The 270,618-nt window shown below is 40.5% G+C and overlaps 1 protein-coding gene and 1 non-coding gene across 2 annotated transcripts; one reads left to right on the plus strand and one right to left on the minus strand.

Annotated features, from left to right (window-relative positions):
* The first annotated feature begins 55,592 nt into the window (after nucleotides 1-55,592).
* Nucleotides 55,593-236,055, plus strand: LOC126482415 (trypsin-1-like). Its single transcript, XM_050106528.1, has 8 exons — nucleotides 55,593-55,695; nucleotides 113,081-113,122; nucleotides 118,870-118,908; nucleotides 122,945-123,072; nucleotides 158,022-158,113; nucleotides 194,306-194,415; nucleotides 217,487-217,668; nucleotides 235,612-236,055. The coding sequence occupies exons 1-8, from the start codon at nucleotides 55,638-55,640 to the stop codon at nucleotides 235,771-235,773; spliced, it is 813 nt and encodes a 270-aa protein (XP_049962485.1). The 5' UTR covers nucleotides 55,593-55,637; the 3' UTR covers nucleotides 235,774-236,055.
* Trnat-ugu (transfer RNA threonine (anticodon UGU)) lies at nucleotides 119,718-119,791 on the minus strand. Its single transcript has one exon. It is a non-coding gene; the product is annotated as a tRNA-Thr (tRNA).
* Nucleotides 236,056-270,618: the final 34,563 nt, after the last annotated feature.

Here is a 270,618-nt window from a genome sequence, read left to right on the forward strand (position 1 = left end):
TGTTTCTGACTTTTGTTTGGTGTGCGAATTCCTATAGTTTTTGTTTTCACGCCATACAAAAGCATCTCGTGTGTCATAGTTTTGTTGTGATTGGTACTGTGTTTTCTTGTTAAGGTGTTGCCACTGTCCAATTTCAGTTCCTGAAGTATTAATTGAAATGCTTCTAAATCATCTTTACACCTACTGACCAAAATTGTGTGTCTCAAATGTGTAGATAGCTTTCTTAAACAAATGCGAGTTAGCTCTGATGGACTGTACTCATTTCTGTGTACCATGTCTTCAATGTATTTTGCTGGGCTAGAGAAGTCACACCATTTAAAGTTTCGTAATATTATAATGCTATGTTTTACCTGATCTTGTGTGGCCTGAGACCAGTAGACTGACAAAAAAGCTCTTTAGAAATCATTTACACTTCGCCAATCTCTCACTACTGAATGCATTCTTGCAGCAGGTTCATTTTCTAAATAACCTAAGAGAAATTCTAATTTGTGTTCAACTAGTAATTTGGTGGTAAAGAAAGCAGGAACTGTCCAGTCCAACCTCGGCGGTGAATTTCGTTACTGTAATTCCTGAACTGTCAAAAAAGGTTTGTAATCGAAGTTACCATTTTTGTGTGGTCCAGAATGTTCTCTGTTGCACCATGTCGGCGATTCAGTGTCGAATCTGGATGTACGGTACTCTTCTTGTCGAAAATCACCTTAAAAGTCGTAAATCTGAATGGTCACCAAAGTTTTCTGAATATTAAAAACAGTCAGATTCATCCTTTTCATCTTCACGGTTAAGCTTTCTTTCATCTGGTCGATTTTTTCATTCATAGTTTTCCTATAACGCTTATTTTACCGATTTTCTCCTGGTTGTCTTTAAAGTTTTACAATCGATTTTAAAACTTCTGTTTTCTTCAAGAAGCGGAATAATATTGTTGATAGAGCTATCACCCACACAGTCGGCAGAAATTGGCAGGATAAGGAGAAAAATTTGTCACAGGTATGCAATGATTTTGATGCGAAGAGTCGTAACCTCATCGTTACAGAAAACTTTTCACTGACACATGTCTTCATTGCAGTCAGAAGAGATTTGATCAAGGGTAACGTGGCCATCGAACGCTGCAAACCGGAGGAAGAACAGCTGTTCATACTGTTGTTGGATCTGTCTCTGCAACACAGCACAGTTTAATTATTATGCCTATGATTTCAATGGAAGCTGAAATACTGTGGCCAACGTATGTACGTGTATCCAAGCCATTTGGAAAATTCCTGCAGTCAAAGCTGGTAGTTACCCCGAATACAAGATCGTATGCTGGAAAACAGGGAACATGTCGAAAGCAGTCCTAAATGCTTGTACCATGACATATTTTGGCCAAGTATGCCTGATGACAGGAAGAAAATTCTGTTTTTAGTGGCTTCATGGTGTTCTAGCAATGGTCATGGATTATCTGTTTGCAAAGTACCTGATGGTAAAGTCCAACAAAAAGAATTGGTACCTGAAGGATATACAGGAAAGATCCAGCCTATGGATGTTAATTTTTTTTAGACACTACAAATCTTTTGTTCGTTACATAACGGAAACAACCATTATCGATACACAGGAGCACATTTCGCATTATGATAGTTTTCTGGCCCCATGGTCCTTTTCCCTATAGTGCTTCAACATTCCTCATTTCAAGAACTTGAATAAGTATGCTTTTTATAAGGTCAGATACTCTGACGACGAACATGGAGTATGGATTGATCCAACAGATTACTGCTTCGATTCATTGACAGATGATGGATGTGCAAAGTGTGAGATTATCACTTTTGTAAAATGTGTTTATTGTGGACCGTCTTTCTCCCCATCTCATTGTTTATTTGATGAACTGTGCATTGATTGTCTCTTGTAATAGATTTTGTTTGAAGTCAATAACAAGTCATATTTTCAACATCCCAACTCAATACTTCATCCTGTAGACAGGCTGGTACAAGTATGCAGCAACAGAATCATATTTGCATGTAAAGCACTCCATCATCAGAACTGAATTGTGCTTCTTTTGCAAACTACTCGTAATCGGGATAGGTGGTCTGAGTTTTGCATCACTCTACTGTGCATTCTACAGCAAGTATTTTGTGATTCAACCCATTTGCACTGCTATGAGATTTTCCTGGGCCATGCACGATCCAAAAATGAAATTTTATGAGCTGTAAGGCCCAGTAAATTAAACAGTTAGTTGGATCTTTTAAGCTAGACGCCACTTTAGTGCAGCGTTATCTGCTGTGATTTTAAAACGTCTCCCATACAAATAGCAACGAAATTAGGTGATGCCAAAATTAATACAAGAATTTCCTTTCAGAATTGAATAATTGCCTCCTGTTTTATACAGTTGACTGGAAGCATGGGCTATGGAGTGTTCTCTCCCTCTCACGTGTTGGCTTACTGCACAGCCTAGGACATGATTACTCACAAGACAGGATAAACTGTTTTTGATAGTTGGGAAAAACGAGAACAGGATTACTGTTCAGTAATTCTTTTAACCATTTAAACACTTTTCACAATCGCGTGACATGTTGACCCTTTTTAATACATGCAAAAGGGGTCTTGCCACCTCCACAAGTTTTGGAATGTGCTTTCTAGAGAAATTGGTGATCCTGATAAATGTTTGTACTTCCTTTATTATGTTAGGCACTGGAAAATCCTTTACAGCTTGCACAAGTCGTAAGCTGGCCTGTACTTTGGCCTAAGTAGTGGACCTCCTTTGATATGAAGTGACGTTTTTCTAAACTGGGGTCAGCTTCTCTACACTCAATCGTTCTATTACTCCTCGCGGATGCACCATGTGCCCCTGGACTTCCTTAGAGAATACTACTACGTTATCTATGTAAACCAAACCCTTTTTTTTCAGGTCCTGTAGCACACTGTCTAACAAGAACTGGCAAGTTGCTGGTGCATTTTTTAAACTGAAAGGCTCCCTTTGATACTGGGCATGTCCAAATGGGACCGAAAACGCTGTTTTAGGCCGATCAGCTGGTCCTACTTCCAATTGGTGATAACTGCAACGTAAGCCGGCCTCCGTGACCGTGAGGTTCTAGGCGCTTCAGTCTGGAACCGCGCGACCGCTACTGTCGCAGGTTCGAATCCTGTATCGGGCATGGACGTGTGTGATGTCCTCAGGTTGGTTAGGTTTAAGTAGTTCTAAGTTCTAGGGGACTGGTGACCTCAGATGTTAAGTCTCACAGTGTTCAGAGCCATTTGCATTTTTTGCACCTGCTACGTAAGTCCAAGGTGGTGAAATATGGGCATTGTTACAGATTGTCTAATGTCTCTGTGATATTGGATATGGTGTAGGTGTGTGAGACCATTCGCTGGGTTAGAGATCTGTAACTGCAGCAGAATCTATAAGCACATTTCTCATCAGAGGAATTCTTCTGCACAGTTACTATTGGTGTTGACCAGCGATTAATACAGGGTGTATACGCCCCAGGCCAACTGTGAAATCTTAAACTTGAGTGTCACTTCAAATAGGTATCCCACTCATACAATTATAGTCGGTGGTGACTTCAATCTACCTTCGATATGCTGGAAAAATTATACGTTTAAAGACGACGGCAGGCATAAAAGGTCATCCGAAATTGTACTGAATGCTTTCTCAGAAAATTATTTTGAACAATTAGTTCATGAGCCCACTCGAAGCGTAAATAGTTGCGAAAGCATAATTGACCTCTTAGCAACAAATAATCTTGTATAAATAGTGAGTATCTTGACGAATACAGGAATTAACGACCACAAGGCAGTTGCTGCTAGACTGAATGCTGTATCACCTACAACTATCAAAAAGAAGCGCAAAGTACATCTGCTTAAAAAAGCTGACAATATGCTCTTAACGCCTTTTTAAGAGACAGTCTCCACTTCTTCCAATCCGATCATGTAAGCGTAGAAAAGATGTGGAATGATTTCAAAGAGATAGTATCGACGGCAGTTGAGAGATATATATTACATTAATTAATAAGTGATGGTACTGATCCCCCATGGTACACAAAACGGATCAGATCGCTGTTGCAGAAGCAACGAAAATAGCGTGCCAAATTTAAAAGCAGGCAAAATCCCCAAGGTTGGCAAAGTTTGGCAGAAGTTCGAAATGTAGCGCTTACTTCAATGCGAGATGCTTTTAATGATTTCCAAAACGAAACTCTGTCTCGGAATCTGGCAGAAAACCCAAAGAGATTCTGGTCATACATAAAACACATCAATGGCAAAACGCGATGAATACCTTCACTGCGCGATAACAACGGTGAAATCACTGTTGACAGTGCCGTAAAGCAGGGTTATTGAACACGGTTTTTCGAAACTCCTTCACCAAAAAAGACAAAGTAAATATTCCTGAATTCCAATCAAGAACAACTGCCAAGATGAGAAACACAGAAATAGATATACTCGGTGAAGCAAAGCGGCTTAAATGACTTAATAAAGTCAAGGTCTCCGGTCCAGATTGTATACAGTCAGGTTCCTTTCAGAGTATGCTGATACAATAGCTTCATATTTAGCAATTATTTACAACCGCTCGCTCACAGAAAGATCTGTACCCAATGACTGAAAAATTGCTCAGGTCATACCAATACCCAAAAAGGGAAATAGGAGTAATCCGCTGAATTACAGGCCCATATCACTAAAGTCGACTTGCAGTAGGGTTATGGAACATATATTGTGTTCGAACATTATGAATTACCTCGAAGAAAACGATTTATTGACACATAATCAGCACGGATTCGGAAAACATCGTTCTTTTGAAACGCAACGATGTCTTTATACTCATGACGTAATGAGTGCTATCGACAGTGGATGTCAAATTGATTCCATGTTTATAGACTTCGAGAAGGGCTCCGACACCATTCCTCACTAGCGTCTTCTAAACAAACTGCGTGCCTTTGGAATATCCCCTCAGTTGTGCGACTGGATTCGTGATTTCCTGTCAGAAAGGTCGCAATTCGTAGTAATAGACGAAAAGTCATCGAGTAAAATGGAACTAATATCCGGCGTTCCCCAAGGAAGTGTTACAGGCCCTCTATTGTTCCTGATACATACTAACGACGTGGGAGAAAAATGGCTCCGAGCACTATGGGACTTAACAGCCGAGGTCATCAGTCCCCTAGAATTTAGAACTACTTAAACCTAACTAGCCTAAGGACATCACACACATCCATGCCCGAGGCAGGATTCGAACTTGCGACCCTAGTACTTGCGCGGTTCCGGACTGAAGCGCCCAGAACCGTTCGACCACCGTGGCCGGCGACGTGGGAAACATCTCGGTAGCCCTCTTAGATTGTTTGTAGACGATGCTGTCATTTACAGTCTTGTAAAGTCATCAGACGACTAAAACGAATTGCAAAATGATTCAGATAACATGGTGCGCAAAGTGGCAATTGACAATGAATAAAGCAAAGTGTGAAATTGTTCAAAAGAGTACTACAAGAAATACGCTACATTTTGATTACGCGATAAGTCACACAAATCTGATGTCTGTAAATTCAACTTAATACTTAGGGATTACAATTACAGATAACATAAATTGGAACAATCACATAGACAATATTGTGGGTAGAGCAAACCACAAACTGCAACTCACTGGCAGAACACTTAGAAGGTGGAACAGGTCTACTAAAGGGACTGCTTGCATCACCCTTGTCCACCCTATCCTGTAGTATTCCTGTGCGGTGTGGGATCCGCATCAGGTGGGACTGACGGATGACGTCGAAGAAGTTCAAAGGAGGGCACCTCTTTTTGTATTATCACGAAATAGGGAAAATAGTGCTACAGACGAGATACGTGAATTGGAGTGGCAATCATTAAAACAAAGGTTTTTTCGTTGCGACGAGATCTTCTCATGAAATTTTAATCACCAGTTTTCTCCTCCGATTGGGAAAACATTCTGTTGGCACCACCTCCATAGGGAGAAATGATTATCACGATAAAATCAAGAGAAATCGGGGCTGGCACAGAAAAATTTAAGTGCTCGTTTTTCCCGCGCGCTGTTCGGGAGTGGAACGGTAAACAGACAGCTTGAAGGTGGTTCATTAAACCCTCTGCATGCACTTTATTGTAAATATCAGAGTAATCACATAGATATAGATGTAGAAATCTGGAAGAAACTAGTGAATTTTTTCATCTAGGAAAGATCCGGTAATTTTGTAGAATTCCAGAAGTTTTTTTTTGTTTTAGTTCACAGTTAAATTTATGTAATTTTGATTAGTAATAACTGGTACTCCAACAAAGAATTTTGCTACTAGCCCACTATTGCAGAACAATACTACTGCAATAAAACGTAAACGAGAGAATAACACCAAAATTTACAGCAAAATACACTGTACACCCAAGTTTCTGCCGACAGCAAAATGTGTCAGAGGCCTTAGGACAGAGACTGTACAGTACTATGAAGCAAGGAACTGCTTTCGATGAGCATGACATCACAACGGTTTACATCTCCAACACGTCGCGGTAAAATATTGCGAATGGTGGTACGAGAAGCGTTACTTTCAAAGTAAATTTCATTTTACACAAGATGAATTACGTTATGTGTGAGAATGTGTGATGAATTTCTTAAATAACGGAGCGTTTGGCTCTCACTCAAAACTTAACACTGCAAGGACCAGCCACTTTGAAAAATTTTGCTGCCAAAGGACCAGCCTTTATGCCATCATTTAAAATTTTACTGACACATTTGTGTTTGATATATCTTGAAGGGTAACACACGTTAAAAGGGACCAAGCTTCAAAGGTAGGTTTCCTATTAAGTTTAGTTCTTTAATAGGTTACAAACAGTGTAATAACGATGGTGGAAAGTATAATTATCTTTCCAAAAAAGTGCCAGATGATTTCTTCAGCAATTTCTCATGTAACTGGCTTTTCTATAGACATGTCGAAGTGTTTAATAGAACATGTACTCAGCCAGGCAACCCACGAAATGTTCGGTGCTTGTTAGAAATATTCAGCTGCTGCAATTTAAACTGTGCTCTTTGGGTCCTGCATAAGCACACTTCTGGGAAAAAAACAGCAAAAATTTTAGAGGACCAGTGTTATAGGTGAAAGTAGCTTTTCTTGTAGCTGTACTGCTTGCATTTAAACAATTAACTTTTCGTAGTTGTGTATTTTAGCTACTTAACAGTGATGTTGCTATTGGTTGACCACATAACATAACGATGCTCTGAATATCTGCTGTCATTGGCTGGCGATATCACGTGAAATGAGCTGCGATCGGCTGACAAAAGCGCATTGCAATCTCGATTTCAGTGCTGTGGAAGCTACTGTGCTGTATTTGGTGGAATTAGTATTTATACTTTTGTAATATGAAAATGTGCAGTGTACATGTTGCCTCACATCAAAGAAGTTTCCAGAAAGCATGGTTTTTATCTGGGTTTCGTTTCCTAAAGTATCAGGAAATTCTACAGTGGTGTATAAGACCTTTACCATTCAAAGGATTGATAATTTTTACAGCTCCGATTGAAAGTGTGTTGTCACTTACCACGGAAAAATATACTTTCACCTGCGGTTTAGTGTATTTTCACCTGGGAAAAAGTGTATTTTTAACTGAAAAATACGGGAAAATCTGGGGTATTTTTTTCTTGTCCCTGTATACATCCTGTAATACTTTCTTGTATAATTCAATCCCAAAGTTGTTGAACAATAGATTCTTCCAGCATCAGATATAAATAATGTGGGTCTTTGTATGGCTTCTGATACATAGGCATCTTGTTCCCATTCGAATTCGATGCTGCGCCCGAAGCGTAGCTGGCAGCAATCCAGGAGGGTTAAATAATTCTACATTTTCCTGCATAATTTCTCCATATCTTCTCTATCATGCCTTTTAGGATGTAACACTTTTCCCCTTAGTGCAGTTAAATCAACAGATTGTTCCAGCTTCTGTTATTCTACATTCAAATACCTTCCTAATTAATCCTCTAACACTTCACACTTCTAAGTTAGATATCAGTATACGTTTTGATAGCCTGCCCTCTTCTGAACCAAAATTACACTCCTGGAAATTGCTGTGGAAGCTACTGTGCTGTATTTGGTGGAATTAGTATTTATACTTTTGTAATATGAAAATGTGCAGTGTACATGTTGCCTCACATCAAAGAAGTTTCCAGAAAGCATGGTTTTTATCTGGGTTTCGTTTCCTAAAGTATCAGGAAATTCTACAGTGGTGTATAAGACCTTTACCATTCAAAGGATTGATAATTTTTACAGCTCCGATTGAAAGTGTGTTGTCACTTACCACGGAAAAATATACTTTCACCTGCGGTTTAGTGTATTTTCACCTGGGAAAAAGTGTATTTTTAACTGAAAAATACGGGAAAATCTGGGGTATTTTTTTCTTGTCCCTGTATACATCCTGTAATACTTTCTTGTATAATTCAATCCCAAAGTTGTTGAACAATAGATTCTTCCAGCATCAGATATAAATAATGTGGGTCTTTGTATGGCTTCTGATACATAGGCATCTTGTTCCCATTCGAATTCGATGCTGCGCCCGAAGCGTAGCTGACAGCAATCCAGGAGGGTTAAATAATTCTACATTTTCCTGCATAACTTCTCCATATCTTCTCTATCATGCCTTTTAAGATGTAACACTTTTCCCCTTAGTGCAGTTAAATCAACAGATTGTTCCAGCTTCTGTTATTCTACATTCAAATACCTTCCTAATCAATCCTCTAACACTTCACACTTCTAAGTTAGATATCAGTTAACGTTTTGATAGCCTGCCCTCTTCTGAACCAAAATTACACTCCTGGAAATTGAAATAAGAACACCGTGAATTCATTGTCCCAGGAAGGGGAAACTTTATTGACACATTCCTGTGGTCACATACATCACATGATCACACTGACAGAACCACAGGCACATAGACACAGGCAACAGAGCATGCACAATGTCGGCACTAGTACAGTGTATATCCAACTTTCGCAGCAATGCAGGCTGCTATTCTCCCATGGAGACGATCGTAGAGATGCTGGATGTAGTCCTGTGGAACGGCTTGCCATGCCATTTCCACCTGGCGCCTCAATTGGACCAGCGTTCGTGCTGGACGTGCAGACCGCGTGAGACGACGCTTCATCCAGTCCCAAACATGCTCAATGGGGGACAGATCCGGAGATCTTGCTGGCCAGGGTAGTTGACTTACACCTTCTAGAGCACGTTGGGTGGCACGGGATACATGCGGACGTGCATTGTCCTGTTGGAACAGCAAGGTCCCTTGCCGGTCTAGGAATGGTAGAACGATGGGTTCGATGACGGTTTGGATGTACCGTGCACTATTCAGTGTCCCCTCGACGATCACCAGTGGTGTACGGCCAGTGTAGGAGATCGCTCCCCACACCATGATGCCGGGTGTTGGCCCTGTGTGCCTCGGTCGTATGTAGTCCTGATTGTGGCGCTCACCTGCACGGCGCCAAACACGCATACGACCATCATTGGCACCAAGGCAGAAGCGACTCTCATCGCTGAAGACGACACGTCTCCATTCGTCCCTCCATTCACGCCTGTCGCGACACCGCTGGAGGCGGGCTGCACGGTGTTGGGGCGTGAGCGGAAGACGGCCTAACGGTGTGCGGGACCGTAGCCCAGCTTCATGGAGACGGTTGCGAATGGTCCTCGCCGATACCCCAGGAGCAACAGTGTCCCTAATTTGCTGGGAAGTGGCGGTGCGGTCCCCTACGGCACTGCGTAGGATCCTACGGTCTTGGCGTGCATCCGTGCGTCGCTGCGGTCCGGTCCCAGGTCGACGGGCACGTGCACCTTCCGCCGACCACTGGCGACAACATCGATGTACTGTGGAGACCTCACGCCCCACGTGTTGAGCAATTCGGCGGTACGTCCACCCGGCCTCCCGCATGCCCACTATACGCCCTCGCTCAAAGTCCGTCAACTGCACATACGGTTCACGTCCACGCTGTCGCGGCATGCTACCAGTGTTAAAGACTGCGATGGAGCTCCGTATGCCACGGCAAACTGGCTGACATTGACGGCGGCGGTGCACAAATGCTGCGCAGCTAGCGCCATTCGACGGCCAACACCGCGGTTCCTGGTGTGTCCGCTGTGCCGTGCGTGTGATCATTGCTTGTACAGCCCTCTCGCAGTGTCCGGAGCAGGTATGGTGGGTCTGACACACCGGTGTCAATGTGTTCTTTTTTCCATTTCCAGGAGTGTATCATTACTGATGTGCACCAATTTGCTACTGTCAATTTCCAGCACGTAAGATGAACTACGTTGCACACAATCCAATTCCTCATTGTCTGGCAAGCGCTCTGCCACATGTACAGTATTATCTGGCAGATTAGCTCCTATGTTCATCCATATCAGCCTTCCTGGACCTTTCGGTATCATATTCTGTGAGTTAAGTCTAAGAGATCATGTACGGAGTTTAATTCACTCACCTGACATCTCAGGTGTTCCTTTGAACAGTCCAGTTGCTCCAGCGGTAAAACCGAGATGAATGATGTCCCATCCAGGTCAAAAAATGGTTCAAATGGCTCTGAGCACTATGGGACGTAACAGCTGAGGTCATCAGTCCCCTAGAACTTAGAACTACTTAAACATAACTAACCTAAGGACATCACACACATCCATGCCCGAGGCAGGATTCGAACCTGCGACCGCAGCGGTCGTGCGGACCCAGACTGAAGCGCCTAGAACCGCTTGGCCACACCGGCCGCGCTTCCATGTCAACTTTGTGCTGTTATAGATCGACTTTGGCGTGATGTTTAATCAAGAAGTTCAGACGCACAGTGATGTTGCAGCTAATGCCAACATTAGGGAGACGTTTCACACATATTCAGAACTCTCTCCCTCCCACTTGTAGGCCCAACAATGTGGAACTGTGAGAATGCACACTATTACCACCCCTACCACTTAACTTACAGTTTGTTGTTCTAAAATTCACTGGAATACATTCAGACTAGACATAGTTACGTGCAATCCTGTAACCAACCACGACTTACACGGCCTTCCCTTTATGTAGCTAAATAGATGTTTTCCTCTGATTTCACATTGAGTGTCCTGTAGTCGAAATTACTAAGAGTGCTGCACAGTGGACACACCACCCCCTTCCTCTGTTTAATGCAGGGGCGTGAGTGATACCTCAATTCCATTGTCTACGCGCGTTTGGACGTTTATGAACAGAATGCTGTACTTTCTTGCACATCTGACATTGTGGCTTCCTATCAAGCGCCCGTTGTTCTGATGCCTACAAAATGGCCTTACTGGCATGATCTTCGCTTATTAGCTCATATGTATTAGGACTGATTCTTCTGGTGAGGTGCACAAAAGCCTCTACTGATTCTCTTTGCTTCTGAAATACACCATTGAGTTGTTCACGATAATACCTCAAGTATTCTTCCTTCTCTAATAATCCACTAACGCTTCCTGAAAGCCTGCAAAGGACAGAATCCTGCAGTTTCTTATTGCACATAACGTACATTCTAGCATCCCCCTACCAAATGAGCTACACTTAACAATGTTCATCGCTGCATTTCCCTAATTTCGTGGTCATATGTTAAACATCAGCAAAAACAAAAACATTTTTCCCAGATTTACCTTAAAATGGTGCCGCCAGTGAGGCGGTACTGGAATCTTGGACGAGTGACGACATGCCCGAAGGTCATGCAAAGTCCCATTATCAGCAAGAACTTTAGCTACCTGATACAACAAATGCTGAATCGCCCACTGGATTGCTAATTTCTCACCGACAGACATTTCAGTTTCCTAGTATCATCACAGGTGTGTAATAAACCCAAACAGAAAAGAAGGAAAAGGAAAATATGCAATCTGACAGGCCTAAACAAAGGTTAAAGTCGACACTTTCTTGGAAGTTTGCACAAATTGTCACTGCTACTGCATTCTCCTGTTTCTGCTCCCCGTTGGTTCACTGTAATAGCATTCACCAGCTGTGCTGTCATCAAGAGCAATGGTGTGTTGTCGTGGGAATGTGTCGTTGAGCAGTCTCTCTGCTGGAGATGCTGATGATGTAGGCGACCAATCTGTTGTCAAAATTATTAACAGTCATACATGAATGCAGTTCAGTGCACCTGCCGCAGGCAGACAGGAGACAGCAGGTAGCGACACGCCGGGTGGCAGCCAGGAATAGGCAGGAGAGCCTAGCAGATTCAGTGGAGTAATGAACAAGGAACTGCAGGCTGGAGAGCAGTGGCGCGCAGCGGCCATTGCTGGGCTGTGTGATGCTGTCAGGGACAGCCGTATATTACTCGCACAGGTCGACGGTATAAGCCAGGAATCGACCGTCAAGCGCCGAGCGAGCGACATTATTGTCAGATGCAGCTGAGTTAGTGAGTTAGTGTTGTAATGGAATAGTGAGAGCTGATGTATCGGTTCGACTGAGTGCGTGTCCCCGTCGCCATTGGTTGATCCCCAGCAACACGTAAGAATTATACCAATGGGCGACAAAGTGTTTTTACCAAAAGGTGCTTGCAAATACGGAGTGCTGATATTATGTGTTCATGTCTATTGCTATGACCAATGGATTGCAAGGAAGGATTACATGTGTAGATTATTACAACAGCGTGATATTTCAGTGTATCTGGACTGTGTTGAGATTAAACGTGAATGGAAGTGTGTGATTAATGTAGTGACTGTCTCCAACCATATTTCACGAGAACATATATCTCCATTTATTGCCAACTTTCGCGAGTTTGATTAATACAAAACCACTGTTCTTTGAATGTAGCATTACTGAGCAGGCAAAATACGACTGGAACAACTACTGTAGTTGTTAAAATCGGTTAATGCTTACCCATTAGGTAACGGTCATTAAAATAACGGTTATGCTGCTACGTTATACTACCGCTAACAATAGCAAAAAATAATTGGTGGTTTTTCAGCCTGCTGTACCTGTGACTTGTTATAGTTCTGGGCTGTGTCTCTTCTGCACAAGGTTCTGTTACAACTTCATCACACGGCACATGGCTGCAAAATGCTGACTCGAATTATTTACAGAAGGATGCAAAAAATGGTTGAAACCGACCTCAGTGATATCATTTTGCATTCCGGAGAAATGTGAGAGCACGCGAGGCAACACTGTCCCTACGACTTATCTTACAAAGTAGGTTAGGGAAAGCATGTTTCTAGCATATGCCTTGCTTAGAGAAAGCTTTTGACAATGTTGTGTGGAATTCACTCATTGAAATTCTGAAGGTAGGAGTGGTACATCTACGGCTACATCTACATGGATACTCTGCAAATCATACTTAAATGCCTGGCAGAATAAAATGAAAGGAGTGAAAGGGCATGAAAGAAGGACGTGGTTGACAAGGAAGTGGAGCAGGGCTGTAGCCTATCCGTGACGTTATTCAATCTATAAAAAGAGCAAGCAGTAAAGGAAAGCAAAGAAAAATTTGGAGATCGAATTAAAGTTCAGGGAGCAGAAATAAAATTTTGGGTTTGCCGATGACGCTGTAATTCTATCAGAGATAACAAAGGACTTGGAAGAGCAGCTGAACAGAATGGGCAATGTGTTGAAAGGAGGGCATAAGATGAGCGTCAACAAAAGCGAAACTACGGTAATGGAAAACGAATTAAATCAGATGATGCTAAGGAAATTAAAATAGGAAATGAGACACTAAAAGTAGTCGATGAGTTTTGCTATTTGGCCGATAAAAGAACTGATGATGTCTGAAACAGAAAGGATGTAAAAAGTAGACTGGCAATGGCAGGGAGAGCGTTTCTGAAGATAAAAAACTTGTGGACATCGAATATAAATTTAATAACTCGTTTTAGAAGGTATTCATCTGGAGCACAGCCCTGTAAAGAAGTGAAACGTCAACAATAAGCAGTTCAGACAAGAAAAGAATAGAAGCATTTGGAATGTTGAGCTACTGAATAATGCTGAAGATAAGATGAGCAGATCGGATAACTCATGAGGAGGTACTGAATAGAACGGTGGGGGGGGGGGGGGGGAGAGGGGGGAGGTAAGATGTCTGTGGCATAACACGACTAAAAGAAGTGACCAATTGATGGGACACATTCAGGCACATGTAGGCATCATCAGTTCAGTATTTGAGGGAAGTGTTGGGTGAAAAAATTGTAGAGGGAGCCCAAGAGACGAATATAGAAAACAGATTCAAAAGGATGCAGATTTCAGCAATTATTCGGAGGTGGACTACTTTACGCAGGCTAGAGGAGCGTGGAGATTTGAATCAGACCAGTCTTCAGACTAAAGATCATAACAACTACTGAAATGAAAATGTTGTATGTCTGCTGCTGCGTTTAATCACTTATATATGAAATAACTTCAAGAAAATGTGGACACACGCAACCCGAAGTCATTATCATCTTAAAGGCAACATAAATTTTACGCATGTGCGACGTAGTAGTTCTTCCCGGAGAAATCAGTGATCAGAATTAACAGTCTGCATGTAGAAGTTTCTCTCAGTGAGATTGCATAATAGTCGAATGACATATGGTCAAAAGGTATAAAAATCCGTTGTGCAAATAAATATTTAAAAACCACACTTAGAAGTTCAAGGAGCGGTCAATAAGGCAACGTCAAGTCATATCTGGCTTCCTATGCTAGACGAATAAAACCAACACATTATATTGGTTTGATGTGCCGCGATTTTAACAGACAGAAACAGTATAAACAGTTTATAACGAAAGGGTTCGTTACATGAGGGTTCTCTCAACATTCACCATTCGTTTGACTGAGGACATAGTATCACTTAGTCCAGGAATGACTGTGTACAAAGAAGTGGCCTGTTGTTTAGCTCAAACAATTTGATGATAACCTAAGAAAATTGTTCAAGTTTGAGCCTGCACCCTTTCCAGTATGTCTCTTCACTAAGTGCGATACGCACAAAGGTTAAGTACTGTACGCAGCATTCATTCCGATACAAGAAGTGGTCCTTGGTATGAGAAAATGTGCAGTGACTGGTGGTTGTTACCTTCTACACACAGCCGTATGGAATACAACAGTCGCATTCGAGTCGGTATGCCAGGTCCATGTGGACTATGTGTAATAGTTTTTGATGAGTATACTAATGATGTCAGTTGCCAAAGCAGCAGGCTTTGCTGTACTTGGCCGCAAAATTAGTATTCTTCACAACAGCAGTTACAGCGCCGCAATAATTTTTTCTATCCAATGCCACCAATAAAAGAAGCTACATTTTTATGATGATGACTGAACCGGCTTTAGAGAACATTATGGTTAAGCATTCGATATACGATACCGAAGTGATTATAATGAATACCACTACATGAAAGATGCTACTATCCCAGCTGCAGACGTGGATATCTTGGATTTGCTGTCAACATTAGTTTCTTCCCAAAATGAAATATGTTTCCAGAAGAATGAGGGAGGTTCTCGTCGACATCAACCAAGTTCAGTCTACAAGATATTCCTTTCCTTCTCGCAGCAAAACAGGCGAAGAAGAAGGTCAGCGCCATGTACAAGGAAACGCTTTCCTGTCAGACTTGGTGTTTTCAAACAGGCAGACGCCACTGTACACCAATTCCTGAAGCCGGGGAAAAGTGTCTCGTAGCATTGTACTGCGGAAACATGAATAGAGATGCACTGGACAATCTTTTCCGCTGACAATTCTCTAAATCTGCGTTACAACCCAAATTCCATCTTGTGAAACTGCCGCTTACTTGGTACGCCGTCCATTACGATTCTTTCCGTAACGAAAAGATTCCATGAGTTTGGGACTCGGTGCGAGAACGAGGAGGGGTGATTCATTTAACAACAACGAAAACTACAGTTCTGTGAGTTTTAGTGAAAGTCGTTTCACGCAAATGTACGAAGGACGTAGCGTAGATTCCTGCAGCTGCCAATAAGCAGAACTCCAGTGTTCTATCATTTTCGTACACTGTTGTGGCCATGAATGCGAGGATTCACTCGTGCCTTATCTCAGTGTGAAGGATTCTGAGGTGAACACGTTGACGGGGAAATTCCATCCGACGACTTTATCACTGAAGAGGAAGAAGCTGATGCGCAGTGTGACTTACCATATCAAGAGAAGAGGTGAAGACGTCAACTTTTTCCGTATGATTCTTTTTGTTACATATTTTTTTCATTCGTAGCAATTTTTATTTTTTAAATATACATTCAGCTGATAAGAAATGGGTCTGTATCAGGAGGACGGGTGTTCTTAGGGTTATTAAACCTGTGGGTTTTTTTGCCATTTGGAGTCAGCCTCAGCAGAAATGAAACTCCCATTGTGGAGAAGGTACTGGATGAGGGCAGGTTCTCGAAGTTAATTGTCGTCCATTGAGACACCCACAGATTTCCTTATAAACAAGTTGTGCAGTTAAAGTTGTAGTGTTGAGACCTGCTTTTTTTGGTTTGTTTTTGGTGATTTGAGAATTTTGTCATTCTTTCGAAGCTCTGTATCTTGGTAAGTGCGTGGTGTAAAAGTACTCTTGGCCTATCAGAGTTGGCCAAAAATGTGGAAATGTCGAGATAAATGCTTTCTTGAACGTAAATGCAGATGCTACCCAAGCCTGCAGGTGGCACTGTTGTATTTGACCACAAACGGCACCTGAGCGATGCCCTCGATACTTTACAAGAGTCAGTCGTAAACAGAACACTGTGGTGTGTAGTGTGATTGCATTGTATCCGAGCTAAGTGAATTCGAACGTGAGCAAATTGTTGGTGTCCGTGTGGTGGGTGCTTCCGTAACCAAAGTACAGTCAAAGGGTTACGGTGTTTCAAGAGGGATACAAAGAAAGCGGAAATACATCATCCACTAAGTTACAAGGCGGGCAATCGTAACAGACGGTCAGTGAAGAAGAATGTGACGAAAAATTAGAGGACAAGAGCTGCAAAAGTCACTGCCTAACTAAATGTCGCACTCGCGAAACCTGTCAGCATCAAAACAACACGAAATGAGCTCAATAAACTAGGAGTTGCAGCGCGAGCTGCCTGTGAAAGGAAAACGTGGTGCCAAAGCCATTAAATCTGGAATGTGGAGCAATGGAAGAAAGCATTTGGTCGGTTGAGTCTTGTTGCATACTGTTTTCAACTCCTGGCTGAATTTACGTCTCAATTGTGGAATATGACTGGGGGCTCGGTGATGATTTGGGCAGCCATATTGTGGTGTTAAATGGGTCGCATTAAGGCCAAGAATTATGTTAGCATTTTGGCTGAGCAGGTCCATTCCATGGTACAATGTTGTTCCCGAATGGTGGTGCTGTTTTCCAAAAAAATGGTTCAAATGGCTCTGAGCACTATGGGACTTAACTTCTTAGGTCATCAGTCCCCTAGAACGTAGAACTACGTAAACCTAACTAACCTAAGGACATCACACACATCCATGCCCGAGGCAGGATTCGAACCCGCGACCGTAGCGGTCGCGCAGTTCCAGACTGTAGCGCCTAGAACCACTCGGCCACTCCGGACGGCTGCTGTTTTCCAAGACGACAGGGCATCTGTTCACACAACTGAAACGGTGCAGGACTGGTTTTGAGCACACGAGAATGAACTGTCACATCTCCCCTGGTCACCACAGTCATCAGATCTCAGTATTACTAAGATTTTGTGGTCTACTTCGGAGAGAAGGATGCCTAGATTAGATTAGATTAGTACTTGTTCCATAGATCATTAATACGACACTTCGTAATTATGTGGAACGTCTCAGGTTAATAAAAGGTGTCTATACAAGATATTACATTACACAAAATATTACATGACAGTTAATTTTTTCCCCTACTCCATCATCGTTATCTGAATTGGCCACTATTGTCCAGTAAGATTGGTTGGTTAGTTGGTTGATTTGGGAAGAGGAGACTAAACAGTGAGGTTATCGGTCCCACCGGATTAGGGAAGGATGGGGAAGGAAATTGGCCGTGCCCTTTCCAAGGAACCATCCTAGCTTTAGGGGAATCACGGAAAACCTAAATCAGGATGGTCGGACGCGGGTTTGAACCGTCGTCCCCCCGAATGCGAGTTCAGTGTGCTAGTCACTGCGCTGCCTCGCTCGGTAGGAAGAACGGTAACAGATTCCCCTGAAACCGTTTAGAACTGCCCCATCCTTCCGACGGACATCTAGCACACAAAATAGCGAGATTTTGGGGGGGGGGGGGGGGGCGGGGGTTGATTACGTGCCGTCATCATGGATCTTTAAGAGTATAAAAGGAGGCGTGATAGGCGCAGCAAAATGCCATGGTTTGTTGTTATTTCTGGAGCATCTAGACAATATTGTTACGTAATATCGGTAATATAACTTGCATTGTGGATGTTATGCTCGTTAGCGGGATGAATTCAGATGTGCTTACATCCCCTACAGAATCGTTTTGCGAAGCGTTTTTCGCTGTCTGTGGGTCTGTAGCACTACTGAAAAAAAAAAACGTACAAGCGGTTGAAATCGAGACTTTGCGATTGGTAATATGCATGCATAGTCTCTATATGTATGTGTGTAGAGATGTCAACGGCGGACGGTTGCGGTTCGAATGCATAAGTTACTAACTGTTCTTCTATAAATTACGTTGCCTGAGATGTGCACTCTGTAGGTACAGGGAAGGGAAACTCTCACGGTGCAGGATGCTACGTGCAGTCGACATACTGTCAACTAACGAATAACTTATTACTAGGATAATAGAATACCCGAAATCTACAGTTGGTAATTAAATTTTATAGTTTTTACGGTGTACTTCATAAACTGAACATATTTGCTATCAGCCGAATCTGATTGGTTTCATAAAAACTGCTTTATTCCGTTACTTGCAGTTTCATTCGTGACAATTAATGAATGATGATGATGAGGTCCCATACTCCGAGGAGCGTAGGGGACGATGCGGAAGACTCGCACCGATGTACTAGGCAAGGTCCTAGCGGAGGTGGTTTGCCATTGCCTTCCTCCGACTGTAGTGGGGATGAATGATGATGATGAAGACGACACAACAACACCCAGTCATCTCGAGGTAGGGAAAATCGAACCCGGGACCCCGAGCGCGGGAAGCGAGAACGCTACCGCAAGACCACGAGCTGCGGACCAATTAATGAAAGCCTAATCGGTAGAATTACAAAACAGACAATAATCCACTGGAAACTAACGAGATATTCCAAAATACGACGAGAGGTCGTGACTACGTGGAGATAAAAGTCAGGCTTTTAGCAGAGGTATCAACCAAGCGCTTTTGTTCTTTCTAATCCTTGCTATGCAATAAAGTCACTGGAGACAAGCGCTAGAGACAAGGAAGAAGTTGTAATCCAGGACTAGTCTTGTAGAAATAAGTGATAAATGTCAGTTTATAAACGGCAACAGCAGATTCTTAGAACTCCTCAGCTGCCACCTTTTTCTGCGAAAGCTTTTGCCCCCCGGTCGCTGTACATAATGCCAAGCCTCAAATCTTCACAGGCCATTTCGACTACCGTAACGAAACTTCCTCTCTGCAGCGGAGTGTACGCTATTATCAAATGTCTTCATGAAGGATGAATTTTGCTTTCTCTAACAAATTATGTTTCAACGTTGAATCCCCTCTCTCGTCAATGCACTTTTTCTGACCTTTTTTTTTATAGTGAGTGCATTTCACACAGAATTCTGGTAAGTCTCCCATGTCGCGTTTAGTAACCACTTCATCAGACTCAAAACTACGAACACATTAAATCTGGGAATAAGAGAACGAAGGTGCTAAATCTGGTGCTCTGGGGATGTTTCCAAAATTCGTAAGCTATACTCTTCGCCTCTGTCCCTTTGACAAAGGCCCTCTGTAGGCAGCTGCACTCTCCCGATAAAGCAGGAGTTACTTCTTTTGCAGTCTAGGCCTCTTCTTACCTTTTTTTATCCATTAGGCCTAGAGGCCTTCCACGGTATTCGCTAATTATTGTTATACCTTCTGCAAGTTAATCAGTAGCTATTCCACGTCCCCAAGCATGTAAGGGTGGGACGATGAGTAGCTTTGCTGTGCGACGCCTTTACTGTTTAGGCCTTAGGGGAATGCTAACCACGTCCCTTCGTCGTACTCCACAGCAACAGCTGAAAAGTTAATGAAGGTGCGGAAATATAGGTTCTGATTATGAATAATCTTCAGTATAGCAGGCAGATAAATGTTGCATTAATTGACAGTACAGGGCGGTCAGCAGTCAGATAAAACACAAATAAGAATAGAGAGAATCTGGAATTTGATCCGTCTTGGTGACTGTTCTATACATTGCAGAAAGATACGAAGCACTCTCATACAAAAACAGCCAAAGTCTCGGAACAGCTTTCAGAAATCGGCACGTACAGGCTCCAGAGCGTATGATGATATTGAAAGTACCGCCCAGACGCCCATTGTTAATTCTACATCTACATCTACATCCATACTCCGCAAGTCACCTGACGGTGTGTGGCGGAGGGTACTTTGAGTACCTCTATCGATTCTCCCTTCTATTCCAGCCTCGTATTGTTCGTGGAAAGAAGGATTGTCGGTATGCCTCTGTGTGGGCTCTAATGTCTCTGATTTTATCCTCATGGTCTCTTCGCGAGATATACGTAGGAGGGAGCAATATACTGCTTGACTCCTCGATGAAGGTATGTTCTCAGTACCGAGCTACTGAGCGTCTGTCCTGCAGAGTCTTCCACTGGAGTTTATCTATCATCTCCATAACGCTTTCGCGATTACTAAATGATCCTGTAACGAAGCGCGCTGCTCTCCGTTGGGTCTTCTCTATCTCTTCTATCAACCCTATCTGGTACGGATCCCACACTGGTGAGCAGTATTCAAGCAGTGGGCAAACAAGTGTACTGTAACCTACTTCCTTTGTTTCCGGATTGCATTTCCTTAGGATTCTTCCAGTGAATCTCAGTCTGGCATCTGCTTTACCGACGATCAACTTTATACGATCATTCCATGTCAAATCACTCCTAATGCCTACTCCCAGATAATTTGTGTAATTAACTGCTTCCAGTTGCTGACCTGGTATATTGGAACTAAATGGTAAAGGATCTTAATTGCAGCAGCAGCTACGTTAGCAGGTGAAGGCCACATGCTTTCTTGGTATTTTGCCTCTGCATTTGCAGCTGTACTTTTTCAGCTGTGATACAGTCGATGACATACTCTCCCTCGCCCTGCGCTCTCGCCAATATTGCGAGGCGTTCAGCCGCATATTGGATATGGCCAGCGTCGCCTATGGCGTCGTTAGGCGTCGAGTCCTCCATAAATGTGTCGTCGAGGGCATTAGCCTTAGTGTGTGGTTCGCACACAGCAGCACATAACTGCCCACTAGGAGTGGCTGGATCATGTGTCTGCGATGCAGAAGAGTCATTGTGATTTCCCACATCGAGTCATCATTCAGGCGGAAAGCGATAGTTCTGCCTGACTGCTCTGAATTCTTTGCGTTGCCTTCTTAAACTCGCGCCATAGGCTGTTAAGCAGACGTCTGGCGCAGCAGCGTAACGATCGTAACTGGCACCCATGACATCGCTGCTTAGCCTGTTTATTCGTTTATTGAGATCAACAGTTTACAAATAAAAATTATTTTTTCATTTCAGTAATTCTTTATTTTATGAGACAATGCAAAACATCGAACAGTACAGTGTCTGAAGTCGTACTGCTTGCATCAGTAACGTTACCCTTTTCCATTGTTTCACTGCTGATCAATGCAAAGCGGCAACAAAGAAAACAACAAACATAAAATATACATACGATACGTTGGCTTACTTAAGATAATGAGAATTTTACCATCTAACAACCTAAAACAAGAAACAAGAGTCTCGATACCAGAAAAAGGCTCATTTTACGGAACTGTTGCTCAGCTTTGTAGAGTCTGACTTTACTTTTGATTTCCTTTCATATAAAAGCGCTCCTTCCCAATTTTAATGCCCTACAATCCATTCCCTCGCCCGGCTTGCTCTTCTTCTTTTTCTTCCTGTTCTTCTTCTTCCCCTGTCTACTTCTTCCTGCACCTATTTTTTTTATCTTAGTTTTTTCTCCGGTCACAAAACTGCTCCTCTACAGAAACGTCTCGGTTGCCGAGCGGTTCTAGGCTCTTCACTCTGGAACCGCGCGACCGCTACGGTCGCAGGTTCGAATCCTGCCTCGGGCATGGATGTGTGTGATGTCCTTAGGTTAGTTAGGTTTAAGTAGTTCTAAGTTCTAGGGGACTGATGACCACAGCAGTTAAGTCTCATAGTGCTCAGAGCCATTTGAACCATTTTTTTTTTTGTAATTTTAGAAATGTTTTTATCTATTAAGCGAATAAATGGAAATCGTTTTCCCATAATCACGATATCTGCTCTCTAACACACTTCATAGCAGATATTATCAAGTAGTTTATGTGATAATTTGTATGTATATTCACATCTCATTAGCCATACTTTATTTACGTTATCTACCATATATCTACTTTAATAAAATCCTAAAAATGCTTTGCACATGTCACTGAAGGCATCAGGAACTATCTGAGATACAGTGGCTATTCTAATGTGAAACAATTTTGATGTAAATGTCTCCAGGTGCTAATAAACAGGGTGTAAATTCTAGCCTTTCTTCAAGTTATGTTGCTCATCTGTTATTAGTGTTCTGCTTTTAAATTTCACCCTCAAGTGTATTGCGGAATCAGCGAAAAGCGTCATGCAAGACACGTGAAAAGTTTTGGAATAATACGAAGGAAGGTTGGAGCTGCAATTAATAGAAATTACTTATCGGATATGATGAGTAATTTCACAATGATGAACAGATTAAAACGAATGTGTGGATATATATTTCTACGTATCTCTGGAAGACTTGAAGAATATTACTATTATCAGAACGAAAGTACTGTGAGGGCAAAATTGTCCTGGAACGCATATTTGAGGACTAGGATAGCGCAGCTATGACTGCAGAGATGGGCTTACATGTATCGAAAACGACCTATATGTGTTTCAAATACTTAGTTTTAACGTCTCTGGGGCGAGTGATAACATGCCTTAGTTTAGTCCAAAACATTCTGAAACTCTTTAGAAACAAACAGAAACCCCATAGACTCTTTTATAAGGAACTGAAACATAGTACATTTATAGATGTACATAACTTTTATTATCTAGGAACAACCTTCATCCAAATTCCTCGAATATTACCTTCAACTTCTCTCGGAATGTTTCAGATAATGTCTTCACTTTATCGAATGAAAGTACTTACAGAAAATAATCTGCAATTTACTGCATTTAACCGCCATTGCATTTCACAGTTTTGAGGTATAATCCCACTGCACAAAAAAAGAAAAAAAAAAGGCTGGCTGCTATACTTGTGGAAGTTCTCGGATGAATATTCAATGTCTTTCGCTTCTCTAGAACGGAGTTCTCGATTTCCTGAAGTTCTCGTTTCTGCAGATCTTTATCTCTCAATATTTGATCGAAACAGGAGTTCGACATCATCCTACAAATGCTTTACACATGTCACTGTAGGCATCAGGAACTATCTGAGATACAGCGGCTGTAGTTGTAGTTGTAGTTGTTGTCATCACTTCTGCAAAACGTGGCTGGCGGTGCTCGCCCACACTATCACGCTAGGATCTTCTTCAGGAGATGATTCTTCCCCTGATTTGAACAGAGTTCGAGCACAGTGTACTATGTCTCCTTAATCTGGAACGGTAGGAAAATTACAGTTTACTGATTTCGTTGTCATTTCCTTTTTCGAGATGCTTTTTTCATGTATTGGCAGTAATATCGTGGCCAGCTGGCCTGACGTCATCGCGGCTTCAGCTGTCTGGCTGTGCGTCAGTCTGTTTGGATGTTCGGGCAGCTTTCATGACGGCGTTAGACACCTGCCGCAATGTCTCAGCGAGGTCTGTATCATTTTCGAGGACTGCAGGCAGTAAGGCGACTATAATGGCATTCACGAAACTATACAGATCTCACGTCCTTGCAGTACTGACAGCGATGATTTCAAATGTTAGTAAAAATTTAAAAAAAATAGACAGATATATTTCTAGTCTAGTATATAATGGAGTATATTCCAAAAGAAAATTCTTGCCAGTCGTTATGAAAAAATAAAATCTAATGTTGCAAGAAATTTTTTACAAAAATATTATTTTTTTGCTTCAGCCTGCGGAAAATACCGGAACATTAGCACGTCTGGACTGAAAAAAAGTATCTGAATATTAAGTTTATAGATGCATGTGATACATACTTTATTGTCAAAACATAAAAGATTTCCGAGATAAAAAATAAAGTACCGTAAAAGATGTGAAACTGTTTCTTCCATGTAACAAAAAATGTTGTTGCTGATCGATTTGCGTTTTGTAGGACTTCGTAGAAACTCCAAGCGGGAAAGTTGTTGAGAAAACTTTAAAACTAATTCTGCTCTCTGAGACATCATTATTGAATCGTGACACCCCTGAACGTAATTTATTTACGGCAGACTCCCTGTGCGGCAGCATGCTTCCGCCAGGATTTTAGTTCCGACGGCTCGCCTTAATAGGACCGAGAATATTCCCAGCCTCCAGAAAATTCTTTATTTGCAGCAAGTACAGACTTTCTATCACTGCGTCTATCATCCAGAACTTCGATATACGCTATACAAAAGTAACTGTAGGAACTTTCAGGCCACTATTTCCGTTGAAGTCGAGAAAAATATATTTGTCCGTATGGTTTTGTGAAATCCAAGTTTTATTGAAGTATATTACAGATCTGTTCTCCTAAGCACACAATAACTGCACTGTACACAAAAACTTCGCTCTTGCTGCTGCAAATGTCTCTGCATTCCATCAAAAAATTGTATCCATTATCACTTTCTGAATCGAAAACCAAGGACCAGAAGAGACAAAGGTCTCTGAGTCAGGGTAGTTAATATTTTACGAGGGTTCACCTTGAATTTTTCAGCCACAGAATACTCTCCTCTGCCATAGTAAACAGGTACAGTTCTACGGACTAGATGTTCGTTATCTTTTACATCCCTTTCTTCAAAATTCAAAACACATGCTCACATCTGGAGAGTTTGCCGATGTTACTTCACTTTTAATACGGAACACTGTGGATCCGGAAATACCAAAAGCTTTTGGTGTCAGTTTATGAATTTGCACAACATTTATATTATTCGTGGCTTCTTCATTGTTGGCCATATCAGTAAAAAAACTTAAGTACTTTCAATACCACAGTTTTAGTTAGCTTTCGAATATCTTGTCACCCTTTACACACGCAGACCTGTGTATGCCCCTTCTCTTGCATTGCAATCAGTACGAATCTCAAGTCTGAAACTATTGTGAACAGACGTTACCGTACGGCCTATGTGTCGACTGGGCAACAGGTTTCTCCTCGGGGGGGGGGTTCATCTCGCTATCGCTTACGTCCTGGCCCTGGCACGCTTTCTGGAGTGCATGCGCCTTCTTCTGGTGGCTCTTGAAATGTGGGCGATATAGCACTGTCGTTGGCCATCATCGGGGCGATGCTGGTTGTATTGACCAGCTTCGCCAGTGTGGCTCTTCTTTCCCAGTTTTTCCACAGTCCATGATTCGTCGACATTTAACGCTGTAATCCTAACGTACATTCTCAGAAATTTCTTTCTTAATTAAATTAAAGCATATTTTTTATACTAGCAGACTTCTCTTAGCCACGAATGCCCTTCTTGCCTGTGCTACTCTACTTTTTCTGTTCTTCTTGCTCCCTCCGTCACTAGTTATTTTGCTGCCTAAGTAGCAGAATTCCTTAACTTCATCTATTTCGTGATTTCTAAACTTCATCGTTCGTGAGTTTTTTGGAACTTGAAAGTCGGTGGCTTTGTGCAAACACACTGTCAGGTGGTCGATGGCAGAGTCTAATTTCATTATTTGTTGACCCACAGTAAACGTGTACAATTTCAGTGTGTGAGTATTGTATGAAATGCATTCCCGGTTTCCACTGATCTTTCTGTTGTAAAGCGATACTTTTCATTGTGGGTATTTGGGCTTCTCAACCACGAATGAGCAGTGTAAAGTGTAGTGCGTCTTTATCATCAATCAGCACGTTGATTTCAGTCTGTAGTGAGGAATATGTATTGGTTTACCCAAGTTATTTTGTGATTCAACAGTTGAGCACTTCGGAGTACTTTCGATGTTTGTGGAATCTGATCGCTTTTAGTTCCTTCATACCTTCAGGATTCGTAGATCATTTGCACGCTGTACTATATTTCTGTAAATTTTTTCGAAGCTATAACGAGGACTTTTCATTCTATGTATTGTGCCACATGCAACCACAAGTTGATGAGCCCCCGTTCTATCTCACGTCTCTAGCCAAGATACTCCTTGCTGAGTAGTCATTGTGTTTTGCGGTAGTTTTGGTAGTGATAATGCTGCGTGTGTTTCGTTGTTTTGGTACGTTGCGGTATAGCGGGTGTAAGAGATCTAGATTCGTTTTCGTAATTCCTGTTTCCCTTGTTTTCCCAACCAATCCACATTATTATTTGATTTGGTGCCCTGATGTATTCAATTGAATCTTCTTGTAAAGTAGGGGACCGCACCAACCTATTATTTTCTGAATGCTGCTGTTTTGTCTGTACTTGGTCCACGTTCACTGAAATTGCAAATCATTCGGATCAGATGTTGAAAAGTAATTCACGATTTCTATATTGCAATCGTATCCGCTTTTCTCTAATGTATTTGTGGAAGAATGAATTGAAAACCTCATTAGCAAATTAGTCGTCCTGCTCTGTCTCCTTGGTTAACATGGTAGATGTAAAAGATAGTTATCTACATCTACATCTACATGGATACTCTGCAAATCAGAGGGTTCATCGTTGCGCTTTCTTTTTAAATGGTTATCAGACGCAAGCAGTGAGTGGGTCTACGGATAAATCTTGAAGAAAAGGAGCTCTCTCTAAACTCCCTAAACTGAAATAACTATTTTGGTCTATCTTCCACTTCCATATTTCAATAGTAATAGATACATCTCAAATGTTGTTTTGCCTTTCCGATATGCTGAGATTCCATTTCTATATTACTTATATTTTTGTATCCCTGAATGTCCCTGAACATTTTTGTACTTCCTTCTTTCATTGATCACCTGAAGCATTTCTTCTGTTACCCATGCTTTTCTTGCAGTTAGCTTTTTTTACCTATGTTTTTCTTTACACCTTCTACGATTGCTTTTTTTTTTAGGGATGTCTATTCACCTTCAACTGAACTGCCTACTAAGCTATTCCTTATCATAGTGTCTATAGCCTCAGAGAACAACCAGCCTATCTCTTACCTCCTTAGTACTTCCGTACCCCACTTCTTTGTGCACTAAATCTTCCTGACTACTCTCTTAATCTACAGCCCACTCTTTTTCACTACTAAATTGTGATCTGATTATATATGTTCCTGGGTACACCTTACAATCCAGTATCTGATTTCGAAATCACTGTCTGACCATGATGTACCTAACTGAAATCTCCTTGTACCTCTTGGCCTCTACCAAGAATACCTTCTCCTCTTGTGAGTCTTGAACAGAGTATTTGTTATTACTAGCTGAAATTTATTGAGGAACTCAATTCGTCTTCCTCCTCTCTCATTTCTAGTACCAATCCCGTATTATCCCGTAACCCTTTCTTCTACTCCTCCCTCTACAACTATTTTCCAGTTCCCAGTGACTCTTAGATTTTGATCTTCTTTGACATATTGGATTACCCGTTCAATATCCTCACATATTTTCCCTATCTCTTCATCTTCGGCTTGCGACGTCGGCATGTAAACCTGAATTATCGTTGTCGGTGCTGATTTGCTTTCGATTCTGATAAGGATTACCCTATCACTGAGCTATTCACTGTGATTCATTCTCTTCCCTACTTTACTATTCACAAAGAATCCTTCTCCACTTATACCATTTTCTGCTGCTGTTGATATTATCCTACACACATCTGATCAGAAATGCTTGTCTTCTCGCCATTTCACTTGACTGATCGCTACTTTAATCTAGATGAGCCCTAGCATTTCCCTTTTCAGATTTTCTAGCTTCCCTACCACATCTCATTTGTGTGAAACTGGGTTTTCGGCTGTCACCGTGAAAAAGATCACGCAAAAATTAAAGTGGAGGAGGATATGAGTGAAGCAATTTATGTGCAGCACACTGGTATTAGAAGCAGATAGGTACTAAGACTCGGGTAAAATCTCCACTGCTGAATTATAACTGCTGTTGGAATGGCACACTGAACGGACTGAGTTCGCTTTTTAGGTAGGTTTCCAAAACTTTTAGGCAAATCTTGGACTGGCCCCCAATCTCTGACTAACAATAATATGCAGCAGCGTTGACTGACGCCTGCTACACTGCAACACACATTACATCGGAGTTATGCGGGCAGCCGGCTTTCCTACAACTAGTACTCGAGGGCTGCCTCGCTACATTGCGACCACCAGACGGCGACCGAAGTGTCAGCAAAGGTCGCTCGTCCCCCGGATCTTTTTCCTACCCGAGCCACGTGACAGGAAGCAAGCCCGAATGTATCCTGGCGCCAGGGGTTGTGCACACGCCCTGAGAAGTCAGTTCACTATGAGTGAAGTTCCTGGGCGAGGCGCCGAAAGCTTACTCGTTTCTTCAATCAGGAGTTTACACCAGAGCCGTCGCTTCGCTGTCACCTCCGTCCGAGCCAGCGTTCTCGCCCTGGGTCCTGTAATGTTACCATCCAGAAGAACACGTAGTGACCGACCACCAGATCTGCAATATTCCTGTGATTGTTTTTAATTCGGCTTCGCCGGCCGCGGTGGTCTAGCGGTTCTAGGCGCTCAGTCCGGAACCGCGCGACTGCTACGGTCGCAGGTTCGAATCCTGCTTCGGGCATGGATGTGTGTGATGTCCTTAGGTTGGTTAGGTTTAAGTAGTTCTAAGTTCTAGGGGACTGATGACCACAGATGTTAAGACCCATAGTGCTCAGAGCCATTTGAACCAATTCGGCTTCACTGGACTTAGAAGCTTTCACCGTAGGAAACTGTTCTCTCTTAGACGTGGTTTTACACGAGTGGGTCTATAACTTTAATCGGATCTTGTTCTAATTTGCGAGTGTCAAGAACCTTTAATCGGATTTGGTTTCTATACTCCGTATGACAACAACACTTTGATCGGATTTTGCTTCTATCTGAAGTATGTTAAGAACTTTAACTTAAAACATATGTTTTCTTCTTTACTAGACCTTCGGCTTGATTTACTGTTTGTACTTAGACTAGAAGAGTTATTGGCCTTACAGTGCTGAGACATTCCGAAGGGACCTGCTCTATCGTAACCAAGAACTTTTACATCAGAATTTATTTTTGTTAGTGCCGGGCCTTCCGCCTGAACTACTGTTTCTGTGCAACCAAAAGACCTTAATTCATTCATTACATAAAGACTTGTTTCCAAGTAGGAAAATTGTGTTCACTTATTTCGTATAAACTCCGTTCATTTTTTTCTTGGGCCTTTACTTGTTTGATTGCCTGCGGCTGATACTTTACAAAGAACAAGAAAAAGAATATTTATTCACATTTGAACTTGTTTACATGTAATCTATGTCGTCGTATTAAATTTATGAACGCTCATGATTACAATATTACAGTGATTTTAAATGGATCCTTATCCAATTATGTTGCAAGGATTGTATTTGAGTAACTGGCTTAGGAAGGTACATTGTTACACGGATACATTGAACACTTTTAGCAAACCTAGTACAGGTGGCCACAATGAATCAGCATAACACGTTAAATCCCTTTGAATCTACATAACCTATAAACAATGATAAAAATCACAAAATTTATCCCTATATTTACTGTTTACCCACTTTGTTATTACGATTTTAAATATATTCAGGGGCTCTTAGTGGGCATTTTAAGTATTTTGTCAAAATATGCGATACTAAGATATTTATAGCATTTCTGGATCTTTATTACCCTGGCGTGTGACTTGTCAATAGCATGTCGACTATATGTCATTATAATTTTTTTCATAATGCGGGGCCACAGTCATAATTTTCTTTAAAGTCAATACCGCCATTAGACTGTTTTTTATTTCCAGTCTTACATTTACATGGTCATCTTGAGTCAAGATGGTATACTCAGTGATAAAACAAAGCAGTAGGCTTTACCAGAAATATCCACCCTTAGACAATGTGTCTAATAGTGTATTTTAAATACAACAGTATGCCATCTTAGGCACTGTATAACACTTAAAACACTTGATAATGGCACTTTGAAGCCGAAATCATTATCGTGTAAATGTAACACTGCAAATAAAAAATAGTCTAATGGCGGTACTGCCTTTAAAAAAAGTCTAGTATTATGATGGTGTATTGACGTCATACGGTTCAAATTATTCAGACGACTACACACAAACGCAAAATACGATAACACATAGTAAAAAGATTTGCAGATGGATGGGTACGCGGAACCTCAGTCTTCGATTAACTGACGACTGGCGACAGAGAGGGCATCCGGACACGAAGTAAAAATAAAATTACATTTGTGAAGTCATTCAAGCAGCCGAATATTATGACGTGGAAACGGTAGGGGAGGGAGAGAGAAGAGAAGGTACATGTAGCCAGTTCAAGCCCCAAATCTGAAATGCTTGAACGGTAATGCCACTCATCTCATTCACTATATTAATAAAAAATGTGTACAATAAATTGTTGGTGAATTTGAATTATGTGTTTATTTTATTGTTATACCCCGCCAGTCCAAAAAGTTTGTAGACTGGATTAATAAAAAACAGAGAAGAGCTAAGATGGTGGTTTTAATGTTCAAGTGTTGTACGTAGTCTCCCATGACTCGAGTACAACGCAAAGAACTTTCATACAGCCATTTGAAACCGTCACAAAAGTCCTTCTTTGAGATGTTGTTCAGCTCGCGAGTCACGTTGGCTTGAATGTCGGCTATGTTGTCAAAGCGTCGACCCTTCGTGTGAAATTCTACACTTCGTCATTTTGTGCTAGGTTCGCATTGATAATTTTTTCCAAGAAGAAATGTCCGCGTTTTGCATTTCAACCAAATCGCGGCAGACGTTGTCTTTGTTCGGGAGACAAGGTATGTGGGACAAACTTCGCACATACTTTTCTCTTCTTCAATACATTCTTGAGAATGTCTTGACCACTTGACTTGGGGGTGTCGCTCCATTGCAATTTCTAACAAAACAACGTTGACACACTACTGTTGCACGTCCTCTACTTAACATTGCATGTTCACAACTGACTAGTGAATGTACGTCTGTTGTTAATTAAGGCTGTCACCGTACTTACTGCGATGACGTCGCTTACATGCCACGAATAAAATCAGCCTTGGAACCTTCTGGGCGGACGGTGTATTTTTATACTAATCAGACCACCCAAACCGCAGATTTGAAATTCGTTGGTTAAATAAATGATTTGAGTTAGCGGACTGTGAGCAAAATTCTATATATTAAGGGCGTTGCGAGCCAAGAAATGTTGGGAGTTATTGCTATATGTGATATTTACCTTTGATATTGAAACTAGAGACAATCCGCTGACACGTATGAGCGCGCCTACCATCTCGACAGCACGAGGCGCGCATCAGCGGGGCAGGTTGCCTTGTTCGAGGGGCTGGTTGAATGTTGGGTTTCGAGGGGATCACGCACTACGAGCTAAGATGACCAGCGGTCAGTCAAAGATATCGGTCCAGGAAGTGAACCCTAAGCTACAAAAGGTGCTTCCTTTTCCAGTGATGTAAAACCCAACCGTCCTGCTGCCACTGTGTCAAGTAATTCCACTCTCTAAGCTATGGAAGTTACATATGTAAATGTATCAAAGTATGCGTCTCAGCGAAATGATACCAATACCATAACGCGACACGTTTTGCAATCAAAATTATAGAAACTACAATTATTTTTATGTTCTCTTTCATTCTAAACCATGGTCCATAGTTACCGTTTAAAAATGCGTGAGATCACTGGGAAATGGAACACTTCAAACGATAAATATCCTCGTGCAACCCAAAACCCAACGTGTGTGTGAATAATATAAATCGACAGATCAGTTTAGTAGCAAGAGTGTTAATTAATATAGTTGAAACTGTAACGAAGCTAGAGTCTAATGAGAGCCACTTTCCGCACAGCAGGTCTCATGACGGTCTAGAACGTTACGTGGAACTTGAAGAGTTCCAGGATGTTCAGAACCGTAAGTTGACAAGAAGGAATAAATCCTAGAAGAGGTTGATGAATTTTGCAGTTCTTCGAGTAGAACCTGCAGGAATTTAATTCTAGTGTCCAGATGGGTTTCAGGAAGTCATTTCCACATAATGTACAGCAAACTCAACAGAAAATAATAGCTATCATCTTTCATTATTTTCTGTTATCATCTTTCATCTCCCCCCTCCCCCCCCCTCTCCCCCCTTCCCCATGAACCGTGGGTCTTCCTGTTAATGGGGAGACTTGCGTGCCTCAGCGATACGAATGGCCTTACCGTAGGTGCAACCACAACGGATGGGTTTCTGTTGAGGGGCCAGACAAATGGGTGAAGAGTGGCAGCAGCCTTTTCAGTAGTTGCAGGGCAACAGTCTGAATGATTGATTGATCTGGCCTTGTAACATCAACCATAACGACCTTGATGATGGCATTCTATTGGGTAAAGTACTCCAGAGGTAAAATAGCCCCCGGCACTACTCAGGAGGACGTCGTTATTAGGAGAAACAGAACTGGCGCTCTACGGCTCGGAGCGTAGAATGTCAGATCCCTCAATCGGGCAGGTGGGTTAGTACATTTAAAATGGGAAATGGATAGATTAAAGTTAGATATAGGGGGAATTACTGAAGTTCGGTGGCAGGAGGGACATGACTTCTGGTCAGACTGGAATTAGATAGTAGGAAAAGGAAGTGAGGAAAAAGTAATAGGTGAATGTGGCCTAGGGAAAAGGAATGAAAGAGGAAGCCGCCTGGTAGAATTTTGCACAGAGCATAATTTAATCATAGCCAACACTTGTTTTAAGAGTCATGAGAGAAGGTTGTAAACTTGGAAGAGACCTGGAGAGATCGGAAGGTTTCAGATTGATTGTGTGACGGTTAGACAGGCATTTAGAACCAGATTTTAAATTATAAGACATTTCCAAGGGCAGATGTGGAATCTGACCACAATTTATTGCTTATGAACTGCAGATTAAACATGAACAAACTACAAAAGTAGCAGTAATTTAAGGAGATGGGACACGGATAAACTGAATGAAGCAGGGGTTGTAAGGGTTTCAGACATAGACCTAGAGAAATATTTGACCATGTTGACTTGACTACCGTTAAAATACAGGGAGCAAATGGCTATTTACAATTTGTACAGAAACCAAATGGCAGTTATAAGAGTCGAGGGGTACGAAAGAGAAGCAGCGGTTGAGAAAGGAGTGAGAGAAGGTTGTGGCCTATCCCTGATGTTATTCAATCTTTATATTGAGCAAGGAGTAAAGGAAACTAAATAAAAATTTGGAGCAGGAATTAAAATCCATGGAGAAGAAATAAAAACTTTGAGGTTTGCCGATGACATTGTAGTTCTGTGCCGGCCGGTGTGGCCGTGCGGTTCTAAGCGCGTCAGTTTGGAACCGCGTGACCGCTACGGTCGCAGGTTCGAATCCTGCCTCGGGCATGGATGTGTGTGATGTCCTTAGGTTAGTTAGGTTTAAGTAGTTCTAAGTTCTAGGGGACTGATGACCTCAGTAGTTAAGTCCCATAGTGCTCAGAGCCATTTGAACCATTTTTTGTAGTTCTGTCAGAGAGAGCAAAGGACTTGGAAGAACAGTTGAACGGAATGGACAGTATCTTGAAAGCAGAACAAGGATAAGGGAATGAAATCGAATTAAATCAGGTGATGCTGAGGGAATTAGATTAGGAAATGAGGCACTTAAAGTGGTAAATGAGTTTTGACATGTGGGAAGAAAAATAACTGATGATGGTCGAAGTAGAGAGGAAATAAAATGTAAACTGGCAATGAGAATAAAAGCGTTTCTGAAGAAGAGAAATTTTTTAACATCTGGTATAGATTTAAGAGTCTGGAAGTCCTTTCTGAAAGTATTTGTATGGAGTGTAGTCATGAACGGAAGTGAAACGTGGACGATGAACAGTTCAGACATGAAGAGAATAGAAACTTTTGAAATGTGGTGCTACAGAAGAATGCTGAAGATTAGATGGACAGATCATGTAGCTGGTGAGGAGGTACTGAACAGACTTGGGGAGAAGATAACTCTGTGGTAGAACCTGGCTTTGTGGTAGAACCTGACTAAAAGTAGGGATCGGTTGACAGGACACATTCTGAGACATCACAGGACCACCAATTTAGTACTGGAGTGACGCGTGACGGATAAAAATCTTAGAGGGAGGGTAAGAGATGAATATAGCAAGCAGATTCCGAGGGATGTAGGTTGCAGTAGTTACTCGGAGATGAAGAGGTTTGCACAGGATAGTGGAGCATGGAGAGCTGCATCTAACCAGTCTTTGGACTGAAGACCACAACAACATCTTTCATTTCTGTATTAGACATTTACTCCTCGAAAAGCTTTAGGCTTTGATGTCAGATGTTTCTTATTTTTATTGTTCCTTTGTCTTTGTATTTCTGTGTTATATATTAGTTTCGCTTTAAGCTTCAGCCTTCGGTTTCCTTTGGGCCGTGGTTCTGCATTCTGTATCTTTCGTCTGTCATTTTATGGTTTGTGGGGTGTATTAAAATGAAGGTGGATGCACTGAAAAGTTGATCTCGTTGTGTTCTGAGACCTTTACGAGCTGGCTTCTGAAGCCGAAGTGTTGTCCTCGTCCTGAAAAGACCTCTTTCCGCAACACCACTACTTGGCAACAACTGTGCATCGTCGTGCTGTGATGGGTCTAAGTTTCAGTGAGAAACGCCATTTTTTTTCTTTCGCCGGCTCGTAGGCTTTCCAAGAACATAAGGAGATCTTACAAGAACTAACTGTATTCCAATGTGCACGAGCCACCTCCGTCAAGCATTAAGACGAACCTTTTTGAGGTTTTCCACTTCGCCTCCACCCCCTCACCTGGAAATACATATTGAGATATACGCACAAATGAGCGTACTTTATACAGAATAAATACTTAATTGTCATTAGAATATTAATTTCAAAACCTACCTATCAGTGCCTGCTCTTATCCTTTGCTTCGTTTCAGTTTCGTTTATTCTTTTTCAGATATTTGCTAGCCAGGAAGTATTTGCACGCAGTCACAGTCATTTCTGACGTGTGTAAAAGAAACTTTTGCCACAGAAGGGCGAACTTCAGCCTTCGCCCCTTGCTTTCTTCTCTCTACCACCAGTTAAAACAAATGCTCAATACCTGTATACCAAATGGAGTTTTCCGAACTGTGTGTAGTGCGTTAACAACAAGCACTTTCTGATTCAGTGCCCCTTCATTCTGGGACACTGCACTACAGTTATTAAAAAAAAGACGGCGCTTCCTGCAGCCGACGCTGACTGTAGATCAATAATAAGTGACACTGGATGTTACTGCAAGCAATCAGATAGTGCGACGTTCACAGCACCAGATCTGTACAATAATTGTTGAACGTTCCGCAAAACTCGCCACCACTCAAATAGTTAGATTCTATTTAATTAAAAGCCCCATTATAGGAGTGATTGGGTATGAAGCGTGCTGCTATTCGTTAATTTAATGCGTACGTCCCCTGAATTGTCTCTCAGAGTGGAATAAAGAGTATTTAAAATGAGGTTGCGGAGGGCTAGAAAGGTGGCTGAAAGAACGTTCAGAATTATGAATAACAAATGACGTCTCTTGGGAACGAAACAGAAATATCTGCAGAATACACAAACCTTACAATCCAGTGCATCAGAGTTTTACACAGCTTAGCAATAGATGAATGTGGACGAGATGACTCTCTTTAATTGAGTGCCCAACAGAGCGTGATGGAGAACAGCGCTTTGCCAACAACTTCAACCACGATACAGCAAACAGCTGTGCTTCAAGAATATCGAGGATAATCTGAGGGTCTACGAAAAAAATATGTAAGTAGTCATTAATATGAACTTTATGCACGAATAATTTATCAATTACAGTAATTACTGCTAGTATTCTTTCAGTTTTTGCAAGAAAACTACATCTGAACTCATTCTAATGTGCTTACTATCTGTAGCACGATGTTAAGCTACTTCTTTCCAAGCGCGTCACACTGGTTTTCTGTGGTGGCAGTGTTTGTTTTTTTTTGGGTCCAGTACACGGCACGTTCAGGTAATGAGTTTTTGCACATTCATCGCAACAAACCATATCAGCCGAAACCCCTGATATGGCGCGGTACAGCTTGCAGTGTAAACTCCTCGCGCTCTGTTCCGTAGTTAAACCGAAACCCCCGCATTGCCTCGATCGAAATGTAAAAGCTTTTGCAAATGAGTTTATTTTCTGTTCTGCTTTTATTACTTGATTTGTCCGCTGTGTTTATGTTTATAATGTCATGAGTGGTACTAAAACAAGCAGTGTGAAAATTTTAACGATTCTTTATGTTCTAAATAGAATGCACCTCAACTAAAGGTGTGCTTCCCGTGTCCTGCCAAGTTATCGGTTCCATTTTTATGCTCAGTCTTTCGACGATCAACCAAGTCGCCTTCCTGAATGCTACGATCTCCCAGGTCTCAGCAGACGCTTCGGCTTTTGATGCTCATTTGTTTCTCAGGTTCCACACTGATATTCCGTGAAGTGGACGTTCTCTCAGTGTGGTGAATGAGATCGCCAGCGTTATCATAATAAACTGAATGCCGGACCAGATGCTTTCTTTACGTTGAAACCTCCACCCGGTTTGTTTGGTTTTTCAACATTTTTTGTTTTTTTGTTTTTTTTTTGTTTTGATAGATTCTTGAATTATTTTGTCCCATAAACTTGGAGTTGCTTCACGATACTGATCACGTCTATTTCATTTCATGATCATATTCGAGACAGTTTGGTTGATTTAGTCACCTGTCTCATGTTGCTCGTGAAACATGGCACACTGGATTCCGTGTTTCCGTTGGAGTCCACAGATCTTCCCGGAGATTGGATCATCATAAGGCAGATAAGAGATTCTTCTCCCATTTTTTCTACATGGACTGTGACCTAGAGATCAATCCGTTCTTCTCTTAGCTTACACGACCAGGAAAGGTAGCTGGCTGTGTTTTGCAAGTTTAATGATGATGTTAGGATGGATGGAGATTAAATGTTCCATGCAATTCCTTTCCTTCCATGTGTACATGCTACAAACGTGTTGTCTGCATATCGATAGAAACAATCTGATTTTAATTTGGCGCAGTTTAGTTGCCTGAGTAATGGTATGCCCTGGATTGTTCAGCCGAGTTGCAGATACCATTTTTATAGGCAATATTCCGACCACCAATCCAGTCGTCCTCTTCAGGTGCTGCTTGCTCTGAGTCTTGGCTCCAGCTACACCGTGAAGTACAGCGTACGTGTCGCGTAGCTGTGTATAGACGAATTAGATTCCCGGCACCCGTTAGGCTCTTTTCTGTTTGTTCTTCAGATTACGTTCTGTTATTACGTTCTCTCGGCGTTTTCCAGCTGTTCTGCCAATTGCGGCTCCAGGGTAAGTACATTATGGGCATTTCTCTGCAGTCTCCCACTTTACCAAAATACCACTTTTATGAATCCTTGGTACTAATCGCGGTAAAGGTTGACGGTTAATTCATGGAACATTTTAGGCACGTTCTGACTTCAACATAGTTCCTTTTCGACCGAAAATATTATGAATAAACGGATGGCGCGCTGATTAGTATTTATTGTCCCCTGTCGTGGCGAACCTGTATACAGAACATGTGCAAACATGCCGAAAAGACCGCAGAGATCACACAGCTCAACTGCCGAGATCGCGGCGTGCTTGTGGCTATGAGTCGTGGTGAGTCATAGGCGAAATGTGTGCCAATCGATAGCTAGTGTAGAACTTAAGAGTCGAGCGCGGACACGGTCGCACGTTATAGACTTTGAAATAAATTCGTGTGTTGTTCTCGCGATACTTGTAAGAAGTGACGGACTTTTTACTTTTGGCTGACTCCTGAAACTAGGCCTGTCACGGAATTTTATTTGTTCGCGAGATTTTGATCTGTCGCATAATGCAGATTTAGTTCCATAACAAGGCTGCACTGACTTTAAACATTTGTAACTTTTATTAGGTTTATTTTTGCCGTGATTTAAAATCTAGACAGGATGTACTCTAAAACATTCCAACGGTGTTGATCTTAATAACACTGTAAGGCTATCATTTGTGGTTTTATTACTGCCAAAGCTGATGAAAAAAATACACATTTATTCATATTTTTGTTCTTCTGTGTCGGTTACATTTTTTGCTTACAACTCACACTCTCTCGTAACTTATGTGGCGCAATTTGAAGTGGTGATAGCAGCCCCATATGTGTGTTGCACCGCGTTTGCAGCAGACTCAGTACCTTACACATCGACTGTTAGACTGTTACTGTATGGAACTTTGAGAGAGCAGAGGGTTGGAGAGTAAAATACAGCAACGAAATACAACAGCTTATACAAGGGAAATGTATAGTAAAATTTATTAAATCTCAGAGAATACGCTTGTTATAACACATGAAGAAGACGCTAGTTGACAGAATGACCAAACGAATAAAACGGACAGATTGTATTGCACCAGAAATAAAGGCCGGCCAAGAGCAAATTGACTGGATAGCGTGTTGGCTGACTTTACCAAGATGGAGATCGAAGGATGGATGATAAAAGCAGAAAAGAGATGCGTGGAGACAGGGCATTGAGGAGGCGAAGGCCCATCGGGAGATGTCCTGGCAAAGAAGAAGAAGCAGAACATACAGATAGTATACGGCAATAATTAACAGTCATGACTCTCCAGAATAGCTGCCACTCGATAAATCGTGCAGCCATATTACTCTGCACTTGGCTGATAAAACGTGGACCAGTATATCACTTTCAGTGGTGTTCACTCGTAAACGTGTGTAGCTTCTTGCTACGCGGCTGAAGCTGGGTGACCATATGATGTCAGTAATCTCGACTGCCCGTTTCCTAGAACTAGTCTACGGCTAACAACTGACGTTGTGCACGCAGACTAGACTTTTGTTCTCGAGACGACCGTTCTCACTGTGTCGGCTCATACCTGTTGAGGTGTCCAGCACCCCGTAATGATCGCTTTGTAACGATCGCTCGTGTGATCTCAGTTGAATCAGAGTGAGAGCAAGTTTGCACTCGCCATATTAGACAAAAGACGGTGTGATAGAATCAGTATCGAAGCGGTATATTCAATATCGATCAGTATCCTGTACTCGGAAGCAGCGGTGATGCGTTTTCAGCGCCAACACCGAACGAACAAATTTATGTTGCGGTGAACACAAACTCTAGAACTTTACATTGTTCAGAAATTAGAGCGAACAACTATCGTTTTCCTCCTGAAACAAAAAGCGCATTGCTGAATATTAATCTTCACCCAACAGGAGGGCTTCCTTCCTCTCCTAAATTTCTTGTCTGTTCCGATTCCCTCAGTGCCCTTCAATCATTGCACCATTTGTATCCGGCAGTTACAGTAGTCCAGACCATCCAGGATGCCCTCCTCCGACTACAGCGACTGGGGAAGGTTGTAGCTTTCTGCTGGGTTCCGGGGCATGTTGGCATTGCTGGGAATGAAGGGGCAGATCTCGCAGCCAAGGAAGCGTGTCTTGATCCACACGTATCTCAGTGTGCTATCCCCTTGCACGCACTCACCTCGCTGTTGAGCTCCCGAGTCATGTGTCGGTGGGAGGACGAGTGGCTGGACGTGACTGACAATAAGCTCCGTCTAGTCAAGCCCACAACGCGTGTGTGGTGTACTTCCTTTCAGCCCCATCGACGGGACGAGGTTCTCCTCACTCGGCTTCGAATAGGCCACAGCCCTATGACGCATGGCTTCCTGCTCCGGCGGGAGGACCCTCCACTGTGTGGTGCTTGCGGCGTCCAGGTCACTGTGCGCCACGTTTTATTGGATTGCGTTTTATTTTCTGACCAGCGGGCCGAGGCTGCCTTGCCAGCGGACCTGCCAACTCTTTTAGGCAACACTCGGACGAATGTGGTTAAAGTTTTAAAGTTCTGTGCCATGTCGAATGTTTTTACAAAGATTTTAGGGAGGGGATTTTAACTTGTTTCTTGTGTGACAAGCTCGCCCATATTTTATGTAAGTGGCCAGACACTGACGGTTTCCTATGTCATTCTTGTCGCTATGTTATCCCTTACCTTAGGTTTTACCTTCTCAGGTCGTATTTTCCCTCTTTTCCTGCTTTGAGTGTGTTTTTCAGTTTTATTAGGTCTCTCCACATTCGTTCCTTTTACTGTGTGTCAGGGCGCTGATGACCTCGATGTTGAGCGCCCATAAACCCCAACACACACACACACACACCTTATTACCCAACTGATGATGGTCGAAGTAGAGAGGATATAAAATGTAGACTGGCAATGGCAAGGAAAGCGTTTCTGAAGAAGAGAAATTTGTTAACATCGAGTATAGAGTTAAGTGTTAGGAAGTCATTTCTGAAAGTATTTGTATGGAGTGTAGCCATGTATGGAAGTGAAACATGGACGATAAATAGTTTGGACAAGAAGAGAATAGAAGCTTTCGAAATGTGGTGCTACAGAAGAATGCTGAAGATTAGATGGGTAGATCACGTAACTCATAACGAGGTACTGAATAGAATTGGGGAGAAGAGGAATTTTGGCACACCTTGACTAGAAGAAGGGATCGGTTGGTGGTACACGATCTGAGGCATCAAGGGATCATCAATTTAGTATCGGAGGGAAGCGCGGAGGGTAAAAATCGTAGACGGAGACCAAGGCATGAGTTCACTAAACATATTCAGAAGGATGTAGGTTGCAGTAGGTACTGGCAGATGAAGAAGCTTGCACAGGATAGAGTAGCAGGTAGAGCTGCATCAAACCAGTCTCTGGACTGAAGACCACAACAGTAACATCCTCACATGACTCGAGGTGTAAACACATAATGCACCCAGGAAGAATATTGTTCATTTTCTTTTCAGGGCTGCTTTAAACGCAGACTTTATTTTTATGGAAGAATGGAGGAGCTCTTTGGACGAGAGGATATTTGGCGAGTGGACTGACCTGCTCCTTTCCACGACTTAAATCCCGTCGAGCACGTGTGGGGTGCGCTGGGGAGACGTATTGCAGCACCAACGGCCATCCAGCAGTTGCCACCGGCCTCACTGAGTTGTGGAACGCCTATTTACAGGAACTCGTTACCAATCTTATGGTCAGCATGGGAGCGCGCTGGTACTGACGTCTGTAATCATCACACCCCCTCTTACGGACCCTGTCCCGCCTTTTGTAATGTCCAGGGGACTAACATACACCACTGGCCATTAAAACTGCTACTCCAAGAAGAAATACAGATGATAAACGGGTATTCATTGGACAAATATATTATACTAGAAATGACACGTGATTACATTTTCACGCAATTTGGGTGCATAGATCCTGAGAAATCAGTACCCAGAACAACCACCTCTGGCCGTTATAACGGCCTTGATACGCCTTGGCATTGAGTCAAACAGAGCTTGGATGCCGTGTACAGGTACAGCTGCCCATACAGCTTCAACACGATACCACAGTTCATCAAGAGTAGTGACTGCCGTATTGTGACGAGCCAGTTGCTCGACCACCATTGACCAGACGTTTTCAATTGGTGAGCGATCTGGAGAATGTGCTGGCCAGGGCAGCAGTCGAACATTTTCTGTATCCAGAAAGGCCCATACAGGACCTGCAACATGCCGTCGTGCATTATCCTGCTGAAATGTAGGGTTTCGCAGGGATCGAATGAAGGGTAGAGCCACGGGTCGTAACACATCTAAAATGTAACGTCCACTGTCCAAATTGCCGTCAATGCGAACAAGAGGTGACCGAGACGTGTAACCAATGGCACCCCATACCATCACGCCCGGTGATACGCCAGTATGGCGATGACGAATACACGCTTCCAATGTGCGTTCACCGCGATGTCGCCAAACACGGACGCGACCATCACGATGCTGTAAACAGAACCTGGATTCATCCGGAAAAATGACGTTTTGCAATTCGTGCTGCAAACGTCGTCGAACTGTTCGTGCAGATGGTTGTTGTCTTGCAAACATCGAGACGTGGTTGCACGATCCGTTACAGCCATGCGGATAAGATGCCTGTCATCTCGACTGCTAGTGATACGAGGCCGTTGGGATCCAGCACGGCGTTCCATATTACCCTTCTGAACCCACCGATTCTGCTAACAGTCATTGGACCTCGACCAACGCGAGCAGCAATGTCGCGATATGATAAACCGCAATCGCGATAGGCTACAATCCGACCTTTATCAAAGTCGGAAACGTGATGGTTACGCATTTCTCCTCCTTACACGAGGCATCACAACAACGTTTCACCAGACAACGCCGGTCAACTGCTGTTTGTGTATGAGAAATCGGTTGGAAACTTTCCTCATGTCAGCACGTTGTAGGTGTCGCCACCGGCGCCAACCTTGTGTGAATGCTGTGAAAAGCTAATCATTTGCATATCACAACATCTTCTTCCTGTCGGTTAAATTTCGCGTCTGTAGCACGTCATCTTCGTGGTGTAGAAATTTTAATGGCCAGTAGTGTAAATCGCGATGACTTCATTCTATTGTCTTTGAACAAAAGCATAATTTTTGTTCGTCTCATTGTGCATTACTTTCTTCGCCTTCTGTGCTATACTGTAATTGATCTTACTATGTATGGCCCAAGTTTCATAGAGCTATGGAGATGTGTTACTTGGCAGTGACATATGATGCGTAATTTGACTTCGTTCATTACTTTTGCACACCAGTGTACATATGGCGAACTGTAATTGCCCTATAACTCTCTATGGAATAAACTTCGTTAAGAATGGCGTGCTCTGTTCTGTTTGCTAGTGGGTCTTTAATCCAATTACAATATTCGCCTGACGGTCCGTAGCTCGAGGTTACTTTTGCATCTGAATATATCTCTCCTTTAAGAATGACATGCTGTGTTCTTTTTGAAAGGAACGCTTCATTTCATTTGCAAAACTGGTATGAATATTTCTTACGCCCATATCTTGTTCATAAGATGACAGTGCTGAAGTATATCGAACGCCTTCCGGAAGTCAAGCAAAATGCATCAGTATGGGCGCTGCTGTTATCTGCTGCCTCCTAGATAACGTGGACGAACAGAGCGTGCTGCGTTTCATATGATAGTTCTCTGGGAAATCCATATTGATTCCACAATATTCCAGCGTAAGTTTCCAAAACATTTAGGTGGCTTGTGTTCCTTTGTCCGCTGAAAGTCCATCCATAATAACACACCGCATTCTGCAAATTCAGCATCATCGCACATAGGTCACCTCTTTTTTTTGTGTGGAAAATTTCGTTATGAATTTTCGAGGTACAGAATTCCCACAGCTGAGATGTGTGCAGCGTGTTAATTCATCGATGGCGTGTTGCAAGATGAGTGGAACTTGGCTATCAGCTGAAGTTTGAGCTCATCGATAAATATTATCTTGATTTTTGAATATCACGTCCTGTATCTTGATTTCATTCACATCGTTATACACCTATTTGATAAACTTCGATTTCTGGTTCCATTCTGTTCGTGTTTAGTAATGTCAATTGTTTTCGTACAAATTTTGCTCCTTAATTTTGTTCACTGCTGTCAGATTTTCTCCTGAGACTTTTGCATAAAAGAAAACAAACCACCTGCTATTACAAATCGTGATTTTTATTTCAATACACGATGCATTTCGAGCATTGGGAGCTCATCTTCAGGTTCTCGATGAATTTGCATACTTTTTTTGGATATTGGTTACTATTGGTCCTCCTGAGAGCGTGAATTTTTGCTTACAGAAGTGCTCAGACGAAAAGTGTGCATATGCATAAATAATGTCTACTCGCTTTGTGTTCAGAAATTATGTAGCCACTACTGGAAATAGTAAGTAATTTTTCGGTTCTTAGTCTTGTAAAAATTGTAGTCATAATGAGCTACATGTAATATAACTATGTCCTCTCAAAAGCACTTGGGTAGTAACCTAAATCCAAAAACGTGATGTAAATTGATCAAGAACCTGAAGATGAGCCCCAGCGATCGAAATACATCGTGCATTTAAATGAAAAATACGATTTGTGACTGAAGGCGAATTTTGGTCCTACCACGCTTGTCATGAAGTTCGTCCTCAATTCTTTCGTCGCTGGTGGTCTTTGTCTTTAGTGTCCAGACCGGACACAAGGTGCTGGGTGTAGTATTTATCGTCTTTTCCGGGAAATATTTCATCTTAAAATCAAAATCGTGTAGTGTAGGTGCTTTCCAGTCGAACGGTTGTATCTTAGGCGGCAGTTTATGATAAAAGACAGGGCCTTTATAGTCGATTGTTACTTCGATCTTCCTTAATGAAGTAACAAACTATTGCAGTTGTCTATGTCCCAGTTATCGTGAATGTCATTCTGTATGCAGCGAGTGGGCAACTCCTGAAAGCAATTATTCTGTGCTCTACTTGTCCTTTTTGTTTAGTTAGCAAGTATAACTTGACGCAGGTAAATTATAACTGCTATAAGTTCCAATATAAAAGTTGTCATTCAAATCAAGGTGACGAACGATTGGCACCTCACATAAATTTTCTTTGGGTTGTTCGAATTTCCGTTGAATCTTTTCCAACCAAACTCATGATGAGTCCTTGCGCTGTAACTTTAACAAGTCAGTATTGTTGAATGATTGTGCATAAAGTGTTGATAAAATGTATAGAATAGAAAAAGGACTTTCAGCTAAAATTTACATTTCAGCGTCGAAGTAACCCCTATGGTTTCGAACTTGGTTCAATAAGTTTTCCATCAAATACTCCCATTTTAGCAACTTTGCGTGTGACGCACTGTCTTCTACAACAATCGCTTTGGCTGCGTCTCTTACATTAACTATTAAGATATGGTTTCTACGTATTTGTGCACGTTTTACCTGATAATCCCGCTTTGGTTCTGTTTTCAGAATTGGAAATACACTGTCCGATAAGAAACATAAAACACCCAGAAGAGAAGGAGGAAACTAAATGAAACGTCACATGGTGAGACGGTATGTTATGCTGCTTTAATGATAACAAAATTGAGCGAAATTTACAAAGAACTAGGCAGTACGAGCCTACTTACAGGTACGACGTTGCACCCCGTCTGTCCTTGTTGCATGCGCTGATTCGATTGTGAATGGTGTCCTGAGGCAATCTAGCCTACAGCCGTTGTAAATGGCGCCTGATATCCTGGATACTGGGAGTGGGATGGAGCTCAGGTCCAAGCTGGTCCCACGTATGTCCTATTGGGAAGGTATCTGGGGGTCTTGCTGGTCATGGGAATACCTCAACATGACGCAAATAATTCGTAGAGACATTAGCCTCGTGTGGGCGAGGATTGTCCTCTTAAAAATGGCGCCATAATATTGCCACACGAGAGATGACTCGTGACGACACAGGATGTACGTGAAGTACCTTCGTGCCCCTCGAGCGTCACTCAGTTACTGCCAACCGTAACTTGATGTCATACCCAATGGTTCTCCACACCATGATGACAGGAGTAACACCGCTGTGCCTATCCAGAACATTGTATAAATGAGACCTCTCTCCAGATCGCCGCCATAATCATCGACGACGATCGTCCAGGGCAGTGCAGAACCGAGATTCATCAATGAACACAATGCAACGCAGTCCACACTTCCCAGTCAAGGCGCCACTCCAAACCCATCCACTTCTGTTTTGGCGTTAACGGCACCTTATGCATGTTATCACAGTTCTCCAGCCCTGCAAACGGTGTGGGACAACAGAGAATGTTGCAGGGAATCCATTATTTTCATCCTGATGGCAGGCATAGATGTGAAAAGGTTGCAGTGTGCTTGGTGCACAGTGTACAGATCCTCCCTTGTGATGGACAGGCGTGCTCGACCGGAACCTTGACAGCGAGTATGCCTGCTCTCACGTTGCCATGCAGTCCAACATCAGGCCACTGTCACAACTGAATACCCCCCAAACCTGGATGTTGCACGAAGCGACCAAACGCCCAAATGGACACACACAATGAGGCCCCTTTGAAACTGTGTTGATTATGCTGCCCCATATGCGTATGTGACATCTCTAAGTCCTTCACAGGGACCACTCAACATCTATTGCTGTGTACCGTACAGGCCTGGTAACAACACTAAACACGTACAGGTACAACATTAATGCACTCTGACGGCCTTCCTACCTGTCACGGACAATTGCAACTCTAATCATATACATGTCCACTGACAGCCAGTACATGTACGAAGTTGCATAGAGATGCGGCCATGTCTTCTTCATCAGTACTCCGCAAGCGACCTTATGGTGTGCGGCAGAGGGTACATCTGGTACTATTAACTTACCACCCCCTCCATGTTCCACTCGCGAATGGCTGTAATTTATCGAATTTTCTCGTCGAGCTCATTTCGCGAGAGGTATATAGGAGGAAGTAAAATGTTGTCCGACTCTTCCCGGGTGTCTTCTGGGTGCTTCCTTTTTTTGTCAGGGTCTTGTACTTATTTATTTAAACCACCTGTGCAGCCAAGCGCGTTAGCACGCCGCTTCCGGTACTGGGGGAGGAAAGTCAGTACCGGATCGAGGGTCGAGACGTCCGTCAGCGTGGATCTGGCTTTTAGGTGTTTTCCACGTTCGAATGGTACCCACGTCCCACCTTACATCTCTAAAACGTTCACACACTTCAACGCGTGGTACACAGATGGGATACACAAACTCCGTTCCGCGTAGGAGGGGGTGGGAGAAGGAGTGGGTGACCACAAGAAGGGTGTTTGGACACACTCTACCACTAACGCTGTCAAACCCAAATTTTTATACGGACCCCGTGGAGACACGTATTAAAGACAAGAAGGAAAGTACAAGTGTGTGAAATCTTATGGGACTTAACTGCTAAGGTCATCAGTCCCTAAGCTTACACACTACTTTACCTAAATTATCCTAAGGACAAACACACACACACCCATGCCCGAGGGAGGACTCGAACCTCCGCCGGGATCAGCCGCACAGTCCATGACTGCAGCGCTTTAGACCGCTCGGCTAATCCCGCACGGCAGAAGAAGGAAAAAAGAAAGAGTGTATTTATTTATTTAGCCTGTCTCGCCAGATATCTGTTTTTTAGCTTTTCTACTTCTCTTGACTGGGAGTTTATAGAGAATAACGAGATGGCGCAGCAGTTAAAGCACCAAACTAATATTTGTGTCAGCGCAGCTTCATATTCTCAACCTGCTGTCCTAAGTCTTTATGTTTCCCTCAGCCGCTTCACGCAGACACCAGGTTGGCATGCGTCCATGGCTGCGTTCCTTGTCTAGCAGCTCGACGTAGACGAGACGTTAGACTAAATTTCACTCCTTCTTGGAAACGAACTCAGCTTCTGAATACGAATTCTCCCTCTCCTTATGTCTCTGCAAATATGCACTATAGCTTTCATAAAGTGCTGCAAGTAGTTTTTTATACTCCCAGGCACTCTACCAAGAATGAGCATCTTTGAAAATGTTATGAAAATTCAGCATGTACATTCAATAACATATGACGCCCAGAAACCAACGACAAATTTGTAATGCGGTAGAAGTCTGGAACACAAGTTAGTGCATCGAAAAAATGTGAGGAACTGGAGGCTATGTACTCAGAATAAGTTAGTGATAGTAAATGCATCCATCATTCAGAAACAAATGATTTTAGAAGTAGAAGAACCGTTTTATTGCAGTTACAAAAGTAACACTGTAAACTGATTAATGCCAAATATGTTACATTTCACTACTGGAAAAGCCAAATTAATACTTATCACAGACTTCCTGGCGTACGGCAAAGTGGAAATAAAATATACTGCCCGATAAAAAGTATTGCACCCTTTTAGAGGTTTACAGTTCACTCAAGATTTATTGTTGCAACACCGCAAGCGGAGCACATGAAATTAGTACATTTACAGAACAATTGCACAAGCGGTTCCGAGATACCAGATATCGGCCCATGCTGAAGTGCCCATATCGGTTGTCGTGTAATTTCCTCAGGCGTCCATGAAGGCGCTAACTCTGGCATGCAGTCAATCGTACAGATGTAGAATACTGATCCCATATGTGCTCGAGCCAGGGAAGCTCCTGCACGTCTTGCAGAGCACGCAGAGTTTCACAGGCAGTGTGTCGGCGAACATAATCCTGGTGGAACAACACGTCACTTGCTTGTTGCAAGAAAGTCAAAAGAAGAGGTCTAAAAACATTCTGCACGTACCGAGCGTTGGATAGCGTCCCCTCCAGAAACACGAAAGATGAACAAGAGTTGTACCTTATCGCATCCCAGACCATAAGACCTGGGTTGGGGCCAGTATGTTTTAGACGCATGCCCTCTGCGAGACACCAGGTCTACGTTGTACGTGCAAACGACCATCACATGCGTGCAGGCAGCATCTGCTTTCGTTGCTGAAGACCCCGGCGCGCCTTTACGTCTTCCAAGTGATCCTCTGGCGGCATCAGTCGAGCCGTGCAAGTCGATTCGATGGCGTGAATGGGAGACGGTATAGAGCGGTGAGTGCCCCTAGTCCTACTGCTAACAACCGGTTCGCAACAGTTCGTACTGACACGTCTGGGCTCACAAGCCCTCTTATCTGAGCTGTGATAGCTGTACGATCTGCCACTGCTGCCCTAACAATACAACGATCTTGGCGGGCGTCTATGATGTGTGGGCGTAGAGAACCTCGTCCACGGGTGTGAGAATGTTCACGTGACCACTGAGACCAGCATCGTGGCGCAGCTTAAGCAGCACGACCAACTTGTGTGGCAGTTCTTCGAAAGGGCCATCCTGACACTAACAAGGGAACCTCCCCATCGCACCCCCCTCAGGTTTAGTTATAAGTTGGCATAGTGGATAGGCCTTGAAAAACTGAACGCAGATCAATCGGGAAAACAGGAAGAAGTTGTGTGGAACTACGAAAAAAATAAGCAAAATATACAAACTGAGTAGTCTATGCGCAATATAGGCAACAGCAAAGAGAGTCTGAGCTCAGGAGCGCCGTGGTCCCATTTTTAGCATCAGCAGCTGTAGAACGAGAGATCCTTGGTTCAATTCTTCCCTCGAGTGAAAAGTTTATTTTCGCAAAGTTATGATCTGTCCGTTCGTTCATTGATGTCTCTGTTCACTGTAATAAGTTTAGTGTCTGTGTTTTGCGACCGCACCGCAAAACCGTGCGATTAGTAGACGAAAGGACGTGCCTCTCCAATGGTAACCGAAAACATTTGATCGCAAGGTCATAGGTCAACCGACTCCTCCACAGGAAAACACGTCTGATATATTCTATACGACACTGGTGACGGCATGTGCGTCACATGACAGGAAAATGTTGTCGACCCACCTAACTTGTACACTTGGCGAATGGGAAAAAGATTCTTCTACCTTGCCCGATTTAGGTTTTCTTGTGGATGTGATAATCACTCCCAAAAAGTGATGAAAACATAAGAGTTTGTCACATAAACTGCACCAAATGAATGCAACAGTTTCACAGTCCCACAGGTTTTCCTGTGCTCTGTCAAAACATATGTTTTTAACGTTTTCAAATTTTTCCGTGTGTAGACCGTCAAATCCTGCATATGTACAAGCAAATCTGAAAATGTCCTGGAATTTTGGAGAGCGAAGTTGATTATCTGTGCGTGCCTGAACTTTGACAATTGTCTGAAAATAAAAAATTAAACTTTTCACGCGAGGGAAGATTTGAACCAAGAACCTCTCTCTCGGTAGCTGCTCACGCTAACCACGGGACCACGGCACTCTCCTTGATGTTGCCTATATTGCGCATGGACTACTTAGTTTGTATAGTTTGCTTATTTTTTTCGTAGTTCCACACAACTTCTTCCTGTTTTCTCGATTGATCTGTGTGCAGTTTTTCAAGGCTTATCCACTGTACCAACTTACACCTAAATCTGAGGGGGGTGCGATGGGGAGGTTCCCTTGTAAGAAGGCCGTAGCTGGCCCCTTACAAACTCGTTCAGTTGGCTATAGGAAGCACGAGTGCTTCTCGGTGGCACGGTTCCCGGCTTGCTTCACACGTTTGCACCACACTGACCCTTCTGGCTGCGACCATTCCCTATCAAAGGGAAGACACAGATGGCGCTCTAGAAGCTATGCCGCTACGCTATCTGTTGGTGGACGATGTTGAGACCATTATCAGTACATCTACTACCCCCTGAGTGGCATATGCCGTCATCACATCAAAATCGACGTCGTCTTTCCAAGTGTACTATTTTTCCCGGTAATACAAAATCGAAACGATAAACTGTCTAGGTGTTACTTGTTCTGGAAAATAAAGCGAAAAGTGGTAGTCTGCTTGGCATGCATATAGCCCTGTGAACATATTCCAATTCCTCCAACGTACTCGTATAATTATGCTAAACGCACTGCCCTCTAACTTTTGCCACTTAATTCTAATTTTTGTACATATTTGTAATCAGGTAATTATAACAAAAATAATGTCTTGAAAATATATAACAATTCAGAAAATTATATACTTGTCGATAATGAAACTAATCAGATTTTAAGTCGTAACGTAGCTACACTGTTTGGTTGGCGCACTAACAGAGGGCACAAAAAATGAAATGAGCGTACGGCATTGTGGGCCGGGAGTCTCCCATGCAGGGGAGTTCGGCCGCCGAGGGCAGGTACTTATTACAGTCGACGCCACATTGGGCGACCTGCGCGCCGGATGGGGGTGAAATGATGATGAAGACAACACAATACGCAGTCCCTGAGTGGAGAAAATCTCCGATCCAGCCGGGAATCGAACCCGGGTCCGTAGGACGGTAATCCGTCACGCTGACAACATTTTTTTCTTTTACCCACTCAGCTATGGGGGCGGACACAAAGGGCACCTAAAGGAAAGGACTGAACTACACAGTAGGGATGGAAATTGATAACAGTTGTACCTGAGTTGCTAAAAAGAGTAGCTCGCGTTAAACCAACATACTGCCTTAGTAATCATTTAAAGAATCAAACTCCCATGCATAAACGGAAGAAGACGCAAAGACACAACTCGACAACTTAAGTATGGTAGCCAGAAAGGTGGGACTGAGGATCGCCTATAACAAGACAGAGACATTAAATAACACTGGAGACTGGGAAACACCGGAAGGCACTGTGCAAATGGTGGACAAATTTAAATACCTGGGAGAATTTATAACAGGAAGGAACAGGAGCAAGGAGGGAATAACAGAGAGGATAAAGAAGATGAGGTCAGCCTTCTGCATGACGAGAAAGATATACAATAAAAACCATATATCCACAGAGGCAAAGATAAGCCACTACAAGGCTACAGTGAGGAATGCAGTTTTATATGCTGCTAAGACGATGACAGTAGAAAGAAATGGGGCAGAACAACTAGTCCCAAAAGATGTCGAGAGATGTGGATGCGAAGACCTAGGGAAGAATCGTACCGGAACATGAGAACAATATCTGGGGAAATCAGACTCAAAAGGGCAAGGTTTGCAGGACATGTAGTTAGGATGAGTATGGACAGAATGACGAAGAGAGTGTGAGAAACAACAGGGAGGACAAGGGGAAAGACAGGAACCAAGTGGCTTGTTGAACTTCGGAAGGACTGGTTGGAATTTGGGATCAAGGTTGAAGGAAAGAAAAATTGGAGGAAAAAATATACACGGACCAATATGCCGGAGATCAATGACAGAGAAGAATACAGGAAAAGATTAGAGTGCCACCAGTGGAGACGACAGGAGAAACGGAAACTGAAGATCTCGGAAGAAGAGTGGGAGAGAAGAAGAGGAAGAATTAAGAGGTTCTGGGAGAAGAGGAGGAAAATGCAGTCCCCGAAGGGGCTACCCGTGATCCTATAGAGGCCGTAACACAAGAAGAAGAAGAAATGAGAAAAATGTTAAACATTTGTCGCTAAACATATAAGCGAGAAAAAGTTTAAATAAGTTTGAAATTAAGTTTAAAGGTTGTTGGAAGTTGCTAAGCTCTCTCATTATCAAATACTGGATGAGTATAGTCTGGGTAATTTATACTCCGTTTTAAGCGGAAGCTAGTTTTTTGCACATCTCAATTTTTATGATGTTTCATCTCCTGAACTACGTGTTGCACAATGATCTAATTTTGAAGATTAATTCAGTGATATATGCAAATACTGTCTGCAAAATTTATTGCAAATAGAGGCAGTAGTAAAGAAGTAGTAAATTAAAACGTCATGCCCGTTGCTGAAATTTTACTGCATTTACAGCGAAAAAGCAATGAACGATAAACTTTTTCCGTTGTGTGATTTTGTGGGGGCTGTCAGCGAGCGAAACTTTCATAAAGTTTGAAATTGTGTGCAAAGTCTGTTGAAATGCTCCCATTCTCATGTACTGAATGGATATAGTCTGGTATTTGCGTGCACCGAGCTAAGCTGCCTCACGACAGACTGGCAGTTTCTAACTGGAATACTAGTCTTACTGTGTTAAGCCTTTAACACAAAATGAGTACATAATGACAGCAATTAAAATTTTTAAATTCAGTAAGTAATTATACGTAATATTGAAAATAAAATTTTTGTTGGCTTTCGTGACCGTTCGATAGGCAACCTGCAACTGGACGTGGATGACCATGCACCCGGTAAGTTGTTTAGAACGAGGGTCGTTAAGTAATGCCCCACGTTTTTTTAAAAATCCATTAATATTCATAGACAACGTCATTGTTGGTGCTTCACATTTCGTGTTTTTTTCTGTGCGCCGGTGAAGTTTCGAACCATTCTGGCAGATGGCAGAGCCGTAGTGCAGCGTCAAAATGGCGTCTACATACGACTTACGTTGCAACCAGCGTGCTGTTATTGAATTCTTGTGTGCAGAAAAAGAAACCGTGGCGAACAGCCATAAACGTTTGTGTGCAGGGTATGGCGATGCTAAAGTTGATAGTACAGTTGGGCGATGCGTAAAGAAAGTTACAGCCTCAAGAAATGGAGAAACTGAGCTCCATGATCAGCCACCGCTCGCGACGCCCTGTCACAGCCACTGCTCCAGACATGGTGAAACGTGCGGATGCCATTATTCCTGTCGACCGGCGCATCGCAACTCTACAATTGCCTCTACAGTTGTCGGTCACCATTGAAAGTGTTTCTGAAATGATCGAGACTCTCGGATATTCAAAGAGTTGCTCACGATGGGTTCCACGAATGCTCACAGCGGACCACAACATTCAAACAAAGGCCATTTCATCTGAATTGTTGGAGCGTTTTGAGACCGACGGAGAGGCCTTTCTGTCAGGGATCGTTACGGAGGACGAAAACTGGGTGCACCACTTTGCGCCGGAAACAAAAAGGAGTGGAATCATCCATATTCACCACTAAATAAGAAATTCAAAACAACCCCTTCTGTTGGAAAAGTCATGGTGACAGTCTTGTGGGATTGTGATGGCGTCATTCTCGTGGATGTGATGCCAAGAGGATCAACTATCAATTCAGAGGCGTACGGAAAGACTCTGAATAAACTCAAGAACCGTTTCCGACGAGTTCGACCGGACAAGAATCCAGCAGAAGTCTTGCTCCAACACTACAACGCACGCCCACGCGCAAGTCTGAGAACCCAAGAATATATCGCCAAATTGGGTTGGACGTCACTGCCTCATCCACCCTGCAGTCCAGACCTGGCACCCTCGAACTTCCATCTCTTTGGGCCGCTTAAAAATTCTCTACAGGAAACACACTTTGGGGCCGGCCGAGTGGCCGTGCGGTTCTAGGCGCTACAGTCTCGAACCGAGCGACCGCTGCAGTCGCAGGTTCGAATCCCGCCTCGGGCATGGATGTGTGTGATGTCCTTAGGATAGTTCTAAGTTATAGGCGACTGATGACCTCAGAAGTTAAGTCGCATAGTGCTCAGAGCCATTTGAACCATTAGCCAAACAAACTTTGAAGATGACGAGAGTGTCAGTCATGCAGTGGAAACATGACTACGCCTACAGGACAAGAGCTTTCACCAGCAGGGAGTACATGCTCTTCCGCAACGTTGGCGTACGGTCATAGAACGTGATGGAGGCTACGTAGAAAAATAGGACATGGACAAGACATGTTGGTGAATGTTGTCACCAGATTCTGGTTCTTAACAATAAATATGTTCTGAGAAAAGAAATGCGTATTGTGAGCCTGCCGAGAGGGAGGAGGGGAGGGTATTTGATCACCCTTCCCCAAAAATTGTGCTACACTTCCGAGCTGAGAAGTCAGCTGTGAGTACATTTAGGTGGCGGCGTTCAAGACATTATGCCTATATTCGTCCTCTTACCTCCAGATAGCAGCTATGTACAATTCACACGTTTACTGCCACATCAAGCGACCAATCACAGTTGATCGCACGACGACTGCAACGGAAACTAGGAACGATGGTGCAACCAGACTGACAAATGCTTCAAATGGCTCTGAACACTATGGGACTTAACATCTGAGGTCATAAGTGCCCTAGACTTAGAACTACTTAAACCTAACTAACCTACGGATAGCACACACATCCATACCCGAGGCAGGATTCGAACCTGCGACCGTAGCAACAGGGCGGTTCCGGACTGGAGCGCCTAGAACCGCTCGGCCACAACGGCCTGCCCCAGACTGACAGCCCGGGCCAACAGGACTTGTTTGCTAGGGGTTGAACCAAAAGCAAGGGTCACCATATCGAGGATTCATACAGCTTGCAGCTCGTCTCTAACACAATAAGAGACACAGACGGAGGGAAAAACGGTACGTAGTTGTGTGTTGTGGCATAATGTGCCTGTTACGGGCGTCATGATGAAGACAGCCCAAGCCTATCATATCTCGTTTGTACTTGTTAAGGAAACGCATATCAGTGCAGGGTGCATCCGTCCCGTTCTGTTGCCGTTCTTGTAAAGTCAGAAAGATGTACCTCTCCAACGGAAAGTGCACAAAAGACTCGTGCGATATATGTTACAACATTACTCAAGCGTCTGGAACCAGTACCGAACCAACAGTCTGCGCGTTTATATTTCCAGTATGAAATACCGGCTGTCAAAATGTATCGAAAACGGATAGTGAAAAAATAAGCAGATCATAATTTACCGAGAACATGCATGCATAACAAGCAAGAACGCGAAAAAGCAGTGTTCACAAGGCTAAGATTTAATATCTCGTCGCACCGATAACAGCAAAGCTAAATGTTCTGTCATTTTGACGTCAATCAGTTTACTGACTTCAGAACGGGCGTGATAATCATACAGTTCTCCACTCACGCTTCCGTCGCTTCCCGAGTAATGGACATTGGTACACAACTAATAAGTCTGCAACCGGCTTTACAAAATAATGACTGAATAGACAGCAGAAACAGACTTAAGATTATACCAGTTCTTCATCCAAGTAATCACGCTCTCATCCTTGGATATAAAGAGAGAATGGAACTATGATACATTCAGACACACAGGAAATTAAAACTAGTGAATAGCTTAGGTCGTGCTAAGTACAATTAATTATGAAATATATCACACACTTCAGTCTTGGCAACGCTGTCGGATAGTAGTTAAAGTGGGTAGCTGTTGTCACGTTTCATATACTAAAGTGTTGCCAAGCCACTTGCGTCATAACCTCAAGTGGCATCAGTTTCTCAAGTCTGTGGCCTTACAGCGGTTTGTCTAGAGAAAACGCCGGCGCCGAGCACTGATAAAGCACTTCAAGAGAAATTGTCTCAAATAATCTACTTATCTCAGAATCTCCAGGTTGCCGCAGCTGAGCTGGATGTGTGAGGAGTGCATACTGTTAAAGGTGCATGCTTTCCACGAAATAGGACGATAACGGGATTTCCTCAGCTATAAAGCAACAGCGTTCGTCAGCGGCGAACGCAGTCGCAGTCGCACACGATGGCCGCTGCACGCACCGCCCTGCCGCTGCTCTTTCTGTGGGCCGCTGCTGTCTCAGGTAAACTGCCTGCTCACTCACAAGTCCTTCGCAGTTCTTCTCTTTCCTCTTTTTTCTCTGGTTTTAATCGTAGGCGTCAAGCTTCAGGATATCATTTGCTCTTAATGCAAATCAGTATGTCAGATACCAGCAAAAGCTGCGTTTTTACAACAGCTACTATTAAGGAGGATGCCTAAACGAGCGACACCTTCAAAAAGACTTTGTCCTGAGCCGCTCGGTTCGTTTTTGTAGGTGAGATGTTAGAGTGTGACAGCTTTCTACTTTTACTGACATTGGGTCATCGCCATACACTCTTATGTAGTATCATGCTTAACGTCTGTTTTACTATGCATTATGTTGACTGACATTTTCAAAGATGTAGGATAACGATGATGATGACGGTAGGACTGTTTGGATGTCGAGGTCTTCAGCCCCTTTACCAAAATCTAATGATATGAGAATGAGTAAAAAGGCTTACAGTGATAAAAAAATCGCGTACTGAAATTAAAATAAAATGTTTTGCACGTAGTTCTTTTGTGCACACTTGCACACGAACACGCATATGCTCTCTCTGTTTCTCTCTCTCTCTCACCCTCCCCCTCTCTCTCTCTCTCTCTCTCTCTGTCTCTTTCTCTCTCTCTCTCTCTCTCTCTCTCTCTGTCTCTCTGCAGCGATTCAGCGATTATGGGGATCGTGACACCCCCTCCCCCCCCCCCAACACACAAGAACATTTTGCTAAAAAAAAAGTTTAAATTTTTACATACTTTAAAGTTTCTTAGATGATTTTAGGTGAATAAAGTAGCATGGAAACAGTCTAAAACCGGCAAGGAATTTTAGAAATTACATGTTTTGCTTAACGCAGAACACTTTCCATTGCTCCCTTGAGGTCTAGTCCACACGGACGGGCTAGAAGACTGACTGTCCCAGCCTGGTACATGCGCCCCTTCACTGGCTGGCTACTCCTGCTCAGGAGTGTCCATGCGATAGGTCATAGGGGGGGGGGGGAGGGAGGGGGGGATGCCAAACCGGTGGATAAGAATAATTTTTAATAATTTGGAAGACACAACGAGGCTTGTAATTAACCATAGTAAAGTTCTAGTTGAACCCCGTTAAAACCTGCATCATACCGACCTTTAAATCATTTCTTTGAAAGAAAAACACCTGACTTCACTATATTTATTCCTTTCCCTTAGAGCCAGGGGGGGGGGGGGCGAAGACGGCTGCGGGGCCCCCCTTGCCCCCAGGTATGACGTATGACACCGGCCGCTGTGCCGGAGCGGTTCTAGGCGCTTCAGTCCGGAACCGCGCTACTGCTACGGTCGCAGGTTCGAATCCTGCCTCTGGAATGGATGTGTGCCATGTCCTTAGGTTAGTTAGGTTTAATTAGTTCTAAGTCTAGGGGACTGATGACCTCAGGTGGTAAGTCCCATAGTGCTTAGAGCCATTTAAACCATTTTTATGGCACCTGCTCTCGACAGCAAATCGGATGCGGTTTCGGTGTCAACAGGTATAATGGGCAAATCACAGGCAGTTGGTGTGTGTGGGAGAAGGTAATACGCTGCCTGAATTTTGACAATAAACCTCTTCGTGACGGACAGTGCAGGTTCGAGAACATTTTTCCACACAAGCGACATTTCATTTGCCCTCTCCTCCCTCAGACGTTAGTGATTTTAGTTAGATTCTTGGTAAAGAATGGTTCAAATGGCTCTGAGCACTATGGGACTTAACCTCTGAGGTCGTCAGTCCCCTAGAACTTACAACTACTTAAACCTAACTAACCTAAGGACACCACACACATCTATGCCCGAGGCAGTGTTCGAACCTGCGACCGTAGCGGTCGCGCGGTTCCAGACTGAAGCGCCTAGAACCGCTCGGCCACACCGGCCGGCTCTTGGTAAGACAATTTTCGATAAATGTTCTAATACTTAGTTAATTACACGAAATGTGAAATGATTCAGAAGGAAATGTGCGCTTTTAACGCTGTAACCGAGATTCACAGTGGGTATTATGGGGGATTGAGGCAGACGCCCTCTTGCAATGCAGTCACAAAGCTTCATGTTTTTGTTAACACTGTGTAGTACTGAGGGCTAGATAGCTGCAAGACAGATAACTGAGGTTCTTAAAGATCGAATTACTTTTACATCTTTGATTACAAAGCTATCTACTGATTGTAATGATAAGTACGCTAATAAAATGTCACTTTTCATTTGAAGGTCATAACTTTTTTAGAAGCAAGGAATCGCGACAGCTGTTCGAAAACTAATGACTGATAGGTCGCGAAATGGAAACGACAGTGAAAATCCTATGAAGCTTTGTGCAGACATGTTGTGCAGTGTCTCTAATATGTCACGTCACGTCGCTCTTTTCGGTTCTGAGCATACAGTGAGAACGTAACGATGTCTAGAACAATAGTGTCTCCCACCAAGTGTAGGTGCCCACTGCGAGGTTGCGCCTGATTTCATGCAAACCCGCATAACGTACCTGTCATGCATTTCCTTCTCCAAGAGTCTTCCTGGCCACACGCTGCAGGGGCAATGAGGGACCCCAAGCAACATTTTCGATGGAAAGTGTTTCACCTCCCTCCATACAGCCCAGACTTGGCTCCCTGTGATGTTGATCTCTGCTCACATGAACCGCCAGCAATGAAGACAGCATTTTGGCACAGGCAACGAGCTGCTGACCAGCGTAGAGAAGTGACTGAAAGCGGAGGCGGCTGCCTTCTATGTCGAGGGTATAGGAAAGTCGGTGCAGCACTACGACAAATGTCTCAGTCGGAGCCGCGACTATGTGGAGAAGTAGGTGGAAGGTGTTGCAAACTGTGCAAATAAAACAGTTTTGTTGTTCACCACGGTTTCCACTTCGGTACCGATCGGATCTTGCTTTCCGGATAGCCCTCACAGGTTTGGCAACAAGTAAATTAAATATGCTTTATCTGCATTGGTGTAACTGTTTAAAAGATGGCTGTAGCTGCAGGAAAGTCGTCACCCAAGCTCACAGTAATTGTGTTTGGAGAAATAACATCTTTGCAAGATTTTCCGCTGCTTTTAGGGCGTTTACTCTATGTCGTGAAAAAGTTCATCATCCAGCGCTGAGCATTGCCGAAGCGCTCGGTATTTTGCTGTGAAATCTACATCAACATTTATACTCCGCAAGCCACCCAACGGTGTGTGGCGGAGGGCACTTTACGTACCAGTGTCATTGCCTCCCTTTCCTGTTCCACTCGCGTATGGTTCGCGGGAAGAACGACTGCCGGAAAGCCTCCGTCCGCGCTCGAATCTCTCTAATTTTACATTTGTGATCTCCTCGGGAGGTATAAGCAGGGGGAAGCAATATATTCGATACCCCATCCAGAAACGCACCCTCTCGAAACTTGGACAGCAAGCTACGCCGCGATGCAGAGCGCCTCTCTTGAAGAGTCTGCCACGTGAGTTTGCTAAACATCTCCGTAACGCTATCACGCTTACCAAATAACCCTGTGACGAAACGCGCCGCTCTTCTTTGGATCTTCTCTATCTCCTCTATCAACCCGACCTGGTACATATCCCACATTGATGAGCAATACTCAAGTATAGGCCGAACAAGTGTTTTTTAAGCCACCTCCTTTGTTGATGGACTACATTTTCTAAGGACTCTCCCAATGAATCTCAACCTGGCACCCGCCTTACCAACAATTAATTTTATATGATCATTCCACTTCAAATCGTTCCGTACGCATACTCCCAGATATTTTACAGAAGTAACTGCTACCAGTGTTTGTTCCGCTATCATATAATCATACAATAAAGAATCCTTCTTTCTATGTATTCGCAATACATTACATTTGTCTATGTTAAGGGTCAGTTGCCACTCCCTGCACCATGTGCCTATCCACTGCAGATCTTCCTGCATTTCGCTGCAATTTTCTAATGCTGCAACTTCTCTGTATACTACAGCGTCATCCGCGGTTGCAGACTTGCATTTTATTAGTCAAAATACCCCAAGGTTAATAATAGCAAATCAGAAGCATCTACATCAACATGACTACCTGCAGTTCATGCTTAAGTGCCTGGCAGACGGTTTATCGAACCATTTTCAAGCTATTTCTCTACCATTACACTCTCAAACAGCGCGCGGAAGAAACGGACACTTAAGTCTTTCCGCTGCCTTCTTTGAACGTTATCTTTGTCCTCCGACAATCCTATCTGGAAGGGATCCAATACCGCACAGCAGTATTCTAGCAGAGGACGGACGAGCATAGCTTAGGCAGTCTCTTTAGCACACTTCTTGCGTCTTTTAAGAGTTCTGCCAACAAAACCTTCCCCGCAACGTTATCCATGTGATCATTCCACTATAATTTGTTTGTAATTCTAATCCCTTGATATTTAACTGAAGTGACAATCCTTAGATTTGTGTGATTTATCGTGTAACCAAAATGTAACGGATCCCTTTTGGTGGAATGAGTGCAATATTACTTGGCCCCCAGCGGCGCAGACGGTGGGGTTGGGAAAGAGACAATGATAGTGGTGGGGAAGGTGTGGTTCTGTAGCCGAAGCCTTCGCAACAAATATCACGTGAAACTCGTAAGCTACAGTTAGCTAGTCAGCAAATGATAGTATTTATATATTATGTGAGTACGATCAATAATTCGACAAATCAACGGTTATTTATTAAAACACAATAAGTACAGGATTACGCGGAAATTGCAAAAGTGGGAGCGATTTATTTTCGCCTGTCTTGTGCACCTTCATTTGTTTCTCTTATATTAGCTTCTTTTCCCAAAACACACCAGGGTTTACACAATTTCACCTCGTTAATACCCTTAAACAGCTGCGATTGCGACTATTAATTAAACAATTGAGGACAAATAAGGTCAACACCCCATACTGAGTATAATAATAAAAGTATGATTCCTTCACTTATGTTATACAAACACATTCCAATTGTTATTTGACTAGCTATCGATAGCTATTAAAATAACTACATTATTTCGTTGAAAAAATCTGTGCTTGTATCGCAATATATAAGAAAGTTCGAATGTTAGCTATATGGCAAAATACTCTCCGCTTTGCATGCCATCAGTTACCAAAAATTCATTCCAGAGTTTCCAACCGTCTATGAGATATGATGGATGTTATGAATATTTTACTTGCAATCTATCGTTTGCACACACTACAAACTACACCACTACAAACAATCCATTTTCTCGAAATTGGCGGTAAACACAGATCTCGTTTCCAGTTTAAAGAAAAATTCAATATGTTAGCTCCATTTCGTTCGCAGTATTACACTACTCGTCATTAAAGTTGCTACACCAAGAAGAAATGCAGATGATAAACGGATATTCATTGGACAAACATATTATACTAGAACTGACATGTGATTACATTTTCACGCAATTTGGGTGCATAGATCCCGAGAAATCAGTACCCAGAACAACCACCTCTGGCCGTAATAACGGGCTTGATACGCCTGGGCATTGAGTCAAACAGAGCTCGGATGGCGTGTACGGGTACAGCTAGCTGTCCATGCAGCTTCAACACGATACCACAGTTCATCAAGAGTAGTGACTGGTGTATTGTGACGAGCCAGTTGCTCGGCCACCATTGACCAGACGTTTTCAATTGGTGAGAGATCTGGAGAATGTGCTGGCCAGGGCAGCAGTCGAACATTTTCTGTATCCAGAAAGGCCCGTACAGGACCTGCAACATGCGGTCGTGCATTATCCTGCTGAAATGTAGGGTTTCGCAGGGATCGAATGAATGGTAGAGCCACGGGTCGTAACACATCTGAAATGTAACGTCCACTGTTCAAAGTGCCGTCAATGCGAACAAGAGGTGACCAGGACGTGTAACCAATGGCACCCCATACCATCACGCCCGGTGATACGCCAGTATGGCGATGACGAATACACGCTTCCAATGTGCGTTCACCGCGATGTCGCCAAACACGGATGCGACCATCATGATGCTGTAAACAGATTCTGGATTCATCCAAAAAAATGACGTTTTGCCATTCGTGCACCCAGGTTCGTCGTTGAATACACCATCGCAGGCGCTCCTGTCTGTGATACAGCGTCAAGGGTAACCGCAGCCACGGTCTCCGAACTGATAGTCCATGCTGCTGCAAACGTCGTCGAACTATCGTGCAGATGGTTGTTGTCTTGCAAACGTCCCCATCTGTTGACTCAGGGATCGAGACGTGGTTGCACGATCCGTTACAGCCATGCGGATAAGATGCCTGTTATCTCGACTGCTAGTGATACGAGGCCGTTGGGGTCCAGCACGGCGTTCCGTATTACCCTCCTGAACCTACCGATTCCGTATTCTGCTAACAGTCATTGGATCTCGTCCAACGCGAGCAGCAATGTCGCGATACGATAAACCGCAATTGCGATAGGCTACAATCCGACCTTTATCAAAGTCGGAAACGTGATGGTACGCATTTCTCCTCCTTACACGAGGCATCACAACAACGTTTCACCAAGCAATGCCAGTCAACTGCTGTTTGTGTATAAAAAATCGGTTGGAAACTTTTCTCATGTCAGCACGTTGTAGGTGTCGCCACCGGCGCCAATCTTGTGTGAATTCTCTGAAAAGCTAATCATTTGCATATCACAGCATCTTCTTCCTGTCGGTTAAATTTCGCGTCTGTAGCAAGTCATCTTCATGGTGTAGCAATTTTAATGGCCAGTAGTCATGCGTCATGCGTCGAACCCAAATTCACAGCGTCCCCTACTTTTTACTGCCAAACATTACAATTTCTCGTAGCACCCTGCTTAATGCACAAATATCACAATAACTATGGCCGTTAACAAAATGGCAGCCAGCTCATCATGAAGCTGACAAATGAGGCTATGAGACGTGCGAGAACCTAGCTCAGAGCCCCAAACGGCTACTTGTGTGGTTTGGGCCTTAAACCGGCCCTGGTGATGCACAATGTACCTACTGTAGTTTAGTGAGCGTCTCCAGAACACACTCGCACTTGCTAAACGAACCCATGTCAAAATGGGCTGCTCTTCGTTGGATCTTCTTTATTCCTTCTATTGATCCCTCTTGGGTCCAGACCAGCCAGCGGTAAACAAGAGACGGCAAAACAAGGATTTTATACTTTGCCAATAGTGGGTAGATTACGTTGCCACAGGAATATTCGTGTGGTTCTGACATCTGCCTTCCCTACAATCAGTTTTGTGTGGTTATTCCACTTTGGGACAAGTTAAATCTCTCAAGGGGCAGTGCTTGTGCAAGTACTACCAGAACTTTTAAATGCTGATTGTTGTCGCAATATTGGAGAGGCTGTATTTCCGCTTTACTTATTCCTCTATTAAGCTTTGACAATGGCGTCAGTGAAGTTTCTGACTTTCTAGCGCATAACTGTGTCTATCCAAATAAAGTTTTATTAGAAAGCGGATCACTGGAGTAGATAGAGGCACCGACTTGAAAATATTTTTTTTTTTGGGGGGAGGGGGGGGGGAATGAATCATTTTGTTAGGTACTACATTTGACAGATAACTTTGCGTTTCCATCTACATGTTCGACACTCCAAACCAGTCCTATCTGCAGATGACACCAGTGTATTGATTGAAGGTGGAAATAGAAAGGCTCTTAGGCTGTATGCTGAAGTCACAAATGAAAAGATTTCAGAGTGGTTTGTGAGGAATAAGCTACTGATTAACCCTAAAAAAAAAACCACTATACAATTCCACACACAGCAAAATTAAAAATCCATTAAAACCAAATATTTTTTGGGAAACCAAGAAATTAAGTGTCACTGAAACAAAATTGCTTTGTTTACTTACAAGACAATCTGAAACGGAATTCCCACGTCACATTCTTAAATTCTAAGCTATCTAAAATGACCTATGAAATAGAATTATATGGAACAACACAAGTGCTGAAGGAGAGAGGTGTATTATGCAAGCATACTTTCCGTTTTGAGTTATGAGATCATATTCTTGGGAAATTCCCCGCACAGCGTAACAACTTTCAAGAAACAAAAATGATTGTGAGGATACTGAAAAATACAAACAGCTGAAAATCATGCAAACTACGATTGGCTGGCGACTAGCCCCTACCCCTCGACTCGCTGAAACGTCAATCACGATGTCATTTCAGCCGGAGTATAGGTCAGTAGTGGTACAAAACAAATACATAAATAAAGTTGAAGAAACATACCTTAACTTTTGATGGCAAATGTACTCCTCCTCAGATCATTCCTACATATGAACTCGTCACATATGGCATCAAGGTCGAATTTCATCGATTCATCTCTATGGGCGTTGAGAAGGGCGATGGCATTAAGACGATCCTGCCTCATTATAGAACGAAGATACGTTTTCACCCTCCGCAGACAAGAAAACGATCGCTCAGCGGTGCAGGACGTTACCGGAATCGTCAGCACTACACATATGAATTTCACTAGTTCAGGCAGTAGGTCAAACAGGTGGTTTTCCTGTTTTAGGTACTTCACTATGTCATCCAACGAACTAATATTCGCAGAATCACTACTTTGGATAATCTCATGAAACATACTTTGGTGGAGAAGCAAGCGTTCTTTGGTTCTTTGTCTGTATCTGATTCGTAGAAAGATAACATATCGAATGAATGTTTGTTATCATCAAGAAGAAATTGTTCAATTTGATTTACAAACATGAATGATTGAGTTTTTAACCGTTATTCAAAGAAGCTGGTGGATATATCCATTGTTTCATAATACAATCTTCTATACTTGCCACATACTTCAGTTAATGTTTCTACAGATGAATTGATGGAGTCATCGTATTTATTAGGGACTTTTCTTCTACGGGGTTATTTTGGGGAATCAGCATCCATATCTTGACATTTTGAAGTTGCTTCACCCCAGAATGATTCCAAATTGTTTCTCATAAATTTAATAGAAGTGGAAATCATCTTATTGGCCTCCACTAAGTGTAGGGATTTCCTCTGTAGTGCTATGTTTACGGTATCAATGTGATCAAACAGTTTTACCAAAAGTGATAATATGAAAAAGAAATCATATGTCTGCATATTAATCAAAAAGCCGTTTGCTTTGGCCCCAGTGTCTGAATTGTCATTTCTTGAAACATTTAGAAAAAATTCCTGGAGTTCTGTATAGTTGGACAAAACTGAAAACATTGCCAAGTATCTTACGGCCCATCTTGTAGGACAGAGTGGTTTCAAATTTGCAGAGGCATCTGCTTTCAGGTGAGCAAAAAGATCTAATCTTTTAGGTGAATCTCTCACAAAATGTATTAAGTCCTTCATAACATTCAATGCGTTTCGACATTCTGGAACTGCTTTCACAGTGTCTTGTAGTGTTACATTTAAACAGTGTGCAAGGCAGTGCACAAACATAGCTCTCTTCTCCATTTCCATAAACTTTGCCTGGACACCGTTATATAATCCGGCCATGTTAGCTGAACCGTCAAGGCATTGGCCCCTACAGTTAGATGTAGGCAAATCAAATCGTCTTAAAATATCGATAATAATATCAAACAGAGCCTTAGCTGTGGTACTTTGTATTGAGTATAGCCCTAAAAATATTCTTCTATCTCTAGCGAAGCATCAACAAATCTTATACAGATACTAGATTGCTCTTTGGTGGCTATGTCTGTTGTTTCGTCTGCTATTATTGCAAAATACTCTGCACTCTTGATATCCTCCAATAATTTTCTAAGAAGTGTATGACTTAAAATGGCCAAAATTTCGTTTTGCACATCATGGGATGTCCATTTGTAAGTTTCGCGCTGTAGCCATATTAAAAGTAGCTGCTTATCTTCACATCGAAGGCGTAATAAATTGTCAAACTTACTTGTTTCATCAGTATGCCCACGTATTGCAAGCCCCTGCACTGCTAAATAACGGAGGGAAGATATGATTTTTAGTAAACAAGTTCGGTTTTCTTTCATTTGTGTCAGTTTTTCTTTGTAATTCTGGCTAAATAAATTGACATTCGATTTTAAGGATTTGAATTTCAGTACAGGTTCTCTGTGGCAGCCTGATGCTTCATGCGCTTTCAACTTTTCTACCCCTTTCTTCCAGTTCGAAAAACCACTTTCCATGAAAGTTTTTCCATGTTGTGAGAAAACTGAAAACGATTTTCATCAAACATTTGTCTGCAAATTTTGCATAAAATAACATCTTTTGCCTTATTGTAATCGATCCATGCAACTGCTGTTTCCAAGAGGGCTGATAACAGTGTCGTTTTATTCCGGGAACAGTGTTTTTTGTCACCGCCACAGTTCCGTCACTATCTGTGTTTTTGTTGTCACACACAGCACCACTAACACCGGGTCTAGCTTCACCATCGCTAGCACTTGCCACATTGTCACATTTCTTCCTAATTATAAACTTGTCCATTTTAAACTGGACAGTAAGGGACGAAAGATTAACAACTGAACCGAGTCACATAAGACTACCTGACCACTGGCGATGCCCAGCTCCGCAATATTTACGTTCGCTGTCAACATTAGCTGCGGCCTGCGTAACAGTACTGTGCGCCTAACAAGAAGTAGCCATGTAGTAATAGAGTTGATTATTGTCAGGGCCGGCTCTAGGGAGGGGCGAACTGTGCCATCACCTAGGGCGGCAGATTTTTGGGGATGGCAAATCCATCTTGCGTAAATGAAGGAATGTGAGAATAAATTGGAAATACAAATTATTCATAAAATCAAGGGTCTTATTGAAAATTATCTATGATACAGAAACAGTGTGCTCCGATTTACGAAAGAAACGTTTCCTCCAACAAAAATGGCTTAAAATGTATTGCACTGTAAACGTATAAACTGACTGCTGCTTTGAACTTAAAGACATATTCACAACAAAGAGACGAATGAGTGTGATATGTGAAAAAAGGCGTCATGTATGAAATATATTGTGGGAAAAGTTGACTATGTCGAAAAAGGGGGGGTGGGGGGGGGGGGGCGCTTGACATGTTCGCGCGGGGCGACAAAATCCCTGGAGCCGGTCTGATTTGTGTGGTGTTGTACCTAGTGATTGTCGACAGAATTTACAAAAATGAATGAAGAGACTTTAACGTTACCTACTACTTCTAGCGATCGCCATCAAAGTCGGTGTCACCATTGCTCATTAGTTTCTTTTACAAGCTGCCAGCAGGCTGCTGTGGGAGGAGGTGGAGCTCGTCCTAGCAGCCAAACCCTGCGAGCTCATGGTGAGCTTTCGTTCCCCGCATACCTCCGTACAGTAAAAGTGTGCGAATAGTACAGATGCAGGGGACAAACCCTGTCACGACAGTTCGTCATATGCAGAGGTTGGAGGAGTAGCAGAAAGGAATACGCAATAGCTCGTAAAATCGGTATTTTTTTCCTACATAATCATTACATACTATTATGCAAAAATGTATGTGCAAGTTTTAACAAATTTCCCAGTAAAGGATGAGGAAGGGGGAGAGAGCGGTGAGAAATGCATGTTTGAATATTGGGGGGGGGGGGGGGGGGGAGGGCGAGGCCACTACCTTTAACTATTGGGGGGGGGGGGGGGGGTGCACAAAGTACCTTGCCCCCCTAAGTCGGCGCCACTGGGTGTAGATCTGCACCGTGCTAACTGTCATGTAAGTATAGTGAAAATTTATGGTCTGTGTGGTACTAAGACTTTTGTTTATTTTCAATTTAGAACTTTACTGTGGGAAGAAACCAAATGGACCTTTCTGCCTACTAAATGAGCCCACTGACGCTGCAAACAGATTGGTAGAGCCAATGTCAGGGTGAAGCAGAAATAATCTACTGATAATTGGTACATCGTTTACTCATTAGCGTTATCTCTCCAACAGAAAGGTGTCACTACGATTGGTACACTACATAAGAGTAAAAGAGAAGCGCCCAAACAGTTTTTACCACACAAAGTTCGTGCAGCTGCTTCTAACATTTTTGGCTTTCAAAAAGCCACAACTCTTATCTCACATGTTCCTAAAAAGAACAAAACTGTGTTGTTGGTTTCTACGATGCATGACGAGGGAACTGTGGATGAAGAGACAGGGAAGCCAACGATAATTTCAGATTATAATGCGACAAAAGGAGGAGTAAACACAGTTGACCAGTTGTGTGACAGATACAGCGTTTCTTGAGTGACAAGGAGATGGCCATTGGGCTTCTTTTATGCATTACTCAACATAGCAGCAATAAACACCTTTATAATTTACAAAAACAGTCATCAAAATGAACCAACCAGTAGAACACTTTTGAAGAATTTGGTTCTTCAGATGATGAAACCATACCTAATTATTAGATCAACTATTGTGTCACTGCAAACAGACGTAAAGGCGTTTCTGCGGAGGTAAAAGCCAAAAGATGAGGAACAACAAGGACCTTCGTCAGCAAGGGAGAGAGGACGGTGTGCGATTTGTGGAAGAGCTAAGAACAAATTTGCACCTATAAAATGTACTACCTGTCATTGTTACATGTGTGAATATCTCTCAAAAACCATAACTGTATGTCAAAATTGTGAAGTTGGCACTAAATACCACAATTCTCAATAAAATCATTGCATATGACAAAATACGTGACAAGTAAATGATATAGCTCTATTCTGTTCGTAGATTAGATAGTTTTCTCGCATACAGGCCTAACAAAAAATTGTAATAATTTTCCTTTTTCTTATTAGTAAATACTGCAACCTGTACAGGGGAATGGTCCAATAAGACATATCGAAACCTACCCTGAACTATTTTACACAGGAAGAAGACAACGAGAGAAATCCACTATCAAAATTTTAGCTGCTAAGAGGCACTGCAAGTATTTAAAAAGAAGCTAAAAACTGACAAATTCCTAGCGCGCCAGGAGGAAACACGACACAACCCGATCGTAATTTCTAAAGGACGTTTCAGCTTGCCTATCGTTGATAGTTTCTCTGACACTACAGTGCACCGTTATTATTCTGTCCGCCCCCGGTAGCTGAGTGATCAGCGCGACCGAATGTTAATCCTAAGGGCCCTGGTTCGATTCCCGGCTGGGTCGGAGATTTTCTACGCTCACGGACTGGGTGTTGTGTTGTCCTAAACATCATCATTTCATCCCCATCGACGCGCAAGTCGTCGAAGAGGCATCAAATCGAAAGACTTGTACCCGGCGAACGGTCTACCCGGCGGGAGGCCCTAGTCACACGACGTTTACATTTTTAGTTATTATTCTCTCGAATTAGCCACAGAGGTAACATCTATTACAAATTATCAGTTGCTTTTTGCATTATTGGAAAGTATTGACAATACAAATGAAGCTGAATTAATATTTGTTGTGCTTTCGTGAGGCTTGCCAACCAATAGTGTCTTTTTTTTCTTACAGTTTCACAGTAATGTGGAATCCAATTAAAGTTCTCAATTTTGCATTGATGAAATATGAAGAACGTGGTTTCCAGGCCGAAATCACATACTTCTCCTGAGGACATACATATGTGTCATTTGTTAGTTGATTTCCTTGGCATTCATTCGAATGATGTCGACGTTTCGTTTAAAATTGTGGATACGTTAGAAGAAATAGGAAATAACTGTGACAATTCCATGAACTATGGTTCGGACGACGTCAGTTGTGCCAGTAACAGTTCCGAAGAAGAATACCTTTCAAGCCTAAAACAACACGTACTGCAACACCTTCCAGCGACAAAGAAAAGGTACTGAAATACTGGTTAAACAAAGGAGTGGGAAAACGCTTGACGTTACGCAGTGTGCAAAGGCATTTTCGTTTCGTAAAATAGGAGTGTGAACTTTACAAATGGAATAATGAATTACATGAAGTAAGAAATGTGCGCCAAACGGAAACCAGAAATTATCTGAATGAAAAACTGTTCGAAACATTCAGAACTGCTCGTGAGAGGCTGTGCACCGTTACCGATGGAGATCTGCGAGACTGGGCCCTCCGAATTGCATCTGATGGACACTGCAAATTTCCAGGCTTCGTCGATCTGGCCACGCAGGTCCAAGAAATTGTACAGAATAGGAAGTCGCAAATTACGAAGTTTACGTCACGTAAACGTGTAGAGCAGCTGCCAGTGATAGACAGCGCCATACAGAAATTCATAACTGATGTAAAGACGAAACTTGCTGTTATCCCCGCAACTGCGGTTTCTGATCAGTCAGGTTTCGTGAAAAAACTGCTTGCACATCGTACTTTATCATTTCGGGGTGAAAAAAGGACGGAGTCAGTTGCCCAATCAATGAATGCAATGACACATTCATGAACGATAATGCCAGTGATAAGTATGAGTGGTTTACTGTTTCCGCAGCTGTATATATGTCTTGAAGAACCGCAAGGCAAATTAGGACCAAAAATTATAAATGGGCTGTTTAGTTGCAAAAATCTTGTAATCGACGTGTCAAAATCTGGAAAAATGGGAAAGAATAATTCTGAACATTTCGTTCGAAACGTATTCCTACTAGCTGCAGAAACTAATTCATTGCTTTAGTTGGATTCATGGTCTGGACGTAACGACGCCTCTGTTTTTGTGAAGGACGACGAAAAATCTGTAGATGTAATGTGATTTCCGCCTTACCTTTCTCTCATTTCAGGTTTATCAGCGGAACAGTATTCTTCATTTGTGCATTACCAGTTTTCTTCGCCACGCTTTACGAATTTGATCAAGTATGCCTGGTATGCAGCGCAATATGCACAACAATAGGCGGGACCATTTCTCACTCCATCACAGTTCTGTCTAAATAAAACTAGTGGTTGCTGGGAAATGCCTGAATGCAGCAATTTTTCCTTTGTCCGGTGTGCCTGGTGCAAGAAAAATGTTTGTTTTTGTCGCTCTATAGACACTTCGGATTTTTGTGACGACTACAGGGAATAAACAAAGAACTGTTTCACTGACATTCAAATGTACAACATACAAACATTATGGCCTACAGGAGTTGTTATAAAACGTAGTACTGCAAGACACATTTCATTTCAACAAATTAAAAGTCTTCAATGATGGAGGTCGTCTGTGACGTCAAACACTGCCATATTTTATTTTTTCCGTTAGCCACTGTAATCAGAATTACATGGGCAAGAATTGAACTGTCGATATGAAGTTACTCAAAAACATGTTTTTTTTATAGTTTAAGCCCGGATTTCACCAGAACAAACAAGCTAACAGGCATGAGCAAAAGAGAATTCTGTCTGGAGCGGCCTCTTGCAGGTCTTTCAACTGGACACTACTGCAGCTACTTACATGTCCCTAATTTTCTCCAGTTACTTAACTGGAAAATGGTGATGTGCAGTTTAACGTGGAATCTGAACCTGTGTATTTCGTGGCAACTCCATCTGTGAGGAGTGAATGCTCGGTTAAAAATCATAGTGAAAAGTTGTGGCATGAACAGGGTGTGATCACGAAGCGCGCGCTTTGCACTTTTTTTCCCCTTATTGTTCGTTGCATTTGTTGGGGGCGGAAGTCCCATAACACCCATTCAAGTTCAGCGTTGATCCGTTCACTCAGTTTTATTTATTGCAAAGGTCAGTTAACTCTCTGACAGAGCACGCTGAGCTACTGAGCTACCGTGCCGGCGATTTTTGATTTAGGGGGAAAAAAAAAAACGAATATGACCACCTAGACCTCACACGCGTAGCGGAAACGCTAGCTGTGTCACCTCTTGAGATGATGCTCGACGTCGGTAATTAGTGTTCTGTTTATAAATTTCCCTTCAATGGTAATGAGAAGCCAGGGAAAAATGGCAGCCGACATACAAGGAAAATTTTGCGCCAGTGCTAAGGAGAGATTGAGATGCAATTCCGTGTAAAGTGCACGGTCTCCACTCATGTCACGCTTCCACACAAATTAAGACAAATTCTTCCTTCCCTGCGCCATTTTGCATATTCCGTCAAGAACAGTGCGCTCGTCTTGCAAAATAATTCTCACTGAATAGCAAAGTTTCCCATTGTGGCTCTAACAAGATAAGAGTTGTATCCTGTATGCCGAATATTAGCTCCAAACTAATAACACAGCATTCATAGGCAATGTTCGCTACCACGTGTTCTCTTCCGTTCCCTCTAGCAAAAACGATTCTACCCATATACAAGCGAATGGTAGTGAATTTTCTGCAAACGCTCATTCGCACATGTTCGCTTCCATTCCCTCCATTGTAAACCAAGCTTAGGTGGTTAAAACTGGTGCCTGTGAACTCCTGATAAATCCGCTACGCGGCGCTGCGTGAGTGATTCTCCGAGCCGTGCGTTAGGCGGGCAGGGCAGTACAAACCGCTGTTATAAGCTGTTCTTCGCGAGACAAAAATGTGTAACTTCAACATTTTTTACAAAATGTTTGCAGTGCCTCTTAGCAGCTAAAATTTTGTCAGTGCATTTCTTTCGTTGCCTTCTTCCTGCGTAAAAAATTTCAGGGTAAGCTTCGACATGTGTTATTGGACCATTCCCTTTTTAGTTACATTTTGTACTTCATTGTGTTTTAACGTTGCTTATATATCTTATGTGTAAAGACTATTGTCAAACTTCGAAATAAGGTTGCATTACATTATTTATAGGCCTACAATAATTTTTGTACCAATTCAGGCACTTTTAAAAGTTATATGTCTACATTTACAAAAACTATTTTTGTGATTACATACACTATGTAGCTATGTCCTAGGTTTATAACTGAGAAAACGCAGTGATAGCGAGCGAATTTGCACCGCACAACTGCTGAACACAATTATTGGTGCTGCTGCTTGAGGGCTAATATGTAACAGTACTCTTGTATATTTTAAGGTCGCTACAGTTTCCAGTCATTGACCATCAGCAGCCTACCGTTTTTTGTTGCGGTCTTCAATCCAGAGACTGGTTTGATGCAGCTCTCCATGCTGTTCTATCCTGTGCAAGCTTCTTCATCTCCCAGTATCTACTGCAACCTACATCCTTCTGTACCTGCTTAGTGTAATTATCTCATGGTCTCCCTCTACAAATTTTTACCCCCCACACTGCCCTCCAATAATAAATTGGTGATTCCTTGGTGCTCAGAACGTGTCCTACCCACCGATCCCTTCTAGTCGAGCTGTGCCACAAATTTCTCTTCTCCCCAATTCTATTCAGTTCCTCCTCATTAGTTATGTGATCTACCCATCTAATCTTCAGCATTCTTCTGTAGCATCTCGTTTCGAAAGCTTCTATTCTCTTCTTGTATAAACTATTTACCATCCATGTTTCACTTCCCTACATGGCTATGCTCCATACAAATACTTTCAGAAATGACTTCCTAACACTTAAATCTATACTCGATGTTAACAAATTTCTCTTCCTCAGAAACCCTTTCCTAGCCATTGCCAGTCTACATTTTATATCCTCTCTACTTCGACCGTCCTCAGTTATTTTCCTCCCCAAATAGCAAAACTCATCTACTAATTCCCTCAGCATCAACCGATTTAATTCGCTTGCATTCCATTATCCTCGTCTTGCTTTTGTTGATGTTCATCTTATATCCTCCTTTCAAGACACTGTCCATTTCGTTCAACTGCTCTTCCAGATCCATTGCTGTCTCTGACAGAATTACAATGTCATCAGTGAACCTCAAAGTTTTTATTTTTTCTATGTGGATTTTAATTCCTACTCCGAATTTTTCTTTTGTTTCCTTTACTGCTTGTTCAGTATACAGATTGAATAACATTGGGATAGGCTACAACCCTGTCTCACTCCCTTTCCAACCACTGCCTCCCTTTTATACCTCTCGACTCTTATAACTGCCATCTGGTTTCTGTACAAATTGTGAACAGCCTTTCGCTCCCTGTATTTTACCCCTGCCACCTTTAGAATGTGAAAGAGAATGTTCCAGCCAACATTGTCGAAAGCTTTCTTTAAATGCTAGAAACGTAGGTTTGCCTTTCCATAATTTATCTTCTAAGGTAAGTGGTAGGGTCAGTATTGTCTCACAAATTCTAACATTTCTACGGAGTCCAAATTGATCTTACCCAAGGTCGGCTTGTATCAGTTTTTCCATTAGTTTGTAAAGAATTCACATTAGTATTTGCAGCTGTGACTTATTAAACTGATAATTTGGTAATTTTCACATCTGGCTACACCGGCTTTTTTTGGGATTGGAATTATTACATTCTTCTTGAAGTCTGAGGGTATTTCACCTGTCTCATACATCTTGCTCACCAGATGGTAGAGTTTTGTCAGGGTAAGGCTATCAGTAGTCCTAATGGGATGTTGTCTACTCCCAGGACCTTGTTTCAACTTAGGTCTTTCAGTGCTCTGTCAAACTCTTCACGCTGTATCATGTCTCCCATTTCATGTTCATCTACATCCTCTTCCATTTCCATAATATTGTCCTCAAGTACGTCGCCCTTGTACAGACCCTATATATACTCCTTCCACCTTTCTGCTTTCTCTTCTTTGCTTAGAATTGGGTTTCCATCTGAGCTCTTGATATTCATACAAGTGGTTCTCTTTTCTCCAAAAGTCTCTTTAATTTTCCTGTAGGCAATATCTGTCTTACCCCTAGTGATATATGCCTCTACATCCTTACATTTGTTCTCTAGCCATCCGTGCTTAGCCATTTTGCACTTCCTGTCTATCTCATTTTTGAGATGTTTGTATTCCTTTTTGCCTGCTTCATTTACTGCGTTTTTATATTTTCTCCTTTCTTCAATTAAATTCAATATATCTTCTGCTGCCCAAGGATTTCTTCTAGCTCTCGTCTTTTTACTTACTTGATCCTCTGCTGCCTTCACTATTTCATCTCTCGAAGCTACCCATTCTTCTTCTACTGCATTTCTTTCCCCTGTACTTATCAACTGTTCCTTAATGCTATCTCTGAAACTCTCTACAATCTCTGGTTGTTTCAGTTTATCCAGGTCCCATCTCCTTAAATTCCCACCTTTTGGCCGTTTCTTCGGTTTTAATCTACAGTTCATAACCAATAGATTGTGGCCAGAGTCCACATATGCCCTTGGAAATGTCTTACAATTTAAAAACTGGTTCCTAAATCTCTGTCTTATCATTATATAACCTATCTGAAACCTTCCAGCGTCTTCAGGCCTCTTCCATGTATACAAACCTCTTTCATGATTCTTGAGCCAAGTATGTGATACTTGAGTTTCTCCCGGTGTATTTGATAATCAAAATATCCACGAGTGTACTGCCGGTCTACAGGGTCCAACGGGCACAATATTTCGGCGATCATACATGTCGCGATTATCAGGTGAACTGACGGACTGAGCTCCTGTGAACGTGCCGCCACGGAGATCCGTACGCTATGGTTGCTCAGAGGGAACTGGGTTCGGTCGCGGCGGCGACCGATTTAAATACCCTCCGCCCGCGGCGCGCTCCCTCCGCCGTCCGCGCCCCGCGCCACGGTCGCGCGGTGGAACAGATTGCGACGGCGTCTGAGATGACGCCGGGAGTGATTGCTCTGTTCGCCGTGGTCGTCACAACTATACGTTTGCTCGATTTACTCTTGATTAACCCAATCGCTGGTTCCCAAGCCTTGCTAAGATTATAGCCGTAGTCACGGTTTAAGAGGTCGTCATTGGTGCGAATTTCGATGGCCTCTCTAACAACGCTGTCCCAGTATCTCGACGTCTGTACCAGAATCCTCGTGCGTTCATACTCCATAGCGTGATTTTCCGACAAACAATGTTCAGCGATAGCCGACTTGCTCAGATACATCAGTCGAGTGTGCCTCTGGTGTTAACGGCATCGATCCTCGACGGTACGCATCGACTGACCACATTGACACGGAATCTGGTAGACGCCGGCCTTCCTCAAACCGAGGTCATCTTTGGCGCTCCCCACCAGTGCACGAGTCTTATTTGGAGGACAAAACACAGTTCCGACCCGGTGTTTCTTCAAAATGCGGGCGATTTTCCCCGAGAGTGCGCCTGTATATGGAATAAACGCAGTGCCTACCTCCTCCCTCGTGATTTCATCCATCTTCACAGGTTGTGCTGTAGTGGTTGGGCGGAGAGCACGTTGAATCTGCCACTCTGAGTACCCATTTTTTCGAAATACAGTTCTCAGATGTTCCAATTCCTGGGGTAGACTCTCTGCATCAGAGATAGTGCGCGCCCTGTGTACTAGAGTTTTAAGTACCCCATTCATCTGTGAAGGGTGGTGGCAGCTGTCTGCGTGCAAATACAGATCAGTGTGCGTTGTCTTCCGATACACCCCATGACCTAAGGTGCCGTCAGCCCTTCTCTTGACCAAGACGTCAAGTAAAGGTAATTTACCCTCCGTTTCAGTCTCTATAGTGAATTTGATGTTGGGGTGTATGGAGTTTAGACGTGTAAGGAAGCCAAGGAGTTTATCCATACCATGTGGCCAGATGACGAACGTGTCGTCCACGTAACGGAAAAAGAAGTAGGTTTCCATTCGGATGACGACAGGGCTTCATCCTCGAAGTTCTCCATGTACAAATTCGCTACCACCGGTGAGAGTGGGCTACCCATGGCGACTCCCTCCGTTTGTTCGTAGTATTCTCCATTAAAAAGAAAATACGTGGAAGTCAAAACAGGGAATGCGTGTAAGTATTGCAGCCTCCTAACAGACCATCTTCCACTGGTGCTAGATGTTCCTCTGCTGGCTAGGAGAGACCTGTTGTACCAACATGATGGCTGTCCAGCCCGTAGTGCACGAAGTACTGCAGCATGTATTGACTAATTGTATCCAAATCATTGGATTGGAAGCAGAGGACCCGTGCCTTGGCCACCCTATTCTGCAGGTTTGATATCTGTAGACTTTTTTCCGTGGGGAAAGCTGAAAGACGCTGTCTACAAGGGCACACCAACTACAGCCAATGATACGCAACAATGTATTACTGTAGCTTGCTTGGACATCTTCACTGGAATGCAAGCATGTGTGCAGCAGTTGATCCATACCAGACTGGAAACATGTACTGCCTCTGTCGGTGGTCATTTTGAACACAACCTGTGATGGTCAGTTGTTTCGTTACTGGTCAGAAGCAACACAACTAGCGTATGTGCTTGTGTGAGTGTTTAGTGTGTGATACTGCAGGTATTGTACAAGTGCCGGGGTGGGAACTTTTCAAAATAAGATATCTTGTAAACGACTCACACTAGACTGCTGCAACAAACACCACTGACATTCTTATTTATCCTACTTTTAGTTTTTTAATATCAATAGGTATTATTTCATTTAAAAAGTGTATGTTTGCTCAAAAATTCTACTGTATAATTAATACTACGATCTGTTCATTGGCTAACAATATAAGCCCCTGACTACCAATCTATTATGTGAAAACCACAATAAGACTTTCAGTTTCCATAGAGCGTCTAAGCTGGTTCAACCTTTATATGTAGGTGCAAATGTATATATGTAATTTTTGTTTTTGTAAATAACATGAATTCATTTGTAAAGGCCTGTCTTGATCACATAAATTGTACAATTCACGATTATTGGTTTTAGCTATTGCCATCTTCAGATCTATTACAAATAGAAAAATAATGGTGTAACCAATTGGTTTCAATGAGTTGAAAAAAATCTGTAGCAGGCCTAGTAATACATAAGAAAAATAAAAAAAATTACTTGAGTAACAGCCATGCATACCAGACATTTATACTTATAAAAATATTCTGATGTAGATTTTGCTTCATCTAATTGAACTTAGCTGGTTACATCACTGCTCTTCTGTTTGTAACAAATATGGAGACAGCAACAGCCAAAACCGGTAATTCTTAATTTTATAACTTATATGATCAAAACAGACCTTTACAAATGATGGGACATAACATGATTGCTGACTCATTTACAGACATTATGCCTTCAATTGATAAATAGTGTGAATGTTACTTTGTACCATTTGTGCATATGTCTATATAAATCACAACCAGTCCAGAAACGCAAAACCCCGCCTGTTCTTGTTTGCTTTAAACTGCTATGTCTGCAGAGCTGGGCCAAAGTAATTCTGTGCTTCTGGCAGAACTGCCAAGACTGCCCCTCTCATCCAAAAAATTCAACCATTTCAACAATTTTATAATTTGTTAAGTTCATTTAATAAAAATAATGCATTATTGAAAATGTTACAAAAATAAACTATATTTCAAAAAAATATTGCAACTCAACAAATTGAGTGTATTATTGAAGTAAATTACTAATTGTATAACCTTTTTAATAACTTGAAACTAAAACAAATTCTATAATTTATTGTTTATGTCAGCACTGTACAGTGGTTTCAGTATATTGTATAATAAAGAATGGAATTTATTTACTTTTTATGAATTATTAATTAGAAATAAAACAAAAAGGTCTCTAATTAAGAAATGAGAAAATTTTATTTTCCAGGAGTTTTCTTTTTATTACAATTTTTCTTTGCATTTCCGTGCTTTCAGTGAAGCAAAATAATTGATTATGCTGTGGATTAGATACATAACCCACATAAATGATACTACATAGACTTGTGATGTACAGAAACAAGTTCACACACAAAAGGATGCAAGACCATTCAGACAGGAGTTAGCAAAATACTGAACTTACAAGGTTATAGTAAAGATAAAAATACCTGTTGGAGACGTCACATGTATGTATTGATAATTTCACGATATACAAACACAAAATATGTCACTGCCACCCTCCTCCCTTATGTAAAGGAGCATGCAGGATGTATCAATATTTAAACTCAAATTGTTGACAGCCTTTTGTATGGGAAAGGTTGCGTGGCAGCAGCAAAGCTACTAGCTGCAGCACAGGTGTATCCACAGGTTGTGGAGTGGAGGTGACCACTGTTTGGGAAGTTTGACTGTGTGACTCAGGACTAGTTGTGGCGTGAGTTGTTGGTGGGATATCTAGGACAGTTGAGGTTACAATCCTAGCTCGTTTGACTCATTTGATAGAGACAATGAAGGGTTTGCCATTGTATGGAATGTCTGTCATGTGGTCCCCTCTGTGCAACACCAGCAAAGGACCTGTGTATGGTGGCTGGAAGGGCGTTCTGACTTACTCTGTATGCTGCATTATGTGTGAAAATCTGTGCAAATCTTTGTGGACAAACACATGATGGTCGCCATGGCGAGAAGCAGGGACGCAGAAAATAAATATTGGTGCATTGGTACTTTAGCCACTGCGTTAACTGTGGATGTTGTATTGAGCAGGTAGCAGTGCTAACAGTAAATAGTCTGCTGGAATGTGTAGAGGCTCGTCATATGCCATTTCGAACTCAGATGCATGAATGTCAGGTTTGAACTCAGATCTGAAGCTGAAGACAGCTAAGGAAAGGACTTTTGTCCAGTTCTCTCAATCACACATAAGCAGTGCCTTTACAATGCTGTGCCCCTGCTCTATCATACCATTACTAAGGTGTTGGTTGCTAGTTGTGTAATGGAAGCTGTTCTGTTGGGATTGCTTGTGGTACAAGGCGGATTCAAACTGGCAGCCTCGATGGGTCTAGTGTGGAATGGCAATTGGAATGAGTAATTCATGTAGAAATAAATATTTTTGCTATAGTTTCCATTCAGATGTCAGTGACTTGTTTGGTTAAGTTCTGTGCTCATCTGTCCATGGATGTGAGCAAGTACCTGTATCCACGTCATGTTGGAAGTGGGCCGACGAGGACTATGTGAATGTGGGCAAATCTAGCTGGCAAGCCCTATAATTTGCCAATATAGCTGTGTACATGACAGTCCAGTTTGCAATGTTGCGGGGACATCCCCATGCACGTGCATCCTTCTACATGAAAAACCATGCAAAACAGCCTGTAAGCAACATGATTGTAGAGTTGGCCAGGTCATAAGTAGTGGGGAAGAGGGACATGGCCCCACGTTGCATTGTTGCCAAATTCATTCAAGATGGTGGCGATAGATCTGGCTACATCACAATCACATCATGGCGGGAAGTTCAAATTTTGGTGGGAAAATAGGTCAATTGGGCTTTCTCCATCAACCTAACGCCCTCCCCTCTACCCACTAAAAAAAATGTGGGAAAAATTTGGTGGGAAAAAATGGAGGGGAAAAAGGTCACTTGGGCTACCTTCACTAACCTGTCATCCAATCAAACCCGCTTCCTTGGAACTGGCGGAAAAAAATTGAGTTGTCATAGGCAGTCACTCCATCCAGTGCGTTCACCATGTGATCCAGAGTCCACCTGATCTAGGTCACAGTACCACCACCGGAGGGCGCTGTCGTCCCTACCCCTCTCCCCTCCCATGACGTAATCAAAGATGGAGGTATGGGGGAAAAATGACAGGAAAAGGATTCAGTCTGCGTCCAGCTGCTGGAGATGGAGGCATGTACTTTATTTATTTTCTGTAGGAAGTTGGAAAAATTTACTTAAGGACAGATTTCACGTAGTTTTTTTATTAGGCTGATACAAAACACTGGTCCTGAAGTGCGTGTGGTCACAAAAAATAATCTACACACCTGCAAACTGCTCATCAACTACCGAAATAACGCAGTGCACGGATGTACAGACACACAAACAACTCGTAAATTGTAAATGTAAAACACTCTGCAGACACGCCCACTAACCCTAAACTGTCGAAATAATGCACTGTGTTGCCTGCAGACATGTTCACAAAAAATGCAATACACTGATGTACAGACACGTTCACTACGCGTATAACTGTCAAAATAATGCATGTATAATGCTCTGCAAACACGCTCACAACCCTTGAACAGCCGAAATAATCCAGTGCACAAACATTCATTGCATGTGAAAACACTTTCGAACTACTGTTAAGAAATTCGACCACGACATATCAGCGATCTGTTCCCTACACAGGTCCAAGGTGGAATGATGTCTGGTTGTGTCTGTGCGCATGCCGGTCCAGAATATCCCACATGCGAGACTCGCCTGGCCGCACACGTGTTTACCTACCCACCATGGCTGATGCATCGCCTTCATATCTGCAGGTCCAGTGCCGACCTAATTGCTGAGCGACATTTTTGCCTAGCGACTCACCCTCGCAGGCGCAGCTGAAAGATTGTCACTGTTATACTGACTTCTCATGTCTTTGCAAATAACAGCCAAGTCTCTCTGTGGATGTGCTATAGAAAGCTTTTGCAATGCTTTCAGAAACTGTTTACGAAAATGTCCCAGAATAATACAGGAAGCTTTCTTTTTAGCGATCCTAATGGGACAGCCTGTCCACTGCATGTCAACATTTCCCAGAAATTGTAAAGTGCTACAGAGATAGTAAATGGTCGCTTTTGTTGTAGGAGTTTTTGTGATGTCTCAGCTTGTGTGCATGGAAATTCTTGTCCTAACAGGACATGTTTGAGAAAAATATCCCAGAATAACACCGAATGCATTCTTCCTGATGGTCCTAATGAGGCATCTGGTCCATCACTGTTACCCTTCCCAGAAATCGTAATATCCTGCTTTCAACATACGCCTCATCGCTAGAAGCCTTCATCATGTCTGTGAGTGCTTGCGAAAACAGCGTCAATCATAAAATCATTCTTGTTTGGAAAGAGAGCACTGTCTAAGCATAGACGGGAAAATCAGAACAATTACACAAACAGAAATCGAAGCACTGTCCTACAGAAGAGAAAAAGGACTGGAATTTTCGGTGTCCTACAGCTGCTGGTCTGGAGATGTCCTAATGCCACTATGGCGGATGAGGTGCAGCATCCCGCCAGAGATGAATGGTCAGCTTCAAATTGTCTTTCAACATTTGAACAAAGAAGATGTCACGTTACTCACAAAACTTTCCATAGATACCTTGTCTCCATCTTGTTCGAACCAGTCTCTAGAGGCTCCTATGCCCCAGCACAAAGAATGTCTTGTGAATGAAAGAAGCATTTTGATTGGCTCTTAGTGAATTTAGCCATCGAAATGCTGGTGCTGCCAGTGAGGGAGCACTGCCCACCATTTTTTTCTGCAGTCGTGACTTTCAGTGGCAAAACTATTTTGCACAGATTGTCATATTGCACTGACAGTTAAACCCTGCAAAAGTGATCTACAGATCAGAAATAGAGAAAGATACTTTCTCAGTTACACTGCTCTGCTACTGTCGAGGAAAGCTTGAATACTTCAGCATGAAGCCGATCTCCAACCTGTCTATATATCACCACATACCATATCGATATAGTAAGCATACAATTCGTATCCTGCGCCATACAAAATCACCACTTCTGCATCCTGCATATATCTATCGATCACCAGACACTTATACATAAACCACAAAGACAGATAGCATAAGCACTTGCACTGTATATACTCCTCACAGCACTAGATATTTCCCACGAGGTCAGGCACCCATCCACCGTAGCCAGTGGCCACAAGTCATCTGCATCTGCACACTCACTAGCCCGACGCATGGCCAGAGCACCCACAGCGAACCCAGATCACTCTCCGAACTGTTATACAAAGGCTGGATCAGTTTCCCTCAGCACAAAGGCATTACTGTTTCTGACCCCGACCTGCCTGCTTGTTAGCTTTCTACACCCATCTCCACACTCTGCAATTACAAGAACACGTATATTTTCACATGGTTTACCAGAATATCATAATGTTTACGCGGTACTTCTCGATATCAAGCACATAGCAATACCGCTTACATAGCAATATCACTTGCACAGCATAATTCCGAAGATACATACTGGAAATTATTTCTCTAGAAACCCGAAACTTTAGCGAGGTGGAACGTGCTGTATACCACAGAGAACGACAAACTTCTCTTGTCTGTGAAGATCTTTGATTGAAAACTCGAATAAAATAGAGGAAACTGATAATTCCACTTGCGAAAACCGATGTCGGTGATATAACAGATTTCTGATTGAGGTCATAAGAAATGTACACAGACTTTCCAGATCTCTAGTGTTATACTTTCCGGTAGAAATGCTGTCTGCGATTTGGAGTCAAGTCTTTCCATTCAAGCACATGCCTGCATTGGATCCTATGGAAAAGTCTTTTAATAATTACAGCCACTAGTGAATCCAATTCGTGGCACTCTCATATCTCGACACGAGTGACCTTTTTCGAACCTGTCTGTTACAGTAAAATTCCAACATGGTTTTAGATTGCCCCTATGCATCTTGTAACTGCTCTTCAGACTCTGACCTGCCACCCCTGCAGCTTTGTGCATGTGTTTGTTCCAATTTAAGTCGGAACTGAGCAGAAGTCCTCGAGAGCTATATCCACCACATTCTGCAACTCGTGTACAAACAGGCTAAGCTGAGATAGTGCTGCGACAGGACCATGTTCTGACCATTCGGTGGAAATGGGAACATGTTGTCATAGCTTCACCAGCCATGTACGACGTGTAAAGTCAGCACCAAATGAAACCCGCTCCTGCAACATGAGGTAGTATAAAAGACAGTATGAACAGTTACGGTGGTGTTTCTTATCGGGAAAATTAGGAAGACTCAACATCATACAGGTCCTACAGTCCGAAGCAGACACGCATCCCTCAGGGTCCATTCACATCTATCACAACATTCTACCATCGTTATTCTGTACCATCCAATAGAGAAAATTTACGAACAATAAAAGCTACGCCAACTTCATCCGATAGAGAACTCGATAAGATTTTTACTGCATCTCTCTCTTCCAATATATCGAAAACAAATACTCTATGCTTGTCAGCATCGAGATATGTGGCGATTCTATTAAATATAAAGATATTGATCCATTACACAGACCACTGTAAACAGTCAACGCCCATACTGTAGGAAGAGGAGGACCATATCCCACAGACTATCAGTCGCAAGAGAGGCTCCCAATGACCCTGCGTCATTGTTTGAAACATTGTTTTTTTTCTGCTGTAACGCACTTTGTACACTGCCATACATTTTGTTTTTTTCCGCCACGACTTCGAGGTCTGTGTCAGGTGGTAAACTGACGTTAACATGTTTCGATCCATTGCCTATCACAGAAAACTAGACGTCGCATGGTGTAAATCAAGTTTTTTCTGGTGCTCCCACATAACACACATACACACACCCACACACAAACACACACACACTGGATGACTGAAATAAAAGACAGTCACAACATAAGGAACTGGAAGAGCTTTGCGGCGTTGTGGAGCATTCACAAACTGCTGTCTGAAGGTGATTAATGGCCTCTAAATTTTAACTCATCTGTCACAGTGACAGGATAGATGATGCCTCTGTGTTCTGTTTCGATTGATTTCTCATACTGGAGTCATGTACGTGATCACTGTTTCAGTGCTAGCCATCCCCAGAAGGTGTCACCCCATCCACCAAGACTCTTTCTCCATCTCAAACAAGCGATGTCAGTCAATCATTTATGCGCTAATCAACAGTGCACCAGTGGATGGATGGGATGGAAAAGACACCGTCGATGTACTGTAATAACAAGAATTACAGTTGATAGTGCAAATAGTTTTAGCAATTTTAATGTAATTTCAACATCGACCAATGATGCGGCAGCATGCTTCCCATATTCTGCACATTGCTAAACCGCCCCTCCTCTTTTTTGCGAGTACTATTGCGAATGTAGATAGATGACTCTGCAGTACATCCATTCATTGCTAATTCTCGAACATATACATCATCAAAGTATAGCAGACAGTGATCTACATATTTCTAGCACTTCGACCATAGTGTGTAATTTATGATATTTCTCTATGTGGATGGAAGTCACAGGACATTCTCGCACTCTTAGGACAAAGTCAGAGATCGAAAGATCTCCTCGCATTGTCTTGAATCAACTGGCCCTGCTGCATTGTCACCAATCTCATCTGCAACTGACCAAAAGTAGACTGCTACATTCTGATTCTCGTGAAGGAATGGAACGTGCTGAGTCCATAACTACTCTTCTGCATCCATCCAAGTGCACAAGATTTCTCCAGATGCAGGCATGTTGAGGAGGTTAGCACCCCTTAATTGCGTATAGCAGTAGATATGAATGTGTTGTGATGTAATATCATGTGGTTAAGAATAATAAGGAATGGGTTGTTTTTATGCATAATGGAGCTTCAGACAGACAGAGTTCGAAGCATTTTACACAAATCAAGTATGCTATCAATCCTAAAGTATTGTTCTATTGTCTGAGATCAGTACCAAGAAAGTAGTGGTACGAGAGAACATAAACCCATGCACTCCTAAAGCTACATGGTTCTGCACTTAAAACAGGCTATAATGTTAGATGCAGTTTCCGACCTATTAGTCATGTGGAATGGAACGCTGTTAATATTCCAATGCAAGAAATATATTTCCAGTGCATGACATAAACCCTCATTGCAGGTTTCTCTGCGATAAACTATGGTGACAAAGTCTAAAATGAAAAAACTACTTCCTTAAAACACCGATTCTGTGTGACACATGCACAATACAGCTTTCTAGAAACGTATAGCATCCACTGTTCACATCCGATCATGGTTCATAAATTATACTATATTCGCTTTACTCCTATAAAATGATCGCTAGTTACGAAGAATAACTTACAAGGAAATGGATAAACGCATAGCAGAGGCATAGAACATGTGAAATTACACGTCATACCACTACTAACTCTGTAAACAGGACATCTGTCAAGCAGATGCACACAAGGGGGTCGCAGTGCCTCACAAACACCTGTCGCTAACTTAGAAAGACCTTAGTTATGAAACTGAAGGCTCGATTTTATACCCAAGATGCGACAGGTGAATGGAGTATGTCGACCAATCTTCCTTCGTTTAGAGGAATGTGCCAAAACAGGATGGTCATGTTTCATCATACATGAGATGGAAGTCCTCTGATAACCGAGAGGTTTGCTCTTAGCGATCGCTAGTAGACAGTGCTCTAAGCCACACACAGAACATGGGGTTGTATATGAGTCAAACGCAGGCTTTGTCACACAATTGATGCATGGAAAAAAAATGGCAATAGCAGAGCAGTGTAATTGAAGAAATGTCTTCCTGTATTTGATGATTTGTAGACCACTTTTGCAGGGTTTAGCTGTCAGTGCAATATGTCGATTTGTACAAAAGAATTTTGCCACTGGAAGTATCCTCTGCAGAAAAAATGGCAGACAGTGCTCCCTCACTGGCAGCAGCAGCTGTTTGACGGGTAAATTCAGTAAGAGCCAATCAGAATGCTCTGTTTATTCACAAGACATCCTTTGTGCTAGAGCATAGGAACCTCTAGAGACTCGTTCAGACAATATGAGGGCAAGGTGTCTACGGAAAGCTCTAAGACTAACGTTATGTCTTCTTTGTTCATGTGTTTGGAAACGAGTTGAAGCAGACCATCCATCTCTGGTGGGATGCTGTCCCTCATCCGCCATTGTGGCATTAGGACATCTCCAGACCAGCAGCTGTAAGACACCGAAAATTCCAGCCCTTCTTTATCTGTAGGACAATGCCTCGATTTATGTTTGTGTAATTGTTTTGATTTTCCCATCTGTGCTTAGACAGTGTTCTCTTTCCAAACAACAAGAATGCTTTTATGATTAACAGTGTTTTCGCAAGCATGCACAGACATGATGAAGGCTTCTCGCAGTGAGAACAAGAGTGAACGTTTACTGTTTCTGAGATGTATGTTGAAAGCAGGACGTCACGATTTTCAGGAAGGGTAACACATGATGGATGGAAGAATGTAGCCTGTGTTATTCTGGGACATTTTCTTAAACAGTTCCTGTAAGAACAAGAAATTCCATGCTCACAAGCTGAGACATCACAAAAGCTCCTACAACAAATGCGACTGTTAACTATCTCTGCAGCACATAATGGTTCCGGGAAGGGTTGATATGTAGTGAAAAAATGGTTGCAATGGCTCTGAGCACTATGAGACTTAACATCAGAGTCATCAGTCCCCTAGAACTTAGAACTACTTAAACCTAACTAAAATAAGGACATCACACACATCCATGCACAAGGCAGGATTCGAGCCTGCGACTGTAGCAGTCGTGCAGTTCCGGACTGAAGCGCCTAGAACTGTTACGCCACCATGGCCGGCTGATATGTAGTGAACAGGCTGTCCCGTTAGGATCGCTAAGAAGAAGCTTCGAGTGTTATTCTGGGATATTTTCGTAAACAGTTTCTAAAAGCGTTGCAGAAGATTTCTATGGTGTGTCCAGAGGGAAACTTGGTTATTATTTACATAGACATGAGACATCAGTATAACACTGACAATCTTTGAGCTGTATCTGCGAGGGTGAGTCACTAGGCAAACATCCCGCTTGGCAATTAGGCTGGCACTGGACCCACAGGTGTGAAGGCGATGCGTCAGCCATGGTGGCAGGTAAACACGTGTGCAGCCAGGTGTGTCTCACATGTGGAACAGGCTGAACTGGCGGGCACACACAACAAATTCGGTCATCATTCTGCACTGGACCTGTGTACGGAACATATCGCTGATATGTCATGCTCAAAATTCTTAACGATAGTTCGAAAGTGTTTTTACATGCAATGAATGTTTGTGCACTGCATTATTTTGGCTGTTTGAGCGTTGTGAGCGTGTTTTCAGAGCTTTATACATGCATTATTTTGACAATTTTACGCTTAGTGAATGTGTCTGTACATCGGTCTACTGCATTATTTTTGGACGTGTCTGTAGGCTGGACAATGCATTAGTTCGACAGTTTGTAATTAGTGAGGATGTTTGCAGAGCGTTTTACATGCATTATTTTAACAAGTTATGAGTTGTTTGCGTGTCTGTACATCCATGTACTGCATTATTTCGGTAATTTATGAGAAGTTTGCAGGTCTGTAGGTTATTTATTGTGACCCCAAGCACGTCAGGGCCAGTGTTCTTCATCAGTGTAATAAAATAAACTATATGAAATGCATCCCTAAATAAATTGTTCCAACTTCCCATGGAAAATAAATGAAGTACACGCCTCCCTCTCCCACCATTTTTCCCCACACCGCCATCTTGGATTACGTCATGGGAGGGGAGAAGGAAGACAGCACCCTCCAGTGGCGGTACTGGAACTAGATGAGGTGGACTCTGGATCTCATGGTGAACACACTGGATGGAACTACTGCCTACAAAACTCAAATTGTGTAAATAAACAATGCACGCAAAATAAGGGCTTACATCCATCCTATCCAGCAGCCAAGCAGAGACTGAGTCCTTTTCCCACCAATTTCAAGGAAGAGGTGGTGGTTGGATGACTGAGGTTAGCGGAGGTAGCTCAAATGACCTTTATTCTCGTAATTGTTCCTGTCAAAATTTTCGCACCATCTTCTTGGAGAGTGGAGGTGGTGGGGAGGAGAGGGGTTGGGTTTGTGGAGGTAGCACAGTTGACCTATTTTGCCGCCCAAATTTGAAATTATCGCCATGACATCTCTGTTACATTGCCACCATCTTGAATGAATGTGCCAACAATACAACGTGGGGTCATGTCCTTGTCGCCCTACTATTGTCGTAGACACTGTTGAGTCTTGCGGAATTTCTGTCAAACATAGGTGTGTCTTATTCTGGGAGACATTGCACCACAACTTAAACTTTGAGTTTGGCGCAGGAATTAGCTCAAGATGTAATCTTGTAGACCTATCATTCAACAGCTGTCATAGCTGTGGATCCATGACCTGCTCTGTAGAGAGTTCTCTGTAGTCTTTAGTCTGTATCATTTCACAGGTATGAGAGAAGTAGTCAGCCATGCAGTTTTCGGTAATTTTATCTGGTGGATGTTTGTTACGAACTGGATTATGAACTCAATATACCAGAACTGTCTGGGTGAGCACTTGTCACTAATGTTCTTGAACACAGAGGTTATTGACTTTTGGTCTGTCAAAACAGATTCTGGGCGAGCTTCAATTTGAGAATGGAAGTATGTGACAGCCTTATAAATCGACAACAGCTCCCTGCCATACACACTCCAGTTTTCCTGTGTCTTATGGCAGATTTTTCGAGAAAAAATTGACTGGCTGCCATTGTTGGTCCATTCGGCTGACTCACATTGATACCGACAGCCAAGTGAGCATGAGACACAGGATGGGCAAGCAGCTTTGAATGACGTAAGCTCACCTGTAAATTACAGAACACCTCATCAATTTCAGGGGTTCACTTAACGGGTCACTGTCCTGTGGTGTTGCAGCCCATGATTGCATTGGTAAGAAGTGTCTGTGCAGCCACCGTTGCCAGAAGGTGACAGTGGTAAGAATTTACTATACCAAGAAAATGTCTCAATTGCTGGTACTCTGTTGATTACAGCAGAGATTGTAATGTTGCATGTCTTCTTTGTAAACAGGCGAATGCCATTGGGCAAAGTAGTATGGCCGAAGAAAGTAACTGTGTCTTTCCAATGACACATTTCTCCTTGTTTAAAACTATTCCATTGGTAAGTGGTTGTTGGCATACTTAACACACCTGCAGTTCATGTCCTTGAGCGTTAGGGGATATCATAAGAACATAAAACAAAGTGGTAGTCCATTCGCTATATCGTCCATGAAGTGTTATCACATCTGTGCTGCATTTTTTTCAGTCCAAAAGGCATGAGTAAAAATTCGAATAAGCTAAATGGATTAACACTGCAGTCTTTGGAATTTCACTAATGGCTGTTGGTGTTTGACTATATGCTTTCTGACAGTGAAGGGTGCTGAAAACCTCTGCACCGGTGTGTAAGTAATGTCCTATATGTCTGGCACTGGGTATCTGCCCGTGATTCTTCTTGTATTTAAGGCATGGTCAGGGCTATACCTAGGCCATGACGAGATAGGTCGTCACTAACGGTGCAGAGGAGACACAAAGACTAACCAGTTAAAGAAAAAACGAGAAAGACGATTTAAGAATTAACCAGGAAAGGCATTCACACAAGTTCTCCTGTACCGCATGTTCCTTTCTTCTGTCTGTGAGAAGAAGCCTTTCCCTTGGCACGAGACTGAAAATGCACTCTGTTGTCACAGGACCATTTTGTCCAGATGCTCATAAAGAAATGACTACTGCCAGACTTGCATCACTTGGGTTGTGTGTCAACAGTGGGTTTTGTTCATACAGCCACTGCTGCATACAGCTGTTCAACAATTGACTTTTTGCTGATACTTCCCTATAGTATAGTATAATCTCAAAAGTATGTCACCAGGTCTTGAAGCAAATAACTGAAGGCTTCCAATTTCTCTTGATTGCTGCCAACTCGGAACAGGAGTGAAACTGTTTAAGTTAGACTGTTGCAAAATATTTGAGAGAAAAATAAGAGAAATGGGAAAAAGATATCACATATAACACCACTTTTATCTCAATTTAATTTCCTATCAGGAAAGCATTAAATGAGAGCGCTGTATCTTATTTTGAAAAATATGTAGCAATTTTGGTGCCAAATAAAACAGAAATACCGATACAGCAGAACTGTAGTTGAGCTGGCATAAGTTGATCCTTGAGAGTTGCAGTGGGTTGGGTGCAGCATTTTCGCGGGCCTATCTCATCCTAATAGCTTAACGCGATTTTGTAAATGACAACGGCTCCTTTACCCAAGAGGACGCTATCCTCATTTAACCATACAGTAAAGCTGCATGCCCTCGGGAAAAATTACGGCTGTGGTTTCCCCTTGCTTTCAGCCGTTTGCAGTACCAGCACAGCAAGGCCGTTTTGGTTAGTGTTACAAGGCCAGATCAGTCAACCATTAAGACTGTTGCCCCTGCAACTACTGAAAAGGCTGCTGCCCCTCTTCAGGAACCACACGTTGTCTGGTCTCTCAACAGATACTCCTCCATTGTGGTTGCACCTACGGTACGGCCATCTGTATTGCTGAGGCACGCAAGCCTCCCCACCAACGGCAAGGTCCATGGTTCATGAAAAATATTCTACATCATCAAAAATATATTTATGAAATACAAGGTAGTAAAAGAAAGGAAAAAAATATATCTCGTTATTTGTCATGCAGTCATATGTGCACAATGTGAAGCTGGTTGTCCAAGTGTGATGTGAATGTGATGCACTGTATTGTGTTTGCCACAATCATGGTGAGCCTGTATCTGGAATACGCTTGGTGGTTTTATTGCATGGCTATCAGAATGCCTCTGCATGGGAACATTTCAATATTTGTTCACAATTTTGGCCATAACTACTCTCTATTTATGGTAGATAATTTTGCTTTCAGGTCATTGTTTCCACTGTAAATACTTTTTTCTTTTGTATTACATGGTTGCATTCACCGTTGTGGGACAGGGTTTAGTTTGTAATCGGCACTTGATCGTCAGTTGTGTAGAGTTCTCAATATTGCATACAGAAGGTTCATGTTACCATGTCGAGGGCGTGGTGAAAAGTAGTGCCTCCGAATTTTTTATTCTGTTTTATTCTGTTAAATGACGAAAACTGCATTCTTCTGCCACTAGAGGACTCAAAATTGTAGCATGTAACACGCTTATGTGTAACATTGTAACGTAACTATGTCAGTGCGCGATAAACAGCGTGATGTAGTCAAGTTTCGAATTCGAAGAGTTCGTATGCACATGGAGCATCTTGTCCTTTAGCATGATAATGCTAATGGGGTCACTGTTATCGATCAGCCTCCATAAAGTGCCGACTTGGCCGCATATAACTTTCATTTGTTTCCAAAATTTAAATAACGCATCCAAGGACTTCACTTTGATAACGATGAAACAATGCAAACAGAGATGAGGCTGTGGCTCTGTCAACAAGGTCAAATATTGAACAGTGATTGTATCAATAAACTTGTTTCTTGTTGGAAGAAACGTGTTCATTGCTGAGTGACTATGTTGAGAAATAAATATGTAGACATGAAGTTCTGTAATGTTGATCTCTGTGTGGCTGGTCCCAGCAGAGGTTCGAGTCCTCCCTCGGGAATGGGTGTGTGTGTTTGTCCTTAGGATAATTTAGTTTAAGTAGTGTGTAAGCTTAGGGACTGATGACCTTAGCAGTTAAGTCCCATAAGATTTCACACACATTTGAACATAATGTTGATCTTATGTGGTGTAGTATGCTATTGTTTGGCCATATACGAATTTGATTACTGCAGGTGCAGTTTGTGTACATGGGCTATCGCCTGTATTTGTCACACTTACAGCATGGATGGTTCGAAAACAGGACACAAGTGTCCGGAACTAGTCACCATCAAGAAATAAAAAATAAATACTTCTCATTGCAAGTTATGACGAAGCTACAACCATTTATTTCAATGATGAATAGAGATGTAGGCTTGTTTTACTTAAAAGGTTTTAAGAGTTCTCACATAAAAAATTCGGTGGCATTACTTCTGAGGTTGGTTGGTTGGTTGTTTGGGGAAGGAGACCAGACAGCGTGGTCATCGGTCTCATCGGATGAGGGAAGGATGGGGAAGGAAGTCGGCCGTGCCCTTTCAGAGGCCCATCCCGGCATTTGCCTGGAGTGATTTAGGGAAATCACGGAAAACCTAAATCAGGATGGCTGGGCGCGGGATTGAACCGTCGTCCTCCCGAATGCGAGTCCAGTGTCTAACCACTGCGCCACCTCGCTTGGTACTTCTGAGGTAATCAGTCGCCTAGAACTTAGAACTAATTAAACCTAACTAATCTATGGACATCACACACACCCATGCCCGAGGCAGGATTCTAACCTGCGACCGTAGCGGTCGCTCGGTTCCAGACTGAGCGCCTAGAACCGCACGGCCACTCCGGCCGGCAAGTGTGCAAGGAAGTCAGTGCTGAAAACAGGTTCAGCAATGCTGGCAACAATACCAAGCAAAAAGATGGAGGGACTGATATCGCAGGTGAACACTTTGTAGCCATAGGTGTTGATCGTGGAGTTGTTAACTGCTTCCAACTATCCTTCAGTGTCTTTGTTTATTATCCACTACATAACTGGAAGGAAGTGTGCTGCTTTCAGAGCTTATATCTACGAGGAACACCATACCTGTATGCCTGTCTCATATAGAAAGTCTTTTCGACACAGCATAATGCACATGTGGAGGTCGCTGGTGAGGGTAGGTTATAGGCTCTGAACTGCTACCATGGACATACAGGTATTGTGGAGTGGACTGAATAAAAAGGTACGTTGACACTCTGCACATTATGTTATTGTGCTGGGTGGCACTTTCTGTGTGATGTGCAATATTTTGCACCTAAATCAGATTATGATTACCATTTGGGTAACTGCATGGCGAGGTGCATTTTACAGCGTGTTACCCAGTGCCTGTGGTGGTATAAAACCCTGTTGTAGTTCTCATGGTGGTGGTGGTGCCAATTTGAACTGGGTCTGTGGTTGACTACTGGTGTCTTGTCATTGCTGCTGCAGGCGCAGGTGTGTTTCGATCGCCTCCACTGAGACTTGTAAAGTTCCTTTGAAACTATCAGTGGACGTGCCGTGATGATTGTACAATTCAAAGTCGTCACAGCGGTGGGGGCTTGGTAAGCATTGGTTGAGCTTGTCTAGGTATCAGTCAGGTTCGGCTGGAAAGTCTGCTGATGCTCTCATGACAACTGCTGCAGGCAATGAGAGTGTTACATAGACGCTATTGGTGAGGTGCACAATTTGTTTATCACTGTGTACTACCAATGCTGTTCGTATTTGTGCCAGTAATTGTTACTGCCAAATGTGTAGCAACAAATCATTGGACATTGTGTCACCAGAATTGTGAAGGGGATTTGTCACCATTTGTTTCTTGTTATATGACCTGTCTGATCCTGAGGTCGGCAGATTTTGTAAGCTGAGAAATGCTGTGGCTCAGAGGTTCAGATTGCTAATCACCAAAGTAAATCGTTTGTGATAGCTGGTTGCTTGTTGTTGATGGAATATGTTTTGCATGATCACGAACAAGCAGAGCCTATAATTGTGAGAATGATATAGATGAACTGCAGGAGATGGTGAAAGATAGTTCATTGCTCCAAACCGCCGTAATGACATGTGCGATGTCACTGCTACCTTTAGAATTCCTGAGTCTGATACAACTGCACCCTCAGTTCTAGCAGGAGAATTCATGCTGCACCACGTGTGTAAAGGGCCATGTCGCCTGTGTGTACAACTTTGTTGTAGAGTTCAGCATTAAATATGACCACAATACGAAAGGATTTACTGGGAGTGACAGAGTTTTTCGGTTCAATTAAATGTCTACTTCCATTTTGGTGGGAATGTTCACTGGACTGAGTTGTGGAACCACCCATGTAGCCTGCGTTTGTGGAGTCGTTTTAAAATTAGCGTCATGTTCATCGCACTGCCCGGGATCCATGCTCTGATTTGACAAGAGAGCACGTTACAAAACCCAGATGTCATTGTGGCGTTTGCTGATCTTGTCGCCGATGGTGTGGAACAGCCTGATGTCATCGTCCATTTCCTCTGTATGTAATGAACTGTTTGCTGAGGATATCAGTCACTGAAAAGCTCGAAAATTGGTAACGGGGATCGTCAGTTATGAGAGCTGGATAAATAAGCCGCATAAGTAATGGTACGTGGTCTTTAAACGTGCAGAAATGACTTTTATTCGCACAGAATCATATGAGACCATTAACAAAGAACTGAACTTATAAAGTTACAAAAAAGATAAAATGCATGCCAGAGTTTGTTGTTAGCTTCAAAAAGCCAATAAAATTAATTTAAAAAAATGTATGCAAGAGAGGTCATGTGTACATGTCGATAATTCTCGACATATAAACAAAAAATACATCACTACCACACTCTCATTAAAGTCAAATTTAGCAGCTGTGTCGTATTCCTTGACAAGATAGCTAAATTTAACAATCTGCTATCACCCATACTTGACCTTATGTAGCCTACTATCATTTTAATTTGCTGGAATTGTGTTCACAAGATACTTCAATCACTGAAATTGCATTAATATCCTTGTTGTGTCAATGATCTTCATCAGTTCTTGAGAACAGCTATTGCTTTATACCAAGATCTGTGATTATTTGGCACCAGAATCAACCGCACGTTCTTCAAGATGAGTTTAAGAGCTCCCATTTACGGCGTTTTCAGACAGGAAATTAAATTCAGATGAAGTGGTGTGATGCATTTGAGAGCTGTTTTCCATTTAACTTATTATTCTATTAAAAACTTAAGAGCACTCTGTCTCGCTGAGTCCTCACTAGTGTCGTAAGTCGGCCGCCAAATAGCGTATTTGTTTCAGCACACGCTTGCCAACCTACAATATCGTACCGAAGAAGCAGCAAGAGAACCATTGTTGAACATTAATAAGTTAAGGAGGAGACACCCCTAAGAACAGAGGGCACTGTTTCCACATCAGCTGTGTTAGCGATAGACTCTGTTTTGCTGTAGTTGTTTGTTTGTTATGCTAAATGGACGAAATGGTAGTTTAGAAATGTAACTGGGACAGCAGCATGCGTTTGTAGTTGTGGACCAAGAGAAAGACCTCATAAGCAGAAGATAGGAACACCAGGTTTACGATACCGTCCGCGGCTGAGAAGAATTCGCGCGGCAGGAATGTGGCTACAAGTCAGGTGACCTGGTCTAGACCCACTGTAAAAAAGAAAACATGCAGGGATACAAATACCATACGTGTTGTAACTGAGTCAAACTTGAAAGAAGTGATACCAAACTAAATTTATTATGAATACTGGTACTGACGCTGTATATGGAACACCTGTAAATTTTTTTTCTGGTTTTCACAATACACGTTTTGCTTTATTCATTTAAAACATAGCCAGTGGTTGGAGTTTCTCGTCCATGCCTAGCGTTTAGTATTGATTAACGACTGTAGAGAATTTTTCACGTTGACAGTTAAGAAGTGAATAAAAATTAAAGAAACTGAGACCATAATTGGCGAAGAATGACAACTGAGTGAGGCAATATTTTTCAGACTGCCAACAACACAGTCCATTGGTAATCACTGGAGAGATGAGAGCGAGGGGCAGACTGCTTCCCTGCTCCACACCTCATCCCTCAAAGGCATTCTGTTAATCTTTCAATCACCTCTCTTCGTTAGTTTTATTTCGAGTCAGTTTTTGCACCCCCTCCGTGTCAGTGCCTGTTGCAGGCCTATCTTGCCACTCCGTTAGTACAACCCTAAGTGTCTGAATCATAAAATGATCTAACGCCAAATAAACAAGTTTGAAACCTTCAAATTCCAAAATATTTAAGTCTGACCAGTCTCTATCGAATTTGTTCACCCCACCTTTTTGTTTTCCCCGCGTTAAACAAAAGTCAGTTTTCATTTGCAGAAATTTAGATTGACTTCCAAGTGGGACACTGACTCCAAGTGGCTTCATATCAGTATGTATTGGGATTCTTCACTTGAAAATGGCTGCTGACAATTTTCCATATTTATCTCCAAGTTAACCTATCTCAACCAAATTGTCAGCTTTGATAACACATGAAATATCCTATAAGGATAAAATAAGGCAGATTATGTCGCATACAGTCTATCATTTTCTCCTCATTCCATTTGCAAATGGTACAGGGAAGGGAATAACTAACAATCATACGTAGTACCCTCTGCCATGAATTGTACAGTGGCTTGCAGATTATGTGTGTAGGTGTGGATGTAGATAGTTTGTGAAGTCCATAATAGCTACAGTTATGTATTTGAATTGGCTGCACGCTATGCCAATGTCTTCTTCCTTCTTTTTCAGTGTATCTGTCTCATGACAGTTTTTTAACTGGAGGCTCTCCATCATGTCCTGTTGTGAGCACCTTCCATCACGTTGTCATGTGCAAATGTCATGCTGTATGTTTGTCCATTTCTAATATTGTCCGACATTTCAACTCTCTTCCTATGATTTCCTCTCATATCTCTCACTTTTACCTCTACAATTTTTTGTTGCAGAAAGCTTATGTCGCAACCAAGATTTTTTCCTGTTGCTGATCACTTCCAATAATAATCTCTCTTCCCCTACAAACAATCCTGACAGAGGAACAACTGCAACTGTAATGGTATTTTCAACCTCTGGTCTTTCTTCCCCTGTTTCCTTCATTACTTCCACTTCACCTTAAGCATTCTTCTCTGTAGTCACTGTTCAAAACTTCCTAAATATCTTTCTTCTTTCATTGTAACTGTCCATGATTCACTGCCGAATAACAAGATATGTCAGACACAACATTTAGCAAGTAGTTTACTCAACTCCATTGGAATTCTTCTAGCTTTTAGTACCTGTTTCACCATTTCAGATACTCTCTTTTCCATATAAATCCTCCTTCTTCTTTCTTCTGTACCATTTCCATACCATTTCAATGAACTTCTCCAGTAAAAAAATAATTTTACTTGTTCTATCTTTTTTCCATCCAAGACTATGTTTACTGGTGCTTCCTTCTTGCTTATTCTCATCACTTTTGTCTTTACTACATTTATCTTCATTCCATACACCTCATCTCTTCTTGCAGTTCTCTTCAAGATCTCCTGTAGCTCCTCCTCTGATTCTACCAACACTACTTTATCATTGTTCTATGTTATTACCTTTATCCTTTCTCCTCCAGTCACTAAGCTTCTTCCATCCTCTGTAGCCTTATGTATGATTTCTTCTCCAAGTATGTTGAACAGCTTCAATGACAGTGACAGCCTTGTCTTACACTCCTTCCAGTACTCACCTCTTCTGTCTCCTCATTTCCTTGTCTGTCACTTTTTGCTTTGTGTACACCACTCTATTAGCCTTATTTCTTTCCAGAGTATATGAACATCTCAGCAGTATAGCCTACTCCATTTAACTCTGCCAAATGGGGAGAAGTCACAGTTGATAAAATGAAGTCCCAGTTGATGAAATAAATATGCACCTCCTTATTCATTACTATTATTCTTTCTCTAGTCTTCCTCAGAAAACCTACAGCATCTCTTGTTCGTTTGCCCATTCTCGACCCAAACTGGTTTTCCTCAGCATTTTCTTCATTTTGTTTCCAATTCTACATAGTATGACTCTCATTACAGCCTTTGTAAAATGACTGATAAAACTAATTGTTCTATAGTCTTGCATTCTGAAGTGCATTTTTAGGTAAAGATACTAGAATGGTCTTAAATAGATTTTGGGCCCAAATTCCTGTGTCATAGCTTCTGTTTACTACCTCAGTCTTTCTGGCTATTGAATTTGGACCTAAGACTTTCAGTGCCTCAGATGGTATTCCATTACACACTTCGATTTACTCTCATTCTGTATTCTGTACTCATTATACTGTTTATTCAATTTAGCATACCTGTAATTCATCAGCAAATCTTTTCATTGATATCTTTTCACCCAGAATTTTTATCCCATACTTAACCCATTCTTTTATTTTAGTCATTGCTTCTTTTATGTATTAATTCAATCATTGCTTCTGTGGGGACAAGAGACTGCATCCTCATCTCCCCCTTTTTTAATCTGAGCAATTTGTGTTTCTTCTTCCAATCTTATTGTTCCAGTTTTGTACTAGTACATATTGTGTATTACCCATCTTTCCCTGTAATAATCTAAACTCCATCTGAACAGGCCTCAGGAGGCCCAATTGTACCAACCGACCACCATGTTACCCTCAGCTAATAACTGTCACTGGTTGCAGATATATACTTCCTTATAGCTTACTCTACTTTTCTTAGAATTTTCAACTTTGTGCATTATTGTACATTGTTGAACTCTTTTTGCAGGTCAACAAATCGTATGAACATGTCCTGATTTTCCTTCAGTCTTGCTTCCATTATCAAACACAACACCAGAAATCCATCTCTGATGCCCTTATCTTTCTGAAAGACAAACTGATCATCATTTAAGAGATCCTCAATTTTGTTATCAACTCTTCTGTATATTACTCTGTTCAGCAAGTTAGATGCATGAGCTGTTAAGCTGATTGTACAATAGTTCCTGCACTTATCTGAAGCGTTACGATATGGCTCAAGACTTCACACTAACTTGAATAATTTCACTGCTACTTACTCCTATGATTTTGGAAATGCTGAAGGAGTTTTATCTGTCTCTTCTGCCTTATTTGACTACAAGTTGTCCAAGGCTCTATAAACTGTGACTCTAACAACTTAGCAGTACCTTACCACAATGTTACTGCATAAGTTAAATTGCTATTGTTGTACACGTAGTCCAGTCAGAAGAAAAGTTGATCCAGTTACCCACAATAGTCTGTCATGTGCAAGTCACTTCATCCTGCATAATCAATGCAGCCTACTCACACTTCGACCGTGTGGAATATTTTAAGGAAGAGGAAGATACGTAACACCTATTTAGATTTTTGCATTGTAATCTCTTTCTCACTTTCTTCCTGTCTCTCACCTTGGTTTCCGTTTAGTTTTTACCCTCCCCTACTCCCTCTCTCTCTCTGTCTCTCTCTCTCTCTCTCTCTCTCTCTCTCTCTCTCTCTCTCTCTCTCTCTCTCTCTCTCTCACACACACACACACACACACACACACACACACACACACACACACACAAAATCACACTTCCCCTCAATTATAATTATCCAATTAACTATTCTTTGATGCTCCAGGATATGTCCTATCTTACAGTAACTACCTCCATGGCCAAAGTCACTAACACATGCTTGTGCAATGGTGCTCAACTCGGGGGTATTCCTGGTTGTGGATGAAATTTTAAGTATCAGTATTGGGCCAGCAAGGGGCAGACAGGTGATAGCATTAAGTTCCTGGTCACCAGTCTTTGCATCAGTGTCCTGGATTAAATTCCAAACCTCTCTTCATTGTCTCATTAACTGAAGATATCACAGTTGACAGTGATCCATCCATCAGATTGGGACGTTAAGCATAGCAGCCCCCTTGTCCTCTTCTAGAGGAGTAGGCTATGTGATGGCACCGGGTTTCACCCTATCCCTTCTTCCATCATCATCATACAACACAAATATAACACTATGCTGTACACAAATCCATTACACTCTCCTGCACTTTACAAATACACATATGGGACACCTCTTACATATCTGCAAGGAAAGGGGCCAATATGTGTTGAGGAAGAACACCCTTTCCACTAGTCAGGTAAACCCACCCTGTGGGATTTCTTAGCCAACAGTACCATACAACATTTTACATTAAATTCATTCCCAAAACAGCCCAAATAGCCTACCCATTAAATCAGCTCAGAGAAAAGACAATAACTTTGAGTGGCTGGTGATCTGCTAGCAGCCTATTCTACATCTTGAAAAGTTTCTGCTTGGCTTCATCTGCACCAAGCAAGCATCTTACACTTAATGCCAACACCTCCCACCATGAAATGAGGGCAGAACTATCATGTAAGAATGTGATGGCACGAGGCAACTGATTACTATCTAAGTCAAAAATGTTACTAGTGGTTTACATTAGCTATTTTCCAATACAGAAAGAGGAATTAGCTATAGTACACAGCTCTGCAAAACTTGGGGAAGAAATAGGTAAAGTAATGTAACATATTAACTACTTGGTGGAAATGAACGAAAGTGTGGGAGCATATTGCTAGAGTCCCCCAGTCATGCAAAGTAAGTCGGACATCACACAGTGTGAGATCAGGTAACTATATCGCCAAATGGGACTGACCCCACAACACGAGGCAGTTGAAGAAATGGGAAAAGACAGCATGTTTCAATCAGTGGCCAGTTACAGGGCATTGTGGTGGTGTTCTTCATTTCAACATGGTCCAGAGACAACATCTGGATGACTTCAAATGGGTAAGAAACAGTAGGAAATTGGAAGAAGGACAAAGTACAATGAGTGTAACCGAGGAGCTTATCACTGCTCACAGCACTGTTTCACATACTAGGGATGCAGACATATTCATTAATCAATTAGAAACACTGCTTAACATTGTTCTTACTGAAAGAGCCACTGTAGCTGTCCGTGGGATTTCAACATAAATCTTATGAATGAAAGTAGGCTAAAAAATGAATTCCTAAATCTATTATCTAGTTTCAATCTGTTTCCACACATACACGAACCCAAAAGAATAACATATAATACAAACAGTCTTATAGATAATATATTTCCAAATGTACGATCCACAGAAATAGAAGTAACAAATACTGGTTTGGGATTATCAAACCATAATGCTCTTATCCTTAAACTTCCTTCAATGCCACTACAAGAAAAAAAATTGTACTTCACATATAAAAGAATATTTTCCACTGAAAACTGTATAGAATTTACAAATATCCTAACTAGCGAGTTCTGGGCAGAAGTGCTGTCCCTAAAAAATACGAATGAAGCGTATAACACTTTTTCTTCAATTTTCATGGGGTATTTCAAAATGTGCTTTCCAAAGAAGCTGTCATCACAATACAAACTTAAGTTCTTGGATCACAGCTGGCATCAAAACTTCTTGTGGGACTCTAAAGAGACTAAATTCAAAATTGAAGACATCTACAGATGCACAGTTTATAGAATATGTTAAGAATTACGAGAGTGTATATCGAAAAGTAATTGCCAAGGCAAAATTTATAAGTAATGACAACTTAATAAGACAGTCTTTTGACAAATCAAAAGCCATATGGGGTATTTTGAAGACTGAGACAGGAGAGAGATGCGAAGACCAGGATATCATTCTCAAAACACAGAAAATGTCTGTATTAAAAAACAAGATTTGCCAAATTACATCAACAGTTATTTCATAAACTCAACAAATTGATTTAGTTCAAAATTTACAAACCAAGAAAAACCTGACTTTCCAAAAGCTGCTTGTACCATGAGGATAGATGCAACAGATGAACATGAAGTGTTCAAAGTAATAAAGAGCTTGAAACCTAAAATGTCAGCAGAAGTAGATGGGGTGCCTGGTTATATTGTAACAATGACAGCTGCACAAACTGCAAGGCCCTTGGCATACATAGCCAACCTTTCATTTAGTGAAGGAGTGTTTCTGGAAAGGATGAAAATGTCAGAAGTGAAGCCATTATTCAAAAATGGCGACAAGCATAACGTAGAAAACTATCGGCCAATATTCCTCCTTCCAGCATCTTCCAAAATAATAGAAAAATTAATGAAATACAGAATCAACAAATATCTAAATGTCTATAAGTTACTAAATAGAAATCAGCATGACTTCCAGGCAGGTAAAAATACAAAAGCAGCACTAATGTGCTAAACTAAACAAATAATCAAAAATCTAGAAAAAGACAACAGTGTAGTAGGAATAAATTTAGATCTCTCCAAAGCATTTGACACTGTCAATCATGGCATTCTTTTAGAAAAACTGGAAGCATTAGGTATTCATGGGACAGGGAAAAAGTGGTTTGAATCATACCTACAAAACAGAACACAGATTGTTGGACTGCTGCCAGAGTACCCCAACCACAAAATAAATTTAGTATCAGATGCAAAAAAAAGTTGAAATAGGAGTGCCAGGAGGCAGTATTCTAGGTCCCCTATTGTTACTTGTCTACATAAATGATTTTCACACCTCAGATGGAGCAGCAAAGGCCATACTATTCGCAGATGACACTAGTGTGATAATAGGTGCACCAAAGCAAATGCTGCAAACAGCTACTGATCAAGTAATAAAGAATGTCCACACTTGGTCCAATGCAAACCAATTGACATTAAATGCAAATAAAACAAATTATATGCAGTTTGGGAAAATATGTCAAAATGTAAATCTTGATCTGTTGTTGGGTGACAACGTCATAGACAGAATGGCATCAACAAAATTGCTGGGGATTCATGCAGATAAAAATCTTAATTTTACTGACCATCTAATGAAACTTGTGCAGAAACTTAACTGAGCCTGTTTTACTCTTAGAATTATTGCAAATGTCTGTACTACAGAGGGTGCCAAGATGGCATATTTTGGCTATTTTCAGTTTCTTGCAACATATGGAATAATATTTTGGAGTTCCACCACTTGCCATCTAAAACAAATCTTTCTGTTACAGAAGAGCACTATCTGAATAATAACACACAGTCATCCACAGACACAATGCAAACCCTTATTCAACAAGCTTAAAGTTCTAACAATACCTTCCTTATATATATATATATATATATATATATATATATATATATATATATATATATATATATATATATATATATATATATACAAATGTGTTTCATATGTTAGGGCCCACCTTGCAGATTTTCAGACAAATGCTAACTTGCGTAACTACATACTTGAAATAGCACAGCACTCCACACTCGGCGAACAAAAAGAACACACACACAAAGGCATGTGAGCCATATTGGTACAAAACTATACAACATAGTGTCAGCCGACATCAGAAAGTTAGAAGATGAAAACAGATTTAAAGAATTTCTACTTGATCAATGTTTTCTACTCAGTAAATGACTATTTAGGCCAATAAATAATTCTGATAATGTTTATATTAAGGCAAAACTGAAAACACTGTCCTTCATCCCCTGAAGTTTCTGTTAATTTTGTATATCTGATGGACAGCTGCTGAGTTTGGTAAAATCTTTACTGAATTATTGTAGTGAAGATAAGAGCTTCCTGTGTAAGGAAGACAAAAGTAAAGTCTTAAGGGCAAACAGACTATGACCAAGTATTATTGTTTGTACATTTTTTGTACAGTTTTGCGTGTATTATTCTTTGTACCACTTAATGTAAAATTTTTTGTGTTCCTTTTGCACAAATTGTTTTCCATAAATTTACATATACTTTTGGACAAAATCCATACAATATTTACTGTCTTACGGATGAATAAATAAATAAATAAAATAAATAAATGCATGGGAGAGCATTCTGAACCACAGTCACTGCTGTCTGATGGAGAGGATGTGGTTGAACATGGCCAACAATAGCAACAGATGACTGCTACGTTATGTAGTAGGCAAGAAGGCATCTACATCAAACAGCAAATTAAATTGCAACCACATTTAACAGAACTGCAAGGCAAGCAGTGTCACACTCCACAGTGGCACAGTGACTGCATGAAGAGGTGGTCTCTCTGCCTGTGTTCCATAGACACTCACACATCAGCGTCACCATTTTCTATGCTGTCAAGAGCATTGGGACTGGACCAATTAGGAGTTTGGTCATGTGCTCTTCTTGTACAAGAGCATTTAATCCATAGTGTTCAGTCTTCATAAGTAGAATTTTGTGTTCTACCCAATTGAATGCTTTGGAAAAATCACAGAAGATTCTAGCTGGGGACATTTTATTGTTTATGGATTCAAGGAGTTAGTTGACAAATGAGAAAATGGCATGTTCAGTTGAAGTACCCTTTTGGAATCCAAACTGATTTTTATTAAGAATTTTATTTCTATTAAGATGATCCACAATTCTCTTGAACATTAATTTTTGTAGGATTTTAGAGTGACTTCCTAATAATGAATTTGGCTGGTAATTGGTAACATCAGCTTTATCACCTTTTTTGAACATTGGTTTCACAATTGTATTTTTGCATCTATTAGGGACAGTCCTTGATTTATGGACTCATTAAATATCTGACAGAGAACTTCAAGAATAAAATTGCAGCAGTCCTTCAGTACTTTGGTAGATATATTATCCACAGCAGTGGAATTTTTATTTTTCATTTGCCTTGTTACCTTCTCGATCTATTCAGTTGTAATACAGGATACATGCATTTGACTAATTTTCTTCTGAACTGCATTTTGTAGAAGACTCATGGCTTCAACTCTAGACCCTTTACAATCAATTTGATCTGCTACTGTCAAAAAATGGTTGCTGAAGATATTAGCAACTACATCACTTTCATCTACCATGCTTGTAGTACTCCCTATCCTGAGGTTTGTTAGAATTTCTGAGTGAGACATAAAGCATTCTCTTTGTTTTACAGAATGTTTTGATTCCCTTATGGGGCCAATGTCTCCTGTAATCATTCAGATTGGTATTTTTTGAAATTATCTTGTGAAATACAGCTTCAAACATGGTAACAAATTCATTCAGGAATATGTTAAATTTATCATTGACATCTGTAGCTTGATATACTGATTTTTTATATAGTTTACTGAAAGTATGTATTTTTCTGCTTGTTTTACCTGGGGATCATCATAAATTGTGCTGACTTCATCGTAAATATTGTCTTTGAAAAAAAGGGTCATTTCTGTTCCTCACATTGCATATTTCTTTCAGTTCCCTTCTGTACTATACTGAAGCAATTCTGTATTCGTATGTTTGAAGTTTCATCAAGCTGTATTACTTGGCAGTGACACATCATGTGAAAGTAACTTTTGTCCTTAAGTTTTGCACAGCACTGAATATGGAGTCAGAAAATTTCATATGTACTCCTACGGAATGAAGCTATATTTAATTACAGATCACAGGCCACTGATGATAACTGGTCAGTCCCCAGTCCATTCTTCCAGAAGATACAGTACAATGCTGGACCCAGTTCTTGAGTAATAACCAGTATGACCTCAATTATAGCCCCATCTTCCATGTCAAGGCTCTAATGAGTTCTCTATGTATTCAGCAGTGGTGGCCAAAGCACTATAAAAATTAATGTCCAGACACAAGAAGTGAAACTAAATGCAGAAAAGCAAAAACAGAAAAGAAAAACAGAAAGTATCCATTACAAAGTAAAAACCAGGAATAGTGCACTGGTTTAATTTTCACATCACTGCACAAATAACTGACATACATATTAGTATTAAGAAACAGTTGAAATTGCTAAAACTGAACATCGATCAAGGCCTAATGGAATTACTGTCAGATTTGTGGATGAGGTAACCCTTCTATTAAGCATTATAGATCTCCTGAACAAAAAACTGTGCCCAGTAGTAGTAGCTGGAAGAAAACACAAGTTTGTCTATAAGAAGGATAGCAAAAGTAATCCCCAAAACTGCAATTCAACATCATTCACATCCATCTGTTGTAGGATCTTAGAACATATTTTGATCTCAAACATAATGAAGTATCTCAAACAGATTGACCTCTTCCACGCCAACCAGTATGGATTCCGAAAACATCCACCATATGAAACCCAACTCACAGTTTTCTCATGTGGCATTATGAAGACATCGATCAAAAAGACAAAAAATGTCTTTGCTTCCAAAAAGTAATTAAACTGGTATCACACTAATACCTATTAACAAAAGTACAATCAGATCAGTATCAAACCAAATTTGTCACTATCAGTTAATAAAACAATCAAGATTGCAGTAATCATTTATTTAAAAATGATGACTGGTTTGGCCTTTATGCTTTCCATCTTCAGATCTAATGCACTGAAAGATATAAAGAGTGCCAACATAAATAGGGAAGTCAGAAAATAACACAGTGTGTGACAAAAGAAAAGAAAGACCAACAAGAGTTAAACTAGTATAGCACTTACACCTATGGCTGCAACCTGCAGTGCATGGAACAGTTGTGTGAAATCACAGTCTTTTACTGCTGCTGATGGCTAATCTGCCACACATTAAACAGAGGGAAAACGCAGACTTATGCCACATGATGTCAGCCTCTGGCAACAGGTAATGACTTAAGTAAGATGTGTTCAAATGAACAAATAAAATATGAAAGAAAATATAAAAGTATTTGTATAACATTGTGTGAAAAGTGGCTTACAAATAACTGTATCAGTTCGTTGATAATAATTGTATAAGCTAAAAACATCTCATCTGTTACTGTAGGTTATCCACCTTGAGATGAACTGCAGTCTAATTACAAAGAAGACTGCAGTCACCTCAAGGCAGATAACCTGTAATAACAGATGTTAATAGCTGCTGCGGAAGACGACCAAGCAAACAAACGTATTAAAAACATTTCAAGTTAAAAGAGCCAGTGTGATAGGGTACATGGTAACTGATCGCCACCTTGTGACATTGGTTGGTACTTTCAGAAATGCTGTTTACCAACAAGAGTTAAAATAGCACAGCATTTACCCATACGGTTGTAGCTGACAGTGCGTGGAACAATTGTGTGAAATCACAATTGTGTACTGCTGCTGATGGCTAATCTGCCACAGGTTACATGGAGTGAAAAACACACACTTAGGCTGCATGATGACAGTCTGAGCCAATAGGTATTGACTTAAGTAAGATTTAACTGCCAAAGATTAGCCATCAGCAACAGTAAATGACTGTGATTTCACACAACTCATCCATGCGATGCTAGCTGCAGCCATATGGATGAATGCTATGTTATTCTAACTTTTGTTGCTCTTTCTTTTCTTTTGTCACACACTACTTTATTTTCTGACTTCCCAATATAATTTGACACTCTTTATATACAGGGTGCACATAAAGCCCAGGAACACTTTCAATTATTTATTGCACAAGAACTAAACATTGTACAGATGTCATACATATTGCATTTTAAAGAGAAACTCTGAAAGTTTTTTTTACAAACATTCTATATAGGAACCATGAATGACCCAGCAGACATCAATATGGTAATCGAATTCTTGCCATACCCATCCCAGCTTGGCATTGTCGACTGTGGCAGTTGCTTCCCGTATTCTATACTGAACCCCACTACATCAAGTGGTGGAGGCAGTACGTGCACCTGATCTTTAATGTGTCCCCACAGAAAAAAGTCACATGGAGTGAGATCTGATTATCGGGGAGGCCATTTCAGGAAACAGCTGTCCCCTTCTGTAGCACGGCCAATCCATTGATGTGACACCTCTATGTTCAGGTACCCATGAACTTCACGATGAAAATGGGGTGGTGCCACATCCTGCTGAAACATGAACAGAGAGTCTGATTGCATTTGAGGCATCAGCCATTGCTGAGACATGTCCAAGTATAAATATCCTGTGACAATGCTCTTGGTGAAGAAGAGTGGCCCATATAGTTTTCGATATGACAAGGCACAAAAAACATTTACCTATGGGCAATCACGCTCAAATTCAGTGCATTCACGTGGATGCTTTGTACTTCAGATTCGACAATTATGCCTGTTCACTTTCCCGTTTGTGTGAAAAGTGGCTTTGTTGCTAAAAATTAAGCGATCAATAGTGCCATCCCCATCCTCATTCAATTCTTGGAACTGCGAACAAAACTCAAAATGCTTGTCTTTGTTGTTGTGCTTCTGCACTAGCTCCAATTGGAATGGTTTTATAGACAGCTTCTGTTTGCAGCACTTTCCACACTGTCATTGGAGCCATTTTGAGTTCACGGGATGCACGACGCTCCGATTTCTTTGGACTCCTTATGAAAGTCTCTCATAAGCGTTCCACATTCACTTCACTCACACTGGAATGCCCGCTTCTCTTTGCAGGGCACAAGCAACCCGTCATAACAAATTTGTTGCGCCAGTGGTAAATGGCCTTCCTTGTTGGTGGCTTCTTACCGTACTTGGTTCCGTTGAACTGCTATAGCACACTTGTTTCTGTTGACCTCCAACACACAGAAAGCTCGCTCTGCACCTGAACTCGTCATGTTTGCGACTAGAGCTGACTATTGGCAAATTACCAAATTATGCTGTGGCAGTATACGTGAAAAACAAACTTTCAGGGTTTCTCTTCAAAATGACATACATATGGTATTTGTACAATGTTTGGTTCTTGTGCAATAAATAATTGAAAGTGTTCCCAGACTTTGTGTACACCCTGTATTTAAACTGCATTAGGTTTGATGATAAAGGTCAAAACCATAAAGATCAAAACTGGTCATCATTTTTAAATAAATGATTATAGTGATCTCAACTGTTTTATTAATTGATAATTTGTAGTAGATCACTGTCAGATCTCCAAGTCATGTTAACTAAAAAAAAAAAATTTTAATTGTGACTGGTCTGAGGATTGTTTGGTAGAGGGGATGCAGGAGTCATTGCCAAAAGTAGAAGTAAGTCCTCATGAGTGCAAGGGAAGCGTGTTATGACACAATTTGTGTTGTGTATTAATGAATTGTTGGAAAATATGAATACCAACTCTTACAGATGATGCCAATATCTGTATTGAGAAGTCCTGTCTGAAAGAGGTGTGCAAATATTCAGAGAGAACTTGGTAAGATTTCAAACAGTGCAAAGATTGGCAGGTTGCTATAAATGTTCAGAAATGTAAAGCTGGGCCCTTTACAAAACACAAAAATGTAGTATCCTATGACTACAGTATTACTGAGTCACAACTGGAATCACAATTCCCTGGGTGTAAAAATTTGTAGGGATGTGAAATAGAATGATCACATAGGCTCAGTCATAGGAAAACCAGATGCCAGACTTCAGGTCTTTGGTAGGGTACTAGGAAAATCGGCCAGTCTACAAAGGAAATTGCATACAAAGCACTAGTGCAACAACCTGGAATACTGCTCAAATGTGTTGGACCCATACCAAATAGGACTAGTAAGGGGTGCTAAGTGTATGCAAAGAAGGGTACCGCAAATGGTCACAGGTTTGCTTGACCCATGGAAAAGTGTCATGGAGATGGTGAAAAACCTGAACTACCAGACGCTTAAAGGTAGACATCCAAATTGCATCAAATTCTATTCATAAACTTTCAAGAACCATTATTAAGTCAATAATCTAGAGCTATATTACAGCTTGCTGTGCATAACTCCCATAGGGACTACATATACAAGATTAGACTGTTTACAGAGTACATAGAGGTATTCAAGCAATCATTCTTCCTATGCTCCATATTAAAATGAAACTAGTATGTTATACAACTCTGGTGTGTGATAATCAGTTACAGATGTTTTATTTTGTTTGTTCCTCTTATATTGATAAACAGTGCTATACTTTCACTTTTATATCTGGTGCACTTAAGTTGGTTATACTGTGTGCTGTCTGAGACTTAAGCAGTGAGCTCTGTGGTACAGCGATCGCCTTTTTCTTGTTATGTTTGTGTGCATTATGTATGACATTTTTGTACCCTGTTAGTGAATAAAAGATTGTCAGTATCCTACAGTGAGAATCAGTGCTGTTCTACTATATTTTTTTTTATCAAATAGGAAGTAGCATCTGCCATGCACATCAGAGAGCTTTGTAGAATGTAGATGTAGAAAATGTGTGGAGCCAATATTTAGCACACTTTTGTCGATTCACCACAGATTCAGTGTGTGTGAAGGCATCCTGTTATTGATGATGGAAGAATGGTAATATAGAGTTTTCATTCTTTTCTTGTTCTGGTCAGGTATCCTCCAGTTGGCTTCACTGATATTGCTGGGGAAAGACATGTATATGGTCTTTAGCACAGTGTTGTACTTCCTGGATAGGAGTTAATACCAATATTGAAAACATTGAATAGTCTGAACCTTTAATCCAGTCAATAAAACGGTGCTGAAGCAATGATTTTTTGCCCTGGCCCAAGCCCAAGCACCCATAGAAATGCTGTATATGAACTTTGCAAGCCCATTGAAGTGAGAAAATAGCTTTTAACGGTGAACTCTATCTCAGATTTCTGGTATGTGGCTCAGATATCAACAAAAACCTGCATACTGCAATACAGGCTCTGTCTAGCAATCTGACGATACTGGATGCTCCCACGCTATAGATCTGACACTAGCTCTAATGTCCTTCTGTAGATGCAATGTCAATGGCATACACAACCTGACAAATAATCAGTTCCACTCAGTGTCCCATTCAAAAGTGGAGGGGTGGATCAGGATATGTAAAGCCCAGGTGAGTGAAATTATGATAACAACAGCATCAGAGGAAGTACTTGCCAGCTTGCCCACCATTCACTGATTTTGGCCACACTCTGGAGTGACCATAGCACGTTGTCACTGGACGTAGGAGGCATCAGATGTTACAAGTTGCAGCCAGCCAGAATCAGTTGATCTACCATCAAATTCAGCTGTGGCTGCAACAACCGCATGTACACACACACACACACACACACACACACACACACACACACACACACACACACATACACACACATACATGTGTTCTCTCTCTCTGTAACACTGACTAAAAAACACACACACACACACACACACACACACACACACACACACACACACACACACGCACACATGCATTCTCTCTCTCTGTAATGCTGACTAAAAACACAAATATCTACAATTGGAGACTATTGGCCCGCCAGCTAGAACAGGCCTCAGCCACCCGAAATTGACTATTTTTGTATTTGAGTGTTTGTTAGCAGGTACGATGAAACTGGTAATTAGTAATTTCCTTGTGTCATCATTTCTTCCGTAACTGTTGCATGGGAAGTCAATTTCTTTCATCTACTATTTTCATTTGTTTCCTGTTTATCAGTCCTGCTTTCTGTTTTTGCTTATTTATTTATTTAGTCCTTCAAATCCTACATGTATAGAATATATAGAAGGATATTGGACATGGTTAGATCTTTACAAGATAAAATACAGTTTGTATTACATTCCTAAGGATTAGATATTGAAGTAATTTAGCAAAGAATCATATATACAACAAACATTAGAGACAACATACAAAGTAGAATATTCATAATGCATCTTTATTTTTGTTGTTTGGTTTTTAGGTACTCGGTCAGACTGTAGAAGCGATGATCAATTAAATATGCTTTATTCTTGAAGCATTTTATTTTTGGGTATAGTATATGTGTTTTGCTTTGTTGATAACCAACTGGAGTATTTTACAGTATTGGTGATAATTGAGTTTTGACTATTGACAGTATTGTGTCCTTTCAACTAGGTATGTCTCTCTCTTTTTACCAGTAAATTCTTTAATCCCATCTCCTATTTAACTGTACCGTCATTTTCAATGGACAAAGAGGCAAAGAGAAACAAGAACAGCTTTAAGAAAGAGTTTAAATATTTTATTTACCAGCATTGGCTCTAAAAAATATTTCAGCTTTCTTCCTTCAAGTTCCCTCTGAACACCTCAAATGAGTTTCAAAGAAATTTTCTTCTTGGTCAGAAACCCATTCATTAATCTGTTTCATTGTCAAATGAAACATGTACTATCATGGATACATCTTTTGCTTATCTGTTCATCAGATAACAACAAGAATAGAGAAGTTAACTATAAATGATTATATACTAGAATATAAAAAGGAGGGTTTTGCCTTGTGTATAATGTCAGATGAGTTTAGTAAAAGTAAAACAAGTAAAATTTGTTGATGAGCACACAGAAGCATGTGCTTGTAAGCAGACACTACTAGGTATATCATTTCAAAATCATAGCTGTACACAATTCTCCAGTGAAAAAAAAAATCATTGTGATTCTCGACTAAGCTATCTGACATACAAATAGAAGCTGCTATTGGTCTATGATAATTTCAGTGTGGATTTTCTAAATGATTTTGAGAAGAGAAATTTGATTTCAGTAACTGATAAGAATGAAAAAGAGAAGATTCCCATACATGATAGTTTCTTTCTAGAGAAGTTTAAGGTAAACAATTTAATGTTTCCTCACAGGTAAATGGATTTTTGGCTAACAGTGCACAGCTCATTATGATAAACAAGCCACTGCCATGACTATGGCAATGATCCCATGTCAAGATGTGCTTTCGTAATTTCACCTACCTCTGATAGAGCGGGACATTCCTGTGACAAGTCTGGAGTTGGATGTGCTAGGTGGGTGCATAAGATAAGCTTTGTACTTGGACTTTCCACAGGTGTATGACTCATGTGAATAAGGGTAGGGATTAGGTGTGGCATAAGAATGAACCAGAACATTTTGTAGATTGGGTATGCAGTGAAATACCTTTTTTGAAAGGGGGGGGGGGATTTAGGCAATGTTTCTTATGTCCAGGCAGGATGTTAATAGTTGAATCCCAAGTGGAGGATATGGTTTAAGTTGCTCCACTCCAGAGTGATACTGGGAAGTGAATTGGGCTTTCCTTTGCAGGTTATTCATGGGGATGGTCGGGGAATTGAGAATATAGGTGGATATATGGTCCACATATATTTGACATACACATAGCAGATTTTTTTTTCAAGTGATGTGAATTGTATAATAAATCAGAACAAACATAAAGCAACAAAGTAAATCGTAAATTATGTGTGAGAGACTTGTTGACTGGTTTTATGGAAGTGGTGTCTCGTTCAATATTTCTGTTTTATTTTTAAGATAGAGTGAATAATAAAGAGAGAATCTTAAGAGTTATTTGATATACACATTCATGAAGACTTTAACTGGAATAAACCTATTTTGTAGCTTTTAAGCAACTCAGTTCAGCCACTTCTGTTACTACAATATTGGAGAGAAATGAATAATTAATTAAGATACTGCACTTATTTTCATTTGAGAATGTCCTATAGAATAATATTATTTTGTATATCATCATTCAAAAACAAAGTTTCCATTTCACAGAAATATGCAGTTAGACTAACATGTAGTGGTTCCCATAAAGTTCTTGTAGTCAGTTACTTAAAAAGTTTGGTATTTTAACACCAACCACACACAACACGTATTATATTGTGAAATTGGTTGTAAATAGCCCATCAGATTTCTTAATTACCATATTAGACGAAAAATTTCCTTTATTAATCATCAATAAAACTCATTATTACTTAGAAAGGGAGAATAACATTACAAACAAAATATTTGACAATTTACTTTACGATACAAAAGTCTCACAAAAAAGGAAAATTTGAAGGTAAGCTAAAAAGTCACTTCTAGACAAATCCTTCAATTCTTTTGAAGAATTTTTATATAGAAACTTGTAGCCCACTTAATGCAAATGATTATACAGTTATTTCTTTTATTAAATTACAAACTTTTCTCTATTATATTAACACATTTTAGTAGCCAGTATGTTTGCTGTATGACTTACGGTATAGCCTATTGTGCAAGTGCCTCATAGAACATGTAACTGATAAACTAAATAAATTACTGAAGATAGCAAAGGTTAGATACATGTAGTCAGTGATTCTTGCATTATGACCTGAATCCCTCATTGGGAACATCAAAAACTCCCTGTGTCATTAATTAAACACAAACTATGAGTCTACAGTGAATTCTGCATAATCTTATTAATAAATTTCTGCAGATTAAGATATTTCTACATCCCAAATAATAGCTCTTTTTTTTCTCAGCTGAACCATCTACTGCTGGTGGCAACAGAAACACTCAGTCGGGTAAGTGACAATTAGGCACTTGTGAAATAAATGTCTTTAGAAATTTTTAACTAATTATACAATGGAAAATCCAGGACTGAATGTAACAATATTGTGAAAAGGACAGTTGCCACTCACCATATAGCGGAGATGCTGAGTCACTGATAAGCACAATAAAAAAGACTCGGAAAGTGAGCTTTCGGTCAACAAGGCCTTTGCCAAAAACACACACACACAAACACACACACACACACACACACACATATTCACACAAATACAAACCCACACACACATGACAACAGTCTCAGGCAGCTGGGGTCAGACTGCGAGTAGCAGCACATGATGAGCGAGGCACTCAGATGGGAGAAATAGGAGGCTTCAGTGGAGAGGGGGAGGGATAACAGGGTATGGGGTCGGAGACAGTAAAGTGCTGCTGTGGGAGTGTGCAGGGATGAGATGGAGAGTAGGGCAGCTAGGTGCAGTCGGGAAGTTAGACGGTGGGCGGGGCAGAGGGGGGGATGTTCCAGAAAAGCAAAGAAGTGAAAAGACTGGGTGTCCTGGTGGGACAGAGGGCTACGTAGTGCTGGAATGGGAACAGGGAAGGAGCTAGATGGGAAAGGACAATGATTAATGAAGGTTGAGGCCAGAAAGGTTACGGGAACGTAGGATATATTGCAGGGAGAGTTCCTACCTGCACATTGTAGAAAAGCTGGTGATGGTGGGGAGAATGGCGCAGGCTGTGTAGCAGCCATTTAAATGAATAACATGTTGTTGGTGGCATGCTCACAACAGAGTGGTCCAGTTGTCGATGGCCATACATGCGGACAGACAGCTTGTTAGTTGTCATGCTGGAAAGATAAGGATGGGAGATCTGTTTTTGTACAAGGTTGGGAGGTTAATGTCAGTCTGTGAAGGCCTCAGTCAGATCCTCAGTATATTTTGAGATGGGCCACTCACCACTACAGATGCAACAGCCATGGGTGGCTAGGCTGTATGGAAGGGATTTCTTAGTATGGAATGGGTGGCAGCTGTCGAAGTGGAAGTACTGCTGGTGGTTAGTATGTTTGATATGGACAGAAGTACTGATGTAGCCATCTTTGAGGTGGAGGTCAACATCAAGGAAGGTGGCTCATTGGGTTAAGTAGGACAAGATGAAGCAAATGGGGGTGGTGTTGAGGTTCTGGAGGAATGTGGATAGGGTGTCCTCACCTATGATCCAGATCATGAAGATGTCATCAGTGAACCCAACAAGCCACCTTCCTCGATGTTGACCTCCACCTCAAATTCCCATAACCCTCCTGGCCTCAACCTCCATTAGTCATTCTCCTTATCCATCTAGCCCTCTCGGTGTTCCCCAGTCCAGCGCTACACAGATCTCTGTTCCACTAACACACCCAGTCTTTTCACTTCTTTCCTTTTCCACTCCCCCCCCCCCCCCCCCCTCCGCCGCCCCGGCCCCCCTCTATCCCCATTCTCTCCGTCTAACCTCCTGACTGCACCTAGCTGCCCTGTTCTCCATTTCATCCCTGCACACTCCCACAGCAGCACTTTACTGTCCCCCACCCCTACCCTGCTATCCTTCCTCCTCTCTGTCCCATCCTCCTCCTTACGCCCACCCAATTGCCTGTCCCATTATGCACTGCTATTCACAGTCTGGCTCAAGCTGCCAGAGATTGTGGTCATGTAAGTGAGAGTTGTTTGTTTGTTTGTTTGTTTGTTTGTGTGTGTGTGTGTGTGTGTGTGTGTGTGTGTGTGTGTGTGTGTGTGTGTGTGTATTTTCGACAAAGGTCTTCTTAGCTCAAAGCTCACTTTCGGACAGTCTTTTTGTTGTGCATATCTGCTACTCAGCATCTCCGCTATATGGTGAGTAGCAACTATTATTTTCACAATATTTTAACTAATTATAGTCTTGTATAGAATTATAGTATGGAAAATAATTTTCCCTGGAGTAATAAAGACCTGCTCATATAGCTTAAGGCACAATACAGTAGCCCGTGAGATAAGGAAATGAGCCAGAAATGGATTAAATCTGTGTGGCAAAGTAACCACTATTGGTTTGGAACATTGGCCAACCAGAATTTGCTTTTAATGTAGTTTTCCACTCTTGTTCAGGAAAATGTTGAGCTGGTCCCCAGTCTCTTCCTCAAAAACACAAATACACAAATATTTAAAACTCAGAACTAAGTTTACGTGGTTCACAGACAGGCAGTGCACACTACTTCCCACCCTTAGGTTAACTGATGATTGAAGCAAAGGAAGGGCAACCTGTCCACAAATTTAAATAAAAGAGTTTTGGCAAATCATGATAACAGTGGCACATGTATCACAAGATACATGCTAGGAAAGAAAAGAAAGGAAGATCAGTATTTAACATGAAGAAAACTGTCAGTTTCATTTCAAGGGTGCCATCCAAACATTTACTTAAGCAGTTTAGAGGAATCATAGAAAAACCTAAAGCTAGATGGTGGATAGGGAATTGAACTGACACTTAGAATGTGAGTCCATTGTGCTAACCACTATGACACCTTGCTCAGTTACATGCTAGGGAAGAGCTTCCTAGACTGTGAAACATTTTTAAAAAATAATAGTAATAATAAAGAAAGAAAGGAAGAAAAAAATTAGGATTTAATTGATTCATTGAAGGCCAGAAATCTTGTATTGTGTTTCCACAAAGATATTGGGCTGATGACACAAAATGACTAATATACACTGATCAGTCAGAACATTATGGCCACCTACCTAATAGCCAGTATGTCTGCCTTTGACTCAGATAACAGTGGTGACACATTGTGGCATGGAAGGAGTGAGGCTTGGTGTGGGTCACTGGAGGCAATTGGCACCACATCTGCACACATGTCACCAAATTCTTGTAAATTCGGGGGGGGGGGGGGGCGGGAGGGGGGGGGGAGGGGGAGGGGGGCAGTGATGAGCTCTACTGCCAGGTTCAACCACACCACAGATGTGTTCAACCGGGTGCAGATTTGGCAAGTTGGGGGCCCAGCACGTCAACTGGAACTCGCCACTGTGTTCCTCGAACCACTCCATCACTCTCCTGGCCTTGTGATATGGTGCATTGTCTTGTTGAAAAATGCCACTGCCATTGGGAAACAGTGATCATTATGAAGGGGTGTACTTGGTCTGCAACCTGTGTACGATACTCTTTCGCCATCATGGGCCTTGCATGAGCTTCACTGCACCCATGGAAGTCCACGTGAATGTTCCTCAGAGTGTAATGGGGCTGCCGCCAGCTTGTCTCCGTCCCACAGTACAGGTGTCAAGGAGCTGTTTTCCCCTGGAAGATGACGAATTCATGCAATCCCATTGGCATGATGAAGAAGGTATCAGAATTCATCAGACCATGCAATGCACTGCCACTGTGCCAATGTCCAGTGCCAATGGTCATGTGCCCATTTCAGTTGTAGCTGCCGAAGTTAAGGTTTTAACATTGGAATACACATGGGTCATCGGCTGTAGAGGTCCATCATTAGGAGTGTTCAGTGCACTGTGTTCAGATACACTTGCACTCTGCCCAACATGTTAGTGCCATCACAGTTCACCACCTGTCCTGTTTTACCTGTCTGCCCAGCCTACGTCATGTAACATGTATAATGATGGGTGGCCACCCAAACACATGATATCTGGATGTAGCTTCACCTTGAATTTGCCCCATATTGAAGACACTTACCACATCACTCCTTGAACACCCAGCAAGCTGTACAGTTTCCAATGTCCCCATGCTGAGCCTCTGCGCCATCACAATCTACCTTTGGTCAGATTTGCATAGATCATGCGCTTTCCCTATTCTACACAAGGACAGCAAGCTCACTGATACTACATGTGTCTGACTAGGAGTCATTCCTTGCCAGGTGACAGTGCTGTCACCTGGATGTGTTTCTATCCATGATAGGTCAGTGGTCATAATGCTCTGGCTGATAAGTGTATATGGGCTTTCTCTCCATGAAAATAGAGCAGCTGCGACAACAGAAAAGTTTGGTATTTGCAACACACAGGACCATATACCTTAAACAGCTAATAAACAAAGATTAGTCCCAAAATTGACGGTGATCCTGAAAGTATCCAAAATAAGCTAGCACCCTTGTCTTCAATTAACATAAGGTGAGGCACTTAATGAAAATCATATGAAGGTAAGTTTCTTCTTTGGTTTATAACCTGCCACACATTTCTTTATTATTTGATTTATCTGTTGATTCCATTTTAAGATGTTGTCAGGCTTCATTTGAAGGCTGTTTTTATTTATGTGGTGCAGTATGAAAAAGTGACATGCTTTCCAGCTGTGCACATCATTCTAACTACCGGTACCTTTTCCTGTATTTCAAATACATCCCTCCCATGCCAAGAGTGTCCCTATAGCAGCACATTGTAAAGTATATAAGACTGAAAGAAAATGAAGTAAGACAGTCACAGACATTGATTTGTGACTAAATCTCACAGTTTCCTCATGAAACATGACACTTATGCTATTTCTCTGCAGTCACGGTAAATATGTTTATTTAGTTTAGTTTTGGATTAATATGAATTCTCAAAAATTTTACTGATTTCTCTTCTGTGTCTGTGTTTAATCTGAACAGAAATTGCGTTTTTTCTGGCCTGTAGAGCATTTATTGTGCAAACAAATTCAGTGTTGCTTCCAGGATGTTCAGCATGGCAAGCTGGAACTCTATGGGTCATGACATGCCTTAATTAGTTTGGACGCATCTGCCTAGTAGATAAGTGACAATTGTCCTACATAAGTACATGAATCATTTACTGTGCCGCTGGAGTAGAAACATCCAAGCACTGAGCTCTGTGACTCACCTGTCTTTGTTGCCTACACAGGAACACATCTACAATTAACCAAAAATAAGCTGCCTGCTGCTATTAAAATAAGACACAATTACAGCTAAATAGGAGTTACTTATTTCATAAATCCAAGTTTTTCAAGAAGTATATCCTGGGAATGTATTCAAAAAGTTTACTAAGATCACATAACATGAAAGAAACTGTATTCTTATTTCCAGATGCAACTAGCATTTGATAATCAATTTCAAGGACAATGGTAGGGGTATCATTATTTTCTTGTCACAATTCAGATTGACTACTGGAGAGAAGATCATGGTTTTTAGGACAGTTTCATAGTTGACTGTATTTCATGTGTTCAAATATCTTTTGAGGAAATTGGGACAATGAAATTGGTTAACAGATCTGTGAAACTTAACTATGCACTTAATAAACGTCTGGTATTATCTCAGAAATTTTCAGTGTCTCTGAGAAAACTAAATTCTTAATACTTATATAGTAGAGAGTGGTTTACAGATAAGAAGTATTGCTTTTTTAATTATAGTTTTGGATGGCCAATAATAATACATGTGCTTATGGTGTCACAACTTAAGAGCATAATGAACCTTTCATCCTGCAGTAAAGTTTGCACTGTTTTGAAAATTCTTAGCAGATTAAAACTATATTCTGGACTGGGATTCATAACATCCAGCCTTTCATGATAAACACACTTATTGAAGCTGATTGGCTACACAATTTTAAGTTACTGGGTGGTTTCAAACCTTACAAACAGCTTTTACAATACCTGTAGGTATTAAATTAAAACCATTCTAATTTTTCTTGTTATTACAATACTAATAATTTTAACATGTTCAAAAATAAAAAGAAGTGATGCTTCGTGATGCCTTCTTTGTAGACATCAGTTTACATAGTATATTGTATGCCTTCTTTTGTGTTGTGCAACATGGATAATTAATATTATTTTGTTTCAGCTAAACCATTAATTGTAGGTGGCAGTAGAGCTCAAATAGGTAAGTGATGCTAAAATTTTAATGAAATAAATATTTTTACAATATTGTAAGAAATGAAACAGAGGCAGAAATATTTTAATTACATTGAGGTTTGTAATATAGAAGGAAAGTTCTGGTAGAATGTAAATAGTTTAGAAGTAAGGGAGACCACTCACTGAAAAGTGGAAGTATTGAATCATCAACAGGCACATGCAAAAAGACAAGAAACTTGCTAGCTTTCGGAGTATGTTCTCATACTCAAAACACACACAGACACACACCACATGCCCCTACATAGTGCCCGCTGGACACACAGTGCCAGAATACCAGGAATGCAGTTTGGCAGGTGGACTCGGATGGGGTGGGAGTTGTGTCAGGTGAGGTGGGTAGAAAGAGAGACAGGCAGGAGGCAGCAAGAGGGATTGGAGGTGGGTAGATCACAGCTTGGAGGGAGTCAGCTGGTTTGCTGGCTATGGATGTGGAAGGGAAGGGACGCTAGTGCCAAGGTAGGCATGTGATGCTCGAGTGCCAGTGCTCCGGGGGGGGGGGGGGGGGGGGGGAGCAGCACATTATGAAGGTGGTATGGAGGTGAGTTGGGAGAGGGTGATAGGAAGAGGATAGAGTGGAGGGAGTGGTGACAGCCATTTGATGGAGATGAGACAGGATGATTCCAAGAGCAAAGGATGCTGTTTCATGATTCACGCCATCTGGATCCATTCCACCATCTTTTCTGAACTACATGGATGGATGAATGAAATTACAGTGAAATCCAGACCTTTTTAGCTGCTTGCAGGCATTGATAAATATCAACGGGGACAGTTGAAAATGTGTCCCCCAACCAGGACTTGAACCTGGGATCTCCTGCTTACATGGCAGACACTCTATCCAACTGAGCCATCGAGGACACAGAGGATAGTGCAATGGCATGCTCCCCGTGAGACCCACATTTCCAGCTTATTGTCGACACACTACATTTGTAGTGCCATCTTCATATTCATATACCTGGATGGAAGTTATCCTTGAAACACAACCTTCACTTCCAGAATCACCCTGACTTCAATCTCTGTTAACTAACTGCTCACAACCCTCCACCCAACAGGTTCCCTTTCCTCTGTCCTATCGTTCTCTCCCACTTCACCTCTCCACATCAACTTAATTGTGCACTTCTATCCACAGGTCCCAACATCTGTGCATCACATGCGTAGCCCGCACACTTGCCACCCCTCCCTCCCACATTACTAGACAGAAAACCGGCGGCCTCCCTCCAAGCTACTAATTACCACCCCCAATCTCTCTGCCTGCCATTCTCTTCCTCTACCATCTCTGACACAACCTCAGCCCCACCCTAGTTCGTCTACCAAACAGCACTTATGATATTATGCATCCAGCTGGCACTATACAGGTGTGTGTGTGTGTGTGTGTGTGTGTGTGTGTGTGTGTGTATGCTTTGGTGCATTTTGTGTGGATTTGTACTGTAGTTCGAGAAAGAATTTACTCCAAAAGCTAACAGGTTTCCTGTCTGTTTTGTGTGTGCCTGTCGATGACTCAACCACATCTGCTTTGTGGTGAGTGTCTGCTTTACTCCTGAAGTATTTATATTACAGTAAATACGCTGATAAGCCAAAACATTGTGACAATCTATGTTGGTCCATCTTTGGAAAACAATATGGCAGTGATTCTGCATGCCATGGATTCAACAAGTCTTTAGTAGGTTTCCGAAGGTATGTGGTACAGATGCTTATGCACAAGCCATGCAATTCCAGTAAATTATGAGCCAGTGGATTGTAGGTGCATAACTGGCACATGATAGTGTCCCAGTTGTGGTCTGCTTGAGCACTTTTCATAGATATTCATGACTGTATCACATGAACAGCTGACCAGCTTCCCCATTTCTGGGATGCTCATTTCCAGGTACCAGGCAATAACAATCTCCTCTTTATCAGAGTCCCTTATTTCAGTGGATTTCCCCATTTACAGCTTGTATCATTGATAGAATAAGTCTGCATTCATCTCTGTTCCATTTATATTCTTTCTTTACTGCACCATGGGCCCTCAACACCACCAGATGGCACTCAACCTTGCGAAGGGCAGTGGTCATAATGTTTTGGCTCATCAGTTTAATATTCAACAATTATGTTATACACAGCTTATGTACTCTTAAAATAAAATCAGGTAACTGTTAGTTACAAGAAAAGAATTGCTTATTATTTTCTGTCCCACAGTGATGTGTGCATTAAATCCTTCCCACAGTTTCTGCACGTCACCCGTACATGGCAAAGTACTGTTTGCTGACCTGTAGAATAGTTTTCTACGCAGTGCTATGTCAACTCATGAATTTTCTGTAGTACAGAGATGAACCATGGAGCTACTTGGTTGTAAATTTTTGCAGAATTAATCTGACTACAGACATAGATATGAAATATGGAAACATTAAAAAATTCAGAAGAACCTTAGTAGCTGGTAGAAACAAATCAGTAAATAAATAAATGTATATGACTAATAAACTAATAAAGTACATAAACTGGAATGTTTATAAGATAGAAAAGCTTCGTTTTATTCGCACTTGATACACAGTAACCTAAGCAAGAGACAAACAAACAAATACTGTCTGAACAGGCTGCGAAGGTCCAACATATGACCAGCCACCATGTCATTTTCATCCATTAGGCATCTCTGGCTGCAGCAGATATGTGTGTGTGTGGGGTGTGGGGGGGGGGGGGCGGGGGGGGGGGGGGCGCATGACTTTTATAGCTCAGTCATGATAAACAACTTCACTCCACCAGCTCTGTGTGTGGGGACATCAGATACGAAGTTCCATGAAGCATGGTGTTGAGGCTGTTCTGAATCTGAATAAGTGACCGTCCAATGACTTACATGACTGGTCTAAATCTAGGCTACAATGTTTATTGGTCACACAAGTAAATTATTCTAAGTAAGGGCTCAAACTCAGTTATACCAGACAGAGTGAAAATGGTAGATGGATGCATCTACAACTAGTTCACAACAGTCATTTTAAGTCTTAATCTCACTAAAGTTCTTCCAGTAGTACCTGATAAAGACATATAATGATCATACCCTGAATTAAATATGTAACTGAAATTCTGTGGTGTCCAACTGAATGGCATGCTAAACTGAAATCAACACATAGACAAACTACTCAACAAAATTATTTTGGTATGGTATGTTTTGCACTTTTAAGTACTTGAGATTTTGTTTGCTTGGAAATGAGACTTAATTTATTTGTATCCTCTCACTCCCTGCTATCTTATGGAATTATCTTCTGCGTCTCTGCAGCTGAAGTAATTAAAGTATTTATTCAACAGAAGTGAGCAGTAAGAACATTGTATAAAGTCAAAACTACACATGTTACAAAGGTTTCTCTGTACTTTTTGGAAAGACTTCAACAAACCATCATCAGTTGTAAATCCCTAGAAATTCGTATTATGAAAAATACTGTATTAGCATCTTTCTGCAAATTATCTTATTATCCAGTTTAAAGTAAGGTATTCAAGATATCTGCCAGCAGTAGGACATGTAAAAGTGTTCATAGTGAATGGTTTTGTACTGCTCTTGCATGATACTCACTTATTGTTTGATTAATATCAGTACAGTCACACAGTAAAAGGTACAAAGCAGGTGATTAATATAATTGAGGAAACAGCAGTAGTGGTGTTTCTACTGATTTTATTGCGTTAAATGCAGCATTTATAAGCATCAGTAGGATAGCACAGGAATAAAATATACAGCTTTTGAGAACAAAACATAAAAACTTGGCTATACAATTTAGACATTGTTGCTACCTTTTATAATTTTGTGTGTGTGAAATCAGAATGTTTTTGTTTCAGTGCTCTAGAGAAGCAGTAAGTGAGTGATGAGGTTACGCAGATTCTAGGGAATGGTACACACAAGATATAGAATATCATGAGAGTTGAACTTCTCATATCCATCAAATTTCTTATTTAATAACTTTAATGCATCTGCTGGAGATCTTAGGTTTATCATAAATTAGTCATTAAATCTGGAGTAATATATTATGACATTTAAATTTTACTTCCAGGAGAGATTCCGTGGCAAGTGTCAATACACGAAAACAATAGACATCTATGTGGTGGCTCTATTTTGGACTCTGAGTGGGTGCTGACAGCGGCACATTGCTTTCTGGATAACAACCCTAGTCCATACCTTGTAAGTAACATTTGTGTGAAAAACCAACATTTAAACAATGAAAAATCCATTATGGAATGTAACAATACGAGAGAAGGAAAGTTGCTACTCACCATATAGCAGAGATGCTGAGCTGCGATAGGCACAATAAAAAGATTCACACAATCATAGCTTTCAGCCATTAAGGCCTTTGTCAGCAGTAGACACACATACACACATGTGTATACACACACACACACACACACACACACACACACACACACACACACTCACTCACGCAAGTACAACTTGCACACACATCTGCAGTCTCAGAGAGCTGAAACTACACTGCGAGCAGCAGCACCAGTGCATGATGGGAGTGGCGACGGGGTGGGGGGTAAGGAGTCGGCTGGGTCAGGGAGGGGGAGGGATAGTATGGTGGGAGTGGCAGACAGTGAAGTGTTGCAGTTTAGATGGAGGGTTGGAGAGAAGGTGTGGAGGGCATAAGTAGCAGAAAGGAGAGAAATAAAAATAAAAATAAAAGAAATTAAAAGACTGGGCGTGGTGGTGAAATGATGGCTGTGTAGTGCTGGAATGGGAACAGGGAGAGGGCTGGATGGGTGAGGACAGTGACTAACAAAGGTTGAGGCCAGGAGGGTTACGGGAACATAGGATGTATTGCAGGGAAAGTTCCCACCTGTGCAATTCAGAAACGCTGGTGTTGGTGGGAAGAATTCATATGGCACAGGTTGTGAAGCAGTCATTGAGATGAGGGGTATCATGTTTGGCAGCGTGTTCAGCTATAGGGTGGTCCACTTGTTTTTTGGCCACAGTTTGTCAGTGGCCGTTCATGCGGACAGACAGCTTGTTGGTTGTCATGCCTACATAGAATGCAGCACAATGGTTCCAGCTGAGCTTGTAGATCACATGACTGGTTTCACAGGTAGCCATGCCTTTGATGTGACAGGTAATGTTAGTGACTGGAGGTGGTGGTAGGAAGATGTATGGGACAGGTCTTTAATGTTAAGATATTAATGAAAAAGATTCAGATCCAGTCATTTAGTTGCCATTTCTCAGTGTATTACAGAGGTTGTGGAGTAAGTACTGGAAATTCTTGAATTGTTACTATTGAGCTTTGTCATTTTCTCAGGATTAATATTTTTCATATGAGGACAGGAGAACGTAGCATAACAATACACTCCTTAGTAAAGCTTCTTTAATAAATTCCACTTTAAAGTGATAGTCAAATTGTAACAAAACAAAGTTATAAGAAAAATGCTTTTCACAGAACCATAAATAAAGACAGAACAAATGGAGAGAAGTTACAGACAAATAGTGGCAAAAATTTTTGAAGCAGAAATTGTAGACAAAAAATTTAATCCCTTCTTACATATACCCATGTGGCACTTTAAGTCCCATTTCCTCCTCTGACAGGCCCAAGGGTTAAATTGTAAAAGAAAAAGTAGAAGACATATCTAAGTTCAATTTAGACAGATATCTAGGAGCAATATATCAAGAAGAAATAACTCAGTAGAAATAAGGAGACTATTCTTAATTGAGAACTAAGAACACGGACAGTGCTTTAAAATTCATGAGCATGTCACAAAATATTTAAAAATTATATTCATATTTATAAAAACTAAAAATCTCTGTGAATAAAGCAAAAACTTCCGGTGCACAATTAAAAAGAAATTAAATAAATATAATAACAAAAATTTTACTCACTAGATTCTTCCCAGTATTAGCATAAAGCATCAGAACTAAAATGTGATGTAAAAACCTCATGCCTTGTATATTGTGAGGAAAACACAGAAAATGATATTAACAAAACCAGCTGCAACATAACAAATTCTAAAGAGACAAAATCATTATATACAGTGTGTTTCACAAGATTTTGATGATTTTGAATTTGAATGGCACACAAACTAATCACAAAACAAAGTTGAGCATTTTACATAGTGTACAACATTTAGTTATAAAATACTACATCGGACAGATGATTACCCATTGCAGCTACACAATACTCGAGATGTTTTGTCCAGTTTTTGATCACGTCTTTCATAACAGCTCGAAAAATTCTGGAAATTTCTCGATGAATCTGATCTTTTAACTCTTGCAAGCTTCTCTGCCACTCAGAGTACACTCTCACCTTCAAATAACCCTGTAGCTAAAAGTCTGGCATGGTGAAATCAGGTGGGTGAGGCAGTCATTTGATTCATGTGCATTTGGACAGTTTTTTTAGGGCCAGTTGACTTTCAGTTTGCTTTTCTGGCAGTTGTACAGAATTTTTTCACCCAATTGAATATTACTTCACAAGCAGGATTTGGATGTTGCAGCTGAATCTTGAAATGGTTATGAAAGGCACGTTACATGTGCATGACATATTTGCTGTAGTGAAAATAGCAGTCCCCACCAATGCACAATGCTACTTCAACCAATACAACATGATTACTGACTGCATATGGGATGAAACTTGACATTCAACAATACTAATAGATAGTGACACTGCCACTGTGGTTGAAAAGCTGTAGTAACAATAGGTAGCTTATGCTATTTGTTGAGGACACCAGGCACACTCTATATATTAATTATCTTGAGATCCAAGTTATTGTCTTATAATATTAGCAGGCAGGCTTTTACTAAAAAAAGGGAGGGGCTGATACTTTTCCTTTTACACCTGCATTGCTAGCCATAGAAATAGCTACAAAACAAGGATATTAAATAAGAAAAATTTTGCTTATTGTACATATACAGTACACCAGAAAGAGTATGTGAATAAATACATAGCTGATTTGCAACTGTGCATGGTGGAAACTTCAATATACAGAAGCTGGTAGTCACAGTGGCTCTAACTCGATGACATTGAGTGAAACTGGACTTGGATGGCAGATATTGGTATGAAACTTTATACCACTTCAACTCTTTGTAAACTCTGTGTCAAAGTTAAGTAGCTGGTAATTGGTGGTCAACAAGTTGCTCAGCAACTCATGACCAGATGTTTTCAATGGTGAGAGATCTGGAGAATTTGATGAACAGGGCTAAAGTTGAATACCCTCTATACTGAGATCAGAACAGCACATACAGCATGTTGTCTTGTGTTAACTGTCAAAAGAGAACATGATGGAGACGTTGAAGATAGGGCTCAGACATTGAGCTTAACAAATCAGACACATAATGGTTGCTGTTCAAATAACGAGCTCTATGAACCAGTTGTGATCGTACTGTATACCCAAGAGCACTTCATAACATTACACAAGATACTGGAACCATGTGACAATGACGGATTTAATCTAACAATTTTTATTTTCCTCAGAGCGTGCACATACAGATACATCCACTGTAATTCACTACACAGAACTGGCACGTATCTGAAAATATGATGTGGCACCACCCCTGTATTCAGCATTGTCAGTCATCAGATGTACCAATGTCAGTTCACCTCTCACTGCTGCTAAGTCAAGGAAAGCAACAAAAATTGTTGCTATGCAGACAGTCAATGTTGCTCCAGGCGCTTTTTCCAACTGTGCATGACAATCGTTTGATTGTGATCAATGTGAGCAGCAGTACTGTCGTACAATAAACTGCAGCATCAATAGGCCACATTAGTCAAGACATTAGTCTAACATTATTCTCATGTGGCAGCCAAAAATTGCACTTTTCTTTTTGTATACTAATGATGACCTCTAACAGTGGTGAAAAAATGTCAGTTGTTGGAGTCAGCAGCTTTTAGAAAGTGACAGCAACTTTAGTGTCAGATCTGAGAGTTGGCAAGACATAGACACAGAGGGAAATGAAAATATGCAGCAAAGCAACAAATGCTACAACATGAAGTTATGCTTGTTAAGTTATGCTTGTTACGTCAGCTTACCATTACTTTTTGTTTACTAGTAGGAGTGTTATAAATGCGCCACTAGTACAGAATGGTGTGATCAGTTACTTTGTCTTATGCAGGTGGCTCTGTGTAAAACAAAAACAACTGCTGACCAAATGAACTTATTTGTTTATGACTATGTAGCTTCTCACCTAAATTCAGCAGAAGTTATAGGGTTTTTAACTGGCAAGATATAAAACTGCATCCCAGCATTTGCGTGGAGTGATTTAGGCAAATCACAGAAAATGGGATGTGGATCTGAACCGTCAGCCTTCCGAATGTGAGTGCAGTGTGCTAACAATAGTGTTGTTTTGCTTGGTTTCAAAGTACAGTTGATTATGGAACATCTGAGGTATATGTTCAGCTTTGTATGCCACCAAGTGGCGTTACATTTGATAAATCTCTCTTGCTCTGAAAATAATATATTGGATGGAGAAAGTTTGTTCCTTCAAAGCAATACTAGATTTGGCATAATTTTTATTTATTTATTTATTTTTATTCTTTGTTCTGTAAAACTGTTCTAGTTATATGCAGGACTTAACTGTTTATACTGGAAAGGACACAATCATTTTTAATTTTGATTCATAAATTAAAATCAACACAGGTAGGTCTCATCAGTGAGCAGGACACATGGTACAACAGCAGCAACCTGCAATAGGAGAAATTACCCTTTGAGGCATAGGTACTTGCGTTCAAAATACCCACTTGGAGGATTAATGGTATCTGTTGCTAACAATAAAAGTCATTTTTAGTTGAACTATGGTTCAAACAACCATGTTCCATCAATTCATGCATTCGTTCATTCATCCATTCATATATTATGTTCCGTAAATCCAGTCGTGGAGAAGAGCCTTCACGGACTTTGAATGAGTCAAGTCATACATTATCTGGCAAAAGCAATCTCTACTTACTAGTTCTATTAGGACTAGCAAAGGAAGAAGGAAGATTAGGGTTTAACTTAAGCCAACAGTGAGGTCATTAGGGACAGAAGCTCAGATTGTGGAAGGATAAGGAAGGTGAATGGCTCTGCCATTCCAAATGAACCGTCTTGGCATTCACCTGAAGCAATTTATAGAGATCATGGGAAACCTAAATCTGGATGGCTGGACAGGTACTTGAACTGTTGTCCATAAGAATATGAGTCCAGTGTCATACCACTCACCACAAGGCTCAGTTTATGACTAGTGCTAATCTACTGTTACCAATAATTGTGGGAATTATTTCTAGGTTACTTTGTACGTGCATGTTAGATGAAAAACAATTACTTTGAAACAAAGCCATTGTCCCTTCTTTTACCCAATACTTGAAGCAAAGTATTTATGTAACATCATACAGGCTGCTATCAGGTGTCTCTATCCTGGAAAAGTAAATATCTGTTTGATGAAAACTTTATAGAGTTATACAAAATTTACTGAGTCTAAATAATTTGATAAACTGTGGGAGTGGCCGGCAACATATTCTTTTATTTTTGGTTTGACTATATGGGGATTTTAAATTTCTTGCCTGATATCCAGCAGCAACCTGTTATAGCTTTTTGCATTGGAGTACAACACTTCATTCTGAACCCTAGAGGGAGTGTGAAGTTTATATGAAAATTATGTTTTCTTCTAGTATTGTGATAGTGAATAGCAGAGTTTATCCTAGACGAGTGAATCTCAAATACTTTTCGAGAGTATATATATTGATGTATAAGTATGAAAATTTGTAGTCCCTGCAGCTATTTGGCTATCAACTTTACACAATAGTCGTATTGAGTGATTCTGTAGAATAAAAAATCTTTTTTGTTATAATTCTGTAGTAATATCTGAATACACATCGTGGCACTAGGCTGCTGGCATGCTACACTTAAAATATTCCACCAGTGGCATGTACACAGGTCGGCTGCCAGAGACCGCCTTCAGTGGTCTGCTAATTTTGCAGCCCAATTATCCTGAAACCTATGGCACACCCAATTCCAGTGACTTTGTGTGGTCAGGTGAAATCATAACTGAACAGGCTGGTGTCATTGGGGGTCATATGGCCAATTACATTGAGTGATTAGTCCACACCCCTTGCAACTGGGGGAAAAAAAATCTGGTCAGCTTCGCCTCTGTGGTGACTTTTAAATGGGGTTAATGCTGAATCTATCATTGACACTCACCCTTTGCCTTGTCCCGGATGAGTTATTCACTAAATTTGCCAGGGGGGGGGGGGGGGGGGGGCAGATTTTCTCCAAAATTGATTTACCTGAAGCCTGTTTACAGTTTCCATTTATGAGGATTCTAATTGGCTCCTAGTGATTAACAAGTCCTTCAGGTTGTACCAATATCAGTGCCTCCTGTTTGGCGCAGCTAGCATCCTGGCAATTTTTTAGCATTTTTTGGAACAATTGAAAACGTCTATTCAAGGTGCATCAACTGTCTCAATGACATCATCATGATGGTTGCATCCATCAAAGAGTATTTATGTAACTCATACACCTTGTTCACAGTCTTACGTACTGCAGGGTTGAAATGAAACTTGGCCAAGTAACACTATTTTCAGCCATCCATTGTGTATTTTGGTTTTCTCAGGGAAGTGTTAAGCCTGTACGTCATCATGTTGCTGCTGTCACAACTCTGCTTCACCCTACAAATGCCAAAGAACTCCAAGCATTTTTGAGGTAAATTTGCTTACTGTCACAAATTTTTCCTGGGCGTGGCCACATTGGTTTGTTGCTGCTGTCACAACTCTGCTTCACCCTACAAATGCCAAAGAACTCCAAGCATTTTTTAGGTAAATTTGCTTACTGTTACAAATTTTTCCTGGGCGTGGCCACATTGGTCGATCCCTTCCACAAGTTGCTCCATAAGAACATTCCTTTTCAGTGGATGCCAGCCTGCAAGCACACGTTCATGCTTTTGAAATCTGAATTACGTTCTACTGCTTGCTAGGCTACTTTTCCATCCTGGCCACAACCTGGTTTTGGCTACGGATGCCTCTCAGTGTGGACTTGGGGCCATTCTCGGACATCAGTGTGAGGATGTTTCCAAACATCTTACAGCTTAGGCATCAAAAACATCAACACTGCTCAGCAGTGTTATTCCCAAATTGGAAAAGGAAGCGCTTGGTACTGTCTGTGCCCTCAAAAAAGTTTCCTGTGTTCTTGCATGGGTCTAAATTCCACCTCGTTACTGACCACAAGCCCTTGGTTTCATTGTTTAATCGTTCTGCTTCATTGCCTGACAAAGCAGTACATAACCTACAGATTTGACCTTTTTTCTGTATTGCTACAACTATGAAATACATTTTCTACCTACTGCACAACTCACTAAAGCTAAATCATTGTGCCGGCTTCTGACGGTATCGGATCCTGCTTTTGATCAGGAAGAACTCCTTTGTTTTCACTTAGATGTTGAGTCGCAATTTACAGTGAATGGGTTTCCTATTACAGCCTCCCAGATCTCATTTGCTGTTACTGCTGATACAGTTTTGCAACAAGTTGTTCACCTCAATCAGCATGGGTGGCCTGACAGGCTTCAGGGCAGAGCTTCTGATCCTTTGCATGACTATTTTGCCCTCTGTCACCACCTTTCAGTATTTGATGGTGTTATTCTCTTAGCTACAGATGGGTCATGATCATGGCCTAGCCACTCTGCAGTGGGATGTGTTCCAGCTCGTACATCAGGAACACTGAGGGTTCTCAGTTACCAAGTTATTGACCCATCAGCTTGTGTTTCACCATGGCATTGATGGTGACATTTTGTGGCTGCCTACTATTAGTGTGCTGCCTAATGGGTGGCACAGTGGGTGGTGCTCTCTCTGTGACCCACACTGCAGCATCCATGGAAATGTGTCCTGTTAATTTTGTGGGACCCGTCCTACATTCTTCCTGCTTGTGGCAGATAATGGTCCACAGTTTGTGTCTCAGACCCTGCATGATTTCCGTGCGTTGTGACTGCTCCTCCTTTTCACCACCATTCCAATGGCAAGGCGGAATGTCTCATCTCCATGTTCAAGGTTCAAATGAAGAAGTATGTCACAGACTCCTCCTTGGACAATACCTTGACATGCTTCTTGAGTCCTTACAGGTTTACAGCAGTGGGGGATTGGAGACCAGCCAAGATGTTCCATGGTCATCAGCCAAGCACCCCACTGTATCTGCTCATGCTGCTCGATGAACGCCCATCAGGGCCCTCATCGCAGGGTCCTGGCTCTGCCCTCTGGGCTCAGCCTCTCACTAACATAAATTGCCAACAGAGTATTTTTTCTTGTTTGATTCCAGCATAATTGTGTTCATTAGCTCATACAGCACTTTCTCTTCGCAGAAGCCAAACTGTGTTGTTAAAAGGTTATCTCAGAAATATGGTTCAATATTTAGTTGTGAAGCTACTTTTTCAAAAAAAGTTTAAGAGCATGGAAGGAGGGAGATGGGTCTAAAATTAGATGTCAGTTGCTTTATCCACTTTTATAAATGGTTGTTACTGTCACATACTTCAGTCTTTCAGGAAATACACCTCAATCCATTGATTATCTGTGAAGTTAATCAAGGATGACGACCAAATCTTCACAAATTTTAATGTTTTAGCTGAAATAGCATTGTAGCCATGAGAGTTAGTAGTCCAGCCAAAGAAGGAAAAATAAGGGAAAAAATCGTGTAGTCACAGATTTTTGCACAGTGCTAGGGCAGAGGGTTCGTGAATAACATACTAAAAATCCTGAACATTGGGCCGTGTGGGTTGAAGAGGGGACGGGGGAGGGGGGGGGGGGGGGGGGGGGGGGGTAATTTAAAGCACACTTTTTTATGTTTTTCTTGACTAACTCAAAAGCCATGGCTCCTATCAAAAATGTTTCCCAGTACAAAATTAAACTACATTAAATTTCCTACAACAAAGGTCCTATTCATTTTTCCTCTAGGACTAATTGGTTCCACTTCACAGGGAATGGAAAATAGCAAATTATTAAAAATATTGTTTTAACAGTATAAAATTAATTTTTATCTTTAAATGAAGTGTATTAAAGACAGATGTTGAGTATATGTACCACATGTAAGTGCAGTAGAGCCATATTAATGGATAAATTGTGTGCCGTGGTTGTAAGAGGGTGAAGGGGAAGATGTATAGGGTAGAAGCATGAGGGGAAGGTAGGTTGCTTGATTGTACTCACACTCTTCCATCCTTCATAGATCTACAAGCTGAAGATCGAGCAGGTAAGCCCCCACCCTATCTACTCCATTATGCCACAAGAAGCAACTACAGGGTGTCTCATAAAGATATGCCGATTCTCCACAGCACACCTTATGAGTCATTGGTGACGCAGTGTGCAGACGTGCCGAGGGATGTTTATTTCACAAAAACTGCATTAACATTACATGAAATATGGATATATACTCATAATACTAACACAAGTAAGGATAGTTTCTACATAAATCTCTGCTCACTATTGTACACTGCTAGAGGTGAAATTGCTTCTTAGTCATCCCGTATGGCACCTATAATATTTTTATGGGAAAGGCAACTTCCTCTCACAACATTTATCAGTCCAGTCCCTTTCCCACCAATATTACATAGGTCACTGACAACATCTCACTTACTGATTACGTACTTCTCAGCCATTGTTTACAGGACTGTATTTTACATAAAAGCTCACTCAACACCTGCAAAAATTATTCATTTAATAAACTGAAAATAACTCCACAATATAAATATGAGCTCAGTGAAGTTGTTTTGTCTGCTCATATAAGAGAACTGGACACAAAATGCTCAGAATGTGTTACCTGTCTGTAAATTTAATATCATGCAGGGGTCATAGTGGCGTCCCGGAAGAATACCACAGCTGCCATTCAGGATGACTTAAGAAGCAATTTCCCCTCTAGCAGCATAGAACAGTGCACAGATATTTACGGAGATTCTGTCTATATGTGATTCTTGAGTTAGTGTTATTAGTAACCTCATACCTGCATTCCACGTAGTGCTGACACATTTTGCGGAAAATAAATGTCCCCAGAGTTGCCTGTGTACTGCATCACCAGTGGTTCATAAGTGCATGAACACAAACCAGCAAGGTTTACCTTCCTTCTGCTGCTATCCCACACAAGCCCCCTTCAGCCTGTTACACATTTTATCCCATAATATGGTTCTGCTGTGGTCAGAGATGATACACACATTTAATATTGTTTTTAACAACTTCATTTAAAGTTATACATTAATTTCATACCATTAAAACAATATTTTGAATAAGGTACAATTTTTCCACATTCCTGCAATGTGGAAACTATTAGTCCTTGAAAAAAAAATGAATAGGATTTTTTTTGTAGGAAATTTAATTTAGATTAATTTTGTACTGGGAAACATATTTGCTAGAAGCAGCAGTTTTCAAAAAATGGTTCAAATGGCTCTAAGCACTATGGGACTTAGCATCGGAGGTCATCAGTCCCCTAGACTTAGAACTACTTAAACCTAACTAACCTAAGGACATCACACACATCCATGCCCGAGGCAGGATTCGAACCTGTGACTGTAGCAGCAGCACGGTTCTGGACTGAAGCACCTAGAACCGCCCGGCCACAGTCTCTGGCTTAGCAGTTTTTAAGTTGTTTGAGAAGTCTCTGGCTTAGCAATTTTTAAGTTGTTTGAGAAGAACATAAAAAATTACCTTTAAATGCCCCTCCCCCACGTCAGTGCTCATTTCTCACTGTTCAGGATCTTTTTTGTATTGATATGAGAAGTTCGTCTTTCTTATTTAATTGGCTCTTTATGTTTTAATGGAAAAGTTCAAATGTATTATCATGTTACTTTTTGTACTGTCCAGGTTACTATTCTTTGTTTCTCCACTGTAAGTTGCAACTGTGTGTGTAGTTATTTAGCAGCTCTGTCTTTCAGAAGCATTTACCTGAAGAAGGCCTGTTGAAAATATTAAAAATTATTGGGATTGGACAAACAGTGCTGTGGCTTCACTGAATGCTTCTGGAAATTAGTCATCCAAAGCAACCTCTTACTGGAAACATCCACATGTAGATCATGCCATGTGTGGTGTGATGATATGAGGGGCAATGCATCAATCACACCTGTATGTGACTGGCTCTCTTGTTCAGTGATTCCAAAGCTCTGCATTTATGATTGTAATGGAAAGATATATGAATAATTTTCATATAGACTTTGATCAAACAATGGAAAATCCAGGATGGAATGTAGCAATATTATGAAAAGCAAGTTGCTACTCACCATATAGCTGAGTCACAGATAGGCACAACAAAAAGAATGTCACAAATAAAGCTTTCGGCCAGTATGGCCTTCATCAAAAATCAATGACAGACACACACACACACACACACACACACACACACACACACACGCGCAAGTGCAACTCTCACACATGACTGCAGTTTCAGGCAAATGGAACCACACTGCAGTCTCAGGCAACTGAAACCACACTGCATTGGGGTTTCAGTTGCCTGAGACTGCAGTCATGTATGAGAGTTGCATTTGCGTGTGTGTGTGTGTGTGTGTGTGTGTGTGTGTGTGTGTGTGTGTGTGTGTGTGTGTGTGCGTGAGCGTGGTGTGTGTGTGTGTGTGTGTGTGTGTGTGTGCGTGAGCGTGGTGTGTGTGTGTGTGTGTGTGTGTGTGTGTGTGTGTGTGTGTGTGTGTCCTCTATTTTTTTGTGACAGTCTTTTTGTTGTGCCTGTCTGCGACTAAGCATCTCATATACGTAGACTTTGCTTCTTTGTATTGGACTCATTGTGGGGTACAGTATTCTGGTTTTCATCAAGCTCCCATCATTATAAAGCAAGAATTTGTTATTACCATCTTCTTCAGCCAGACAGATAGAAAATTATTGTATCAGCAACTCCTACAAATTATCTGATGATCTATACTCAAGGACTGTAAATTATCATCAGTTGTTTGTAAAATAAGAACTGTCATTTTAAACTGGTTTATGTTTTTTTCAAATATAGATAATTGGTGCCCTGCCTAATATCGTGTAGGTTCCCTGCAATCATGCAGAAGTGCTGCAACATGACGTGGCATGGACTCAGCTAATGTCTGAAGTAGTGCTGGAGGGAACTGACACCATGAATCCTGCAGGGCTGTCCTTAAATCCATAAGAATATGATGAAGTGGAGATCTATTCTGAATGGCATATTGCGAGGTGTCCCAGATATCTTCAGTAATGTTCATGTCTAGGGAGTTCAGTGGCCAGCAGGAGTGTTTAAACTCAGAAGAGTGTTCTTGGAGTCACTCTGTAGCAATTCTAGACTTATGGTGTGTTGCATTGTCCTGCTGGAATTGCCCAAGACCATCGGAATGTACAGTGGACATGAATGGATACATGTGATCAGACAGGATGCTTACGTATCTGTCACCTGTCAGAATCATATCTAGATGTGTCAGGGGTGCCATATCACTCCAACTGTGTACAATCCACACCATTACAGAGCCTCCACCAGCTTGAACAGTCCCCTGCTGACATGTAGGGTCCATGGATTCATGAGGTTCTCTCCATACCTGTACACATCCATCTGATCGATACAATTTTAAATGAGACTCGTCTAACCAGGTGACACGTTTCCAGGCATCAGCATTCCAATGTCAGTACTGACAGAACCAGGCGAGGCATAAAGCTTTGTGTCATGCAGTCATCAAGGGTATACGAGCGGGCCTTTGGCTCTGAAAGCCCATATCGATGATGTTGCGTTGAATGGTTCACACACTGACACTTATTGATGGCCCAGCACTGAAATCTGCAGCAATTTGTGGAAGGGTTGCTCTTCTGTCATGCTGAACATTTCTCTTCAGTCATCATTGGTCCCGTTCCTGCAGGATCTTTGTACGACTGCAGCGATGTCAAAGATTTGATGTTTTACCGAATTCCTGATATTCACGGTACACTCGTGAAATGGTTGTATGGGAAAATCCCCACTTCATCGCCACCTTGGAGATGCTGCGTTGCATCGCTCATGCGCCAACTATAACACCATGTTCAAACTCACTTAAATCTTGATAACCTGCCATTGTAGAAGCAGTAACTAATCTAACAACTGTGCCAGACACTTATCTTTTATAGGTATAGCCGATCGCAGTGCCATCTTCTGACTGTTTACATATCTCTGTATTTCAATACACGTGCTTATACCAGTTTCTTTGGCACTTCTGTATAATTGTAGTCAGGTACATGTTAAGCTTACACTGGAGGTAAACAGCAATTACTTCTTATCAAACAAGAAGCTGGAGCATTTTCAAAGTAGCAACTACTTTGCTAATTATTCTATGATGATTTGACATGAGCAAGTACAAATAATCTACAACAATTTATTGAGGTAATTATTAATGCAGTTTCTTACTGTTATTTCTCTATGTTTATGTTTAATTTATTCTTTTCACATCCTCTTAGATTCCCTTTTGTGATAGGATCTGTAAAATATGACAAACGAATAAAGTTACAAAACTACGTTTTTACAGTTCATTACATTATTTAATGTCCAAAGCATTAAAAGTCTTTTTAGATTGTTCACAATATGTGATGTTCATTAAGTCAGCTGTGTGTCTTCTTCAGGAGCTTACGACGTGTTTTTGCAATGGCCCACCAATATATGTGAGGCTCGCTAGAAAAGTGTGGGTGCCAAGGGGGTAGCGCTGTAACGGCATCGTAGATGAATCATGGAGGATGACGATATCCAATGCTCTCCTCAGAGAAATGGGCCACTACATTCACATGAGCAATGCAGGAGACACTTAGACTAAGTACTAACACACTGCCCACATGTGCAGTGGGCCATGATTAGTGGCTGTACTTTCTCTGTGTCATGTATGTGGAGACAGTGCCCTGTTTTTCTGGCAGGGGTTACTGCGTGTTGTCATCCTCCTTGATTCATGTACGATGGCATTACAGTCCTAACCCTTGGTGCCTGCGCTTTTCTAGCAAGCCAGTGAGCCACTGCAGCAACAAGTCTGTAAACACCTGAAGATGATGAGCACCTGTCTCATTAAAATACTGTGCAGCTTTCACCACATTATCTGATGTGACACGTGCAAACCACTGAAGCTGTTCACAAAATATTTGACTCTTAGTTGCTGTGTCACTTCACCAGCCTCCTGCCTAGTGTTATATTAAAATATACCTAATCTGTAAACTCTTTAAGGGGAAACTTGCTACTACACACATTAAGAAATAGGACAACTCAGTTTATACTATGGTTAGAATTAATTTTCAGTCAATTAAAGCATATTCTTGTTCAACTGTCTGACAGATATCCAGAAAAAAAGTAAAATTTCAACTGCCTTATAGTCATTTTGAGAAAAGTAGGTTTGTTTGCACTGTGCCTGTATTTCAGGTTCAACTGAAATTTTGTAAATTTTTTAACAGTTGTGCCTCTTAATATCTACAGTTTAACATGCTGTGGATGTATAGTCCCGTTGGAATACTTTGGCTATGTATCAGTCACCTTCAAAGAAGCTTGTGGTAGGGTTTTGTGTGATTGGTATGATGTAATACTACTGTAAATATTGTCTCTTAAAATATTTAAATTTGGGTTCAGATGCAAGGTGCCAGGCAGACAAGTTGCCAAATTATTGAGTCATGTTATCAAGAAGATTAGGGTGTGGGAAGCCTACTCAGGCTCAGTTATGCATGTTTTATACATTTATTGGCTTTTGAAATTTGATAGTGGTGGTGCAAGTACACCACAGAAACTGAGTACAAGACTAGATTGTGTAGTGATTGTACCCTGAGAGTTATCAACACAATATAAATCAGGCTTTGTTTGTAGTGCCTAATTAAAGACACTTGTAGATCTGTACAAAATGGTTAGATACAACATAACATACAGAAAAGAAAAGAAGTACACAAAAACATTTGGTAGAAATGCTGTTTTTTTAACTGTTGTATGAAAACCCTTAAATTGGTGTAAATAATGACTTATTTATATGGGACAGAAGTTAAGGTTTGAAGTTGGTTCTACAAAAGCCAACCAAGAATATTCTGCAAAGTTAAACATTATGATTTGAGTATTTCATTAATTAACATATTATTTTGGTAAAAATATACATTTTTGGAAACAGAAAATTTATGGTTAGAAGAAAATAATGCTGAAATTCTCATTACATTTTAAAAGTCAGACATTCTAGAATATGATTATTTTTAATTGGAATAACTACTGAATTACAAAATTCTTGGAAAAAGTAAAATGTTGCTTTGAAAGGGGAAAATGCGGGCTTTCAAGGAAAGTATATCAATCCTGAAACTAACAATTATTAGTTGGGTCAAATTTTGAAGTGCACTTGATGAATCATAAGTTCCAAATATTTCTCTATATAACATGGTTCTGCATGAACTAATTAACATATTGTCTTCAGCAGGCTGTAAACTAGATAGATAATAAAATTTAGAAACAAACCACTGGAATAAGGACTTAGATAATTCATATGTAATTCTGAATCTTTCTGTGATTACAGATAATTCGTAATAGACACGTCACTTAATATAAACACGTTTACTAATTACAAAACTGACCAATTGATGATATCTCAAAGAAGGAATGGATTAATGTATCACCCACTTCATCACATGCAAGTGTCATGTCAGTACATAGACACTCGCCACTTATATGTTATCATCTGTATCACATATTACAGTACAGAACCTGTTAGCTATTACTTTATTACCAATTCTATGTCATTCACTAGCCATGGTTGGACAGACAGTGTCAAGTTTACAATAATATTACTACTATAAAATAAATTCAGTATGATATTAAAGAGGTCACTATAAAACGTGAAGTTAAGAACTAGATTACAGTATACCTTACACTAATAAGACAATCAATATTAGAACACAGTGTAGTAAAATACAAGAGCTACTGCTGTTATCTTTGGCAGTGAGCTGCAACTCAGGTAGACATTGTTCCATCACCAGAGAAGTATTCTTCAGTACTGTACAAATGTTGCTCTATTAATATACACAAAAATTTAGTTCTAAATTGTTTGATTGGTAATGACTGAATATCCTTAGATAAATCATTAAATATTTTTAGGACCACCATTGGGAAGCTGTTCTGCATCTTAGTTAATCAACACCTTGGCATGTCTATACTGTGTTTGTAGTGAGTGCGGTGTTGAGGAACTTCATTTCTCTTTCTGTAGATCTCAGTTACTTAGTTACTTGTTTCATGGATCATTTTGCATGATGGATCGTAATGATGTGGAATGAGTCATTTTACATTCACATTGCAAATTAACTTGTCTTTCTGTGAACAAGGCAACTAAAAATATATTGGCTGAAAATAGTTAGAACTCATAATCTGAAAAAAATTGGTTTACAGTGGTGACCTTTTTTACCTTGAGGTAATGATCGTTATTGCTTTATTTTGCAATAAAAGCACATTCTTGCAGTCTGCAAAAAGATCCCACAGTAAGAGCTCATAGCTGATGTGGCTGTGGAGCATTGCATAGGATATTGTTAGGAGTTGCTGTTGTGAAATAACACCTTTAGCTTCTTTAAGAAGTATAGAACCTGTAAGAGTTTGGAACATATATGTTTAGTGTGCTGTTACCAAGTTAACTTCTTATTAATGAAAAAGCCCAGTAGCTTTACAGTTGCTGTATCACCCAGTGCTCCAGTATCACTGAGGCTGCATATCATCCTGTGTATTCTGTCTTCATTAATTTTTGTCTTGTTCATGAATAGGCCTTCTACTTGTTGAGCAGCCTGAAATACATCCTCCCATTTTGAGAACAAAGTTGTATTACCTGCAAACTACAAGATGTGTCCATTGCAGTCTATGTCATTAATGAAAATTAAGAACAACAGGGGCCCTATTATGGATCCCTGTGGCACACCATGTTTTAACTTCATTTCACATGAGTGTGCTCCTCACCGATACAACCTGTTACTTAGGTAGGATTTTAGAGTTTGCAGAACAGCTCTCCCCATATCATATGCTTTTAGCTTGCTGAGCAGGGCCTTATATTGGATACAATCAAATGCCTTACTAAGGTCACAGAGTACCACTGCTATAAACTCCTTATCTTCAAAATTGTGGCTTACATAAATTTATAACTGAGACAAGTACTCTTCTAGTAAACTTTCCCTTCAAAACGTCATGCTGTGTATCATAAAAGGTGTTATTTCCTTGAAAATAACTTAATAGCTGATACTTCATTATGGAGTTTATCACCTTAACTGTACTGTTATAGACATAGGCCTGTAGCTTGGCACTTCATGTGGATTACCTTTTTTGTAAACTGGTATGTGCATGCTGCTTTCAACATGTCTTAAAATTCTCTGGCATGGCATGAATGCATTTATGTATTAGTATTGACAGAGGTTGAGCAACTTTACAGATTATAACTTTTAATATAGTACAGGGCATGCCATAAATATCAGGGTTCCCTGAATAAATATCAGGGATTCCTGAGTGTTTTTACACTTTTACAGTATGTCTTTTGGATACACTCTCTTTCGCATCACCATGCTGAATTTATTTCCAAATTTCGCAGCAACTGTAGGATCTATTCTATAACTAGGAATATCACCAACTCTGCTTTCCACTATGTTTATAAAATATTCATTAAATCCATCTGGACTGCAAGAATTAGAGTAAGTAGTATCAGCTATTTTAATTTACCGAAATTTGCCTGCTACTCTCGTCTTGACTCCCATTAGATCTCAAAGTACAAAAGATACTACAAAATCACCCGCAATACAAACAAATGACAAACCCCATTAAAATCTGACAATTTTAAAATATCAGATTCCTTCAGTTAAAACTATTCAAAGCATTTCATTTCTGGATTAGCAATAATCATTCTGCAGACTAATGTAGCACTGTGAGTTCTTATGATAATTTATTGTATTTTTAACAATCTTATCATGAATATATAATTTTTTTAATTCTTGCATTTCATTGGGTTAGTCTGAAGGGGATGTTAACAATAAGAGGATCTGTGTGTGGAGTGAAACAAGACTGAAATAATTCCTGCAAGTAGGGTTGAAAGAAAAATATCATCAGTGTTAAATTCTGTACTGCTTTCACAAATGTTATGCGAAGATTAACACTATACAGCTCAGTTCCTCCTACCTTACATGTTCTAAAAATTAATAAAGCTCACCGATACGACATATTTATTGTAACATGGACACACAACACAACCAGGAATGTTAGTATAACCTTTTAGACTGTAGCATGTACACCAATCACCATAACATGTACTGAACACAGTAAGATATACAGCTGAAGTATGTAAGCAGTAATAACATGATAACTGAGCGCAAGCGTAGTGCGACAGGATTTAAATAGACACTTGCCTGTGGTGGGCTCCATCAGGAATTCACAGTATTGCTCTTTTGGAGCACACCCTCATGAATGACGTCACACTGCTAAAGCATATAGCTTTCTGGTGTGAGTGCATTACCTCACTCCTCTTCCTGTGGGGAACAGCTAAAATTTGCAAGAAGTCCTTGGCGTCTTTCTCTGACTGAGATGACATACTGATACTGTGGTGTATGGTTGGAAGTACTTGTGGTGCGGGCAGCATTGCAGTCCATCGTCTCGTGTCAACCCATACAGTAGGATGCTTGACGCCAGTGTGAGTTCCATGTCAACATCAGGTCCAGGGCCTGGTGATGGTGGGGCCCACACATTTGGTGGCTGAGATGGAGGAGATGGCTCTGGTGTGGACGGCAGCTGCATTGGTGCTGTTAGCGGTATTGGAGAAGCTGTGTGAGGTGACCCCTCATATGCCATGGCAGGTTCCCAGTCTCATCAGATGATCTGTCATGTGACACAGACTCAAATGGTGATGTTGGTGTCTTTGCTAGGGTTATCCAGTTGTCCAGACGCATGCACAATTGGTCATAATGATGTGCACTCAGGCCCTTCTCCATATGGACGTCACAGAGATGGCGGCCACAGCACTGGGAGAAGATGGCAGGAATCCATTTTGGGTGACTACGAAACCCGCCTGCCCAGACAACCATCCCCGGCCAGAATGGGACAATGGCTGCATGGGTTGGTGTCCCTGGTCTGGCTGCAGGAGATGCAGAGCATCCGTGGTTGATGCCCATGGAGCAATTTGGCAGAGCTGTCATTGCTGAATGGCCTGAGGCGATAGGAAGATAGAAATTGATCCAAGGCAACGTCAGACAAGGACTGAGTTAAATACTTTTCATTTGCATTTTGAATGTTCTAACTAACCTTTCAGTCTCACCATTGGTCTGTGGGTGGGAGGTTGGGGCAAAAGTGCGGCGAATCCCACAGGCATTGCAGAAGGAGGCAAACTCTTGCAACACAAACTGAGGGCCGTTATCAGAACCAACATTGCTGGAAGTCCTTCAATGGAAAAAATTGTTGACAGGGTTGCCACAGCGGCAGAGGCTGAAGTTGACAGGCAATTAAAAATGTATGGGAACCGACTGCATGCATCAATTACTATTAGCCAGTATGCATTAAGGAAAGGGCTGGCGAAATCGATGTGGAGGCGGTCTCAGGTCTGTGAAGGTTTTGGTCATGGAGACAACATTGCCCACGGGGCAGCTTACTGCGATGTGCATTGAGATTATGCCATAACCAAATGAGTGATGTCGCTGTCCAAACTAGGCCAAAAAACGTGACGGTGGGCTAATGCCTTGGTGCCTGACAATGATCAGAGTCAGCAATTGCAGGATCTCCAAAGAGGGAGCAGGGGGAACCACTACATGAGGGGCTGAATAGTCTGTATCAAAAAGTAGAACACCACCAATGGCAGAGAAATGATGCTGAAACACATAGAAGTTAAGGTGAGTGTCAGATGCCCGCAAAAGAGGTGCCTCAGTCCATTCATGTTACAAGCAATGTTTCACTTTCTGTAAAATTGAATTGATAGATCTAGCCTGCATGACGTGGAAAACCAACAGTTTGTTGAGTGCATTTATCAATGTGGAAACATAGTAACTCATTCTGATCAAAACCTGGCTCCAGACTGACATCGCCTTCAACATTGGGCACTGTTCCTCTGTTGGTAGAACTACAAGATTCATCTCCATCCCACAGCTAAACTTGTGAATGCCTGTGCACACCATTATGGAGCCACCTCCAGCCTGCACCATGCCTTTTTAACAGCTTGGATCTGTGGTGCACTTGCACCCTACCATCAGCACTGACAACTCTACATGAACAACACTACTCTCTGTCATTAAGTGAATGGCATCGGTCATGTGTTGCCCTTGGTGAGAGGTAATGCCTGACATGCAGTATTCTTACCATGGTGGATCTCTGAATATTAAATTCCTAATGATTTCTGAAATGGAATGTCCCACGCATCTATAAGGGGCATTCAAAACAAAAGAAGCCAGAGGCACAATTACAAAAACCAGTACCTGTATGCTAGAAGTACTGACCATGGCTGTTGAGACACTTGTCCCACTGTGACACAAGGTAGTGAATGGCTGTCTCATAAAATTTATGGGGCTGTGATGTTAACCAGTTCCGCACATACAGCTGGACAGCATTGTCTGAGGTGAATTGTTTGCCCCTCAGAGCCTTTTTAAGGGGACCAAAAATGGCGTAATCACAAGGAGAGAGGTCCGGACTGTATGGAGGGGGCCAAGAACCTCCAATTTTAATTTCTGCAGGTGTTCTGCAACTGTGTTGGCTGTATGAGGCTTTGCATTGTCATGGAGCAGAATGACCCCACGGGTGAGAGTGCCTGGTCGTTTTGATTTGATCGCTTGGTGAAGGGTGATCAAGGTTTGCGAGTAATGCTGTGCATTCACTGTTGTCCCGTTCTGCAGGAAGTGAATCAGAAGGGGGTCATCTTGGTCAAAGGAGAATGTCAGCATAACCTTTCCTGCACTCATGTGGATGGCTTTGGCTTTTTTTGGTGGTGGTGACCCTGGATGCTTCCACTGGAGACTTGAACATTTTGATTCTGGTTCGAGAAGGTGACACCATGACTCATCTCCAGCCACCACTCGTGCCAGGAACGCATTCCTTTCCCGAGAATAGCGCTGCAGATGAGCAAGGCAGTGGGCCATTTGACATGCTTGCTGGTGTGGTTAAGACTGTGGGGCACCCACTGGGTACACACTTTGCACATGTGCAGTCATTCCTTCATGATGGTGTGAACACCTCCGATGCTCAATCCGACCACAGTGGCTATGGCTTTCACTATCACTCGGCAGTCCTGGGTAATTAGTGCATCCATCAGCTGGACAATGTCATAGGTAATGCAATGTAGTGCTCCAGACCGTGCATCATCAGCTAACGACACCACTCCTTCCCTGAAGCGCTTGTGCCATGCCTTGACCCTTGCAAGGGACACGCAGTGTTCACCGTGCACTTGTGACATTTGTTGATGAATTTCTATTCCTCCTACTCCTTCCACTGTCAGAAAATGAGCAACACTTCTTTGCTCTTCTTTTGATGCCTCCATGTCACTGTTTGCAGTGTGACCGGCAGCTTTGGACAACTGATGCATGCTGCTGTTAGCTTTGTATAGTCACGTGAAGTGCACCCCTGCCCTCTAGCGACAGGCTGTGAACTTCCACACTCTGATTGGAACCACACCTCATTACACACGCCACGATATTACCATCCTGTCACTGGTTTGCACATTCCAGACTCCGGCTCATTTCTTTTTGAATGCTCATTATTGTTCCAAATACCATTCTGCATTCTAAGTCTGTTAATTCCCGTCATGTGGCCATAGTCATGTAAGAAACTTTTCAAGTGAATCACCTGAGTACAAATGGCAGCTCTGCGAATGCACTGCCCATTTTTTTACCATGTGTACACAGTACTATCACCATCTGTATATGTGCATATCACTGTCCCATTGTCATCTCAGTGTATGTTCAACAATAATGCAGAATAAATTCTTCTATTAGTTATGACATATACTGAATGAAATATATACTACAATGTGATCATCTGCATCAGATTATACATTAGAAGTTTGTATTGTGAGATATACCAAAGATTTGGGTCGACTCCTTCAGTACATGAATTTTGACCATGTGTGCACACATTTCAAGATACTTTGATGACAATTTAATATTATGGTTCCATGGAGAGGGAGAATTATTGCACTGAGTGGTACATTGGGTAAAATAATATAGAAAAATCTGCTGTTGCTTCTGGGACTCAGTGAATCATCAAAGAAGCTGCGGAAGTTATAAAGAGTGTCAGCAAATTTGATAGAGATATGGCATTTATATTGGACAGTTTATGGAAGAGAGACTGTGTAGAAGTATGTCCTGTATTATATGATGTCATGGAAACAACGATGCTGTGAGTGACATTGCATCATTTGTGCTAATGTAGTCTCTGGTCACACTACTACACTGTTGTCTGATAATTACCCGTACCCTTAGGTCAAAACAACATATTTTATGTTGGAGTACTTCCATATAAAAACTGTGTATTCAGTAGACCTGTATGTTCACAGTCATTTTCCAGTGACTTTGTTTTTTTAGTCCCATCTGTTTCATGGGCAAAAGTTGCTACTGATGTTATGGAGGATAGAATTTTTCAGAATTCATGCTGGAATTCATTTAGCAGGTTATATTTATAGGAAAAAAGATTTCCTTTGGTCAGTAGTTACTCTTTCAGTTACTGACAAGGTTTGAGGCCAAAGAAATTGACCTGTAATTCTTAGTCAGTAGTTACTTCCCTTTCATGTACCGGCCAAAAATAAGTGATTCTCAAAAGGTCATGGAAGTCCACAGTCAACTGGCCCACTGATCTATGTATTGCATTTATCAGCAGTTATGCCCATTCATTTCCATATTCTTTAAGTAATCTAGATAATATTTCATTTCAGGCATGGAATGTTTTTATTTTGGGCTTTGAAGTATTTTTCAATATGCCACATTTTCTAACAGCCTTCAGGAAAAAAGAATTACTCACTTCAGTTGAGTTTATTGCTGGTGCTGGTTCATTCACTTTCTCCTTCCATGTCTTACTAAATTGTTGTACAAATGTCTTGGAAATACTTTTTCTCAGTCATCAATATTCCAATTCCTCTTACTACTGTAGCCTATATACTATTTATTCTCAGATCTCTTATTTACATTTCCAGACTGTTTTACTAACATTGCTGGAATCATCTACATCTACATCCATTCTCCGCAAGCCACCTGATGGTGTGTGGTAGAGGGTACCTTGAGTGCCTCTATCGGTTCTCCCTTCTATTCCAGTCTTGTATTGTTCATGGAAAGAAAGATTGTCGGTATGCGTCTGTGTGGGTTCTAATCTCTCTGATTTTATCCTCATGGTCTCTTCGCAAGATATACGTAGGAAGGAGCAATATACGACTTGACTCCTCAGTGAAGGTATGTTCTCGAAACTTCAACAAAAACCCATACCAAGCTACTGAGTGTCTCTCTTGCAGAGTCTTCCACTGAAGTTTATCTATCATCTCTGCAACTACTGAATGATCCCGTAACGAAGCGCGCTGCTCTCCATTGGATCTTCTCTATCTCTTCTGTCAAGCCTATCTGGTATGGATCCCACATCCGTGAGCAGTATTCCAGCAGTGGGCGAACAGGTGTACTTCCTTTGTTTTCAGATTGCATTTCCGTAGGATTATTCCAATGAATCTCAGTGTGGCATCTGCTTTACCGACAATTAATTTTATATGGTCATTCCATTTTAAATCACTCCTAATGCCTACTCTCAGATAATTTATGGAATTAACTGCTTCCAGTTGCTGATCTGCTATATTGTAGCTAAATGATAAAGGATCTTTCTTTCTATGTATTTGCAGGACATTACACTTGTCTACATTGAGATTCAATTGCCATTCCCTGCACCATGCGTCAATTCGTTGCAGATCCTCCTGCATTTCAGTACAGTTTTCCATGGTTACAACCTCTCGATATACTACAGCCTCAGTGAACTTTCAATGTTATCCACAAGGTCATTTATATATATTATGAATAGCAACAGTCCTACAACACTCCCCTGCGGCACACCTGAAATCACTCCTACTTCAGAAGACTTCTCTCCATTGAGAATGACATGCTGCATTCTGTTATCTAGAAACTCTTCAATCCAATCACACTATTGGTTTGATAGTACATATGCTCTTACTTTGTTCATTAAACGACTGTGGGGAACTGTATCAAATGTCTTGCGAAAGTCAAGAAACACAGCATCTACCTGGAAACCCGTGTCTATGGCCCTCTGAGTCTCGTGGACGAATAGCGCAAGCTGGTTTTCATATGATCGTCTTTTTCGAAAACCATGCTGATTCCTATAGAGTAGATTTCTAGTCTCCAGAAAAGTCATTATACTCGAAAATAATACATGTTCCAAAATTCTACAACTGATCGATGTTAGAGATATAGGTCTATAGTTCTGCTCATCTGTTCGACGTCCTTTCTTGAAAATGGGGATGTTCTGTGCCCTTTTCCAATCTTTTGGAATGCTATGCTCTTCTAGAGACCTACGGTACACCTCTGCAAGAAGGGGGGCAACTTCCTTCGTGTACTCTGTGTAAAATCGAACTGGTATCCCATCAGGTCCAGTGCCCTTTCCTCTTTTGAGTGATTTTAATTGTTTTTCTATCCCTCTGTCATCTATTTTGATATCTACCATTTTGTCATCTGTGCGACAATCTAGAGAAGGAACTACAGTGCAGTCTTCCTCTGTGAAACAGCTCTGGAAAAAGACATTTAGCATTTCGGCCTTTAGTCTGTCATCCTCTGTTTCAGTACCATTTTGGTCACAGAGTGTCTGGACATTTTGTTTTGATCCGCCTACCACTTTGACATAAGACCAAAATTTCTTAGGATTTTCTGCCAAGTCAATACATAGAACCTTACTTTCGAATTCGTTGAACGCCTCTCACATAGCCCTCCTCACACTACATTTTGCTTCGTGTAATTTTTGTTTGTCTGCAAGGCTTTGGCTGTGTTTATGTTTGCTGTGAAGTTCCCTCCTCCCCCCATGAACAATGGACCTTGCCGTTGGTGGGGAGGCTTGCGTGCCTCAACGATACAGATAGCCGTACCGTAGGTGCAACCACAACGGAGGGGTATCTGTTGAGAGGCCAGACAAACATGTGGTTCCTAAAGAGGGGCAGCAGCCTTTTCAGTAGTTGCAGATGCAACAGTCTGGATGATTGACTGATCTGGCCTTGTAACACTAACCAAAACGGCCTTGCTGTTGTGGTACTGCGAACGGCTGAAAGCAAGGGGAAACTACAGCCGTAATTTTTCCCGAGGGCATGCAGCTTTACTGTATGGTTAAATGATGATGGCGTCCTCTTGGTTAAAATATTCCGGAGGTAAAATAGTCCCCCATTCGGATCTCCGGGCGGGGACTACCCAAGAGGACGTCGTTATCAGGAGAAAGAAAACTGGCATTCTACGGATCGGAGTGTGGAATGTCAGATCCCTTAATCGTGCAGGTAGGTTAGAAAAATTAAAAAGGGAAATGGATAGGTTAAAGTTAGATATAGTGGGAATTAGTGAAGTTCGGTGGCAGGAGGAACAAGACTTCTGGTCAGGTGAATACAGGGTTATAAATACAAAATCAAATAGGGGTAAAAGTTGGGGTAGGTGGAGGAGGAGGAGATTAGTGTTTAACGTCCCGTCAACAACGAGGTCATTAGAGATGGAGCGCAAGCTCGGGTGAGGGAAGGATGGGGAAGGAAATCGGCTGTGCCCTTTCAACGGAACCATCCCGGCATTTGCCTGAAACGATTTTAGGGAAATCACAGAAAACCTAAATCAGGATGGCCGGAGACGGGATTGAACCGTCGTCCTCCCGAATGCGAGTCCAGTGCGGTAACCACTGCGCCACCTCGCTCGGTTTTGGAGTAGAAATAAAAACGTTGAGGTTCGCCAATGACATTGTAATTCTGTCAGAGACAGCAAAGGACTTGGAAGAGCAGTTGAACAGAATGGACAGTGTCTTGAAAGGAGGATATAAGATGAACATCAACAAAAGTAAAACGCGGATAATGGAATGTAGTCGAATTAAGTCGGGTGATGCTGAGGGAATTAGATTAGGAAATGAGACACTTAAAGTAGTGAAGGAGGTTTGCTATTTGGGGAGCAAAATAACTGATGATGGTCGGAGTAGAGAGGATATAAAATGTAGACTGGCAATGGCAAGGAAAGCGTTTCTGAAGAAGAGAAATTTGTTAACATCGAGTATAGGTTTAAGTGTCAGGAAGTCATTTCTGAAAGTATTTGTATGGAGTGTAGCCATGTATGGAAATGAAACATGAACAATAAATAGTTTGGACAAGAAGAGAATAGAAGCTTTCGAAATGTGGTGCTACAGAAAAATGTTGTAGATAAGGTGGGTAGATCACATAACTAATGAGGAGGTATTGAATAGGATTGGGGAGAAGAGAAGTTTGTGGCACAATTTGACTAGAAGAAGGGACCGGTCAGTAGGACATGTTTTGAGGCATCAAGTGATCACAAATTTAGCATTGGAGGGCAGCGTGAAGGGTAAAAATCGTAGAGGGAGACCAAGAGATGAATACACTAAGCAGATTCAGAAGGAGGTAGGTTGCAGTAGGTACTGGGAGATGAAGGAGCTTGCACAGGATAGATTAGCATGGAGAGCTGCATCAAACCAGTCTCAGGACTGAAGACCACCACAACAACAACAACAACAACAACAACGTGAAGTTCCCTTTGCTTCCGTGGCAGTTTCCTAACTCAGTTGTTGCACCACGGTGACTCTTTTCCATCTCTTATGATCTTGCTTGCCACATACTCATCTAATGCATATTGTACGATGGTTTTGAACTTTGTCCACTGATCGGCAACATTATCTGTACTTGAGATAAAACTTTTGTTTGAGCTGTCAAGTACTCTGAAATCTGCTTTTTGTCACTTTTACTAAACATAAAAATCTTCCTACCTTTTTTAATTTTTCTATTTACGGCTGAAATCACCGATGCTGTAACCGCTTTATGATCACTGATTCCCTGTTCTGTGTTAACTGTTTCAAACATTTGGGGTCTGTTTGTCACCAGAAGATCTAGTATATTATCGCCACGATTCGGTTCTCTGTTTAACTGCTCAAAGTAGTTTTCAAATAACGCACTTAAAAAAATTTCACTGGATTCTTTGTCCCTGCCACCCTGCCCAGTCTATATCTGGTAAATTAAAATCTCCACCCAAAACTATAACATGGTCGGAAAATCTGCTCAAAATATTTTCCAAATTTTCCTTCAGGTGTTGTGCCACAACAGCTGCTGAGCCAGGGAGCCTATAGAGACATCCATGTTTGAGTCTGCTTTAACCATGACCTTCACCCAAATTATTTCACATTTCAAATCTCCGTGAATTTCCTTCGTTACTATTGCACTTTTTATCGCTATAAACACACCTCCCCATTCACTGTCCAGCCTGTCTCTGCGGTATAAATTCCAATCTGAGTTTAGAATTTCGTTACTGTTTACATCTGGATTCAGCCAACTTTCGGTCCCTCGAACTGTGTGGGCATTGTGAACGTTTATTAATGAGAGCAGTTCTGGGACCTTTCTATAGATGCTCGTGCAGTTTACTATTACCACATTAATATTGTCATTCCCTGTTGCGTTTTGCCTACTGCTACCTTGTCGCGTAATTTTTGTCGACGGCATGCAGCTTTATCCTATGGTTAAATGATGATGGCGTCCTCTTGGGTAAAATATGCCGGAGGTAAAATAGTCCCCCATTCGGATCTCCGGGCAGCGACTACTCAAGAGGACGTCGTTATCAGGAGAAAGAAAACTGGCATTCGACGGATCGGAGTGTGGAATGTCAGATCCCTTAATCGAGCAGGTAGGTTAGAAAATTTAGAAAGGGAAATGGATAGGTTAAAGTTAGATATAGTGGGAATTAGTGAAGTTCGGTGGCAGGAGGAACAAGACTTCTGGTCAGGTGAATACAGGGTTATAAATACAAAATCAAATAGGGGTAATGCAGGAGTAGGTTTAATAATGAATAAAAAAAAAAGAGTGCGGGTAAGCTACTAAAAACAGCATAGCGAACACATTATTGTGGCCAAGATAGACACGAAGCCCACGCCTACTACAGTAGTACAAGTTTATATGCCAACTAGCTCTGCAGATGATGAAGAGATTGATGAAATGTATGATAAGATAAAAGAAAATTATTCAGATAGTTAAGGAAGAAAAATTATAACTGTCATGGGACGCTGGACTTTGACAGTAGGAAAAGGAAGAGAAGGAAAAGTAATAGGTGAATGTGGACGGGGGGTTAGGAATGAGAAGAAACCGCCTGGTAGAATTTTGCACAGAGCATAACTTAATCATAGCTAACACATGGTTCAAGAATCATGAAAGAAGGTTGTATTACATGGAAAAAGCCTGGAGATACTGGAAGGTTTCAGATAGATTATATGATGGTAAGACAGAGATTTAGGAACCCGGTTTTAAATTGTAGAACATTTCCAGGGGCAGATGTGGACCCTGACCACAATCTATTGGTTATGAACTGTAGATTAAAACTGAAAAAACTGTGATGTGTCGACAGAAGTGCCAACACAGTGTGGTTTGAGGGGACCGCAATGCATGCTATAAGCACACGAAGGATGGTCGTGAGGTCTGAAACAGGATACGTAATGAATGCTATAAAGAAAAGTACGTAGCTTCTGGAATACTTAACTTTAATCCATACTTGTGGTACATCGCTCTTGACGATACAAGTGAGACTCTGTAGATACATGCAATGTTACTAATGGCGCCTTGCTAGGTCGTAGCCATTGACTTAGCTGAAGGCTATTCTAACTATCTGCTCTGCAGATGAGCGAGGCTTCGACAGCGTGCATCGCTAGCTACGTCGTCCGTACAACTGGGGCGAGTGCTAGTCCGTATCTCGAGACCTGCCTTGTGGTGGCGCTCAGTTCTGCAATCACACAGTGGCGACACGCGGGTCCGACATGTACTAATGGACCGCGGCCGATTTAAAGCTACCACCTAGCAAGTGTGGTGTCTGGCGGTGACACCACATTCCTCCCCCGCAAATCGATGAACGGTCGTGTTATAAGGCTTCCGCCCGCCGTGGGGAGGACCCCATGTTGACGTATGCGATGAGGTGGGGAGCCTAACAACAGGCGAGGCTGTGCCACCCGCACCCGGCCATTCGGTCTGAGGGGATCTAGGAAACGCCTGAAAACCTAGTCCAGGGTGCACGTCAACATGCGGTGTATGCGCCCGTAAAGAGACAGGAGGGGCCGAAGGGTCGACCTCCATTGCATCGGGGTATCCGACGCGCAATGACGTCATGTGGTCCGGAGCGGGCAAGAGGTCCATGGCGGAGGACAGCTGGTCACAGGAAGCGATCGGCGGCGCGTGACCCAGGGAGGCGCTTGGCGGCTGCAGCGAAGCGTCCACTGTGGGCGGCGGCGGCTGGAGGACAGGCGGCGGCGGCGGCGGAGGCGGCAGCGGCGCGTCGCCATGGGGCAAAATGGAAGGCATCGTCGGTAACACCTGGGGATGAGGCGAGCCAGTAGATGGGTCCCCAGTGCGCTGACCGGACGGCACCGTCGCTGAAAGCAGGCGGGGAGCGGCAGAACCCATGCGACAACAGAGGCGCAGCTGATTGAGATGCCGACGCACCTCACCAGAGGCCCCCGAAACCAAATACATCGCGCGGCCGTGGCAGCGAAGAATGCGCCCTGCGAGCCAACGCCGTGAACCTCGATAGTTGCGGTAGAATACAGCAAAGACATCAAGGTTCGATGAGGATGACCGTGGAGCAACTCAGCCGGCAAGCAACCATCTCGGGGCTGAGAGCGATACGATGGCAAAAAGAGCAACAACGCGTCCTCCCGAGAATGCGACTGTTTCAACTTCAACATCTGTGACTTGAAAGTCCGGACCAATCGTTCAGCGGCACCGTTTGACTGAGGCGAAAACGGCGCGGATGTCAGATGTTGAATACCATTGGCCTGGCAGAATGACTGAAATTCTGCGGACATGAATTGTGGGCCATTGTCGGAAACAATAGTCTCCGGAAGACCTTCAATGCAAAAGATAGCAGACAACGCTTGGATGGTGGCAGTTGACATCGTGGAAGACATCCGGACAAAAAAAGGAAAATTACTGAAGGCATCTACCAGAACCAACCATCGAGCATTCCAGAATGGACCAGCAACATCGATGTGCAAGCGTTGCCAAGGGAAAGTGGCTTGTGGCCATGCAAAGACTTTCCGCGGCGGTGCGGATTGTTGTTCGGCACACGCCATGCAAGAAGAACACATATTCGTAATCGCAGCATCGATTCCGAACCAAGTACAGTGCTGACGAGCAAGTTGTTTCGTTCGCACTATACCCCAATATCCTTGGTGAAGAAGCCATAAAACAGAGGACTGTAACGAACGTGGGACCACGACTCGGGACTGATCATTATCAGAACGCAACAACAAAACACCACGTCGAACAAAAAGTCTCTCCTTGTGAGCAAAAAATCGGCGAACCAACGGATCCTCGATCCGAGACTTTGACAAAGGCCATTGCGTAGCAACAAAACGCAAAACGGTAACAAGGACCGGGTCAGCAGCTGTGGCTGTAGCTACACAACGAAAATCAATCGGAAACGATTCGACCACTTCATCGGTTTCCGAATCAATGAACATGCAAGCAAGTTCGGAAGAATTGAATACTCTATCCTCAGCAACAGGCAAACGGGACAACGCATCGGCGTTTCCATGCTTAGCAGTGGACCGATACAAGATATCGTAGCGGTACTGCGAGAGGAAAATAGACCAGCGAATGAATTTCTGCGCTGTACGTGGAGGTACAGGCTTGTTCGAATGAAAAAGCGATGTCAAAGGTCTGTGGTCTGTGATGATGGTAAAGTGACGACCATACAAGAAATCATGAAACTTAGTAACACCAAATATGAGAGCCAAAGCTTCTTTCTCTATCTGTGAATAATTTCTTTGCGCAGATGAGAGCAATTTGGATGCAAAGGCAATAGGGCGATCATGTGATCCATCTTTGTGCACAAGCACAGCACCGATCCCGAAATCCGATGCATCTATCATCAACAAAAGGGGTTTCTGGGGATTGAATGGCGTAAGGCAAGTATTAGAAAGCAATGCCGATTTCAACTGGCGAAAGTTGCGTTCGCAAGTGAGACTCTGTAGATACATGCAATGTTACTAATGGCACCTTGCTAGGTCGTAGCCATTGACTTAGCTGAAGGCTATTCTAACTATCTGCTCTGCAAATGAGCGAGGCTTCGACAGCGTGCATCACTAGCTACGTCGTCCGTACAACTGGGGCGAGTGCTAGTCCGTATCTCGAGACCTGCCTTGTGGTGGCGCTCGGTCTGCTATCACACAGTGGCGACACGCGGGTCCGACATATACTAATGGACCGCGGCCAATTTAAAGCTACCACCTAGCAAGTGTGGGGTCTGGCAGTGACACCACAAACTGCAAAAAGGTGGGAATTTAAGGAGATGGGATTTGGGTAAACTGACTGAACCAGAGGTTGTACAGAGTTTCAGGGAGAGCATAAGGGAACAATTGATGGGAATGGGGGAAAGAAGTACAGTAGAAGAAGAATGGGTAGCTCTGAGGGATGAAGTAGTGAAGGCAGCAGAGGATCAAATAGGTAAAAAGACGAGGGCTAGTAGAAATCCTTGGGTAACAGAAGAAATATTGAATTTGATTGATGAAAGGAGAAAATATAATAATGCAGTAAATGAAGCAGGCAAAAAGGAATACAAACGTCTCAAAAATGAGATCGACAGGAAGTGCAAAATGGCTAAGCAGGCATGGCTAGAGGAAAAATGTAAGGATGTAGAGGCTTGTCTCACTAGGGGTAAGACAGATACTGCCTGCAGGAAAGAGACCTTTGGAGAAAAGAGAGCCACTTGTATGAATATCAAGAGCTCAGATGGAATCCCAGTTCTAACCAAAGAAGGGAAAGCAGAAAGGTGGAAGGAGTATATACAGGGTCTATACAAGGGCGATGTACTTGAGGACAATATTATGGAAATGGAACAGTATGTAGATGAAGATGAAATGGGAGATACGATACTGCGTGAAGAGTTTGACAGAGCACTGAAAGACCTGAGCCGAAACAAGGCCCCGGGAGTAGACAACATTCCATTAGAACCATTGACAGCCTTGGGAGAGCCGGTCCTGACAAAACTCAACCATCTGGTGAGCAAGATGTATGAGACAGGCAAAATACCCTCAAGCTTCAAGAAGAATATAATAATTCCAATCCCAAAGAAAGCAGGTGTTGACAGATGTGAAAATTACCGAACTATCAGTTTAATAAGTCACAGCTGCCAAATACTAACACGAATTATTTACAGACGAACGGAAAAACTGGTAGAAGCTGACCTCGGGGAAGATCAGTTTGGATTCTGTAGAAATATTGGAACACGTGACGCAATATTGATCTTACAACTTATCTTAGAAGAAAGATTAAGGAAAGGCAAACCTACGTTTCTAGCTTTTGTAGACTTAGAGAAAACTTTTGACAATGTTGACTGGAGTACTCTCTTTCAAATTCTAAAGGTGGCAGGGGTAAAATACAGGGAGTGAAAGGCTATTTACAATTTGTACAGAAAGCAGATGGCAGTTATAAGAGTCGAGGGGCATGAAAGGGAAGCAGTGGTTGGGGAGGGAGTGAGACAGGGTTTTAGCCTCTCCCCAATGTTATTCAATCTGTATATTGAGCAAGCAGTAAAGGAAACAAAAGGAAAATCCAGAGTAGGTATTAAAATCCGAAGAGAAGAAATAAAAACTTTGAGGTTCGCCGATGACATTGTAATTCTGTCAGAGACAGCAGAGGACTTGGAAGAGCAGTTGAACGGAATGGACAGTGTCTTGAAAGGAGGGAACATCAACAAAAACAAAACAAGGATAATGGAATGTAGTCGAATTAAGTCAGGTGATGCTGAGGGAATTAGATTAGGAAATGAGACACTTAAAGTAGTAAAGGAGTTTTGCTATTTGGGGAGCAAAATAACTGACGATGGTCGAAGTAGAGAGGATATAAAATGTAGACTGGCAATGGCAAGGAAAGCGTTTCTGAAGAAGAGAAATGTGTTAACAATGAGTATAGATTTAAGTGTCAGGAAGTCGTTTCTGAAAGTATTTGTATGGAGTGTAGCCATGTATGGAAGTGAAACATGGATGATAAATAGTCTGGACACGAAGAGAATAGGAGCTTTCGAAATGTGGTGCTACAGAAGAATGCTGAAGATTAGGTGGGTAGATCACATAACTAATGAGGAGATATTGAATAGAATTGGGGAGAAGAGGAGCTTGTGGCACAACTTGACGAGAAGAAGGGACCAGTTGGTAGGACATGTTCTGAGGCATCAAGGGATCACAAATTTAGCATTGGAGGGCAGTGTGGAGGGTAAAAATTGTAGAGGGAGACCAGGAGATGAATACACTAAGTAGATTCAGAAGGATGTAGGTTGCAGTAGGTACTGGGAGATGAAGAAACTTGCACTGGATAGGGTAGCATGGAGAGCTGCATCAAACCAGTCTCAGGACTGAAGACCACAACAGCACCTTTTCGCGTCTCTGGAGGTGTCTTGTTGAGCCTAGGGAGGGAATTCTCTAACCTAAAAACCCCACAGGTGCACTCCACGTGTACTCCGCTACCCTTGTAGCCACTTCCTGCATGTAGTGCGCGCCTGACCTATGCAGGAGGACCCTACAGTTCTCCACCCGATAGCGGAGGTCGAGAAATTTGCACCGCAGATCTCCGCAGAATCATCTGAGCCTCTGGTTTAAGCCTTCCCCCTCGGCTCGAAACCAGAGGACCACAATTGGTTCTGGGAACGACACTACAAATAGTTAGCTCAGATTCCACCCAACGAGCGAGGCTTTCCGCCTTCACCAACTCTGCCAACCGCCTGTATGAACTGAGGATGACCTCTGAATCCAGATGGCAGGAGTCATTTGTGCCGACATGGTCCAAGAATTGGTCCAAGAATCAGTTTCATACATTGTTTGTACATGTGATATAGGACAGTGGTAATCCTAGTTAGTTTGTGTCCGTACACAGCAGTCACACATCCTATCCATCCTAAGAAATTAACAATTTACTGTAGAGAGTCAAGTAATCAACTTTTAACTAGACTGCTAATTCACTAATTCACTGATCTGATTGACATAATACTGTGATTTTAATGAAATTTGGCATTCCTTTTTGATACTTTAGGTAAGTTAGGAAGTAATGCAGTTTTGTGTGTCTGAATGGGACATATACCTCCTTACTATTTTCCATCAATTTAATAATTGTTGAGGAAGGTTTAAAATTCCCAGAATTATATGATTTTCTTAGTATTTTCGCCACTACTTTTGAGAGTGGATTAAAGATGGTACTGGATTCCAGTTCTAATCCAATTGAATCCCTCTATTCCTCAATGACTGACTTCTTCAAGAATTTCAGCAGTACCAGTTTTTTTGTGTAGAGTATTCTAGAGAAACCTAGCAAAATACAATACCTGCAGGGAAATATAAAGGGAATTTTTTAAAAAGTTGTATGTTGTTTTATGGCCAAAATATTGGGCTACGATAGAGGAGTGTGGTATCAATAATCTATGTGCCTCTCTGGTGCAAATTACCTGGTCAATTAAGTTCCTTCCTGCATTGGCTCAGTATTCTGTAGACTATAGTATTACAGCCACAATTTCAGATTTTTCTTTAATTAGCCCACAAAAGTCAAGGATTTGCATGTGGTTGGAAGCTTGTGTTCATACATTATCTTTTAAGGATTCTGGCTAATCATAATGAAATAATGCTAAAATACAGGAGGAATTTGTGGAGACATATTTGACAAACATTTATTGACAACTGAGAAACAAAGAACCTGTGTGAAGAGCGTAAAGAAAGTTTTGATATTCATCAACACAAGAAGTGTCAGCAACTTATGTTCTAAGTATAAATGATGGTAGCATTGTCCAAGATGGAAAACAGATAAACACACATTCTGGTTGAATTTGATTTCTGAAGAGACTGAACTAGTGCCAAATACAGAAGGTTTTAATACATGTTGTTCTTTTTTAGACTTGTGAAAAATAAATCAAAACTATCCAAGTTTTAGTATTTTCAGATTAATGTCTGGAATCAAATTGCTGACCCGTGAAAGTATTTAAAGACCATAATAATCATTTTGTATCTTTAGTGTGTAACTGCTGATTATCATAAAAATGCTTATTTTTAACTCCACAGGTAAAAGCTGGTTTTATTGACCAAAACAATCCTGGCAGTACACTGCAAAATTCCAGTGTTACAAAAATCATCACACATGAGGGATACATCATGTAAGTAAAATTATTTTTTAATGTAACAATTCTGTTCAATAACAGTTATATGTCACACAATATCATTAATTAGAAGTTGTAGAAATAAGCTGATGTCAGTTCTTTTTACAATAATTACTGTAACATGAAGGGAGCTCCAGAAGCAGGGAAATGTCAGGTGAGCTGGAATTCAAACCTCTTATCACTAATGAAAATGTCCATAACAGGAAAGCACGGTGCCGAAGCCTTAAAACCTGGACTACGGAGCAGTGAAAGAATGTCATTTGATTGGATAAGTTTTATTTTAGACTGTTTCCAGCTGCCGGCCAATGTGGCCGACTGGTTCTAGGCGCTTCAGTCCGGAACCGCGTGACTGCTACGGTCGCAGGTTCGAATCCTGCCTCGGGCATGGATGTGAGTGATGTCCGTAGGTTAGTTAGGTTTAAGTAGTTCTAAGTTCTAGGGGACTGATGACCTCAGATGTTAAGTCCCATAGTGCTCAGAGCCATTTGAACCCTTTGTTTCCAGCTCCTGGTCAAGTTTGCATCCCAAGAGTGACACATGGCGGTGGTTCGATGATGATTGGGCAGCCATATAGTGGTATTCCAAGGGCCCCTTGGTTACTCTGCACGATCACATTACTGCTAAGGATTATATAGCCATTTTTTTTTTGTCAGATCTATTCCATAGTACAATGTGTGTTTCCCAATGACAAGGCCCCTGTTCATACAGCTCACATAGGTCAGAACAGTTTTGTGAGCACAAGTATGAAATGACGCATCTCCCTTGGCCACCACAGTCACCAGATCTCAATATTATTGAGTCTTTTGGTCTACTTTGGAGAGCAGTATCCACCTCCATCATTGTTACATGAAGTTTCTGCTATTTTGCAGTAAGAATGGTATAAAATTTTTGTCCATAATCTTCTTAAACTCTGTGTCTTAATGCATGTATAAGCATTGAATCAAGTATTGTGTTCTATAACATGCACTAAGTAAAAGGTATTATGAGCCTAAAAAATATCAAAACATAGAAGTAAGCGCAAAATGTTGTTTCTTGCTTCTCATATTAAACAAAGCACACCTGAAGCGACTGCATGTTCAGCGAATTATACATTTAAAAACTTCATTAAATTTGTTCTTGAAACATTCTAACTTCATACCAGATAGTCTATGTCAGTGTTACTAAGCTCACAATTGTCCTGTAAATTTAGTATTATAAATTCAAAAATCAGAATTATAAATAACGGATGAGCTACTTTTACTGGGACACAACAGATTTCATTGAACAAGTGTTGAGTTCGGTTAGCAGGCAATAGAAAACTTGTGGGATCTTCATGGACCTCTCTAAAGCATTTGAGTGCACGAATCATTTCAAGCCAGTAGAGAAACTGCATCAGTATGAGATTTGAAGGAAATCTCATTTCATAAAAAAGTTGTACATTCTGGTTAGCAAACAGTGCATGGAAACCGAAACCGAAGATACTAATGGAAGAAATATGAACAGTTACATGCTTGAGTTACAAACTGTTGAAAGTGGTGTGCCACAAGGTCCTGTACTCAGGGCAGTACTATTTATTCTCTATTTAACTGATTTCTCAGACAACGTAAATCAGATACTTACAATGTAAGCTGATGAAACAACAATGACCTGTGCAGCTTAGACAAAGGAATTGCTTGAAAAGGAAGCAGTCCTGAGTATTGAAAATGAAAATATGTACTACAAAACCATCTTTAATTATGAATTTGTCTAAAACAACATATGTAGAGTCCCAGACTAAACAGAGTGAAATGTACAGTCTAAATTTTAAAATAAATAGAAAGGTAATTAATTAAGTACACTGCAAAACATTTTTAAGAACTATTATTGAGAAGAATTTGTCATTTGCCTTTTACTGTGTAAAAGATAAACAAACAAATTTTCCTCATAAGCGACATGATAAAAGTTGTGTATAATAAAACTCTCTGGTCAATTTACTATGGACTTGTGCTCCCACATGTGTCCTGCTCAATTTATGTATGGGTACATGCATAAGGTAACTACTTAAAAAGAATATTTGTAATTCAGAAAAGAGCATGAGTTATACTAGGATTACCAGATGTGCTAGTTTTCTGTGTCCATCCCAGTTTCGGATTAGAGAAATCAATGTCCCAAAAATGTGTTTTTCAGCTGGCAGTTTGTTCCGGATATCAGAGAAATATTCTCATACCTATTTTTTCTCAAAATTATTGTGGGGGCCTATATTAGCTAAATAATGAAAGTTTTTATTATTGAAGCTGACTGAGTCCCTTAAGGAGTATCATTGCATGGCAGTGTTGCTGAATTTCCATTATTGTCCCATATCTTGGTTCAGTTCAAACTTTGTAACAATGTGGTTCTCTTTTTCTCTGTCTGAGTCATATCATGGTTAATTTGTTATTAAAGCATTTGGTTGTTACAAGAAAACTCAAAATGCCAAAAGAAAGTGTTCGTTCCTAGAAAAATATTCAGGAGGATGGTTTTTGATAAAACAAGGGAGAAGTGACTATGAAGTAGAATGTGTAATTTGTAGGTGCTGTGTTTCAGTTTTACATGGGGGAAGAGCACATATTAAGGATCATTAAGCTAGCATACAGCATAAATCAGACTTGTACTCTGCAAGCACTTTGAACAAAATGGGCACTTATTTTGTTTCAAATTCATTTAAACAGGCCAAATTAGTGACACAGCAAAATTAGCAGCATGCTATCATACAGTTATACAACATATGTCTTTGAAATCAGTGGACTGTACTTCTAAGATAAGCTCCAAACTTTGTAATGATTCCGGAGTAGCGAAAAATGTGACATTGGGCTGAACAAAATCAACAGCAGTTATGAAACCAGTGTTAGCACCCATTACTGTCGCACGAATATGCAATGATCTTTCCAAGGCCTGTTATTTTGGTGTAGTTACAGGTGCTAGTAATCACAAAGCTGAGAAAATATTTTCATTAACTATTCAGTATTTTGCGGCATCAAATCGCATTCTACTGAAATTCCCTCTCTTCCAAATCAAACTGCCTCTGTAATAAGCAAGTTTTGCATCACTGCTGTAGAGGAAAACAAAATTAATAAAAGTAAGTGCTTAGCATTTTGTGGTGGCTGTGCCAACACTAATTTTGTGTGAGTGTAAGTAGCTGGTACAAACAACATCTTCACAAAATTGAAAAGTGGAGTTAGTGAAAATCTTGTAGGAGTTGGATTTCCCACACATGTATTACTTAATGCTGCAAAGGCAGCTGCTGACATGAGAGTGCTGATGTGGAAATGCTAAACTTCCCAGTTACTTCTCCATATACACAGTATGAATGGAGTGTCTGAAAGAATTTTGTGCATTTATTGACACAGAGTATCGTGCAGTGTTGTCACATACGAAAACAAGGTGGTTATCTTTGTTTGTTGCAGTAGAGAGAGTACTGAAATTATATGATGCTCTTAAGCCATTCTTCCTCTCAAAAGAGAAAAGCATCTAAATTTCTGGCAACTCTGTTTCAGCATCCTCTGAAAGAACAATATTTATGGGCTTTTGGACTGTCATATGAGTGTATTTCAGAGATAAATACTTGAACTCAAGAAAACAGATAGCAGTATTAGAGAATTAGCTGTAATTTTGGAAGATGTCGGAGTTATACGATGGCATAAAGAGTAAAAATTTGTGCCACTCAAAATGACATCTGTTGTTGGTGTTGTTGTGGTCTTCAAAAAAATGTCTCTGAGCACTATGGGACTTAACTTCTAAGGTCATCAGTCCCCTAGAACTTAGAACTACTTAAACCTAACTAACCTAAGGACATCACACACATCGATGCCCAGGGCAGGATTCGAACCTGCGACCGTAGCGATCACGCGGCTCCAAACTGAAGCGCTTAGAACCGCACGGCCACACCGGCCGACCTGTGGTCTTCAGTCTGAGACTGGTTTGATGGAGCTCTCCATGCTAATCTATTCTGTGCAAGTTCCTTCATCTCTCAGTACCTACTGCAACCTACATCCTACTGAATCTGCTTAGTGTATTCATCTCTTGGTCTCCCTCTACGATTTTTACCCTTCACGCTGCCCTCCAATGCTAAATTTGTGATCCCTTGATGCCTCAGGACATGTCCTACCAACCGATCCCTTCTTCTAGTCAAGTTGTGCCACAAACTTCTCTTCTCCCCAATCCTATTCAATATCTCCTCATTAGTTACGTGATCTACACACCTAATCTTCAACATTCTTCTGTAGCACCACATTTCAAAAGCTTCTATTCTCTTCTTGTCCAAACTATTTATTGTCCATGTTTCACTCCCACACAGGGCTTCACTCCATACAAATACTTTCAGAAACGACTTCCTGACACTTAAATCTATACTCGATATTAAGAAATTTCTCTTCTTCAGAAACGCTTTCCTTGCCATTGCCAGTCTACATTTTATATCCTCTCTACTTCGACCATCATCAGTTATTTTGCTCCACAAATAGCAAAACTCCTTTACTACTTTAAGTGTCTCATTTCCTAATCTAATTCCCTCAGCATCACATGACTTATTCGACTACATTCCATTATCCTTGTTTTGCTTTTGTTGATGTTCATCTTATATCCTCCTTTCAAGACACTGTCCATTCCATTCAACTGCTCTTCCAAGTCCTTTGCTGTCTCTGTCAGAATTACAATGTCATCGGCGAACCTCAAAGTTTTTATTTCTTCTCCATGGATTTTAATACCTACTCCAACTTTTTCTTTTGTTGCCTTTACTGCTTGCTCAATATACATTGAGGAGAGGCTACAACCCTGTCTCACTCCCTTCCCAACCACTGCTTCCCTTTCATGCCCCTCGACTCTTATAACTGCCATCTGCTTTCTGTAAAAATTGTAAATAGCCTTTCGCTCCCTGTATTTTACCCCTGCCACCTTTAGAATTTGAAAGAGAGTATTCCAGTCAACATTGTCAAAAGCTTTCTCTAAGAGTACAAATGCTAGAAATGTAGGTTTGCCTTTCCTTAATCTTTCTTCTAAGATAAGTCGTAAGGTCAGTATTACCTCACGTGTTCCAACATTTCTATGGAATCCAAACTGATCTTCCCCGAGGTCGGCTTCTACCAGTTTTTCCATTCGCCTGTAAATAATTCATGTTAGTATTTTGCAGCTGTGACTTATTAAACTGATAGTTCGGTAATTTTCACATCTGTCAACACCTGCTTTCTTTGGGATTGGAATTATTATATTCTTCTTGAAGTCTGATGGTATTTCGCCTGTCTCGTACATCTTGCTCACCATGTCTCGTACATCTTGCTCACCAGATGGTAGAGTTTTGTCAAGGACTGGCTCTCCCAAGGCCATCAGTAGTTCTAATAGAATGTTGTATACTCCCGGGGCCTTGTTTCGAATCAGGTCTTTCAGTGCTCTGTCAAACTCTTCACGCAGTATCGTATCTCCCATTTCATCTTCATCTACATCCTCTTCCATTTCCATAATATTGTCCTCAAGTACATCGCCCTTGTATAGACCCTGTATATACTCCTTCCACCTTTCTGCTTTCCCCTCTTTACTTAGAACTGGGTTTCCATCTGAGCTCTTGATATTCATACAAGTGGCTCTCTTTTCTCCAAATGTCTCTTTAATTATCCTGTAGGCAGTATCTATCTTACCTCTAGTGAGATAAGCCTCTACATCCTTACATTTGTCCTCTAGCCATGCCTGCTTAGCCATTTTGCACTTCCTGTCGATCTCATTTTTGAGACATTTGTATTCCTTTTTGCCTGCTTCATTTACTGCATTTTTATATTTTCTCCTTTCATCAATTAAATTCAATATTTCTTCTGTTACCCAAGGATTTCTACTATCCCTCGTCTTTTTTCCTACTTGATCCTCTGCTGCCTTCACTACTTCATCCCTCAGAGCTACCCATTCGTCTTCTACTGTATTTCTTTTCCCCATTCCTGTCAATTGTTCCCTTATGCTATCCCTGAAGCTCTGTACAACCTCTGGTTCTTTCAGTTTATCCAGGTCCCATCTCCTTAAATTCCCACCTTTTTGCAATTTCTTCAGTTTTAATCTACTAATAGATTGTGGTCAGAGTCCACATCTGCCCCTGGAAATTTCCTACAATTTAAAACCTGGTTCCTACATCTCTGTCTTACCGTTATATAATCTATCTGATACCTTTTAGTATTTCCAGGAGTCTTCCATGTATACAACCTTCTTTTATGATTCTTGAACCAAGTGTTAGCTATGATTAAGTTATGCTCTGTGCAAAATTCTAACAGACGGCTTCCTCTTTCATTTCTTAGCCCCAATCCATATTCACCTACAATGTTTCCTTCTCTTCTTTTCCTACTGTCGAATTCCAGTCACCCATGACTATTAAATTTTCGTCTCCCTTCACTACCTGAATAATTTCTTTTATTTCATCATACATTTCTTCAATTTCTTCATCATCTGCAGAGTTAGTTGGCATATAAACTTGTACTACTGTGGTAGGCATGGGCTTCATGTCCATCTTGGCCACTATAATACGTTCGCTATGCTGTTTGTAGTAGCTTACCTGCACTCCTATTTTTTTATTCATTATTAAACCTACTCCTGCATTACCCCTATTTGATTTTGTATTTATAGCCCTGTATTCACCTGACCAGAAGTCTTGTTCCTCCTGCCACCGAACTTCACTAACTCCCACTATATCTAACTTTAACCTATCCATTTCCCTTTTTAAATTTTCTAACCTACCTGCTCGATTAAGGGATCTGACATTCCACACTCCGATCCGTAGAATGCCAGTTTTCTTTCTCCTGATAACGACGTCCTCTTGGGTAGTCCCCACCCGGAGATCCGAATGGGGGACTAGTTTACCTCCGGAATATTTTACCCAAGAAGACGCCATCATCATTTAACCATACAGTAAAGCTGCATGCCCTCGGGAAAAATTACGGCTGTAGTTTCCTCTTGCTTTCAGCCGTTCGCAGTACCAGAACAGCAAGGCCGTTTTGGTTATTGTTACAAGGCCAGATCAGTCAATCATCCAGACTGTTGCCCCTGCAACTACTGAAAAGGCTGCTGCCCCTCTTCAGGAGCCACACATTTGTCTGGCCTCTCAACAGATACCCTTCCGTTGTGGTTGCACCTACGGTACGGCTATCTGTATCATTGAGTCACGCAAGCCTCGCCACCAACGGCAAGGTCTATGATTCTTGGGGGAGGGGGGGGGGGGGGGGTAATGATATCTATCTTGCTGAAAAGAGAGGTTGCATCAGCTAGGGACATTCAGAAATTTCATTATCATATTGAACAGTTTTACAAAACATTTGTGGATTATTTTAAAAAATGGTCAATGAACTTGAAAGGATTTGCCAATTTCAAGTGGGTGTTGCTGGCTCAGAGCCTGTTTTGAATGAAGTGATAAAGACAGTAATATTTCTGCAAGATAAAGGGTAATCAATAGACAATAGTGCATTGTTTGGCCAGTTTTGCTTCCTCAACTTCGACGGCAGTAATAGTGATAACTGGCCATGAAATCATGTCAGGAGACATAGACCAATTTCTCTGAACAGTGTGGGTGTATAGAGCAGTAATTGCAATTACTAAATCGGTCCAGTTCATCTTCAGTGTTCACGAACACAATGCTAGTGTGGAAAGAGTATTCGCTCTAAGGAATGACCAGTGGTCTGGGAAATGAAATAGATTACAAGTATCAATAGTTCAGTCAATAGTAAAATGTGTTCTTAATTACAAAATTATAAAAAAGTCTACTCCCTGAGCAGATGCATAAAAAAACAGGGACCTACTGGATGGGATGAGACGTATCTTTCCTTCTCACCCCATCTGGTAAGACTACCCAACCCAGAGTTCTGGGTGACTTTTATGAACTCTACCCCTTTCCCTAAATATCTCCAATTCTTTTTCTTCACCCCTCTTCCTTCCCCTTCAACCCTTCCACTAGAAGAAGGAGCCACTGTCTCCGGAAGCTCAAGTAAGTAAAACCATTTTTTATGTGTGTGTTCGCCTGTCACTCCTTGGAGAGTATTTTTTTTTTTATTTATACGGTTACTTGTATTGTCAAAAATTTATTATTTTTGTTGTTATAATTATAAAATGAGGTATTCTGACTTTTATGATAACATCATTCAGTGGCAGGCTCTTCTCTATAAAGCTCGGAAGTCTTTCAACAAGTGTTAATTTTTAATAATTTTGACTGTTTCTCAATACCACTGACACTCATCTTTTCAGTGGTATGAAACTTAAACTGGGGCAGTACTCCAGGGTTTTTCTTTGTAAAGGAACTGTTGAAAATTCTATCCTCAACTTCAGTCCGTGTGTGACTAGACACTAATTTAGGTGTTACTAACAGCCTTTACATATGGCGAGAATTTCTTTGGGTTTTGTGAAAGACTTTTCAATAATATTCTGCTACAGTAGTCACTGATAGCTTCACACATTGATCTCTTGACAGCCAAATTCATTTCATTCAACATCAATCTATAACCCTATACATTGTTTTATACCTATTGTGTAGTTTTCTCTGATTTTAGAAGTTTCTTTACAGTGACTCTATAACATGGAATTGTTCTACTGGGTACATATCTATCCTGTTCATTGTCAATTATTCTCGTAAACATGAGTCATCATTCCTCTGTATGCTCTGTCCTGAGCAAAAATTTTAAAGTTCCTCCTTAAGATATGACACTACTACCTCTTTATCTAGTTTGCTGAAAATATAAATCATTTACCAGAGTGAGATTTTCACTCTGTAGCGTAGTGTGCGCTGATATGAAACTTCCTGGCATATTAAAACTGTGTGCCGGACTGAGACTCGAACTCGGGACCTTTGCCTTTTGTGGGCAAGTGCTCTACCAACTGAGCTACCCAAGCATGACTCACACCCGGTTCACACAGCTTTGCTTCTGCTAGTGCCTCGTCTCCTACCTTCCAAACTCTACAGAAGCTCTCCTGCAGTAAAGCTGTGAGAATGGGGCGTGAGTCATGCTTGGGTAGCTCAGCTCGTAGAGCACTTGCCCGCGAAAGGCAAAGGTCCCGAGTTCGAGTCTTGGTCCGGCACACAGTTTTAATCTGCCAGGAAGTTTCATAAATCATTACTTGTTTTAGTTGCCTTTTGTGCTTTGGTAATCATTGTTGCTATAACTGTCTCATCATCACTGATATCAGTTTCAATGCAGACATCATGTATTTTTTGCATTAGATCTAATATATATCCATTATGAGAGGGATCCTGACTATTTTCTGTATACAATTTTCAGAGAAGGCATTTGATAATGTTTAAAAGAATGTCTTGTCATGTTTACCACTAACAAATCCCAAACTGTAATTATCTCAATTGATTATTGGGTAATTAAAGTCTTTCCAACTTTTGCAGAATGATTGGGGGAATGTGCATACAAGCAAAATGAAGTTCTGGGTTACATGAGGATGTGAGGCTGGTGGTTAATTGAAGGATCCATTTATAATCTCCCCCAATACTAAGCCTTGCCTAAACAATCTTGCATGCAACTGCAATTTCTGCCTTGATGGATTTGAGTTTCTTGTCTACTGTGACAAGTATGCCACATCCATTTCCCATTATCCTATCCTTTCAATATATGCTCAAATTTTCCATGAAATCTCCTTGTTGTCAACTTCAGGTTTTAACCAGCTTTCTGTACCTAGTACAATATGAACTTCACTGTTTTTTAGGAGCACTTCAAACTCTGGCATTTTCTTGTGAATGGGGCATTTTCTTGTGAATGCTTCAGCAATTAAACACTAGAATTTTAATACACTCATCTTTGGTGTATTTCTTTGGATCTTTCACTGATACTTCGAGGTCTCTTGCAGCTATCATTACCATGGAGAGTTGCTTAATCCAAAAAAATCTCTTATGTCCACCCATCACAGAGTCAGCTATCTGGGTAACAGCCACTGATGTGTAGTGCACATCTGACCTCATTTATGGGGCTCTTGTAGTTCTCAATCCTATGCCACAAGTCCAGGAAGTCACAGCCTAGCTCATCACAGAACCTTTGCAGTCTCTGGTTTAAGTCTTCAACTTGACTCAGTACCAGAGGTCACAATCTGTTCAGGGGACAATGTTGCAGATTGTGAGCTTTTTTGAAACTCCATGAGCAAGCTGATATTCTCAACCTTCTGTACCAGTCACTAGAATGATCCAAGTATGACCTCAGAGCCCAGATGGCAGGCATTGTTTGTCTCAGCATGTGCCACAACCTGCAATGGTTGCACACTGTTCACTCAATGGCTGCTGGAATAGTCTCTCCAAAATACTGAATGAGGCCCCTAGGCATACACATTGAATGTACATGGTGTTCCTTTTCATCTGCAATTTCATTTAAGAGTACCAATATTTGCCATACATTTGAACTGCTGATGATTAATAGACCCCTACCCCCCGCCTCCCTTTCTCCCCTTTGACCAGAGGCAGCACATTTACCAGCATGTGAAGTGAGACTCATTGGTACAGCTTCAATTACAATGGGTGTAACATCCTGAGTTCTCCTTGGTCTGTATCTCCCTTGTGTAGGATGTCTAGACCTACCACTCATGAACCATTCACAGTCAAGTGGATGACTAGTGCTAGATCCTGTATTTCCTACAGAAGATACAATGTCCACGGAACAGGTTATCATTTGAGGTATATCTGGTACATGACTCTTGGTAGCCCTTCCAACACGTCCATTCACAGCAAGTTCCAATTGCTTGACTGTAGCCTGGCCAATTTCCAGCTGCTTATGAATAGCAATTAACTCATTATGTACCCAAGAAAAGCAGACACAGTGGGGCTGTATTGCCCTAGGTGCAATATTTTTCAGAACAGTAAACAAATAACTTTAAATTAAGCTTGTTGATTCACTTTTATAATATGTGATTATTTATAGTAACTGTGAAATAGGTTATGCACAACACTCATAATTTACAATTTTTCTCAAAAATAAACATTTGCAAGCATCCAAAACTTATCAAAAATATACTTTTTTCACATAAATATAATGAAATGTGGCCAAAAGTATCTATAAAGCATGATTAAGGTTACTATTGATGATTATAGTACAAGACCTTGTAGTCCTTCACAGCAGCATGTCAAAACAAAATCTTCTTGGTTTTCAACTGTGTCAATCTAAATAAAATACCCAAAGCTTTCAATGGCTATCTCCAGCATTGTCATCAGGAGTAAAAAGCACTGATTGCTGGGGCTGGTACAGTTTTCCACTCATATAAGCATGATTATAGGCTATGGCACCAACCAGAGAGGGCGAAAACAACATTTACACAGAAGACAAGTTGAGCAAATCTTCGCAGCTCTGGCCTGCCATGAGACTGAGTGATGTCAAGTGGCACGAGGGGCTGGCACCATGTTTCAAACTCCCACTCATGCCTCCCTACAAACATCAAGCATCTGTCTTTGCTTTCTCTCAGTATCCAGTGCCCATCCCAAAGCCCTACTAAGTGTGTACTTGTCTCTGTTAAAATTGTTGCTGTTTATTCTAATCTCAGCTGCCACTTTTGTAATGGAATCGCAGTGTCTTGATACATGAGCCAAGACTTACCTTATCAAACTGTATTTTGTGCCTGTTTTCCAGGCAATTCTCAGCTATGCCCAACTTGTCAAGCTCCCTTTGTCTAATATGTTGCTTGTGCATGGTACACCACATGTCAGCCGTGCTAGTTAATTTTACTAAAGAGGTGGGGAAGGGTAGCAAGTTATCATTCTTAGATGTTTTAGTTGAGTGAAAGGCAGGAGGCTGGCTTGGTCATTCGGTGTACAGCAAGCCAATGAACACTGATCGATATTTGAATGCCTATAGTTTTCACCATCTGGTACACAAGAAAGCAATCCTGAACACATTACTACACAGAGCAAAGATTATTTGTGATGACAACCACTTACAGTATGAACTGCAGCATTGGAGATGTGTTCAGAGAGAATGGTTATGACAAGGAAGACATTTATGCAGCTGAGTTAGCTCCTCTTGTAACCATAATCTATCATAGATCCCTTGAACAAAAAATGGTGCCCAGTTGTTGGAAAAAAGTGCAGATCACACCTGTCTACAAGAAGGATAGTAGAAGTGATCCGTAAAACTACTGTCCAGTACCCTTGACATTGATTTGTTAAAGAATCATGTAACATATACTGAGGTCAAACATAATGGCATATCTTGAACAGAATGACATCCTCCATGATAACCAGCATGGATTCTGAGAACATAAGTCTTGTGAAATCCAAATCACACCTTTCTCACAAGACATACTGAAAGCTTTAGATCAAGGAAGTCAGAAAGATGCAACATTTCTTGATGTCCAAAAAGCATTTGAATCAGTACTGCACCTACACTTACTGCCAAAAGTACGATCATCCATGGTATCAAGTGAAATTTGTGACTGGATTGAGGGCTTAATGGTAGGAGGATGCAGCATGCTATCTTGGATGGAGAGTCATCATCAGATGTAGAAATAATTTCAGATGTGCTCCAGGGAAGTATATTGGGACCCTTGATGTTCATGTTGTGTATTAATAATCTTGCAGACAATATTAATAATAACCTCAGACTTTTTACCAGTAATGAAGTTATCTGTAATGAAGTACTGTCTGAAAGAAGCTGCATATATATTCAGTCAGATCTAGATAAGATTTAACAGTGCTGCAAAGACTGGCAACTTGCTTTAAATGTTCAAAAATGTAAAATGGTGCACTTCAAAAAACGAAAAAACGTAATATCCTATGACTCTAATGTCAATGAGTCACCACTGGAGTCAACCAATTCATAGAAATAACTGGGTTACCACATTGCAGTGATCTGAAGTGGAATCATCGCATAGGCACAGTCATGGGTAAAGCGCGGATAGACTTTGGTTTATTGATAGAATACTGTGGAAGTGCAGTCTACAAAGGAGATGACTTACAGATCACTCATATGACTGGTTCTAGAATATTGCTCAAGTGTGTGGGACACATACCAGTTAGAGCTAATAGGGGATATTGAACATATACAGAGAAGGGCAACATGAATGGTCACAAGTTTGTTTGATCCATGGGAGAGTGACACAGACATACTGAAAGAACTGAACTGGCAGAGTCTTGAAGATGGACATAAACTATCCTGAGAAAATCTGTTAACAAAGTTTCAAGAACCAGCTTTAAATGATGACTCTAGGAATATACTACAACCCCCTATGTATTACTTATACAGGAATCATGAAAGTAAGATTGGAATAATTACAGCACACACAGAGGTATTCAAACAATCATTCTTCCCATGCTCCATAAGTGAATGGAAAGGGAAGAAACCCTAATAACTGGTACAGTGTGACTAAAAGTACACCTTGACAGAGCCCCACATGCCTAAGTAAATCATATAATTGAGGTGCAGCAAATTCCCTAGAGGTTGCCCACTAAAAACTGTTCCACCTCAACATCCACGCATCTCATAGGTCCACAACATACCTTGGGAGATTTTTACGATCCTTGTGATCCTGGCGGTCAAGTCAAGATTCCCATTCCCTGTGACACATAGCATTCCTCTGCCATGCTGTACAGTGGTCGCTGAAGCATTTCCAGTGCTTATCGTACAAAGACCTGGTTGCACTTACCAGTCCCCGGCTCAAGAACCCTGGAGTCACCAAGCCGGTGCTCTGAAAACAAATGCTGGGACCAAGGACATATAAAAACTACCTGTGTGCCTGAAACTGAAGAGACAAATTTATTTAAATCCACCAATCTCAGTCCATTGATTAATTCATGAGAAAAGTAGATGCAACAACTCTCCTGTTCACCTTTTCACTAACACTTTCTGTGTATTGGTTTATGATAGACATATAGGGTATAGCCACCTATTTCCCAACTTTCAAAACATGTGCAGATTACACCCACAGGGAAATAATCTGCAAGTGATGTTACCTCTACTTTTCTCAGCTGACAGTTCTCCTCTCAGAAGATATGTAGGTGACATAGTGAATTCAATGTCCTTCAGGATTTTTAGCAAAGAGAGCCACAAGTTTTGTAATACAACAGATGTTCTCAGATTAACATTCCAATCGTTTTCATGACGGTTTTGTTCCTTAAGTATTCTTTTTTATTTTAGAAGTTTACTTTAGAATGCAGTCAAACTGCACAGTGAATTATTTCAATTAGGATTCATATTAATGTGAAAGGGTTTTAACACATACAAGGTCAATACATTATATCATATTGTCTTTGTTGTAGAAGATTTTGCTTGATAAATTCTTCCTTGTTTGTGAGAAGCTGCTTCTTAAAAAATTAATTGACCTAGTTTGATACCATTACCATCCCTTCCTGTTTTGAGATAATCTTCCTATCTCTACATTCAACATTCATGATAATCTATTGTGCACATTCTAATTTTTTCCACCCCTACAGTTTTCTTCTCTGTTTCATCATGTAGCATCATTGAGATGTTGATGGAAGCTATGGCAGATGCCCCTTAACTTTTCTCATAAAATGTCATAAATCAGCTGACAACATTAATGTACAGTTCTTGTCATATCTGCCATTTCAAATTAAAGTTGAAACTATTATACAACTTTCAGATATGGTTAGCACTGTCATTATCTTTGTTGTTGTTGTTGTGACCTTCAGTTCAGAGACTGGTTTGATGCAGCTATCCATGCTATTATATCCTGTGCAAGCCTCTTCATCTCTGAGTAAGTACTGCACTCTACATCTTTCTGAATCTGCTTAATGTATTCATCTCTCAGCCTCCCTCTATGATTGTAACCCCCCCCCCCCCGCCCCCCCCCCCCCCCCCCCACACACACACATTGGTGACCCCTTGATGCCTTAGAATGTGTCCTACTAACCGATCCCTTCATGTAGTCAAGTTGTTTCACAGATTCCTCTTCTACTCAATTCTATTCAGTACTTCCTCATTAGTTACATGATCTAACCATCTAATCTTCAGCATTCTTCTGTAGCACCACATTTCGAAAGCTTCTATTCTCTTCTTGTCTAAACTAGTTATCGTGCATGTTTCACATCCATACATGGCTACAATCCATACAAATATTTTCAGAAAAAGACTTCCTGACCCTTAAATCTATACTCAATGTTAACAAATTTCTCTTCTTCAAAAACGCTTTCCTTGCCATAGTCAGTCTACATTTTATATCCTCCCTACTTTGACAGTCATCAGTTATTTCCTTCCCAAGTAGCAAACTCATTTACTTCTTTAAGTGTATCACTTCCTAATCTTATTCCCTCAGCATCACCTGATTTAATTCAACTACATTCCATTATTCTCATTTTGCTTTTGTTGATGTTGATCTTATTCCATTTAAGACACTGTCCTTTCTGTTCAGCTGCTCTTCCAGGTCCTTTGCTGTCTCTGGCAAACCTCAAAGATTTTATTTCTTCTCCATGTATTTTAATTCCTACTCCATTGTCAAAAGCTTCCTCTGTGCCTACAAATGCTAGAAATGTAGGTTTGCCTTTCCTTAATCTTTCTTCTAAGATAAGTTGTAAGGTCAGTATTGCCTTACGTGTTTCAAAATTTCTACGGAATCCAAACTGATCTTCCCCGAGGTTGGCTTCTTTCAGTTTTTCCATTCATCTGTAAAGATTTCATGTTAGTATTTTGCAACTGTGATTTATTAAACTGATAATTCAGTAATTTTCACAACTGTCAAACCTGCTTTCGTTGGGATTGGAATTGTGTTCTTCTTTTGGGATTGGAATTATATTCTTCTTGAAGTGTGAGGGTATTTTGCCTGTCTCATAAACCTTGCTCACCAGATGGAAGAGTTTTCTGGTGGTTGGCTCTCCCAAGGCTATCAATAGTTCTAATGGAATGTTGTCTACTCCCAGGGCCTTGTTTCGACTTTGGTCTTTCAGTGCTCTGTCAAATTCTTCATGCAGTATCATATCTCCCATTTCATATCCATCTACATCCTCTTCCATTTCTATAATATTGCCCTCAAGTACATCGTCCTTGTATAGACCCTCTTTATACTCCTTCCACCTTTATGATGATGATGATGAGGTTTGATTTGTGGAGCGGTCAACTGCATGGTCATTGACATCCGTAAAAAGTCCCAATTTGTTCACAGTCCAATTTGTGCACAGTACAGTCTAGCCACTGTCACAAATGATGATTATGAAGTGATGAGGACTACACAAACATCCCTAGGCAGAGAAAATCTCCAACCCGGCCGGGAATCGAACCCAGGACCCCGTGATCCAGAGGTTCCACATTGATGCTTTCCCTTCTTTGCTTAGGACTGGTTTTTCATCTGAGCTCTTGATATTCATACAGGTGCTCCTCTTTTCTTCAAATGTCTCTTTAATTTCCCTGCAGACAGTATTTATCTTACCCCTAGTGAAACGTGCTTCTGCATCCTTACATTTGTCCTCTAGCCATACCAGCTTTGCCATTTTGCACTTCCTGCCAATCTCATTTCTGAACATTTGTATTCCTTTTTACGTGCTTCATTTTGTGCATTTTTATATTTTCTCCTATCATCAATTAAATTCAATATATCCTCTGTTACCCATGGATTTCTACTAGCCCTTATCTTTTTACCTACTTGATCCTCTGCTGCCTTTACTATTTCATCTCTCAAAGCTACCAATTCTTCTTCTACTGTATCTCTTTTCCCCTGTTCTTGTCAATTGTGCCCTAATGCTCTCTCTGAAACTCTCTACAACCTCTGGTTCTTTCAGTTTATCCAAGTCCCATCTCCTTAAATTCATACTTTTTTGCAGTTTCTTCAGTTTTTGCCTACAGTTCGTAACTAATAAATTTTGTCAGACTCCACATCTGTCCTTGGAAATGTCTTGCAGTTTAAAACCTGGCTCCTAAATCTCTGTCTTACCATTATATAATCTATCTGAAACCTTCCAGTGTCTCCAGGCCTCTTCCATGTATACAACATTCTCTCATGATTATTAAATGAAGTGTTAGCTATGATTAAGTTATGCTCTGTGCAAAATTCTACCTGGCGACTTCCTCTTTCATTCTTTACTCCCAGTCCATATTCACCGATTACTTTTCCTTCTCTTCCTTTTCCTACTATCAAATTCCAGTCCCTCATGACAATTATATTTTCGTCTACCTTAACTATCTGAATAATTTTTTTTATTGCATCATACATTTCTTCAATCTCTTCATCATCTGCGCAGCTAGTTGGCATATAAACTTGTACTACTGTGGTAGGCATGGGCTTCATGTCTATCTTGGCTACAATAATGTGTTCACTATGCTGTTCATAGTAGCATATCTACAATCCTATTTTTCGTATTCATTATTAAACCTACTTCTTCATTACCCTTACTTGATTTGGCATTTATAACCCTGTATTCACATGACCAGAAATCTTTTTCTTCCTTCCACAGAACTTCACTAATTCCCATTATATCTAACTTTAACCTATCCATTTCCTTTTTTAAATTTTCTAATCTACCTGTCCGACTAAGGGGTCTGACATTCCAAGCTCTGATCCATAGAACGCCAGTTTTGTTTCTGCTGATAACAACATCCTTCTGTGTAGTCCCTGACCAGGGGTCTGAATGGGGACTATTTTACCTCTGGAATATTTTACCCAAGAAGACGCCATCATCATTTAACCATACAGAAAAGCTGCATGTCCTCGGGAAAAATTACGGTTGTAGTTTCCCCTTGCTTTTATCCATTCGCAGTACAAGGCTGTTTTGGTTGAAGTTACAAGGCCAGATCAGTCAGTCATCCAGACTCAACTACTGGAAAGGCTGTTGTTCCTCTTCAGGAACTACAAGTTTGTCTGGTCTCTCAACAGATACCCCTCTGTTGGGGTTGCACCTACGGTAAGGCTATCTGTTTTGCTGAGGCCCGCAAGCCTCCCCACCAACAGCAAGGTCCATGGTTCATGTAACTGCTAGTATGTGCATTGTAGGCCTTCCAGTATTCACACAGATAATGTGCGTGAGTAAGAACAAAAATTTTGGATACTACAAGAAACTAGTTGTCGATTCATACAATGGCCATCACCAAACTATGGATTACCATTAAGTGGATCAGCTGGTTATTGAATTTGCTGCACACCAAAATGCTGTTAACTTAGGATTCGAACAGCTGCTTCAACACCCATGTTAGTTTAACATTCTCCAAGCACCATCTCTGAACTGTTTAGCTGTCCCTCTAGCACACACTCTGTACACACAACACCCTTTACCTCAACTTCCATGGACCTGTGACCTCAGCTCTCTACTAACCATTTCTCTGCTCTCACCTTTTCCTCCCCTATCATTTTCGAACCTATTCCACTTTCTTAACATTATACTCCTCCGCCCCACCCTCTCTCTGCCCCCTCCTCTCCCTCCGCACTATGTGGCGAAATAAATAAAAAACATTTTACATTTTAAATTCCACGTCATTGTTGATTTAATCAGAGTTCTCACCTTAGACGTAGAATTAGTCCTTCTGCCACAATATTAATTCTTTAGTCGCCATCGATGTTCTTCTCTTTGCTGATCGTGTGTACCATCATGAGTCGGCATCGGTTCACTTCACGAAGACGGTGGAAACCAAGGAATACTATGCTACGTCGCTATAAATAATTTTCGTAACACTTCGATACTTTTCACTATTTTTTTATTCACAACACAATAAGACTTGCTGTGCTCGGCGCACAAACCATAATTACCAACCATATGGCTGCCTTTCCACACAGTCCAAAAATCACGTCCATCCTCCACAAGGCAACAATCGAAAGTGTCCCTTAGCTCCTTGGAGTATCAAACAAAAGAGAATCCAATGTGAACTTTACAAAGATTATAATATACATGCCTCTCAATTTATCTTTGGCGCAGCTTTTAAGATATTGTATGTCTCTGCATAGGAATGTGTCATTACAACTGCCCCCCTACTGTATACTGTCACTAGAAAATTTTATTTGATTGACAGGATACAGTAGTCGACCTTGCAATTGATAGGTTTGGGGGTCTTTTATTTACCAACTTCATTTTTATTGTCTCATTTTCATGGCACTGTGAATTCTTTGGTATTTCTGAGTCTGTGTCAGTTTTTTGGTATACTTATGCTAATATTTACAAACCTTAATCCTAATATACAAAGTTCTGGTTAATACTGAGAAAATGACATCATGTAGTAAAGTTTGTACAATAAAATATACACTGAATACAACGTTACATACAAATGTTTCCTTCCTCATCAGAGGTGAAAATTAAGTCCTTGTATTGCTTTCTGTATTTATTCTGGGGCGACGAGCTTTGTTCGCTAGCCTGTGTTGAATATGGGCGGGTGATACGCGCGCCTGATTGTTTGGTCGTCCGTTAGCGGGCGACGTTGGTTGAATGCGCGCGCCAGTGCACTGAATATACACCGACGTGCGGGTACCGTCGAGACTTCCGAACCTCAGTATGCGTGTGCTTTTTGTAGTTCCTTCCAGTACTTAGACTGGATACGACGAGGTACACTGGAATATGTGCCCCGAAGAACACACCACACTATGTGCGAGGCGGAGGACGATCCCGTCGATGCAGCTCCTGGTAAGAAGCGTACCATGTCAAACTTGTTTGGCATTGTCCTTTCCTACTGTGACGCCATGGGTCGTTTGACGATACAAGCTTCAATTTTCGATGTCACTTGTTTAGGCTCGCTGACACTTGCAACGTAGCACTACTTTGCACAATTTTAATTTCTACACACACCACTTTAACCGCGAGTATTGCGATCGAAACTTCCTTTTCACTACACTTTTTTTTTCTTCGCATTAACCCCTTTTACCTATTGTACTGAGATTCATTCCCATCAATACTTCTGGTCAATGCACATAATTTGTAAGTCATGCGACTTGGCATGAAATACAAAATACATCACATACAATGGAATAACATATAATATATACAATACATTGTTTACATTAACTACAGGAAAAAACTATTGACTAAAATTGAAAAAATTTTTGACCACTCATAGTGGCTTCTTCGTCTTGGATTTTACTGACACACACACTCGCCTTTTTCCATTAATCTGTTAGAAAGAACAAGTCCTTTGTTTTCCTTCTTGAACTCGAGTATAAGTTAAGGTTTACCTCTGTTACGTATTCTTCATACGCAACGACATGCATCAGCATGCAGAGAATACAGCTGTAGCCGCTCCACTGAGCTTGGGAAGGGAATTTTCTACCTTCTACTTAGGGTAGTGGCAACGACTACGTGTATGCTATGGTTTTTTTTCGTATAAAATCTGAAAATGCACGAAATAATCATTTATATGCAGCATAACCCTAATATGTACAGTGTTTTGTGCTTAAGCACGTTCTGGTGTGCTTGTAAATCATTACCTCTAATAAAATTTCCTACATTAACATAGACATATAAACATACAATCTTGAAGTTCAGGATGTAGCTACTATTAATATGTACAGTGTTTCATAATAGCGGCACGCCCTTGTGTGCGTGTATCATTTTCAATTAAAGTGCGCTTATAGGCGTCTTGTGTTATCATGGGAGAAAAAATAGACATTTTAATGCATTGGTTGTCATGAAAATCTATGTACACGAATAATCACACTTTCATAGCTTCAGTGCAGCATGAAATTCTGTATGACTGTTTTTTTTTTTTATAGTTTATTTTATAGACGATTCCTTTGCTTACAGGTCGTCGATCACACTACTTACCTGTTTCTCGTATAGCGGCGATGTCATTTTAATTCTTCGTGACCGTAAATCGTTATATGTGTGAAAGATATAATTTTAACATGATTTATCCTTTCAAGTTTCAAGTGGGTAAAGTAATTCATACCTTCCTTCTGCATACATGAGTGAAGCATCGCTAATGTTGCACTTTGTATCAGATTTTTCGTATTTTCTCGTAAACTCGTAGAGTCTTACGGTTTTAATTAAGTTGTTTCTTGATGTTAGGTATACATGTTTATAAGAGGTTGTCTTAGAGTTTAATTTTCCTCATACACTTCCACGTTGTTGAAGTTCCGTACATGTACAGAGCTTCTTTCACCTTTCACACATTCATACATACGTTTATACACAAAAAAATATCTACCACTATAATATACACTTTGCTGGTGGGGCCCTTTTTCGGTACCCTGCACCATTCCTTCAATATTCCAAAATAATTCAGGGTGTGCTGAGCATCGTCCCTTATACTAATAATACTTACAACTAAATATTTCTTCTTACATACATAACTGCCTTACAGTCCATTAATGCGCAACATTCCCTATTTTCCTCCTTTACACTTTAGCTTTCGTACATGTACCCTCGTGTATAGCTTATATATTCTACAAAGTTGTTTGCTGAGTGCTTCAGGTGTTTCCTAACGTTAATATGTGTCTCTCTCTCTATAAACCCTAGGTATTTGTTTTGAGGTCGATTCAGTTCATTACTCACGCTGCATAGGTCTGTTTATTATTATCCTACACTCCTGGAAATTGAAATAAGAACACTGTGAACTCATTGTCCCAGGAAGGGGAAACTTTATTGACACATTCCTGGGGTCAGATACATCACATGATCACACTGACAGAACCACAGGCACATAGACACAGGCAACAGAGCATGCACAATGTCGGCACTAGTACAGTGTATATCCACCTTTCGCAGCAATGCAGGCTGCTATTCTCCCATGGAGACGATCGTAGAGATGCTGGATGTAGTCCTGTGGAACGGCTTGCCATGCCATTTCCACCTGGCGCCTCAGTTGGACCAGCGTTCGTGCTGGACGTGCAGACCGCGTGAGACGACGCTTCATCCAGTCCCAAACATGCTCAATGGGGGACAGATCTGGAGATCTTGCTGGCCAGGGTAGTTGACTTACACCTTCTAGAGCACGTTGGGTGGCACGGGATACATGCGGACGTGCATTGTCCTGTTGGAACAGCAAGTTCCCTTGCCGGTCTAGGAATGGTAGAACGATGGGTTCGATGACAGTTTGGATGTACCGTGCACTATTCAGTGTCCCCTCGACGATCACCAGTGGTGTACGGCCAGTGTAGGAGATCGCTCCCCACACCATGATGCCGGGTGTTGGCCCTGTGTGCCTCGGTCGTATGCAGTCCTGATTGTGGCGCTCACCTGCACGGCGCCAAACACGCATACGACCATCATTGGCACCAAGGCGGAAGCGACTCTCATCGCTGAAGACGACACGTCTCCATTCGTCCCTCCATTCACGCCTGTCGCGACACCACTGGAGGCGGGCTGCACGATGTTGGGGCGTGAGCGGAAGACGGCCTAACGGTGTGCGGGACCGTAGCCCAGCTTCATGGAGACGGTTGCGAATGGTCCTCGCCGATACCCCAGGAGCAACAGTGTCCCTAATTTGCTGGGAAGTGGCGGTGCGGTCCCCTACGGCACTGCGTAGGATCCTACGGTCTTGGCGTGCATCCGTGCGTCGCTGCGGTCCGGTCCCAGGTCGACGGGCACGTGCACCTTCCGCCGACCACTGGCGACAACATCGATGTACTGTGGAGAACTCACGCCCCACGTGTTGAGCAATTCGGCGGTACGTCCACCCGGCCTCCCGCATGCCCACTATACGCCCTCGCTCAAAGTCCGTCAACTGCACATACGGTTCACGTCCACGCTGTCGCGGCATGCTACCAGTGTTAAAGACTGCGATGGAGCTCCGTATGCCACGGCAAACTGGCTGACACTGACGGCGGCGGTGCACAAATGCTGCGCAGCTAGCGCCATTCGACGGCCAACACCGCGGTTCCTGGTGTGTCCGCTGTGCCGTGCGTGTGATCATTGCTTGTACAGCCCTCTCGCAGTGTCCGGAGCAAGTATGGTGGGTCTGACACACCGGTGTCAATGTGTTCTTTTTTCCATTTCCAGGAGTGTATTTTAAAGCATGTGTCACTCTTTTCCTTAGTCACAAAAATTCCCGCGTTTACCTTGTTGTTCATTCTGAAAATCGCTAGCTACTGTGTAATGTAAATGTATGCGTTATCTCTTTGATTTCCTCTTTGCTGCTTTTTCCCTATATGTAATTGTGTGCTGTTCTCGTGTACATAGCCTTTCTTCCGATTATATATCTGCATTATTTATTTATTTATTTATTTTTCTATTTTCTTTCTCCTTCCGTACAAGCTAAGATTTTGCTCAGTATAATATAATATTACAATACCGTCCATGACCAGTATGTACTTGTATGTTCACTTTTATTACGTAATACCAGCTTATAATTAAATTTTCTAAGTTACTATTTACAAGACTTGTGTACCCTTTCCTTTCTTGTTTTTGAATGACTTTCGTCTCTGTGTCTCATAGTAAGAGTGGTCTCAAAACTTTTAAACGTTCCGCGCATGCGCGCTTACATACCACGACTGGACTGTAGGTGCGGGGAAAACTCTGCATTGTTGGTGAACATTATTCGTGATAGCCACCATCGTGTAATAGTCACGTGACACCTGGACTCGACCGCGCATGCGCCTTTGCGCTTTGTATACGCTCAGCTGATTGGACATGGAAGGGGGGAAGATTTCTCCCCGGCTCGCTGCCTACAGCGCGGCCAATGACCTCGTCTTGACATGCAGCTATCGCGTGCTCATGAGCTGAGCGTTGGATTGCAACTTCGACATGTGGTTTGTTGCTCGTCTCAAGCGAACAAACTCTGACCTTCGCGCTAATTTGTCTTTGTTCCCCTTTCTTAAATAACTGAGTTAGACTACAAACGTACCGTATGGTTTATTTTATAGTGTTAAGACTCACAGTAACACATGTTTCATTAGGTTTGGTTAAATATGCGTTTTTAAGCTGGCATATGCCCCCAGTTGTTCGCAAGTTTCTTGGGTTAATGACAGCAATTTTACTATGTGACCCAAGATTGTATAATTTCAATTTTGCTAAAATAACATATAACCTTTAATGAAAAAATTCCTTGATGTCCTTGTGGGGGTATAACCCTTTCACCTTGCCCGTTCGTGTGTTACCTAACAGATAACATCCTGGGTGAGGTTTGTCTATTATAATGAAAGGGCCATCATACAACAACTGCCACTTTTTGTTTAATGCCTTAATTTTAGAGGATTTTGGGTGGGTACGTAATAGTACTTCCTGTCCAATGTTAAATTCTGTAACCTTTCTTATCTTTTTGTTGAACTTCTTTCTCCTTATTTCTGCTTGTTCTTCCATCTGTAGTAATGCTTGACGTACCTTTTCGCCTAGTGTTATTTCCTTTGTGGCTAATTTAGGTAAAGGTTTAGCCCATTCGTCAAGTTCTGTGCCTTGAAACATTAACTCTGTAGGTGTAAAGCCTGTTGAAGTATGAATTAAATTATTTACAATATGCTGAAATGGAGCTATGTATTCTACCCATTTTGTCTGTTTATTTGGTACATAAGTTCTTATAAAGCGATTAAATTCTTTAAAATTTCTCTCAATCGGGCTCGATTCTGGGTGAAATTTGGATACCAATATATGTTTTATGTTTTGAGATTCGAGAAATGTTTTCCATTTATTACTACTGAAGTTTGTTGCATTATCAGTTAATATAATTTTCGGTTTTCCCACTAGTGGTATGTAGTCTTCTATCATGCGTTTGATTATTGATCCCGACAGTACTGCTTTTATAGCATACATTTTTAAATACTTTGTGAAGACATCATAAAATGCGATCACATATCTAACTCCTCCCCTAGCTCGTGGATATGGTCCTGCTGCATCCACGGAAACTAGTTCTCTTGGTCTAGTTGGAATGATAGGGTGTAATACGTCCAAACAAGATCTATTAAGATGTTTAACCTTCTGACATATTGTACATTTTTTTATTATTTGTTCAATCCTGCGTCTGAGATTTGGGAAGTAACAATACGTTGATATTTTCGCTGTACATTTTGATACCCCATAGTGTCCCCATACTCTATGTGTGTGTCTTATCAAATTGTCTATGTATTCTTCCGGGATGCAGACACACCAGGTGTTGGATTGTGGATTGCGCCTGTAGAAAAGAACATCGTTTGACATTGTGTAATATTGTTTCAATGTACTATTGTCATCTGCCTGCAGTTTTTGCATAACTTGTCTCCATCTATTGTCTTCCTTTTGTAGTTTGCTCATGTCCTTACACATCTTTCTGTAATATGGTTGAAATGTGCCATCATGCATCAGAAAAACTCTAAAATCGGAAGTCTGTTCGATCAATTCATTGAACTCGCTCAAGCCTTGTGGCAAGCGCGATAATGCGTCGGCAATTACATTCTGTTCACCCTTGATATAAACTATCTCGAAATCAAATTCCTGGAGGAATAAACACCAACGTGCAATCCGTTTGTGCAACAATTTGCATGTGAGTAAAAACGATAGTGCTTGATCTGTCACAAAACACTCGTGTATGCCTTCCCCAGAGATAATATTGGAACTTGCGGAAAGCCCACACTACAGCTAATGCTTCAAGTTCAGTTGCCGAATAGGCTCTTTCACATTCCGTTAACGTTCTACTGGCAAAACTAATTATGTTTACTTTCTGTTCTCCATTGTCATTTACTAATTGGAACAGACAAGAGCCTAATCCCTGACATGATGCGTCCGTGCTCAAACAAAAGTTGTAGTTCATGTTAGGATGCTCCAAAATGGGTGCGTTTATGAGTGCCTGTTTGATTTTTACGAAATCTTCCTCACATTTTACTGTCCACAACCATGAGTGGTTTTTCCTTAAAAGGTTGAGTAGGGAATCACTATTCAGTAACTGTTTGGGCACGAATTTTCGAAAAAATGACGTGAGCCCCAGAAACGCTTTCAATTGTTTACGTGTTTGTGGTGAGGGGAAATATTCTATGGCATCAAGCTTTTTTGGATCTGGTAAAATTCCGCCTGGTGAAATAATGTGACCTAAAAATTTTATTTGATCCCTTCCGAATTCGGACTTCTTAAAAATTTGCTGTGACGTCATATTCTCGGAACTTTTGGAACACCTTGTGTACCAATTCTACATGCTCTTGCCAGGTGTCTGTGGCTATCAAGAGATCGTCTACATACAACGTCACTTTGCTAATCAGTTCTGGACCCAATACTCTGTCTAAAGCCTCTATAAACACCCCAGCACTCACGTTCAGTCCAAATGGCAGTACTTTGAATTGATAGCTTCTGCCAGCATGAATGAACGCAGTATATTTTCTGCTATCACTATGTAGGGCTATTTACCAATACGAAGCCTTCATGTCAACGGATGTTAAATACTTCACTCCATGAAATTTAAGCAATTGCTCATCTAAGTTCTCCGGCCTAGTGCGTATTGGTACGATGATCTTATTAATTTCCCGCGCATCAAGTACTAATTTGACTGATCCGTCAGGTTTGCTAACAGCTAGGATGGGACTGCAGTACGGTGAATGTGAAGGTTCTATCACCTTCCACAGAACCATTCTATCTATTTCTTTGCGAACCGCTTCCTTCTTTGCCCATGGTATCGCATATGATTTATGGCAGTACGTTTTATGTGGGTAGACTTCCATATTGTATTCATACGTTTTGATTATTGTTGGCTGTTTTCTAAAAATGTCGCGGTATTCATAAATAAGATCTGCTAGTTCATTTTGTTGAGTTTCTGAAAGACAAGTGGATTTTCCTACCTTCTCGTGGGCGGCCTGTTCGTTAATTATTTCCGTGTCTAATTGTTCGGGGAAAGGAATATCTATCAATAAAACTTGTGGGTAAACTAATTTTACTTCAGCTTGTTTCTGTAATTGGCCATTACGATCTGTTGTTGACCTTACAAGATTGACCTTCACACTACGACTGCCCACTCGGAAATAGCAAAGTCCACTGCCTATGTCGATGTTCACTTTATACTGCCGGAAAACTTCCATGCTTAAAATACAATTGACGATTAACTTGTCAACAATTAAGAATGTACAGTTTATCGTGACATCGCTAATGGTAACAGGTATTTGCGTCTGCCACTTAATACTTTTTGACTTGTTACCTATAGCTGTCAAGATTTTACAATTTTCCGTTGGCAACACTGGTACTTTTAATACTTTCGAAACTTCTTTAAATAAACTGTTAGAAATAATATTCGTAGATGCGCCTGTATCTAAAATTACGTTGGTAATTATAGTTCCTATCTTTGCTGTTATTACAGCCTGCACGAGGTCACTTACCTTGTCCGGTGCTTTCATCTCTTCTTCACATAGATCATCTTCTACGGTCGCATCCTGATCATATCTTAAAAATAATTGTCTAAGATGTAATGTGTGCTTGTTTGTGCCCCCTGTTGTCAAATCGGTCGGCCGGTGGGGGCTCATTACGACCGATTGTTGTTTACCGGGGGAGACAAAGGCGTTGCTTCAGTACTGTCCGTTACCTCTACAAAGTGTACTGAGTGGTTATTCTGTCGCCAATTAGTTTCCGGACCGCTGCGTGCAACATTTTCTTGCGACTGGCCATCGCTATTCCTCCTTGGTCTATCATTCCTATTACTGTAACTATTGTAATTTTCATTTGTGTACCGCCTTTCATCACGCGGGCCTGACCAATCATTCACGTGATTTCTATCATTTCCATACCGGTGTGGACCGTAATCTGTACTGTACTTTCGGTCTTCACGTCTCTGTGGCGCCGAATTCCTCCGATTTCCGTAATTCCAGGTTCCATTATTTGGCCTTGTCGCATACGGATGCCAACTGTGTGGGTTTTGTCCACTGCCATTAAAATGATATCCGTTACCGTTGTTTTGATTGGTTCCGGAATATTCATTCCGATTACTTGTGCTCGGCTCTTCTTCGTATATTAGATCAATTGAGTCAAGCACGGAAAGAAAGTATTCAAGGTCGTTCTCCGGTATGGTTACCAATTTTTCGCGTAAGTTCGCGGGTAGTTTGTTTTTCAGAATTTCGAGAACATCTACGTGCGGTATTGGATTGTTCCAATAGCGCGTCTTATTCAAGTACTTTTCGAAATACTTTCTCAACCCGCCGTTTTTGAGGTTGAACGGTTGTGGGTTGAATACTTCACGGCGCAGTCTTTCTTGGACCGCAGCAGACCAATATTTCTCCAAGAAAGCCCGTTCAAATTGTTCGTAGGTGACGCACTGTTCAGCCATGTCTGTGGCCCACAAAAGTGCGTCGCCTTGTGTGAAGCCTACTACATATCTAATCTTCTGTGCCTCAGTCCAGTTTCTTGGTAAGACATTTTTAAATGCTCTTACGAATACGACTGGATGAGTTTTTCTGGATTCTGTGGAGAAAACTGGAAACTGTCTATGTTTCAACAGGCTCTCATCGACTAGAGTCGTCGAGATGCAAGGCGACACACCTACTGCCTGTTGCAGCACCGCGTTTGGCGAATAGCCATTGTTTGCCTGTGCCGGTGCGTGCACATACGCCGGACTGGGCGCCTGATGTTCTGCGTTATTGACATCGTAATCTGGCACGGGCGAATAAGTGTCGCGCTGCCTGCTGCTTGACGTAGGCAAGTCATTTGAAACATTCAGTCTACCAGCAATTTCCTTGCGTATTCTGTCCTCGGCTACTTTGATTTCATTACCTAATTTTTCAAAAAGTTTTGTTTCCCGGTCAGTTATTGATTCATTTACATTACCGTTTTCTAAAGTTTCATTTATTTTGATAATGTCCGCGTTGATACGTCGAGTCTCCTGTTTCAGAAAACCGACTTCTTCGTTAACTTTAGTAACTTGGTCAGGTATTTCTTCACATGCGGACTGTACTCTTGTTAAATTTAATTGAATAGCCTGTACGTTTTCATGTATTTCTTTTTGTACGGTTTGTGTTTGATTGTGTGTTTCTACTATTTCTGACAGTTCCTGTTCCTGTTTGTTTGTAAGATCTGACAATTTCTTTTCTAAGTCATTTGCCAATACATTGTAAACACTATTGACGGTTTTGATGACTTTGTCTTCGATCTTTTGATCGATTTCATTGGTGAGTTTATTTAAGCGTTGATCGAAATGTCTGTGTATGTTTTCAAATTGCGTGTTTACACTTGAAAACTGCTGTTGGAACCCAATTTCCATGTTTGACAATTTTGTGTTTGTCATGTTGTGGCTGATTTCTAGATTCGCCAGTTTTGTGTTCGTTGTGTTGTGGCTGATTTCTAGATTCGCCAGTTTTGTGTTCGTTGTGTTGTGGCTGACTTCTAGATTCGCCAGTTTTGTGTTCGTTGTGTTGTGACTCATCTTTAAATCAGATAATTGCTCGCTCACGTTTGACATCAGACTATATAATGCCTCAAGCGTAACTGACGAAGCTTGTGTGTTTGTATTTATGCCATTATTTGTTGCCATTGTTTCTCTGCCACGGTCTGATTGAATCGAAACCGGGCTAGGTTCACTGATTTCACACGAAATATTTTCATCTGATCTGGTAATCGATGCTTCATCGACTGTGCACAAGGTTTCATTTGCAAGTGGTTCGTTATTGTTAATCCCTGTGGAGTGCAATTGAATTGTATTTACTTCTACATTATGTTGTGCTGAAAAACTAATAGCGTCATCATTTACGTCACTATTGTCAGAATCGGTGACATGTCCATGAACATTTGTTAAATTAAAGTTCTCCGATTCCATTGTGAAGATATTATTTTTATCTGTACTTTACTGTTAATCTAAATCTTTAAATTCTCTCGCAGTTGAATTAATAAAAATATCTCGCGATTGTTATTTGTTGCGCGTCGGAAATTTACAAGATGGCGCACTACGTCTTCTAATTCTGCGATTGTTGAACATAAAAAAGTAATTATCAAAGTGTAATTGTGTGTTGCCACAAACACTACCAGGATTTTAATATGGAAAGGAAAAGGTTCTGCTTTAAGTGGAGCTAAGCCAAGGTGCAGCCGCTGCATGCGTTTGCGCTTTCCTACCTTAATTCCGGCTGAGCTGCGTCACTCACGATTAAGTTAGTTTTGTAAATCCTTGTCCTTGTTCCTTCTGGTTATTGTGCCATCCATTTATACAGTTAATACTGTTTCACTTTATTCGTCATTTTCCATGTGCGTCATGTAACAGAGAAACAGTAATTAGTACAAGTACATTTGTAGCACAACAATGAAGTACTTACTCTTTGTTCCACCAGCACTGTCCCTGTCAGCGGTCGCCAGTGTGGCGAAATAAATAAAAAACATTTTACATTTTAAATTCCACGTCATTGTTGATTTAATCAGAGTTCTCACCTTAGATGTAGAATTAGTCCTTCTGCCACAATATTAATTCATTAGTCGCCATCGATGTTCTTCTCTTTGCTGACCGTGTGTACCATCATGAGTCGGCATCGGTTCACTTCACGAAGACGGTGGAAACCAAGGAATACCATGCTACGTCGCTATAAATAATTTTCGTAACACTTCGATACTTTTCACTATTTTTTTATTCACAACACAATAAGACTTGCTGTGCTCGTCGCACAAACCATAATTACCAACCATATGGCTGCCTTTCCGCACAGTCCAAAAATCACATCCATCCTCCACAAGGCAACAATCGAAAGTGTCCCTTAGCTCCTTGGAGTATCAAACAAAAGAGAATCCAATGTGAACTTTACAAAGATTATAATATACATGCCTCTCAATTTATCTTTGGCGCAGCTTTTAAGATATTGTATGTCTCTGCATAGGAATGTGTCATTACAACTACTATAGAGAGGCACATATTTTCCTCTCTCCCACTTCATAGTACTTCCATACAGCCTCCTAGCACCACATCTTGTTGCCTAAACATGTCTCCAATATTTTGAAGGTGACCTATCCCCTATATGTTCCTCCTTGACAATTCCTGTATTTGGTGACTCAACATTTTATGCATTCTGTTAATTAAGTTTTTTTTTTTTTTTTTTTAAAAAAAAAAAAACATTGTATATGGGCATTGAGCTGGAGGTCAGAGTATCATGTTCTCTCCCATTGCTGTTACTCCGGCGTCAAGCGCAATCCCTGTCATTGGGAACTTCATGTGTTCATCGATGATCTCATTCTGAGCAAAAGTGAGTTTAGTCATCGCGAAACAGAGTTCTCTTTTTTCCACTATGAACTGTAATGTCCATCTTTTATCTGTTGCTTGTTTTTCATCATGCTGCTGTTGTCTACTGATGTGTGTATGTTTGTCATTGAAGTAGTTTGCATGTCTAATGTCAGTTTAAGTTCTTCAAGTTGCTTCCCCCCCCCCCCCCCCTTTTGTGTGTGTGTGTGTGTGTGTGTGTGTGTGTGTGTGTGTGTGTGTGTGTGTGTGTGTGCGCGCGTGCGTGCGTGCTGCCCCCCCCCCCCCCCGGAGGCTAATTGCATCTCCATGATCTTCTGTAAAGCCTCTGGATTCGATAATCTCGATCATAGTTCTTCTTCTTGTTTACTGTTAGTTTACAGGGTCACAACTTTAGCCTATGCTTGACTTATTTAGAGATAAAAAAACTTGAGGTTGACCTAACTCTTTATTTTGCAAACTGAGAAAAGTGACGTAAAGTGTGAAGAAATGGAGCTCTCTCTGCCAAGAAAACAAAGAATAAGCATATTATGGCTTGACATTTGTCATAGAATGATCACCAATGTCCAGTGTACACTTCTATTACATCGGTGGTGGTGCGTAAAACCTAAGTAAAAGGGTTTTTGCTTGTTTTGTACATTTACAATCCCTATGTTCTTATGGAATTATCTTGAGACAAATCTGTTAGCTACACGGCAAAAAGCAGTGTTTTATTTTTAAACAGTACAACAAGTAATATGGTAATGTAAACAGGTCTATGTTGTTATAGCTGTTACTAACTACTTTCAACACAAAAAGCAAAACATACTGAACTGAGCTTCTCAATTAACTTTATGTCTGTATTGACTCCATTTTGAATTGTTTTCCAACTGGTCCTCACGAATTTTGCTTTCAGTGTCTCGGTTAGTATGTGAGAAGGCTGTGCATGACCATTTTGTATTAAATCATTTTTTGTTAAATTCTACTAAGACTATGAAAGATTCGGAGGGGAATTATGTATTCTGGTGCAGAGATACCAACAAGCTCCAGTTTAACACAAAACAATAAAATATGACACTCTACCAATATAAAAGAAAATTAAAAACATGCCTCAGTAGCCACCCCTTTCAGCAAATGGAATACATTCAAGCATAAAAGTTACTATCAGCTACATGGCAAATAGCTGTGTTCATTAATAACCACCATGACAATAGTAATGATCTACAAACAGGGTTGTTTTCTTTGAAAAAATATTAATGTGATCAAATAAGCATTCCATTACAGATAAAAGATGAACAGCAGTTATTCACTGTAGCTGAGGAAGCCTCAAATTCTTTCAAGGAAGCTGCTTTCTTCCTAATTTGCCAAGTTACATTTATCTGGCCTAAGCACAGATAGTGTCAAGTAGCATTATTGATAGCTTATTATTAATACAATGTACATAATATGTTTCTACAAGTAACTTGTCTTTTGTTAGCATATCCCTTAAATCTTTCCTAAATCCATAAAAGTTCATCTTGATAGAATCTACAGATTATGATGAATGTAAGGTCATTTCTTTTTACTATGAGATTACTATAAGAATATAACAAAGACAGTTTCATCATATTTCACCAGAAATTTGGCTTAATAAGATGATGGTAATGTAAATAAAACAGGGTGGAGCAGAGGAAACACATGTTTTTTGAACCACAAGTACGTGGCAAGGTGTTGACCTTGAATGAATGTTGGCAGACTGCCCTTACAATGTAGTTTTAGTCACTATGGAGAGTTGGAGTGTAGAGCATTGTGTGTTTGTTGTTGAGCAGTGCTTTAGAAACAATGATTGTGTAGTCACAGTGTCTAATCCGTCAAAATTTTAGAGTTGGACGTCGAGGTGCAGTGCCTGATCGAAATACTGTACTCCGATGGGTTGCAGCATTTAGAAGTACTGGATCTGTAATGAAAAAGAAGCCACCTAGTCTTCCCCGTTCAGTTCGTACTCCGGAAAATGTAGACCGAGTGAGAATGGCAGTTCTTGCTAGTACGAAACGATCAGCTAGACGACAGGCTGTAGTGCTGGGTATGTCACGTCGTTCACTTTACTGCATCTTACATGATGATCTTAAGTTTCACCCGTACAAGATAATGATCGTCCAGCAGCTTTGTGAAGGAGATTTTGTGCAGTGCAGAGAGTTTTGTCACGTAATGGACAAAATTTTTACGGAAGATGCAGATGCTACAGTCTCCATGAGTGATGAAGCACATTTTCATGTAGACGGTTACGTCAGTGTTCAAAATTGTCAGTATTGGGCGCCAGAGAACCCACATGAATTACGCCAAAGACCTCTCCACAGTTTAAAAGTAACAGTGTAGTGCTGCATTTCAAAGATGGGAATTGTTGGACCCTATTTTTTTGAAGAGGAAGAAACTGCAGTTACTGTGACATCAGAACGCTACGTTAAAGTGTGAAACTACTTTCTTCATCCAGAACTTGAAAGGCGTCAAGTGAACATGAGAGAAATATGGTTTCAGCAGGATGGTGCCACAGCTCACACGGTGAGAGCATCCATGGAAGTGGTTCGATGAATGTTCCCAGGACATGTTGTTTCAAGATATGGTGATGTTTACTGGCCCCCTTGCTCACCTGATTTGTCGATATGCGACTTCTTTTTGTGGGGATATTTAAAATCAACAGTCTACATGAACAAGCCTCGCACAATCAATGATGTGAAGAATAATTCCATTCATCAGGAAATTGAAGCAGTGCTGAATGAAATGTTGGAGAGAGCCATGTGTAACTTTTGGGAGGGGATCCAAATTTGTATCCAGCAAGAAGGACGTCATCTCCAAGACATTATCTTTTGAACCTAATTGTTGTTGTTGTGGTGTTCAGTCCAGAGACTGGTTTGATGCAGCTCTCCACACTACTCTATCCTGTGCAAGCTCCTTCATCTCCCAGTATCTACTGCAACCTACATTCTTTGAATCTGCTTACTGTTTTCATCTCTTGGTCTCCCTCTACGATTTTTACCCTCCACACTTCCCTTCAATACTAAATTGGTGATCCCTTGATGCCTCAGAACATGTCCTATCAACCAGTCCCTTCTTCTAGTCAAATTGTGCCACAAATTTCTCTTCTCCCCAATTCTATTCAGTACCTCCTCATCAGTTATGTGATCTAAACATCTAATCTTCAGCATTCTTCTGTAGCACCACATTTTGAAAGCTTCTATTCTCTTCTTGTCTAAACTATTTGTCATCCATGTTTCACTTGTTTACAAGGCTACACTCCATACAAATACTTTCAGACTTCCTGGCACTTAAATCTATACTCGATGTTAACAAATTTCCCTTCTACAGAAACGCTTTGCTTGCCATTGCCAGTCTACATTTCATATCCTCTCTACTTCAGCCATCATCAATTATTTTGCTCCCCAAATAGCAAAACTCATTTACTACTTTAAGTGTCTCATTTCCTAATATAATTCCCTCAGCATCACCCGATTTAATTAGACTCCATTCATTAGACTACATTATCGTCGTTTTTCTTTTGTTGATGTTCATCTTATATCCTCCTTTCAAGACACTTTCTATTCCGTTCAACTGCTTTTCAGGTCCTTTGCTGTCTCTGGCAGAATTACAATGTCACTGGCGAACTTCAAAGTTTTAATTTCTTCTCCATGGATTTTAATTCCTACTCCAAATTTTTCTTTTGTTTCCTTTACTGCTTTCTCAATATACAGATTGAATAACATTGGTGTAATAGGCTGCAACCCTGTCTCACTCCCTTCCCAACCACTGCTTCCCTTTCATGCCCCTCTACTCTTAGAACTGCCATCTGGTTTCTGTACAAATTGCAAATAGCCTGTTGGTCCCTGTGTTTTACCCCTGCCACCTACAGAATTTGAAAGAGGGTATTCCAGGCAACATTGTCAAAAGCTTTATCTAAGTCTACAAATGCTAGACACCTAGGTTTGCCTTTCCGTAATCTATCTTCTAAGAGAAGTCGTAGGGTCAGTATTGTCTCACATATTCTAACATTGCCGTGGAGTCCAAATTTATCTTCCCCATTGTCGGCTTCTATCAGTTTTTCCATTTGTCTGTAAAGAATTCATGTTAGTATTTTGCAGCCATGACTTATTAAACCGATAGTTCAGTAATTTTCACATCTGTCAATACCTGCTTTTTTGGGATTGGAATTATTATATTCTTGAAGTCTGAGGGTATTTCACCTGTCTCGTACATCTTGCTCACCAGATGGTAGAGTTTTGTCAGGACTGGCTCTTCCAAGGCTATCAGTAGTCCTAATGGAATGTTGTCTACTCCTGGGGCCTTGTTTCAACTTAGGTCTTTCAGTGCTCTGTCAAACTCTTCACGCAGTATCTTATGTCCCATTGCATCCTCATCTACATCATTTCCCATTTCCATAATATTGTCCTCAAGTACATCGCCCTTGTATATACCCTCTATATACTCCTTCCACCTTTCAGCTTTTGCTTCTTTACTTAGAACTGGGTTTCCATCTGAGCTGTTGACGTTCATACAAGTGGTTCTCTTTTCTCCAAAGGTCTCTTTAATTTTCCTGTAGGCAGTATCTATCTTACCCCTAGTGAGATATGCCACTACATCCTTACATTTGTCCTCTAGCCATCCCTGCTTTTTCTAACCTACCTGCCCAATTAAGGGATCTGACATTCCACCCTCCGATCCGAAGAATACTAGTTTTCTTTCTCCTCCGCATAACGACGTCGTGCTGAGTAGTCCCCGCCCAAAGATCCAAATGGGGGACTATTTTACCTCCAGAATATTTTACCCAAGCAGACGCCATCATCATTCAACCATACAGTAAAGCTGCATGCCCTCGGTAAATATTACGGCTATAGTGTCCCCTTGCTTTCAGCCATTTGCAGTACCAGCACAGCAAGGCCGTTTTGGTTAGTGTTACAAAGCCAGATCAGTCAATCATCCAGACTGTTGCCCCTGCAACTACTGAAAAGGCTGCTGCCCCTCTTAGGAACCATACATTTGTCTGGCCTCTCAACAGATACCCCTCCATTGTGGTTGCACCTACGGTACAGCTATCTGTATCGCTGAGACATGCAAGCCTCCCCACCAACGGCAATGTCCATGGTTCATGGGGAGGGGGGGGGGGCAACCTATTTAAAGTATGTATATTTCAAAACTGCATTAAAAATCTATCACTTAAATGTTTGTTTATATTGTTTTATCAAACCGTGTCCCAGTCATTCATTCAATAGTGAAAAACTTGAGTTTCCTCTGCTCCACCCTGTATATAGTTTTTCATGCCCCTTCTCAATTTTGTTGCAAATAAAATGAATTGCTTATTTTATAGGAATGAATTGCCATACGATATTGCACTGATGAAACTGAGCACTCCTTTCACACTGAATAGCTATGTATCTGCTATTTCACTTCCAACTAGCTCTGCTTTCAAAGCACAAGGTTAGTAACATCTTTCTATTTAACTTGTCTTCTGTATGAACCAGAACTAAATGTACTATTACAAAGCGCAAAGGTATAGTAAAGAAATCAGATCAGTTTCATTTAAAAGTAGTATGTATAGTTAGATATAAACAGTCTAACTTTTTATGTACCGTACTTTTCCACTGAATAGATCCTTTTTTTACTCTTAAACTTTTATGTGTCATTTTCTTTAAGAATTAAGCATAACACAAAGATAAAGCTATTACTTATGTTGTTATATTATGATCAACAGCTGAATAGGAAGGGAAGATTAGATCCCCTAAGGCTGAACTGGATAGTGCTTGGGAGGAACTCATGAGGTTAAGGGGGGACAAGGGTGAAGACTGGTTGGACGTGACAACAAGGAAAAGGTGCCACAGAAAGAGAACAGTATATTGGCAGAAACAATTCACTTGCCTTGCTACCTCAGTTAGCTAAGGAAGAGGCTCAGGTAAATGTAAGTGTAGTCAGCACTGAATGCACTTTCACCAGTAAACCAACTGTTTCAAAAAAAGTAGAAAGTAGGAGGAAAATTCTGTTGTTAGGCAGTAGCCATGGAAGTGGTGTGTGCCAGATCTTGCAAGAAAAATTAGGTGACAGGTACCAGGTCACAAGTTTTTTCAAGCCCAGTGAATGTCTTAGCCAAGTGATAGAGCATGTAGGATCATTGTGCAAGGGTTTTACAAAGCAGGATTGTGTTGTGGTAGTGGGTAGAGTGGGAAACAGTATTTACAGGGATCAGGGCTACAATATTGAGTGTGCTCTGATAAAAATAGCATCTGCAATGAACTGTACAAATGTTGGCTTGGTTCGTGCTTTCATGTTGCGTGATTGACCCCTATTGAATAGTTCTGTCAGGAGGGTGAGTATGAAGCTAGATCAGCTACTTTGGGTGGTTACTTTTTCAGGCGTAGGTTTTGTTCCTGTTGATGGTATTGGTAGGTGAGACTTCACAAGACATGACCTGCATCTCAGTAGGTGGGGGGTGGGGGGTGGGGGTACTGAAACTCATGGGAGTACCTCTTTTTTAGGCTAAGATCAGTGTCCAGTGATTCATCATTGAATGAAATTAAGCTTAATGAGAGGCTCAGACAGGAACATATTAGAGATGTTAAAACATCACAAGATTCTCATAAAAGTACATTGAAAAATAGTGTTAGTATGTCACAAGATTCTCATAAAAGCACAGTGAAAAATAATGTTAGTATATTGCATCAGAATATCAGGGTATTAAAAAACAGAGTAGACGAGCTTCTTGTTTGTTTATAAGATTTAGAAACTGAGTGTGGAATAGGTGTACTGTGCCTGTGTGGACATCGTATAGTCACAGATATGGAAAAGGTAAATGTAGGCAGATATAAGCTTTCAGCACATGTAAGTAGAGACACTATGGAGAGAGGAGGAGTTGCCATATACATTAAAATCTGTCGTAGTGTGAGAAATTTAGAAAGTAAAAAATGTTGTGTGGAGCAACCTATAGAAGCATGTATAGGTGAGCTTAAACTAAGTAATGGTACTTTTATAATTATAGCCATGAGTAGGTCCCCATTGGGAAATTTTAGCTGTGTTTGTAAAACTTGAATTCCTTGTTATGCTACAGTATCTGTCAGACAGAGAGAAGCAAATTATTGTTTTGGGGATTTCAGTGTAGATTTTCTGAAAGAGTCTGATAAAGAGCTTGACCTTTGAAGTGTTACTTGGTTCTTTCAATTTGATGTCATTTATTGATTTTCCTACTCATATAGTACAGGAAAGCAGTATACTGATAGATAATGTTTTTATAGACCAAGATAAATTAAATCAAATATAAACTTTTTCTGCAAAGAATGGTTTGTCTGATCATGATGCACAGCTACTGTAGTTACAGTGTATGACATAGTTCCATACAGTAATGCAAAATAGTCCTGCAAAAGAGTGCAGTCAATTAACAATTTAACAATTGAAAATTTTAGGGAAAACCTGCAACAGTTAGACTGGGATGAGGTGTACAAGGACCTGATGCTAATTTAAACTTTAATCTGTATCATGATACCTTTGTGAGTATATTTGAAAACAGTTTCACTAAGAAAACAGTGAAATACATTTGTAAGAAACCATCTAAAATGCCATGGCTTACTAAAGGGATAAAAATATCTTGTAAACAGAAAAGGGAAATGATCTTATAACTAGAAGGAGTAATGATCCAGAAACAGTGAAACATTATAAAAACCACAGGACTGTATTAAGAAAAGTTATTAAAAAGTCCAAATGTATGTGTATTAGTCTGAGATAAGCACATCTGATAATAAAATTTAAACAAAGTGGAATATTGTTAAAAGGGAAACAGTACAACCGAGGAAGACTGTATTTCTATCAAACTCAATGAAAAGTTTGTTAACAAAAAGTCAGAAGTAGAAAACGTTTTTAATAATCTTTTTTAAGTGTTGTAGAGAAAATAGGATCCAGCTGGTCAATAGAAAATGCAAGGCATTATATGGAAGAGGCAATACCTACTCAATTTGATAAAATTGAAATTCAACCCACCTATCCTACTGAAATTAGGAAAATAATAAACTCATTCAAAACTAAAGAAACACATGGAATTGATGGCAATTACAGCAGAGTTCTAAAAGCTTGTTCGCAGCAGATAAGTAAGACTCTCATCCACATACGTAGGAGCTCACTGAAACAGGGCATTTTACCAGATAGACTGAAATACACTATTGTTAAACCATTGCACAAAAAAGGGGATAGGTCTGATACTAACAACTACAGCCAGTCTCACTTCTGACAGCTTTATCCAAAATTTTTGAAAAAGTAATGTATTCAAGAATAGCATCACATGTTTGTTAAAACTGAAGTACTACAAAACGTTAATTTGGTTTTCAGAAAGGTTTTTCAACAGAAAATGCTATATATGCTTTCACTGATCAAATATTAAATGCTTTGAATAACTGAAAATCACCATTGTGATATTTTGTTATCTCTCAAAGACTTTTGACTGTGTGAATCATAAAATTCTTCTAGATAACCTCAATTATTATGGTATGAGTGTGATAGTGAACAAATGGTTTAATTCATATTTAACTGGGAGAATGCAGAAGGTTGAAATTAACAATACAGATAGTCTGCAAAAATCAGCGGAGTCCTCTAACTGGATGGTGTCCCACATGGTTCAGTCATAGGTCTCTTATTGTTCTTAATACACACATCAAAAAAAGTTTTGCATCACCCCGGTTCCCAGAACTTCTGAAGATAAACGTTGACTGTGGACGTTGTATCACAGACACAGTCCCTTTGACTGTTCAGAGATGTCACTAAACCCACGCAAAGATGAAAACAACCATGCATGAGCAGTACCTATTTGACGGAGGGGTCCCGACAGCCGATAAGTTCCAGTCATTCCACCAGGAAGGAGGTACACTGCTCGTGTTGTCTGTAGTTCAACCATGCCTAGATGGTCAATACCGTGGTTCGATCTTGTCTGCATTGTTACTTTGTGCCAGGAAGGGCTCTCGACAAGGGAAGTGCCCAGGCAACTGGGAGTGAGCCAAAGCGATGTTGTTCGGACATGGAGGAGATACAGAGAGGAACTGTCGATGACATGCCTCGCTCAGTTCGCCCAAGGGCTACTACTGCAGTGGATGACCACTGCCAATGGATTATGGCTTGGAGGAACCCTGACAGCAATGCCACCATGTTGAATAATACTTTTTGTGCAGCAACAGGATGTAGTGTTATGACTCAAACTGTGCGAAATAGGCTGCATGATGCCCAACTTCACTGCCGACGTACATGGCGAAGTCCATCTTCGCAACCACGACACCATGTAGTGTGGTACAGATGGGCACAACAACATGCCAAATAGACTGCTCATTACCGGCATCACGTTCCCATCACCGATAAGTGTCACATACGCCTTCAACCAGACAAACGTCAGAGACATGTTTGGAGGCAACCTGGTCAGGCTGAATGCCTTAGACACACTGTCCAGCAAGTGCAACAAAGTGGGGATTCCCTGCTGTTTTGGGGTGGCATTATGTGGGGCTGATGTACGCCATGGTCATGGAAGGCACCATAATGTCTGTACGATACGTGAATGCCATCCTCCGACTGATAGTGCAACCATATCAGCAGCATATTGGTGAGGCACTGGTCTTCATGGATGACAATTTGCACCCCCATCGTGCACATCTTGTGAATGACTTCCTTCAGGATAACGACACTGCTTGACTGGAATGGCCAGCATGTTCTCTAGACATGAACCCTATCAAACATGCCTGGGATAGGCTGTTAATGGACGACACCAACCACTGTGAGGGATCTATGCCAAATCGTCATTGAGGAGTGGGACAATCTGGAGCAACAGAGCCTTGATTAGCTTGTGGATAGTATGCCACGATGAATACGGGCATGTATCAATGCAAGAAAACATGCTACTGAGTATTAGAGGTACTGGTGTTTACAGCAATCTGGACCACTACCTCTGAAGATCTCACTGTATGATGGTACAACATGCAATGTGTGGTTTTCATGAGCAATAAAGAGGACAGAAATGATGTTTATGTTGATCTCTATTTCAGTTTTCTGTTCAGGTTCCAGAACTCTCAGAACCGAGGTGATCCAAAACTTGTTTTGATGTGTGTATACAGTAATGACTTGCCACTCTGTATTGATGAAGATGCAAAGTTAGTTCTTTTTGCTGACGATACAAGTATAGTAATCACCCTCAACAAACAAGAATCAGCCAGGGAAATCGTAAATAATGTCTTTCTGCAAATGGACACATACTATATTTTGAGACAACACAGTATATACAATTATGTACAGAATTAAAAGGCTGTTGCTAAGGCAGAAAATTCAAAATTTCTTTCTGTGTTCATTGATGAGAAATTGAATTGGAAGAAACACACTGATGATAAGTTTGGTGATAAACATATCAGTAATTAACCTACTATGCCTAGTTTCATTCACTGCTTTCATATGGCATCAAATTTTGGGGTAATTCATCATTAAGAGAAAAGATATCCATAGCACAAGAACATGTAATGTGAATAATAGCTGGAGCCCACCCACGATCACCTTGCAGACATTTATTTAAGGAACTCTGCATATTCACTGATAGCCAGCCAAAATTTGAAAAGAAATTAACATAATTTCAGCATGACAGCTCCTTCTACTCAATAGATGAATTTTTAGGTATGAAGTTGTAACTGTAAAAATAAATAAATAAAATAATTATATTGTGTAAATTAAACTTATGTTAAACCAACATATTCTGCATCATTACGAAATGACATATTCATGATCTATGAATGAGTAGTAATGTAATGTAACAAAGTCTTCTAAAATGCGTAAGAACTAAATTTTAAGTTACATGATGGTGTGGCAGTGAAAACTGCTTTAACAGTATTGCAGCATGGTACTCTTTTTCTTATTTCAAAGACACTCAAAACCCATGTTCCAGAGAATAATTCTGTTAATTACCAAGACTCCAGTTTTATTGCTGAAACTCTTTACATAATTCAGAATTTTAAGCTAACCAAAACAAACTGTTAAGGATCATGACACTGACATTTTTTCAGATACCCAAAGTGTATTATTACCTTTATTAGCTTGTCTTGCAATACCTGCTACAACTGCTCATCTGATACCCTTTATTATTTGTGGCCATCTTGATCCTGGAATAGTATAGTCAGTAATTTTCTTTCCACACAACACACAATTTACGTTGGAAGCTGTTATTGCTATCTGTATTTTCCTTCCTTTATGAATCTGTTGCCTTTAGGCAACCTGTGAATACTATTGCAGTGCTACACAGGAATACACTTTTGTTGAAATTATTAATACTACAAAGTGTGATAGGCAGGACCTCCAGTATTGGATGTGCCAATAATGTATGTCACACACCCAGTTAGATACATGAATGAAGAGAAGGCTCAGCGTCTCTGTGCTATATAGTGAGTAGTAACTATCCTTTTTATAATATTGTTGCAGTCAGTCCTGGATTTTCCCTTGTTTAGCTGAAGTGAATGGCATAGATACGTTTATGGATATGGGATTAGCTTTTGGTAAGGTTTTTGTTGACCATTATATAATGTTTAATTCATCGCCGTGTTCTATATCACCGGCCCTATCAATAAATGGCGATATCACTGTGATCATGAGATAGTATGACTAGAACATGGACAATTGAATAGATAAAGACAATGAGTATCCATACAGAAAATGCCAACTCCCCCGCCCCCCCTGCCCCCCCCCCCCCCCACAGAAAATGCTGAGAAATTGAAATAAATTGTAAAAATCTTGATAACTTTAACATCTAAATAAATATGTAAGGTATTTAGCAAGTAAATTATGTTAATTTTTCATTTGCAACAAAAATACTATCCACTGCTGCTGACAAGGGCAAATACTACACTTATAGCCATCTATTTTGTCACTGTTGACACACAGCAAGTTGTAGATCTAAATGGGAAATGCGCACAAGTTATCACACTATACAAAAGTATCAAATGAGAGTGTAGCATATCATCTACACTTTTGAACACATTTGGATGACATGATTCGCAACTCAATTTCCAATGAAGGCATACATATACACACATACATTGTTTTAAACTGTCTTTTATAGGCAGACAGTCTTATAGCTAACAGAAAAAAAGGAACTCTATAATGTGGAAAAGCTTGTAACAAACATTATTTGAAAATATTAGAAGAAAAGGACCTTGTTGTTGTTGTTGTGGTCTTCAGTCCTGAGACTGGTTTGATGCAGCTACATCCTTCTGAATCTGCTCAGTGTATTCATCTCTTGGTCTCCCTCTACGATTTTTACCCTCCACGCTTCACTCCAGTACTAAATTGGTGACCCCTTGATGCCTCAGAACATGTCCTACCAACCGATCCCTTCTTCTAGTCAAGTTGTGCCACAAACTCCTCTTCTCCCCAATTCTATTCAATACCTCCTCATTAGTTATGTGATCTATCCATCTAATCTTCAGCATTCTTCTGTAGCACCACATTTCGAAAGTTTCTATTCTCTTCTTGTCCAAACTATTTATCGTCCATGTTTCACTTCCATACATGGCTACACTCCATACAAATACTTTCAGAAACGACTTCCTGACACTTGAATCAATACTCGATGTTAACACATTTCTCTTCTTCAGAAAAGTTTTCTTTGCCATTGCCAGTCTACATTTTATATCCTCTCTACTTCGACCATCATCAGTTATTTTGTTCCCCAAATAGCAAAACTCCTTTACTACTTTAAGTGTCTCATTTCCTAATCTAATTCCCTCAGCATAACCCGACTTAATTCGACTACATTCCATTATCCTCATTTTGCTTTTGTTGATGTTCATCTTATATCCTCCTTTCAAGACACTATCAATTCCATTCAACTGCTCTTCCAAGTCCATTGCTGTCTCTGACAGAATTACAATGTCATCAGCGAACCTCAAAGTTTTTATTTCTTCTCCATGGATTTTAATACCTACTCCGAACTTTTCTTTTGTTTCCCTTACTGCTTGCTCAATATACAGATTGAATAGCATCGGGGAGAGGCTAAAACCCTGTCTCACTCCCTTCCCAACCACTGCTTCCCTTTCATGTCCCTCGACTCTTATAACTGCCATCTGCTTTATGTACAATTTGTAAATAGCCTTTTGCTCTCTGTATTTTACCCCTGCCACCTCCAGAATTTGAAAGAGGGTATTCCAGTTAACATTGTCAAAAGCTTTCTCTAAGTCTACAATTGCTAGAAACGTAGGTTTGCCTTTCCTTGATCTTTCTTCTAAGATAAGTCGTTGGGTCAGTATTGCCTCACATGTTCCAACATTTCTACGGATCCAAACTGATCTTCCCCGAGGCCGGCTTCTACCAGTTTTTCCATTCGTCTGTAAATAATTCGCGTTAGTATTTTGCAGCCGTGACTTATTAAACTGATAGTTCGGTAATTTTCACATCTGTCAACACCTGGAAGGTGTTGTGAATACTCAAATAATATAATAAGTTAATAATTTGGATTATTTAGGTTGTGACATTATCTATGACTATGATAAAGATTTTGATAAAATGCTATTGATTTCAGGAATATATGTGGAACAATAAACAGATATTTAAAACAACAAAATCCAGCAACAAATAAGGGTGAAATTTTACAAAACAATTGCAATTTTCATCAGTAGGATGTGAAAGAATGTAGCATTGGACGAATTCAGAGATAGCAGACATCACCAAAGAGTTTGCATTTACAGCCATAGAAAGAAAATTGAAGATAAAAGAAAAAATTAAAATGAATTTGTAACAACAATCAAAATTAAAGACCGCTACTCAAAATCAGCAGTTACATAGCAAGAGGATGAAGGATTATAGGCAGATTAAGAAAATGGTAGATACTGCAAGAGGTATACACTTATCATCTTAGATGAAAAGGACATGGATCATCAGCAATATAAACTGCGTCATTGAGATTAAGAGAAAGCGGGCAGGGGGCTCAAGCAACAATTGCATGTAGTGAAGCTGAAGGAAAGAACTATCCAGAAAATGTTGTTTGCACATCTAAAGGAATCAAGGCACCTATTATTTAAAAATTTACAACAGTGAAATGTGTCCGCTGTATGCAACGATTATATTAGAATTTTTTATGCAAAAAATCAGAATTATTCACTGAAAATAAATTTCATCATTTGTTATACAACAAGAAAGATTAATTTATACTTTGTACTCACAGTTAAAATTTTTTGTCCAGTTTTTGCAGTATGTGACAAGGAAAATGCACAACACACTAGAAGTTAAGAACATTCTGTATATGAAAATTGGTTCAGTGAAAACTACATGACACCACTCAGTGGAAGGTTTCATGATCTGATCATTTCAGCAGCAAGTAGTTTATCATTAGAATTGCTGAGTAAATGTAGTTGTTTATTCACAGTAAAAATCAATTTTAATAATAAAGCTATGATAATGCTACCTCTCACTAGCTGTAGTTTAATAGCAGTATACTTTACATTTTGTGGGTCTACAGTATCATAATCAGATGACTGATAGAAGTACTTATTGTGATAATACTTGTCTGGTGTGTTATATTATTTAAAAAGTTGATAAAAGAAGAAGCACGAACACTGAAAAATACGAAGATGAACTTGTGTGTGCAGCATCAACGATCAACTCTAAACATGCAAGAAAATCGGACATCTTCCACTGGTATTGTGTCAACAAAGGAATAATGTATCTAAATGTGAAACAGTTTACCATTATAAGTGTGCAAACATAAGTCCAAAATGAAAGACTTGGTATTTTTTGAATTGCTGTAGAGATGAAATGCACGTAAATGTAAACAGCAAAGACACTAAAGACGATATTATAGCGATTCTATTAGGTGAAATTCATGGGTTAAAGCTAAAAATTGATGAACTTTAACAACAAAAACAACAGTGCGAATCTCCATTGTACAGTGATGTGGTAATAGAAAATTTGACTAGTAAAAATACAGGCAACAGGATCAACAAACATTGTCGAAAACAACAGAAAACTGTGAGAAGTGGTGTTGAGTGTGCGAAATGTGGAAAAATATATACTATTTTTGATGTGCAAAAGTAGATCTCTTACTAAAGGGACAGGAGATAATCTTAAAAAACTGGAACTGTGATGAATGTAGGTCGAAAACTATTAGGCCTAAAGTATGTAACATACCCAATTATAATGGATCTGAAGATAATGAAATTCACACAATCACATCTGAAGCCCAACACAAGAAACAGAACAACATGGATAGTGGCACAGAAAGTGCAGATGTATTTAAATCACCTAATAAAAACCACAGCAAAAAATGTTGCACCAACCCAGATGTGATGGTGCCTGTTTTGAAATTGAGTAAAACAAACAATGTATCAAATGCAACAGGTAAAGAACAAGATGGAACACAGAGTCAAGAAATACCAAGAGAAAAAACAACACACTTCATAATCTACTCTAATGGTTTTGGAAGAGGGATGGCTACAAAAACAAAGACCCTGATGACTCAAAAAAACATTAAAATTAAAGGCACAGTGAAACCTGGAGCAAGATCTAACCAGATCCTTACCAACACTGAAGGTTGCAGTAATCTGTCAAAGAGTGACTTTTCAGTTCTTACAGGTGGTTACAATGATGTATACCATAATGAAACAGCTGCAGCAACAACAGTTCTGAACTTAACATTAGGCAAGTTAACAAATACAGATGTTATATTATTTAAAATACATCATTGCTACAATTTAATTGAATCATCATGTGTAAACAGAAAAATAACCAAAGCTAACAAGTATTTTGAAACAATCTGCAAATAGTTAAAAATCTTAATGCTTTTAGATACTAAGGAATGACGTGATTGCAACCATCAACCCTCTGACAATTGCAACTGCTCGAAACTTGTCATACAAGACATGGTCAAAGCCTAGGCGGATTAGGAAAGACACTGCCGGCCCAAAAAATACTTAGTATGGTAAATAATAAATTATCTTGTATCAGCAATTTAGAATGTATGTCTCAAAACTCAGAACCAGATCACAGAAATGTATAAGGCTGACCAAGCCTGAAATGTGTTAGACTTGGTCAAAACAAAGAGCTTCAGAACATAATACAAAAGACACACATAAATTAAATAATCAAACTAAGCCAAATGTAAGCAATGTACCACCCTGCAGCAAAAATGAACTACTTTTGTTGCATATAAATGTACAAATCCTAAGAAACAAAATCACTGAACTATAATACTGGGTTGAGGAAATTAAGTGTTACATTCTCTGTGTGAATGAGCATTGGATTAAAAGTGCAAAAATAAGTTTATTTGTACTATTTGGATACTCACTGGTAACAAGCTACTGTAGTCCAAACAATGCCCACGGTGGAGTGTCCATTTATATCAACAAAAGTTTGAACCTAAAATATTCTGTCATGGACCTCACAAACCTGTCTGTTGAAGGACTTCTTGAAGAATCTGCCTTGGTTATACACTCTAAGAAACTCATTATTACAACAGTTTACCGATCACTAGCTTCTGATGTGGAGATATTCACAGAAAAACTCTCTGAATTAATCTTACTGACTGCCAAATACAAGCAATATAAAACATTTAGCACAGTAGACATTAATATACATGTAAGAGTAAAGAGAAAAACTGTGGTACACATCCTAAATATCTTAAGATCAATGAATTACTACTGCTTAAATGAAAAACTGACCAGAATGGAGGCATACCTTGACAATATAATTAGTATGTAAGTAGCAATCAAGTAGAGTGGGATACTATCAAATTAGGACTATCTGACCATGATGGCATATGGCTCAAAATTGGAAATCTGATTCTTTATGATACCGGGATGCTAACTATATATAGAGTTCTAAAGGAAGAGAACATTGAAATAATGAGAAATGTACTGAGTAGAATAGAATGGGGTAGAATACTAACCATTGACAAAGGTATAAATGACAGTCTTTTTGCATTCATATCCAATATAAAAAATACATTAGACAGTAACTGCCCTCTTATTACTAAGAGATGTAACCCTAGCAATATGCATAAACCACAACATACAAAAAAAGTGGTACACCCCACACCTCAATAAAATCAGAATCCTTTTACTCATGCTGAAAGAAAAAATTGAAGGCAGTCAAGAAAACAAAAATAGATATATAGACTTAAGGAAAATACACAAATCTGAAATTACAGCAGCAAAAATGAAAGCAAATGAAGAGTATATTTTAAATTCTATAAACGAATGTAACACTGCCTGTAACATAGTTCAAAGTTAGATAAACATGGGAAAGGAAGAAATCAGTAACCCAATTAATTGTAACACTCTTAATGAACACTTCATAAATTCAATAAATGCCCATGTACCAAAAAGTTACAATTTAACTGATGTGGAAGCTTTTCTTCTGCAACCACAGAATAAAACAGATAAAAGATTTAACTGGAGTAGAATACTGCTACAGATATAAATAACTCTGTAAACAAGCTGAATAACTCTAGAGCAGAAATAAAGGCCATAATTAAGTATATTAGAGCTCCTCTACTCTGCCTTGCAAATAAAATCCTTGATGATAGCATCTTCCCTAATTGCCTTATAATTATGGTTGCACTCCCCATATACAAAAAGGGTGACAGAGAAATACCAGATAACTGTAGACCAATATTAATTGTCCCCGTACTGGCCAAAATCATAGAGAGCTGTTCATACACACAGATTTACATGTATTTTGAGAGCAATAAATTCTTTAATGCCACCCAGATTGGATTTAGAACTAATCAATCAACAATAAAAGCTGTTGACAGCCTGATAACTGAAATCCACAATGTTTTGAAAGGAAACTGAGCACCTTTGTAACACTCATAGACTTATGCAAAGCATTTGATTCAGTATCACATGAGATAATTGTTAAAAAATTAGAATATTATGATATTGCAGATGAATCACTTAATTTTATTAAGTCATACCTAAATAACAGGCAACAGTTAGTGCATGTGCACAGTGAAAGGTCAGAACTAATGAAAATTATGAGAGGAATTCCACAGGGCTCCATTCTTGGACCCTACCTCTTTATTGTCTATGTTCATGACTTCTCAAACTATATAACCTGCAAAAATGTCTTATATGCTGATGATATGACCATGATCTCCACAGGTGAGAGTATGCAAGAGGTGGTAAAAAAATAATGAATTTCTTGAAAAGTGTAAAATGTGGTGTATTGCTAACCAGTTATGTATAAACAGCACAAAAATGGAGGATATTTATTTTAATCTGAAGGTATGGAAAGAAGGGAATCACAGTGTCAAACTATTGGGACTAAAAATAGAGCAAAGGCTCTCACGGGATGACCACATAAGCTATCTGACAGGCAAACTTGCACGTGTGATATTACTGCTGTATAAACTGAGATATTCTGTCAGTAAAAGTTTATTGATGCTTTGCTACTATGCATTCTTTCAGTCACAGCTACAGTATGAGATTCTGTTACGCGGTATTTCAACAGGCACAAACTGTGTATTCAAATGACAAAAAAAACAATTAGATGTATACTAAGAATGGGTCCAAGAGAAACCTGTAAGGAGCATTTCAGCCTATTAAACATAATGACCCTCCCAAGTTTCTATATGTATAACTGCTTAATATATGTAAAATAAAATATGCAACAATTTACACATAGAATGAATTTACATTTGCACAGCACTAGAAACAACTGCTTGCTTGACATACTATATTCTAGGCTGTCACTGACACACAACAATCACAAACACCTAAGTCTGAAGTGGGTGGAGAGAGTGGGTTATATTGAGTATTCAGTTCTGTTTTCAGGATGTTGTAACATTTGAAGTTCAGTGTGGAGACGAAACATGGATGTTATCTTCTATGTACACCGGACAGTCCCACTATCCTGAGCCTTACTCTTGAATGATTCTGAAAGTTGCAGTTTATACCTGAGGGAAAAAATCTCCTAATAAGAAGAAGCAAGATTAGAGTTTATTTTCTCATGAAACACAAGCATTCGCATTAAGTGATATAGGGAGACCTCAGAAAACCTCAATCTGACAGGCATCATGGGGATCTGAACTGCTTCACTCATTAAAAACTCCTAATATTATCAGATATTAATGCACACATTATCCTTTGAGACACTGAATACACAGATGGTAACAGAAGCACTTGCTTTGAGAGAACTGGTGGGCTAGAGCCTCGATTGTGCTGAACACACTTCACACATACTGAGAGAGAGTGAACAGACGCAGCAACGTTGGCATTGCTATTGTCTGCAGAAGTATTTCCTAGAATATGCAATTGTACTATGGTGGTACACCCAGTGACCACAGTGCTATTTACATAGAAACATCATTGAAAACAATGAACTGCACATATAAAAACTCATAGGATCATATATATACCCTAAACTGAGCTGATTAAAACAAGCTAAGACAAATGGTAACTGCCTTTCAACTCAAGTAAGTAGAAGCTAGCACCAACTACTCACTGCATGTTATGGCTGGGTAATTTCAGAGAGAAAAAAATGAAGGGTCACTTCAGTCTTGAACATTACGGACACTGTAGTTAGCTAATCCAAGGAATAGTACCAAAGCACTGAGGGGACTTCTACTAAAATACATTGTCTACACATGGATGTAGCTACAGAGAGCACAAAGCTTTCTTCAAGACAGAACAGAGTAAGAATTAATCACCTTCAACCACATATTGCATGAGATCTGTGAGGAACGTTATACAGACTCCTGTTGTGAAGTGTTAAAACATCACTGGTTTAGTCAATGTTTTGGTGTGACAATGAAAGGACGTATGAAGTGGGAACAGAGACAAACAGAAGAGTGTCTATAATGTAAACTCCTCTTTGTCATTAAACAAAACACAGATGAGGCACATCATCACAGGCTACAGCTAACCTTCAAGAGGCTTATAACTTGCCTTTATGCAACAAAAACCCATTAACAAAGGTAGACTGTAAGAATGTTCCTGGTCATGGAATTGTTTATGAAGAAGGGTCTATCATCCCTTCAGTAACAGGATTGTTAGGAAGAGAGCACAAGTTTGGGCTGGACAGTATGGGAAAGGAAACTGGACATATCCTTTTCAAACAAACTGTCCCAAATTTGCCTGAATTAACCTAAATCTGGGTAGCCGTGTGGGGAATTGAACCTAGGTTCTCTTGTATGTGAAATCAATGTATTGTGGAAACTTCAAAATAAAAGGGCACATGCACAATGTGGTTGCTACAAGACACATATAATTTTGAACAGCATCAAAAGACAGAGGCACACTACACTGCATGGAGGTTACAGTAATATAAACATTTCACTTCAACACTTCCCCTAAAAGTTTATATTGTTAAATACAGTACTTAACACATTCCATGTAATGATTTTATGTATTCAAGCCAAACAGGTGGCACAGGTTTGTGAGATCTGCAGCTTGCGAATATATTGCTTCCTCCTACTTATACCTCCCGAGGAGATCACGAATGTAAAATTAGAGAGATTAGAGCACGCATGGAGGCTTTCAGACAGTCGTTCTTCCCGCGAACCATACGCGACTGGAACAGGAAAGGGAGGTAATGACAGTGGCACGTAAAGTGCCCTCCGCCACACACCATTGGGTGGCTTGCGGAGTATCAATGTAGATGTAGATGTAGATGCTTATTGCCCAATACATGCTTGATGGCTATCTGGCCTTCTTGAATTTTCTCATGGATGTAGTGCATGTGAACATCAATATGCTTCAATCTCTTGTGAAATCCAGGATTTCTGGCTACTTTAATGGCACTTGCATTAGCAACAAGAAGAACAGGGACAATCTCCAGTAGTGAAGTTTCTTCATGGAGCTTGGATAGCCATATTCCTTCTCTGACTCCTTCACTGGCAGCCATATATTCTGACTTGGTTGTTGACAGTGACATACACTGTTGCCACTTACAAGCATAGGTAACCGCCCCTCACAAAACCTTGCAATCACTCTGCTGCCTGAGCGTCTTTTCTTTTCTTTTTTTTAATTTACTTGATCACTGGTGTAATCAGCATTGTATGTATTTCTAATCTTCCATTTCCATGGTTATCACACATTATACCTAATGGAACTGAAGCTTTTATATACTTTAGAATCCTTTTTATCACAGACAAGTGATTTTCTTGAGGACTCTCCAAAAATTGCGACACACAGCTCACTACGATTGCTATATCAGGCCTTGTACCTACAGCCAACTACATAAGACAGCCATCTGCTTCTTGATAATGAGCATTAGTGGGTTTATCATTGGTCAATTCATCTGTCTGCAGATATCACTTGACTGGAGTTGACACAGGATTTGTCTTTGCAATGTTAAACCATCAAAGAATGTCTAAAGCATAACTTTCTAGATTAATCTCTATTGATTTATTCTCATGACATAGAATATTAATATTTAAGAAATAGCCTATGGATCAACAGTAATCTTAAAGTCATCTTGAATTTCTCTTAGGGAAACTTAAGACCCTTCTTCTTACTTGGTGACGTTAATCCATCAACATCATGCAGGACTACCACAAGCTGTCTTTGCCGTCTTCTCAATAGATCAGACATAGATTTGCCTTACTTGCCACAAACCCAAGATTAATTAGAAAGTTGTGAACCATTGTTTCAGCACCTTGGATATTGTTTTAATCAGTGTAAACTTCAATGAAGCTTGCACACTCAAGAAGTCCCATCACTATCTCAGGCTGCTCCACATCTAACTCTTCATTTAAGAAGCCATTCAAAAAAGGAGATTTTACATCAGAATGTACCAAGTGAAGATGCCTGCTAACAGCAGTACTCAAAATTGATCCGACTGTATTGTATCTAGTAACAGCACTTAACATTTCATTATAGTCAATACCATACCTTCTTCTTGAGAAAATCCATGAACAACTAGTCTCGCTTTATAATGATCAATTTTTTCATCAGATACACCCTTAATTCTATAAATCCAGCTGTTTGTAATGGGTGATAGAGGTTCCAAAGTCCACATAGGAATTTCCTCCAATGAAGCCATTTCTTCCTCCATTGCTCTTCTTCGGTAATCATGGCCTACAGAGTTTTGTTGTTTGTCTCTCAATTCTCTTTCACTATAACTTGCTTCTGTATGTCTTTTAAATACACTTGCATCATCTTCATCATGATTCCTCAATTTTTAATTGCCCATATTGCTGGGGAGTAATACCATTGTCCTGGTTTTGTTGTGTTCAAAAACAACATCCTTACTCCAAATAACCCAATTTTCTGATCCAGTCCACTCTCAAAAGCCATCAATGCCATCAGAATAACCAACAAAGATTTCTGGTTTTCCTTATGGTTCCCCTTTCTTTCACTTTTCCTTCAAAATGCAAACAAAACACTTTGCTCCACAAATATGAGGATTATTTAGCTGTATAATCTATAAAGTCAATACCTCATAGGGTGTTCTGCCATTCGCATGATTTGTGCCAGTTCTGGTCAACACATAAACATGGTTTAGAGCTAGTTCCACAACAGTTCTGTTAGTATGCTTAGCACATCCGTTCTGTTCTGGAGTGTAAGAATTTGTGATGGTGAGTTTTACACCATTTACTTTAATCAAATCTTTAATTTCAGTATTATCGTATTCTTGTCTGCCATTAGACTGGAATGCTTTTGGTAGCTGATCACAAAAATTCTTCACAATACTCAACATTTCCGTAATCTTCTCTGGAGTCTCAGACTACTGCTTGAGAAAATACAGCATGCATAATCTTGAAAAATCACAAGTAAAGCAGAGAAATTATCCAGCTCCTCCCAGCAATTTACACTCTGTAAGTCCACGTACAACAGCATGAATCACTTCTCCAGGTTCTGTGGAATGCTGCTGTCATGACTGACTACTGCTCCAATGCTGCTTCCCCGTAACACATGTCTTGCAAAATTCTTCACAAAGTCTTTAACTTCAACATGATGTTGCTTCATAACTGTTGCATATGGCGTTTATTCTGATGACCCAAGCATTCATGCCAAATTTCCAGAGCTTCCTTTGACACAAGATTTACTTCAGGATTACAAGTATGAATTTGTTTTGTCACTCAAATCCGCCTCTTAAATAAGTTGCCAAAGCATATACCACACACTTTTACAACGCTATTGTTTCAGAATTAACCGTTGTCTTTCAATGAAAAGTCTAATCTCTTGTCCAGAGCAGATGATACACAAAACACACTTCTTCACCATTCTGGAGTATACAAAACATTATCCATATGGCATAACTTCTATTCTCCATTGACAAAAGCGTCAAAATATTTAGTCCCTTTACTTAGTTAGTCCAACCCCTGCCCATGCATATTCACAGTTGTTTGGAAACTTAGTACACAGTTTTTTTAGCCATGTGATTCATCACTCCACAATCAGTGATCCGTGAGTCCTCATCCAATTCTGCACTCATTGCTTCACCAATGAAAGCCTGGTCAGACAGTTCACATTTATTTTGATCATGGACAGTTTTTTGTTTGTTTTTGACATTTGCACACATTTTTTTACTAAGGCCAAATCCACCAAAACCGGAATTTTTAGGCTTCTTTCTTTTTGTTTGTTAACTTTTTGTGTTTATTCAATGAAGTAATATTCCTACCACTGTTCTCATCTCCATTTTTCATTTGTTTAATGCTGGTTTTGGTAGTGAACAGTGCAGCTAACTTGTCTCATCATTCCTCCCTCTGATAAGCACAACAAATTTCATTAGATGTTAACACATCCATTAAAGGCTTTAAGTGTCTGTTGATCTTCAGATATTACCCACCATGACTGTCACAGACATTCATAAGTGTCATGCAGTGTGTAAAGCCATCACACCATTAATGATAATTCATCAGGTTTCACATGAATTGCTCCATTCAAAGAACCAAGTTTTCTAAATGAGTGAGCTGTGTCATCATGTGATCGTCTGAACTCATGTGAAAATTAAAGAATTCTGACTGAACAGAATATGCAGCTTGCTCTGTTTTCTGTTCAGACATGGCATTTAGCTTGTCCCACATGTCTTGTGCATCTTTACATGCAACCAAGATTGCCATAACTTTTGCTTTGACAGTTCCGACAGTGATCTGACTTCCACAATCAGCTTTCTGACGCACATAATAAATTTTGTACTGCAAACTTCTGTATGGTCAAATTTTCAGCCTCACACAGATTCTCATTACCATGGAAATCCATTGCAGCTATATAAGACATTTCAGATTTACAGCTGCAAAAATTCCACTGGAGAATATTCAGTAGTTGCGTACACACAATACAATTTATGGCATCATGAAATGCTAAATTACAGTACCCAATTTGTTTCCTGAACCATGGACTGGGCCCACAACCTACTGCAGAAACTTTAAGAAAAATGGGCACAATATAAAGCACATGAACAACATGAATGTTGCAACAAGGGACGTATACTTTAGAATAGCAACAAAAGACAGAGAAATGCTACACTGCATACAGATTACAGTAATACAAACACTTCACTTCAACACATTGTCTTACCACTTGACTAGCTCACATAGTTTAGTATTCATTTATAACTTTTTTCACCAATTGATAGCATCAGTCATTTACTTTCTTATGGGACTATTAAATGGAGAGGTATAAGACTGGCAAAGCTCCTGAAGTTTGATAAAAGACCATGGGTAGTTTTGTGTTGGATGTCTGAATATGGGTACTTAGTTACCTGCAAATCTTAAAAGTCTGTTTTCCTCATTGCTTCTCTTGTAATAGTCAAGAACATCTTCTGTGTGACTGCTTGCTGGAAAGCAAAAAGTTTTCATGCTTTTGCTTTGCTCACTTTATTTAATGAAAGATTGTTATATGAGTGATAAACAGGTGTACCAGATAGTCAATAAACTGGTCCACAAGCATGCATATGCATGGTTTATATTTCAAGCACTTTCAGTAACTTTTGTGGGATGCAACATGTGTACATTTAAATCTTCATAGTTCCTGATACTGCATTCAGTAACCCTGAGATTACTGACAGGTATATGAGTGGGGTGCAGCCAATTGTGAAATAATTAAATGGTTGGTTGATTTGGGGAAGAGGACCAGACAGTGAGGTCATCAGTCCAATCGGATTAGGGAAGGATGGGGAAGAAAATCTGCCATGCTCTTTCAAAGGAACCACTCCAGCATTTGCCTGAAGTGATTTAGAGAAACCATATGTGTGTGTGTGTGTGTGTGTGTGTGTGTATGAACAGTTGGGCGCATAATTTAGTGTCCATGGTTTGGGTTGGCTGCATAACATTTTTTGAAGTGATGGCAAGTGCTTCCCCAACTGAGTGCAGTAGTGTAAGTGCAAGGGCAATACATTATTACGAGTAGTAACTGTTAGCAAAATAATATACATGCTGCTGAAGCACTGTTTCTACGAATGGAAAAACAAGAAACAATTCTGCTTCTAGATGTGTGGTGAGCCACTACTTACAGCTAGAGCTAGAGCTAGACGAAAGAGTAACCTTCCAACAATATATGACCATTTAAAAAGTAAATTATAAATTAAAAAGTTTGCCACTGCAGGCAATTACAGATTACTGAATAGTACACTGTCTGATCAAAAATATCCAGACACCTATTAGTGGACATTTATTGGGATGTATCCACCCTTCGCCTTTATGATGACATGATCTCTGCTGGTGTCTATTTTAGAGGAGTCTAAATGTCTGTGGAAGAATGGTACCCCATTCTTCCTCAGAGAAGATAGTGATGTTGGACACAGATATGGAATGAAGTCAGACTGATACTGAATTGATGCATCAGTCTGAAAATGTAATAGATACTGACTGTAGCAAGTGCACCAATAGTTATTTGTTGTGATAATTTTAACTATTTTCTTGTTCACTGTTAAATTAATGTGAGTTCTGCGATTAGTCTTTTTCTTTATGTAAAGTAAGCTTCTCTTGCATGTTTAGAGTAACAACACTGTGTGGAAGTATACTGTGTTGACAAAGAAACCCATAAAGAGAAAGCTGGTGGAAGAAAATAAGACAAATCTTGCCAAAACACAGTATTTGTAGCATCATCTTCCTTCACTTATTTTCATTTTATGGAAGACAAATATTTTGTTAATTTGGGAGTGGTAACAGTGGCAGTCAGAATAAACATAATAAATAAATGTCACTGTAGGCTTTCCCGGCGTAAACTATTGATGAAGGTTTCTCGGGTCTCCTGCCGGGTGGTAGCATTGATATCTTCTGGCAAAGTGTCAAGATTAGCGGAGAATGGGCTATTTATATGTGCAGTCTCCCCCCCCCCCCCCCCCCCCCCCTCTACTAGACCTCAGGTGGCTGCGGTGGACCAGCGGTGACTACCAAGGGAGGACCTACTCGTGAGCTTCGACACGATGTCGCTTTTCACGAAAGTGCCCCTTCAAGACTCCTTGGCACTTTTAGTCCAGCACTTTGAACCACAAACAGTCAGCCTCTTCGAACACGCACTAACAACCACCTACTTTCAGTGCAATGAGGAATTCTTTGAGCAGATCGACGGTGTGGCCATGGGCTCCCCATTGGCTTCTGCGATTGCAGACCTCTATATGGAACATTTCGAGGAGGCGGCCCTAGAAACTGCCAGACAGAAACCAAAGAACTTCTTCCACTATGTTGACGGCAATTTTGTCATGTGGGGACATGGCAAACAGGCGCTAGATGAGTTTCTTGAACACCTCAACAGCATCCATCTGAACATCAAATTTACAATGGAAATGGAGGAAAATGGACACCTCCGCTTCCTTGATATTTTAATTAAGAGGGAGGCATATGGTTCACTAGGCCATGCAGTACATCGAAAGAAGACACACAAAGACCTTCATGCAACAAGCTGCCACTGTAGTAGCCACAACCAACAGCGGGAACGCCTTGGGCCATGGATCGGAGCTGCCAGGCGGGGAAGCCGCCGGCCGTGGAGCACGCACCACCGGATAAACACAGGACGAGTCGGGCGACAGACCAACACCAACTGACAACAACCGACCACGACCGACTATGAGCGACACAACAAGGAAGAGATAAACAACGGAGGCTTGTGGAAACCACAACACCAAACACCAAACGTAAATCCACTCGGAACCAGAGCCAGGCAAATGTCAACAACGAGCAACGACCAGAACGCAGTACCGCCGAGATAGAAACAAAATCCAGAGAGAGTACCAGACTGGCTGGACTAGGGCAGAGCGGGTCCCTATATACGAAACTGGAGGGAGAGGCTATTGGCCGCTGTCTGCACGTGGCTTAGCGGTGGCGCCCTCGGTGCACGAGAGCTGCTGCGTGGTATAGCCGCCGCGGAAGCGGAGCTCTCTATGGGCTGACCACGTCCATTTGTTCTGCCGCGTGTTCGACTTCCGCGGCGGAAGGTACTAGAGCCACCATCCAGCACAAAGCCAAAGAGTACTGACCACCCTGGTACATAGGGCGTGCGCCGTCTGCGACAAAGACAGCCTACCATCCGAGCTGTGACACCTGAGGGAAGTCTTCCATCAAAATGGCTACAGTGAAACACAGATCAACAGGGTGCTTAAAAGGAAGAAGGAAGCAGTGAGAATCCCAGAAGAAGATGAAGATGAAGAAGAAGAAGAAGAAGAAGGAGACAAACTACTCGCGTTTCTTCCATATGTGGGTCCGCTCTCGGCCAAAATTGCACGACTTCTGGGCAAATACAACATCAAAACCATTCTTCAACCACCAACGAAGACGAGGGAGCTCCTGGGTTCTGCCAAAGATGCGCTGAACCTTAACACACCAGGAGTATACAGCGTACCATGCGAATGTGGAAAACAATACATTGGGCAAACACAGCACTGCATATCTAAACGCTGCGAAGAACATATCAGATGTGTGTGACTAGGTCACGCAGAAAAATCAGCCATAGCAGAACACAGCATAAATGAAGAACCCACCTTCAACTTTGAAAACACGAAGGTACTGTGCCGAATATCTGGCTTCTGGGAAAGCGTTATCAAAGAATCCATAGAAATAGCTATTCATGACAATCTGGTCAACATAGTTGAGGGATACCTACTCAGCGCAGCATGGAACCCTGCGATAGTGGCAATCAATCAGGAGCGCGCCCGTCAATGTCTTTCACCGCGGACGCAGACAGAATGCTTACACCAAGAACCGAATGTGGCCACTGAGGACGACCGCCATCCCCACCACCATGCACACGCCGCTGGTCCACCGCAGCCGCCCGAGGTCTAGTGGAGGGGGAGGTGACTGAGCATATAAATAGCCCACTCTCCGTGAATCTCGACACTTCACCAGGAGATGGGTAGTGTGACACTTCCCGAAATGTCGCAAGATATCAACGCTACCACCCAGCTGGAGACCCAAGAAGCCTTCATCAATAATAAATAAATGTTTACCTGTGAACTTTTACTACCAAAAGGTTGTAATACATCAGGTAGGAGAACATATTTAAGTTTGAGCATCTTGATCAGTTTATCTAACCTAGTTTCATTCACATTTACATTTATTTTAAAGTGTCCTACAATAAATATAAAGAGGAAAACAACTGTGATAAATGATTGCAAATTTCAGGCATAGCAACAGATAGTGGCTGGGGTGCAACTCAAGAGGATGGAGCGCCTTCTCAATTTCTATATAAAGTACAGGTACCAATAATGACATCAGATATGTGCCTAGAGTATTACGGTGAAGATTTTGATATAAACATCCTACTGTGTGCTGGTTACCCTGATGGAGGGAAGGATTCTTGCCAGGTAAATACCAAATTTTAAGAACTCTATACAAGTAACGCCTCCAAATAGTCGAAACTGTAAACTGAAGATGCAGGAGTGACCGTTCATAAATAATGAAAGAAGTTTAAAAAAAATCACAATATAGCTGAGGTCTTCAGTGGTCAATAGGCACATAAATAAGACTGGAAGTATTGCTATGTTTTCAACAATGCTGTTCTTCAGAGCTAACCAATGCAAAATTCACACAGATATATTCATACATATGTGCACACACACACATGCACCTGTAGGGAGGGATTGAGATTTTACTTTTTCATACCAGTCGGTTTATTCAACAATAGAAATAAATCAGAATCTGACTAATGAAGAAAGCAGAACTGAAGATATAAAAAATATGATGCTGACTTTGAACATGCATATTTTGGTGCAAAATCATGTTTCAAGTTGTACATAAATGTAAGGCAAGAAACAAGTAGTATCAAAAATACTCCAAAGTGAACTGAAATTATACTTCATTGCTACCTCCTTTTACAAATTCCTTTCCTGTAATGAGGAGTTGTAAAATAAGTATTTATCTATTTTCAGTACATAGATAACTGTGTAGCAGGAATCATTATTTGTGTACTAACATAAATGTGAAGTGTGCAATGTACATAAATAGAAGGTGGAAAGCATAACTCAAAAAGCAGTGCTTGTGTTAAAACTTTCTGTCAATTAAAACTGTATGCCAGGTTGGTACATGAACCCAGAACACTGCCTTTTATAGGTAATGGTATTACCACCTGAACTATTCAGGCATAGTTAATGATAAACCTCACAGTTCAATTCTGATACCTTCAGAACATGAGTGTACAATTCTTTTTATTAACCCAGCTCGTATTTTATAGCAGTTCTGGTTAATTACATTCTAGAATGTATTTGTTTAATATTGCCTGTACATCTAACATTCAACTTCTCAGTGCCAAAGACATTGTTATTGCTAGGGTCATACCTCAATAACTTCGAGTTCATTAATATTCAACTACAAGGTTATCAGTTAATAAAATAACTATCATGTAATAAAATAATACCCTCAATTATGAAAAAATAACAAGATGCTCTATTTATTCACTGGTAGCATGACATACACATACGTGATCTTAAAGACAACACATCACCAACTACCTGACTATTTATGTTTCAGAAAAAGCATAGACAAAGGTCATTCATGATTCAATTAATAGGTCCCTTAAGTTCTCAGTCATATGGCACAAGTCTAGGAAGTGGCAGTCTAGCTACTCACAGAATCATCAAAATAAATGGTCCAACGCTTCCCGCAGTATCCTGCTACAAGTGCATATAAGTGTGAGTGCGCCAAGTGCAATATTGCCATGTGTGTGTACTTAAATCAACCACCAACCATATCAGTGAAGGCTGACCACTAGAGGTAGGAAAATCGCACATAGCACAGTTTCCGCCCGCCTGTCTACAGGCAGCTTCTATGAGCAACTTGCGCACATGTTTATACCGAGCAGCACTGACTCACTCTCACCATGTCCTTTTAGTTTGTGCTGCTTGTTTTGTGTATTGCTTATGTCCCACCTTCTGTATGATTATTTTGTCTCATTACTTGTGGAGTGATGAGACGCTTATTTCCATTATTGTTAAGAGGGCTATGAATAAAGCCATATTTGTGCTACTTGGATGTGTTTCACATATTACTTGGTTTGTACATGACTAGTGATGAGTTTGGAACAGTTTCTGTGTGTGCAGTCGTTAAGTTCGAATTCACAAGGTTTAGTCATTATGGATGCTGTGCTACCGGCCCTGATTCAACAGCTTACTTCAACAGCGACCACTTTGTCGGCTTCTGTTAACAGATAGGCTACTGTTCCACCAGTCTAACCAACCACTTTTTCTCCATATGATGATTCATCTAAGGATTCAGAAGCTTATGAAAATAAGACTCGGACAGCATTTTTTAGGCTTCAGTGTGACAGACTCAAATTTGTGCAAAGCCTTATTCCTCTCTTGAAGGTATATCAATTACTGTGTCAAGATTGCCCTTTTGCAATAACCAGTAGCTCTTACTTTTCACATGTTCAGTTAATTGTCCAAGTACCATTGCAAATGAATGCATGTCATAGTGGTACAAACTGAATTCACCGATGCCACAAGAAACCAAACCAGTCATACAGGGCCAGGGTAGCCAAACATCATGGCCTTAGCCGTGTCACTATGTTACTGATGCCCATAATGACTCTTATCCAGATACTAAAGTGCGCGGCGCAATTACCTATTGAGCTCTGGACAAGGAAGTGCTCCAGAAGACTTTACTTTGTGAAAACGCCCCGTTGGCAGAAGTTTTGCAAGTAGCACAATCTTTTGAAGTTTCTCAGGCAGCAGGGGGACCAAATTGAAGCATGGGGCGATATGGCAGTAGTGTCACATGATGTGACCACTAGGATGACAGATAGCTTGCATGAACTGTTGGAAAAAAATATCAGGTGGCCAGTGCTTTTCTAAAATTGATTTGTCTGAAGTGGATCTGCAGGTTCCTGTGGACAAAGAGCCTCAGCGAGTTCTGGTTTTGAATAATCCTTTTGGTCTCTGTCAGTATTTGTGCTTTCCTTTTGGTGTTTGCTATTTTAAAATGATTTTTAGAGCAACTGACTAAGCCTGTCCCAGGTTGCATTAATTAACTGGATGTTATTGTTGCCACGGGCTCCTCCAGAGGCGATCACTTGAACAATTAGTGCACTTTATTTTCTGTCTAAGAGTCAGCAGTCTTATGGTGTAACCTCACAGTATCTCAGTTTTTTCAATCTTCCAGTGTTTATTTGTGGTTCAAGTTATTGCAGGATGGGGTACACCCTCTGCCAGACCTCATCTTCGCTGTTACATGTATGCCTTGCCCCTCGTCCATGAAGGAGTTTCAGGCCTCTTTAGGAAAGATGCCTATTAACATAAATTCTTGCCATGGGTGGCCACATTGGCCTACTTGTTGCATGCATTGTTACACAAGAATGTACCTTTTTTTGCTGGAGCCCAGACTGCGAACACGCTTCTCAAATGTTGAGATCCAAACTACTCTTGGCCCCTTGTTTAGCTACATTCTCTATGGACCAGCACATAGTTTTGGTAACTGATGCCTCACAGTATGGCCATGGTGTGTTTCTAGCTCACCAATATGCCAATGGCTCTGAACAGCCTGTTGCTTTTTCCTCTAAATCCCTAATTCCAGCCCAGCAGCTTTACTTGCAGGGTGGAAAAAGAGGCTCTTGTCATAGTCTGTGCTCTCCATAAATATCATATTTTTTGTATGGATCCAAGTTTTGCCTTATTACTGACTGTAAACCTTCCTTGTTTAACCCTCACACTTCCTTGCCTGACAAGATAGCACACCACCTACAACACTGGGCACTATCCTTCTCTTGCCACAATTACAAAATATATTTTCAACCTACATCTAAATATTTATAATAATAATAATAATAATAGCTTTATTCAACATCAAATGGTACACTGCACATGTACAAAGAAACAGTAATGATTAAAGTTTTTTGTACAATACACAAGACACATTCTTCTGAATAGGTCATTAATTTACAACAAAATTACAATAAGATGTTAACTGATTTTTAATCACATAATTTCACAAAGCATTTGTTGTTCTTCATATAAGTATGGTACTCTTCTAATGTGTAGAAAGGGTGTTTTACTAAAAATTTCTTAAGCTGATGTTTCAGTTTAATTGTAGGAAGAGCCATGACTGCACTAGGCAGTGCATTAGCTAATTTTATACCTGTGTACTGAGGCCCCTTTTCATAAAGTGCTGTTCTGTGGCTGCCAATGTAAAATCTTTCTTTATTTCTAGTATTGTACTGGTGGAAATCTGAATAAGTGTTTGGGTGCAGTCTTTTCACAAGCAATATGGCTTTTAGAATGTATGTGTTTACAACAGTTAACACCTCTGTTTTTGGAAACAAGTTGCGACAAGATTCCCTATATTTTGCTCCACAGATTATTCTCACACCCCTTTTTTGAAGAATGAGTAGCTTATCTATATTAGCTTTGGTTGTTGCCCCCCAAATTTCAATACCATAGTTCAAGTGAGAAGAGAAAAGAGCATGGTATGCAGTCTTTCAATGCAAGTGCCTTGTCCTCCCACACCCTCCCCCTTCCTGTGGGTCCTGATCCTGACTTTGACCATGAAGAATTGCTTTGCTTCCATCTTGATATTGAAGTGCAAGCCATGGTCAAGGGTTTCCCAATAATGAGTTCACGCATAGCAGCTGCCGTTGCCGCCGACCTGGTTCTCCGCCAGATGGTTCAGTTTGTTCATCAGGGTTGGCCAGATAAACTGCAGTGTCAGGTTTTGAACTCCCTGTGCAACTACTTTTCCTTATAGTATCGCTTCTTTGTTTCTGACAGTATTTTGCTGTTGCCCACGGAAGACCTCTCTCCTAGAGTAGTCATTCCTGTCACATTATGGCACAAGATTCTGCGCAGGATCACTGGGAAGGTTTGCACAGTAACCTGTTAGCTAGAAGTCATGTTGTTTGGCCAGGGATTGGCGAAATTGTTCAGTTTTTTGCAGTTTGTAAACAGTGTGCCTGACAACAGGAAATTCCCAGAGCGCGCTGTCCCATGACCGACTTCAAGCCTGCATATAGGCTTTGCAGGTCCCTTCTTGAATTACTATTGGCTTTGGTTGTGGATGCATTTTCCCAATATCTTTACATTCTCCAGCATATGTCAATGTCAGCTGAGGTCACAATTCTTGCACTTTTGAGGGTTTTTCCAGTTGAGGGGTTGCCTTGTGCCTTAGTTTCCAATAATGGTCCCCAGTTTGTTTCTCACACCATTCAATTGTTTTGTTCCTGCCACAGCATTTGTCATGTTGTGGCTCCACCATTCCATCCTCAATTAAATAGTGAATCGGAATGACAGTGTGTATGTTCAAGTCCCTAATGGAAAAGTTTGTTGTGAATTCTTCACCGAATAATGCCCTTCTTCTTTTTCTGAACACTTATCACTTCACACATGTGGGGGAGCAGAGCCTGGCTGAGTTGCTTCACAGAGGCAGTCACACATGCTCTTCAATCTTCTTTGGCCTGAGCCACACCTGCCACAGTCAGGTTTGTCCAGCCACTGTGTGCCAGGATTGCCACTGTGGGTGACAGGGTTTGGTCACAGGCCCAGATGGATACCAGCCACTGCTGACCACCACCAGGAACACCGTCTTTGTGACATCCATATGGCCACACCTATTGATCAGCTGCACTCCTACTCCCTGCCAGAAGCAGCTGCCGCTTCATGGATGCGGCTCCCATTGTCACAGTCTGCCCTGCCGCCTTCTGCTTCAAGCCCATCATCACCTGCTGTGGAGGTGCCCCATCCCACTGGCTGACGCCTCCACATGCAGCGCCCTGGGGTTCCAGCTTCCTGGTGCCAGTCCTTCTGAGGCTTCAGGTCCGTTGCCAGAGCCTGCTGTTCCAGTCAAGCTGCATCCAGGGGCCCTCTCACCATCATTGCCAGTAGATCCAGCCCCATCTCCATTCCGTACTGGGACCTGTCTGCTGATGATGACACAGAGGTGGCAATGGCATCCTCTTTCCTGTTGCTGTCATTGGGTTCCAAGCAGGCCCATCCCCCTTGGGCATGCCCATGTCTCTGCTCGTTCCAGCCATATGCTCTGGTGCCCACTTGACACATCATTCCAGCCCCACCATCAGCACCAGCTGCCACCACTCCGGATATGTCTCTTGTTGGGTCGCGAGCATCTCCTCCATCACTTGGGTGCCCTCTTTACATGAGGAAGAGGTGTGCTACATCACACTACTAGTGTGTGCAAGTGAGTGTCTACTGAGTGTCATGTCACCATGTGTGTATGTTTAAATTAGTCACCAACTTGTCAGTGTGGGTTGACCACTAGAGGCCAGGACATGGCCAGTGCGCATATGGCATGGTTTCTGCCATGCCATCTACCAGCAACTTGTGCATATACACATACGGAGCAGCACCAACTCACTGTCACTACATTTATTCCAATTGTACCACTCACATCAGTTGTTCTGCATATCACTTAAGTTGGACCTCTTATATGATTCTTTCTTTTGTCTTGTTATGTGTGGAGTCACAAGAGGTTTATTTTTGATATTGTTACGTAGTTTATGAATAAAACCATATATGTGTTACTTGGACTGGTTTTGTGTATTACTTGGTTACTACACTTCCTCTTTATTCACGGTAAGTTCAATGTGTTGCTGATTAATAGACCCCAGCCCTTTTGCAATTCCTTCCCCCTCAACCTCAAACCTTTTGCTTAGGCAAAAGGGAATAGTTCTGAGTCTGGCTGTTCTGTGCCCTCCCTGTGAAGGGTCCCAAGACCTCTCACTGACTCACTACTCACAGTTAAGTCAGCAGTGGTGACAGGTCTCATATTTCCTGGAGGGGAGATGATATCCATGGTAGAGGAAAATATCTGAGACATCTTTGGTGTTTCCCGTTTGTCAATTACCCAGCCAACACTCCCATTTGTAGTAGTTTCCAATAACTTTGCAATTGTCAGGACAGTTTCAGCTGTTTGTGAATAGTAAATTATTTATGCATACCCATGAACAGCACTTTACTGTGCGCATGTAAGGTGGCTGTGTTTTACATACACCTATTCTCTATTTGAAATATCTTTGCCCATGGGAAGTACTTGAACGGACTATACTACACAAGCTGACAATATTCAGAGAGTGGTAGTGTAGGAATCATGTGGTGTTGATAACTCATTGCCTTCCTCTGTTCTGTCTTCATATCCCATCCTTCTTGCTGTCAGTAAACATGCCAACTGTGAATCGGTGTAGTTCTGCTGACAAGGTGGAGAGAGAAATATGCAGCTGGGACATGAGCTATGCCCCTTAGTCCCTGTGTCACCACCATCTTGCTTTGGACTCTTCCATTACCATAATGTGAGCAGATCTTCCCACAGACATGATAAGAGTTCTGTCTCAAGCCTAGTGGAAAAGTGCTGTTATTATTTATAAGTTCATCATATACTGCACCTCTACAATTTCTTTTAAGATACAACCTGCGAACACACTAGCCTGTTGTAACAACTTGGTGCTTTCATAATTCATGATATGCCCTTTACGTGCTCCATAACAGCTGACTATGTTGTTCCTTATTTGTATTAGACTTATGCTCTGCACATTTTTCTTGTACTATCAATAGAGGCTGGCCTACATACATTTTACTACACTGGCATGGGATGTGGGAGACTGCTGACTTCCAGAGTCCTAGGTCATCTTCAGCAGACACCAACAAGGCCTTTGTCTTGACCAGTGTGCATAATGGGCTTTTGACATTATATTTCCAGAGTATTAATCAAATTTTCACTAACATGTTTCAGAAGGGAGGAATAAACATTGATAGGACAAGTGTATATTCTCCTTCTGCAGTCTGTGGCTTAGGCGTCATCAAATTTTTAGTATGCTGCATCTGGGGTTGCTGCAATTGATCTTTCATAAAACAGCCTGCAGGTGCTATACCTCCATGGCTAAACTCTTTTAATGAGAGATTTTGTGAGCCCTCTGCATGTGTATGCTTAGAACACCTTCTCATTTTGAAAAGGCATAATAGCTGAATGACATGCAAGTATAAGTCTGTGTGCATTGGCTTACAGTAGATGCTGTGTTAAAGTGTGCCATCCAGTTTCACTTAAAGAGCCTGTCCAGAAATAAATAACTATTATGTGCTTTTATATGCATTGTGAACCTGAGTTTTTAATGCATCGATCTCAGATGTAGAAAAGCATCTTGTACGTTATGTTGCCTGTGTGTCCAGATTGTGAACAGACTGTCTACATATCTGAAAAAAAACATGAGGGCTTGCAGACTGTTAGCTCTAGGGTTTCTTCTTCAGATACACCCATAAATATGTTAAGTCGCAGATAGTCATAACAAAAAGACTCTCAAAATTAATGCTTATCAGAGTCGTTTTGTTGTCTATCTGTGACTCAGCATCTCTGCTGTATGGTGAGTAGTAACTTTCCTTTTCATAATATTGTTACATTGCATCCCGCATTTTCCATTGTTTCATAATATGTTAGCCATTACTGGTGAGTGGGTAGTCCATCACCACTCTGTCAGTCTGTTCACAATTATTTCAATCAAATGGGAAGTACGATGACAAAAACAGGAATTCAAAGAGTTTGATTAACAATGGCTCAAACTTACCTTGTATGAGTTTTAGAGAGTCTCTTAGAGGCTCCCAAATAAAGTGATAAAATGCCTCACAGCTCATCATGAGGTCTTTATCACTCTTCGAGCCATCCTGTTAATCTCAAAGTAAAAATCTTAAATATTCAAAAAATGTGCTTGTCTGTAATCCCATCTGCAGTTTGGGAAGTAATTCCATTGATGTCTGGAAGGTACTACTGAAATTTCTTACAAAAGTTAATTCTTGAGGACCTAACTTAAATAAATAATAAGATCCATGGCCACTGTGGAGTTTGAGAAACTTACATTTTATTTTTAATAAGGCTACATGGGTGTTCTATATGCCAGCAAGTCCAGACAGCAAAATCTCAAATGTCTTAATAACCAAACAAGTGAACTCTTTGTTCTTCATTTCATGCAATGGATGAACGTAGGCCCCTTGCAGTGATAAATGTTACCAAAGACACCACCTTATTAATTTTCGTGTATGTCAGCATACGAAATGAGATCATTATGCACAAGTGCACAGTCATACATGAAAACCGTACTCAAAATAAAGCAAAGGCAAAAAGGGGGATGTTACACTGCTTCCAGCTTCAGCAAAAATTAACTTTATACAATAGATCATCAGTGACACTTACACCCATGTGGCAGATTTCTCTGATTATTTGGCTTACTGACATGGCGAATTGTAGGAGTCTACGTGCACAATCATCAATCATTAAGTGTTCCTGTTAACTATTTATGATAGTCAGTATCTGAAGCATACTTGAAATCACACATAGACATTTTCAGAGCAATACTTATGGTACAAGTTATCAGATGGTAAATGTTCATATAATGCCTGCACAGTCAGCGATATCTCAGAAAGCCATAAAGCAGAAGTCTTTTGGTTAGTATTTGACCTAATGTTATTCTTCACCCTGGATTCCCCTGTTAACAGTAGGAAAAGGAACCTAAAACCTACAGTGCGACTAGCATCACTTGAGGCTGGATTGTGTACAGTGATTACAATGGTGAATGTTATCGTGATGTAAGTGGTTGTCTGGAAAATGAGATCTCTAGTATCATGTAGTCAACTGTTTCATGGTGGCTCAAGTGTACATAAAACATATAATCAAAAGTGTATGAATATTTGATACTTACTATGGGCTTCCTGGTATGAAACAGGTTTACTTTTATTGTAGATTGGCTTGTTTGGGGGAGGAGACCTGGTAGCAAGGTCATCGGTCTCATCGGATTAGGAACCATCCCGGCATTTGCCTGGAGCAATTTAGGGAAATCATGCAAAACTTGATGGCCGGATGCGAGATTGAACCATTGTCCTCCTGAATGTGAGTCCAATGTGCTAGCCACTGTCCCACCTCACTTGGTATTTTATTATGGCATGACTGTATCATCAGTGTGTGTGTGTGTGTGTGTGTGTGTGTGTGTGTGTGTGCTGCTGCTGCTGCTGCTGCTGCTGTTGTTTATACCTTATTACAGAAATACATGGTTAAATAATTTTAAATGAAATTCTAATATATTACCAACCTTAAACATTTACCTACATGGAATGGAAATTGCATAATCTGTAAGTACATACATATATTTATATTGGAGTATTTAATAAGCTAATGTGTTGTCTTCCTTTTGTTGCTTTTTTTTCATTATACCATTAACTTTTGGGTTGATATGGTTGTCTAGTCTATATAGAATTGATATTTTCACACCGTTCCCACATACCAGTTGTGCCCATGATGTTTCAGTCATGGGGCAGTTTAAATTTGATGCTCAAACTGAGTGTGGTATTCAAATGACTGAAAACATATAGCGCATTCATATTTCATGGTTTTCAGCCCAAATTATGCACAATGCAATACAACATAACATTTGTTGCACCCACCATTCTTGCATAGATGATGACAGGTAAGTATATCATAATAACTCACTTGTCTGATTGCAAATTATTTTTTAGTGCTTTGTTGCAATTCAGCAACTGATTGTTATTATTTTTTGATTTGCCTTAGCTACTGTATGATCCCACTGACTTACCCCATGACCATTCTTAATATGCCAAACGTATCACAAGTCTACAAAAAGTACTGACCAACTCAGTTCATAACAAACTAACCTAACCTTGATTAAAGAAGTAAAATACAAACATACAAAGATGCAAAACCATTTACACGAATCATTAACATTCTATATACAGGAATGGTCATCAGTAACCCCTGTGTTTATATAACTTCAAAACAGTTTGCCCCCTTGTATTAGATCACTTGACAAAATCATAAGACATTCATTCATGCCATAAACACCACTAGTACTCACATATATGGAGTGGATACAAAGTATGATATATGATATTGTGGGAACCTCGAACACAATAATGATAGGACATATACAGACACAAAGGAGCAAACAAAACTTATTTCATACTTGAGCAGAACACAGATCACAATCGTATCAAAATAACATGGAAGCTAACCTCTGGGTACTTGTGATGCACCACCTGGCCAGCCCACATACAAATAGGCAGTCGATTCTGTGGAACAGGAACAATGTCCAACTGACATGAAGATTGTGTTGGGGATGGTGGTGTTTGTATGTCAACTGCACCAGATGGTGTAGGCAGCAAGCAGTGGTTTCTGTGGAATGTTGTCTGGTAGCAGGTAGGCAAAGTACATACTCCAGTGGTACTGTGGTACCCTCCCTGTTTTGGAGATTTTTTTCTGTATTCACTGCATGCCAGAACTGAATAAGGTCCTGGGTTCAAAGGCGGTAATGGCACTCTATTTGTGTCCATTTTCAACATCACATGGGAACAAATATGCAAGTTTTGTGAACAAAAATATTGGTATTCATGTGGCAAGATGCTGGACTTGGACAGAACTCAGAAATCCAGTATTTCACTTGTTGAAGAAGGAATGAGGGTTTCTGTTAAAAAAGCGTTTGTTGTTGCCTCAAAAACTCCAATGGGAGTCACTGTATTTCACCATAGCAAATTGTGCCGAAGAGGTGCCAATATCCGTTTTTGCCACTGTGCTAAGTACAAGTAGTACCAATGTTAGTGCCAATATCCTAGAATAGTTGTAAATTATTAGTGCTGCTTTAAGAGTTGTGTACCACCACTTAACCTTCCTGTTACTTGCAAGGTGTAGCTACTAACTGTACAATGTGGTAAGTTCATGGAACAGAGTTGTTTCAAACTATCTGCCATGATCTGTGGTAACATGTGCTAGACATCCAAAGCAAGCAATTCAAGTAAAAAGAAAAAGGTTTACATGACAGTCTCTATGGAGATTTCAGCAATGGGAATGGATTCCTTAAAGTGTGTGTCGCAGTTGATGATGGTAAAGACATACCAGTATAAATATGCTGGGGGTAGAGTGTCCCCTAAATCAACATGTATTTGTGTGACTGCTGCAAAGGTTCAGAGAAATTGCCAACAGGTATGTGCACGAGTAACACTACCTTTGCTATCTGACAATGTGCACCAATCTCATTTAACATAAGGCCACACACATCCATTGGTAATCATTCTAACTGTGCAGTTTTTCCAGACTGTGCAAAGTCATGTACTGAATTGAACACTTGTCTTTTGAAACTAGGGTCACATATGGATGAAGCCTTTTTTTAGACATATCACACCACAAGAGTTTTAGAATCACTGAGTCAGGGAAAGTAATCTTCCACCAAGTTGTCCACACTTTTTACATGCCTAATGTCTGTTATTTTGCTCCCCAAATAGCAAAACTCCTTTACTACTTTAAGTGTCTCATTTCCTAATGTAATTCCCTCAGCATTACCCAACTTAATTCGACTACATTCCATTATCCTCATTTTGCTTTTGTTGATGTTCATCTTATACCCTCCTTTCAAGACACTGTCCAATCCGTTCAACTGCTCTTCCAAGTCCTTTGCTGTCTCTGACAGAATTACAATGTCATCGGCGAACTTCAAAGTTTTTATTTCTTCTCCATGGATTTTAATACCTCCTCCAAATTTTTCTTTTGTTTCCTTTACTGCTTGCTCAATATAGAGATTGAATAACATTGGGGAGAGGCTACAACCCTGTCTCACTCCCTTCCCAACCACTGTTTCCTTTTCATGCGCCTCGACTCTTATAACTGCCATCTGGTTTCTGTACAAATTGTAAATAGCCTTTCGCTCATTGGGGAGAGGCTACAACCCTGTCTCACTCCCTTCCCAACCACTGTTTCCTTTTCATGCGCCTCGACTCTTATAACTGCCATCTGGTTTCTGTACAAATTGTAAATAGCCTTTCGCTCCCTGTATTTTACCCCTGCCACCGTTAGATTTTGAGAGAGAGTATTCTAGTCAACATTGTCAAAAGCTTTCTCTAAGTCTACAAATGCTAGAAATGTAGGTTTGCCTTTCCTTAATCTTTCTTCTAAAATAAGTCGTAAGGTCAGTAGTGCCTCACGTGTTCCAATATTTCTACGGAATCCAAACTGATCTTCCCCGAGGTCAGCTTCTACCAGTTTTTCCATTCGTCTGTAAAGAATTCGCGTTAGTATTTTGCAGCTGTGACTTATTAAACTGATAGTTTGATAATTTTCACATCTGTCAACACCTGCTTTCTTTGGGATTGGAATTATTATATTCTTCTTGAAGTCTGCGGGTACTTTACCTGTCTCATACGTCCTACTCACCAGATGGTAGAGTTTTGTCAGGACTGGCTCTCCCAAGGTAGTTCTAATGGAATGTTGTCTACTCCCGGGGCCTTGTTTCAGCTAAGGTCTTTCAGTGCTCTGTCAAACTCTTCACGCAGTATCATATCTCCCATTTCATCTTCATCTACATTCTCTTCCATTTCTATAATATTGTCCTCAAGTACATCGCCCTTGTATAGACCCTCTATATACTCCTTCCACCTTTCTGCTTTCCCTTCTTTGGTTAGGACTGGGTTTCCATCTGAGCTCTTGAAATTCATACAAGTGTTTCTCTTTTCTCCAAAGGTCTCTTTAATTTTCCTGTAGGCAGTATCTATCTTACCCCTAGTGAGATAAGCCTCTACATCCTTACATTTGTCCTCTAGCCATCCCTGCTTAGCCATTTTGCACTTCCTGTCGATCTCATTTTTGAGACGTTTGTATTCCTTTTTACCTGCTTCATTTACTGCATTTTTATGTTTCCTCCTTTCATCAATTAAATTCAATATTTCTTCTGTTACCCAAGGATTTCTACTAGCCCTCGTCTTTTTACCTGCTTGATCCTCTGCTGCCTTCACTACTTCATCCCTCAGAGCTACCCATTCTTCTTCTACTGTACTTCTTTCCCCCGCTGCTGTTAATTGTTCCCTTATGCTCTCCCTGAAACTCTGCACAACCTCTGGTTTAGTCAGTTTATCCAGGTCCCATCTCCTTAAATTCCCACCTTTTTGCAGTTTCTTCAATTTTAATCGGCAGTTCATAACCAATAGATTGTGGTCAGAATCCACATCTGCCCCTGGAAATGTCTTACAATTTAAAATCTGGTTCCTAAATCTCTGTCTTACCATTATATAATCTATGTGAAGCCTGTCAGTATCTCCAGGCTTCTTCCATGTATACAACCTTCTTTTATGATTCTTGAACCAAGTGTTAGCAATGATTAAGTTATGCTCTGTGCAAAATTCTACCAGACAGCTTCCTCTTTCATTTCTTACCCCCAATCCATATTCACCTACTATGTTTCCTTCTCTCCCTTTTCCTACTGACGAATCCCAGTCACCCATGACTATTAAATTTTCGTCTCCCTTCACTATCTGAATATTTTCTTTTATCTCATCATACATTTCATCAATTTCTTCATCATCTGCAGAGTTAGTTGGCATATAAACTTGTACTACTGTAGGAGGCGTGGGCTTCGTGTCTATCATGGCCACAATAATGCGTTCACTATGCTGTTTGTAGTAGCTTACCCGCACTCCTATTTTTTTATTCATTATTAAACCTACTCCTGCATTACCCCTATTTGATTTTGTATTTATAACTCTGTAGTCACCTGACCAGAAGTCATGTTCCTCCTGCCACCGAACTTCACTAATTCCCACTATATCTAACTTTAACCTATCCATTTCCCTTTTTAAATTTTCTAACCTACCTGCTCGATTAAGGGATCTGACATACAAACGCTCTAATCTGTAGAACGCCAGTTTTCTTTCTCCTGATAACAACGTCCTTTTGAGTAGTCCCCGCCCAGAGATCCAAATGGGGGACTATTTTACCTCCGGAATATTTTACCCAAGAGGACGCCATCATCATTTAACCATACAGTAAAGCTGCATGCCCTCGGGAAAAATTATGGCTGTAGTTTCCCCTGCTTTCAGCCGTTCGCAGTACCAGCACAGCAAGGCCGTTTTGGTTATTGTTACAAGGCCAGATCATTCAATCATCCAGACTGTTGCCCCTGCAAGTACCGAAAAGGCTGCTGCCCCTCTTCAGGAACCACACGTTTGTCTGGCCTCTCAACAGATACCCCTCCATTGTGGTTGCACCTACGGTACGGCCATCTGTATCGCTGAGGCACGCAAGCCTCCCCACCAGCGGCAAGGTCCATGGTTCAATGTCTGTATTGAATTGTTTAATAAACTCCAGCTACCTAAACTGTCTGGGTGAGAAAGACTTCATTGGTTTTGTAAAGGCAAATGTTATAGGTTTGTTGTTCATAGAAACAACAAAGGAGTATGCCTCCACATGTGGTCAGGAATGCTGAATAGTGTCATAAATGACTAGCAGTTCTCTGTGATATACACTCCATTTGGTCCAGGAGGAGGTCAGTTTCCAAGAGAAAACACCAAGCAGTTGCCATGATCCACCTACTTTCCGGTGCAGCACCACTCTGGTAGTTAATTGGCTGGTGTTGGAGGCTGCTAGTGGCACTGTATGTACAGGATGAACTAACAGCGATGCATTACTGAGGCTGGTTGAAGACTTATTGCATATCCAGTGTCCATGTGAGGGAGCATTGACTGCTACTATTATGTCCTGGTAAGGTGGCAGCCAGTGGTGCTTGTGTGGCTGATGCACAGGGAAGATGCTGTCTATAGAAATTATCGATTCCTAAAAACCTACTCAGTTGCTGGAAATCCTCAGGTTGGGGCACGGTTTGCATTTATTCAACCGTAGTTTGGAGGGGACTGATGTCAAAGGATGAGACCACGTGCTGTAAAAACTCCACTTTTCATTGACTAAGTATGCATTTGTCCTTATTTACTATTAGCTGATATTTGGCTGGCCTGCTGAAAACTGTTTGTAAATGTCTGTCATACTCCAAGATTGTACTGAAAATCACTAGGACATAAATCTAGATAAGCAGAACAGAATGCAGGTGTGTGTAATACTTTGTGCACAAATCTCTGCCTCGTCTATGGGACATTTTTCAAGCCGGATAGCGTATGCAAATATTCAGACACTCTGAAAAGGTGATAATTTCAAAGAATATGTTGGATTGCCACAATAATATGATATTCATTTTTTAAAGTCAGTTGCATTAAAAACTACTGCTCCAGCAATAGCATTGATAAAATTCTGGATGTTTGGTACTGGATTGGTGCATGAATTTAAATCATGATAATCTCCACCAGGCCTCCATAAGCCATCTTTTTCCTTGACAAGCTGCAATGGTGACCCAGAAGGGCTATTTGAATTGCAGATTATTCCTGCACTTACTAATTAATCTGTGTCCTCCTTTGCCGCCTGTATATTTGTCAGGCAAACAGTCTGTGAACTCTATAAGTGACGGGAGGGCCAGGCGAGCTTTGAATGTGGTGACGTGTTGTGCATATTGGCATAAGTAGGCAAAGGTTGTCCATTATCAGGTGCAGCATGAATCATGCATGCCATTGACATGAGTTGAGGTCAGGCACCCTCTTTTTGTAGTTTTTGAAGTTCTGCATGAGCAGTGTCTTAACTCATTTATTGCTCAACAGAATTTGGGTAGCAATACTTGATTTTCTGTACAAATTTTTTTGTTGTCGTCTTGGATGGATGTTAATTTCTCTGGCATATTGCAACATTTGTGCTGCAAAACTGCAAGATAATGAGATGTGCAGTTGAAGATGTGAGAAGTGAGTTACATGAATCCATCTCATTTCTCTGTACACATAATGTATTGGTAGAGTATGTATCACTAGGTTCATTTGTACTGAACTGTGTCTTCTACTCCAAGGCACAAGTTTTGGCAGCCTTGCTTAGAAATCCTCTAACAGTTTTGGACCCAATTTGGGTATGTACTGAACACAAGTGTATTTTAGTGCCATAGTGATGCAAAACCTCAGCACCCAAAATAGGTTTGGTAACTTCTGCTAAGCTGTAAAGGTCATTTGAAACCTAAATCAACCACTTCTGTATGTTCACTGTTCAGTACCTGCTGGATACATTGCTCTTGTGATTTGCATCCTCATTTAAGCACATTGTCTTTAAAATGTTGATATTTACATTGTACACAATTAGCATGAGTAATGTCTGACATTAAAATTAAAGTTTGAGCATCCAAGCACTAATAGTAAATATGCATTGCATTTCATTGCTACACACACAAAAAGTGATGACTGAAAGTTTCAACATTCTGAACTAGAGGTCTATCGGCTATGGAAGATAAGGTGGTACCTCAACTTCGTTGTATGGTGTGATTGATGCAATATAGATGATGAGCAAAATGAACATAGGAGACACGAAACCAGTAACGCAGATGCTATTCCATCATTTAGAGCTAGTTGAGAGTGAGTATCACTATGTGCACTATCCAAATCACTAACTGATTGTCCTGATAGAATATTATCTGTTATAATTGGCATTATTATGTCACATTTAATGGTCTGCTCAGAGTTCATCTTCTTCACTGGATCACCATTTGTGGGAACATTAACCGCAATAAAGATAGCAGATATACATATGCAAAGGAATGACAAAATGCCTTGTTCAGTTTTAATTTCCTAATCTTTCTTTTCCTTTCCTACTTCCTGTAACACCCTTCCCCTCCCCGCCCCACCTTCCCGCCACCACAGTGGTGAAAAAAACACCATTGCTGTGTAGTGGGAAATTTATATCAGACAAGTAATGTTACACTTCCAATACTTGCTTTGAGGATACATGCACTAAAAATGGAACAATTCAGATTAGACATATTTCTGCCATTCCATATCACTGGGAGTATACCTACATCTTCATTACCAAAGAAGCTGTGGTATATCTTCAGGCAGACACTACGTACTAGAATTCCGATAGTCGTTTCTTACTCAAGTTATAGATTTCTTTGCTTTGGTATAATTCTAGCATGAAGCCACAAAAGTCTTGTCATATTTCCTTTATACACGAGAAAAATTTACTATTTACAAATAAATCCAGGGAGTATTCTAACAGATGTGCTTAAATGTTTCACACCACTCAGATCTTTTAAAAATTTCCTTTCATATTTACACTATCTTTATAAAAAAAGTTTTATTTACTTTTCTTAACCACACATCCACAATGTATGAAATTCTTTTAAAATAAATTGTAGTGCTAGAAATGAATCATATTTGCATCTTCTTACTGTAGTGTGTTGTCCTTCATGTGTGATTCTCTGAATGCCATTATTCTTGGACTGTAATTAATTTTTTTATTTTATCCAAGAAGTTAATTTTTATTCATCAATTATAATTCTCCCATTTAGTAAGCATTCTGTACTAAGGAAGAAACATCCGTGAACAGCTGGTCATCTTCAGTAACTATCATTAGCATTTTATGCTGAAAATGACATAATATTTGTATCTTTAAATTTTCTTCTGTCTCATTTTTTCCAGGGAGACTCGGGTGGGCCAATGACATGTAGTGAGTCTGGTTCAACAACTCCTCTTCTCTGTGGTATAATAGCAGCAGGACAGGGATGTGGAAGGAAGGACTACCCAGGAATTTATACTAATGTTGCTGCATACCTCAGCTGGATTGCAAACAATAAAAACTGAAACACACTAATACTGTATTCTGATTTTTCATTTTACAATTGTTTTTTAAAGTTGATTATTGACTGAGCATTATTTTCTCTAACTCTTGAGTGGGCACACCTATGTATAATGTACACCAACCACAAAAAAACATTGTGTTGCACTGTTCCATTGTTGTTTTACAACTGTGAGTCCATGCCTATTCCTTTATTATTGCTGCAGCTAATGCAGTGATAAGTTGGGCTGTTATACATCTAAGTGAGCACCAGTAATATAAAATAAAAGCAAGCCAGGAGAGAAAAAATTTACAACCCATGCAAGAAAATGACGCATTACGAGTTAGCACCACAATCCTGCAATGAGGCAGTTGCCTATGAGATAATTGGTACTCAAATAATCAGTTGGCTGCGATCTGTTTCAAATGTGCTGTTTAATGCTTTGAGTGGGTCTTTACTTTGGTATAAGACTTGTACATAAAAGTTTATTTTACTGTTGTTCAATTAAACCATGTTTTAGCTCATGTAAAGTAAGTTTATTTTCTGGTTGTGTGACAAAGATTAAACTGTGATTTTGTGCATACATGTTTACCCAGTTAACATAAGGACACTATTCTTTACATGTATACAAAGAATGCCACATAGTCACTGAAAGACTTTTAAGGAGCAAAATAGCAGCAGCGTGGCACAACAAAACAAGGATTCAAAAAATATCCAATTACATTAATACAAAGACATTCAGTTAATGGTTTATCTAATTTGTCACGCTGAAGGATGATGATAAAACAAAATGGACAAATAATTAGGGTTAGTTATAAAATAAATAATGCAATAGCAATGAACACAATACACTGAGAATTTCTCATGACAAATTGTGTAAGAACAATGGGTACAAGTTTTAATAAAAAAATTTGATGAAGATTTTGTGATTATTTTCAAATTTGTTCTTGGATCACAGTTTTCTCTTAAGACAACTTAGATAACCGTAGTGATCAGAAAAAATGCACCTGATGGATGGAAATTACATTGTCTTAAGGTGTGGTAGTTGCATTTAAATCAACAAGTTTCATGTAATCAATAAATGAACTTTCATAATGCAGAATTTTAAAGAAAATGATATTGTTGCAGGTTAAAGTCATGATTTCACTGAGGTTTTAATCTTCAACAAATTGTTAGTGGCTATAAAGAAAATGGCTTATCTCCCATACAAAGATGCCTTAAACCCATTCTTTTTTTTCGTTATCAGGTTGTTGTCTTGTACAGCATGTGTTTGATTTCCCTGTCGCATCGTCTCCAATAACACCATAGGACCCTTACAGAGTTTTTTTTTTTTTTTTTTTTTTTGTTTTTTTTTTTTTTTTTTTTTTTTAAAAAGAAAAATCTGTTATTATACAGTAATCTGCTGGTAGTAACTTCACATGCCACATTACATTAGATGTTTTGTGTTGCAAACCACTAGCCAGAATGCTGATCAAACGGATTTTTCGTAGTGATATTGTAGGGATGTTGTAACTGAATATTTCGATCAATTCAGCTCAAACATCCATGCCAGCAGAAACTTATCCTAATATAGATCATTACAACGGGTGGCAGCACACAAACTAATATTTCTAATTAAACAATTGCTTGACAGGATGGCACTAGAACAGAAGTGTGACAACACAGTAAGAAAAAACCAACAACATTTATTAAGAGTATCTTACAAAACTTTGCTTAACTTTAGTAACAGTTTGATGTGTGGCACTTGATGTCCTAAACCTAATCCAAAGAAATTTAAATAACTTCACTGTCTCTTGGCTGTCTATAATACTGTCACTATGACTGAAAGTAATTATGCACATGCCTGTTTGACTGTTCTAATTCTCTGTGAATAGCGACTGCTAAGTTGTCCTTGGAACGGCACACATCCGGAACCGCACTGCTGCTACGGTCGCAGGTTCGAATCCTGCCCCGGGCATGGATGTGTGTGATGTCCTTAGGTTGGTTAGGTTTAAGTAGTTCTAAGTCTAGGGTACTGATGACCTCAGATGTTAAGTCCCATAGTGCTCAGAGCCATCTGAACCATTTGAGTGGCACACTCAGTACTGTGCTCCAAAGTGTAATTGCAGAAAACATTGGCACTGTCTGTGCCAGGCTAACTACAGAATGTGATGTAATTGCCTTACTGTGCATAAATATTGTCATTAGAAAAAAAATCAAATCAAATGTCTGATTTTTTCAATGATAGCAGACATAAATATTCTTGAAATTTAGTGAGTGTAACTCGCTTTGTTCAAAATAATTATAGGTGACCAGAATTTATATTCATTTAATTGCTCCACTGCAGCTGATGCTTCCTGTAAGTTTCTTGAGTGGACCAGTGTTTCTCAAATGGTGCGAAAAGTCAGTTATTGTTTCTGGTGTACAATTTATTACATCACAGAATGCTGCTCAAGATCTTACATCATCCTGGCCTCCCACATGATTTCTCGTGGGTGTTATATGCTCCTGCTAAAGATTGATGTATTGTTTCATACAGTAAATTAGCTGAGGTTAGAAAAAATGTAATCATCCTGTGGTTATCTGAGTTGATCATGTTTCAAACATAACTGCAGTATATTTAGTATCTCATTTCTTAGCTGATTGTTCATAAATGGAAACCTCTAACTGCAATGAAATGAATTGACGATACATGTTCCAACCAATGGATGGAAGTAATATTAGTGAGTACTTTGACTTGAAATTGTTGAGAAATGCATTATGGAGCTCAAAAGTCAAAATTACTTATATGGGATCTACCTAATAACATAACAGTTGATCACGCAATTCAAATTAGCTTTGAAATCACATGAAAAATGAGCTGTTACATTTCATTAACCCCCACCCCCCAAAGTACTGATTGATTGATTGATTACTATTACTATTATTATTATTATTATTGTTATTGGCCCAATTTTAAAACATAGTACAAAATGTACCATTGATATTGGACAGGTCAAAGAAAAGTTGCAACAATACATAGTTTTAGCAAATAATAGGCAAATTAGAAATAAGTACCCATTGTTAAAATTTAATTTTTAAGTAACTTTTTGTTACATATTCAGAACTTCTTTATTAGAAATGCCTTTAGTTTAATTTTAAATATTGGATACACAGAAATTTTTATTTCCTCTGGTATCTTATTCTGTAGTATTACACCAACGTTAATTATCTCCTCTGATAGGCTATTGTTCTGCGATATTGTACCATCACAGGTTTGACAAAACCTTTGTAGACAGTCCACAAACAGCAATCATCCTCTAATAGCAATTGGTCATGTGAAATAGTAATACTGTGTATAGAATAAAACTTTTTCAACTTCCTCTTACATACTTCAAAATTAGTCCTTTTTTTCATGACGTAACTCATTTTTCAATAGTGTTGGAATGAGGCAGGCAAAACTAACATATCTCCTAACTTTCTTTTTGTGGTAAGCAAGCACAGCACTTATTTTAATTTTTCACTTCGAACATAACAGATAGTGATGGTTCCGTGATCTCCCTGTACAAATAGTCAATTTACTGTATATCATTTCTCCATGTTTACTCTAATCTCAGTGTAACATACATTCAGCTATCAATATTTACCCAACATAGATCATTTACAGTCAAATAAGTATTTTCTTTCCAAACAGAGTATATCAGTGTAAGTTTTCTATTTTCCCTGCGACAGAGCATTCCAAGTAAAATATTATCTCTCCATATCTACATCTATACTCTAAAAATCACTGTGAGGTGCGTGGCAGAGGGTATGTCCATCTGCACCAGTTATTAGGGTTTCTTCCTGTTCCATTCACATATGGAGTGTGGGAAGAATGATTGTATGAATGCCTCTGTGCATGCATTAATTATTCTACTCTTATCTTCGTGATCCATATGTGAGTGACACATACACGGTTGTACTGTATTCCTGGAGTAATCATTTAAAGCCTTTTCTTGAAACTTTGTTAACAGACTTTCTCAGGATATTTTATGCCTATCTTCAAGAGTCTTCCTATTCAGTTCCTTCAGTATCTCTGTGACACTCTCCCTCGGATCGGATTAAACAAACTTGTGACCATCCATGCTGCCCTTCTCTGCATATGTTCAGTATTCCCTGTCAGTCCTATCTCGTATGAGCAATTGAGCAATATTCTAGAACTGGTGGCACAAGTGATTTATAAACAATCACCTTTGTAGACTGATTGCACTTCCCCAGTATTTTACCAATAAACTGCAGTTTAGTATCTGATTTACCACCTATGTGATCATTCCATATCATATGTAGTGGGTGTATACAACAAGGCAAATTAGGTAAAAAATTCAGTGGTGCGCCAATTAAAGAAGTTGTAAAACACATGGTCAAATTAACTGATAACTTCTCCACTAGCGACACATTAATAGTTATTGGTGGCACAGATGACACTGAAAGACCTCTGGAAGAACTTTGAAAGAACATGATAGATTCTATGGAGTATATACTTAAACTTATCCACAAAACGAATGTAATAATTCATCCAATACTGCTTAGACATGACGCACAATGTCTAAGTGAGAAAATCAGATCTGTAAATCACTTTATGTTAGATAATATCATGCCACAGGTGTATGTAGGAAGAGATTATCTGTGAATTTTGAGATCGAACACCTGAAAATAAATGAATATACAACTCATGTTTACATCTAAATAAGCAAGGAAAGATTCTCATTTGGGATGGGCTTGCTTCTTTCATACACACAGTTAAAACTAAAAACCAAGTATCGGTACAGGAAAACGTACACAAATAGACACTCAGATAAAAAAATGCCAGTCTCAAAGTGAAAGTGCCACCCACAAAAAAACTGTTATGGACAAGTATATAACAAAAAATAAGCTCAAAGAAAGTCACAATAACAAACTTACGAGGTTAAATTTCAAGCTATCAAATGCAGCAACAAGGCAGTCGTTAATGGACAGATGGGTGAAAAAGGACGAAAAAAAGGTGGAAATTGGGAACATTTCAACAGAAGAAAGGCAGGAACCCACATATGGTGAACCAGTAAGCCATATGTTAAACACCATGAATGCCATCCCTGGAAAACATGAGGATTTTTCCCCACTAAGTACACTAGCTCAAATGGTGAGGTAAGTGGTCAAACAAGAAATGATTTACTCCTTGTAACTAATTTTAAATTACTCTATCAAAATGTTCAGTCACTCTTGAATAAACTAAATGAAGTAGAAATAACATTAAACAGCCTAAATGATATTTCTGTACTATGCTTTACAGAACATTGGCTCAAACAAGATATGTTAGAGCAAACATGCATTCCTCAGTTCAAATTTGCAAGCATGTTTTGTAGGAAAATATCGAGTCATGGGGGCACCAGTGTATATGTTAGAGAAAATATTGAATTCAATAGTGTTAATAAAGACCATAAACTGTCTTGTGAAAGAGATATAGAACTCTCTAGAACTGAACTACCAAGGCAAAATACAGTTATTATTTGTATTATTTGTGCATACAGGTCACCAGATGGAGACAGAAAAGTGTTTTACAATTACATGGAGGAACTCTTGGAAGAAATTCACTTTTCCAAGAAAAATATAATTATATGTGGTGACTTTAATATTGACTTCTCAAAATCCAATAAATTCAGAGATAACACTATAAGTCTATTACAATCGTTGAACATCTGTGCAATGGTAACTGAACCAACTCAAGAAACGACCAACCTCTGCATCTATAATTGATCAGATCTTGATAAATACATGCAAATATGCCTATAACATACAAGTTGTAAACATGAGTTTTAGTGATCATAATGCTCAAATTCATACAATGAATATTTCAGGACACTCAGTTTCCAGTAGAATATGACACATTGTAAGGAATTTCAGTACAAAAAATGTGGAATATTTTTCTTCTCTCCTAAAGGGTGAAAGTTGGAAATATGTATATGACTAATGATACCAAAGAGAAATATGATAAGTTTATGGTCACATTTTCTCAAGAAAATAACTACGTTTAACTCTACTCAAAAAACAAACGTGGATTACAAAAGGGATAAGGATATCACGTCCAAATAAAACGAGACTATGAGTACTCCAAGCAAAATACTCATCCTGACTTTATTACACATTTCAAAAGATACTAAAGAACAATAACATGAGTTATTTCAAAAGCAAAAGAACTAGAAAATGACAAAATATTGTGTAATTCCAAGAATAAAACTAAAGTAACCTGGCAAATTATAAGGAAAGAAATGGGCACCAGTCCGGTTAATCACAATAATATAGAGCTGAATATGAATAAAAATAAACTAAAACACCACAAACATGTGGCTAGTGATTTCAATAATTATTTCTCTAATATAGCACAGCGGTTAATAAATATACACGTTGATGTACAGCCACCCAGTCACTCAGATCAAAAAATTCATCCAAACACATTATTCATGTATCGAGCAACATCTGAGGAACTGTCAAGAATTCTAAAAGAATTACCTAATAAATATGCAGTGGGTGTTGATGAGATACCAGATTCTATGATCAAAGTTGCACAACATTTATTGTGGAACCACTAACAGACATAGTTAATTCATCTTTTGAGAGTAGTGTGTTTCCAAATAATCTGAAAACTGCAAAAGTAACACCTTAGCATAAGAAGGGTGCAAAAAGTGATATGCTAATTATAGGCCAGTTTCATTATCGTCAAGCTTCAGCAAAATTACGGAAAAAATGTTCCTTAGAAGATTAACAGTTTTCTTAAATAAAGAGAGGCTGATAAGCGACTCCCAACATGGGTTCAGAAGTCAACTCGGCAAGATAATTTTGCCCTTAAATGAAGTATTAAAAGCAGTGGATGATAAGCAACATGTATCTGTGGTATTTCTGGATCCAAGTAAAGCCTTCGATGTTATTGATCATGGCATTCTCTTGCATAAATTAAGTAATTATGGAATTAGAGGCCAGTCTGAAAGGTGGTTCCAGTCATCCCTCAGTAATTGTCATCAGATTACAGAAATAAAACACAAAGATAGAGAAACACAAAAATTTTCTAGTTTTTAGAGTGATGAGGAGAAAATGAAGTATGGAGTCCCACAAGGGTTAGTTCTGGGACCTGTCCTATTTCTACTGTATATAAATCACTTGGCTAGTAAAATACATGATGGAACCAGTGCACTCTTTGTGAATCACACTAATATTCTAATTAAATCACAGAATGAGTAAAATCTGCAGGAGGCTGGTAAAGACTGTGGCAGTTAACTTCCACACCACACAAAACATCCATCCTGCAAACCCTGTTTTCATTATCGAAGGAAAAAATGTGTCGAAGGTCAGTCACACAAAATTTGTAGGCATTTATTTTCACTCAGATCTGAACAATTTAAATAACATACGGAATTCACTAGCATATGCTGTTAGGATCCTCACTCAGAAAACAAGCTGCTCATCAGTACTGACAGTGTACTATTGTAGTATATGGTTGCTACTTATGTATGGACAAAGTTTTTGGGGGAATTCCACAAATTCTACAAAAAACATTTAAAATACAAAAAAAGAGTATCAGGGTGATAAAAAAAAGGTAAATGCAAGGATTCCTGTAGAACCTTTTTAAAAGTCTCAAAACATTGCCGCTACCTTGCTTGTATTTATACGAAATACTACATTTCACAACAGTGAGCACCTTAAAAAAGGAAAATTCCTTCAGACACAATTATGAAACCAGGCAGAAGATGAACATACACATGAACACAGTAAACACAAACTTATCCAAAAGAGGAGTGTATCATACTGGAGCTACGTTATATAACCATTTACCTTCTTACCTAAATGCATACCAACATTAAATGCATTTAAAATAAAATTAAAACAGCTCTTTCTTGACCACTGCTTCTATTATGTGTCTGAATTTATGAAACATCGTAATTAATATACCTCATTTACCAAATTTTACTAATTGTCAGTTTATAATATAGTTTATGTTGTGCTTATCATGTCATCTCATTTAATAACTGCTATTCTCACATGTAGAAGAAATGTAGTACACCAACCTACATTATTATGCATTTGATTATGTCAAGAATGTAGTCCAAATGACTACTGTATTGTAAGTTAACTAGGTTTATCACTGTCCTATATCACATGTACAAACGAAGTACTAAAATGATTCTTGGACAAATAAATAAATAAATAAACATCCCTACAAAGCCTCTAATATTTACCAAATCATCAGTAAATTTTGTTTGAACTTGATGATTCCAGTATGTGTAAGTAAACATGAAATAAACACACTCAATTTGTAAAATCACATAATTTTAATATTAATCTTATACACAAGGTAAGTAATGTAAATTAGTTGTGTTTGTATCAGTTGTGCTAGTGCACACTATAGCTGTAAATGATTACTCTGAATTCAACAAATGTCTTATACCTAGCCCAAGTAAAACTTCTGTTTCTTAATAAAGTAGAGTTGCTGCGCACCAGATGTGTCAATCAATGAAAAAAGTTTATTTAATTAATCTCCAATTTAAGCAAATACATTTATACATAACTAATACCCCTTACATTTAAATCTTTCAGTAATGTGAACTACACCTAAATCTTACTGATGTTGCTGCAGGTTACATAACAAATAAAAGCTAAAGATTCAAACATAAAACCAAAAGAAAGCCTGTTCTTCTCTCCACTCCTCAAAACATAACTCAAATAGCATTGGTCATGAAATAGCAGAGCCTACATTTCCTATCCCTGTGCTCCTGAATAATCAAAGTGCAATGACATGAATGGTCAACTTTGTATCAAAGAATGTGTAAATACTATTGTGTTATATATTGATCAGCCAGAACATTATGACAACCTGCTATTGATATAAACCCATCCAGGCAATAGCAGTGTCACTTGGCAAGGAATGACTGCTAGTCACAAACACACTTCATGCATTATCAGTGAGTGTGTGGTCCATGGGGAAGGTGCGCGATCTATTTGAGTTTGATCGAGGGCACATTGTGATGGTCTGGAGGGTCAGCATGAGCATTTCAGAAACTGCACGACTTGTTGGGTGTTTGAAGAGTGCTGTGGTGAGTGTCTTCAGCACATGGCAAAACCAAGGTGAAACCACATCCAGATGTTGTGGGGCCGGGCAGTCATCTGTCACTCCAGATGTCGGACGTCATACGCTGTGCAGACTGGTAAAACAGGGCAAGCGGCAGACTGTGGCGGAGCTAACACCAGACGTTAATGCTGGGGAGAGTGCAAGTGTGTCTGAACACACAGTGCACTGAACACTCCTAATGTAGGGCCTCTGTAGCCGACAACCCACGTGTATGCCAATTTTTACACCACGGCATCAGCAACTGCAACTGAAATGGGCACATGACCATAGGAACTGGATATTGGCGCAGTGGCAAAGCATTGCATGGTCTGATAAATCCTGATACCTTCTTTGTCATGTCAATGGGAGAACACGAATCCGTTGTTTTCCAGGGTAACAGCTCCTTGACACCTGTATAGTGGGACAGAGGCAAGCTTGTGGTGGCTCCATTATGCTCTGGGGAACATTCATGTGGGAATTCATGGATCCAGATGAGGTCGTGCAAGGTGCCATGATAGTCAAGGAGTGTCATACACTAGTTGCAGTTCATGTACACCCCTTCATCATGATCATGATTCCCAACGGCAGTGCCATTTTTCAGCAAGGTAATGCACCATGTTACAAGGCCAGGAGTGCACTGGAGTGGTTCAAGGAACACAGTGATGAGTTCCAATTGAAGTGCATGCAGGCTATTAGGTAGTTGGTCTTAATGTTCTGGCTGGTACGTGTACATCTGGTTGTGTATCAAACTTTCTCCTAATGTATAAAATTTCTCACCACAGCACAATCAATAACTCTTCTCCTCCAGTACTGGGCAATAAAACCGTTCATAAAACCAAATATGTATATACATGTTTCTGGTGAGAAGTGCATCAATTCATTGTATTCACTAGTAAGGGCAGAATAAGTAATCATAAGAATAATGTCAGAATGCCTACATCAGTTTCATTCTCCCATTTTCTTATGATGAAATTAACAATGAATATAACTACAACAATGAACATAACTACTATGTGTCATCTATGTTAAAGGATATATTGCAGTTCGCAAACCAGAATCATGTCCTTCACTCTAATTGTGTAAAAATCAGGAACCATCATGTTGGCAGGCAATAGCACAAAACCTACACACTCTATCTAAATAAATGAAATGTGAAACAATGCATAGTCTGGTACATAACAGTACATATCTCAAACTGTAGCAGAGTAATTCACAACCTCATTATAAATCTCTCTCCTGTGTCTTAATACTGTAACCCATAATTCATAATCTAAAACCGAATGTAAAGCATTTTCAATTCTCATCATCCACGACAGTACGAGTGCTGAATGCAATAGTGAACTGAACAAACAAACATAGAATCATTTCCTCCTTCACATAATCAGAGTACCATACTGTAGTGTAATAAAAAATATCCATAATCATCAGTGTATCATTGTGCTCAACATAGCCAAGTAAAACCTCCACTTATAAGAAACTGTGCACTCAAGGCATGTATTGTAGAGGCCATGCCATAGGTGCTGAACATGTAGTTACAATTGGAAATAATTACTTATCTGAGTATGTAGTTCGGAGAGTTTTGAAACACATTGCTTGACAAGACAAACACAGTAAGACTCTATTCATGGACCAATATTGTATACCATTACGGTAAGAGGTGTTAAAAAAAATGTTCAAATGTGTGTGAAATCTTATGGGACTTAACTGCTAAGGTCATCAGTCTCAAAACTTACACACCACTTAACCTAAATTATCCTAAGGACAAACACATACACCCATGCCCGAGGGAGAACTCGAACATCCACCGGGACCAGCCACACAGTCCATGACTGTAGCGCCTTAGACCGCTCGGCTAATCCCACGCGGTGAGGTGTTAAAGTCTGAAATGGTTGCACAAGTAGTTTGCCAGACACATGGCAGTGTACATCTAGTCCACAAATCAATATGGACATGTCAAAAAGAACTGACACCACACATTCATATATTATAGTGCAAGCAAAATCATCACATCATAACATTGCAGATTTGTTCCTAGTACAAATGTTATAACAGCACTATGTGTGCATAGGGACAAAGCCAAGTACAGTTTCATAATCAAAGTTCCATCTTCTGTGAAGTAATTGCCTATTCAAAAACCAAAGTGTATAAATCAAATAGAGAAGAGTATGTACATAGGTGTGTAAGTCAGAGATAAAGGACAGTCTAAAAAAAAAAAAGTGATATCAGAAATATGTTACTGTGGAAGTAAATGTGACATGGCTCGGGCCCTAGTGTTTGCTACATGCATGAGTATGCATCCCTTTGAGAGACTGCAATGTGTGGTATACCATGAAGTTTCAAACAAAGAAATTAGTGCACATCAGTCATCAGTTCAGTTTGTATATTTGCACAATTTCCAATGTGTTACATTCCATAAAGCTTCCTATATTGTGGGTAGATAAGTCTACACGCATTTGGATGTGGCTTTTCTGAAATTTCAAATGGTCCAACACATACATAAAAAAACTTACTCTCACTTTTTATAACTTTGATGATTTGGGATAACTCTTAGTTAATACAAGATCTCCAATCTTAAAATCTTTGTTTTTCACTCTGCTGTTATGTCTCTGTTTCCTTTCACTATAGTGTCATTACTTGGTATTCCTAACCATGCATTCTTTCTCAGCTGCAGAAATATTCTTAAACAGTGGAAATTCACCTAATTTACTGATGAAGTAGGCAGCTTTCATATTATATAAAATCCCATATGGCGAAACTCCAGTTGTGGTGTGTTGTAAACTGTTTAGTACATCTTAGAAACAACCAGTATAATATATCCAATTTGAGTGATCTTTGCTAATGTTAGTTCTGCACAGATGGACTATCTCCCTCATATATTTTTCAGTGGGATTGCAAGATGGTGAATAAACAGAAATAATTGTGTGTTTTAAGTGGTAATCATCTGTAAAACCTTTCTGGGCCAATGACATTTGTGAAAACAGTCTTGTGTAATCTTGGTTACAACTTTTCTACTAGTAGCTTTCTTTACTGGATAAAGTGTAATGAATTTAGAAAATAAGTCTACTGTGACAAATATGTAACAGTGTCCTCCTTTAGTTTTAGGCAATTAGCAAAAACAGATCAGTACTGTTTTCCCTAAGAAGAAAACAGTTTATTCATAATGACACATCTGACGTATGGTTTTAGCGACGCATGCATGCATTCTGTCAGAGGGTGGACGTGTAGTTTCATCTCAATGCATGCGCCTGCGCGCCACAGATAGAACAGTATTTGCAGAGGGCGCGTATTTCGATAGAGGATGCTCCTGTGACGGCCGCCAATGCACATGCATTTCCGCGCCAATTTTTGCTATAAAGCCAACGCCAAGAACTTGCATTCTCCAGGTGGCGGACACTACCCTGAAGATGGCTGGACGGTTGCCAGCAGAAATATTGTTACAAGAAGTCAACATGATCCAGCTGCAATCCCAAAAACTCATCGAATATTCAGTAAGCTGGGAAAACTTCAAGAATCACACTCCAATTATTATTTCTCCTGTCATCATTCATGCATCTGACATTCCAATGATTATCTCTCCTGCAGCTATTATCATGGTAATTGTTCCTTTAATGTCTGTCTCCATGATGGTCAGTGGGCCATCCCCCTTTCTGATAAAATCTATGTTCTACCTGCCTACCCCATCGTCTCTCATTTCTTTCCCATGCCACATCTAGCTCATCAACATATTTTAAAAATTATTCAGTAGAATTATGTGGTCCATATACTAACCTCAACTGTACTTTATGTGGCAATCGCCGGTTTCATCCTCATATTTGTATTATTTCATCTAATGGTTTATAAAAGTGTTTTACACTGCTGTTCACAACAGTCTTTAATGTGAATGCTGCCTTATCTGAAACATGGCTCATTCAAAAATTCTGATCTGATCCTAGCTCACTCAATTTCAGGCCAAAATTTGTTCAAGAATTTTTTTCAAATTCTGTAAAAGTCATGTATGTACTTACCTGTATATTCTGACTATCCCATGACAGTACCTCCCCATCTAAAACTCTCTTTACGGATTTATTTTTCAAACTGTCTGACATACTGTTAATAAAATTATCCTTACACTGGTAAATGAAGTCCACTAAGTGGACTTTGTTTTTCCCCCCAAAAAATTATTTAAGTTTATGTTATCCCAAATACTACCATTGTTACTACAAAAATTTCTAGTTGTAACATTTTCTTCAATTTCTTCTACTTTTTCTATTATATTTGAAATGTCACCAACACATGCACCAACATCACTTCTTACCTTTGACAATTCTTTGTTAAATATTCTCTTGGTTTCATTCAATTTCAAATTAATACTGTCACACTGATTTTTAATCATAGAATGTATGATTTTTAAGCTGCTGTCATTGTTCTCTGTCTCACCACTCAGTCTGTCTTCGACCTTCTCAGTTCTGTCTTGTACAGAAGTAATAGATGTTTCAAATTTGCTGTGCTCCGCATTTACATGTGTTTCAAAATCATTAAATTTACTTCTAATCCCCCAGTTGGCTCTGCAGTTTTCTTTACCTCAGACATCATCTAACTCTTTTCTGATACATCTTAGTGCTTGATCTTGCCTCTCCAAGTTTTTATCCAAATGATCTAGTTTTTTCCATTTTTGGCCCAACTTTTTGTCTACTTTCTTAACCTGTTTTTCAAGTTTTTTCCCAATCCTGCTGCCTAGTTTCTGACTACCTATTTTCACCCCAAAGAGTTTCACACGTGTACAATTGCTATATGGCAAAGAAAAACGTGGAGTTTGAAAAAAGAAATCAGAACCAGAGGCTGGTACCAAAAGATGAACACAAGGTGACAACACTGGAGAAGGAATACCGACAAAATAAACTCCAAGCAAAGAGAATTATGAAAGAAGAACAGGAGAAGAGTTGGGAAATATTAACCCAGAAACTAGAGCAGGATAGCAAAGAGAACCAAAAACTGCTTTATGGGTTATTGAAAAGTGAAAGATCTGATAGAGAAAACATAAAAGTGATTGAAACAGGGGATAGGGATATTATCAAGGACATGGAATGTATCAGAGAAGAGATGAAGAATTTTTGAGAAATCTTACTGAATGGGGGAGGTGCACAAGAAAGTGACACTGAAGTCATTGAATTAGAGGAAGGGCAGGATCCAGTCTCTTGGTTAGAAACTGAGAATTCCCTGAAACAGATGAAAAGTGGGAAGGCAGCTGGAGTAGATGAGCTGCAGCGGATATGATTAAAGCCGCAGGAATCCATGGAATACAATGGTTACATCAGGTGCTGGGGGTGATGTGAAAAGAAAACAAAGTGCCGGATGAATGGAAAAAAAGGAAATATAATACCATTGTTCAAGAAAGGTAGTAGAAAGAAATGCACCAACTACCATGGAATCACACTGTTATCACAATGCCTTAAGATAATGGGAAAGGTCATAGAATAAAGATTACAGAAAATGCTAGAACACCAATTAGAGGAACAACAGCATGGGTTCAGAAGAAATAGAGGAACAATAGATCTCATTTTCTCCCTCCATCAGTTAATGGAGAAATATTGGGAAAAAGGAAAGGACTTGATAATAGTATTTGTGGATTTGGAAAAAGCATATGACAGTGTACCAAGGGATAAAATATGGGAATGCTTGAAAAAACGTAATGTTCCTGATTCATTAATTAAAAAAGTCCAGATGCTGTACGGTGGTTGAGAGAGCTGTGTACAAGTAGGAGGTGGAAGATCAAAATGGTTTAAGACAAAGAGAGGTGTTCAGCACGGCAGTTTCTCTCCTCTTTACTCTTCATTACACTTATGGACACAATCATGAAAGAAATCAAGGAAGAAGAAAATGAAGATTTCAACACTTTTATTTTTGCTGATGACATCACCATTTGGGGAGAGATAGAAATGGAGGTTCGGAGGAGACTAGATTACTGGAACACAAAATATAAAAAATTCTAGTTAACTGTGAGTAGGAACAAGGCAGTGGCAATGAAAATGAGCAGGACACCCACACCTTGTCACATCATACTAGAGGGGTAGAATGTTGACTGTGTGAAAAGCTTCAATTAACTGGGCAGCATCATATCACACGATGGAAGTTCCAAACTATAAGTCTTAAACAGAATAACAAAAGGATCTAGCTTCTCCCACCAAGTACGAAATCTAATCTGGGACAAGAAAGTCCCTCGAGAGCCAAACAGACTATGTATACAACTTATCTCCTGCCAATCATGATGTATAGTCTAGAGGCCTGTGTCATAAATAAGAGAGAAGAGAGTCAAGTACAAGCATGTGAAATGAAGTTCCTTAGGTCAGCTCTAGAAAAAACTAGGAGAGAGAGAGTCAGGAATGATCATGTATGAAGCAAATGCACCCGACTCGAATTCCATGCCAGTATTTGGAGATGGAGGTACCAGGAAGACCAATTGGGTAGCCTAGAAAGAGATGGATAGACCAAGTTATGGAAGATCTCAAAAACAGAGGAGTTACATGGGATGTAGTGGAGAGAGAAAAGCTATACCAGGTCAGAAACCAATGGAGGCACATCATTCACAAAGTTCCTAGCTGGCTCGCTGGCAGGAAATTCTCACGATGATGATTACTATTGCCAACTATCTCCTCATAACCGAACAAATACTGTCTGCATCTCAACCTACTATTTCTCCTTCTGATTCTACACCACTAACATTATTTTCAACGTTTCAAAAGCTTCTTTCTCTTCTTGTCCATACTACACTCCTGGAAATTGAAATAAGAACACCGTGAATTCATTGTCCCAGGAAGGGGAAACTTTATTGACACATTCCTGGGGTCAGATACATCACATGATCACACTGACAGAACCACAGGCACATAGACACAGGCAACAGAGCATGCACAATGTCGGCACTAGTACAGTGTATATCCACCTTTCGCAGCAATGCAGGCTGCTATTCTCCCATGGAGACGATCGTAGAGATGCTGGATGTAGTCCTGTGGAACGGCTTGCCATGCCATTTCCACCTGGCGCATCAGTTGGACCAGCGTTCGTGCTGGACGTGCAGACCGCGTGAGACGACGCTTCATCCAGTCCCAAACATGCTCAATGGGGGACAGATCCGGAGATCTTGCTGGCCAGGGTAGTTGACTTACACCTTCTAGAGCACGTTGGGTGGCACGGGATACATGCGGACGTGCATTGTCCTGTTGGAACAGCAAGTTCCCTTGCCGGTCTAAGAATGGTAGAACGATGGGTTCGATGACGCTTTGGATGTACCATGCACTATTCAGTGTCCCCTCGACGATCACCAGTGGTGTACGGCCAGTGTAGGAGATCGCTCCCCACACCATGATGCCGGGTGTTGGCCCTGTGTGCCTCGGTCGTATGCAGTCCTGATTGTGGCGCTCACCTGCACGGCGCCAAACACGCATACGACCATCATTGGCACCAAGGCAGAAGCGACTCTCATCGCTGAAGACGACACTTCTCCATTCGTCCCTCCATTCACGCCTGTCGCGACACCACTGGAGGCGGGCTGCACGATGTTGGGGCGTGAGCGGAAGACGGCCTAACGGTGTGCGGGACCATAGCCCAGCTTCATGGAGACGGTTGCGAATGGTCCTCGCCAATACCCCAGGAGCAACAGTGTCCCTAATTTGCTGGGAAGTGGCGGTGCGGTCCCCTACGGCACTGCGTAGGATCCTACGGTCTTGGCGTGAATCCGTGCGCCGCTGCGGTCCGGTCCCAGGTCGACGGGCACGTGCACCTTCCGCCGACCACTGGTGACAACATCGATGTACTGTGGAGACCTCACGCCCCACGTGTTGAGCAATTCGGCGGTACGTCCACCCGGCCTCCCGCATGCCCACTATACGCCCTCGCTCAAAGTCCGTCAACTGCACATACGGTTCACGTCCACGCTGTCGCGGCATGCTACCAGTGTTAAAGACTGCGATGGAGCTCCGTATGCCACGGCAAACTGGCTGACACTGACGGCGGCGGTGCACAAAAGCTGCGCAGCTAGCGCCATTCGACGGCCAACACCGCGGTTCGTGGTGTGTCCGCTGTGCCGTGCGTGTGATCATTGCTTGTACAGCCCTCTCGCAGTGTCCGGAGCAAGTATAGTGGGTCTGACACACCGGTGTCAATGTGTTCTTTTTTCCATTTCCAGGAGTGTATTTATCGTCCATGTTTCACTTCCATACATGGCTACACTCCATACAAATACTTTCAGAAACGACTTCCTGACACTTAAAACTATACTCGATGTTAACAAATTTCTCCTCTTCAGAAACGCTTTCCTTGCCATTGCCAGTCTACATTTTATATCTTCTCTACTTCGACCACCATCAGTTATTTTGCTCCCCAAATAGCCAAACTCCTTTAAGTGTCTCATTTCCTAATGTAATTCCCTCAGCATCACCCGACTTAATTCGACTACATTCCATTATCCTCGCTTTGCTTTTGTTGATGTTCATTTTATATCCTCCTTTCAAGACACTGTCCATTCCATTCAACTGCTCTTCGAAGTCCTTTGCTGTCTCTGACAGAATTACAATGTCATCAGCGAACCTCAAAGTTTTTATTTCTTCTCCATGGATTTTAATACCTACTCCAAATTTTTCATTTGTTTCCTTTACTGCTTGCTCAATATACAGATTGAATAACATCAGGGAGAGGCTACAACCCTGTTTCACTCCCTTCCCACCCACTGCTTCCCTTTCATGTCCCTTGACTCTTACAACTGCCATCTGGTTTCTGTACAAATTGTAAATAACCTTTAGCTCCCTATATTTTACCCATGCCACCTTCAGAATTTGAAAGAGAGTATTCCAGTCAACATTGTCAAAAGCTTTCTCTAAGTCTACAAATGTTAGAAATGTAAGTTTGCCTTTTCTTAATCTAGCTTCTAAAATAAATCGTAAGGTCAGTAGTGCCTCACGTGTTCCCATATTTCTACGGAATCCAAACTGATCTTCCCCGAGGTTGGCTTCTACCAGTTTTTCCATTCGTCTGTAAAGAATTCGCATTAGTATTTTGCAGCCGTGACTTATTAAACTGACAGTTCGGTAATTGTCACATCTGTCAACACCCGCTTTCTTTGGGATTGGAATTATTGTATTCTTCTTGAAGTCTGAGGGTATTTCGTCTGTTTCATACATTTTGCTCACCAGATGGTAGAGGCTTGTCAGGACTGGCTCTCCCAAGGCTGTCAGTAATTCTAATGGAATGTTATCTAGCCCCGGGGCCTTGTTTCGGCTCAGGTCTTCCAGTGTTCTATCAGACTCTTCACGCAGTATCATATCTCCCATTTCATCTTCATCTACATCCTCTTCCATTTCTATAACATTGTCCTCAAGTACATCGCCCTTGTATAGACTCTCTATATACTCCTTCCACCTTTCTGCTTTCCTTTCTTTGATTAGAACTGGGTTTCCATCTGAGGTCTTGATATTCATAGAAGTGTTTCTCTTTTCTCCAAAGGTCTCTCTAATTTTCCTGTAGGCAGTATCTATCTTACCCCTAGTGAGATAAGCCTCTACATCCTTACATTTGTCCTCTGGCCATGCCTGCTTAGCCATTGTGCACTTCCTGTCGATCTCATTATTGAGACGTTTGTATTCCTTTTTGCCTGCTTCATTTACTACATTTTTATATTTTCTCCTTTCATCAATTAAATTCAGTATTTCTTCTGTCAACCAAGGATTTCTACTAGCCCTCGTCTTTTTGCCTACTTGATCCTCTGCTGCCTTCACCATTTCATCCCTCTAAGCTACCCACTCTTCTCCTACAGTATTTCCTTCCCCCATTCTTGTCAATTGTTCCCTTATGCTCTCCCTGAAACTCTGTACAACCTCTGGTTTAGTCAGTTTATCCAGGTCCATCTTCTTAAACTCCCACTTTTTTGCAGTTTCTTCATTTTTAACTACAGTTCATAACCAATAGATTGTGGTCAGAGTCCACATCTGCCCCTGGAAATGTCTTACAATTTAAAACCTGGTTCCTAAATCTCTGTCTTACCATTATATAATCTATGTGAAACCTGTCAGTATCTCCAGGCTTCTTCCATGTATACAACCTTCTTTTATGATTCTTGAACCAAGTATTAGCTATGATTTAAGTTGTGCTCTGTGCAAAATTCCACCAGGCGGCTTCCTCTTTCATTTCTTACCCCCAATCCATATTCACCTACTATTTCCTTCTCTCCCTTTTCCTACACTCGAATTCCAGTCACCCATGACTATTAAATTTCCGCCTCCCTTCACTATCTGAATAATTTCTTTTATCTCAGCATACATTTCTTCAATTTCTTCGTCATCTGCAGAGCTAGTTGGCATGCAGACCTGTACTACTGTCATAGGCGTGGGCTTCTTGGCCACAACAACACGTTCGCTGTGCTGTTTGTAGTAGTTTACCCGCATTCCTATTGTTTTATTCATTATTAAACCTACTCCTGCATTACCCTTATTTGATTTTTTATTTATAACCCTGTATTCACCCGACCAGAAGTCTTGTTCCTCCTGCCACTGATCCTCACTAATTCCCACTATATCCAACTTTAACCTACCCATTTCCCTTTTTAAATTTTCTAACCTACCTGCCCGATTAAGGGATCTGACATTCCACCCTCTGATCCGTAGAATGCCAGTTTTCTTTCTCCTGATAACGATGTTCTCCTGAGTAGTCCCCTACCCGGAGATCCGAATGGGGGACTATTTTACCTCCGGAATATTTTACCCAAGAGGACGCCATCGTCATTTAACCATACAGTAAAGCTGCATGTCCTCGGGAAAAATTGCGGCCATAGTTTCTCCTTGCTTTCAGCCGTTCGCAGTACCAGCAAAGCAAGGCCATTTTGGTTAGTGTTACAAGGCCAGATCAGTCAATCATCCAGACTGTTGCCCCTGCAACTACTGAAAAGGCTGCTGCCCCTCTTCAGGAACCATACGTTTGTCTGGCCTCTCAACAGATACCCCTGTATTGTGGTTGCACCTACGGTACGGCTATCTGTATCGCTGAGGCATGCAAGCCTCCCCACCAACGGCAAGGTCTATGGTTTGTGGTGGGGAAGGATAACGGCTGTATGATATGTGAATGCCATCCTGGCATATTGGGAACGCATTCATTTTCATGGACGGCAATTCGCGCCCCCATCACGCACATCTTGCGAATGACTCCCTTTAGGAACAACGTCGCCCGACTAGAGTGGCCAGCACGTTCTCCGGACATGAACCCTACCAAACATGGCTGGGATAGATTGAAAAGGGCTGTTTGTGGACGACGTGACCCACCAACCAGTCTGAGGGTGCTACACCTAATTGCCATTGAGGAATGGGACAATCTGGACCAACAGTGCCTTGATGAACTTGTGGATAGTATGCAATGATGAATACAGGTATGCACTAATGCAAGTTGATGTGCTGCTGGGTATTTGAGGTACTGGTGTGTACAGCAATCTGGACCACTGCCTCTGGAGGTCTTGCTGTATGGTGGAACAACATGCAATGTGTGGTTTTCATGAGCAATAAAAAGGTTGGAAATGATGTTTATGTTGATTTATATTTGAATTTTCTGTACAGGTTCCAGAACTCTCAGAACCAAGTTGATGCAAACCTTTTTTTTTTTTTTTTTTTTTTCTACATCTAAATCTACATCAATACTCTGCAAGCCAGCTCTCGGTGTGTGGCGGAGGGTACCTTGAGTACCTCAATCGGTTCTCCCTTCTATTCCAATATCGTATTGTTCGTGGAAAGGATTGTCGGTATGCCTCTGTGTGGGCTCTAATCTCTCTGATTTTATCCTCATGGTCTCTTCGTGAGATATACGTAGGAGGGAGCAATATACTGCTTGACTCCTCGGTGAAGGTATGTTCTCGAAACTTCAACAAAAGCCCGTACCGAGCTACTGAGCATCTCTCCTGCAGAGTCTCCCACTGGAGTTTATCTATCATCTCCGTAACGCTTTCGCCATTACTAAATGATCCTGTAACGAAGTGCACTGCTCTCCGTTGGATCTTCTCTGTCTCTTCTGTCAACCCTATCTGGTAAGGATCCCACACTGCTGAGCAGTATTCAAGCAGTGGGCGAACAAGCGTACTGTATCCTACTTCCTTTGTTTTCGGATTGCATTTCCTTAGGATTCTTCCAATGAATCTCAGTCTGGCATCTGCTTTACCGACGATCAACTTTATATGATCATTCCATTTTAAATCACTCCTAATGCCTACTCCCAGATAATTTATGGAATTAACTGCTTACAGTTGCTGACCTGCTGAATTGTAGCTAAATGATAAGGGATCTTTCTTTCTATGTATTCGCAGCACATTACACTTGTCTAAATTGAGATTCAATTGTCATTTCCTGCACCATGCGTCAATTTGCTGCAGATCCTCCTGCATTTCAGTACAATTTGCCTTTGTTACAACCTCTCAATATACCACAGCATCATCCGCATAAAGCCTCAGTGAACTTCCGATGTCATCCACAAGGTCATTTATATATATTGTGAATAGCAACAGTCCTACGACACTCCCCTGTGGCACACCTGAAATCACTCTTACTTCGGTAGACTTCTCTCCATTGAGAATGACCTGCTGCGTTCTGCTATCTAGGAACTCTTCAATCCAATCACACAATTGGACTGTAGTCCATATGCTCTTACTTTGTTCATTAAACGACTGTGGGGAACTGTATCTGAAAAATAAAATAGAATTTTTTTTTCTGTTTCTGAAAAAATACATTGTGTTCCTAGTTTTACTTTGAGTGTGTAATTCAAACCTGTTCTTAGTTTATTTCTGTCAGGGATGGTTTATGAGTACTCTGAATTTTCTTTTTCTTAACGTTTCTGATAAAGTGCAGAACACATTAGATGAAATTCAAGACCTCAGTTTTTTTAATGGTGTTATTATGTCTGTCACATTAATCATGCTTTGTAGCATTTATTTCACATAGGGAGTTACAGAAAATTGACAAAAAATGAGCCACCATATAGTAATGCATGCCACTTTTTTTCTTGCACTGAAAATTGTTGCTCTCTCAAATGATAGTACAGCAATATTCTGCTGGCATAGGAGATACCCACTTCCCTTTCATAATTCCTTTCTATTGTAGAAATATCTTTATGGAATCTTTTGCTATGTTCATCCGATAAGTCACAACAACTCTCTCTGAAGTTGTCCAGATGAGGGTCCTTCGTAGGTACCTTCAGACACACATTGCACCCCAGACCTTGATATGTTTTGATCATGTCATTCACCATAGCTTTGTAGTTGCTAGCTCCTCTTCTTCTGACGAAGTTTATGATACAATCTTGAAACACTCCCATGATCTCTTTTCTTTGACAGTTAAACATGCTTCAAAATTTGCATCTTTCTGCAGCTAATTGATTTGCGGGCCCACAAATATACTTTCCTTTAGACATGCAAATCCACCACCTGTTGAATTCACGGCCTTTACGAACTGTTTCATTAGGACAAATTTGATGTGATGTGGTGGAAGTAGTTCACCTTGAGGAGCTACCAGACTTTCACATTGCACATTCTTTTCGTCCACTTTCCACTTCCACTACTATTTCTTTTTCATGTACTGAGAATTTCTGTCATGACTGTCCCACTCGCAAAGAAAGTATACATATTTTGTGTAGCCTTGTTGCATTCCCAATATCATAGCAATTACTTTGAAATCAACATATTTTCCCTTTATATTCATTATATTGTTATGAATTTAGCATCCTTTGCAAAAATTCATAATTCTCTTTAGTCAAGCTGGCATATGCAGCTGAAACAGAGAGCATTTTATTTACACTGTGGAGCAAAACTCCCTTGAGATTTTTTTCACCGCCTGTGAACTGTAGGTGAAATTTCAATAGGCAGATAACATTAATACAAAATATCAGCACTTCGTTAGCCGCAAAATAAGAAATAAAGACATGTTACCTGTGCCTAAACCCGGTGATTTTAGTACTTTGGTCAAATAGATTATACTCTTGTAATTTCAAACCAATCGGTTATGCCTTTTATTTACTCAGTCATAGATCGCACATTAAATCATTTAAATCTGAATGTGTTAGTAAATACGGTGATGACTCACTTGCACAGTGATATAGAGGATCTTCTGTTGTTGTACATAATATTTCTTCAACACTACTTGCTTGACTGTTATTCTGAATTTGATCTGAAGTTCTTGAAGGAACTGGACAGCTGTCAGAATGCTGCACTGGCACTTTCGCTGAAGGCACATCGGGATAAACAGTGTGTCTCTTTGATATTTTTTTAGTAAACCTTGAATTTTTGTTAGACAGAAATATGAGGGGATTACAAAACATAGTTGGATTTATTTGTTTATTTATTTAGTGAAAAATACTGCTCACTTTTATTCAGATTCCATTATAGATCTCTAAGTAATCTCCTTCGGACACAGTACAATGATTCCAGCATTCAGTCCATTGTTCAAAGCACTCCCTGAAGCTCCTTTTTGATAGTCTGTTCAGTACACCCAAAATCTGATTGTTTAGCTCTCAATCACTTTGAAAATAATGATCCCGAAGCTCTTTGTTGACTGCAGGATATAGGTGGAGGTCACACAGTTCTAGCTTCGGTGAATAATGTTGATACAGTGTCACCTCAATGCCTAATTCAGTGATTGTTTATTGAACCTTGATAGCGCAATGAGCTGGTGCATTGTCCTGATGAAGGATCCATCCCATTTCAGCAAGGTGTAGTCTTTTTGTTGCAGTTTTCCTCCTCAATGGCCTCTTCAATAAGTCACAATAGTAATTCGCATGAACAGTATATTGCCCATTCAACACGTGATGATAAACTGTGATTATTATAGCCATGAGCGACTGGAGAGTGGTTCAAGGCAGAAAATGGAGACGCAAAGCCATCAGGCAGTGGAGGTATCGCTAACAATGAACAAACAGGACAGATGAACAAGTAGGGGACGACAGACACTACAACCGACCAGGAAACAACACGAGGCAAGCAAGTGAGAACTGAGGTGATAAACATTGTGAGACAACGACAACACAGGAACAGTACAAATGACAACAGGATGTATCTCAACACATGGATCTAGAACGCAATATGGCCGAGATGCACATGCTAACTATGGCGAGTACCAGACTGCCGGTGCAGCGCCGTGCGGCCGCTTAAATACATTTCTGCAGGAAATGCAATTGGCTGCGGACTTCACGTGGTACGGAGAGTGGTGCACTTGCACAGTGAGGCTCACAGTGCAGGTATGCGCCAGAGCACAGAGACCCCTAGTGGGTTTCCAGATCCATACCCTTTGGCATGCATTCAATTTCTATGCCTTCCAACACCAGAGTCCCTTGCTTATTGAAGAAGACAAGATGCGTGACTTTTCTTGCACTTGGTTGAACATTGGCCTTTTTAGTTCTGGGACTTGAAGGATGTTTCTATTTGACACTATCTTGTTTTATCTCTGGGTCTTATGATGAAACCTAGATTCATTGCATATGATGACTTTGTCCAAAAAAATATGGTTCTCACTGAAGCCTTCCCTTCCATCACTGACACACCATCACATGGTGAGCCTTCTGTTCATCACTGATCTCATGAGGCACCCACTTTGCTGCAACTTTTCTGTACCCTACTTGTTCATACAGTGCCATCAATCAATCCGTTGGATATGTTCATACTCTCTGCAATCTTTGTTAGTGATAAAAGACTGTCTTCTCGCAACATGACATCAATTGTGTTGACATTTGTTTCAATTTTCGAAGTTGAGGGCCTTCTGGGGCGTGGTCACATACCCTGAAATTGTTATGTCACTCAAAAAACTTGTGTTTTCCTCATGGGTTGCTCTTTGTGGGCTTGCTGCAACATTTCCAATGTTTGTGATAGAGTTTTTTCAAGAAAAACAGAAAATCCAATTACTGTGTGCTACTGCAACTTAAGATCCATGTTGGGAACAGTAAATATGTCTGTACACTTTCCCTGCTTCCCTCCAACTGTGTACAGTCAGGTGACTGATGCATATGGTATAAGTCACTCAAGGTCAGAGCTCTCTGGTACACCAATCTTAAGTGTGGGTGCATTAAAATTAATTTCTCTCTCCTTTTTTTTTCTCCTTGACACCCCTTAATAACAATCAGTAATGCCATCCTTTGGTTCCCTCCACACAAGGACACAGTGAACAATGCCACTTTCTCTTTACCTTTCCACCACTGAATTAGTTTGCAGTAACATGTACCACAACAGAAATGTCATGCCCATTCTTTAACTTGGTCTCCTACCTCTATTCTTTATGACTGCTGAAATTTCCTTCCTATCTCTGACAAAGGTGAGCTTCCCACAAATGTGACAGAAGTTTTCTGGCTCATATTGACATCTACGACGATGTGGCATTTTCTGAAAATTTAAAAATACCTCCTTAATAATACACTTATCCTACATTAGTACTAGACAATTAGAGAAATACTGATTGGTAAGAACAAGCACTTAATATACATTCAGAACCAAACTATATCAGCTTAAACACAGGGTATTGTAAGTTCATTTGTGCTTGGAAATATGGTAAGACGATGTGTGGCGGGGAATAATCACTGTGTTTGCCATGAACTGTGATATATATAATTTTTTTACCCAAAAAGTATCCCTCACAATGAAATTCTGTTTCCAGTTTTCAATTTCCTAAGCCTTGGATATTATGATTAAATCATCTCTACAAATTAATATTTTATCTTTAACAAACTGTACAACAGTTTTGTGTAATTCTGTTATAAATACAGATCCATACATTCAGTTCCAAGACCCAAGTCCTTAATATAACATTTATCTTCCAATACAACTGCTGTATGTTTTCTAGATTTTGTGGCTAATGGTAGCTGCTAGTAGTCGTAACTTTCATTGTACTAATATATCTGGCTTCTGCAAAACCTAGCTAATAATTATCTATAATTGGAGACCTGAGCCTCCCTGCCTCAATGACTCTATTTAAAGTACTGGCATCTAACATTAAACATACAGACCAATCTGGTTTTTTAACCACTATTTATGTATTATTGTAACAGCTATCAGAAGTTTCAGTAATACCCATATTTCAGTTTTCTTTCACAATGCATCCTTAACATAGAATGGTTTATTCGGTTTTATCTTTAACGTACATTTAAAATGTTTCATTATAGTTAGTTGTAAAGGAAAAAAAAAAGTATTTTGTGTTTTGATATTAACGATAGTAGTGCATCTCGTTCGTACCTATTAAGATATGTAGATTTACTGGATATGTCTTCTTGTTTCACTGTATTTTCTTGCTAAGTACCTAACTTGTTGATAGTTATTTACACATTCATCTAGCAGCGATGCTGCTGCTATTATTCTTACTCTTATGCTTTTGACATGACTGGTTCCAAGTGTAGCTTCCTTATGTTCTCTTGATAACAAAGGTAACCTTACTTTCATTGAAATCTAGTGATACCTTACTCTCAGCTAGCCAATCTACACCCAATAAAATAGGAACATTTAGTTTCATTACAAGAAACACTGGATGTTCAGAAGTATAATCACAAATACTAAATGTTACCAGTAATTCTACCCTAACCAGTTTATCTAGTGTTCCAGTGATTCCCATTATTTTAATTCCAGTAAAGGCAACCTTGGAAACTTATTGAGTAGGTTATTATCTTTCAGGAAGTTTTAGTGAATAACACTTTTCATTTCCAGACTAAAATAATAATGACTGATACATCTTTTATGTAACCACTTACTCTAGGTATAAAATATTTTGTTTCTGATTCCCCTTCTTTAATAATTCTTCACTCAGATTAGCATCATCTTGAAATTTTATCAACATGGAATCATTATTACCTGGTTCATCTATCATTGCTTCTGGAAACCACATCACACCTGGGAAGCTTTTGAGTCTGGGTTTTGGGAAAAACTTAATATCATTTGAAGATATAGTTTTATGTTTATTTCCCTCATATTTCTACAGCAAAAAATTTAGTCATTTAACAATTGTCATTGATAATTTGATGACACCTGTCACTTGTACCCCTTGGCTTCCAGGTGAGAGTTAGAAAGGTATGATCTCAAAGAAATATTAAAAGAATTTTCAAATTATTTAGTTTATTATGAATCATAATACATAATGCACATTAAATACAGTAATAATTAATGTTGAAAAATCTAGAAAAAAGTTTCTTCGCAAATTACAGAAAAACTGAAAATGGGTAATCTTTCCTTTTGATTAAAAAAAAAAATTTAAGGGGAGTTGGAATGCCCTATCTCGCCAATGTTAAATTTGCTAACTTTGTGTACCTTTTTCTTTGGAACTATTATCTTCAGAACTTTGAAATTCTGGCAGAGGTTTTCAGCATATATTGTGAGCCCACTGAACTAGAACCAATGTTTTCTTTTTGTTGGTATAGTATTTATGAATTTTTTACCATTAAGCCATTTTTTATTGGAAAAAGTATAACATAAACTTCCCTAGTTCAGAGAATAAGCCAGTTCTTGTCATGATTCTAGTTCAGTGGCCTCTTTGAACTGTTTTGCAGCATTTCTGAAAATTTGAATGTTGTTGGTTGAGTGGTTTATGAGATAAAGGTACATGTAACACTAAAAATGTCAAATGCCAGAAAATGCGATTAAAGTAATTTATTATGAAAATTCACAAATACCTTTTATTCTATTATCAAAAGTGTCCAGCAGAGTAATCAGGGTCATCTTCTAGTTCTTCTTCTTCACCTAGAAGCTTTCTTCTCCTTGCTGCCCTTGCTTTTTTTGTATTAAATTCAGCTGCATACTGAGCCTTCCTTACTCGCACGCTGTCCAGAAGCTGAAGACCTCTGATGGTGTTGATACCAGGAGCAATGCCGAGCCTTGCCATGACCTTTAGCCTACCCATATGACCATCATTGAATGAAATAACAGCATCACTGACTCCCCATTTCAATGTTTTTATCCCAACAAATACATTCTTAGGTACACGAGTCCAAATGAGGTTGTTGAACGACTCGTTTTGATTCTGGGTACAACCATGAAGACATTTTCGCAGAAGATCAGGATGCCCCAAGTCTCTATATATTGGTTTAATTACTTCCATAACAGCCAATGGAATATAATTTTTATGGTGATAAGGATCCCCAGTAGCTTGAGATTTTCTATAATTGCACCATGACTGAGGACCATCTGGACAAGCAAAATGTTGAGGATTATCATCAGTTGATGATCGATGTAAATATGTGGCCCATACAGCTTGTCTCATTTCCTGCAAATTATTTGCATTATTTCTTATTGCCATACCATAGTATTGTTGTAATTCATTTATAATTTTATCTGACAGGCGACCTCTAATGGTTTTACCATCTGACAAAATTTTGTCCTTCAGATTCTGTTTCAGTTTCCTTAGACGAGTGCCCATTCGTTTCTGAACATGACCGACACATTCTAGTTTAGTTATTGTCTTATTGACATATGGCATGGATTCTGTAACACTTTTGTATGCCTTGGAGTCCCCATCTCCAAGGAATTTTGTGTAAAATACTCCCCGTTCTTTTTCTGATCTGCTAAACATTTTCACAGCAGCGGCAGCCTCCATGCCTCCACTCGTACCTTCATAATTCTTGCTACATATGTGAGCTGCTTCTATCTTACCAGATGCACAATGGTAACAATGTTTAGTGAGCACTTCATAGTCCAAAACTTTACCGCTGTCCACACTAGTAACAGTAGCAACAGCATTTTTGGATGTGTGACCCCTTTTCTGCCAGGTTCCATCAAAAGCAACAGGGATATCTGGGTTTCCTTCATTTATATATTTTGCTTCACTGGCAGCAGCTTTCATTGATAAATCTGCTACAGACTGAACAGCATCTCCTATCACTTCAGTGTAATTGTCAATTTTAGCAGGTGGAGGTGGAAGATTCATTATGGCACAAAATGTTTGAGCAGCAGTATGTCCTTTACCAATTGCTCTCATTGCATACATTAGCCTGATATTACTCTCAAACAAATTGCTACTGCATGTTTTAGAGCTCCAAAAACAGGTCTCATTTTCACAACTGGCACAAACTATAGCAATTTTGCAGGAAAGTCCTATAGATTTTGTTATGTTCATATCAAAAGAACCTCCACAAAGATTACAACACAAACATTTCTTCATAAACTCAGTAAAAACAGGAAAGTCGACTAAAACATATTGTTCATTAGAAGCTTCATCTGTAATTTCACTTGCACAGTTTGATAACTTCTTTTTTGATGCACTGGTGGGCGTGTCTCCTTCACACATCTCAGCTGTACAAACGTCAGAACTTTCACCAGCATCAACAGGTGCTGAAGCAGAATCACTTGAACAAACGTTATTTGTAAATCTATTACCGCGAAACTTTCGCTTTTTAAATAATGATGCACTCCTAGGCATCGTAGAAACTACGCACTCACCACTGAAAGTCAAAACAAGACAGATAACAAACTCCAAATGAGCGACAAACTAAACTCGAGGCTCAAAACAAACACTCACAGATCAAAAACTGAACAATAAACACAGCTAGTCGTAAAAACAATGGTACCTATGGAAGGATCAAAGATTCTACAACTGAAGAGTGAAATCCACAGCCTTCTATATGTAATGTTTTCGGAAATGCGAAGATTTAAATGTGTACAAATCACAAGATGGGTAACTTTGCTGGGCGCACATGTAATTTTGAAAAATTAAATAAAAATACTTCCAATTGGAATTTCTTAACAAATTTTGCACCATTTTAAGCAGAAAATTTCAAATTAAGTTATAAGGTTAAAAACTGAAAATGTGAATTTTTTCCATTTTCCGGCATTCCAACTCCCCTTAAGGAAAGAAATGGAAAAAACTATAAAAATTTTCTTCTATTACTGCATTCTTAATCTGAATCACTGTCAAAAATACTGTTATTTTCACCTTCCAAGTTATCACTCTCTGTTATCGACTGTTCTTGATACTGTGCTGCACATGCTGCTGACAAGGGCCGACACTTATTAGTTTCTCTTGTAGATTAATCGATTTCTTTCCTCTTGTGGATGGAGAGCAGAACTGAGTTCTGTGTAAAAACTGTGATGCACAAATGGTAGAAGGTTCAGTCAGTCTTTGTACTTTTTTCCCTTAATTTTTGGCGGAGTTGTTCTGTGAGTTAGTCTTAGGAGTATCTGAACATTTATAAAACAATGTCCTTGGTTCATATTTTTTGAAGTGCAACCACTGCATTTTTTGATTTCCCTTTACAGATTTTAGAAAAAATGGTTCAATCACATATAGTGTGACAAAATCCTTGTCATGCATTTTCACTACCTCAAAATGTCTTGACACCTTGGCGATTACGTAAATACCCCTTTGTGGAATTTTTCTACTGCGCTCAATAATTCCAAAGTTTCTGTCACAATCATTAAATGAATGGCCACAAAGTAGAAACTTACGGTCAAAGATCTGAATGTGAGTGTTGTTGACTATATAGAGCCAAAATTTCACTGTGTGTTGATTTTTGTTTTGTCCTCCTGCATTGTCACTAAATGCAGTGAGATGCGTGATGGTTGGTGGCAAACTGTTAATAAATTTCAGTAGGCAAGACATTATCTCTTGACATCCTCGTGAAGCTTGACCCTCGTGCCACATAAACATGAAGGCTTTTCCTGAACCTAAATCATGTACACACAAATTATAAGTCCACAACTGTTGAGAGTAATAAGCTTGCGAACATGTCAGAACTGGTGTTGGGAGCATTTCCTGTAAGACAAAACATACAGCCACATGCCGAGCATCTTTAGCAACCAGATTTCTTGCATCCACCACTTGTTTCTGAGCACTTTGTGCTTTCCGTAGATGGAGTTCCTTTTCAACAAGAGCACCATGTTTTTCGTCAAGCAATCCATGATCAATGGTATTTTGCAGCTTGTCACACGTAGCACGTGTGTCTGTATATGGACTGTGGAAACTAAGATTAAAGCATGTGTTAAAAACATGGCGGTAAAAGCTTTCCCGTGCTGGCTCTGTTTCCTTTTCTTCACAAAACTCCTTATAAAGCTGATACATTTTCTTGAGGTTGAGGTTTCCTCTCAGATACTTCTTATTAGGTGCTTTTTGGCGTGAATAGTAGCTACTGTACTTTGGAAAACGTTTGATGTGTTCTTTTATAAGACCTACTTTAGCTTCATCAATCTTATTTCCAGGGGTTTTATGGCCTCGCTTGTCCTTATGTGAAATATTTGTAGTTGAAGTGGTTTTCTTTTGTACCAAGTTTGTTACTCTCTTGTTAGACACATCTAGGGTCCTTATAAAGAACATTTTGCAAACTCTTTTGCCCTGTAGAGAATATGGGCAACTAATAGATTTTCTTTTTGTAGCAATTCCTTTCCTTCTATTTGGCTCACTGACAGTAACAGAAGAGTATAAGAAGGTGGTCTGCAAGTCCCAGGTACCAAGACTTCAATATTCATTAAATACTTCCTGTCTTGTTTGTTGACGGATGTTCTGATTGCACTTGAATCGGCAGTTGTGATTGTACACTCTTACCTTTCTTTCTTTGAGCGACTTTCCTTTGCGATCCACATATTCTTTACCTTCATTACGTTTAGTAGATGGTACTACTCTTTTCCATAAACGAGTCCTTCACGTTTTTTTTCTCCTCACATGCTTTACTCTCTTAGAAGCTTTGTGCCCTCCACTGTTTACCTCACTTTCATCAGACCCCTCATTTTCGTCTGAAATGGAGAAGCATAGAGCAGTATGTTAACCTGCTTAGTTTTACTTTTTCAGGTAATTAAAGTTGTTTTGATTTCTCATTATTTGTTAGTTAATGGCAAATACACAGGTTGTAAAACTTTTCTGGGCAGCAAGGTGAAAATGTGAACAAGAAAATGCGCCAACATGGCTGTGGGGTGAGGAAAGATGAGAGGGAAAATTCTGTGTAGTACTGTTAACTTCACATTAATAATTCATTATGGTAGAAATTAATGATGCACGGCAGTAACAAAGCTTCATGAAAGCATAATATTATACAGATATTCACTGTCAAAGTAATGTAGTTCTGAATAGTGTTAATGAATGTGGAATTAATGAAGAAATCTTATAATCAGTTGCTTACTATGTTTGGTAGCGTCTGCAAGCAGAAAACAGCACAATTCACTCTGACTTCCACCGAGAAATATCGATCAGAAGAAAGGAGCTACTCTGCCAGGAAAATTTTTACAAAACTGTAACTTAGTTTACTGCTTATATTGCATCAATTATAGAAAATTACCTTCATCACTTGAGTTCTCCCTGGAGTCAGTATCAACACTAACTACCTCTGGTTCATATGAAATATCATCATCTGTCTGGTCTAGAGCAATTGTCTTTTTTTTTTTTTTTTTTTTAAAAAAAAAAAAGGGGGGGTGGGGGGGGGGGGGTCATTCTAGCGAATAATATCAACAGGTTTTCACTTTAAATATAAAAAATACGTATTTTTGAAGTGTTTTATTTAAACATGAGACAATAATATTAATGGTGTACTTAATTACTCACCTTCGGAGCTGTCAGAAAAGTCCCCTTCTGGAGATGTCATTGTTACTGTTCTCTCTCGTATTTTATGTCCAATTTACAATAAAAATAATATTAATATTCGTATTTATTGATGGAAGATAGTAAATGAAGTTTGTTTTATCACTTATATGCAATGAAACAATGAACTTCACTTCGTAACAGTAACACCGCATTCACACACACGCGCACCACCACTATTGCCGCTTCACATATACCCCTTGGCCGCCAAACAATACACGCGTTTCTGCAAGTAGTTAAATTTTCTACCACCAGATTGCAGCACCAGACAGAGATGCACTTGTACCTCTTGGTCACCATAGTTTACATATTTTAGGAACCCATTTTTGCACTTAACTCATTTTTTCTGAAAATGTCACTTATACCCCTTGGCTTCTCACCTCCTCATCTAAAGTACGCCCACCACAAATAACATTGTCTTGTGCCATTCCATTGTTGTTTTACAATTGTGTGCCCATACCTATTCCTTCATTATTGCTTCAGCTAATGCAGTGGTATGTTGTGCTGTCCTGCAGCCAATTAAGCAGCAATAATATCAAATAAACATGGAGCTAGCTGAGGAAGATTTTACAATCCATGCAAGAAAATGCCCAAGATTCTGAGCTAGCAATACAGTCCCACAATCAGGCAGTTGTCTATGAGATAATTGGTAACAAAATAAGCATTTAGCTAGGATCTGATGCAAATGCACTGCTTAATGCTCTGAGTGGGTCATTACTGAGGGGTAACACTTGTACACAGCGACTGAGTGATACTATGAAAGTTTATTTTATCAGTGCTTAATTAAATAGTGATTTAGCTCACATAATGCAAATTTATTTTATCATTGTTCAATTAAACTTAGATGATACTGTGATTTTGCTCATAAATGTTTACCTTGGTAACATGAAGCCAGCTCGTCTTTACATGCGTACAAAGTACGCCATGCGCCTGCTTGTGTTATGAAAACTGGCATGCCCGCTCAAGAATTAAGTGTTTCATTTAGAGAGATGAATTGCTTCCCAATTTTGTCTATTACTATTATAGTCTGAAGAAAAGTGTCTGTTTAAAGTTATATGTACCCAAGTCATTGTTTTCATTAACACAGATGAATGTCCAATAATGTGCAAGGATAATTTCAAAGACTTCAATTTCATTATCACACAGACTACTGAAAATCACAAAACAGAGCAGTACTGTTTAAATGACACAGCAACTAAATTTTACACATTAATTGAAATTATGACCAATATTTACAGCATATGTTTTATTCCTGTGTCAGTTGTGTCATATTGCATAATCTACATTTTGGTTTGTCTATGGCATTATAAATTTTGCAAGTTCGTCATCAAGTTTGGTGGCCCAGCATTCTTGTCATTCTGATTCGTAGCAATCCATTTTCTCCTACGGGATCCTGTGATAGGGTCGCTGGCCCTAAGCACAACCCCCAACCTGGAGGACCAGGGTCTTGATTTCGGGGATGCCTACCCCTAGAGCAGTTGCTTTCACTTCAGCTAACGAACTTGCTCTGCCCGGCCTGTTGGTCCGCGGGAGGTATTTGATTTCCCTCCTACCACCCATATCTGGGAGGCGTTCCCCGATCCGCCACCTGGGGACGCGCCCTCTAGGATTGTAATGCTTAATAATAATAATAATAATAATATGGCATTATAAAACGGATCAGTATTGTTACCCTGCTGTGTTTAACATTAACAACATGTATGTGCCTGAAGTGTTACCTAGGATTTTTAAAAAAAATCTAGTCTGATGACTACATTGAGTCAAGCACTGCTACAAAAACAAAATTGTAAACTATTGTGCCTGTAAGCTTTGTCGTGTCTACCAGTGCATTTGTGTGTGTCTGCAACTTTAACAACAAAATGAAACAGAAAGCATACGGTCAGTTTTTCAATCGTGTTTCAATAACTACATAATTTAAAGCTAAATTTTTACTGTGCTGGAGTGGATTTAACACACATTGCTATTACAGCGTGTAAGTTACACAGCAGCTTTGTGTTTTGCTCTATGAATAATTAGGCTGGCAACTGCACTGGATTCTAAATTCCTATTTTTGCAAGTTCTGAGATTTCCCTTTACTGCACATTCAAATCTTATGGACTTGTAACTTAGACACACCTCATCAGCTTTTTACAATCGACTGTGGCGAAGGTGCTAGTGTGTCTTGAATGTGATGTTTAAAAATCCAAGAGTCTCTCAGTGCTAAGCATCTTGTGGTCAAATAATAAGCTGACTGTGCGGTTGCATAACAAAGCAATTTTGCTTGAAACCACATAAACTG

The sequence above is a fragment of the Schistocerca serialis genome, chromosome 1 (assembly GCF_023864345.2).
Source record: "Schistocerca serialis cubense isolate TAMUIC-IGC-003099 chromosome 1, iqSchSeri2.2, whole genome shotgun sequence".
Lineage (NCBI taxonomy): Eukaryota > Metazoa > Arthropoda > Insecta > Orthoptera > Acrididae > Schistocerca > Schistocerca serialis.

Bases quoted from the DNA above. Each gene is read 5' to 3' on its own strand.
- LOC126482415 (XM_050106528.1), top strand. From the start codon at position 55,638: ATGGCCGCTGCACGCACCGCCCTGCCGCTGCTCTTTCTGTGGGCCGCT. The intron at 55,696-113,080 runs GTAAACTGCCTG...TTTTTTTCTCAG, and splicing joins GTGGGCCGCTGCTGTCTCAG to CTGAACCATCTACTGCTGGT. The intron at 194,416-217,486 runs GTTAGTAACATC...TGCAAATTTCAG, and splicing joins CTCTGCTTTCAAAGCACAAG to GCATAGCAACAGATAGTGGC.